Here is a 288,358-nt window from a genome sequence, read left to right on the forward strand (position 1 = left end):
ATGACAAAGCGACCTATCGTCTCCTAAGAGATGTTAGTGTGGATTTGCTCTCAGATCTAGATAAGCAATCCCAATGACTTGACTACACCTAGACAAAGGATTTGAAATGATAAAGATGTGCAAACTAGATGAGATTGATTATGATATATTGATCCAAGAGGCTAATTAAGCTAATGATGTGCATGATTAAGCTATGATGATGATGCAATTAAGCTAGAAAAGAGATTGATTAAGCTACATGATTCAATAATTATGCTAGAAATGATCAAATTGAGCTAATGCAATTGCCTATAACAACAATGCTCAAATGATATGCCTATAGTAACAATGCCTAAATTGATAATGAGATGGGATCCTTTGTTCTCCAAAATGGGGGATATTTATAGGATTTCCAAGGCCAGGGGTGAGGTGGCAGGAATCAACGGTCAAGATTGAGTCTGAAGATATCAAGGGTGAAATTGGAGGAGGTTAGAGAAGAGGTTAGAGGAAGGGACACTTGTCATCTATGTGGTGACAAGTGTCAAGGAGCCTTTCTCATAAGAGGGCAAGTGTCCAAGAGAGGAGAAATGTGGCCAAAGTGTCATGTGTCTCAAAGGGAGAATATCCACACCATAGGAGGTTAGGATAAGGAGGTTAAAATGTGCAAGATAGGATAGGGTTAGGCAAACCCAAGGTTAGGTGGAATGGGTTAGGTTAGAGGGATGGTTAGGTTAGGTGGTTAGAAGTTAGGAGGCAAGTGGGTAATTTGAATTTGAAAATTCAAATAATAAGAAAAGACTAATTAATTTTCAACAACTCATAAATTGATTTGTTTTAATTAATTAGAGGATTAGAAGAATTGATTGAAATGGGGGGAGGATTAATTAATTTCAATTAATTAATCAAAGGGGACCATTGAAATGAGCCTATTAAATAAATCCTTAGATTTATTAATAAGTAGATGAAAGGGAGAATTTAATTAAATTAGGAAGGGGGATTAATTAAATAATTGCTTATTTAATTAATTATCTTCAGGCCATTTTAGGTGTATACAATATATACATATATACATGTATATATAGATATACATACATTTATATATAGATATAAATGTATTGTAATGCCCCATCAAGAAACCCTCAAAATTATGACTAAATACTATCGAAAAGAGTGCAAATAATTAGTTTTTAAAAATATTAATGAACTAAAAGATTGTTTGTCCCATTTGTGAAATAGTGAAAGTTTAAACTTTGGGCGACAAAAGTTAAAATATTGTTAACCATTGAAAATTTTCACAAGTTGATGGAAGATACTCGCATGCATTTCATGTGGTTTCATTTTCTTCATGCATCTTCAAATGGTCATGGTTGTTTCAATTTATTTTGGAGGGTACAATGGTTGAAAGAGGGCTATCTTCCATTTTAGTCGAAGTCCTCAGAGTGATCCAAATTTAGGTTTGTAGAGGAAATGTTGGCAAACAAAAGTAATAAATGATATTCATTTTTCGTATAAGAGACGACTAATGTTTTGAAAGTATTGACAAAGAAGACTTATGGCATTCTCATGTCGTCACAAACATTGATATTCATTACTATCAATATCAACACTTACTTTGATCACTCCTATTAAACAAACCCAAAGCCATATCATCCACATGAGAGTTCGGCCTATAGCAGCCAAGTGTACAAGTGTAATAGATCATTTGTAGATGTGTGTGCAGAATGGAATAAAATGATTGCAGGCTTCTCACAAAATGTATGAATTGAAATTTCAAATCTCTTAAACAATTCCAAATACAGATGTATTAGTCTCGCATGAACTGTGTGACAAAAATGCTGGAATTCAGAGACTTTCAAGTGAATACAATCTACAAGTATAAAGCCAAATCCACCTGCCTCTCTCATGACATGCAAACATCCATGAAGCAGGGACGAGTTGAGAGCTCAAGTCATTTAGCTGATGCAAATCGACGACCATGTGTATTGTACTAAAATGACAAAAGGGAAATCTTGTTAGATGTTGTGTGCACAATAAGGAAGCATAGACAAGCATATGACTCGATGTTATTCGAAGCCTTGAAATAGAACATGCACTAAACAAACTTGGAGAAAAGAATTCAAAAACTTTGAATCAGATGCAAATACAAAGTCAAAGGCGTAAAACCATAATGCAGCAACCTTCACCAACATTCTATCTGCCTGCTTTTTGCTATAGAACAAATATTTGTAAGGTCGGTAATGAAGTGTTAAGCACTCAAAATGGCATTATGATGTTACAATTGGCAAGTTGGAACAAATTATTAAGTGGCCGATCACATACTCTCGCTCATCAAAGGGTTCGTTATTTTAACTTATTTTTGGTAAAATTGCAAGTGAGCCGCGATACATTCTTTCATCGGTCATTTGGAAGAAAGACACACGTTGCCGATAATGCCCAAGCATCCGCAAATTGTTCAAGTTGAAGTAGCCGATAGCTCTTTTATCACGTTACGTCTTATCAAATTGTTCAAGTTGAACATTGGCCGATACGTATGCTGAGTATTCAATTTGCACTCAAACTCGAAGTTCTCTCTCCACTCAAATCGGTAACTGCATCAAACTCACTTATGCATGAGATGATATTGGTAAGTTGACCAAAAAGATAAACAAGCTGAATACAAATATCAGCAACCAACTTTCAGATTTAAGTCATGTTTAAAAGAAAAGTATGAATTGGTTGTTATCGGCAACTTGGCAAAGATGATCAACATGTCGATACCTCTCTAATTGAAAAATCGCACCTCCATAAAGCTTGCCTGAAACCCCAGTTGGCGGAAGGAACTTACCACATGGCCATGAAGGAAGGTGGAGTTTGGTTTCTAACTACCTTCACCATTTGCTTTGCATGCCAATAAAGAGGCATATCGTGCTACCCAACTCCACTTGCAAATATCAAAGATGAGCTGAAATAACTGCGTGAGCATTACATGAATCCTCTGACTCGGTGGAAGACGTGAAATCTAGAGTTAAAGCCTGCTATTCCTCCTCGTGGATATGGAGAAATGAAAGTCTTGCAGAATGTATCGATGATGCACAAGAAGTACGCAAAAATGTATGGAGTCATCAGATGTTCCAGAGTTTCTCAGAAAGGATACTATCTCATGGATAGCTGTGAATAGCAATATGCCACCTTCCTTAGCGTCCTTACTCCTGCATGTAGATATGAAGGCTTTATAACAGTGTGTTGAGGGATTTGTTCAAATATTTCAAAGAAATACGATCATTATTGAGCTAGGTTCTAAGCATGAAAGGCCAATATTCTCTCCACCGGTGCAAAATTCAAGTCTTGGAAGTGGCTATATGAAAGCATAAAGATTAGAGTTTTGATTATAGTCTTGTCAGCTTGCCTGTATACAAACCAGACAATATATGGGGTTGGGATAATTTATTGAACACATCACCGAAGCCTTCAAGTTGCAACATGTGTAGCATATTTATTTAGTTGGTTTCAAAATCAAGGAAATACAAGTATGGCAGTATAGAGACAAGGCACAGACTGTGTATAGAATGCCATGATTGTGGAAAGTAGGCAAGCGGTTTACCAGAAGTTTGAAATCAAAATAAAAATGATGTAGAATATTCTACATACATGAGATTTTCCTTTTGACAGAAAGACTCCAAGAAATGAACATATGAAGGCATAAAACCCTTTTGTACAAAGCATTGTAGTTTGAATTTTGTAGTGTTGTATGCCGAATATAGAAGCATAAAGGTATTCTACCCTGAGAAACCAATTCTCACCTCAGATATTCTTATTTTCTCGTGAACATACTGATACACTGAAGTATAAAGGCTAAAGGTTGTAAACTTTTTCATATGAAAGAATCTACAAAAATACCATCATGAAGTACAAGGCTCAGGAGTATGAGTATGCCTCGATGATCAACACCATGTTTCCGGAGGTTCATGATACCAAGATTGGGCATATTAATTTGCAGGAAATCAAAAAGTTCTTCATGGAAGGCGACAGATCAAAGTTGTCCTGTAGAGTGGCAGGAAGCGGTTTGATTGAAGCAGCATGTTTTCCCATAGCAATTCAATGTATAGATTTGATGATAGAATGCTCAAAAAGATATAATCTAGATGCAAGAGAGATAAGAGTTGTAGATGGATCCTTAATGGCCAAACTTGATGGAATTTCGATAGCTATTATTCTTCGTTTGCCATATAAGGAAAAGTTCACTCACATCGATAAGCAAAAAGCTTATAAATACTTCAGCGATAATAGAAGCAAATGCCTCAACAATCTGGCTAAAGAATGGATGGTTGCACCACGAGGAGGACAGTCTCAGCTTCCAAAAACACTCCATCATTCTCTTTTCATCAAAGAGATTTGTTACTTGATTATCTTACTCCATAGAGTGACAGGAAGTCCTGATTCCACTGAGTTCGAAATGTGGATGTACCTCTTCATAACAGTCAAATCTGTCGATAAGCAATTCATTGATTGGGGCCATTTCATTAGCAACTGCATACATGACTAGTTAGTGCACTTCAAAACAAGTCAACGCTTTCATATGACCTCTTACTTGATATATGCTATTGCTAATTTGAGGTCATGGCTAGGGTTAAGTACTAATGGTGTCCTGAATCAAGAAACTCAAGTTTACCATTATTACAAGCAATTGCAACTTGAGGAAAGCTTTGTGTATTTCAGGTGGGTGAGTGATGCTTTCACAATGTGGGCAGTAAGGTTATTACAAGGAGACATTGCCACCAGAATATCAAAGGAAGCCGCTAAATTGATAAAGAAATATGGAAGTTTCTTCATCCAGTTTCTGAGATTTACCTATTTTCGAGTAGGAGGATTTGAAGGTTATCCACACAAGTTACCCAGATATGTTGATGATAAGCTCATTTTAGTTGAGCTTTGTCGGCAATTGGTTTCAGTTCAAAAGAAATGTAGAGATAGAAAGAATAAAGGGGTAGCCTTTCCTATTTGTCTTGGGCACTATAGATGTGAGTCAAGTTCAAGAGCAGATGAGGCAGAAAAAGCTTTATCTAAGATCAACTTGTATCCGTACCAGATGAGGTTCCCTTTTGATAGCAAGGATTATGTCAAGAACAGCTTAAAGTTAGGTCCTGGCTATTTTCATTTTCCTAATCTCAAAGACTTTTGGGAGGATTGCGAAGATGAGTTCGAGGTTAGAAAAAGAGATTGGACAAGGTTAACTTTGAAGCAAATGAAAGATTTCAAGATGGATTGGACCATAGAAGGCATTGAAGATGATGGATCTGATTTGATTGATCCTATCTATTTTGAGAAAGTCCAGTCCCAACCACTTCCTAGTTTGAATTGGGCAGATCTGGAAATGAGAGATGTCAGAGAAAGAACAAGTTTTGTAATCAAGAATTCTGAAGCCTGGATTAAGAAGAAGATTACTCAAATGACTGCTACCAGACCAATAAAGGAAACTCCAAGAAGGAAAGGAAATCAGCTTGAGAGCTCTACGTCACTGCATTCTTCCCATACTCCAGCTAGGGATACTCCTTCTTACCAGAATACTCAAGGAAGTGATGGAGATGAAGACCTCCAAGGAGGAACAATCTTCAGAACACATGTGGTGATGAACCTCGACAAAAGAGAAAGAAATCTAGAGCAAAAGGCATAGAAGAAGATTCTATTGCGAATCAAGAAAAGGATCAAGTTCCAGTGGAATTCTTGGATGACACGAGATTTGATGATGGAATGCATTCCATATCTCCCTCAGTTCCTATTGAATCCCCACGACAAGAAGTACAACAAAATACTTTAGTCATGGATTCATCATTTCCAAGCAATCCAAGTGATCAATTTAAAGAAATCAGAGAGGTGACAACAACAATGGTAGAAAGACAAGAAATCATCCAAGAGTCTACAGAAAATTCTTCTTTCCCATGGTTAGAACAAAGTCTATTGAAGAAGAGGAAGGTAGAAAAGCTAGTGGTACCTGAATTTAGTAGCATATATGATCTCTTTGGAAGAGCTGAAAAACCGAAGAAACTCAAAGTATCCTCAAGAATAAAGACTGATCCAAATTCAAGGAATATGTGCTTAGATATTGCTCAACCCATATCTGAGAAAGATACAAATGAGGCCACCTCTGTGGACTTTGTTCTGACAAAGATTGATATGGGACCTTCTTCTCATGAGTCTGATATTCAGAACTTTAATGTGATGGCAGCCAGAATGGTGGAGAGAAGTGAAAAGGATAAGCAATCCAAGGATCAATTGAAACAACAAGTGCACACTTTGTCTTCTTACTTGAGATCTATAGTTGATACCTCCACTATGCCACTAAGTGTAGATCGCCAGCCAATTATATTGACACCAGAAGGAGTAACTGAAAGGAATGTTATGGATAATCTTCAAAAATACCAAGCCTATGGAAAGGTAATTGAAAGTTGGGTAGAAAAGGTCAAAACTCTTGCATGTGATTTCCTAGTCCAAGCAAAATCTATCCATGATGAGGCCGTAATAAAGAAAAATACTATTGAGAAAGACTTGAAGAATGTCAAGAAAGAGGAAACAGCTTGGAAGGAAATTGTGAATGATTTCAAACAAATGATAGAAATTGGAATGGACACCCTTGCAACTGAGAAAATCCTGCCTAGTAATGAAAAAGATTATCTAGAAATATGGATAAAAAGCATTAACTGGAAACTAGTGATCATAGATCAAGTTTCATCAGAATTAGAAAAGCTCATGCTTTTATGTGATCAAGTGTGTACTAAACTCCAAGGACAACTCACTACTCTTCTCCCAGATGTGACATTGATGGAAGATTTGCAGGTGTTACAGAATAGCTTCCAGAACATGGTAGATCAGTAGCTTTTTAATAGGACAAACTTCAATGAAAATACCATGGAAAAATTGATTGATATTTACTCTTCCATGAGAATCTCTATGTCTCAGATACTCAACATGGTGACAGAACTAAGTGGCATTCATAGAAACTTGAAGACATGGAAAATGAGGATAGCCAACATCCTAATTCCCAAAGGAAAATCTATCACTTCAGCCATGCAACTTTTCAGAATCTTCAGAGACAAAGGACCTAGACAACATAATGTGCCTACAGAAGCAACAGCCTCATCGGCAGCACAAGGAGTTAGCTTAGAATAAGTGCAAGGATGCATTTTGTATAGTCTTCATTTTTGTTATGTTACTCGCATCATGTTTTTGTCTTTCTTTGTAAATAACTCTCATGATCGAGTTTCCTCTCTCTCATCTCTATTTCTTTATTGTAATAAAGGATAATCTTGGCTCTTTTCATATGAGGTAGTTATCCTAAGTTCTCATTTTGGGTAGTTATTCTAAATAGTTATTTTTCAAGTAGTTGAGGAAGTTATTTCAAGTAGTTGAGGAAGTTATTTCAAGTAGTTATAAAGGTGGTTAGGGTAGGTACCTCAGGTGGTTATCACTTCACCTATATATACCTCATTATTATTCAAGGGGAAGGGGATTCCACTTTTTCACAAGCTTTGTATGAGAGACTTGGATAGTATTATTCAAGCAATTAAGCAATAGAGATCAATTTGGATGTGTGTTCAACTTATTCTCATGGGTTATTATCAATGTTCTTATGTTTAATTGATGATTACCTAATGCTTTCCCTTTAACATTGAATGTGAAGAAGATTATTTCAAGTTGTGGTATCTCAAACTTGATTATATGGAATTTATTTTAATCTAGATTCATACCTTGTATGGCATTCAATCTTTCTTTATTGTTCGTTCTTTATTTATTTTGAAAAATACAAATACCCCCATTATACGAGGGAGCTGCCCCTCTCAAACGCAGAGAAGAATTACCATTCTTTTTTTTTGTGATTCTTCAACTGTTGTGAATGCTTTGTTGCTAATTACAGGGCAAAACAGAGTTTTTCAAGAAAGTTTCTTAAAGCAGCAAATCCGTTTACCAACAAAGATGCATTAAGTAAAACATTGTAGTAACATTTGCACAAGTGGAAGACTTAACTTAAACTCCTAAAGGGTTTCCAACGAAGATTACTCGATTAATACAATTAACAATGAGAATGGTTAAACCTACTCATGATAGAATGATTACCACAAGAACATATATATCAAATTTCATAAGAGATTAAACTAGCATGATTGGATATATACAACTGCCATTAGCTATGTTACATCACTAAGCTACATCCATCATAATCCATATTACTGCATTTAATTAATAACTTCATACATACAATTAAGATTAATATCACCTAAATTACATTATACATTTTAACCATAATGTCATTCATGCATCCAAAATTAAAAGGAACCAGACGAACACATACACCATACAACATCAATTGATATCGAAGTTCACCCCTAATGGGCTACATCTCCGGGTCCGCTTCAAGTGCAAGACCAATCTATTAAATAAAAGATGAAAAATGCATAAGGTTCACATCAATTACATCTTGCCATCAAGGCGTATAAAAGAAAATAATAAATATGACCACATAGGGTCCAAGAGATACATGAATGTTCCAAGAAGAAGAAAGAGGATCCATCTGACACATGATATGGAGTAAATACAAGAGAATAACTGGAGCACTAGCGACACTAATTCCTTGCAATCCATCATAAGCATCCCATGGTCTAACATAAATATCAGGTACTCACAAAAAGCATAAACAATCAAATATGACTCCCACAATAGTGCTCCAAACAAAATCAACACAAACTACACACTAGTGAACATAAGGGAAGAGTGTCATCACATAGCTTGGTGTGGTTATCCTAGCAGGCCTCCATAGTTCCTGGCCCCCATCATGGGTTATCCTAGTAACCTCTCCCGAACCCTCGGCCCCATCCAAGTCTCATGTGGACCCAACAAATCCTTTCGTGAAGACAAGTTTGTTGGTTTGCCATTACAGGCCTTCTCACTGCATCTTGAGTTTGTACTAGCACTCAACCATGAGTGAGGCACAATTATCTTATTTAATGTTTGAACTACCAAACCCCCTAATATAATATAAAGTATCACTTATTTAGACAAACTTTTGATGGGTTACCCTGCTTACCACTTCGGGCATAGCCCCCACTCGAAAGTCACTCTCCCATATGACACTTAACCACAAATCAGAAGAACTCTCCAAAACCAAGGTATACACAAAGTATACGGAGTTCAAAGCAATATAAACCCACTTGGCCAAACAAGCCCTTGCACAAAGATAACCAATTGACGATTCTCTAACTAGAGACGTGATCAGTTACGAATCAACCACATGAAAATAGCCAATACTCATAACCAAGGACTTGCAATTTGAAAATAAATGCAAATACAATAAATGAAAAACACGTGTCTTCGCTACTCTGATATGACGTTATTTTTCCATTTCGTTAAAAATATAAATTGGCCAAATTTTTCTAACCCATCTAAATTTTTAAAATACAATATTTGAAAAAAAAACACCATTACATAATAAATTAAACACCAAAATTACAACTATATAATTTTGCCAATTTTTCCAATACACATACAAAAATATAAATTAAAATCTATATTTTCTCATCTAATATCTATATTTCACTAAAATGAAAATAGCATTAAAATTCCAACTATATCTTCTTCTTTTTTCCATTTTTCCATTTTCAAAATTTCTCCAATTAACATAATATATTATTTAATTTTCAAATTCCCAAATAATATATTATGTAATCCACTAAATTAAATAAATATAAATATATATTTAAATATATATGTGTGTGTGTGTGTGTGTGTGTGTGTGTGTGTGTGTGTGTGTGTGTGTGTGTGTGTTCACTAATTAAAATATATATATAATATTATATTCACTAAACAATATTTATTAACAACATTTGTTTGATGGGGCTCTTCGAGGCTCTTCTTTGCTGGATTGGTGGGTGGAGGAGTTTGGTACGGAGGAAGGAGTGGAGGTTGCGGCAGCGATGGAGGCAATTTGGCATGGGTTTTTTGTGGCCTCTATTTTTGGTCTTCAGGGGTGTGCGATGGTTCTTGTCTTTGGCATTTTTCTACTCTTTCTCTGGTGGGTGGTGTTCTCATGCCTGTGTCTAGGAAGATCTAGGACCCTGGCGGATCTCTTGTGGAGAGGCTCTTTTGCTGTTTTATGTTCTCTCCTCTCATCTATTCTGAGGATTTTCTGCAATTCTAGCCTTTCCTGCTCTGGTTTTTCGAAGGAGCTTCTTTTTTTGGTTCTTCCTTATTGAGCTACTCTCCTATTAAGGTGGAGAGTTGTCTTTGGTGTGAACCTTTGAGAGGGATTTCTTGGCTCTTGTTCTTTTCCCCTCCTTGTCTGTTAGAGGTGACCATATTTTCTATGGAGGTGGACATTTGGTGGAGGGGAAAGGACTGGTTTCTGCTTGCTGTTGGAGAGCATTGGTTGTTGTCTTTCTGCTTCATTCTTCGTCCTGTAGAGGTGGAGTTCTTTCCTATTGAGGTGGAGAGATGGAATGTTGGGGATTTTTGAATTTTGGTGCTCCTCTTGTTGTTGACTATGGATGCCTGTTTCTTCTCTCAAAGGTGTCTCCTTGGGTGGGTCTGGAAGTTCTTTTTCCCAGATTCCCAGCTTGTCTCCTAGACTGGTTCCTTTTTGTTGTTTCTTGGTTTGGCCTCCTTCCTTCTGGTTTTTGTGGTCTGTTGTCTTTGTTTTGGAGAAAATCTTGTGTTTGGTGTTCTGATCTCATCATTTAAGGTTGAGGGTGCCTGGCAAAACCCCTGGTTGCTGGTTTTGGGTTCCATTTTAAAACCCAGTTTGAAGGTTTAGGGAGCCTTTCAAAACCCCTACTGGCCAAATTCTAATTGTATGAATATCTGTTGTAATCTGGTGTTGTTATTGAAGGTTAGGGATACCTTTCAAAACCTTGAAAGTTGGATGAGGGTGCTTGTTATACCCTCGATTATTACTCTTTCATTCTATAGCTTGGAGCTGTAGCTTTGTTTGGTGTGGCATGACTATGTTGGATGTTGTTGGTATTAGTCATCTTTGCTGGATTTTGGCTGTGGTTTTTCATTGTTTATTTCTTTTAGCAGCCTGCTTTATTGGGTTCTAGATCCCAATAAAATCTATTGGGTTTCAGGTCCCTCCAAAACCTATTGTATGGAGTTTCTGTTCCCCTCAAAACCTATTTTTCCCCTAATCAAAAATAACATTTATTAATTAATATTCATAAATTAAATATTAATTAAAACCACATTTATTAATTAATATTCATTATATTAAATATTAATTAAAACCAAATTAATATATATATATAAAAAATTGAAAACAAAAGTTCTAAGCACTTATAAAGTGTTGTGCTTCACGAGGGGGGGTTGGCCCACCCATATGGGTTGAGCGCTCCCCAATGCATGGGGACAGCGTTGCCCATAAATGGGGACAATGCTTCCCATGCATAGGGGACAACGCTCCCCAAAATATGGGGGCTCCCCATGTGGTGGTGGGGTCAAGCCTTCGGGCTCCCTAGGTTAAATAGAAAAGTTTTCCAAAAAAATTCTATTTTTTCCATTTTCTAAAATCCAAAATTCCCATTTAAAAAGTCAATGGGTGGGATATTTTTATTTTCTTTTTTTTTTTAAGTCTATTTTCCAATTTGTAAAATACATTACACAATTATAATTTCACAATTTTGATCACAATTAAATCATATAATCTATTAATCTAATTTTACCACTTGAGCAATTTAATTTGCCAATTAAAAATACAAAAAGGGGTCCTATTTAATTTAATCCTCTTATTTAAAAAAAACATACTAACACACATTAAATAATTAAATATTTCAAAGCATAATATTCCATTTCACGAAACACATAACACGCAACTTTTCAAAAACTAAACAAACACCTGACCCATATACAAAACATAGGAAACTGACTAACGACTAACAATGCTCACTATTGAGCATGGCTAGGATAATTGTAGGGCCTTACAACTATCTCCTCCAATTTCATCGGATCAATAAGGCACACTCAAACCTGTGAAGCTAGGTGGAGACGATACCTCGTACCTACAATTTCCTACATCAATGAACCATACATGCATATATATATATACAAACATAGCAGACACACCAGTGAAGGAGAATCGTGATGTTCCCTGTCTCACCTAAGTGAGTGACAGAAAATAATCTCCTCGCACCCCATACACTTACAAACATGAAACATATTGCAATTCTGATACTGTTTTATATCATCGGTAAATGGTATGGTTGTCATTGTTGGCAACATCATCTCCTTAGTCTTCAGAGTCCATTGGTAGTGAGTAGACCGACAAGCAGTGAGTAAACCGGCAAACAGTAAGAAGATCGAGTAGTGGTGAGTAGATTGGCACAAAAGAGGTTCACTGGCTAAGCAAAGAACAGACTGGTATACAAGAGGAAATCGACTAGATAGGTTTTGATCGGTACCTCGAAAGAGTCAATAACCAACAGACTGGTAACATTTAGTTACATCCAGCTAAATCGGGAGTCTTCTCTAGTCAATCGGTGTACTTATCAGCATGTTCTACTATATTGACAGAGATTCCTACATGATTTCAAAGGCGTAATTTAAGGCCTGACAACGGAATTTTGAAAGGTATGTTTTGGAGGGAAAGTTGGCGACAGACTAAAGGGTCTATAAATACACATATCTCATTCTTGAGATGGTTGTTGTCAAGGTGAATGAAGATAATGTGAAAGTGGACATAGGAGGAGTTTAAGAGATTGCAGAGCTGAATGACAGAAGACCAATAGAGTGGAGTTTCACAAAGTGGTGACTCAAGTGACAGAGGACCCGGCAGTGTGATATTCAAGGATCAGCAAATCGGCAGAAGGCAGAGTTGATAGTGCATTCAGAAAATCAGAGTTGTGTAGAACAAACACAACCGATGCAGATCTAGTGTGATTCTTCAGTGTGATCTGACCAGGCTAATGAGTAGTAGTTTTAGCAGATCATCCATCTATTGCTTTCTGACATCTGCAACATAAATCCCTTAACTGGGTGGACTTTAACATGTCCCATTGTAAAAATCCTTAACTGGGTGACATTTTGATTGATGTTCTAAGTCCTTTAACCAGGCTACCTTTAACAGGGTAAAGACACTAATCGGCCTTGTTCAAAATCCCTTAACCAGGTGGCACCTAACTTGTAATCTCCTAACAGGGATGGCTCTTAACTGGGCGTACTCTAGAAGAGAAAAAAAATTGTGAGTTCCTACTCACACCGTGGTTTTCTCCCTATTGGGTTTCCATGAGATAAATCTGTGTGTCATTGTGTATCTTTTCATGTATGCTTAATCTTCTGCAGTAAATTTTTACATTAGTGAATGCTAAATTAGTTCAAACTTAAAGTAAAAATTTCAATTGGTTAAAACCGGTAAAGTGTTGATTCACCTCTCCCCTCTCAGTACCGGTTGGGACTAACAATTGGTATCAGAGCTCAGTTCCTTTGAAGTGAAGCTTGACAACTTAAGCATAAAGATCATGGAAGAGTACCGGTATCAGAAGCAGATTGATGAAGCCAATAAAATCATTGCTTAGCTGAAAGAGAGACTGAGAAAATCTCTTGCAAAAAGGAAGGAATTAGATCAATAGCTAAATGAGAGTCAGGATATCATAGAGAAACTCTCTGAACAGAGTGGATCTAAAGAAGTTGAAGAAGCAGTCTCAGAACTCATGGAAAAGAACAAGAAGTTGACTGAAGAGATTACTCATCTCAAAAGAGAACATGAAGGTCAGGCCCTGAGAATGACTGAGATATTGGAAGACAACAGAAGTGTTGATGAAAGAAAAAGGGAGGGAGAAGAAGAACTATCAAAAGATGAAAGAGCCAAGAGGCTTGCTAAAGATGCCTTGAGAGAAAATGATGCAACCATGATTGAGAAATATGAATAAATCAGAGCTCTCACTCAGGAGAATGAATACATACACAAACATCTAAATGACAATGCAGAAGAAAAGGAGAAGTTGATGAAAGAGATTGAACAACTCAAGAGTGAGTTGAAAACTGAGAATGAGAGAAATGAGAAGTTGAGAAAGTTCAATGAAATCTCTGAGAAGGTAGATAAACAGTTGAAAGCTCAGAGAAGAAAAAAGGATACAATTGGTCTTGGTTACCCCGGTTCAGGTCCTATGGAAACTGGAGAATCGTCTAAATCCAAAAAGATGAAGGATGATAAAAGAAACCATCCAAAAGAAAAAGGTATGAAGTCTTCCAAATTCTCTTGTAATCATTGTGGTAAGTCGGGTCATAAGACCAATAACTATAGAAATAAACTAGTTAGTCAAAAGAAGACTTTCACCTTTGATGGTTATTATCATAACTATCATAAGTGTGGCCACACTGCTTATGAGTGCAGATCTCCATCTAGCAAAATGTCAAATGGAAGAAGATTTACTGTTGGCATTCTACACTCTAGTGAGAAATGATGGTGTTGTCATTGATGACAACTTACCAACAACCTTATGGATACCTTCAAGCACTGGCAGCTGCAGCAGCAACAATGTATATCGGCATCCCAGCCGACAGGAATAAAGTTTTGTTTATTGTATATAATTGTAAATATCTTTTTGTAAAGCCGACATGGCATATTGTAATAAGACTCATATATGTATGAGATCTTGAAAATCATTTTGATATAGAAGATAGGATGTGAACATGGTAGAAGTGATGAGTGAATACTAAGGCAGATTTTGTATAAGGTTTATGGTTATAGTATGAGCTTAAACCCGTACTGAACCTAGCATAGCAGATGTTGAATTGTAGCAGTACATTATATTGGATTTTTATAATCCATTTTGTAAGTCAATGAGACTTCCTTTTTGTGATTGAGCAGTGAGCTCTAGGCAGATGGCCTTCCTGCATGTGCAGGCCCCTCTTGTAAGTAATATCCATTCATTCGCCAGTGAGTGAATATTGTGGGTCACAAATCCCACCGAGGTTTTTCCCACATCGGGTTTCCTCGTTAAACATCTTGTGTTATGGTGTGTTTTCTATGTTGTGTTTATTGTTCATATTTACTGAATTAATTCTTGTTTACCGGTACACTATTTTGGAATGCAAAATACTTAATAAGGTTAAAGAATTTGTCAATTGGTTAGATATTGATTCACCCCCCCCCCCCTCAGTATCTTTGGGACTATCATCAATCCTAACATTTATTGGACATTGCTTCACATGCAATAAATTTGGACACAGATATGAAGAATGCAGGTTCAAGTCAAATGTATCAAGATCATCGTTCAAACCAGTCAGTCCTAACAAAAGGAGTAATCAATTGAATGCCACTTGTTTCACGTGTGGTAATCTTGGTCATGTTGCAAAAAACTACAGAATGAGAATGGTTCAGAGAAACAATTTAGGACCATGGAGGACAACTGGTATGGCATGCTTTAACTACCATAAGATCATCCACTTAGCCAAAGAATGCAGGAGCCAATCCTACAACCGTCATGTCGACAAGAACCCATTTAGAAAGAAGAAAGAGCAAAATGACCTGAAAGGAAACAAGACAACTGAAGAAATAAGAAATGAAATGAAAAAGACATGGATCAAGAAGGATGAAGGAAAATAAGGACAAGGACATTCTGAAACCAAGTCATCATCCATCACTGATGACAGTTCCTCTTCTAACTAGGCATATCAATGCCCAAGGGGAGCACATATGGTAAGATTACTCTTGAATCCCCTTAACAAATATAAGGATGTGTTTATCTGCATAGTCGTGATGCATAAAAGTTGGTCTAGAAGTTCTTAATTGAAGTTTCTCCTATGAGTTATTTCTTTGTGTATTGGTATCGGCAACAAATAATCGATAAAGTCAAATCGGTGTACTTTAAGTTGTGAGTTTCAAAATTGATCAGTGGATCATAGCACCGATAAATCTCAACAGATAAATAAGGAAATGTTAGCACATTTTCATTTACACTGACTTCTTGTGAACTTTCTTGAGCTCCTGTGCGATTAAAGACGATTTGCAACTTGCCAAGCTTTGTTTGTGCGGAAAATTCAAGTAGACCGATAGTGGTGTTTGGTATTCCCTAGGAAAGGGTTTTCAACCCCGTCTAAGAAAATCTTGTTTGAAGGTCATCATGGCAGCACCGATATTGACTCCTGTGTTGGTTGAAGCTATCAAGGAACCCCAACCTGAGTTCAAGCTACACCCGATGAAAGCCGTGAAATTGACAAGACCGGTGCTTTATCATCTGTGCCCTCTAGTGTATTGTTGGTAGAAGATATTTGCTCCTACATTCATTGCAAGCTTGAAGAACTTGGAGATAAGTTCATTTGAAATGAGTTTAATGGGTCCTGTGACAATTATAAATTGAAAGCATAATTTCTACCTCTGAAGACCAAGGGTTTGGCTAATGTTGTTGACTTTCTTGATCAGTTTCCTAGTGGCTGGGTTAGATATGTACTGTGCAGGGTTCATGATCAATTTTTGTGGCTAGAAGTTCATGCACCAATCAAGATCACAAAGGAAGTGATTCGAAGAGTGACGAGGTTTAGTGCAACCAATGAAGCATTAACCCTAAGAATGATTTCATCAACTGAAGTCACTCGGTAAACCAAATCCCAGTGTAATAGTAGAGCAATGACAATCACCCATATCAAGGATGCCAAAGTAAGATTTCCCTCTGTGGTGCAGGTGCACCCCAATAATGAAGCCCCTTTTCCATTTTCATGTTTGTAATAAAGATCCATTTTTGTAAGACCAATTGTCAAGATGGTACATTTATAAACCACTTGGTCAATGGATCTATGGTAGATTAGGAAGAGTCAATTTTGTGTGTCTGGTGTGCTTAGGGTTCATTTGGAAACCTTTGGAGTGCAAGAAAATGCATAAATGGTCGATAGATCAAATGTTGCATAAAGTTATAAAAGTTGTATTTTCGGTGTAACTTGTCCCGATAGAATTGCCTTCTTGAAGAATTGTCATCGGGTATCGGTGTAGCTATTTTGAGCACCACCCGATAACTTGATGGAGCGATGACATTTCGAAGGAGTTTTCATCAAGTATCAGTGTAGCAGTTGTGAGCACCACCCAATAACCCGATAGCAAAGCATGCAGAAGGAGTCGGCATTAGGGATCGGAAGTCGAGGAACCTGACTTATCCCGACTACCCGATAAGTCAGCACACTGGGAGTTTTGGCATTGGATATTGAAGACACTATCTGGAAGTCATCTCGATGACGCGATAGAAAGGCGGACTTATGTTCACATGTTATCGGGCATCCACAAAGCACACTTGAAGTTAACCTGAAGAGCCGATGGAAAAGCGCACCACTTTGAGGACATTTCATCGGACATCGGGTGGAGAGTTTTTGAGCTACTCCGAAGACCCGATAGGAGCACACCACTGGTAGAGTTGTAATCGGACATCGGGAGCACTTTTTTTGAGTTAATCCGATGACCCGATAGAACCGCATGATTGTAAAACATTTCATCGGGCATCAGAGGTCATGTTTTTGACCTATGTCGATGACCCAATGGAAGTTGCCAACTGCTAGAAAATGTAACCGAAAAGGAATTCGATCTCCCAACTCCTCCCAATGGCAAGATCAGTTTGAATTTTAGTTGAGGATGTTGGTAGAGACCTATTTGAACAAGTGTGAATCATTTCTAATGAGGCGGATGATTCAAACAAATGTAATTTGATCTTTTGGTGTGGACAGAAATATAGTTGCAAGTTTCACAGAACATCTTTTGGTGTTGAAAATCAATAATTTGCATTGGCAGGACTTGGCACAGGCATGAGGGCTTAAATTGTGTAGTTCCAAATTGTTTACAAGTTGGCTTAGGATCTGGGTGGACACATCTGAGTCAGAAATTCTTTTGGTCTAGTCTGACAACCAGGTTAAGGTGAAATCAGGGTTTCATCTAACAATGGCTCTAACTTGAGATTCTTGCATTGGACCACAATGGTCATTAGGGGAGTTCAAGTTAGAGACATGTACATTAGGACACTGGTAGTTGTACCCTGGAAGGTGTCAGCACTTAGGTTCCACGCCATACCCTAGGCCAAGCATGCCCATGTGCTTGGTCTTTGAATTAAGGAAGTAGGAGTGCAGAAGGACTCCGGGAGTGGACCGAACCAATCCAAGGTTGGATTGTGTATGTAGGAGCATCCTTAGACCTGAACTTAAGGTTTATTAAGCCCTGAGAATTCATTTGCAGGTTGTTGCTCCCGAACCAGACCTGATTACCCCTATTAGGCCCATCTAGCCTAAACAGTTCAGAGATGTACAAGAGGAGTTGGAGCCCATCCTTTTGGAGTCTGAAGGTACTCAATAAAGGGTACTCCAGTCTATAGTTTGTTTTCTTCATCCTTTGAAGAAGTTTAGGTTGTTTTGCCAAAAACAGTGTCTGGAGGGCTACAAGCTGAATCTAGTCTGGCATGACAGTATTGCAACATTTGGGTGTTGTGGGTCTAGGAGCTATTAGGGATCAACTTGGTTGATCAGAACAAGTCTTGAACAAGATAGGGGAACCCTATCCACTCCCTAAACCGAAGGGTTCGAGTAGTATCACATTTGGCTAATTTGGCTTATCAGCCATTAGCCTTAGCATGCTAAGTAAAGCTACATTGTTCATTGGGTCAGAGTGAACAAGGGAATTGATTTCTTGCATAAGGTTGGAGTTAGGGCTTCATTATGCTTCCCCTGACATCCTCTGCGTCACTTTGTAGTGTTGGGATACAGGGTCTATCAATCAAGTCGGATGAAGAGTGTGTCGAGCGGTACCATCCATGTTGGATATCAAATTATCAAAGAAGATGCAACAGATGATATATGTGAGATGATTAAAAGTCAATTCATGGTGAACATGGAAAGAATAAAGAAGGATAAGAAGCAGTCTTTCAAATATGGCTCACTACTAGTATGTATATTTTTCTATGTGCAAAATTATTTTCCCAGTAAGGGTAGTGTAGTATGGTCATAGGAGAAGCCTGTCATGGTTGAGACAGGTGAAATGATTAGGGATCTGGGAAATAAATTTGCAAAAGCTATGTGGGAATATTTTAAGGAATTCCAAATTAGGATGCACAAGAGAGAAATAATTCCAACCGGAATAGTGCAAAAATACAAAGACAACATTTGTTTTCTTGTAGACACAGATTGTTGTATTATTCAAGTAGTTCAACCCAGAACTTTTTGGGTTCCACCTATGGGCTATGAGGTTGCAGCAGATCTTGTTAAAATTCATATCAATATGCTTCTGCCTAAACTGGTAGACTCAAAGGCAAAGAATTTTGGAACATATGAGGAGGCAAGCTCTAAAATTAAACAGGAACTTCAGGGGCCTATCATAAAAAGGAATGATACCCTTGATAAGAAATATGAAAGTGAAGCATCTGGTGCCACTACCTCCATCGGTGTGAGTGTGCGAATGGGGGTCACACCTGCTAAAGATGAAGAATCAACAGGTGGAAAGAAGAAAGTGACAAAGACAAAATCTAAGGGGATTGCAGCAACCAAGCCTGCAACATACTCAAAGGAAAAGGATCTAAGTACTCTGGTATCTTCACCAAGTAAAGATAGACCGGTAGGAGTGACTTACACCAGAAAGAAAAAGAGTGATCCAAAGCTTAAAAAGGATGAGAAAGAAGGTGATATCACGGACACCTTATCAGATGTGGAAATAAAGGAGGTTAGAAGAAGTGGGAGGAACAAAGCTCCAACAGTTGATGAGTTGGTGCATGGGATCAAAGAGTTTAAAGGTCTGGGCAGTGTTGGAAGGAGATATTCCATTAGTACCAAAGAAGACAAAAGGAAAATTGAGGATTCCCTGATCTGGAACTTGTACAATTTTTGTAGGACTCCTAGTGAATTATATGGCATTATCCCATCAGACTTGCTAGATCAAGTTGAAGGGAGATGGAAGACAGCCCTAGCTACTGAAAAGGAACTCAGAATAAAAGTACTCATGGAAGTGCAACTTGACTTAGACCTTGATCAAGCTTCACTGGTGGCTAAAGCATGCATTCAACATTTCAAAATAAGGAATAGAACTGGGAGAGTGGCAGTAGGAGAAGTGGGAGAAGTACATGTTGGAGGTGTCACCTTGTGGAAGGAAATTATGAACCAGCAAAAGAAAGTTGAAGAAGAAATTGAAAAAGAAACAAAACAGGATAAAGGTGCAGTTGTCCTTGACAAAGGAAAAGCTAAGGAAAAAGACTCTACTGAAGATTTTGATACTTTCACAATTGAGGACATCATAGGAAATGTTGTGTCGTACATCCTTAATTTGACAAAGGGTATCGAACAACCAGTTCATACTTCACCGGTGAAGGAAGCTGATAAAACTAAACTTTCCAGTCAAAATGAAGTCTTAGTTGAAGACATTTCTTATTAGGATACACCTCACAGAACCTTATTGACACCAAATCTTATTCTCTCTCAAGAAGGAAAAGATGAAGAAAAGAAGACAAAAGAAGTCTTAGTTTGTTAGAGCTCCAGTGCTATTTAGCACCAATTATTGATTTCATGCAACTGAACATTAATGAAGTAGACCACCTAATACATGCACTTGACTATAAGATAGTTGTTGATATGGAGGTCTTCATTGCAATATTACATGGCCACTTCACCACCATGAAATAAATTCAATCCTCATGGGAATCTTCCTTGAAAGTGGCTCAAGAAAACTTTAAAGAGATTTTTGCTATATTTTGACCAAAAAAAATTGGATAGTCTTTGCCATTAATGGCAAAAGGGGGAATTTTGGAATCTTATCAGGAATAGGGGCCAGAGTCGGCACAGTTGTGTAGCAGTTTGTAGTATTTGCCACCAATGCCAAAGGGGGAGTTTGTTGGCATTCTGATATTGTTTTGTATGACCGGTAAATGGTATGGTTGTCGTTGTTGGCAACATCATCTCCTTAGTCTTCACACTCCATCGGCAGTGAGTAGACCGGCAAATAGTAAGAAGATCAAGTAGCGGTGAGTAGATCAGCACAAAAGAGGTTCACCGACTAAGCAAAGAATAGACCGATATACAAGAGGAAATCGGCTAGACAGGTTTTGATCGGTACACCGGAAGAGTCGGTAACCGACAGACTAGTAACGTTCAGTTACATCCAGCTAAATCGGGTGTTGGTATTTTGGTATGGTTTTGTCATTGATGTCAACACCCACTAAACACTTATCAACTCTAGCACTTTGAAGTATCAACAACATTCACCAGCAAGCAAGTGACTTATGCACAGTCATCGGTATTTGGTACACTGGCAGGATATAATGAAACACCGGCACTTGGAATGATATGGAAAACACTTGGTTATGTCGAAGACATCGTATGGACACCTTGTCTTGAAGTTTTGTTTATTGGTATATTCATATTTACATATTTGTTGTTATCGGCAAATAGGTCCAGGTTACACCGACAGGTTTATCTTTTCCAGATCAGCATGGCACACTATGAAGATGATTTATTATTGTTGTAAATGCATCAAGCCGACATGGTGAATCGGTTATTGCATCAGGTATTAATTAATTTGTAAATTAATTTTATTGCAATATCTTGTAGAGCCGACCTACTAAAATTGGTCCTAGGTTATGGTATAAATGTAAGATCTTATTTGTAAGATCAAATGTGTGGAATGAGAAAAGGAGTGTGTGAAGGTATATGCGAGAATAAGCAGAGCTATACACACAGACATCATTTGAAGGTTGAAGGAGGGTTTTTGTGAAGACAATCAGAACTACACCGGTACTGAATCCAGCATATGAAGATGCTATTTTGAGTAGTATATTCTTATTGGATTTAACCATCCAATTGTAGTCAATGTGACTCCCATTTTGTGTTTGATCAATGAGCTCTAGGCGCTTGGCCTTTTTGCATGTGCAGACCCCATTTGTATACACTTACTATCTGCAGTAGTATCATCTAATTGTGGGTAAGGTTTCCCACCATGGTTTTTCCCCTTACAGGGTTTCCACGTACAAATATTGGTGTTATGTGTTGTGGATGACTTTGTCCTTTTATTTCATGCATTAATCTTTACTGGTATTGCAATTATCTGATAAAACACTCCACCAGTATAAAAGACTGTTTCACCGGTATTAAGCAGAAAGTTGATTAAGTTGTTTTTGGTTTAAATTTATTAGACAACTGATTCACGCCCCCCCCCCCTCTCAGTTGTCTCCAGGACCTAACATCAGGAGTCTTCTCCAATCAATCGGTGGAATTATCGGCATGTTTGACTATATTGACAGAGATTCCTGAATGATTTCAGAGGCGTAATTTAAGGCCTGACAATGGAATTTTGAAAGGTATGTTTTGGAGGGAAATTTGGCGACAGACTAAAGGGTCTATAAATACACATATCTCATTCTTGAGATGGTTGTTGTCAAGGTGAATGAAGTTAATGTGAAAGTGGACATAGGGGAAGTTTAAGAGACTGCAAAGATGAATGACAGAAGACCGGTAGAGTGGAGTTTCACAGAGTGGTTACTCAAGTGACAGAGGACCGACAATATGATATTTAAGGATCAGCAAATCAACAGAAGGCAGAGTTGATAGTGCATTCAGGAAATCAGAGTTGGGTAGAACAGACACAACCGATGCAGATCTAGTGTGATTCTTCAGTGTGATCTGACCAGGCTAATGAGTAGCAGTTTTAGAAAATCATCCATCTGTTGCTTTCTAACAACTGTAACATAAATCCCTTAACTGGGTGGACTTTAACAGGTCCCATTGTAAAAATCCCTTAACCGGGTGACATCTTGATTGATGTTCTAAGTCCTTTAACCAAGCTACCTTTAACAAGGTAAAGGCACTAACCAGCCTTGTTCAAAATCCCTTAACCGAGTGGCACCTAACAATGTCATTGTAATATCCTAATAGGGATGGCTCTTAACCGGGCGTACTCTAGAAGAATACAAATTTTGTGAGTTCCTACTCACACCATGGTTTTCTCCCTATTGGGTTTCCACGAGATAAATCTGTGTCATTGTGTATCTTTTCATGTATGCTTAATCTTCTGCAGTAAATGTTTACATTGGTGAATGGTAAATTAGTTCAAACTTAAAGTAAAAGTTTCAATTGGTTAAAACCAGTAAAGTGTTGATTCATCCCTCCCCTCTCAGTACTGGTTGGGACTAACAAAACATGTATATAACGCATCACACGCATAAAATAAATGTGTTAGTCCATGTCAATATTCCAATATAATAACATTTAACCATCATTAAGGAAATAATGTGTAACAACATACACTGAAACTTAAATAAAAGCATAACACGTCATAGCATAAAACCTGAATATAACTTCACAACATGGTATATCAAGCATCCAAGTAAGCCACAAAAAGGTCAACTAAGGTCAAACTGGGTTTAAAAGAGTCTGATCAGGGAAGGGGTACTACATGTATATACGTGTGTGTGTGTGTGTGTGTGTGTGTGTGTGTGTGTGTGTGTGTGTGTATGTATATATATATACATATATATACATACATACATACATACATATATATATATATATACATATTGTAGACACCTAAAAATGTCTCATTGATCATGTACTAATTATTTCTTCTAATCTCATATTTCTTCATCATTTTACTAATTATTCTATTTCAATTTTATTATCATTTAATCATTTAAACCATTTTCTAATGTTATTAAATATTTATTATTTAAAAAATTATGATTATTAATCCCTCAATTTAAATAATCTTTATTATTTAAATAACTCCATTTTCTATTTCTATCATCATTTAATCATTCAAACCATTTTTTAATATTAATTAAATATTTATTATTTAATTAATTATGATTATTACTCCTTAAATTTGAATAATCTTTATTATTCAAATAAATTCATATTCAATTTCTATCTCTATCAAACCCTTTTTCTAAATGTTAATTAAATATTATTTATTTAATTAATTGTGAATTTAATCCTTTAATTTGAATAATCTTTATTATTTAATTAAAGTCCATTTCTAAATAATTAAATAGTTTCTTTAAATTATTTAATTAACTAATTTATTTTTCTAATTTCTTTTAATTCATATTTCTTCAAATTTCTTCTAATTTCAAATACATGTGCATGATTTCAAAAATCAAATTGAAAATCAAAGTCGAGTTCTAAATATATTCAAATACCAAATTGAATTTAAAATAAATTCAATATTTGAATTAAAATCTCATGCAAAGATTAAATTGAAAATCAAAGTCAAAGTGCAAGCACATGCTAAATTAATTAATTCAATCAATTAATTAATTAATTCAATTATCTTTTCAATCTTATTTCTATCTTCTAGTTAGCTTTTTCTAAATAAAGCTCTCAATTAGCTTTCAATCAGTTAACTATTCCATCTATTTTAATTGATCTTTTCAATTGATTGATTAATTGCATCATTTTTTTAATTCTCTCCAGTCATTCTTTTTCTATCTTCTAGTTAGATTTTTCTAAATAAAACTTTTTTTGTCATCAATTAATTATCCTCCAATCATTCTTTTTTGATCTTTCAATCAACTTTTTTATCAATCAGTTAACTCATTTAATTTATTCAATCTATTTTGTTCCACCTCCAAATCAGCAGTTCAACTATCAATCAGCATGTGAGATCACTGGGGTTCCACCTCTTGATCAATTTGTTCCACCTTTCATTCAATCATCTCCAATAATCTATAAATTGAGCATTCAATCTCCATTTTCAACAATAACGAACTTTGAATCTTTGTGTCACTTGCAGGTTGTCAACGCGATATCTGAGAGCCACCATACCATAAAGAGAAGAAGAGCAATGGAAGCAATATGCAATCATGGGATAGGGAGTTTTTATTGATAGATTTTATACTCCTATTGTTTGATTGTGTTATTTCATTGGTTTATTTAGAATTCTTTAATTAGATAGGGATTTGTGATTTCCCTTTTATTTTTTATTGAATTTGATGATGAATTTTGCATACGACATTTTGGTGAACCCAATGTGAACAACAACTAATTAACCTTCTCTGTTTTCTGTGTGATTTTTACAGATCGTACAAAATTTTCATTTTTTTGCAGGTTTATACGAATTGCATAGCAGATTCAACAATCACGCAATCATGGTTGCAGAATCACGCAATCGCATAGATAGGATGACGCAATCGATCACACAGGGTCATGCATTCGTGCGGACCCCATCATGCAAAAGCCTTTATCCTATCACACATTCGCTAAGAGTTTGTCACGCATTCGACAGAGTTATTTATGTGTTATGTTTGTCTGATATTTCTTCTTTCCTGCTTTCTATTCTATTAAATTCTATATGAAATTCCTTAAATATGAACATTATTTACCCTTATTGCATTCTTTAAGTATGACATCTTAAGGTATGTAAGGTACGATTTGGGATTTCAAGTACCAGGAGGGCGAAGGAACAAAGAAGACAAGCCAGACGCTATCAATGAATCCTAAAGGCAGAAAAGCAGATACGAGATCTAGAGGACCAACCAGCCATTGATAGATACAACAACCTAGTTCTCTTGTATAGAGTAAAAAATACAATTTTCTTAACATAGAGTGGATGATGAGACATCTTGTTATAGCATCACAATCTATTTTGCAGGTTCCAGATCAGAATTATCTTTTTATTTTATATTTTGTTTGGTTTGTCTGTGTTTTACGCATTCGCCTAGATAGGATCACGTAATCATTTTGTCAGTATCACGCATTTGCTTTGTCAGAATTACATAATCACTTTGTCATTATCATGCAACCGCTCACTTATTATCACGCATTTGCATAGGTATAATTGCGCATTCATGTTTTTCATAGTTTAGTTTTCTATTTTCTATGGGTTTTCTTGGGTTACTGATAATTTGTCTACAACATGTGGTGAATTTACAGAAAGGATTAAATTATTACTAAATCATAAACACTAATTTTATCACACTTCAGTTTTGGGCTTAAAATAAACCTGGTTAAATTTGACATGCATGCTTTCACACTTTAGTTTGGTGTTTTAAAATTGACATGCACATGCGTATCTCACACCTAAATTTGGGTTTTAAAATGAACGTGAATCAAGCTTATCAATAGAATAACTCACACTTCATTTTATTATAAGGGAAAGAAATTTTTATCGTGTTTGGGGTGGACCTACTATTGCATCAACTACCTTTCCACCCACCTTCGAGGTCTTGGGAGAAAGAGAGAAGGTGATAACAACACCCACTTTTCATTTTAGTAGTGAGGGGTATCTTTGACTGGGGATTTCATCACCCCACAGAGGTACTTTGAATTGGGATGCGTTGGGGATATCATCTCTCCTAGTGTACTCTCGAGTGGGTTTTTTGAGCCGCTATATAAATATACTAGTCAAGTGACTAGAGTGTTGAGTGAATTTGATGTATGTGGGGGCCTTCCCTGCACCGATAAGCTCAACTAAAGTCTTAAGTGGCTTGCTCTGAGAATACGTCATTGGATCAGGACCCCTTGAAATTTACAATAAGAACCAACTTAGTAGCCCAAATCCTACATTCAGTGATTCTGGGAGTGTGGATCGTACCCCATAGATACCCCTCATGTACCTTGCATTATGAGATAGAAATCCCTCGGTGATAAGATCTTCGGATCTTTGGGGTAAGAGAGACTGGCATGCCCGAGAAGTGTATGTTGTGGAGTGGAGCCAGTGCTGTCGGACTCTCTATCTGTTCGTCTTATTTTGGTATTTTGTTGTAGGGGCCTCATTGAATGGTGTCCACTTTCCAGCCTAAGATTGTCTTCTATGCTTTTATATGTATCATTGTACCAAACTAGTATTGAGTCAATATTTGGGCTATTTCGGACCCTACCTTACGTATCTCTGAATTCTCAGAGTTGGCCAGAACACAGTTCAATCAGCTATACTTGTCTTCAAACAATTGTTCTCAGATTTGGAAAACAACAAACTTGTCCTACAAGCAAAATTACTGGAAACAAATTTTATCTTGAAATATTAGATGGCCCTACAAACACAAAAAAAATTAGATACTTGTGACCATTTAAATAAGTCCTTGCACAGTCTTCATTATCTTCCTCATTATAGTCCCCATTTATGTCCTTACTTTGCATAGTCCTTATTATCATCCTCATTATAGTACTCATTTACATCCTTAATCTTCGCATAACTCCTTGCATAGTCATCATAATCTTCGTATAGTCATCATAGTCCTCACATAAGTCCTTACATAGTCATCATAATCTTTGCATAAATCCTTTCACAATCGACATAATCCTCACATAAGTCCTTGCATAGTCATCATAATCTTCGCATAAGTCCTTGCATAGTCGTCATAATCCCAATTTTAGTCCTTTCATAGTCTTCATCCTCATAAGACATAGGGTCAAATTATTATCTCCATTTTGCATTATCTTCAAAATTAGATTGTTCCTTAGTCCAAGTCCATAAGTTGCATTGTCATTCTTTAGGATTTCATCTTGTCATTCCTTAATCCAATTTGTCAAAAAAATTCAAAAACATAGGTTGCATTTGTCATCCTCAGTTGCATTTGTCCATTTTCAAAATTCTCAAAATCCAAAAAAAAAATAGGGTTGCACTTTCATCCCTTAGTTGCATTGCATTTTATCCCTAAACTTCAAAAATCCAAAAAAATGGCATATAGTGCAATGGTTGAAATAAGCTCTCAAACTTCTAGGAGACAACATTACCCTTATCAAAATTCCAACTTTCATGGAACCATGTCATTGCAACCAAACAATCAATCATCTCAATCCAACATATACATATCCCAAAACGTGCATCAAACTTATCAGGAACAAACAAGTGTCATACCTATTTCTCCACCACTTGAAGAGAAACTAGCTCGAGAAATAGAAATATTGGAACAAAACCTTAAAAAAGGTGAAGAGAGTAGATCCCAGATGTTTAAACTATTTCAAAAATTTGGAGATCACATTGTTGGGATCCAAGAACACTGAGAGGGGGGGTGAATCAATGTTATGTCGGTATGAACAGTTTTTATCCTTTTATACCATGCATATATAAACTGATAAACAAATAAACATATAACAAGAAGCAAATAAACCATCCACATAAATGAACATCATAACACACAAAATTTATACGTGGAAAACCTCAATAAGGAAAAACCACGGTGGGATTTGTGACCCACAATATCAGTTCACTGGCCATATGAAAAGACATTACATCTAATAGGGGCCTGCACTTGCAGAAAGGCACACTGCCTAGAGCATACTGCTCATCACTAAAGAGCCTCACTAACTACAAGATTTCTACTAAAGTAAATTACTGAAAAATGAACTCAAGAATGCATCTACTATGCCAAATAGAATTTCGGTTTTGTCTCTGCTCTGTACCGGTTCCTAAACTCTAAATTGATATCGGTATCTCTTCCCCTCTAAGAATGCTTTCCAAGCTATCTATAGATCATTGCATGATATAACACTCACATACAAAATTATCTCCATACATATATTTCACATCATACAGTTATGCTATATTCTCCTATATCCACACATTTCATATGTCTATTCTCATTTCAAAAATAACCTACATGACTGACCTATATACCTATTACAAATGATATGCCTTATGTCGGCTTACAATACATTTACAAATATATTCAATGTCAGCCTTGACAATATTTACAAAATGATTTATTAAGTAAATCCTCCTTGATGTCAGCTTCCAATGAAGTATTGATGTCGGTGTCAATGTCGGTGTCGGTGCCGATGTCGATGTAGCCCTGAATGCTCCAAAGTTGGTATCTACTGGTATATGCTTCCTAGTGTCGATTTATGACTTCCATCGGATCTTGTTGCCATCAATGATAACAAAATGAATCCAATGAGTGTCAATTGCCAACAATCTCCCCCTTTGGCATTGATGGCAACACTCACGTGAAAAATGGATTCCCTATCGGTATGCTCGCCCTAAGTAGTACACTCCATCTAATATCCTTCCAATGTGTTTCTCTGATATTTGTCACATATGTGCATACTCCCCCTTTGACATTAATGCCAAAGACTGGTGAAATAATTGAAAGAATAAAAGAACAAAATAATATTGTTAGTTTTACTGGAGCTTAGTCATCTTCAAGATTTTCGAGCATGCCTTTTGCAATAACTGAAGATATGTATCCCAGCCGGATTTGAAAGTATCAGAAATAGATGCAAGTCCACTTAGTAAGTAGGCAAGTGTTTCCTTCTCTTGGATATTTGTCGGTGTGGGTTTATCTATCATGTACATGCACTCTTTCTTATGGACACCCAATGAATTTAGTCTAGGACTTACCAATCCTCTTAGATTTCTTGCTCTTCACATGATTTTATCTCTCTCCTTCTCAAAAGAAATTTTTTGGTTCTCTAAGGACAAAATTTGTCCATCAACAAATGTGGTCAATGCAATCAATCCATCAAAAGAATTAGCATTTTTAGCCATCTTATCATATAACTCCTTCAATCTGCTATCTACATTAGTTGTAAGACTTTCTATGTTACAACACACTCTGTAGATATTTGTACATTGTTTTAAACAAACCTCAATAGGAATAAGTTTGTCCTCAATTTTCTTCTTCTCTGTTTCTATAATCTGATCAAAAGTTGTTCTTTTTGCTGTTGTGAAATTGTCCAAAGCCTGTCGGTCTGCAATCTATCTCAGACATTGAAAATTGTTTGAGATATTCTCTGTTAGAGTCTTGAGCTTACCAGAAGGGCTTGCTCCATCTTCAATCTGACAGTCAGATATTAGTCTGTGCAATACTGAGACCGATTGATCTATTAATCCTTTACCTACAGTCCCTTCCTTTGAAGTAATTTCTAAGTAGCCATCATCATCAATTCAGTTGGACTCAACTCAGAGACTAATTTCTTCTCAACCTGAGAAGTGTCAATTGCCAAAACCTTTGTCGGGGAATTAGTTTTACATGCTAGTATGGACTCAATTGCTTTTACCCTGTCCATCTCAACCTCTTTTGCGTTGGTGGCTTCGCCACTTGGTGTAGTGTCGGTTACTGTCAGGGGAGTATTATCCACAATATTTCCAGTGTCTTGTACATTGATTTGCTCAAAAATGGTTTGTGCTAGTACAGACTGTACACTCTCCTTAGCTGTCAGTTGTGTTTGAGTATCTATAGTTACTGTCAGTTGTGTCAAAATAGGAGTTGGACTGCCCAAAATACCTTTCCCTTTTGATTTGTTAGGAATGGTAGATGTTGCCCTTGCAAATTCTTCTTGAGATGTGAGAAGGTCTGGGTTTTTCTAAAAGAATTTGGTCCATCCCTTACTTGTCTCATTTATCACCTCATTTACTCTCCCCACCATAAGGCTTATCTATTGGGATTTACTACTGAAAATTGTCCTATTTGCAGTGTCTATACATCTTTTCATTTCTTCATTATTTACAACACCACATAATTCCAAAAGTGCAACTTATTTGATCTCCCTATCTATGTTGACAGCATCAAGTCTCCTAGCCTCAAGCTTATTATACAAGGATAAAGGTATCTCCTTCAAAATTTCAATTAAGGCTTTCTTATAAATGTCTATATACAACAAAATAGCCTCTTCTAATTCATTTTTCTAATTCACTTCTAAATCTTCATAATACTTTGGTACATTTTTTAATATTCCATCATTTGTAATTTCATCAATTAGCTCAGCACAGGTCATTGCGATCTTACCGGTTCCAGTATCATCACCCTTCTTCTTTTTGCTTGTGGTTGCTGGTGTGACTAGTTTCCTCTTTTGCATAAGCTTCCTTGCTGGTGGTGGAGAGCCAGTTGATGTGTGAGTTGTTATTATGAAATCAGACATACCAGTTATTCTCACACAAATAAACATGAGAAATCAATATCAACAGCAAATACATCCAACAATGCAAATTCAACAACCAATACAACAAACAACACAACTCTCAACACCACAAATTGTACAAACAAGTCAACCACTACCAAAGTCACACACAATCACACAATCAATTTTCTTTCGATCACATCACATGTCAGTGAATATCCTCCTATATCTTCAAATACACCACCAAGGGTTCCCCAAATGAATACAAGCATATTTACAAACATGTCACCCTTTGGACATCAATTGAACATGGTCAATGTGTCACCTATCATGCAACAAGGTCATCTACCCATGTTGAGCAATGACTCTTCCCATCAAGACTTTGTACCTCAAGTAGCCTCCATATCTTCCATCATTTCCTCATATCCTGAAGTCACACAAGAGAAGTCAACACCATCTTTATCCAATAATGCAACCTCCCAAGGGCTATCCATAATACAAATCCAATCTAATCCAAGTCATGATGATATTCCTTTCCATGCTTCAGAAATTCAAGATCCAATGCCATCATATATTCCATTTCCAAGAAAACCCACTTTAGAGAGTCCCATTCAAAATCCTTTCTCATCAAGCCAAAATGTTGAAACATCCCACGAATCTCCCATGCATATCCAAACTCCTTCCCCATGTCAAGAGGATGATCCTAAATCAGAAGAAATGAGTCCTGAAACAAATAAAGATCAAGAACAACCACTTCCATCCTACCCAATTTTTTATCAAGATCCCACCAACCAAGAATCTTATGATGATCCCCTCACTCTTTTCTAGTCCATTCATAATGATACCCTTTTGTCTCAAGAACAAAGTGTCCTTTCAAGTCTCATCCAACATCCACCTCCTAAACAAGATCATCATAGCCCTTTTATCCTTCATAATAATCTCTTTCCAAGTCAAGATCAAAGTATTCCTTCACCTTCATGTCCTAAGCAAGATCCCATTATTTCTCCAGATCTTGATCAAGATCCCTCCATCCCTTCATCTCCATTTCATAATCCTCCATGTTACTCACAAGATTCCCTCTCAAATGAACTTACCATTTCTCCTAGTCCCCCTCATGATCCCAATCCCTCTACACAAGTTTTGTATGAACTCCTTATCAATGAAGTCACCAATCCTAATCATACCGTGGAGAATAATTTATCAATGATTGTGTATGAGCCATCATCAAATGCCAATGTAGTGACAAAAATAAGCATAACACCAACTAATGAGATCAACACCTAGTTGACTTCATCATCCTCTTCAAGTGCATCAATAGAAACATGCATAGAACCCGCTCATGTCACAACTTCGGAACCAAAATCTATTTGCCTCATACACCCACACTTGATATATTTGGGGCAAGAGGATCTACCAAAGGTGGATTGCTTTGAAAATGATAAGTCTGTAGTTGAATTCATGGGTGCTAGAGCTGGATTTCCCTCTGATAATCCACAAAATCCAAAAACTAAGGAAATCAACATTGGAGATGTCGAACATGTACACTTAGCTGAGTCCTTATATCCTATTGGAAACGACATCTTTATCCGACTCTTCAAACAAAGACCAATGAACTACCTACATAGAACTTCCTGACCCTATGAACAACATGCACCTTAAATGATATTATATCTAAGGGTTGGGTTAGTTTAGGTTTTACTTTCCGTATTGCATCTTATTTTATTAAAAGAATTGCATCACATATAGTTTCTTTTTCAAATGCATCGCATTCGCAAAATTCCTGCATTGGCATATATCAACATCAATAAAACAAGGCAACTATCCAAGTTTATCATCTGTTTGCATTCAAGAGAAACAAGGGTCATCTCCTTTCTTAGATATTCAGACATGAAGTCTTTGAGGTCCTAAGGTCGTTCATTTTCAACATTACCCTGTGACGACGCTTTACTTATGGTTGGGTAGTGATTTCAGTATATGAGACTTGTTTACCCAAAATCTATCAATAGCTATATCTCAAACACATTAATAAAATATCTAATTCATTCGAGACCAAGTAGGTTTAATTACTTACAAGTCAAGGCAAGAAAATTAAAAAGAAAAAGAGTTATGCCAAATATCCATCTCAAGGTAAAAGAGAAATGATATATAACTGAAATATCACGCATACAAAGTGCGACAAAAAAGCTTGACTATGGGAACATGCGAGTAACTTCATCAAGGCTATGAACACCTGTTGGCAATGGAGAAATATTCAAGAGATTACAGTTTATAACCTCGTCGGAGCTCTAAAATATTGTTGGTAGCGAGGCACTATTCGGGATGCTTTTGAAGTTAGAATAATCCACATAGCTAGTCATATAGGATGCTAAGGATCTTTAGTGAACACAAGAGCGGGAATTAACTCATTTGCACACACATGGGCAAAAGAAGATCAAAGTTTCAAGAACCAATGGGGAAATTTTTCGTGTCTCCATTTGTAAATCCTAGTCACTAAGTGTGTTGATTTGGATGTTCCAAGGGACCTTAAGGATCCATTGATTGCTTATCAAATGAAATATTTTGTACCTCCAATTCAATTGGTGTATTACAAAATGCTAAACAAACACAGTCATCCATGTTCGAATAGGAAATGCATATTGCATTAACATAGGTCATGTTAAAAATTCATTGTATTCACATGCATTTTGCAGATCATCATGTCATATAGGTCTGCACACTGGGGGCATAACTGAAAAAATCATAAAAATCATTAAAAGTCCTGAAAAAAATCAATCAAAAATATCCATATAAAGTCCTGAAAAAATCCTAAAAATCATAAAAAGTCTTGAAAAAATCCTAAAAACATCCAAAAAAAATCCTGAAAAAAATTCCTTAAAAACATCCATATAAAGTCCTAAAAAAATCCTAAAAAAATAAAATAAAAAAGAGTCCTGAAATCAATATAAAAACATTGAGAAAACATGATATATCCAAAAACATTTAGATAAAGTCCTCAAAAAATCCAAAAACATCCATATAATGTCCTAAAAAAATCAACCAAAAACATTAAAAAATCAACCCCAAAAACAATCGAAAATCAATCAAAAAACTTGCAATAAAATGTCTCGCAACAATCAAACACCCTAGCAGATATCCAGCAAATACTTCACACGAAGTTAACAAAGGATACGAATATCCAGTCAACCATCTGCAATCAATTGATCAAACTGTCTTATCAATCGTATAATATCCATATCAAGTGATCATTATCTTGTCTTAAACAGAAGAGGATACACTCGAAATTAGATAGGTCAGTCTTAAACAGGGTCCGCAACTTTATGAGATCAGATAATATCAACTATCACATCAAGCAACTAAGAATGAAGGTACAAGATCGGTATAGTTGCTGAATTTTGTCCAGGTCAGTCTTTATCTTTTATCATTTGGTGACAGATCGTGTTCCTATGCTACTCAAGGATGTCCACAAGTGACTAGAGGAGCCATGATGGGCATTATCTTTTTATTTGTTTGTTGTTTATAGTGTGAACCAATGAAGTTCTAGGGAAATTGCTCTAGTGGGTGTCTGTGATAGGAGCATTTAGCTTGTGAATGCCACACATACCTCGACCCCTAGTGTATTTCCCAGAATGGAGGGTTTCACTCCTTGTCTGCTACGTGTTTGTTTCTTCAATGAGATATCTTTACATCTTGGTTCCTTATACCGTGATGTGCTAGGCTCCATTGTTCAATAATAAGGCTCAGTGATGAATATATATTATGCAATAAATAATGACATAGGTTCGTGAATCAATCATTCTCATTTTCATCTCATCTGTTTATTGATAGTTTGTTGATTTCTCATCTCTTTCTAAATCATTTTCTGTCATCTAACATTATTCTTTCATCAATCTCTTCTTTCTTTCATCTTACTAACATTTTTTCAAGGTACATCAGAGTTAAAATAATATTCTGGCATTATCATACAAAAACAAAAGTTCCATATAAATTTTAAGTTGCATCCATATAGTTTTAAGTTGCATCCATATAGTGTAAATTGCATTTGTATAAGTGTTCATGGCATTCATTTGAGTCTCATATAGAGATCATTAAACCATTCATTAATCATCACATCATAAATCATGTAGAAACTATTGCATTCATAAACAATAATTTATAAATCATATGGACATGAATTGCATAGCACATAGCATCATACAACATACATGGAAAACAAAGCATAATAGATCACCGCAAAAAAATTGCATATCATATATATAACTCAAAAATGGTAATGTGTCAGAATACAATAAATTATAAAACGGGCCCAAAGGCTCAGATAACATGATCTCAATGTATCAACCCACATTACCTCTATCTCCAGGTGGATCCTACCTACTAGATCCTGCCCCAGGATGCTGAGGTGGACCCATGACACCACCACTGCTGGTCCTCCATGTAGAAGTCCTATTAGAACCAGAATGACCTCTAACCTCACTGAAGCTCGGAGCTCTTTGTCCCTCAGGTACAACCTCATGGTAAAGTTGTCAATAATAGAAAGCCTCCTATATACCATAATAGATTCTGTCAGACTGTCTGCATGCATTGGTAATCAGAGCAAAATGCTGATCATAAGTAGCCTAAACCACCTGCATCCATCTAACTGTGTCATCTCTCTCCCTCTGGAGATGATCTCTCTCGATCTCTAATGCATCGTAGTCTCTGCGGAATGCCTCCCGCTCAGCATCTCGTCGCTGCCTAAGTCTGGCAACCTCGTCCTCTAGACTCTGAATCAATGCTCTGAGAATGTGTGGATCATCATCATCTCCATCACCACTTTGTCCTCGTCCTCCCCCCTCTACAACAGGAACGTCCTCCAACTCAGGCATATCATCATCATCCCCATCCTCGTTGCTCGATGACTCTAAGGAATCATCATCATCTCCACTGCTCATAGACTCAGTGTCTCCACCAATGTCTACATCCTTCTCTTCCCCATCATCTCCTCCACTGCCCTCCTCCCCCCCTCTGCCCTCCCCTCCTTTGTCATCTCCCCTCCTCTCCCCCATGTCAATCCTCAGTCGTTGTCTCGGATGTTGTATCTACTGCACTATGATCAGAATAGTCAGATCAATCAATGGAGTAGGCCTATGTTTGGCCCACCATGCATCATACTCAAGAGTAGTCCCTAGATCTGTTGCACCTACACTCCAACCCCACGATAATGCCTGAAGAGCATCAAACTCGACACCTGCCACATGTGGCTATATGCACACACCCCAATCAGAAACCTCACGAGAAACACGAGCAAAGTACATTGTAATAACAGGTGCCACCTCCCCAAACCATCTAAGTACCCATCCTGGAAGAGACATCTCAATAATCCTCTGCATCTCAATGGGCCTTCCAATAAGATATCTCTATTGTTTGCAGAAAGGCAAGTGTTGTGCATCATCTACCCAACTGGGGCAATCTAAATATGGTCTCCAAATACAATGTTGCAAGATATCAAGTTGATGTTGCCAGTACAAGGTGTTACTTGAACCCCTATGTCTAATACCAAGTGTATATATGTACGCATATGGGTCCTCATGGTGCAAGTCAACATGAATAACTGGGCTTGAGATAGAAATGTGCTCCCGAGCCCAAGTCTGGAGCAATGTCACACCACAGCTGATCTATCGGTATCCCAAGTATACAATGTTGTGCATCTGATAATAAACCATGACTAATAGACAAGAACCCCAAGCATATACTCGACGGTGAACAATCATATCATGGAGCACTCTTCCCCATCCAACTGGAAAGTCATGGCCTCGTCTGTTAGGAATCAACAAACCACCTACGATACTGCACAATACTATAGTAAGATCATCATAGTCCAATCGAGCCCAAGGGATATCATAATGACCACTGATCTATAAATCCTGCTCCTCACACTCAAAAAGGGCACACAGTCCAATGACGCCATCATCGTGATCATATAAAACTCTCGCAACATGGATGGGAATATGCAGTATACGCCAAACATCCTCTAAAGTAATGGATGCCTCACCAGTAGGAAGATGGAAGGAACATGTCTCGGAATGCCACCGCTCCACTAATGTCGTAATCAAGGCCATGTTGGCTATAATCTCTGGCAAATGTAAAACATTATATAATCCTAGATGTCGGATATGTGCAACCTCCTCATCAAGTAACTCGAATCGAAGATCAAGTCCACTGGGTCTACTCTGTCGGCAATATAACACTCCAATATTCTCTTGCATAGAGAAAACATTGAAAATGTCAGATATCGGATGTCGCGATAAAAATTTGATCAAATGCATGACAAAAAAAAATCAATTTACAGCGAATGCGTAATGTTTAACACTTATGTGTAGCATTTAACACTATTGCGATACAATTAAAGCTTATGCGTAACAATTACAATGAATGCGTAAAAGTTAACACTAATGCATAAACAGATAGAGGAATGAGTGACACTAAGCACCTATGTGTGACACTTACACTCTTGCAATACACTTAAGGCGTATATGTAACACTTTTGGCTAATGCGTGAAAATCGGCAGGCATATGTGTGATGACTAAAACCTAGATCTCTGAATTTTTTTTGAAAAAATTAAGCAAAAAATTTGGAAACATACCATGTCGCCAGCCCACAGAGGTCTCTGGTAAGAACGTACTCGGTCAGACAAGTGCACTCGTGCCCTATAGCCAGCCATGATGATCAAATACTCGCAGAAAAACAAAAGACTCGCAAGTATCTCCAAGAACTCAACACAATGCAAACAAGCAAATGAAAGGCCAAAATCATTATTTATAGCTCAAAATTAGGGTTTTTTTTCATTTTGACACTCGTGGTCCCTGTGAACTTCAACGAACTTGTAGGCTACTCAAACGATCTAGAAATTGTACAAAACTTCACACGATTGCTCACTATAATAATATCGAAAATAAGGTCTCAATTTCCAAATTTTTCAACCACCTTTTCCAAGGGGGCATATTTACACTATACAGTATCACCAGGGCATACTTGGGTAGGATATTTTTCATTTTCTTTGAAACAATGTCGTATTGACTTTGTCTCAAAGAGGGGCAAATGTAGACACCTAAAAATGTCTCATTGATCATGTACTAATTATTTCTTCTAATCTCATATTTCTTCATCATTTTACTAATTATTCTAATTCAATTTTATTATCATTTAATCATTTAAACCATTTTCTAATGTTAATTAAATATTTATTATTTAATTAATTATGATTATTAATACCTCAATTTAAATAATCTTTATTATTTAAATAGCTCCATTTTCTATTTCTATCATCATTTAATCATTCAAACCATTTTCTAATATTAATTAAATATTTATTATTTAATTAATTATGATTATTACTCCTTAAATTTAAATAATCTTTATTATTTAAATAAATTCATTTTCAATTTCTATCTCTATCTCTATCAAACCCTTTTTCTAAATGTTAATTAGATATTATTTATTTAATTAATTGTGATTTTTGTATACACCTAAAAATGGTCTGAAGATAATTAATTAAATAAGCAATTATTTAATTAATCTTCCTTCCCAATTTAATTAAATTCACTAAGCAATTTGATTAAATTTCCCTTTTCATCTACTTATTAATAAATCTAAGGATTTATTTAATAGGTTCATTTCATCCCTTTAATTAATTAATTCCCTCCATCCAAAATCATTTATTCTAAATCCCCTAATTAATTAAAACAAATCATTTATGAGTTGTTGAGATTAATTATCCTTTTCATATTATTTGAATTTTTAAATTCAAATTCTCCTAACTTCTACCACTCCTAAACCTAACCCATTCTACCTACCACCATGTCCCCTTTCATCCAACATCTTCTAGAACCATGTGACACTTGTCATTGAGTGTTCCCTTTCATCTAAACTCTTCTAGAAGCCTCTTGACACTTGTCACCATAGAGATGATAGATGTTCCCTTTAATCCAACCCCCTTTGCCATCCTCCTCCAATTTAACCATTGATATCTTCAGATCAATCTTGACCGTTGATTCTTGCCACATCACCCCTAGCCTTGGAAATACTATAAATAGACCTCATTTTTGGAGCACAAAGGGTCCCAATTTCATATCATGATTGCATCTCATCTCATTCTCATCTTATGCATTGTTATTATAAGCATCTAGCTTATAGTTTATCAGTTTTCGGCCTCTTAATCTTCAACAAACTTCATCTTTGTCCGGCTCAGAATCAGATATTCATACAAGTTGCCTTTTCAGCTCGTACGAACTACCTTTTAGCCCCGGACGACACTTCATCCTGACTCGTATGAGTCCATTTTCCTTGTCGTATCAGGTATAAATTCATGTCGTACAAGTTAATTTCCTAATAAATCATGTGTCGTACGAGTTGATTTTCATTGTCGTACTAGAGCTAATTCTGTTTCATACGAATTTCTGGCTTCAAAATCTTATGTCGTATGAGTCTGCTTTTATTCCTATGTGAAATCTAAATTTGTGTCGTACTTACTGGTAAATCATGTCGTACTAGTTTTTGCATCTTTGATTTTTTTGATAAACTGCAAGTTAGAATTTTCAAGTTTGTCTATACGTTGGTAATTTGCATTTTTTAAGGCCTTATGGTCATTTTTAGCCCTTGAAAGTGCTAGACATTTGTTTTCAAAATCTCATCTACAACTCTTGGAGACCTTTCCAACGAGTTAAATGGTTCGTCATTTCGAGTCCCGAGCAAAAAGTTATGCCTATTTGAAGTTAAGCTAAAATTTCATATAGTTTTTTTTGAAAATTTCATAGTTCGGATCACTAATGCTAATCTTGTTATGTCTATGAAATGTTTGCAGCCTAACTCTTTTTTGTAGGACGTTTGTCAAAGACAAATTCAAAACACAATCATGACTACTAATGGATCTATTTTCCAGGTTGCCTAAGGATTCAGCAAAAACTTTGTGTATTCTTTAAGATTTTTAGGCACACTTCAATTTGAGCTTAAAGAAATGAACAACCATGTATTTCATGTCTTTGATGATAGGCGAGTATGCTCTCACCTTTCTTAGGTGATCAGAAAGCTAGAATCCTCTTTTGCTTTCATTAGTGCATCTCTTTAGCAGGCCTTCCCTCCCGAGGAGTTATTAACTCTTAGCCCTTAAGGCCGTTGAGAGGGGAACGACCTAAGTGGGAACGGCTAACTCCAAGTAATTCAACCCACTATAAAATAAATGTGTTTTTGATGAAAATCAAAGCAATGACAGTGCTTGGGAATAGCTCTCCTTCATACCTTCGGGTATATCAAACCTTGGTTTTCAAGGCTGGGAGACCTCTTAATTGAGTTTATACCTCGACACACCGAACGGATCCCTTACTAGTGCCGGTTAAAATAGAAGCTACCGGATTCACCTCCGAAAGGGTGATAATCTTTGTGCAAGAGAGATAGTAACTCTCCCAAGACACTTGCCATATCGTGCCCCCATTAGCATTTGGAGTCGGATAATACAACATTGAGAATCCATTGCCTGAGACTCAACGGTCGTATTCTGATTAGCTATTGGGTGTGCACCTAAGTCAGCAAGCAAAGGTTTTCATTCTCAACCAACTTCCTTAGGGTTTAGCTTGATTGAATGTCATGTATCACATCGTGTGTTTGTTGTGTATTCATCCCTAAATTGAAAAATCAGACACTTAAAACTGGAAAACCAAAGTAAAACATCAAAATTTAGTGATCAAAACTCAAACAAACAAACACTTTTTACACCTGTTAAAATACCCGTCGTACAAGTCAAGATATTTTGTCGTACAAGTCAAGATATTATGTCGTACTACTTGATCTTATGTCGTACGAGTCAAGGTTCTATGTCGTACGAAACACTGCTTTTCACATGAAGTCACTAGTCTGTCGTTTTGTTTTGTATCTCTTGTCATTCTATGCTACATAATTTGTCGTATGAAACTCTGTATCTGTCAGTCTAGAGCTGTGCCCTGCATGCTTGTTTCAGATTTATCATTTTTGCCTGATCAATTTGCAGTAAGCATAAACACCTGTTATTTGTCAATCCGTGCTTAGATTGTCTGCTTGGTTTGCTTGGTCAAGTTATCATCCGTCAAAATCAAACTCTAGAAAATATACACCTCAAGATTTTCAAAGTGCTCACCCCCAACAAGTTCAAGATCTAAACATCTCAAAGTGCATTATCACCCTCTTTGATAAACTGGTCACTCAAACATAGTTTCTCATCAGGATCAATCATCCTTTATCACGAAACTGAAACGTTTGGTCAAGATAACTTTGTCCCACATCGTAGGATAGATCGTTCCTACTGGACTTGGTTCTTATCAAATCATCATCATTGCACTCCTAAACCGAAGATCAAAAAACTTGCAAACTTTTAAACACTTGAATTCTCTTTTAGTGTCATATCACTTTATTGCCTTGAAATTGACTATTGATCACTTACCCAAAACAACCTTTTGGAAAATCGAATCCTAAGCAAAATAACACGTGTATGCCCATTTTAATAAGAGCACAGAGACATAAGATCACTGAAACATTTGAAATAGCTGAAAATCATATCAACATGACATACCAAAGCAAAACATAAGAAGAAAACATGACAAGCCAACATATCAGAGAAATCAAACAAGTTCAAAATCAAACTATGTTAAAACCTTACAAGGATTTAAATACATCTCAAAAGAAAGGTGGCTCTTTTATGCATCTCTTAAAGAGATCCCCAAAGGATTTGCCTAAAGAAGATCAAAATCATGCACCCATGTCTAACAATGATCCATCCATCCATAAGCAAATTGACTCTCCAAAGGCATATATTCCTACACCTCTTGAAAGCTTGCAAGAATCTTCCATAGCATCCTTGCCAAATAATGCATCCAAAGCTGAAGTTTCCCAAGGGATATCCATAATGGCCATCAAGCCTATTTCAGAGGATCCTATTCAAAGCTCATCTCCTTCATATCCAAGCATTGATTCATTGCAAAATCCCCATAAAACTCTCTTGCAAATTGAAGTCCTCATTCATAGAACGCTTGTTAAACGTGTCCTAATAGATGGGGGAGCTGGCTTGAACATTTTCTCTATGAATCTTGTTCGTGCTCTAGGATATTCAGAAGATGCAGTTGATCCCCGGAAATGGATAAAAATCAAAGTCTATGGTGAAGAAGAACATCACTCCAAGGGAATTGTGATATTACCTATCAAAGTGGGACCCCTGCAAAAAGATACAACATGCCAAGTTTTAGACTTGGACCTATCATACAACATACTCTTGGGAGGACCATGGATACATGATATACATGCTATTCCATCAACATGTCATCAGTGCTTAGAGTTTCCCTATGCAATGCAGAAAATCACAATATCAGCAGAATCAAATCCATTGCAGTGTTGTAATAATCTGAGATCAGCTCAAGAGGTCATAATTTCACATAACAGAGAGGTAGCAGCTTCAAGCACACAATCCAAGGAACAACCATTTGAATCAATTTTGTCAAACATGGAAAAACAAATGCAGTTGAAAGATCAAGGGACCAGAGAATATTTGCTATCATGGAAAAACATACAAGAGCAACTTCAAATTGAGAGGGATGAAGAAGCAAATATAGTAATTGATGTAGTTCACATGTATGCAGAACAAACGTTAGGAACTAGCCTACTTGAATCAGAATCACATGCGACTGACATGGACTTAACCGAGGACGATCAAGATTTTCTTATACGAGGTCATTCTGACGAGAGTATCGTTCTAGACATCGAAATATATACTAAAAGCTCTGACATCTCTATCATGACCCCTAATATCTTTGAAACTATTCAATCTAAAGATCCTTTATGCTTAAGCTATCCTGAACCTATTGACTGGGAAAATGAAGAACATACTAACATTGATACCTTACCTAATGACCATGTCATATCCTTATATCTTGACGAAATCAAACCCGCGACAACTTTCACCACCTATTCCGCTAACGTATCATTGAGTCATATAGATGTCAAATCTCTTAGTCGCAAAATTGAAAATAAAGAAAACAATATCAGGTCTAATACTGAAAATAATTTATTGGCAACATTAGATCAGAAAAAAAGTAAAAATAAAGGATGCATCTAACGGTGAAAACCTCCTCGAGGCACCGGAAGATGGGAGATTTGACACCTTACCTGAATGTTATCAAGAGAAGTTATCTATCATAATAGCACCAACAAAGGCAACTATCATTGGTACAACTGATCTATATCCAACAATATCTCTATCAAAACTAGCAAGGAAAAAATATTTGAAACCATTCAAAAGATGGCAAGTCAATTCTACCTGTTCATATACATACATTCCAAGGTTCGATCCATATCTTACAATACATCACCCAAATATCAGTCCAAGAGCAAGCATCAATAATGGAACACATCATGGATCAAGAGCAAGCATCAATAATGGAACACATCGTGGATCAAGAGCAAGCATCAATAAAGGAACACAACATAAATCAGAAGCAGGCATTCTATTCATTAAAATGGCTGTAGAATGGAACATTAAACAACTTCAGGTCTTTGGAGACTCTCAGCTCATCATTAATCAAATCAATGATGACTATCAAACAAAAGATGACAAACTCATGCCTTACAAAAAGATAGTGGATGATTTCAAGAAGTACTTTGTAGAAATAACTTTTGAACAGATTCCAAGAAATGACAAAAGACGCCATGGCTACACTTGCTTCTCTATTGCAAACACAAGAAAATCAACAGCGTTATGAATTCTTGGTTGAAGAGTTATTTCAGCCCGCCTTTAATTGTCCTGATTCCCAAACCATCTGTCAACTTATTGGACATGATTCCTCCCACTATGGCCAAACTTACACATACCTAAAAGATAATATCTTACCTCTCGACTTATCAAAGAACCAAAAGAGAAACTTTATTTGCCAATCATCTCATTATACTCTCGTCGCGGATACCCTGTTTAAACGAGGTCTAGACGGTACTCTCTTACAATGTCTCGAACAAGAAGAATCTGAGAAGGCTTTACATGAAGTCCATAACGAAATTTGTGGCACTCATTCAAGTGGTCTTACCTTTTCGAAAAAACTCATACGCTTGGGCTATTATTGGCCGACTATGGAACGAGATTCTTTTAAAATAGCAAGAACATGCAAACAATGTCAGATCCACGTGAATTTGATCCATGCACTAGCACAAGAACTACATGCTTTAGCAACATCTTGGCCTTTTTGTCAATGGGGACTTGATCTAGTAGGAAAGATAACTCCTTCTTCATCTAATGGACACAAATTCATCCTGGTAGCTACAAAATATTTTACAAAATGGATTGAAGTGGTACCTCTCATCAATATCACAGGAAAACAAACTGCTGCATTTATCTTGAACTATATCATCTGTCGCTATGGAATACCAATGACCATTATCACTGATAATGGGTGACCATTCAAAAATCAAGATGTACAAGAGCTATGTGAGAAGTTCAAAATCCAGCATGGAGAGAAGTTCAAAATCCAGCACAGATTCTCCACACCATATTATCCACAGGGAAATGGGGCAGGCAGAAGCATCTAACAAAACTATTCTGAAAATCCTTAAAAAGACAGTGAACGATGTTGGGAAAGATTGGCATATCCAACTAAGCCCTGCTCTTTGGGCCTACCGCACCAGTATCCGCACACCCACAGGTGCCACACCTTTCTCTCTTGTATATGGATCAGAAGCCATATTGCCAATCGAAGTAGAGATACCTTCTATATGTGTATCACTAAAAGGTCTCATCCCTAATGAAGAACAAAGAGTATCTAGACTACAAGAGTTAGAACTAATCCATGAACGCAGACACAATGCCTTTGATCATCTAAAGGTATATCAAGAAAGAATGTGCCAGAGCTATAACCACAAGGTCAAACCATGAATCTTTCAAGTGGGAGAACTAGTGCTAAAGGAAAATCCACGCAACCAGGCAGATCGAGAAAAGAAAGGAAAATTTGAACCAAACTGGTTAGGTCCATTTGTGGTCACAACAGTATTTGGATCAGGAGCATATCAGCTATCAACACAGGATGAAGATCAGCTCGAAGAACCTATCAATAACATGCACCTGAAAAAGTTCTATGTTTGAAAAATCAGAAAAATTAAAAACAGTGAAAAATCAAAAACAGTGAAAAAGCAAAAAAATCAAAAACAGTAAAAAAATCAAAAACAGTGAAAAATCATAAAAAATGAAAAACAGTGAAAAAAGCAGAAAATCCAAAAAAAATCAAATATCAAAAAAAGTGCAATAAAAACAAATGGTGAAAACCTGGCAAACAAATGCTATCTGTCAGCTAGCTCTTCCATCTATTAGTTCATGCATTTTTCCACTTGCATTCATGCATTTTCCATCAGCGTTGACCATCATAAGCATTTGTACATACGCAAACATCCCAGGTGGCTTCTTACCATGGTTTGGATCATTAGATATATCATAACAACTTTGTTTCTAGGCTTGGGGCAAAATCCTGCACTTAGCTGGGGGAAAACTCTTGATCAATTTTGAGCTTAATCAAACAAGTAGACCAAACAGTTAGACAACTCTTATCAAGCGAAAAATAAGACACATCCAACATTGAATACAAAATCAAACTATCAACTATCAAGCTATCACAAAGTCAATCTAAGCACATCACACACTTTTCAGGGGAATAATATCTTTTTGGATAATGATTTTAACATGATTGTTCAAATTTTCTATATTGCTTTTCGCTATCATGATTTCTAAGTAACTCCAGGATGTCTTTGACTAGAGGAACAAGGAAGAACGTGATATTTTTCTTGTCTACTGTCTGAAAATTAATCATTAATATGTGAAAATTTGTCTCGAGATATGATCATCAGAATATCATTGAAGACATTTTTGATTTGCGTATTAAATTGATTAATACTGCATATTCTATGCAAGCAACACTCGGGTCATCTTGGTTCAATTATACCTCGATGCTTGTGTTAACTTGCTATACCAAAATACAAGAATGTAATGCTCAGGTCATCATGGTTTAATTATACCATCGATGTTTGCACTCACTTCCCACATTTCAAAAGCTCAATGATGACAAAAACACAAAATAATCCAGTGACTGGTCTGGTCATAGATTGCATCTCCATTGCATTTTAGCTTGCATTTCATTCTTGCACGGGATCCTACAAGCTCCTTTTATCCAAGGTTAAATCTATCGCAGGAATCATCAAAGTATCATCACAAGTGTATACACAATCAGAATAATGACTCATCTCTCTCATGATATTATCAACCCAACGAAAATATTATGCTATCTCTCTCAAACAGAATCAACAATCAGCATATCCAAATATTTCTGCAACTTGCTATCAATAAATTGTCAATTCTTTATTTAATCAACCTTATCAAATCAAATCAATCAATCAAACCTAATCGATTCTAAATCATATCTTATACATGATGAATCCTTCCTGAAACCAGACGTTCTGATCATGTCTTATACAGGATGAATCCTTCCTGAAACCAGATGTTTTGATTATCATTGTCTTATACAGGATGAACCCTTCCTGAAACCAGACTGAATCTAATCAATCAAGATTTTTCAATCTTATCAATCTAAGCAATCAAGCTAATCGAAGAACTCGCATTTTCATCAACCACAGTTACAGAAATCAAATCAAATCTATCGGGATATCAATCTTGCAAAACTCCAAAGATCAATTATCTCAATTGATCTCTCGAGGGGGCATCATCATACCGAATTTAGCAATCAAGAGCTGGGGTATCCTATCAAATCAATACCATCATCAAAATGAGATTATTCTTTGAATCAACGCGTCATCACACCTCGCTTCAAAGAGGGGCAAAATGTATACACCTAAAAATAGTTTGAAGATAATTAATTAAATAAGAAATTATTTAATTAATCCTCCTTCCCAATTTAATTAAATTCACTAAGCGATTTGATTAAATTTCCCTTTTCATCTACTTATTAATAAATCTAAGGATTTATTTAATAGGTTCATTTCATCCCTTTAATTGATTAATTCCCTCCATCCAAAATCATTTATTCTAAATCCCCTAATTAATTAAAACAAATCATTTATGAGTTGTTGAGGTTAATTATCCTTTTCATATTATTTGAATTTTTAAATTCAAATTCTCCTAACTTCTACCACTCCTAAACCTAACCCATTCTACCTACCACCATGTCCCCTTTCATCCAACATCTTCTAGAACCTTGTGACACTTGTCACTAAGTGTTCCCTTTCATCTAAACTCTTCTAGAAGCCTCTTGACACTTGTCACTAAGTGTTCCCTTTCATCTAAACTCTTCTAGAAGCCTCTTGACACTTGTCACCATAGAGATGACAGATGTTCCCTTTAATCCAACCCCCTTTGCCATCCTCCTCCAATTTAACCATTGATATCTTCAGATCAATCTTGACTGTTGATTCTTGCCACATCACCCCTAGACTTGGAAATACTATAAATAGACCTCATTTTGGAGCACAAAGGGTCCCAATTTCATATCATGATTGCATCCCATCTCATTCTCATCTTATGCATTGTTATTATAGGCATCTAGCTTATAGTTTATCAGTTTTAGCAATGTTATAATGCTCAATTTTAGCTTAAATCTTAGCTTAATCATGCTAGATCAATCATTCATGTAGCTTAATCATGCTATTCTTGCTAAGATCATGCATTTTCATCTTTCAAATCCTCCATCTAGGAGTAGTCAAGTCACTAGAATTTGCATAATAAGATCTGAGAGCAAAATTCATACTCGCATTTACTAGGAGGCAATAAGTCGATTAGCTATGGTTTTGTCTTTCATTGTTTCAATTTGCTAACCATGCTCGTAATGATTTATTGAGTGCATTGTGGTTGCAGATACAGGTACACTTCACAGAGCACGACAATTTTAATCCTTTAATTTGAATAATCTTTATTATTTAATTAAAGTCCATTTCTAAATAATTAAATAAGTTCTTTTAATTATTTAATTAACTAGTTTATTCTTCTAGTTTCTTTTAATTCATATTTCTTCAATTTTTTTCTAATTTCAAATACATATGCATGATTTCAAAAATCAAATTGAAAATCAAAGTCAAGTTCTAAATATATTCAAATACCAAATTTAATTTAAAATAAATTCAATATTTGAATTAAAATCTCATGCAAAGATTAAATTGAAAATCAAAGTCAAAGTGCAAGCACATGCTAAATTAATTAATTCAATCAATTAATTAATTAATTCAATTATCTTTTCAATCATATTTCTATCTTCTAGTTAGCTTTTTCTAAACAAAACTCTCAATCAACTTTCAATCAGTTAACTATTCCATCTATTTTAATTGATCTTTTCAATTAATTGATTAATTGCATCATTTCTTTAATTCTCTCCAATCATTCGTTTTCTATATTCTAGTTAGCTTTTTCTAAATAAATCTTTCTTTGTCATCAATTAATTATCCTCCAATCATTCTTTTTTCATCTTTCAAACAGTTTTTTATCAATCCATTAACTCATTTAATCTATTCAATCTATTTTGTTCCACCTCCAAATCAGTAGTGCAACTATCAATCAACATGTGAGCTCACTCGGGTTCCACCTCTTGATCAATCTGTTCCACCTTTCATTCAATCCTCTCCAATAATCTATAAATTGAGCATTCAGTCTCCATTTTCAACAATCACGAACTTTGAATCTTTGTGTCACTTGTAGGTTGTCAGTGCGATATCTGAGAGCCACCATACCACAAAGAGAAGAGCAATGAAAGCAATATGCAATCATGAGATGAGGAGTTTTTATTGATAGATTTTATACTCCTATTGTTTGATTGTGTTATTTCATTGGTTTATTTAGAATTCTTTAATTAGATAGGGATTCGTGATTTCCGTTTTATTTTTTATTGAATTTGATGATGAATTCTACACACACACACACACACACATGTATATATAATATATATATACATTTATATATGTGTATATACATTATACACACACACACACACACACATATATATATATATATATTGTGTGTGTGTGTGTGTGTGTGTGTGTGTGTGTGTGTGTGTGTGTAACATATATATGTTAACATGCTAAAAATTTAAAGGAAACATTTATTCAAATAGTAACTAATTGAAACAAATGTAACCGTTGCAAGTATAGCCGTTAATATAATCATTGCAACTTACCATAAAGAGGAAGAGATTTTTTTATTTTTATTTTTAAAAAAGATAACAAGAAGATAATAATAACTGAAAGTTTTTCCATTGATCTAAACTAAACATAAACGTAAGATAAGAAAATAAATAACATTGCATAAAAAACGACTAGGGCATAAATGGGATGTAACACACACACACACACACACACACATGTGTGTGTGTGTGTGTGTGTATATATGTATATATATGTATGTATGTATATGTGTGTGTGTGTGTGTGTACACACACACACACACACACACATATATAGATACATACATATATAGATAGATATACATATATACACATGCATACATATATATATATATATGTATATATGTATATCTATCTATATATATATGAATATCTCTCTCTCTCTATATATATATATATATATGTATATATGTATATATAGATACATACATATATACGCATGTATACATGTGTATATATATACATACATATATACATATATACATGTATATATATATACATATACACATGTATATATACATATACACATGTGTATATACACATACACATGTGTATATACACATACACATGTGTATGTGTATATACACATACACATGTGTATGTGTATATACACATGTGTATATACACATACACATGTGTATGTGTATATACACATGTGTATATACACATACACATGTGTATGTGTATATACACATACACATGTGTATGTGTATATACACATGTGTATGTGTATATACACATGTGTATATGTATATATACATATACACATGTGTATATATACATATATATATGTATATATATACACATGTATACATGTGTATATATGTATGTATCTATATATATGTATATATGTATATATATAGATACATACATATATACACATGTATACATGTGTATATATATATATCTATATATGTATATGTGTGTGTGTGTACATACATGTATATATGTACATACATGTATATATGTACATACATGTATATATGTACATACATGTATATATGTATATATATGTATATATATGTATATATATACGCACACGCACACGCGCGCACACACACACACACACACATATATATCAGTATTTCAAATGATGAATATAAACATTGTACTTCATCTATTTCATTTTGAAGACAGTTACTCCATCTGCATAAACAATGTATATACAAACAAACATCAAAATACACGCTTAATCATTTAAAAACATTAAATCAATCTATTTTTAAAACAATGATATCAAATTTAACTTTTTATGTAAAATTACATCCTTCATATCAAATAATCATTCATTTATGCGAGATGCATTCGATATAACTATTGTGGTGTGTGAGATTTCATCTCCATTACCGAATTTGAAAAGCTAAAACAACTCTACCTGAACCAAGTTTTCACCTTCATCCATGTTCACTTGTTCCTGCATTCACTTGCACTCGATTGTTCATCAGCAATGACAATCCCCAATTTCATAATGAAACAATTTAAATCATTCATCCGCATTTAAATTTTCATTTCCAATTCCACTTTCATTTCAATTTAAGTTTCAATTTCATTTTCTTTTTCCATTTCATCCATATAATCATAAGATATAAATCATTTTCCTAATTTAATATTTGCAATTAAAATATTGATAAAAACGGTACGTGACATCCTTCCCCACTTGGAAGAGACATCATCTCGATGTCTTATTTATCTATCAATAAGCACATAGTATCTCAAACATCATGAAATAAAAACCACACATCATAGCCTCAAATCAAAACATAAGCAATAACAGTAGCATCCATGCTATCCAAGTTCACAACACATGAATCAAATCAGAGTATCAAAATATCTCATGCAAATAAACATATACTAATCTAAGAAAGCAAATGAGGAAAATGACAGTCAATCATCTCAACATCCTCCCATGTAGTGTTATCCTTAGAATATTGGTCCCACTGGACCTTATACTGAGTGAAATCTTTGCTACGTAGCTTCACACTACACTAATCTAGGATTTGAATGGGCTCCACTAGCATCACCCCCGAATCCTGTACCTGTAAACATCGCCAGTCAAGAATATGAGATGCATCAGGATGATATGGTTTCAACAAAGAAACATGGAAAACATTATGGATTTGAGCTAGATCAGGTGGTAAAGCTAATCTATAAGCGAATGGATTTATGACTTCTATGACATCAAAGGGTCCCACATATCTTGGTGCCAACTTTGATGATTTCCCAAATGAGATTGAGCTTAGATTATGAGGCTTAACCCTCAAAAAGACTTTATCTTCCACAACAAAATGTCTGAAAGTCATGTTTCTATCAGCATAGCTCTTCTGTCTATCAATTGCCTCCTTCAACCTACTCATGATCAACTTCATCTACTCATCCATTTCCTTGAGCAAATCAGGACCAATGATGATCTCGTCTTCCATTCTATCCCAACTAATGGGTGTGTGACACTTTCGTCCATAGAGTGCCTCAAAAGGTACCATGCCTAAAGATGCATGAAATGAGTTGTTATAAGCAAAATCAACCAATGGCAAAAATTCCTCCCACTTGTACTGCTAATCCATACAATACATCTATAGGAGATCCTCTACTACCTGATTAACCCTTTCTGATTGGTCATCTATCTGAGGATGATATGTTGAACTAAAATTGAATCTAGTTCCCAAAGTTGCATTCAATGTTGTCCAAAATCTAGACATCATCCTAGTATCCCTATCCGATATAATGGTTTCTAGTACACCATGCAACCGAAATATCTCTTGCACAAATTTATTTGCAAGAATAAATCATCTATCCTTGAGATTACCAGGTATGAAGTGTGCAACTTTCATCAAATTATCAATAACTACTAAGATGGTATCATGTTTATTCTTGCTCATAGGTAACCCTTGGATAAAATCCATACCGATTACCTGTCACTTATACTCAAGTATGACATGTTGAAATAAAATTCCTGCTGGATGAACATGCTCAACTTTCACTCGGTGGCATTCCAAACATTATGCCATATACTCTATCACATTTTTCCTGTGTTTAGGCCAAAAATACAAAGTTCTCAACTCAGCTACTATCTTCGTAACTCTAGGATGTCCCGAGTAAGGTTTATTGTGCACCTCATGCAAGATCATCTTCCTTAGGTCTCCACCTTTAGGAATATACATCCTCCTTTGGTATCTCAAAGTACCATCTGATTCCATCACATATCCATCAAATCGATGATTTTAAGGATCTACCTCTAAGGCTTACTTAACCCTTTATAATGTTCATCTCCTGAAAGATTATGTAACACTTGTTGTTTCAAATTTGACCTTGTCGTAACTATAGCAGATAAATGTCTTCTTCGACTGAGAGCATCTGCTACTCTGTTTTCCTTTCCCTTGATATATACAATAGCAAAATCGTACTCACTTAGGAATTCAAGCCACCTTCTTTGTCTTGCATTAAGGTTAGGTTGTGTAAAGATGTAATTCAGTCCTAAATGATATGTCTTTAGCTCAAATGCTTTCCCAAGGAGATAATGCCTCCACATCTATAATGCATGAACAATAGCCAAAAGCTCTAAGTCATGTGGTGCATAGTTTAATTCATATTGCTTCAATTTCCTAGACTCGAAAGCAACCACTTTTCCTTCTTGCATCAACACTGCTCCTACACCTTCACTTGAAGCGTCTGTAATCACTGTGAAGTGTACATTAGGATTTGGTATAGTCAAGACTAGTGTTGATGTCAACTTTTGCTTCAAAAGTTGAAATGCCTCTTCGCACTTCTCAATCCATTCAAATTTATTTTCCTTCTTCTGAAGAGAAGTAATAGGTGTTTCTATCTTAGAAAATCCTTCCACATACTTCCTATAGTATCCCACAAGACCCATAAAACTTCAAACCTCTAAAACATTCTAAGGTGTTGGCCAATCTACGATTGCCTCTATATTTGCAAGATCAACATAAATTCCTTCTGCAGATATAACATGACCTAAATAGTGTACCTTTTCCTAAAAGAAGGAACACTTCAAAAACTAGCCAAAAAGCTTTCGATCTCTTAGCCGTTGTAAGACAATTCTCAAGTGTTTCTTATGTTCCTCTTCATTCTTGGAATAGATCAATATATCATCAATGAATATAAGCACAAAAGCATCCAAGTATTCTTGAAAGATACTATTCATAAGGTTCATAAACACTATTGGAGCATTTGTCAAACCAAAAGGTACTACAATGAACTCGTAATGCCCACACCGAGTTCAAAATGTTGTCTTTGGGATATCCTCTTCCTTTATCCTCAATTGGTGATATCTTGATCTAAGGTCGATCTTAGAGAATATGGTAGCACCCTTCATTTGATCAAATAACTCATCTATCCTAGGAAAAGGATGCTTGTTATTAATGGTTACCTTGTTCAACATTTTGTAATCAATACATAACCTCAAGGTACCATCCTTCTTCTTCATGAAGATTATTGGAGCACCCCACTGAGATACACTTGGTCTTATGAAACCTTGCCTAAGCAACTCCTGCAATAGAGCCTTAAGCTCATACAGTTTTATGGTAGTCATTCTATAAGGAGCCTTGGATTGTGGCTCGGTTCTAGGTAAGAGTTCGATAAAGAAATCAAATTCTCCGTTTGGTGGTAACTCTGTAAGATATTTTGGAAATAAATCTAAGAACTCTCTGAGAATTGGATAATCCTTAGGGCTTTTCTTGGCATTATCTGAGTCACTTACAACGACAACAAAAATGGAACCCCTCCCTTCCTTTGAGCTTTATTGAGTTGCATAGATGAGATGTGTCTCAATTCAAGAGGCTTTTGAGACCAATGAATCTCAATTGGATTTCCATAATCATCAACACAACTGACAACTTTGTCCTCACAGTTTACTACAAATTTATGCTCAGTTAACCAATTGATACCTAAGATCACATCATATGATCCCAATGGTGCTACATATAGATTAACCCAAGTTTGGAAATTAGGAAGCTCTAAATCACTGTAAAATAGACATGAATCTACCCTCTTGGTTGGTTCTAATTCTAATCCTTTTGCCAATTTTTTTCACCTGATGTTTTCAGTTGAATTAGATCTTAATAAATTTTAAAGATATTCTAAACAAAATAAGACATCATTCATAAAAATAAAGGACCTAAGAAACTTTATGCACTAGATTTGACAATCCAAAGTTTTATATATAATAGTATGGATTTCAAATATCCATTCGGTTACATAGAGTGACTATTAAGGTAGTCAAGAGGTAAATACTCCTTAGATTTTCTTTTAGTTACATGATCAAGGGGGACATACTCCTCCGATTTTTGTCCAAAGCCATGATCATAGTCATAGGGTAGATAACCCATGGATTCCTCTTCTGACACATAGCTATGGGGTACATACCCTTCAAATTCATCACTAGTGGAAATTGAAATCATTTCCGATAGAGTGGGCTTGCGTGGATCTTTACAAATCATTTCTATACTCCCCTCAGTATGCCTTTCTTTAGAAAGTGGAAAAGAGTTGGATTTTGTAGGAGATTCTGGAGGTATGAAGCTAACAACTTCCTTCATCTTCCTTTTCTCCTAATGAATTCAAGACATAGCATGACTTAAGGTTTCGATATCACCTAACCAAATTGCTTTGTCTTTGTTGGTTCCTTCAATTGTTTTGACAATTGCTTCTCTTTCTTTCTTGACCTTTAGGTAGCGCTCATTCCCAACCACTAACTTTCTAGCAGTCTTTCTGAGTTGAATCATTCTGGCACAAGAATACTCAATCATTAGATTCTTTTAAAGTTTTTAGTGAACTCATAGGTTCTAGTGTTATAAACCTAGAGCTCTGATAGCAAAATGTAAAGACTTAGACGTTCTAACTTCGACAAAAGAATGATTACTCTTTATTCTTCAAACAAATCTATAATTCATCTAACAAATTTATCTGTTTCTCTCTCTAATTATTCCATAATCACATAATGTCATTCCATATGCGAGTTCAATAATAGAAATTCACAAGTCTATATTTATTAAGAGATATAATATAGTATTCTTACAACATAGGGTATTCTTTTCATAGTATTTCAATCATATTATACATCATTCATAATTTCATTACATAACTTAGGCATTTAATTGCCTTAATCTTAAATATACATATAAATGATAAATAACACAATAAGGGATGAGATGCATCCTTTGATCTCCAATCCTTTAGCTATCTTCAATTCAATCCTTCAAATGAAGACGAGAACAAGATTTAGGTACTTTTTTTTACCCAACCTTGAAGCATACGCTTCCTCGGAATTCTAAATCAATCTAGAATACCCGACTCTACATGAATTGTTTAGCAAGAAGAATTCGATATGCAAGATGGAATCTTGGTGCGTGCCTAGTAATGATAAATAACACAATAAGGGATGAGATGCATCCTTTGATCTCCAATCCTTTAGCTATCTTCAATTCAATCCTTCAAATGAAGACGAGAACAAGATTTAGGTACTTTTTTTTACCCAACCTTGAAGCATACGCTTCCTCGGAATTCTAAATCAATCTAGAATACCCGACTCTACATGAATTGTTTAGCAAGAAGAATTTGATATGCAAGATGGAATCTTGGTGCGTGCCTAGTATGATACATGCATTTTCATTTATTCTAATTCATTTAAGAAACAAGCAAGATCAATACAAGGATATGGTAGAGAGTCATAAATAAATCCATCTATTTCAATGGTCAATAAGTTACACGGCCAAGTATAATGCCATGCATAGCAATATGATAGTTTGGAAAAAGCAAACTATACTCTCTAAACCCCATATTCAGCACCTGTCTCGGAATGTATACTTTTCCAAAAAAAAATACATGACTAGCATAATCATTCATCTAGCACGCCTATTCCTTCATACAATATCTTTAAATTATATGACATGCACTATCACTCATATGCAAATAATAAAATGTAAATCCATTTACGAGAAAATAATCTTTTCGTTTTCAATATTAAATAAACATTAAAATGAAGTAAAGAAGGTGTAACACATGCATGCACATATTTACATATAAAAGAATACACAAATGAAGATATGAGCACATGTTCTTAAATTCTATGTTCCTGTATGGTTCTGAGTTTATTTTCTGTATGTACAATCTCATTGTTTCTGTATTTAACATCTATGTTTCAAATTTCCAACTACTAAAATCAGACTGTTTATGTTTCAATAGCAGTAGTAAAATTTCCAGAATTCAAGTTTACATGAATGTACCTTCACTTTCATGTTATCTTACTAATCTTGCTTGCTGATAGGTTTTCTATAGTTTCGAACTAGTTTGGTATAAATCAACATGTTTTCTCTTCTCAAGCTGAAATCTAAGAAAACATTTACCAACATATAATGAAAACCCATCTTTTAAATACTCAGTGTATATACACGTGTATATATATACATATTTATATGTATATATGAATATATAAAAATATACCATGTTGTTACAATCAACATATTTGAAAGCAAAACAAACAAAGATCTTTTACGTAACAAAGATAAACAAAATAAGATTATTTGAAAGAGATGTAATCTAAAAAGGATTTTATCTTCTTCTATTTTGTAAATTTTGAAAGTGAAACTTCGTTCAGTTGCAGGAAGTATTGGTTTCATGAATTTATTCACATGTATGTGTATATTTATATACATATGTGCAAATATATGGGTATATATTTGTACACACATATATATAAATATAAAAGCTCTATTGTGTTGATTTGATCTCCAACCAAACAGAGATGAATTCTACATCAAACAAAGGTGCAATTCTAACAAATTAGAGTTCTAAATTGACAAAGAAAGACATATATACTTCAGAAATATGATTAAGACAACGATTTCTTTCAAAAGAAATAATTTTTCGACCATTCATATTTTAAACAAACTAAAACAATGGCCTACCTGAGAAAGTCGAATTCTCTTGTATTGGAATGATCAAAAACCTGAAAGATGTTATCGATTTCCCTATCTTCTCTTTTTGGTCTCTCTTTTCCTAAATTGGTTAAATGTTTAAGAGTGTTCTACGTGCTTTTCTATTGTATTCTCAGCATATCTATTCCTTTTTTCATCTATTGTCCCTTGAAAAATGAATACGTTTTTACCTATATGTTGGGGGCACAATTTTTTGTTCCTGAAAACATGGCTTTAAACTCTATGTTCATTAATTGCAAATTGAAGTTTTATTGTTTCCAACTACAGTGGTGGCATTTTGATTTTGTCAGCTAAGTGCAGTTTGGTTAGCAAAGTCTTCCTCTACAAATCAATAACCAAGAGTCTTTATTACTTTTAACTATTTTTCAAAATATGCGAAGTCAATTTTCCATGAGTCATAACTATCTAATTTGCCATGTTTAAATCCAACTGCTAGTTCAGTTTTAATAGTCCCTTCCAATTTTGTTTTGCTTCCAAAATTTCGGTGTATTCAATGCATAGTGTAAAGTATGCAAAGTCGATTTTTCCATATCGACCTCTTCCTTATTAATTACAAGTTTCAATGTTTGGAACATGCATTAGACAAGTCGATATATATATATATATATATATATATATATATATATATATATATATATATATATATATATATATATATATATATATATATATATATATATATATATATATATATATTCCCTTCCAATTTTGTTTTGCTTCCAAAATTTCAGTGTATTCAATGCATGGTGTAAAGCATGAAAAGTCGATTTTTCCATATCGATTTCTTCCTTATTAATTACAAGTTTCAATGTCAATGTATGGAACATGCATTAGACAAGTCGATATATGTTTGTGTGTGTGCGTATACACACATGTATGTGTATACACACATGTATGTGTATACACACATGTATGTGTATACACACATACATGTGTATATACACATATATACATACATATACATAATACATATATGTATGTATATATGTGTATATATGTGTGTATGTATATATATACATATATATACATATACATGTATGTGTAAATATACATATACATATACATACATATATGTGTGTGTGTGTGTGTACATATACACATACACATACATATACACATACATATATGTATATGTACACACACACACACGTACATATACATATACATATACATATATATGTGTGTGTGTGTGTGTGTGTGTGTGTGTGTACATATACATATACACATACATATGTGTATGTGTATATGTATAAATGTATACATATATGTATGTGTATATGTATATGTATACATGTGTGTGTGTGTGTGTGTGTGTATATATATATATATATATATATATGTATGTATGTATACATATATATATATATATATATATATATATATATATATATATGTATGTATACATGTATGTATGTATATATATATATATGTGTGTGTGTGTGTGTGTGTGTGTGTGTGTGTGTGTGTGTGTACATATACATATACATATACATATACATATATATATATATATATACACACACACACATACACATATTATTGTACATATATATATACACACACACATACACATATTATTATACATATACATATATATATATACACACACACACACACACACATATTATTGTACCTATATATATACACACACACAGACATATATACATATATGTGTGTGTATATATGCATACACACATATATATACATATACATATATGTATATGTATATATACGTATATGTATACATATCGATATACATATACATATACATATATGTATATGTGTGTGTGTATGTATATATGTGTGTGTGTGTGTACATATACATATACATATACACACACATACATATATATATATATATATATATATATATATATATATATATATATATATATATATGCATACATATACGTATGCATACATACACATACACAAACACAAACACATACACATACACATACACATACACATACACATACACATATACATATATCAAAACTTGGTTATCAATGCTATTCAATTTTATTTTAACATTCTATATATATATATATATCAAATCAACATTTTATATATATGTGTGTGTAATCCATAGATATACATATATATATGCACACTTATATATGCATATTCAAACCACACACACACACACACACACACACACACACACACACACACACACACACATATATCAGTATTTCAAATGATGAATATAAACATTGTACTTCATCTATTTCATTTTGAAGACAATTACTACATCTGCATAAACAATGTATATACAAAAAAACATCAAAATACACACTTAATAATTTAAAAGCATTAAATCAATCTATTTTTAAAACAATGACATCAAATTTAACTCTTCATGTAAAATTACATCCTTCATATCAAATATATATTCATTTATGAAAGATACATTCGATACAACTACTGTGGTGTGTGAGATTCCATCTCCATTACCGAATTCGAAAAGCTAAAACAACTCTACCTGAACCAAGTACTTGCCTTCATCCACATTCACCTATTCCTGCATTCACTTGCACTTGATTGTTCATCTGCAATGACAATCCCCAATTTCACAATGAAACAATTCAAATCATTCATTCACATTTAAATTTCCATTTCCAATTCCAATTTCATTTCAATTTAAGTTTCAATTTCATTTTCTTTTTCCATTTCATCCACATCATCATAAGATATAAATCATTTTCCTAATTTAATATTTGCAATTAAAATATTGATAAAAACGGTACGTGACAATATTGAACAGGGCCAGTTGACTACCGTATAACACATTTCTCTGCCAAAGAACTACTAATTTCTACCGCCACCAACCTGTTTGTTTTCTTGAGCAATAAATGGAAAAGTAAATTTAGAGTATGAGAATTTTATTTTGGATGGGATAGGCAATTGGGTTCTCTTACAAATCTTACTTTTAGGTACTACGAAGTCAAGCATGATGGGTGATTGGATGGCTTACTGCAACTTCATTCCCCTTCTTCTCCTGACAAACTGAAACCTTTGAAATCACCCTATGATTGTGTCCCTTATTAATGACAGATATGTAGAAATAACATTATCCATATTATAAATTATATCGTTTGAAGAAGGACAATCAATACTAATTGATCTATGTTTGATTAGCACGCTTGTATGCGCTTCATGTAAGAAGTTGGATGTGGGTTGTACCTATGGGAGGAAGTAAACTATGATGAACAATGAAGGAACCTCTCCATAAGGAATTAAACTTCCCATGCATTCCTTTGGGTTCTCTTCTCTTATCCCACAATAGTACTAGATTTCCCCCTGGAAATCTTGAGAATTGGCTTTCTTGTCAAAGAGCTTCTTGACCTGATTCTGGTGATCCACAATGTGATCCACCACCTACATACGCTTCTCCTCCAATTCTGAAAGGAACATGATGCGCTTATCAATGGAGTCATTGAAAGTCTCATCTTCTATGGCCTTATCCAATTTCAATGCGAGCAACTCCAAAGTGATAGGAATCTTTGCATTTAGACCATAAAGGAGCTAAAATGGAGACATGCCAATTGCTCTTTTTGGGGTAATATGATCTACCCATAATGCATCATACAATGCTTTATGCCAAGACCCTTTATTCTCATCCACAAACTTCTTAATCATCATAACCAGGTTCTTGTTGTTGGACTCAGCTTGACCATTCCCCTATGGGTAGTAGATGGATGAGTGAGGAAGGATGATACTATACTCAAAATAGAACTATACTATCTCATAGGATGAAAAATAAGTAGCATTATCTACTACTATCTTGTTCGAAATACCAAAACTATAAATAATATTTTCCTCGATGAAATTGTACACCACCTCTGATATGGCATGCTTAACTAGTATGACATCCACCCACTTGGTGAAATAATTAGTTACAATGAGGACAAAATTATGCCCTGCACTGGATGATGGATTAACTAGACCAATAAAATCAAGCCCCCATTGCTAAAAGGGTTCCTCAATCACTACCAGCTTGAGGGGTAATGCTACTAGCTTTATTTTTCCCGCAAACTATTGACACAACTCATACTTGTGCACCCAATCATACAAATCTTGGAAAAGTATGGACCAATAGTGATTTGCTTACAATATCTTGTGAGCAGTCACTAGTGCTGAGAAAATTTCCACCACAATCTAAATAGAAAGATTTCAACAACTTAGATTGTTGAGCTTTATCTACACAACTCAAAAAGATATTGTCAATGCTCCACCTATACAAACCATTACCCCATAGAACATAATTTTTAGCTTTGAGCTTGAGAATTATTTTCTCCTTATATGAAATATTATTAAGACATTCACCATACGTGAGGAAGTATGTGCTATTAGAGTACCATTCATCTATAGTACTAAAAAAAAAGACTGTAGGCACACTTTAGAAAACTTCTTCCCCATCTTCTGATATTTTTGGCTTATTGTCAGTGATCAAATGACAAAAACCTTTTCCATGAACCACCTTAATGGGCTTAATCTCCATGTCATACTCTTGGAACTTAGCAATCCAGTTACCTCTCTTGGTGCCCAAATCCTATTGCATTAAGATGGATTCAACTATTGTGTCTCATACCTATGCAATAACATGTGAGTTAAGAATGTAAAACCTGAAATGCTTTACTGCTTGACCAAAGCATAAACATGTTTCTCCATCAAATAATAATTGATCTCATGAGATTTGAGAGGATAGCTCATGAAATCTATCTATAGGGGATTCAATCCCCTCATTATTTTTTTGTATTAGAATTGCAAATAGAGTATATTTTGAAGCATAGTTGTTCATGATGAAATCCTTGGTGTAGTCTGGGAAAACCAAAACTAGGAAAACTAAAATTGAAGCATGCGCAATGGCCTCCTTTATTTCATTGAAGACATCTTTACCTTCTACACTCCCATGAAAAGTAGACTTCCCTTTCATTATATCTACAATATGACGAGTTTTCTCAGCAATGTTTGGGATGAACCTTCTCAAGTAGTTAACTTTACCAAAGAAAGAGCGAACCCTTGTCTTACTTGAGGGCAATGTAAGACTCTTGATAGATTTGATCCATTTTGGATCAATATTTATGCCCCCCCTTGGACACTCTATGCCCAAGAATTTTACCTTCAGTCACCCCAAAAATTAACTTTCAAGGATTAAGGGGAATTCCATGTTGTCTACATCTTTCCAACACTTGTTGTAGATGATGAAAATGATTTTGAGATTCTTTGGAGAAAACAATCAAATCATCAAGATACACTACAATGAACAAAAAATCACAAAAGGCTAAGTCCATCACACTTTGAAAGGTAGCACCAACATTAATCAATCCAAAAGGTATCCTGCGATACACAAATGTACCCCAAGGAGTAGTGAAGGCAGTCTTATATTGATCTTCCTCGAACACCTTCGCTTGATTATAACCATACAAACCATTTGAAATAGATAAAATCTAGGAACCTGTCACTCTATGTAAGACATTATCCAATGCCGACAATGGGTAATCATCTTTTAGTGATGTCTGATTCAGATTCTAAAAATCCACACAAATGTGGATCTCCCCACTATTTTTACAAACAAGAACAATATTTTTCTATCTAGGTCGAATGATGAATAGGAAAGATTATCTTCGCATTCAACATCTTCAAGATATCTGAAAGGATAGCACCTAAAATTTATGGGTTGTACTGCTGCTTCTTTTGTCTGTGAGGCACAAACTCTATCTTGAGAGGAATATCATGTTGAACCACCTTTGGATGAAAAGACTTCAAATCATTGTAGGAGTAGGAAAGCACATTGATATATTGCTGCAAAAGCTTGATGAAAATTTCCTTCTATGTGGCTGAGCAACACTTTTCAATACTTACCATTTTTGTATTCTCCTTAGTTCCCAGGTTAAAATGCTTGAATTTCATAGTTGAGTTGGGCCCTTATTGTTGTTGTTACTTAACATAGTGATCGTGTTTGTCAAAAATCATTTCAAGGGAAACTAATCCTTTGGGAATTGTGTTCCCTTTCAATTATAGTACTTATTCACTAGTAATTGGATCCATCTCAACAAATGACTCTTGAGGATGAGAATCACTTCCTTCAAAGCATAAATTATTGAAGCTATCTTTAGTTTCCAACAAATAGAAGATGATCTGTTGATCATCATTGAAAACTCACCAATTATCAGTATTGTTAGGAACATCAGGTCAAAACACCAATTCAATGCTATACTTATCTTCATGGAAGTTCTTGTGAGGTACTAGGAGAGTAGCTGAAACTGCCAAAGAATCTATTGGATATTATTGAGAAGTTTGTTGGAACAATGTTTTGTCATTGATGTCAACATATTCTTCTATGTGCTCCAATATTGCAGTAAGATTAAATGAGTTGGTTTGGTCAGTGTGTTGCAGTTGAGCTGTCGTGGTTTAATGGGTTTTGAGATAAGTATCTCTAGTTGATTCAACAAAAGTTTCTGTGGTTCACATGGTGATTTGATTGAGTTATGTGATCTGGTATTTAGGTTGGTTTTCAGTTGTTCGTGTTATTTAGTATTCTGGATTGTACTTCGCATTTCTCTAGATTTGCAATATCTTGGTTTGCGGATTTGGCAGAGTCTTTGAGACATTATGGTGTGTCCTCAATTATGATGGTTCATGATTTGGATTTTTTGTCTACAAGTGAATTTTTCAATTTGACAGTCAGTTCAACGTATGTTCTTGAGGTTCGATATAATGATGATAAATATTCTATAAAAATGTGTTATTGTGATAATTCACGTTGCTTGTGGATGTTTCTAGGTCATGTTCTATCCGTTTTGTTGGTCCGCAATGATAATTGTGCACATTATTGATCATTTTCTTGATCCAGTGGTGTTCTTCGTGTTATGCGACATTTATTGTGATTGTAGCATGTTGTAGATGTTTGAGGCATAATTAATAAAACCTCATTTAAAGTATTTGTTTTAAAATACTAGTATTATAAATTACAACAAAAAGAATTTCATGGTCTAGAATATATGATCATTATTTTGACATATAAATTGTGCCCTTATTTATCTCCATCAAAGAAGACCTACATTATCAATGTACTTTTTTCTTTTATAAAAAATAATAGTTATGCCCCTTAGAGTTGGTGGTAGGTTAGAAGAGGCATGGGGTGATATTAGAAAATAATATTTTTAATTGTAATACCTTTATAGCATTTATATATATCTTAATATAAGGTATAAAACTTCATGTTTATTGTATGCTTTATAAAGTATATATTGTTCAAATAATTAATAATCTAAAAATCTATTAGATTACTAATTATACATGGTAGTTTTGAATAGATTTGAATATATCTCTCAAGGTATTTTATAACTCCTTTCCTATATTTGTAGAGGTATTTTATAACTCCTTTCCTATATTTGTAGATTTATGGTGAATTCTATCAGTATAGACAATAGACATTATTAACCATGCGAAAGTGATGATTTTTTTTTTTTTTTTCAAGCGCTTTTGATTGGAGCTATGAACCAGTGAGATCACAAGGAGGACCTCATCTTCGAATCGAGGGCCAAAGCATCCTCTTTGAAGCACCTTGCATAGCTTGAGAGCACAACTATCAATTCTCTAGCCAACGAACAAAGAGCAATCAACCTGCGAGCATTGGGGGGAACAAGACCTTTTATCTAGTTGTCTGCCAAGTCAGCAGACCAGTGCAACAATTGACAGTGTGGAGCAGCGGGGTGGAAAGGGGCCAAGCCTTGAGCATTGAACTCACAACCTCCATTGAAGGAGGCTTGCAGTAGTACCGCTACACTATGGGGTGAACCCCGAAAGTGATGAAAAGTTACATCTTTAGATTTTTTCTATATTTTTATAGTCAATTCTATAAGTCTATATGTGTAAGAGCTTCTGAATTTGATTATGTGAGCTTTTTTGCATCAATGTTTCAGATCACACTTTGTGATCCATCATCAAGATGATTGTAGAGAGCACAAGGAGAAAATCAGATATACTAATGGATTGTGGAAATCTACTGATATTAATTCTATAAATAAATATAATAGAATGATGCTTTATGGAGTCTTTTAATACATAATGGTTTTCTTCATGCATAGATTGTGAAATGTGTTGAATTTGCACATATTTCAATTCTGATTTTATTTCTTATATTTATTTGTGATAATTAGTAATCTACTATCTAATTTGTAACAAACACACTTCAACTCTTTGTACAATGCCTTTGTCTAATAAGTTAGGTTCAATTTTTTGACAGTTAGTTATTTGTTAGATCTATGAGATTCCCAGAGTCCATTACGATGATTATAATTAATTTATGAATTCAATTGTGTGAAACTTTTACATCAATATTTCCAAACACATTCACCGTGAATTGAATTAACCTTAAAAATATGAATATATAATTAGAAAAAATGTATCATAATCTCTAAATACGGCCGGCCAACGGCCATCAAATTTCAGTTTGGTGACCGACCTACCCAATGAGCCTTTTTCCCCTAATTTTTTAACCATTTTTTTTAATCTTTTAGCGCTAGAATTACTTCTCTTTTTCTCTGCATTTAAACGAGAAATAGAAATGACTGTTGCGAATGGCTAAGGTTCTAAGATTTTAAGCTTTCCAGCGGCAGAAGTATCGAGGAGACACAAACGTTCAACGGGAAATAATTGAGTTAGCCCAGCCGAAGCAGAGTTACTGGTCTCTATATAGGTAGCCGTTTATTATTGAATTCCGTGGGTTTCCTTCTGCTGCGCCGGCGTATTTGGTTTTTCTGTTATATATTGCTACCGGGGATTCCTTTAGGCTGTAGTACTTGCAATTTTGAAAATGATGGTTGCTGGTTCAATGCATTCTTTGGAGTTGCGGTACATGTCTTTCAAAGAGGGCGTTCCACAACCTAACTTAAAAGGTATGCTTGCGCAAATTTCCATATAATATTGCTTTCCGTCACTTTTATTCTCTTGCTTTTTTTAAATCTTAATGAGATATTCTAGTTTTTAAATAAAATTCCACTGGGCATTTTACACCAAAATTGTCATGAACCTTCTTTGCGCGTAGAAATATGCGGCTTCCTTCTAAGAATTACACCAATAGAGCATGGCTGCACATTTTAAGGCATGCCAGAGCAATCATTTCTTCTTCACTATTTAAACCTCTATTTGCTTTAGCAATTATCTAGCCTTTTGTTATATGTGGGTTCTTACAAGGGATGAATTTCTATTTTAGGCTCCATTTTAAAGTTTGGTTAGCTAGATCATGCACCCTGAGCAGTTACCTTAGCTATGCCTTTGTCCTTGATGGGCTTCTTGTGTTCTGACTCATGGGTTATCTTCTCCAATCTAAGACTCTTTCCTTCTCTTTCGAATCTGGTCGTTTTGGATGCATTTCTAGCTTGTTTAGAGCTGCCACATATGCCTTGATGTCTTTTCTCATGGACTATACCGTAACTTACAATTTGTCAAAACCTTTACTATCGCTTGGTTTACTATTTTCCTACAGGCTCATACTTCTTGGTACCACTTTTGTAATGACCTCTATCAATTTGCACCCACTTTTTTTTACTTTAACCCCATGAGCATTTTGTCAAACAATATGCATGCATGTATAAATGTGACTTTTCTGTGAGTAGTTTTCTGATTTTACAATGTAGTTTGTTTGTTGCTGATCTGAGTTATAAATATAGTGGATGAACAGATATATTGATTGGAAATCCAATTACTCGTTCATGAGATAAACCAAATGATACATGGAATTGATAACAGAGTTCTCCAAGGTATTAACTTCAAATAGAAGTGACTTACGCACACAATAACAAATGGTGATGATGTAAATATTATTGATTAAGTTGATGATTACAAAAGGAGATGAAAGCTCCTTAGAAAGGGATTACAAGATGATCTTTCCATAGGGGAAACGATCGAGAATAGAAACACGAAAGGCAGAAAGGACAGTTCCTAAAACTAACTAAAAACGAAAGACATAAACATAAGTTTTCAAATACTAATTAAATGACTTAAATGACCATAATAAATATAACTATATTACTCTAGTACTGTCCCTTAATGGTCATTCCACTAACTACCCTATAAAAGACTAGACAAAATCTGCAGGTCATTTGGCCATGAATGCATAGAAGGCTGCCCCCTTCTCCTCAAAACACTCATGGCGACCCTGCTGTAGCTTTTATGCTGTCATGGAAGGTAAGATTTGCTGCCAGAAGGTGCACACGATATGTAGCAGAAGCCACGGCAAACCCAGTTAAATACACACCTATTCTCAATGACAAAGGAAGTGCTGCGCAGGCTGTTCTGGAACTCACAATCACAATGGGAAGCAAACAACTTTATTTAGCAGCCCTTTCCCTTATCTTTTACCACAATGATTAATCTTCTCCGAGATTGTTTTTGTCCTCAAGAAGGCTGAGATGAACCAAGTTCAATTCCATAGAACCGCAAGGGTTTCACTAGAAGAAATAGAATAATCTGCGTAATGCAAATGAGCTCCCTGATTTGCCTTATATACTTTTCCTGCCAAACTTTCTGGAAAACACAATTTAAAATTTACCTTTTTAATTAAAACTCCATTTTGGCTCCAAAAGACCTTTTAGTAGAGTAATGATAATATTTGATTCGCAAGGTCCCAATATTATGCGTCCATGATTTAAAACTATTTTTTCTCTTTCCAACGAGCTATATATTGAGGTGCCCTATAAATTATTTTGGCTAGTAAAATAATTATATTAAAGCCAATATTACACTCAAGTTGTGGAAACTGTTAAAAAACATCAGAATTAAAATCTGATTGCATTGGAGTGATACCGATGATGAATAATGAGAGTTGGGCCCAAGTGACTTACAATAAATAGACGCTCTCTCTAAGAATCTTGGAGAACACACTATAGGTTGGAAATCACTTTTGAAAGTGTCATAATTGTCCTCTAGAGTCCTAGACCATTTGAGCTCATTGCCAACATCAAACATCCCCTTTGGCATGATTGATGGTCACCAAGAAAGCTAAAGCTAACTTTAATGCTAAAGTGACCAAAACTGGGAACAATACAACTTCCTTGTGGAAATCTCTGATTTCAGGGGGCTACAGGTCCTGTATTTTGGAATAGACGATGTCATATAACAACACAAATAGCAGTCCACCAAGGTAAGAAGAATGCTCTAATAGCAACAGGATCTGTAATCCCCTAGGTTGTATGGTGAATTTATTAAGTAGACTTTCAAACATTATTCTACTTCAAAAAAGAACAGCCTGCTGTATTACTAGCCATAATTTAAAATATAGAATTAAACTGAAATCAACATTAAGGAATACATGTATTTTAAGAGATAGGAACACCATATTCTTCCCAGAAATGAGGCTGCATAGGATAACCTGCTTTGAGTGGACCATCCTTTAATTCTGGTTGAAGTCAGAAACATGCTAAATGACATGGTTGCCATTTTGCGCAAAAGATCATAGTGGTAACAAATTCTCTGGTGAGTGTAATGTCCCCTTTTGGGATTTCCCTAAATCTTGCCTTAGATTACTATTCTCAATTGATAAGGGAGGGTTAGAGAGAGCGTTCCTTTATCTTCTTAAAGGGAAAACAGTTTGCCGGTCCCTTTATTGTTTTCTGTTCTGCTAAAATATTCTCCCTTTTGATTCTTATTTCATTTAGATCAGAGTGTAGATCGAACTTCTGTATATATCTGCATATTAATCTATTTGTATGTGTTTTCTATCTGCATATTAATCTATTTGTATGTGTTTTCTATCTGCATATTAATCTATTTGTATGTGTTTTCTATCTGCATAAGGAATTCACTGGTAATCATACCCAGATGCTGTTTTAAGCAATCAGTCAATTTCGGTGTGGCTTTCTGAAGGTATCTTTAAGTTTGATCCGCCTGTGATGTTGATGTAATTCTGAGTGCATTCTATTTCTTTCCAGTTGATTCATGTATTATGGATTAAGTATGACTGTCATACATATTGCAGTCTATATTAATATTACTACTGAATTCTGCATAAGAACATTATCAGGCCTCATATATTAAGCATACATGTTAAGCACATCCCCAACCAAGAACAAAGATGTTACTGCCCATAACTTAATAACAGTTCTGATTTGATCTGATCGATGGTGATCTCCTTGGATGCTTGGATTCCTTTCCTTTATATCTCTCAATGTGAGGGAGGGGTCACACCTCTTCACCATGTATGCCCTTTGGCAAGAGGCACACCCTTTCACCATCAGCACCCTTTGAAAGAGTGCAACTCTTAATTATTTCTGCCTTTTTGAAAGGGACACAACCTTTCACAATCAGATCTGCACCTCTGATTCCCAAATTATCCCCCTCAAATGAGGTTCTCTTCTCCCTTTTATATCTCATGTTTGAGGGAGTCACAACTTTTCATTTCATGTCTTTGACCATTTGTTAACTTAATTAAAATTTAATTATATTCTTTTATACTTTAATTTTAATTTTACTATTATCATTTACCATTAAATTGTATTTCAGAGTGGGGACATTACAGTGAGAGAGTTAAATATGCTTTGCTGCTGTGAAATGCTCATTACAATGTTATCCTACATTGCTGCGTGCACTTGTGTTCATTTAGTTCCTCAAATTCATCTATTCATGCTTGAATTTGATGTCCCTTCATGCACCAAGGGCAACCAAAGGTATTGGAGTCAAAGAGCACCATCTATTTGTCTGTGAATGTGGAAGAGCATCATTTTCTGATTGCCAGCCTTAAAGTTGTGATGTTCTGATTGCTTTATAATATATATATTTTTATTTATAAATTCATGGGGATCATATCCAAAGTTTAATTTTTCAGAAGGCGATGGGAGAGATCTGTCGCTTTCTGTAATGTCCCTTTTCTGTAACTACCCTATTTTTTGTCCTGAAAACTGATTTTCTTCTTGATGTTCTTTGATGTTCAGTCCTGGGGCTGACTGAACTGCTTTCCTAGATTTTCGATCTAGTTACTTGCTTACATCACAAATGGATGAGAATACCATTTACTGCAATTAATAATGATTTCTGATTCTGATCTGATTGCTGGTGTGAGGTCATTGGATGCTTTTGATTTCTTCCTTGATTGTTGCTTGGTCAAATGTTTAGATCATCCCTCTAGGCTTTCCTATAATTCTGATTTAGGTTTGTTCCTAAATCTGCTTTTAATGCCTCAGATATTTTCTTTCTATCCCTGTTCATCTTTCTTGGATTGCTCCTTTATACCACTCACATACCTCTTCATTAAAAGAAGTGACACTCTAAGAAGGGTTGGCCTTAATGAAAACATAATTAATTTATTACTAAATCTTCTCATAGAGGCACGTCCTGGATAGGGTCGTGTTGATGTGTGTTTTATGCACATAACATTTCAGAATAAAATACCAAAGGTAATTTACCCTCTCTTGAACAAAATCACCTCAGATGCTAAGATTGAGATCAACTAAAATGATTCCAAGGTTTCTGCATGTCAGGTCTTGACGAGTGGGTAACTCAATGGTCGATGTGAATTGCTGTGTTCGCTTGGGGACTTACGCAAATGTTTGGATTATCATGAAGATGTAGAATAGGTGTGCTGACAACTTAAGATTTATCAATATGGCTCTGGATTTACTTCTTACTAAAAAATGGGCAAAAGGAATAGGGTTTAGGAAATCTATTCTAGGCCTAGGAATGTAGGAAATGGTGAACAAATCTAGTGGAATCAAACTAGGCATAGTCTCACAAACAGATATTGACACAAGCCTAGTGCAATCGTCTAAGGTATACTTAAAGATTTTCAGACTATCACCATCCAAGTTGATGCTTGTCAAGGGACGCGTAATAGTTGAAGTTAAGCTTACTTAAATTTCCAGTTGACCACATAAGGCGCACTTACCAGCGACAAGAGGCTAGTGGTATGGATTAGGGATTCCACACAAATAAATTCAGCAAATCTTTCACTCAATCTAACATACATGAAAATAAATTCTAATCTAAAATTCTAATCTAACTTGGAGGAATTGAGAACCATGAATGCAAACACAACACTTGAAGAGCAAAATCACCAACAATTGAACAATGATTATGATTCAAATAGCTGCAGCATATACCAACAGTTCTACAAAAAATTTTCCTTACAAATGAGAGACAAGGAGGCATATATAGAGTCTCTTACAAAATGGATGGCCCAGATTGATCCAAGATCAACGACCGAGAGCATGCCAACAAAACCCTAGAATTGCCCTAATTAGGGTTTACATAAAAAATGGCGCCACCTACATATGGCCCAATAAAAAGATACCTAGTCATCAAATAGGGAATCTTCTAGAAGATTCCTCCCTGCATCTCCCTCTCTCCTAACATACTCCAAGAATCTAGCCAATACTGAATCTAATTCCTCCATGGAAATGCTAGGCAAGGTATCCTGCTGTAAATCAATCACGTCTAGTGAATCCGAGCAAGCATCCAAAGTGTTCTCCCAATCTGGCATGAGCTTCTGCGAACTATAAACATGAATCAACAAAGAGACCAAGTCATCTATCTGACTCTTCTTCAAAGAGTCCAACTGGCAAAAATACATAAACTTCATCTTGTCTCTTAATTCGGTTAAGTGTAAACCACTTGCATCACTAACATCAACACCCAATAATTCCTTAATCGAGGAGAGGATCTTCATCTGAATGTCCCGAATCAATCCCTCCATCTACATACAACTCGACTGGGCGTTCTCATAAGTTGATCTCTTCACGTCTAATGAACAATACCAGCCATGGAAATCGTATTTGCCCCCACTGTGCACATTGTTCTCGCTGACCAAGGTGGAATTAGGAATCCTCTTCAAAGCCTGGAGGCATGGAATAGTCTTCTCTTGAATAGGTCGAAATTCTTCCCAAACTCCCTCCAAATACTGGATTCTAAATGCGAGCCCTATTGTCCTATCATATGCATGGACAAACTGAGTAAGTAAATCATCTACCTGCTTTCTTGTATTCTCAATCCACTTTTCCACCTCCGAGAGTGTATCTCTCGTTGCCTCATAGTGTGAATGTATTCCATGGTCAACCGCAATAGGGGAAATAAGGGTGGGATTTTCACGCCTTATCCCTGCAATATACTCTCTAAGTTTGATATTCTCTTCTCTGTACCTTTCTTTCTCCTCAATTTCTCTGTCTAACCTGGCATCGATTGCCTTGAGGTTTTCACCAACCTCCTGAAATTCTTGCTTTCTGGATGTATAACCAAGGGCAACTGAAGTGATCTGGAAATCCATAGGAGTAGCAATTCTGCTGTCACGCCTGCAATAGGAACAACAATCTGCGAAATCCGCATTCTTGTCTCATCTCTAGCTATGTGCGACAAAATTTCCGCTCTCTTGGGTTCCTTCTCCTTAGCACTCCTAGCTAGGTAGTCATCAATGTCGTCAATAGTCTGTACTTCTATTATTTGTTTACTTTTCTCCATACTTCTCATCAACCATTCAGGAATAGCGGCCATCTCCATACTATCATCGAGACACATTTCTCGATCAAGTCCTCTAAATGCCGAGATAACATCATCATCATCATCATTAGGATTGTTCCTGGTCTAATCGTATACCTCATTTCCCAAACTAACTTCCAAAAGGACAGTAGGGGATCCCAACTGATCATCATTCTCATTTGGAGGTGCAGATGTCGCTGTGGCATGTAACTCCTAAATATTCCCTGGTAGTATCACTATGTTGGAACACTGCTTGGTCTCCTTGTTCTGTTCTGTTACTTCAATCACTTTGATTGATGAGACACTGAGAGGTGGTGAATGAATGATAGGTGGAGGAATTATAGTTTTCTGTTTCTTCTTCACCTCCTCAATCTTCTTCCCTCTGGCCTTGACTTCTCCTGGCGTGTTCTTCCTTCTCTTGGGAGGTTGACTCTCTCCGTCTGCATGAATCCTGACATCACTGATAGTCCTCTGATCATCCTCGGAAGTAGACTCTTCCGGCTTCATCCTTTCATAAGTGAAGGGAACACCCATATCAACTAACTTATTCATTTGTTTATCTACCCATGCACGGGAGAAACTCAAGACCTCTCTCATCAATACATTCAGGTCAATCTCTTCTGACTCCGACCAATTTGGCAATAAGATTGCCTTCTTCATTTCACTCTCATACTGTGGATGCGTATGATCTTTGTTATCTAACACTTGATCAGGAATGAGGAAAAGTCCACACTTCCTCATGAAATCCACTGACATTTTGGACCACATTCTTCTCTTCACTGCTTGCTCGTCCATCAGGTTGGCCCAATAATCTTCTATGTCAACTTTGTGGATGAACTTCTCTCCCCTGATCCTTCCAACTTTCTTATCTAGATCAAATCTTTCTCTTTTTTTATATGTAGCAAATCGATAGAATGCAAGCTCCTCACTCGCAGTGCTAGCAGCTATGGCAGATTGGCAAACCTCTGATGTCTTCCCAACTAAAATAGGGAATGTCATGCCTGTCCTATGCTTCTCTCTTTGAATGACATCGAACTCTAGAAGCTGTCTCACCACTTCCAACAAGTTCATTCTGTCGGTCGGATATCTAGGAAGTCTGTAGGGTTCAGATTGAAACCCATGAATCCTAAGGTACGTGAAAGTGGGAAACTGAATATACCATGATCCATATTTCTCTATTAGCTCTGTTGCCTCTTTGGACAATCTTCTGTGGATTCCGCCTTGCAGCATCCGCGTGATGTACATAGTGAATGCATCATTCACTCTCTTATAGTCTTCAATTTTGTACATGCTCAGCTGGGGGTAGCATTCATGACTCCTGAATTGTCCTTGCCCATTCCCGACTTCACCCTTGCATATCAATCCTCTGTATGAAATAAACCATGCAAGCAAGTATACCAGGTAAGAAGTCATGGCAAATGACTTGGACCGCTCTACATTCCTCAGCTGAAAGTCTAGATTGTCACTTATAATCGTAGACCAATTTACTAATGTTCCTCTAAGACAATCCTGGATGAAATAGAACATCCATCCATCGAATATTGCTCCCTGTGGCATCCCCATCACTCTGTTGAGTAGGAATATTAAGTCGCTATACTCCTTTGAAGTCTATGCACATGAGTGTCTTGGGAGCCTTGGAATGATGAGACCTAGGCTCAATCATCCACTCTTTGTTTATTATATTTTTGTAGGCACCCATCTTCTTCGTGTATCTTTCTGTATATTCATCTTTGGTCGCATCCTTCATATCTGTTCCGCGTGGAATTCCGAACACCTCAGCAATAACATCCTCATCAAGGTAGGCAATAACAACGCCCTTAGGAGTTTTGATCATTCGCGTGAGCGGATCCTAACATCGTGCACACTCCAGGATAAGCTCACTGCACTGTATGGACTGTGGAAATCCAGCGGCATGAAAAATACCACTCTTCATAATGTTCGCATATGCTGTGGAAGGAACCTGATTTCCGACTCCGAACATCCACTGTCGCATCTGGTGTAAGTCTAGGAAATGCATGTTTGTAGCTGTGATCTCCTTCCATCTTGATGAAATCTTGAGCTCTGGATAGAATGTTGTCTCTAGCATCTTCAGTAGTTCTTTCCTTTCCTTAAATCCGGACTTCGACATCGTTTGTACGAAGCTTGAAGTTAGACTTAGGAAAATAAATAATGTTATTGATAAAATTCCCGACTTTTTAAAGATGTTAAGCTAATTAGAGCATAAAGTCAGGAGAATAATTCATACTCTTTGTAGATTTTGACAATTAGATTCAAAGTGTGACAACACTAGGGCATGAAAACCCTCTATAAAATTCATTAACACCTCCTTATGCCTAGAAATTATGCAAACTAAAATGCAAAGGAGTATACCGGATCAACAATGACTAAGGAAAGGTGTGAAAGGTTGTGTTTTCACACAAGGTAGGTCTGAAGACACCTTCCGCAGTCAACAATGGACGTCACAAATCTGAAGACAACCTGCAACTAATAAATTAACTTCAAAAAACATGTTGCAATCTTTCAAAAATATGCAAACTTGATAAAAATCAGTCTTGATGATGAAAATAATTAATTTTGGAAACATAGTTATGGCTGGTAAAAGATAAATTTCTGAGGACAAGCAGCCATTAACACAGTTGCAGACTTTAAGACAGCCTTCTAATGGTCTGAAAATGATTCCAAAATGCCCCCAAAATGTCTCCAAATGTAAATCTCTAAAGTTGCAGCTGGCTGGGCAATGAAGGTTAAGTCTGAAAATTGAATGTATAGCCAACAATAGAGGTCTAAATCTGAAGCAAACTCAGATCTGAAGCAAATGACAGCAAGTAGGGAGGCAAAGGTGGCATCAAACATGCATGGAATTCACCAAAGTAAGCTCCCAGTACTTGCAAAATAAAAATCGAACTTTTCCAGCTATAGCGCCATTTTTGAAAATTCTAAAAATGTCTTCAATGTAGCTCGAATCTGCAACAATGGAGGCCTGGAACAGCTCGCCACAATGGAGACTAAAATCGCCAAAGCTCTCAAACACTAAAATCACCAAAGCACTCAAACACTAAAATCGCCATCCTCAACAAAAATCGCCAAACTTGGGAAAATCGAAAATCTGGAAATGATCTTCAATGGCAGCAATGGAAATGACTACTAAGCTGGAAATAATGGAGGAGGAAAGAAATCCTCAATCCAACACTTCACTTCAGCACTTTGCCAAAATTCGCCAATAAGAGAGAAAAATCGCCTTTCATGGAGACACCTGACAGATTTAATAATAAAATATTGCTGGAGACTCCTCTCTTATACTTGTTTTTGCCTCACACTTTCACCACACAAGCAATGTGGGATAAAACACTTGCTTATATACTTGTTTGGCAAAATTAACTTGCTTCTAGAAGGGTAAAAACATTAAATGCTTATTGCAAGTTATTTAATTTTGTTTTTAAAATTTTAAATAATTGTCAATCATCGTTTTAAAAACAATTCAAAATGGGGCTCACTTATTAAATATTTCAATTTTAAGTCAAAATTGAGCCTCCAAGGGAAAATCGACTTTAGTTGGGATTAAAAAATCCCTTTAAAATCACTTAAAATGTCAAAATAATCCCCATAAAGGAAAATCGATCTTAGCTTGGATAAAAATCCATACAAAATTTCATCAAAATGCATACAAAACAGGCCAGGGGAAAATCGATGGCAATTTGGACAAGGAATCCACACTCCAAATTCACTTTGTTTGCAAAAAACACTCCCTGGTGGAATATCGACCTCAGTCTGGATGAAAATCCGGACTCAAAACTCATCAAAATGCTCTCAGGGGAAAATCGACTTGGGTATGGATTGAGAGTCTGCACAAAAATCCGCATTAACTTGTCACAAAACAGCCTGGTGGAAAATCAACCCAGGCATGGAATCATCCTTAACATTGTCCGCACTCCTGGTGGAAAATCGATGGCAGTCTGGAAAAATCCCGACACTTAGACAAATTTTAGCACTTCCAGGGGAAAATCGATATGGGTATAGATAAACAGTGGTGGAAAATCATAGCTAGTATGGATTTTAGGGGAAACCCATGTGTAGTGTGGATTTTGAGTGGGGGAAAAGGGTGGGTAGTCTGGAATATGAGGGGAAAAACACCTCTAGCATGGAACTTGACCTTCTAACCCTTGAAATATGGATTTCCCTTAGGTATATGGCATTTTAACCACTCAAAATCGCTTAGAACCTTCAAAATTAGACTGGACTTGGGCAAATTTTCCAAAAAATTGAGCGAAACACTAGGAAATTATTGGGTTAAAGTGCGAAATCAACTTAAATAATATCTTAAGAGTGAGAAAACAACTCCAAAAGGTCTAGGAATACCTTGGCACTTTAAAATCACTGATGCATGTGTTTAAAAACACGTTAATGCTCAAAAAGGTCAACACTTAGACAAAATTTAGGATCATTAAAATATCAATGTTACAACTTGATCCTATAACCTCAAAAACCCTAAACGGCATTAGGCATGATCAAAACTCCGAGACTCCGGCACGAGAAACACAAAATTGCCCACTAAGCAGCCAAAACCCTAACCTAACAACATGGAAAGCAGGAAAAGAGGGGGTCCCCGTTAGCAATGGGGCGATGTGTGAAAAGGTCACAACAGGTCGTCACCTTTCCTAGCTCTTAAATTATCCACTCGGCCCTCTATTTTTATTTATTATTATTATTCTTATGCCTTTATTCTTGGTCAGCCCTATCTATCAAGTTGCCTAGGGTTTATGTGTGAGGTCGGATCCTCATGAGTTTTTATTAATTTATTGCCTGAATTTTATTTATTAATGCTGCGATTTGACTTATAGGGCAGGGGCATGACAGTCTGCCCTTCCCAAGATTGCTTGTCCTAGAGCAATGATGGTTTTAACCAAACTGTTTCAATGTGGGGGTCTCTAAACTAACCCTAAGAGATTTGTCTTCCTTATTTAATTTGGTTGACCCTGTTACGCAAATGAGACAATGGTAATTGCTTGTTTATTAATGAGGAATGAGAAACAATTTATAGGCAATTACATTGCAAGGGTTTCTAAAAGAAACTACCGAACAACAAAAAACAAAAAATAGAAACATTCTATTCAAACTAAGCTGGCAGAATCTAAACTAATTTAATACAATATTGATCATTAACTATATAGATATTATTCTAACACCCTCCCTTAATGGTCAATCTGTCAAGTACACCAAGTTGCCCCTTAAATTTGACAAACCTATCTGGGCTCAGAGACTTGGCGAGAATATTTGCAGTCTAATCCTTTGTCGGAACATACTGCAGCTGAATTGATCTGCCTTCTACTAGCTTGCGGATGTAGTGACAATGAAGGTCAACATGCTTGGTATGTTCATGGAAGACTGGATTTTTGGCCAATTCGAGCATCCCTCGATTATCAGTGTACAAGGGAGAAGGACCTGCTTGAGTCATTTGCATGTCAAAAAGCATCCTTCGAAGCCAAATTGCTTCACAAGCTGCTTTAATTGTTCCTTGATATTCTGTTTCAGTCGAGGAAAGAGCCACTGCCTGTTACTTCTTGCTGGTCCATGTGACAACACCTGTACCCAAACTGAATACATACCCAAAATTGGATTTTCTATCATCCATTGAACCTGCCCAATCTAAGTCTGTATAACCAATCAGCTTTGGATCCTTGCACCTGCTATATAGAATGTCAAAATCTGAAGTGCCCTTCACTTATTGTAGCACACGCTTCACTTCAACCCAATGCATAGATTTTGGGGTTGTCATGAAGCGAGAAATGTAGCTCACGACAAAACTGAGATCAGGTCTAGTGGTAGTGAGGTAGATGAAGCTGCCTACTAGTTGCCTGAATGTTGGTTCATCCACCATAGGTGAATCATACTTGGCTAACAACTTTAGCCCTTTCTCCATAGGTGTGGAAGCAGGTTTACAATCCTACATCTGAAATTTGTCAAGTAGACTTCTAGCATACCTAGACTGTGAGATAAAAATACTGGCACCGGTTTGCCAAACCTCAACACCTAAGCAGTAATGGAGAAGCCCCAAATCTGTCATGTTAAAAGCTTGGCACAAATCCTGTTTGCTTGCTGCAATCAAATTTGCTGAACTGCTAGTAATGATTAAGTCATCAACATAGACAACAAGGAAAAATAATATCATCACTAGAGTGTTTGACATACAAATTAGTGTCAGAGGGACTATGTTGAAAACCATGATCAACTAGGTACTAATCAATCTTGATGTACCAAGCCTGAGGAGCTTGTTTCGGGCCATAGAGTGCTTTCACCAATCTACATACTTGATGTTCTTTACCAACAACTTTGAAACCAAGAGGCTGTGTCATATAGACTTCTTCTTGCAACTCATCGTTGAGGAAGGCACTCTTTACATCCATTTGATGGAGTTTCCATCCAATCTGAGTTGCAATTGCAAGAAGAAGACGAATTGTGCTCATCTTGGTAGTAGGAGAAAAAAATCTCCTTATAGTCAATGCCCTCCCGTTGCGTGAATCCTCGAGCTACCAACTGTTGTGACCTAATCACACATCACCCCATCCCAGATAGGGACCCCCCTAGCTTTTGCCCCTTTTGGTCGTTTGGTCTTGTTTTTTTGTGTGTTTTGGTAGCAATCTCTTCAATCTCTCCACTTTGCGGATGTTCGGGGGTCAGTTAGAGTCGATCTGCTTCTCTGTCGAGTAAGTTCTATGAAGTCTAGGGCTTGTTTTGCCCCTTTTTATGGTTTCTGCCTTCTGTCCTAGATTTTAGGGATTTCTGTTAGGGTTTTGGGAAAACTGAAGATACAACTGGAATTAGGACCCTTCAAGGAACCTCCCAGTAAAATTTGAGCCCAAACGGAGCAACTTTCTATTTTTAGAAAATCCCTATTTTTTAGGGATTTTTCCGAGTCCCGGAATGTCGTCATTTTGCCAAAAATCAAACTTACTATTTTTAGTAATTTCTATCTTTAGTAAGTTTCTATTTATAGTAAGTCATTCCTACACCCTGTCTAGGGGTTTAACGCTGATACCTTGAAGGTTTCTATTTTTGGAAAGTCAGTACTGGTAGGGTCAGTCAGACAAGGCGACAAGGATCAGACGTTTGTAGATATTTCTAATTCCGGAGAATCAGATAGCAGACAGAGAAAGCCAGATATTGGTCAAATGTTGGAAGTCTATGCCTAAAATGGAAAGCTCAGAAATTCACCAAGGTTCAAAAAGTCACTCCAAAATTGTAGAGGGGTCAAATTGTCCTAAGCCTGGAAAATCGAACTATGAATTCCAAGAATTCCTTGCCCTAGTGGAAACAACGCCCAGGTATGCAGTTGGGCGCCAAAATGGAAGAGGCAAGGATATGTGGAAAATTCCATGAATCCATGGCAGAGTGAAAATAGTGCCCAGGTATGCAGTTGGGTGCCAAAATGGAAGAGGCAAGGTATAGTGGAAAATTTTATGAATCCTTGGCCCATGAGAAAATCCGCCCAAGTATGCAGTTGGGCGCCAAACTAAGGAAGGCAACGATAGATGAAAAAATTTCATGAATCCTCCACATAGTGAAAATTTCGCCCAAGGGAGTGATTGGGCACCAAAATGGTATACCCATGGAAGGTGTAAAAAATGAAAAAATTCCAAGGCATAGTGAATTCAACGCCCAAGCTAAAAAGTTGAAATTTTGCCTAAGGCATGGAATCCAAGGAGTCAAGAGGAATAAAAAGCAAAATTCCCTTCGAGCAAATTTTTGAATTTGCTATTTTTAGACATCGAGTCTCGACGAAGTGTGGAAAATTTTATAGATTCGGAATCAGGGTGAAATTCTCCATCCAATGAACCCGACTCCTAAATTTTAGGAGGATCCCTAAAAAATAGGGATGTTGAAAAGAGACATGGAAATTCCTTCAAAAGTAGGAGACGATAAGTTAGAATGGAATCAAGCAAATACTGAGAGGATCCTTCGAATTCCCTCCAAAATTGCGAAGAGTGAAAATCAACGAGTTGGCGAAGAGAATCTTCCAAGTATGACACATGACTTGGAGCATTTAAGGAAAGTTCTAAATTTGAACTCATTCGCATGGGAAGTTGCCTTTGCATGGCGTAGTGATTGGGGCAAGTATGACGCATCATGAATGCAATTGCTAAATTAATGCCTCTTAAGAATTCTATATAAGTTTGGAAACGCATTTCATTTCTCACATGCAAGATTCAGGAAAGAAGAAGTGGAGAAGTGAAGAATAGTCATACTTAGTCTCTGTTTTTATCATTTCCAAGGTGCTTCCAGGCTGGCGGAATCAAGCAAGGTAGCCACTGTCTTCAGGCAGGCATTGATCAAGGCGGAAATGAAAAGTTTTCTCCCTTATTCTCGGTTGAATTCAAGATGGGATGAAATCAGCGATACTAATCTAGGCACATTCAACCTGGCTGCATTCAAGATCCGAATGTTCGGAACAGCAGGGCACAATCCATCCTCGACAGCTGTCAGAATTGTGAAAAGTGGAATTGTTGCAGCAGCTGGTTTTCCTCCTGCTATTCAATGCCCAGACCTGGTCTTGGAATGTGCAACACATTACAATTTGGAGCGAAAAACAATCTCAACGCCACATGGCAAGCTGCTGGCAACATTGATTCCAGAGTCAATTGGTGAGGCTTTCGGAATTCCTTCACATTATTCCATGATGTATAGGACCAGCAGTGGAGCTCAGGCAGTATATGAGGTAGGTCCTGCCAAGTGTGCTGATTTGATTAATAAACAGTGGTTGCTGAAGCCTAGGGTGCACGTTTCCAAGATGCCCAAAACTCTCACCATCTTTGAGTTCAAGCAGGAGTATGTAGACCTGATAAAAATGCTGAGCAGAGTAATGGGATGCCCACATTCTCTGAACTTTGAGGCCTGGATGTTCTTCTACATAGGTGAGATCATGAATTCAAATACGCTGATCGACTGGGCTAGATTGATCAGTCACTACTTGCATGAGCAGTTGAAGAACCTAAAAGAGAAAAGATCCCAGTCCTTTTTCATGAGCTCCTACCTGTTCTATATGCTTGCACGAAGAGGAGGATTCGATGGGCTACTAGCAAGAGGAATCATGGGTTGCGGACTAGCTCAGTTAAAAGTACATGAATGTTATCCCCAGCTGCATCTCCACAATATTAATTCTTATAGGTTGGCGAATGACACCTTCACCATGTACTTGACGTGGCTCATGCAGAAGAAGTTGCACGTAAGGATGTCACCGTAAGCAAGTGCCTTGGTTCGGAGGTATGGAGTTGCGTTCTTACAATTCCCTAAATTCACCTACATCAGGACACAAGGATTCTCCTTCCAGTCATACAAGTTGCCCAGATATCCATCAGACAAGCTTGTGTTGCTAGAGCTCATGAGGCAGTTAACGACCTATGATCAATTGCAGAAGAAGAAGAAGAAGAAGCAATCAATTGAATTTCAAGTTGTTCTGGGCGACTTCATGGAAATATGCCCAGGCCTGGAAGCCACTGAAAGTGCAGCAGGGGAATTGGCATTCTATCACTTGCCATTTTATACATCCAGGGCCCAATATGATCCTTACAGCCAAATCAGAAAGGTTGCCGACATCAAATTCATACACAGGTTTCACTTAGAGGATTGTTGGGCAGGTGCCAAGGATGAACTTGAGGTCCGGAAGAGAATGCATTCCAGATTGCCCCTCGACACCATTAGGATAAGTGAAATTTATCAGGTGGAGGAAGATGCAAATTTGATACAACTTGAATTCGAGAAAGTAATGGATCAACCTATTCAGTTGCTAGATTGGTCAGAGCCCGAGATGGATGATTTGAATATCTTGGCTAGACCAGTGTTGAAATTCACTAAGCACTGGATTGATAGGCAGATAAGAAAGTTGGTGGAAGAAAATGTCCATCTAACATACCAGCTAATGGGAAGTCTGGATTCCCACAGTGAGGCAACGGAAAGCTCTTCACAGGTTCGGGCAGGAAGGGAAGCTCGGATGGACAAAGGGAAAAATGCCCCAAAGAGGCCAAGGACAACAAAGAAGAAAGATATCCAGCAGGAAATCCCATAGGAGGTTCAATAGGAAGCCCAACAAGAAGAACCTCCACAAAAGAGAGCAAGGACCGAAAGGGAACATTCGCCAGTTAAATCTTTGAGTGTGCAGGAAGTTGAAATGTTTCCACATACCACGAGCTTGCTTCCAGGGAGCATTCCAACACCCGATATACTCAGCATCAATGCTTCGCAAAAACATCGTCAACCAAGAAGTTAGAGGCAAGAAAGTCCCCCACACCAGGAGGAAGCTCGCCAAGATAGCTTCATGGAGGCTATCCTTGGTGAGATGGAGGAAGAATCTCAGGAACAGGAGCATGTAGAAGATCATAGCCACTCCATCCCCGCTCCAGACTAGTTTATAGGCAGGCTGGGGAATGAAGTAGGAGGAACCAATCCTGCTCAGGAGTTGGAAGAATTATTGAAGAGGATGGATCGGCCAGTGGAAAGAAAGGCTCCCCGAAAGTTTTCCAAGGTGGTCAGGGAAGAATCTGGATCCTAGACCTTGCATATTGCTGAACCTGTAGTGGATAAAGATAGAAGTGAGATTAGGCAAGAGGATTATGTCATCAGACAAATTGATCTTGGCCATGCTTCCACAGGTCAAGTAGTGGGAGACTTTGAAGAATCTTCCCTTGCCATGAAGGAGAAGTTGCTGAAATCAAAGGCGAAATGTAAGCGGTTGAGGGAAGAAAATAGAGTCCTATGCGAATACGTCAAGAGTTTCAAAAGACCTCTCAAGGAGGCAGGTCCTTCATTCACTCCTCCTCCGTCCCTTCTCAAAGAGGTGGTTGATGATGCAAAGTTGATTAGAGCAATGGCGCAAAATTTTCGGGAATGGGTAGAGGACGTTTATGCCGAGGTAGGAATTGAGGATCTAGCTCAGCTTCATTCGAAGCTCGTGGCCCTCCTAAACAGATTGGTGACAACAAAAGGATTATGGGAGGATGTAGACATATACCAAGACTTAACCATTCTGCAACTCAGGGCTCTGACGAAGACTCCGAGGAAAACTCTGGTGGACGGGAAAGTGATCCAAGAAAATGAAGCTTATGACTTTCCTCGATGGTTCTACGCCATCTGCTCAGGAAAGAACACCTTTGACAAATTCAGCGTTGACTCTGTCACCTTGAAGGAGTCTATCAGAGGGGTACAGGAGGACATCCTTAGTACAATAGAAGCATTGTTTGCAAAGAAACTCAATGACGGAGGAATAACGGTGAACTCCCCGAAATCTCAGTTGCACGATTTCTTCTTTGTAGGTTCATTCCCTAAGGAACATTTTGCAAATGTTTCTTCATTCTCCAGTATAATGAAAAAGACGCAGGAAGTCATGACGGAGTGGGAAAGCTTCTTTTCCAAAAGCGAGGAAGAAATTGCCTTGATGGAATTTGACATTGAAAATGTGCCAAGTGTCTCCATCGGAGAGCTAGAAGCCGTCATCGGCAGATTCATTGCATACGCCATAAATGAACGGGATAATGGTTGTCCATTTTTGGATGAGAATCTTTTGGTTGAATAGTGGTGGCGTTTTTATTACTGAAGGTATTTTGACTAGATGTGGGTCCAGCCAATGCATGTCACCATCAAAGAGGGAATCTCCCTGCATGCCGCCTTATTTATTGTTTTATTCTCCGTGCATGTCGTTGTCATATGGAGAATGATGGGCATTTATTCCTTGCATGGGTGTTTGCTATATTCTGGGCATAATCAACATCATGGGGCACATTTAATGTGCTAGTGGGCACTATTTTAGGCTCTTTAAATTAATTGTACATGGGCATAGTGGGTTATTTATTACCGATTCACGCCTTGTTGCACCTTGAGTGGGGAATCTTTTGGGGAAACCCCAATTAGGGTTTGCATGGCCTGAGGCCTATATAAGGGGGTGACCCCCTCATTTGTAAAGGAGGAGAGATTATTGTTGGAGATTGTTGCATCAGGATTGTGAAGTAGCCAACTTAATGCATTGTTCAATTTGATGGTGTATTCTTGTTCTACTTTGGCAATTTGCATGGTCTTGCTCTCTTCAATTAGATTAGATTTGCTTATGAGTTGTTAGAAGAACTGGATCTGATAGGAGAACTTGTTGCAGAATCCGAGCTCATACTTTTGGTGTGCAACTGATTGTTGTACGTTGTGCAAAGTTAGCCTGAGCCTGTTGATGTGTATGCGTTTAACTTCTGTCATCAGTAGAGATTGTTCAATCCGATGGTCTATATTGATGATTTGAAAAGCCTCCACGCACCCTTTGAAGATTGCACCGCCTTCGTGTAGTTGTGCTTTGCTGGCGAAACGAAGAGTGGTTTGATTTTGCATAAGTAATTCCGTCTCCTGTTCTTAGGATTAGATTAACTTTAGCATAGTTCTCTACCCTACTCCAATATACTTTCCGCATATTTCAAAAAATCCAAAAGATCTAAAACTAGAGGTTCATTGCAAATCATTTGTGTAGGAATCCATGAGCTTGCATAAGTTCTCTTCAATTGAACACATGCAAGGCCCCTTGGGTTATTAGCAAACCCATCAAACAACCGAGTCACGTCCACGCACTGAAGGAACCTTGGAATTAGCCGTTTGAACTTTAAGCAATCCTAGCATATGGACTAATCTTGATCAAGAGAGGATAAGGTGACCGTTGGTGACTTTATTTTGTGTTAGACGCTGTCATAAAAAACACGTCAACACCAACCTTGCCTTGTATTTATCCAGAGTACTATCTCCATGATACTTGACCTTTTAAACCCATTTGCAGCTGATAAGTTTCTTCCCAGGAGGAAGATTAGAAAGGACCCAATTGTTATTCTTCAGAAGACTATGGTATTCGACTTCCATAGCCTTTTCCCACTTAGGAATTCCTTTAGCCTTCGAATATGTGTGATGCTCATATATGCTGTGGATGTTGACTGTGTTTTGCTGCTTGCTGTTTTAGCGAAGTGATCTACCCTCAATGAGCTCATCATCATGAAGATCCCCTATAGTCTCGACCCACCACTTAAGCTGGAGGGTAGAAGTACCAATGTCTGGCATAGGAGAAACAACATCTCTTGGGGGTGTTGGAACAAAGTCATTTGAATGCATATTCTAAGGAAAGTGAGGGTGTGCAGTATCATGCCTACGAGACTCCTCTCCTTTAGAGTCAGAGTGATTTGAAGCTCTCCCATCAGGTAATCCTAAGGGCAGACGAACACCCAAATCAGAAGCCTTCATAGGCTGATCCTCAGGACTCATAGTAGTAGAAGAAAGAAAAGGACCAGTAGTCTCATCAACCACAACATCGCAACTGAATATGAGATGACCTGTCTCCATATCAATCAACCTGTATGCCTTGTGATTGTTGTTGTAACTAGTAAACATAAGTTTTTGGCTCTTGGAATCCAACTTGGTGCGCTTGGCATCTGAAATCCACACATAAGCAGTAGATCCGAAGACTTTCAAATGGCTTACCTTAGGCTTTTGTCCTGACCAGGTTTCTTTAGGAGTCATCTTCTTAACGACCTGTGTAGGTAACCGATGATCGATTCAGAAGATAGACTGCAATATAAACTGCTTTAGCCCAGTATTTCTTAGGAACATGTCCGTGCTCCAATATAGAATGAGCCATTTTAGTAATGGTGCGATTTAGACGCTCAATGATGTTAATTTTAAGCAATCAAATGTTAATTTAACCAATTAGATTATAATCAGACTGTGAATAAACAGTAACAACAATAAAACACAAGACACAAGACACCAATACCCTGGGAAAACCTTCCTCTTGGAGATGAAAAACCCAACCTTTAAATGTGATATGTATTATCTCAAATGCAGACAATTTAAAAGGCAATGACTTATCTCAGATTGCTGTTCAAGATATCGGTGACAAATGTAGCCCTTCATTAATAGCAGATGATTAGGAGGAGCAGCAAATGTCTAGATCAGATTCGCACAAGAGACCTTATGAAGAACTTTAACAAACTATCATATCTATTTCCAATAACACGAGCAGATTTAATAGTAGATTTCTTAGGCCATGCAAGTACTTTACCCTCAGAAAATGGTATTTGATAACCTTTATCTTCTAGAGCAGAAATAGAAATTAAATTCCTCTTAATTCCAGGGACAAATAAGATATCACTAAGATGCAAGGACATGCCAGATTCTAAATTTAAAGAAGTGCTACCAAAACCTCTTACCGAATACCGAGCATCATCACCAATTACCGCATGAAGGTTGGACTCTTTCTCCATCAAGTCTGAGAGATGCTCTCGATATCTCGTGATGTGTCTAGATGCACCACTGTCGATCAACCAAGTGTTGCTATCGGTTGGCAGAAATGAAGAGGTAGTCTTCATTGTCTTCTGAGTTTGCAACTTCATTCATGTTGGCCTCTCCTTGCATGGGCAGGTTCTGACATTCTTTAGCATAATGTCCAAGCTTGTCGCATTTGAAGCAACGGACACGTGAAAGATCCCTTGGCTTCTTCCTTGAATCGTAAGCAGGAGGTCTGAAGTCTCTATCTCTTCTGAAGTTGTTCTTCTTCCAATGGCCTCCCTTTCTTCTAACATGTGAGATGCAAGCACATGTTGATCTCCTCGATGAGAGCCTTTATGCATTTCTCTGGCAGCAAGGCGTAACTCCTCTTGAATGCAATCTGACCAGAGGCGATCGAAGGAAGGGAATTCAGCTCTTCCACTTATGCTTTGAATAAAAGGATCCCAAGAGTTAGGAAGACCATTCAAAGCAATCATGACAATATCCTTGTCCACAACCTCGCTTCCAATGGCGTTGAGTTGGTCCTTCAATTCTGAAATCTTAATGAAGAAGGACATGATTGAATCTCCTTTGTTCATTTTGACTTGAAGAAGTTGCTGCCTCAATGTAAGTGTCTGACTGATGTTGTTGATCTCATATATCCTTTCTAGATGTTTAAACATCTCTCGAGCTGTCTTCAATTTGGAGATGACTGGAACAAGATGATCCTTTATGGAATCAATAAGGAACTTCTTTTCTTTGAGAGCATTCTTCTTGAATTGCTTTAGCTGTTCCGGATCCGAAGGTTCAGTCAGATCCATATCTTCCACAAACTGTAACAGCTCTAATTCTTCAAGAGCAAGGAGAACACAAACCTTCCATGATGTGAAATTGAGGGCACCTTTAAGTCTCTCCTCTACTTTCAGACCTGTAACCATCTTGCAAAACTAAAACAACAAACTGAAAGTGAAGGGCAACTAATAATTTGATTATTTGAATGAACCTAAAACTTTGATACCATGTTAAGTTTAAGCAATCAGATGTTAATTTAACCAATTAGATTATAATCAGACTGTGAATAAATAGTAACAACAATAAAACATAAGACACCAATACCCTGGGAAAACCTCCCTCTTGGAGGTGAAAAACCCAGCCTTTAAATGTGATATGTATTATCTCATATGTAGACAGTTTACAAGGCAATGACTTATCTCAGATTGCTGTTCAAGATATCGGTGATGAATGCAGCCCTTCATTAACAGCAGATGATTAGGAGTAGCAGCAGATGTCTAGATCAGATTCGCACAAGAGATCTTATGAAGAACTTTGACAACTTTGCCACAATCAACCTTGAAGAGTTTGCGCAATCGCCTTATACAAGTTCGCATGAGGAAGGATCACTGCTAGGAGAGTAGATAGTATTTGATAATGATTGTGTTCAAATGACTTCATCTTGGAGTGGTTATATATCAACCTTTTGGCGCCAATCATCCTCAAGTCGGCTTGCATGTTTATTGAATAATGTTATATTGTCATTGTACATTTCCCACGTTAGACATTTGGGTCCAGCCCAATAGTTATTGAATTTCCTTTCCACGTTACGTTTGGGCCCAACCCAATAACACATTGAATTGCCTTTCCATGTTACATATGGGTCCAGCCCAATAACACATTGAATTGCCTTCCATGTTACATTTGGGTCCAACCCAATAACACATTTACATAATAGATAATACAAGCATATTTTAATTGTCATTGACAACATTAAAATATAGTAGGTATCCGAGCTAGCTACTATTTCAACAAATGACACCATTTTGCTGAGGGGTGTATGGTGTGATAAGTTGGCGCTTAATGTCGTGTGCAACACAAAAGGTGGAGAAATCAGATGAACAAAACTCCCCTCCATTATTTGACCTTAGAGTACTAATCTAAGAACTTGACTCTTTCTCAACTAAGGCCTTAAATTGCTGAAATTTACAGAACACTTATGATTTATTCTTATGAAAATACACCCACATTTTTCTATTGAATTTCAAATAATAAAAAGTACCTGGACCCAATAACAAAAGGAGTGTTCATTGGTCCACATACATCAGCGTGAAGCAATTGAAGTACCTTGGAGGCTTGCCAAGAATCGCTATTTGAGAATGGTGTCCAATGCTGCTTCCCAACTTGACAAGCTCCGCAAGTGCCATGATGCTGAGTCTAGATCTTAGGTAGACTAGCAACCAAACCCTCTCGAGATAATTGAGAGAGATAGTGCACATTCAAGTGCCCATAACGTTGATGCCAAAGATTGCCGATGGAAGAACTTCTAGTTGCCATGGCGTGCTCTTGAGAATCACTCGAATCAACAAGTCTATAAAGACCATGATCCTCGTCCCATAGCAATTGTAGTGCGGGTCTCCGTATCAATAATGTTGCAAGTGTGGGAACTGAAAACAACATCCAGCTGGGGAGAATGTCTCATGATTTGACTAACTGAGAGAAGTTAAGTTCCATGCCTGGAACATAGTATACATCTAGAAATATCAAATTTCTCCCTCCAGAGTGAGTCTGCACATTGCCCTTACCGACAATAGTATACTCTTCTCCTCCTCCAAAGATCATTGAATCAGAGAATGGTTCCAATCTTGTTGATGAGTAAAATGCCGAGAAGCCCTTGAATCGATATACCAGGGAGAAGATTTTACTGGATCTATAGTTCTTTTGGCCATAAAGGTGTAGAAGGCAGATTCTTTCTAATTAGAGTGCTCGACGACGTTTCTTTTGGGTTGAGACCCTCCTTGCTTCTTTTGCTCAGAAGCCAATGGATGTCGACAGTCGGCCTTCATGTGACCATACTTGTGACAATAGTTACACTAAACGCTCTTTTTCTTCTTGCTATTCCAAGGACTTGAGCTTTTCAGCTGAGAAGTGTGACCTTTCCCTTTGCCCTTAGCAAAAGACTTGGCAGAGAATGCTTGTTCAATGGAGGATGAATTGGCACTACTACCAAACTATTGATACAAAGATTTGGAAACTTCAAATCAATATTAGTTGAAGTAATGCTGGACGTTTCAATGAAATGCTCATAAGATTTTGGCATACTCTTCAGAGTGATGACTGCCATGTCTTCCTCCTCCATTGTTCGACCAATCACCTCCTACTGATCACGGATGTCCTTAATCTTTGTTAGATGCTCCTGTAAGGATATTTTCTCATCCATCATGATGGAAAACATCTTCTTGAGAAAGAACACTCTTCTCTTGTCAGAGGTTTCATGAAGGGCCTTCAAATGATCCCAGATTTTCCTTAGCAGTTTTACCAGATGGCACCTGCGGGAGCTGATCATCTTTGACTAAGAGTTTGATGAGCATGACAGCTTCTCGGTTGCGCTCGTCCCATTTGTCCTGGTCTTTTCCCGTTGTTGAAGGATGTGTAGACATGCCTAGAACAATTGCATCAAGACACCTATACTCAAAGATAGTCAACATCCACTGCTTCCAAGTGTTATAGTTTTTCCCAGTGAATTTTTGGCTGCTTTCAAGCACAATATTTATCAAAGATGCCATCACGTACCTCGAGGTCAAACTAGTGAAGGCACAAAAAATCAAGGCAGAAGCTTCAAATTTAAAATATGACTAGGCACGAATCCCAAGGCACATTTTTCGAGACATGAATGTCTCCTTGTACGACTCCCAATGCAGAAAAAACAAGTCCTGGCTGTAGGTACAGAGACCTAGGAATCCTAGGTTGGCTAGGAAAATCTGCAAATCTTCACAAACAGGTTGAAAAGTCTAGTCGCAAATGATTTTCTGCAAAAGAACATAACCTAGCCAAATATGAAAAATGGCCAAAATACACAAAGTTGGTGCAATTCTCAAAAGAGATTGCGTCAAAATGTGAGCACAAAACCTCTACGATTTTCAGACAAATCGTGAACAAACATGGGCTGTTCGAACAAAGAAAATGCGGCTCCAAAAAACGTTGGCAGGAAGACGTGCGCGGGCAGAAAATAGACAAACCCTAGCTATTGGACTGAGAACAAAAACAACACTTGTAGAAGAGTTTCATCACAATTTTCTGTAAAATAACGTTGCACGACCTTGCAGATTCTAAAAAAAAGTGATTTTCTTCAACCGCTGCAAACCACCATGAACTTAGTCATGATTTTCAGCCGTGTGATTTGCAGAATGAGCAACCACGAATAAACACCAAAAACAAACGATATTTTTGAACAAAAAACCTTCGTTTTTCAGAGGATTAAAAACCACGACTTTATCAAAATAGCTCACGTGATAAATCATGAATTACAGACTCTGAAAAAACAGGCCCTAAGAAAATCTGATTTTTTTTTTTTGAAAGAAGCTAGGAAAGATTTTCTTACCCTGATACCAAGTTACTCAAATGAGACAGTGGTAATTGCTTGTTTATTAATGAGGAATGAGAAACAATTTATAGGCAATTACATTGCAAGAGTTTCTAAAATAAACTACGAAACAACATAAAACAAAAAATAGAAACATTCTATGTAAAATAAGCTGACAAAATCTAAACTAATTATGATACAATATTGACCATTAACTATATGGATATTATTCTAATGGACCTAATGTTTGCACAACATCACAAATATCTCTTTGCCTCAAAGCAAGGGTGATCTTAACATATATTAAGATGAGGATTAGAGGCATGACACACATCTATTACCTCAAGTGCAATAAATTCATATCTTTTTTGGTTCACTCTAGTTATTCTTATATTCTAGATCAACCAAAAATTAGTAATCTCATAATGATAGGAATAAGTTTACTATAATCAGACACCCATGGAGTAGTGTTGATGTGTCTTTTGTACACGACCAAACACAGAATAAAATACCTAAAGGTACCTTATCCTCTCTTGAATAAAGCTCCCGAATGCTGAAGATATCGCAAAAGGATCAATCGGAGAAGCTTCAAGGTTTTGTTATGTAGGATCTCTACTCGTGGATAAGCTCTTCGTGGTATGATGTGATTTTGCTGGAATCACAAGGGGACTTACACTCGATGACCTGAACGTCTGATTTGCTGGAATCACAAGTCCTATTTACTAATTGGAAGACAAACAAATGGTAAAAGATGCAGGGTTCAGGAAGTCCACTCTACTACCTAGAATGTAAGAAGATGGATGAATAAATAGGTGGAGCCCTAGTGGGCTGGGTTTCACCATCAGGTAGAACAATTCAACACCAACTCAGTGCGATCTTCTAAGGGATGTTTCAAATATGTCCAAATCGTACACCATCAGATACTGATCACCATTCAAGATAATGCGTGAACAACAAAGGTGTTATGACTCGGGATTAAGCTCGTTCTATGCCAGTTGACCATGCAAGGCGCTCTTACAGTTAGCAAAAGGCTAGTGGTTTGGGCTAGGTAGATTCCATGCGAGTACATTCAATAAATTCTTTCATTCAATCTAATCATTTATCATCTACAATGAAGATTCAACAAGAGACCATGCGTATTGCAAAGAAACGACACATTTCACCATATCTTCAATGAAAAGGGGGTTCATTTACAATCAAGGCAACAATTTCTTGCCTTCTCTTCCTACTTTACTCTAATTTCTATTCTATTCACTATCGATCATTAACTATTCTAACCTCTATCAACCCACTATTAACCTTTACAAAATGAAGAGCTTGAGCCTTTTATAATACTCTCAATATAATTCAATGGCTCAGATCAATTTGAGATTAATGGCCGAGATTTTACAATGAAAACCCTCATTAGGGTTTGTTACAACAAACTCAATTTTGGCCAATGAAATAATTGCATTATTTGGACACGTCTTCTTTTGGAATATTCAACCAATGAATAATCGGGGTAGGTACATTGAAGTTAGTGTCATCTTTGGTGAGTCAGGTACATTGAACCTGGACACACTGGGGTGGACCAATCCGATTGGAGGAGTGATGACTGGGATGCCACCTTGCCTGACACTTGTAACTTGGTAGATGTTCAATTTGATGATGGTGAGAAGCTAACTTTAATTAACTCTTCTAAAACTATCTGCTTCTTCAACAGACCCTTGCTTTGACCTCATTTGTCTTTGATGTGCTGGATGGATGGTGTACCTTTCCTTGAAATGCTGGCAACGGAAGAGGTCGTCCTTGTCTTGGCTTGGTCTTCTTTCATCTGCAAAACAAACCAAAAGATGATTAAGGACACATAATAAATTCATTTCAACATAGCATTTTCCACCTTAAATTATTAGCAAGAAGACTTTCAAAATAAAGTTCGCTCAAAATCTTTCCCAGGGACAGGACCTATAATGGATTTCGCCCTGGACCCTTTGGAAGGGTCAGGAGCAAAATTTGCTATTTTGCCCAATTTAGACCTCTTTTCATCATAATCTCAGAACTAGCCCTTCGCCTGGCCCAAACAAGGTGAAAAATAGGAGTTTCAAAGGATTTCGCCTTGGACTCTTTAGAAGGGTCAGGAGCGAAATTTGCATTTTTAATGGTCAAAAATCTTTCCAAGGCATTCTGAATGGCTTTTCTCACCCTAGTCTAGGCCTGACTTCACTCAAAATTTGGAGAAAAGGATGGTTTTAGGGTTTTTCGCTCTGGACCCTTTGGAAGGGTCAGGAGCGAAAATCTTGTTTTGAGCTCATTTCTTCATATTTGATGACTCTTGGCAATTCAAGGACATGCCTAAGGACACCTTTAATCTTGATTCACACTAGACTTGACATAAAATTGAGGGAAAAGATAGGTTTTGCACAATTTCGCTCTGGACCCTTTGGAAGGGTCTGGAGCGAATTTCTTGATCTTGAGCATATTCCCTCATCCTTCCAACTTCAAATCTCCTTCAAAGGTAAGGTCAAGCCACCTCCCTTCCATCTATACCATGAAAACCAAGGATTTTAACTTATTTTGAAGGGAAAATAGGTGATTATAGGAATTTCGCTCTGGACCCTCTGGAAGGGTCAGGAGCGAAATTCTTGATTTGGCTCAATTCCTTCAATTTCAATGATTTCTAGCAACTTGAAGTCACTCCTAAGGACCTCTCCCATCTCAATTCACTTTAGTCTGCAATTGCCTTGGCGTAAAATTGGGGAAAAAGGTGGTTTAGTGAAATTTCGCCTTGGACCCTTTGGAAGGGTCAGGAGCGAATTTCCATTTATAGGACAAAATCTCTACCTTTCATTGCTTTCAAACATTCCCAAAGGCAACAACACATCCTTTCTTCCTTCCAACATGCCTTGGATATCAAAATTTGGTCAAATAAAGAAGGAAATGAGTTCTAGATGGATTTTCGCTATGGACCCTTTGGAAGGGTCAGGAGAGAAAATCATGATTTGGGTTAGATTGCTCACTTTTCCAACTTCAATCTTCTCTTGGAGGCAAACATAGATCGTTTTCCACCTAAGGAACAAGGTTTCAAGCCCAAACAAGGTAGCAAATGAGGTTTATAATGAATTTCGCTCTGGACCCTTTGGAAGGGTCAGGAGCGAAATTCTCTTTTAGGCTAAAATCTTGATCTTCCAAAGCACCCAACTCCCTCTCAAGGCAATAACATACCAATTCATCCTCCATCATGCCAACGCCTAGCCAAAACAAGGAAGAAAACAAGAGCTATAAGGATTTTCGCTCTGGACCCTTTGGAAGGGTCAGGAGTGAAAATCATGATTTGAGCTTGATTCTTGCTTCTTCCAACTTCAATCTTCTTTGGGAGGCAAACATAGACTATTTTTCTTGCATCTCCATCTTGGTCCTGAGTTTGGCAAAGGGGAAAAGGAGTGTTTTCAAGAATTTCGCTTTGGACCCTTTGGAAGGCTCAGGAGTGAAATTCAATTTTTAAGCCAAATCTTTCATATCCTCCACCTCAAGTTACTCCCTAAGACTAGAACATGTCAAAACGCTTCCATACATGCCTTAGGAACTATGAACTTGGCCTTGATAAGTGAGAAATTGAGGTTTAAGGGGATTTTCGCTCTGGACCCTTTGGAAGGGTCAGGAGCGAAATCCCTATCCTTGGCTAGTTTCTCACCTAGGTTCACTTCATTCTCCTCCAAACTTGATCAATTCAACTTCCTTCCATCGCAATCCAAACAATCCATCATCCAACTGGGTTTAGGCAAGGTCAAACTAGGTTTTTAAGGCCAAAGGAAGGCAAAATGGAGGATTTCGCTCTGGACCCTTTGGAAGGGTCAGGAGCGAAATTCTCCTCCTAGGCTACCTTTCATCATCTCAAAGTCCAAAAACCTCGTTTCTAAGGCAAACATGCATCAAAACCTACCAAACTATGCCTTAGAAGTTCGAAACTTGGTCAAGCTAAGGAGCAAAATAGAGGAAATATGAATTTCGGTCTGGACCCTTTGGAAGGGTCAGGACCGAAATTCTAATTTTGAGCACATTTCTCCATTCTTTCAATTCCAATCCATCTCAAAAGGCAAGGATACGTCCCCCCACACCTATCTAGACCATAAAAACCAAGAATTCGACCATCCTCAAGGGAAAAAAGGTGTCCTTTAAGAATTTCGCTTTGGACCTTTTGGAAGGGTTAGGAGCGAAATTCTCATTTTGAACTAATCTTTCACTTGCTTCCTCCTTTTCACGCCTTGGACACACTTTGTTAGGCCTTCTTCCATCATTATCATGCAAATTTATCCTTTAGGTCGACATATAGCTCCAGGTTTTGTAGAAAATAGGGTTTTACATGAATTTCACTCTGGACCCTTTGGAAGGGTCAGGAGCAAAATTCCTCTTTGAGCTCAAGTCCTGGCTTCATTTTCTCCTTTCTTCATTTACACAAGTGTTTTTACCTTCATTCAATCCTAGGAAAAGGTTAGCTCAGAGCTTGGGTTAAGGTGGAGTGTCCTGTGGAGAAATTTGCTCTGGACCCTTTGGAAGGGTCAGGAGCGAAATTCCTCTTTTAGGCCTAATTCACCTCCTTTTCCACTTGACTTTGCCCTAGGTTGGGTCCTTGATCCATTTCCTTCCATGTCCTAGCCAAATTTGCCCAACTCAGACCCTCAAAAGACAAAATTCCCTCATCAAGATTCAATGACCTCTTGACACCATAAGCAACAAGAGCAGAAACTAAGCTTAAGAGAGACTTTCAAAGAAACCCTAATTCTAGAGCATCGTGGACTCACCCTGACTTAAGCAAAGCCTGCTATCCAGTGACCCCCCTAACAGCACTCATCATGCAAAGACTAACAGACAAAACCCTAAAAGACCTAGAAAACAAACCCTAGAAAGAAAAAAAGTAGGGGTCCCCATTTGCAATGGGGCGATGTGTGAATACGTCACAACAAGTAGACATATTAGAAACACCTCAGGTATGAGCCAAACACAGAGTATACACATAAAAACACGAAGTATACACATGAATATATGCAGACATAGAGCATACATATAAATACTCAAAGTATACACATGAATAGATGCATATACGGAGTATACACACAAATACACGTGTTGTTAGATCCCTCTTTTTTTTTGATCCAGAAAGTGGGCCTAACCCCAATCTTGCTGCTCATAATCTACTTTGAGCTAGAAAGTTGGCCTAACCCCATCTTTCTGCCCATAATCCATTTTGAGCCAGAAAGTGGGCCTAACCCCATCCTTCTGCCCATAATCCATTTTGAGCTAGAATGTGGGCCTAACCCCATCCTTATGCGCATAATCCATCTTGAGTTAGAAAGTGGGCCTAACTCCATCTGCTGCTCACAAGCCATTTACAGCCAGAAAGTGGGCCTAACTCCATCTTGCTGCTCACAAGTCATTTAGAGCCAGAAAGTGGGCCTAACCCCATCTTGCTGCATAAGGCCCATAAGGCCATTTAGAGCCAGAATGTGGGCCTAATCCCATCTTTTCTGCTCCCATGAGCCAGGAAGGGGGCCTAACCTCACCTTGCCAGTCATAAGTTGAGAAGTAGCTAACACTTCCTTGCTCTCTCCTGATGCAAGTAGTTGGTAATTCAATTATCTGGAACTTGAATTTTTTTACCTTGGATTTGTATGCTATTTCTTGTAGCGGTAACTTCAGCATGTGCAATAGGATCCATATACTTCAAACAATGTTATGACAACTTTCCACAACCTTACTATTACAAGTGCAACAACAAAAAAACCCACCACGGTCCCATTTAAGGTAATCATTTTAGATTCCTGCCTCAAATTCTTGATACCCTGAAAATGCAAATGCTACATCAATTTTTCTCTTCCATGCATTATATGGCCTTGACTTTTTCATGACTTAGAACATGACTGTCTTCATACTCATACAGGTTGCCATTTTTCCCTGTCATTGCTGTCACACACAATAATGAACTGGACCTTCAAAATGAGTATGTCATGGATTTCTATCCAACTGTCCTCTTGTTCATTTGACATCTGTTGATTGTATAGTTGACTTTGCAATACTTTCATGTACCTATCACAGTGTTTTGTCTTCATGACTGTTTTAGAATGCATTACACTTCTGTAAACCTTCCTCCCTATGCTCTCTAATCTTTGGCAGGTTTCTGAATTTCTTTGTCATCCACTGTTAGCTTTGTAGAGCACTTTCAACATTCTCATGATTATTTTGGAATTCCTTATGACTGTCCTTGAAATCTTGTTATATGAGTAACAATGTTTGCAGTTATAAGATTAATGAGAGATTGTCTTTGCCATGGTGTGTAAGGGTACATGTATGTAGAACAGCTCACTAAATTATTCCACATCAAGATACTAGTCAAGGGTAAGAAGATTGATGCATTGTTTGATACAAGTGAACCTAATGTCCCAAAGTTGTAAGGTGATCTTGGGTTGAAATTTGATCGATTCCAAACAAGACGCAGCTGCTATAAATGACTACTGAAACCGATGAAAAGACCATGTGAGTAAATCTCTATACTTCCATTTACATAGAGTTCAAATCCATCTGATTTTAGCACACATATCTTTCTCTATTCTGTCAGGCTGGCAGGAACTGTGCTATGATACCATTTGTAATGTCCCTTTTCTGTAACTGCCCCAGTGTTTGTCCTGAAAACTGTCTTTTTTCCTGATGTTCTTTGATGTTCGGTCTCGGGGCTGACTAAACTACTTTCCTAGATGTTTGATCTAGTTACTTGCTTATATCACAAATGGATGAGAATACTATTTCTTGCAATTGATAATGATCTCTGATTCTTATCTGATTGCTGGTGTGAAGTCACTGGATGCTTCTGATTTCTTCCTTGATTTTGCTTGGTTAAATGTTAAGATCATCCCTCTAGGTTTTCCTATAATTCTAATTTAGGTCTGTTCCTAAATCTACTTTTAATATCCCTGTTCATCCTCCTTGGATCGCTTCTTTATACCTCTGACATAACTCTTTACTAAAAGAGGCGACACTCCAAGAAGGGCCATCCTTAATGAAAACATAATTAATTTATTATTAAATCTTCTCAAAGAAGCTCTGCCCTAGATAGGGTCGTCGCCTTTCCTAGCTCTTAATTAATCCATTTGGTCCTCTATTAAATAATTGCTATTATTATTATCATTTATTTTTTATTATTTTTCTTATGCCTTTATTCCTGGTCTGCCCTAGGGTTTATGTGTGAGAAGGCCCCTCATGAGTTTTTATTAATTTATTGCCTGAATTTTATTTATTTATGCTGCGATTTGACTTACAGGGCAGGGGCATGACACTTTCTCCTTCAAATACCATTCGCTTTGGTTGGTGTTTGCCCTTTGAGCCCAACCTGGTGATTCTCTCTCTTCTCTTCTTGTGCTTGTCATTTTCATCTTAAGCACTATGCACTTTTCCAATTTCTCTTGCACATCCAAGGAAAAGGTTTTATTCTTTTTATGACAGATCTCTTGAGCTTGAAATATTTTTTTTGACATTTTTTGCATCAGGTGATGCTCATATGGATGAGGCAGTGCGATTGATAGAAACATTTTATATTTATAACATGTATCACTAGACAATTTGATGGTGTGTAATAGAGATAGTTATTTGGCCTGAGTATGATGCAACTCTTTTCGATTGTTCAATTACAATTTGATAACTCCCTCATATATTATTCCAGAGCAACTGTACTTTTGGAGGAAAATTAGAATGGGTACATCTCAACATTGAATTTGAGAGATATGTTTATGATACAATATTTGTTTAAGTGATGCTTAAGAAAGGAAATAAATATCTCGATTTGTTTATTTGCTTGTAAAAGATTGCAAAACTATAGTATTCTGAATAGAAACCAGCTTAAATTATAGATCAGCTTATGGTTGTTCAGGGCACCTATTAACAGTGAGCAATGTTTGAACAGGCTTGTATATTCATGGGAGGCAATGCTATAGGGGCAGTGTACAGTTCAAGCATGAACTGTCTGTGAGAAACAACATTGGTAACGTGTACAACAATTGTAGTTTCTATGTTAGAAGAGAAGGCTTTTGCAAGATGTATACTCAAATACCAAAGAAAATAAGTCCTTTTTGTACAGTATCTTCATCTTTGCCACCCAGAGGTAAGTCAAATATTAGATCAGGTAATAAGTCAGAAGACTACATTAGCAGACTTTTAAGAGAAAGGCCAAGTCTGGCTGAACCAAAGTTTCTCAAAGGGGACAAGATATACACGCAAAGCGAAATAGAGGAAAAGAAAAATTGGTTTGGAAAGCGCTTTAGTACAGCACTAAATGAAATTTTCAGCAAGTTAGCCTCAAAAGAAATCAAAGATACACAAATCAAAGAAGAGGAACAAAGAGGAATTGGGGAAGACACTGATAAAGAGGCTCCATTGAGGGCTGTGTACCTTAAAGACCTCCTGAGGCAGTACAAAGGTCGACTGTATGTCCCAGAAGAGGCCTTTGATTTTCAAACATCTGAAATAGATGAGTTCAACAGCAACTTGAAGACGTTACCAGAAATGCGCTTTGATGAATTCTGTAAATTGATGAAGGCAAATCAAATTGGGATGTTGACATCAAGGGCTTCTCCAAATATAGATGGAAGTTATGGATATCATGACTTCATTGTTGATTTAAAAGAGATTCCCGCAGCTTTGAGGTTGCAAAAAACGACTTGGTAATTTTAAAGATAATAAAGCCTAGCTATTTGGAATTTCCATTTAAATGTAATTACATTATCTCCTTTGTGCATTAAATCTTGGTGGCTTGGGTAGCTGAAAAGTACTGTGGCAACTGATCCTGTTTTATTTTTTGGTTTAGGGCCATGCATTTGTCTGACTGGGAAGCACAAGCTATTTTAGGACAGTACTCTGGGCCTCAGCGTGAGGTTGCAAGGATATTAACTGTACGAGTTTCTGTTTAGTATGGTTTTCATTCATCTTTTGATTAAAGTCGGGCTAGTTTCCTTTTAGTATGCTCAATTAATATTTTAAGATTTTACTTGTTTAACAGATTATTAAAAGCAATGATTTTAATGATGGTAGTTAATAAATTAGTTCTGTACAAATTCAAGACTGATTTTTATAAATCTTACCAAGTTTTACAAGCAGAAGAAAAGTTTGGATTCAATATAGAGGCTATTATATACGTATCAACTTCTGAAGCAAATTATTGTAAATTATGAATGAAATAAGTTGCCCGTTCGGGCACCTGTTTGGGTTCCGGTACGGCAATATATATATATATATATATTAAGCCTAGAAGCATGAATTAAGATTAGAATGTCACATAGCAAAATATAAACAACAAAACCAACATAAACTTGTAATCATAGCATGATGATCATACCATCATAGCATCATATACATCAAGTTCAATATCAAAATGACAAAATAATAATATCGAGTTAAAGTTTCATTGTTTCAACAATTAGAACTATAGTTTTAAAGTTTAATCATCAAATGGATTCTCTAAATCATCAACATCATCATTTTCATCATTCTCATCATCCTCATCATTGACATTGACATTAGATGAACCAATGCCAATGTCGCTTGCACTTTCACTATTAGTGTGCTTGCTTTCTGAGTCCTCAAATGCAACAAGCTGAGAAGTGGAAGCATCCAAGTCAGTATGCTTTGGCTCTATATCCCACATCTTTCACTCCCCTTTCTTGTAGTCATGTTGCTTGTGTGAAGGAGACACAAGTTGGAATGCACATATACTAAATTCTCCGTTCTTTTTGATTGCATTCTATTGCACTTTATTGAGTGGATGAAAGAATATGTGCTCCAATTTCTTTCTGATGCAGATGAACTAGCAACCTATGAAGACAAAGTAAACAATTAAAGTTATAAAATTAGTAGCAACCTATGAAGACAAGGTAAACTCTAAATAATTATAAAACTTACTTTTCATAAAATAAAATTGATTAAACTTGTGATAAAACTTTGATAGTGAGGCGTTGTAGGTTTTGGAAGCATGTGCCATGGAAGTACTACCAACTATGAGCATCCTTCTTGGATCTATGACAAAGAGCGTCAACACTTAGACCATTTGTGTTCACAAAATCTGTGAACTCATTTATAATCATATCTCGCACTTCTAAATCTCTCCATGGTGCAAGCCTTCTTGGTTGATCAAGATATTGATTGCTATAGTGCTCTGTTGTCAAGGCATAGGCAAAAAGATGTAAAGGAGTGGTCATCTTATTCCACCTTTCTACAACAATTGCTTGCAATTGTTTGAAGAAAGTCTCCTTGAGGTCTTGCTTTTTTGCATTTTTGATGCACTTCATCTGCTCAAGCATTAAGTCAATGCCGTCATAAACCTCTCCAATGCAAGGCCTATCCATGTTAGTGTAGTGAATCATGTTCATAATGGGCTCGATGAAACTAAGGAGATATTTCACAAGATCCCACCATGAGTCATCCAATATCCTTTGTCTAATTCTTGTTGCCCTCTCAGTGATGCTTTGCTTCCGTATAGCCCAATTTTGGTTGATCACCATATTACAAAGTGCCACTTTAAGTTTCACAAGTCATCTCAAGATGATTGTGTTAGATGCAAAAAGGGTCTCAACAACCTATAACAAAAATTAAAGCCAAAATGATTAAAAAATAAAGACAAACTTTAAAGAAGAATACACATTACAATTAACACAAATCAAATTATGAACATTGAAAATAAAAAAATCAGAAAATGTAAAATTAGATTACTATTTCACTTACCTTCAATAGCTCCAAACTCAAAAAAGATATGAAAATCCCTTGAGACATGTGGTGGTTTGTGATGAACATTTGGATGGCCTTAGCCTCTTTCATACACCTATTTGATCCAATCAATTTTATTCTCAATTTTTCGTAGCATAAGATTGAGTGAATGGACCGCACAAGGTGTCCAAAAGATATACTGATAGTGTTCCTTAACCAACAAACCAGAAGCTCTACAATTTTCTGTGTTGTCCATTATGACGTGAACAACATTTTGTGTTCCCATTGTCTCAATGGTAGAGATGAGAATATCTGCAATAAACTGCCCATTTTATACCTGACTCTCACAATCCACAACTTTCAAAACCATTGCTCCATTAGGGGACACCACTTTGACATTGATCAAGGGACGATTTTTGGAATCTTTCCACTCATTTAGAACAATGGATAAACTTGTCTCAGTCCATGAATCCTGTATGGGCTTCAATGCATTTTCAACCCCCGTCATCTCTCTTTCCAACAAGGATCCATGTACCTTCTCATAACCTGGGCTCTTATACCCCCTTGGAGCTTCATTAACGCTTTTTAACACCGTTTTCCAATATAGGAAGTGGAAAACATTGAAAGCCAACCCATTTGCATATATGCATCTTGCCACAACTTTGGTCAGCAATGTCTCGACTCTCATATTGAAATGCAGTTTCTAAAGGCACCTTTGATCTTTTGGTGCAATGGGTGCTTCACTTTCAGGCGCAATTGTGGAAAAAAATGGGTGGTTTTCTACTACAATATTGGGATTAGATGGGGGCTACACTCCCTTTGTTTTTTTGAAATGATTTGATTTAATCTACGGGCCTCTCTCTTTTCTGCTTCTTCATGCTCCCTAATATATTCTAACACCATCTCTTGTGGTATAGACACCATTTTATACAGGGTATTTTCCGATGCCTCTTCTTGGTATTCCACACAAATGGTCTACTACCCAAAATTATGAACTATTACATTCTTTATCACATCCTTGGCATTTCCAACGAAATCCCCCACTTGCTAGAAATGGTTGCATAATGTCAACATACTTCCATAGGGGAGAATTTGGATCTGATATCTATTTTTGTTGTTCATTTGTGCATATGGAGGAAGAGGTAGATGCCATTTTAGTTCCTATGGCAAGAAATTATATGAAAACTTTCAAAAACAGGAACAAAATAATGAAAAAAAATAGGCAAACTAAATAAATAATGTTGCATGTTTGTGAAACAAAAATGGTTGAAAAAATTGTACAAAAACCTACCTCTTTCAGCCAATGGAAGCTTTGCAAATGTGTAGAAATGATGCTGCAATACTTGATCAAGCTTCAAAAATTGATCTTCAACTCCTCCTATTTGATGTTGGAAGCGAAACTTTGCTCAACCTACAATGAAAAAACTGATGTATGTAAAACAAATGAGAAAAAATGAACTTAGTTTGTATTTTAAATGTCACTTTTAGGGTTATGTTTTTCTTTTCCATGTGGCGGATTTCAAAAAAACATTAAAATTTGCAAAAAAATTTTACTTTTGGGGCGCCCAGCTGCCTAGGTTTGCCCGGGTTTCCCTTGGGTTTGTCCAGGCTAGACTGGCTCACTCAAGCACTGACCTTGGTTGGACCCATAGGCGAACCGGACCGGACTCAGACCAGATTAGTACCGGACCCCTAGGCAGGCGAACCTTGCAACTAAGATGAAAAGATATAGACCACTATCTCTCATGTACCTCCTCTTTGTCAATGAACTATTCGTATCCACAAGTTTTTTATCCTCAAAATATCTTGTGCATTTTAAATGTTGACCCAAGGAAATAACATAATCATAATTCTAGATCAGCTAGTTCTGGCTGAATGACAATGTTGCAGTTAAGCCCATTTTGGTAGCTGATTTCAACATCAAAAAATTATCTGAAAGCAAAAGGACAATATGGGTTGTCAACCCTATAATTTTTCTGTTACACTAAAAGCTCAAACTGTTAGTGAGTGCACTATTGTAGAGGTTAGAGGGTCTCACCACTCAATAGTTTAGCCTGCTGAGTCAAGAGTTATTACAAATTGGATATGGTTGCCCTTGAGGTTATTAAACTGCTGAGGGCAAGAACCAAACCCCTCCCTAGTAAAGTTGCAGTAATGTTAACACGCTACAATTTTGCCTCTACACCAAAAGCTTGAACCTGTTATTGAGTGTGCTAATATTGAGTTTAGAGAGACTAGGGGATCCCGAAGACAGATTGAGGGTTCACCACTCAATATGGGTTACAATCATTGGACTGATGAGCCTCGGCCTCAGCTGAGTGCTGACCAGATCCATATTTTGCACAAAGAAAATAGATATGAACAAATGCATAGGGAGTGAACATATTACTGAAAAGTTAGACAGTATTCTACTATCAGATAAATGGATCACACACAAAGAATGACAGTCACTGTTCATAACACAACACTGTGTGATCATTGGACAATACACCTTTGGTAATTTAAATATCATGAAGACTACGTGATCATTGGACAATACACCTTTGGTTATTTAAATATCAAGCAAGAAAAAAAATTTATGAATTCCAATTGGAAACAATGTGCATGGGACATCCTGATTTCTCCTTAAATTTGGAAAAATGGTGGAAGTAACCAATCAATGTTATAGGGCATGTAGTGTATAAATTCATGGGAAAACTTCTTTAGCACAAGGGCCAAATGAAATAGTGGAAGAGAACTACATTTGGTAATAGTTTTTCAAAATAACCATTTCTTCAGCAAGCGATGGAAGATCACAACAACAAACTAGGGAGCATAGCTTAACAGGTGAAATATCTTTCGAGGAAGAGTCTTTGATACAACAGCTCAGCCTTCTTAAACAGTATGAAGAATGATTTTGGTGGCAATGATCTAGGGAAACTTGGGTAAAATGAGTAAACTCATTACTTAATTCAGCTTTTAACATAGGATTCCAATCATCTTTGATTGATATCACTTGTGCACTTCCATCCGGTCTTAAGATTCACCTTCATAGTAGGTCTTTCTTGGAATTTCATATCCACTTTACTCCTAAAATGATGGGTTGGCTTATCACCCAACATTGCTTCTCCTATCTCGTCTTTAACAAATTTAGGTGGGAATGTTGAGGTTGATGGTACAAAAGGATTTAACCTTAAATCTTTTTGCTTCATGTCATCTCTTTCTACTTGTTCTTCACTAATTGGGGACACTTATTTTTAGTTTGGTTGGCTTCGTCTTGCACTTTCACCTTTTGATCTTGTTTGCCTTCTTAATGTCTTTTGGTTGTATTCAAGTCTTTCTTATTATTGTTTTCTAAGGGTTCAAGAGTTTTCATGTTTATGCTGAAATATGTGATGTCTTGTAATTTCCCCATTCTAAGCAAGATTTATTTGTAAATAATTAGCCCAGTTTTTGAGTTTCCCTATAAGCTAGGGGAGAGGACCTATTAGTTGAGTGCGTTCCAATAGTTGTTATAGAACTTATTGATTTAACGTCCAATATTTTTGACAATATTGCACCAATAGTTGTGACTTTAAAGTTGTTAGTGTTGATGATGATTACCCATAATTGAATGCTTAGATCTAAAATGCAATAAATCATGTGATGCCACATCAATGCACCAATAAAACATGACTTAGTGTACAAGTATTGGTCTCACTTTTTTCCACACGATTTACAAGGAGCAAATCTGTGATTTTGCACCTCGAAAATGCCTGCGAAAAATGCAAAAAACCTCCATGATCTGATGCAAACAAAAAACAGCCATGAAATCGTTCCGCAGGAGAAAATAGGTGCGGATTGAAAAACTCGACCTTTAGCATGAAAACCCACAATTTCATTGAGAAATCCACCACAATTTATCCAGACACAATCTCTGAAATCCATGAAAGAATTAGAAACCCTTTGCACGCGATTTAAAAAACACAGAGAATTTTTTTTGCCATTTTCCAGAACCCTTAAATTTTTGTAGTGAAACCCAGGTCATGAATTTGCACAAGGAAATGCTCGATTTTTTTTTTCTAAATTGAACAAAAAAACTTTCAAAAGAATTTTCAAAAAATTCTTTAAGGAAAACCACCAAAATGTTTAAATAGGGCTCTAATACCATGTAAAGGTAAATCGATATTTAACAAAGGAGAAGAAACTCCTTAAATAGAGATTACAATTAGAGTTTCTAAAACAGAAACGAAAGAATGGAAAGAAACATTCAAAATATGAACTAACTGAATGAACTAAATAAATGACCATTATAGAAACTAAGTTTAATAGATTTGCTTTAAAATTCGGCTGAGAATCGAATGATTTCACATTGAAAACTTTAAGGTCTTTATGACAAACTCTCCATACTTATATACCTCATTGCCTTCATGAAGGGAGGCAACTCTTCTTCAAAAAGAGGCAATTCATTCAAAGGTCCGACTTATTGGAATAATATTTATTGGAACTTCAAAAACAATATCAAATATTATTCTGCAAATCTACTGCTACACAAAAAATAACTCATAAAATACTCAAATTTTACTTACGAAAATCTCACATCAAAAGTGGAATCATGAAACCAAAATCAATAACTGAATCCTGGAAACCTTCAACAGCTAAAGTACAATGGCAATCCTTCTGAAGAATTGCTCTAAAAGGCTAGGAGGGTCTTTAAAACCATTGTACTAGCAGTTTTTGTCTTTGTGCAAAGAAATTGAAATTGATGGAATAAGATCCTTTCGTACAATGGTTTCAGTTGATAGCAGAAATTACTGATTAGACGTTGGAGCTGACAGTAGTGTACTATAACATTCAAAGTTGCATCAAGTTCTCTGAGTATCTAGCATATCATGATCGCTCCAAGCATATAGACATTTTGTATCATTTCCTCAAAGGCTTTTTTCAAGGGGGAACAACAGTTCTTAGTATGTTCCCTTAGATGGATAGGTTGCAGACATTTTGACAAAGCTTTTGGAAAAGGAAGTTTGAAATATTAAGAGAGAAACTAGGTTTGATGCAGAAGACTTACCTCACAAAGAGGAAGTTTTAGCTTTCCATTGTGCTGCTTGGCTGCTCTTATCCTACTTTAAGTTTTAGTTTTAGTTTTATTTTAAAATTTTAAAATTTTAAATTTTATTTTTCTCTCTTTCTATTCCTATTTTACTAGGTTATTAGAGTCCTCTAGCTTTTCTAGCTTTGTGAATGTTTAGTGGGATTCTAAATTCATGAAAAAAGGTAGTTTTTGTTTCTATAATAAAGTACTTTGTTGTCTATTTTATTTAGCTTTTTGCTTTAGTTTTTTTTTTTGTGTTTTCAAGCCTAGAAGATTCTCTTAGTCTATAAAAGAGATCTCGGGTGCATAGCTTAGTAGTATAAAAAAGCTAGAGAATACAGAAGAAGATCAATGTTTGAGTGTAATTCAGTTCTAGATTAATAAATAAGAGGTTTGTTTTAAAGGTAAAGAGAAATCGTGGGGTTTGCACCCTCCCTAAAAAGAATAAAAGTGCATCATATCCATAAGCATTACATTGACCAAAATGATCCCAGAAAATAAAGGATCTCATTAAGATCTAAGAAAAGGTTTTATTTTGCTAGTGGATCTTGTGTTCTGTAATGAACCTTTGCTGTACCTGCCTTGCCTTTCTGATAATTAGGGCCTGATCTATCCACCGAAGGTTGGATTTAGGGCCACAAAAGGAAATTACGGTTTCCTGCAACATTTAGATATTTTATTTTATGTCAGCAGTAATATTAGATCAGTGGCATAATTATTGCAGCACAAAATACATACACGACCCATTCTAGATTTTGAGGATTTTCCAGGTTGGCTGGGCTACCCATCCAAACCCATCCCGTCTCTTAGGGCTAATAGGGCCACCTGAGGATGGGCCCAACATACCCTTGGCTTGCACTCATTATCTTGAATGTACTGACAAACAGAGAATATCAGGAAGATAACAAATGCATACATAAAACATAGATTCATGACTATATTACTTGGTTAACATTTATCCATTATATATAAATTTGTAGGGACTAATTCATTATATTTGTGCCTAGTTGCAAAAACATGACTATCATTAATTAGTATTCCTTTTCTCTACATATTAGTTGTGTCTGAGAATGAATGAATTATTTTTATTCTTTTGTCTATCACTAAAGTGTATTTTAATGCAGCATTCTAAACCTGATATTGCAGGTTACCTATCTAACGTGAAGATTAAGTTCATTTTACCCTTTCGTACATTATAGATGTGCTTAGTTCATTTGGCAAGACATTTTTAGGCATGGAACCGATTTAGCAATTAATCTGGGTCACTAGTTAAATTATATTAATTACTGTTATATGAGGAATGAAAACAGTTTTAATACAACTGACACAAAACATACTTCAACATTTCGACATTTAAGCGGATTGGCCTAGGGACGTACCAGCCTACTGGTGATGGGAAGGAATGCTTACTAGGCGCTGGTTCTTCATCGCTGGGAAGAACCAGCGACTAGCCCTTTTACATCGTTTGCTGACTGATGCATTCCCCGGGCAATCCTCATGGTTGTCTAGGCATCATAAATTATGAAAACTGAAATAAATATTATTACTGAGTAACGAAGTTACCTGTTGGATGCTTCTCCTTGTCCTTCTCTCCTTGTCACTCCCTCTCTTGTGTTTCCTTGGGGTGCGGTTTTATACCTCTTTGAAACCCTTTGAAACGTGGTGTCTATTCCGGAGGTGGCTTGGGAATGGACGCATCCTTTCATTACTAGTTAAGATAAAATGTATTTTAAGTGGTACAAATAATTTATGTATTGAATATATATATATATTTATGTACATGTATTGTTTAATGTTTCTAATCATTCCCTGCTGTCTACATGGGAATATGACATGTTCCCATTTTGTCATGGGAATGCAGAGATATTGGACATTTGCCAATTTTTTCTTTGCTGGTAGCTTTCTTTCTCCAGTTGACTTGGATATGCTTGTTGGCATTGGCTGTAGTTGTAGGATACTCAATTTAAATTTTTAACTATGGTTTTGAGGCATGTTTATTTCCTACTGTTGCTTCTTTTGCCAGTTCACCACAGGGAGTTAGATCAATAGATAAATCAGATTTTGCTGAGGCTTTGGCCTCAACACCAACCTTTGTAGTAGGAAGAATGTGTTAATGGCTGAGGTCAGCCTCATTCCGCCAGGTGGCCTGTTTTCATGGATCAACAGTGTCTGTAGAAGGAGAAAATTTTGAACAATCCTTTACCTTATGTCCTTTAGCATAACAATGTTTGCACCTAGAAGTAATCCCTTCCAGATCTTGGAACCAACTTTGTTTCTGATCTCAGCAGGTTGGGGTTGTGAGAGATCCATTTCCATTAAAATCCATGCAAATGTGAAGGAAGAATGAAGAGTGGAGGAGGATGAGTATTCCAAAGTTGTTGGTCCAAAATAAATTTTCAGATGTCGTGAAGACACGAAGGTCCTCTAAATGCAATGTTAGATTTGGTAACCGCACCCAATCCTGAAAATCAGATGATGTTTTTGTGAAAAGGTTGGAATTTGGATACCATGGCTTCATGTCTAGGCATGATTTGTCTCAAATCAAGGGTCTTTTTTATAATAGTGTTGCTCTATCCTTGGGAAGCTTGGAAAGAACTTAAAAAGACCTTCAGCTCAAAGGTCAAAGCAAATTTTACTTTCCGATAGGGGTTGCTAGTATTTTAATATCTTTTCATTCATCTCTGCTAGATTTGGCTAGAAGTTGTGGAAGTGACAAATCAATGCATGTTTTAAACGTTCACTTGGAATCAAAGATGGAAACCTACCTTATGGTGCTGTAAGCTGATAGCTAATTGGAGGTGAATTAACATCCACATACTGCAGACCATTAGACCCCAAATCTGCCTCAAGTACATTAGGCTTCTTGGGCTTTAAACAGTCAACATGTTGGTTCTGTGAGGCACCCAAACCTGCTGCTGCTTTTTTCTTGGCTTTCCTACTACTCTTGACCCTTCCATGCTTTGATCACGTGCTTATAAGGGCATCCTTGAAAGAGCAAGACAGAATTGGAGTGGTTCAGGAGGATGAAAGTTTGGATGTTATGCTGTTTGCCAGTGTCCAAACCGAGGAAGCCATTGTATTGTTGAAAGAGAGTGCGGAGGAATGACAAATTAGGGTTTCAGTAGATATGCAGAATTTTGGAGCGACATGTTGGAAGACAAGCATAAATGATAGTTTTTCAAGTATTTGTTTTTGTATTTTTATTACTGTGTGCTTGTAGGTTATTCTACTCAAGTCTGCTGATTCGATTGAAATTTCAGTTTGTAGGTAGGATTATTTTTCTGAGTGCAGAATCTAGTTACTATGGTCTGAGTTTTAACAAATGCAATTGAGTTCTCTCTTTGAAGGTAGGTAAATCCATTGATTTTGCATTCTTATATCCTTGAAACAAAAGTGTGAGAAAACATTCCCTTGTCTCCTTTTTAGTGGATGACTTTTGAAATATAAGTGAAGAGTTCCCCTTTGGTATGTGTTAGAAGATTCACATGTGTTTGCAAACTTAGCAAATGGCTTCCTGATCTTAAAGAAAAAGAAAGATAAAAAGAAGTAGTTCATTATCTTTCTCTATCTAAGTTACTGGTTTTGGTTTGGTTCTTGGTTTGGTGTCCTATTTAGTGGGTGACTTTTAGTTTTTAAGTATAAGGGACGAGTTTCCCTTTGGTATGTGTTAGAAGATTTACGTGTGTTTGCAAACTTAGCAAATGACTTCCTGATCTTAAAAAAAAAGAAAGATATAAAGAAGCAGTTCAATATCTTTCTCTTTCTAAGTTACTGGTTTTGGTTTGGTTCTTGGTTAGGGTTTGTGCGTTTGGCCAATTTTTTTGGGGTTGCATTTGATATGGATTTGTCTGTACAAAAAAGTATACAAAAATCATTACTATACATATTTGCAGCATAAATAACATACATGTTTCTTAGTATTTTTTATTTTTATATACAGAAATATCTATAAATCTTATAAAAGATTAATAAAATTAATATACTAATAGTAATTAGTTATAAAATATACTTATATAATATATAAATAATATAACTATAAGACAACACAGTTGCACGAAGTTTCTTGATGGGGGACCAAGGTCCCAAGTTTGGGGACAATGGGCAAATGGTGGAGCAAGGTTGGTGAGGAGATGGCACAAATACACATAGTACTTGAAAAATTAGTTATAAAAAGATGTGCAAGGAATACATATAAGAATTGCAAATGAAACTTTGGCATACTATGTAATGTTTAAACTATTAAACATTAAAAACATGGCAATGATTGCATCGAATATTAACAATGATGGGCAAAGTTTTGGAACTTTGGTAGCAAGTCAAGAATAAGTATAAGAATTGGAAATGAAACTTTGGCACACAAAGTGAAATTTGCACTAATAAACATAAAAAAAATGGTAATGATTGCATTAACAATAACAATGGTGGGTGGAGGTTTGGGGTCAAGGAGTAGTGCCCTGCAGAGTCCCCAGTGGGATAAGGGGCAGAGCTCCTAGCTGGGTCATTTTCACAATTATATCACCTTCTTTTGTTCTCACTTGGAGTTTCTGATTGGGAGCCATAGGAGACACTTGGGTGTCCTTGAGATGGTCAAGGGACTCCTATGAGTCCCCCGGGCATCTTGGCATCCCAGCAGCACCCTGATGGAGGTGGCCGTGTGGTAGGGGGATGTTTCCCCCAAGTCCCCATGTCTTGAAAACGTCCCCATCCCAGAAATGTAGGGGTTTTTTTTTGTTTTTTTTTTTGGGAGGGGGGGGTGGGGTTGTGGATGCATCCAGGTGGTTCAGCTAAATAACATTATAAATATAATATTATAATATTTTATTAATAATTATATATAATAAACTATTAATGTAAATATCACATTATAATATATAATTATATTCTTAATCTAGAAATATTAAAAATAAAATATTATAGTACTTATAATATAAATATATAAATATTATATTTTTAAGACTTGTTAGAGTGCAGCAGAGGCTTGGAATGCCTTTGCCAGGGGCAACCTCAAGTATTCTTTATTCTTTTCTGAGTTAACCAAAGAAACTCCAATTTGGATGGTAACCAGACGGCATAGATTAAATAACCAAATGAACTACCACAACAATAATCTCCACGAGAACTATGATTCTCCCCTCGCAGATTTCTAATGTGAAAAGCCTTGTTCTGAAACACCATCATAATAATCTAAATTTTTTGAAAGACTTTGATGGATCTCTGCCATGACAGATTGTTTCCTGAATCTGGTTCAAACAGTACCAGGATTTGGCATCTTGGCACATGAATACGGTAATTTAGTTCTTTATCATTGAGGTTGATATGGATTGGTGCTTTTAGGGTAAATGAAAAATGCTAAGTGGAAGCCATGTGCACAAGGGGGTTCTGTTGTTACTTGGTATTATCAATTGTGACCCTTAAGATTTTTATGCTCCTAGTAAATTATGATATTGCTATTTCAAGAGTCCTCATAAGGATTTCCTGTCTAACTAGTTAGGTAATTGAAGATGTCCTTGCATCCAAAAGTGTAACTAACTTTGCTTTTGTGAAGCGCCAATGGATGGCCATTTTTGTGTATTTTTTACTTCTTGCTTTTCTTAAGCTCATGTCTAGTCAGTTTGGAAAGCAGTTTTTATTTGATGTTAGGTTGCTTTAGTTATAGTTTCCTATCTATGGTTTGAGTCTTGAGATACATGTAGGTATTTTCTTTATATAATGATATGTGTATCTTTAGTAAACTTAAATAATGATATTAAGAGAGAAACTAGGTTGCAGACATTTTGACAAAGCTTTTGGAAAAGGAAGTTTGAAATATTAAGAGAGAAACTAGGTTTGATGCAGAAGACTTACCTCACAAAGAGGAAGTTTTAGCTTTCCATTGTGCTGCTTGGCTGCTCTTATCCTACTTTAAGTTTTAGTTTTAGTTTTATTTTAAAATTTTAAAATTTTAAATTTTATTTTTCTCTCTTTCTATTCCTATTTTACTAGGTTATTAGAGTCCTCTAGCTTTTCTAGCTTTGTGAATGTTTAGTGGGATTCTAAATTCATGAAAAAAGGTAGTTTTTGTTTCTATAATAAAGTACTTTGTTGTCTATTTTATTTAGCTTTTTGCTTTAGTTTTTTTTTTTGTGTTTTCAAGCCTAGAAGATTCTCTTAGTCTATAAAAGAGATCTCGGGTGCATAGCTTAGTAGTATAAAAAAGCTAGAGAATACAGAAGAAGATCAATGTTTGAGTGTAATTCAGTTCTAGATTAATAAATAAGAGGTTTGTTTTAAAGGTAAAGAGAAATCGTGGGGTTTGCACCCTCCCTAAAAAGAATAAAAGTGCATCATATCCATAAGCATTACATTGACCAAAATGATCCCAGAAAATAAAGGATCTCATTAAGATCTAAGAAAAGGTTTTATTTTGCTAGTGGATCTTGTGTTCTGTAATGAACCTTTGCTGTACCTGCCTTGCCTTTCTGATAATTAGGGCCTGATCTATCCACCGAAGGTTGGATTTAGGGCCACAAAAGGAAATTACGGTTTCCTGCAACATTTAGATATTTTATTTTATGTCAGCAGTAATATTAGATCAGTGGCATAATTATTGCAGCACAAAATACATACACGACCCATTCTAGATTTTGAGGATTTTCCAGGTTGGCTGGGCTACCCATCCAAACCCATCCCGTCTCTTAGGGCTAATAGGGCCACCTGAGGATGGGCCCAACATACCCTTGGCTTGCACTCATTATCTTGAATGTACTGACAAACAGAGAATATCAGGAAGATAACAAATGCATACATAAAACATAGATTCATGACTATATTACTTGGTTAACATTTATCCATTATATATAAATTTGTAGGGACTAATTCATTATATTTGTGCCTAGTTGCAAAAACATGACTATCATTAATTAGTATTCCTTTTCTCTACATATTAGTTGTGTCTGAGAATGAATGAATTATTTTTATTCTTTTGTCTATCACTAAAGTGTATTTTAATGCAGCATTCTAAACCTGATATTGCAGGTTACCTATCTAACGTGAAGATTAAGTTCATTTTACCCTTTCGTACATTATAGATGTGCTTAGTTCATTTGGCAAGACATTTTTAGGCATGGAACCGATTTAGCAATTAATCTGGGTCACTAGTTAAATTATATTAATTACTGTTATATGAGGAATGAAAACAGTTTTAATACAACTGACACAAAACATACTTCAACATTTCGACATTTAAGCGGATTGGCCTAGGGACGTACCAGCCTACTGGTGATGGGAAGGAATGCTTACTAGGCGCTGGTTCTTCATCGCTGGGAAGAACCAGCGACTAGCCCTTTTACATCGTTTGCTGACTGATGCATTCCCCGGGCAATCCTCATGGTTGTCTAGGCATCATAAATTATGAAAACTGAAATAAATATTATTACTGAGTAACGAAGTTACCTGTTGGATGCTTCTCCTTGTCCTTCTCTCCTTGTCACTCCCTCTCTTGTGTTTCCTTGGGGTGCGGTTTTATACCTCTTTGAAACCCTTTGAAACGTGGTGTCTATTCCGGAGGTGGCTTGGGAATGGACGCATCCTTTCATTACTAGTTAAGATAAAATGTATTTTAAGTGGTACAAATAATTTATGTATTGAATATATATATATATTTATGTACATGTATTGTTTAATGTTTCTAATCATTCCCTGCTGTCTACATGGGAATATGACATGTTCCCATTTTGTCATGGGAATGCAGAGATATTGGACATTTGCCAATTTTTTCTTTGCTGGTAGCTTTCTTTCTCCAGTTGACTTGGATATGCTTGTTGGCATTGGCTGTAGTTGTAGGATACTCAATTTAAATTTTTAACTATGGTTTTGAGGCATGTTTATTTCCTACTGTTGCTTCTTTTGCCAGTTCACCACAGGGAGTTAGATCAATAGATAAATCAGATTTTGCTGAGGCTTTGGCCTCAACACCAACCTTTGTAGTAGGAAGAATGTGTTAATGGCTGAGGTCAGCCTCATTCCGCCAGGTGGCCTGTTTTCATGGATCAACAGTGTCTGTAGAAGGAGAAAATTTTGAACAATCCTTTACCTTATGTCCTTTAGCATAACAATGTTTGCACCTAGAAGTAATCCCTTCCAGATCTTGGAACCAACTTTGTTTCTGATCTCAGCAGGTTGGGGTTGTGAGAGATCCATTTCCATTAAAATCCATGCAAATGTGAAGGAAGAATGAAGAGTGGAGGAGGATGAGTATTCCAAAGTTGTTGGTCCAAAATAAATTTTCAGATGTCGTGAAGACACGAAGGTCCTCTAAATGCAATGTTAGATTTGGTAACCGCACCCAATCCTGAAAATCAGATGATGTTTTTGTGAAAAGGTTGGAATTTGGATACCATGGCTTCATGTCTAGGCATGATTTGTCTCAAATCAAGGGTCTTTTTTATAATAGTGTTGCTCTATCCTTGGGAAGCTTGGAAAGAACTTAAAAAGACCTTCAGCTCAAAGGTCAAAGCAAATTTTACTTTCCGATAGGGGTTGCTAGTATTTTAATATCTTTTCATTCATCTCTGCTAGATTTGGCTAGAAGTTGTGGAAGTGACAAATCAATGCATGTTTTAAACGTTCACTTGGAATCAAAGATGGAAACCTACCTTATGGTGCTGTAAGCTGATAGCTAATTGGAGGTGAATTAACATCCACATACTGCAGACCATTAGACCCCAAATCTGCCTCAAGTACATTAGGCTTCTTGGGCTTTAAACAGTCAACATGTTGGTTCTGTGAGGCACCCAAACCTGCTGCTGCTTTTTTCTTGGCTTTCCTACTACTCTTGACCCTTCCATGCTTTGATCACGTGCTTATAAGGGCATCCTTGAAAGAGCAAGACAGAATTGGAGTGGTTCAGGAGGATGAAAGTTTGGATGTTATGCTGTTTGCCAGTGTCCAAACCGAGGAAGCCATTGTATTGTTGAAAGAGAGTGCGGAGGAATGACAAATTAGGGTTTCAGTAGATATGCAGAATTTTGGAGCGACATGTTGGAAGACAAGCATAAATGATAGTTTTTCAAGTATTTGTTTTTGTATTTTTATTACTGTGTGCTTGTAGGTTATTCTACTCAAGTCTGCTGATTCGATTGAAATTTCAGTTTGTAGGTAGGATTATTTTTCTGAGTGCAGAATCTAGTTACTATGGTCTGAGTTTTAACAAATGCAATTGAGTTCTCTCTTTGAAGGTAGGTAAATCCATTGATTTTGCATTCTTATATCCTTGAAACAAAAGTGTGAGAAAACATTCCCTTGTCTCCTTTTTAGTGGATGACTTTTGAAATATAAGTGAAGAGTTCCCCTTTGGTATGTGTTAGAAGATTCACATGTGTTTGCAAACTTAGCAAATGGCTTCCTGATCTTAAAGAAAAAGAAAGATAAAAAGAAGTAGTTCATTATCTTTCTCTATCTAAGTTACTGGTTTTGGTTTGGTTCTTGGTTTGGTGTCCTATTTAGTGGGTGACTTTTAGTTTTTAAGTATAAGGGACGAGTTTCCCTTTGGTATGTGTTAGAAGATTTACGTGTGTTTGCAAACTTAGCAAATGACTTCCTGATCTTAAAAAAAAAGAAAGATATAAAGAAGCAGTTCAATATCTTTCTCTTTCTAAGTTACTGGTTTTGGTTTGGTTCTTGGTTAGGGTTTGTGCGTTTGGCCAATTTTTTTGGGGTTGCATTTGATATGGATTTGTCTGTACAAAAAAGTATACAAAAATCATTACTATACATATTTGCAGCATAAATAACATACATGTTTCTTAGTATTTTTTATTTTTATATACAGAAATATCTATAAATCTTATAAAAGATTAATAAAATTAATATACTAATAGTAATTAGTTATAAAATATACTTATATAATATATAAATAATATAACTATAAGACAACACAGTTGCACGAAGTTTCTTGATGGGGGACCAAGGTCCCAAGTTTGGGGACAATGGGCAAATGGTGGAGCAAGGTTGGTGAGGAGATGGCACAAATACACATAGTACTTGAAAAATTAGTTATAAAAAGATGTGCAAGGAATACATATAAGAATTGCAAATGAAACTTTGGCATACTATGTAATGTTTAAACTATTAAACATTAAAAACATGGCAATGATTGCATCGAATATTAACAATGATGGGCAAAGTTTTGGAACTTTGGTAGCAAGTCAAGAATAAGTATAAGAATTGGAAATGAAACTTTGGCACACAAAGTGAAATTTGCACTAATAAACATAAAAAAAATGGTAATGATTGCATTAACAATAACAATGGTGGGTGGAGGTTTGGGGTCAAGGAGTAGTGCCCTGCAGAGTCCCCAGTGGGATAAGGGGCAGAGCTCCTAGCTGGGTCATTTTCACAATTATATCACCTTCTTTTGTTCTCACTTGGAGTTTCTGATTGGGAGCCATAGGAGACACTTGGGTGTCCTTGAGATGGTCAAGGGACTCCTATGAGTCCCCCGGGCATCTTGGCATCCCAGCAGCACCCTGATGGAGGTGGCCGTGTGGTAGGGGGATGTTTCCCCCAAGTCCCCATGTCTTGAAAACGTCCCCATCCCAGAAATGTAGGGGTTTTTTTTTGTTTTTTTTTTTGGGAGGGGGGGGTGGGGTTGTGGATGCATCCAGGTGGTTCAGCTAAATAACATTATAAATATAATATTATAATATTTTATTAATAATTATATATAATAAACTATTAATGTAAATATCACATTATAATATATAATTATATTCTTAATCTAGAAATATTAAAAATAAAATATTATAGTACTTATAATATAAATATATAAATATTATATTTTTAAGACTTGTTAGAGTGCAGCAGAGGCTTGGAATGCCTTTGCCAGGGGCAACCTCAAGTATTCTTTATTCTTTTCTGAGTTAACCAAAGAAACTCCAATTTGGATGGTAACCAGACGGCATAGATTAAATAACCAAATGAACTACCACAACAATAATCTCCACGAGAACTATGATTCTCCCCTCGCAGATTTCTAATGTGAAAAGCCTTGTTCTGAAACACCATCATAATAATCTAAATTTTTTGAAAGACTTTGATGGATCTCTGCCATGACAGATTGTTTCCTGAATCTGGTTCAAACAGTACCAGGATTTGGCATCTTGGCACATGAATACGGTAATTTAGTTCTTTATCATTGAGGTTGATATGGATTGGTGCTTTTAGGGTAAATGAAAAATGCTAAGTGGAAGCCATGTGCACAAGGGGGTTCTGTTGTTACTTGGTATTATCAATTGTGACCCTTAAGATTTTTATGCTCCTAGTAAATTATGATATTGCTATTTCAAGAGTCCTCATAAGGATTTCCTGTCTAACTAGTTAGGTAATTGAAGATGTCCTTGCATCCAAAAGTGTAACTAACTTTGCTTTTGTGAAGCGCCAATGGATGGCCATTTTTGTGTATTTTTTACTTCTTGCTTTTCTTAAGCTCATGTCTAGTCAGTTTGGAAAGCAGTTTTTATTTGATGTTAGGTTGCTTTAGTTATAGTTTCCTATCTATGGTTTGAGTCTTGAGATACATGTAGGTATTTTCTTTATATAATGATATGTGTATCTTTAGTAAACTTAAATAATGATATTAAGAGAGAAACTAGGTTGCAGACATTTTGACAAAGCTTTTGGAAAAGGAAGTTTGAAATATTAAGAGAGAAACTAGGTTTGATGCAGAAGACTTACCTCACAAAGAGGAAGTTTTAGCTTTCCATTGTGCTGCTTGGCTGCTCTTATCCTACTTTAAGTTTTAGTTTTAGTTTTATTTTAAAATTTTAAAATTTTAAATTTTATTTTTCTCTCTTTCTATTCCTATTTTACTAGGTTATTAGAGTCCTCTAGCTTTTCTAGCTTTGTGAATGTTTAGTGGGATTCTAAATTCATGAAAAAAGGTAGTTTTTGTTTCTATAATAAAGTACTTTGTTGTCTATTTTATTTAGCTTTTTGCTTTAGTTTTTTTTTTTGTGTTTTCAAGCCTAGAAGATTCTCTTAGTCTATAAAAGAGATCTCGGGTGCATAGCTTAGTAGTATAAAAAAGCTAGAGAATACAGAAGAAGATCAATGTTTGAGTGTAATTCAGTTCTAGATTAATAAATAAGAGGTTTGTTTTAAAGGTAAAGAGAAATCGTGGGGTTTGCACCCTCCCTAAAAAGAATAAAAGTGCATCATATCCATAAGCATTACATTGACCAAAATGATCCCAGAAAATAAAGGATCTCATTAAGATCTAAGAAAAGGTTTTATTTTGCTAGTGGATCTTGTGTTCTGTAATGAACCTTTGCTGTACCTGCCTTGCCTTTCTGATAATTAGGGCCTGATCTATCCACCGAAGGTTGGATTTAGGGCCACAAAAGGAAATTACGGTTTCCTGCAACATTTAGATATTTTATTTTATGTCAGCAGTAATATTAGATCAGTGGCATAATTATTGCAGCACAAAATACATACACGACCCATTCTAGATTTTGAGGATTTTCCAGGTTGGCTGGGCTACCCATCCAAACCCATCCCGTCTCTTAGGGCTAATAGGGCCACCTGAGGATGGGCCCAACATACCCTTGGCTTGCACTCATTATCTTGAATGTACTGACAAACAGAGAATATCAGGAAGATAACAAATGCATACATAAAACATAGATTCATGACTATATTACTTGGTTAACATTTATCCATTATATATAAATTTGTAGGGACTAATTCATTATATTTGTGCCTAGTTGCAAAAACATGACTATCATTAATTAGTATTCCTTTTCTCTACATATTAGTTGTGTCTGAGAATGAATGAATTATTTTTATTCTTTTGTCTATCACTAAAGTGTATTTTAATGCAGCATTCTAAACCTGATATTGCAGGTTACCTATCTAACGTGAAGATTAAGTTCATTTTACCCTTTCGTACATTATAGATGTGCTTAGTTCATTTGGCAAGACATTTTTAGGCATGGAACCGATTTAGCAATTAATCTGGGTCACTAGTTAAATTATATTAATTACTGTTATATGAGGAATGAAAACAGTTTTAATACAACTGACACAAAACATACTTCAACATTTCGACATTTAAGCGGATTGGCCTAGGGACGTACCAGCCTACTGGTGATGGGAAGGAATGCTTACTAGGCGCTGGTTCTTCATCGCTGGGAAGAACCAGCGACTAGCCCTTTTACATCGTTTGCTGACTGATGCATTCCCCGGGCAATCCTCATGGTTGTCTAGGCATCATAAATTATGAAAACTGAAATAAATATTATTACTGAGTAACGAAGTTACCTGTTGGATGCTTCTCCTTGTCCTTCTCTCCTTGTCACTCCCTCTCTTGTGTTTCCTTGGGGTGCGGTTTTATACCTCTTTGAAACCCTTTGAAACGTGGTGTCTATTCCGGAGGTGGCTTGGGAATGGACGCATCCTTTCATTACTAGTTAAGATAAAATGTATTTTAAGTGGTACAAATAATTTATGTATTGAATATATATATATATTTATGTACATGTATTGTTTAATGTTTCTAATCATTCCCTGCTGTCTACATGGGAATATGACATGTTCCCATTTTGTCATGGGAATGCAGAGATATTGGACATTTGCCAATTTTTTCTTTGCTGGTAGCTTTCTTTCTCCAGTTGACTTGGATATGCTTGTTGGCATTGGCTGTAGTTGTAGGATACTCAATTTAAATTTTTAACTATGGTTTTGAGGCATGTTTATTTCCTACTGTTGCTTCTTTTGCCAGTTCACCACAGGGAGTTAGATCAATAGATAAATCAGATTTTGCTGAGGCTTTGGCCTCAACACCAACCTTTGTAGTAGGAAGAATGTGTTAATGGCTGAGGTCAGCCTCATTCCGCCAGGTGGCCTGTTTTCATGGATCAACAGTGTCTGTAGAAGGAGAAAATTTTGAACAATCCTTTACCTTATGTCCTTTAGCATAACAATGTTTGCACCTAGAAGTAATCCCTTCCAGATCTTGGAACCAACTTTGTTTCTGATCTCAGCAGGTTGGGGTTGTGAGAGATCCATTTCCATTAAAATCCATGCAAATGTGAAGGAAGAATGAAGAGTGGAGGAGGATGAGTATTCCAAAGTTGTTGGTCCAAAATAAATTTTCAGATGTCGTGAAGACACGAAGGTCCTCTAAATGCAATGTTAGATTTGGTAACCGCACCCAATCCTGAAAATCAGATGATGTTTTTGTGAAAAGGTTGGAATTTGGATACCATGGCTTCATGTCTAGGCATGATTTGTCTCAAATCAAGGGTCTTTTTTATAATAGTGTTGCTCTATCCTTGGGAAGCTTGGAAAGAACTTAAAAAGACCTTCAGCTCAAAGGTCAAAGCAAATTTTACTTTCCGATAGGGGTTGCTAGTATTTTAATATCTTTTCATTCATCTCTGCTAGATTTGGCTAGAAGTTGTGGAAGTGACAAATCAATGCATGTTTTAAACGTTCACTTGGAATCAAAGATGGAAACCTACCTTATGGTGCTGTAAGCTGATAGCTAATTGGAGGTGAATTAACATCCACATACTGCAGACCATTAGACCCCAAATCTGCCTCAAGTACATTAGGCTTCTTGGGCTTTAAACAGTCAACATGTTGGTTCTGTGAGGCACCCAAACCTGCTGCTGCTTTTTTCTTGGCTTTCCTACTACTCTTGACCCTTCCATGCTTTGATCACGTGCTTATAAGGGCATCCTTGAAAGAGCAAGACAGAATTGGAGTGGTTCAGGAGGATGAAAGTTTGGATGTTATGCTGTTTGCCAGTGTCCAAACCGAGGAAGCCATTGTATTGTTGAAAGAGAGTGCGGAGGAATGACAAATTAGGGTTTCAGTAGATATGCAGAATTTTGGAGCGACATGTTGGAAGACAAGCATAAATGATAGTTTTTCAAGTATTTGTTTTTGTATTTTTATTACTGTGTGCTTGTAGGTTATTCTACTCAAGTCTGCTGATTCGATTGAAATTTCAGTTTGTAGGTAGGATTATTTTTCTGAGTGCAGAATCTAGTTACTATGGTCTGAGTTTTAACAAATGCAATTGAGTTCTCTCTTTGAAGGTAGGTAAATCCATTGATTTTGCATTCTTATATCCTTGAAACAAAAGTGTGAGAAAACATTCCCTTGTCTCCTTTTTAGTGGATGACTTTTGAAATATAAGTGAAGAGTTCCCCTTTGGTATGTGTTAGAAGATTCACATGTGTTTGCAAACTTAGCAAATGGCTTCCTGATCTTAAAGAAAAAGAAAGATAAAAAGAAGTAGTTCATTATCTTTCTCTATCTAAGTTACTGGTTTTGGTTTGGTTCTTGGTTTGGTGTCCTATTTAGTGGGTGACTTTTAGTTTTTAAGTATAAGGGACGAGTTTCCCTTTGGTATGTGTTAGAAGATTTACGTGTGTTTGCAAACTTAGCAAATGACTTCCTGATCTTAAAAAAAAAGAAAGATATAAAGAAGCAGTTCAATATCTTTCTCTTTCTAAGTTACTGGTTTTGGTTTGGTTCTTGGTTAGGGTTTGTGCGTTTGGCCAATTTTTTTGGGGTTGCATTTGATATGGATTTGTCTGTACAAAAAAGTATACAAAAATCATTACTATACATATTTGCAGCATAAATAACATACATGTTTCTTAGTATTTTTTATTTTTATATACAGAAATATCTATAAATCTTATAAAAGATTAATAAAATTAATATACTAATAGTAATTAGTTATAAAATATACTTATATAATATATAAATAATATAACTATAAGACAACACAGTTGCACGAAGTTTCTTGATGGGGGACCAAGGTCCCAAGTTTGGGGACAATGGGCAAATGGTGGAGCAAGGTTGGTGAGGAGATGGCACAAATACACATAGTACTTGAAAAATTAGTTATAAAAAGATGTGCAAGGAATACATATAAGAATTGCAAATGAAACTTTGGCATACTATGTAATGTTTAAACTATTAAACATTAAAAACATGGCAATGATTGCATCGAATATTAACAATGATGGGCAAAGTTTTGGAACTTTGGTAGCAAGTCAAGAATAAGTATAAGAATTGGAAATGAAACTTTGGCACACAAAGTGAAATTTGCACTAATAAACATAAAAAAAATGGTAATGATTGCATTAACAATAACAATGGTGGGTGGAGGTTTGGGGTCAAGGAGTAGTGCCCTGCAGAGTCCCCAGTGGGATAAGGGGCAGAGCTCCTAGCTGGGTCATTTTCACAATTATATCACCTTCTTTTGTTCTCACTTGGAGTTTCTGATTGGGAGCCATAGGAGACACTTGGGTGTCCTTGAGATGGTCAAGGGACTCCTATGAGTCCCCCGGGCATCTTGGCATCCCAGCAGCACCCTGATGGAGGTGGCCGTGTGGTAGGGGGATGTTTCCCCCAAGTCCCCATGTCTTGAAAACGTCCCCATCCCAGAAATGTAGGGGTTTTTTTTTGTTTTTTTTTTTGGGAGGGGGGGGGTGGGGTTGTGGATGCATCCAGGTGGTTCAGCTAAATAACATTATAAATATAATATTATAATATTTTATTAATAATTATATATAATAAACTATTAATGTAAATATCACATTATAATATATAATTATATTCTTAATCTAGAAATATTAAAAATAAAATATTATAGTACTTATAATATAAATATATAAATATTATATTTTTAAGACTTGTTAGAGTGCAGCAGAGGCTTGGAATGCCTTTGCCAGGGGCAACCTCAAGTATTCTTTATTCTTTTCTGAGTTAACCAAAGAAACTCCAATTTGGATGGTAACCAGACGGCATAGATTAAATAACCAAATGAACTACCACAACAATAATCTCCACGAGAACTATGATTCTCCCCTCGCAGATTTCTAATGTGAAAAGCCTTGTTCTGAAACACCATCATAATAATCTAAATTTTTTGAAAGACTTTGATGGATCTCTGCCATGACAGATTGTTTCCTGAATCTGGTTCAAACAGTACCAGGATTTGGCATCTTGGCACATGAATACGGTAATTTAGTTCTTTATCATTGAGGTTGATATGGATTGGTGCTTTTAGGGTAAATGAAAAATGCTAAGTGGAAGCCATGTGCACAAGGGGGTTCTGTTGTTACTTGGTATTATCAATTGTGACCCTTAAGATTTTTATGCTCCTAGTAAATTATGATATTGCTATTTCAAGAGTCCTCATAAGGATTTCCTGTCTAACTAGTTAGGTAATTGAAGATGTCCTTGCATCCAAAAGTGTAACTAACTTTGCTTTTGTGAAGCGCCAATGGATGGCCATTTTTGTGTATTTTTTACTTCTTGCTTTTCTTAAGCTCATGTCTAGTCAGTTTGGAAAGCAGTTTTTATTTGATGTTAGGTTGCTTTAGTTATAGTTTCCTATCTATGGTTTGAGTCTTGAGATACATGTAGGTATTTTCTTTATATAATGATATGTGTATCTTTAGTAAACTTAAATAAAAAATATAGTGTTTTTCTATAAGGACCAACTTTTATGTGGTTAAGGTGGGAGTGTTGGAAATATTGTTGGACTTGGTACACTCAATATGCAGAGAATATTAGAAGTAAAGCTGATAGCTGATGACGTTGAAATAATTCTTGTTAACTAAATAACTCAAGGTTTATGATTAGATCAAGGTTGCCAACATGTGTTGAGGTGTGTTAGACCTAATACAAATTACTATATGAAATGAATTTTCTTTTATTTTTATATAGATGGATTCTTATCTACTTTTCTCATGCAAAATATTTTTTTGCAGTGATTTGTTTCTTGATTTTATTCTCTCTGCTTCCTGATTTAAAATGTTGTCAGAACCTTTAGAACATTGTCAGTGTGGTCATTGTTTTCTAGACTAAGGACTGAGTCTATTTGGTAGGGAGTGCCATCTTTACCTTCTTATCTTTTGGTAGAAGCCTTTTGAGAAACTGTCTTTTGGATACCATTGATTTTATGTCTCTCCTTTGTATAACTGATGGCTGATTTCATTGTATGGTTTATGTGTTGATCTCCACTGGATTTGCTTTGATTACACCTGGGAGGGTTACCATGAATCTCTCAACCTTAGAAGTGAAGAAGACGGCCTCAACTTCTTATTTAGTTTGACAAGCTTCCTGACACTTGATTACAATGTTATTGTCACTAATCTGTTCCCAGTAGTGGTAGAGATCCTCTGGGAATCTTCTGGAGAACTATAAAGTAAAATGGTGTGAGAACAAAATGGGTCAACAGACACATTTGTGCAATGAATGATTGATTAGGCATTGCCTAAGTTCAATCAGGACAAGATACTGTGGATCTTCCAAAGCCATAGAATGTAATTGACAAAGAAATAAAATTAATCACTTCAGGTTTTGTAGACTGTTTTTCTATACTGTTCCATACTTATTTTTGTTTGCATGGAGACACTGCCTTGCAAGAGCTGTGTGGGTCCAAGGACCTCGTTGACTCAAATTTCTATTACTTGATAAATTTTGATACTTTGTTGAATGTGCTTAATCAAACTAGTCCTATGTGTTACCATACACACTCTTATGGTTATATTTGTCATTCTTCTGTTGGTGTATGATCAAAGTAAATGATGAAGACTTTTAGGATCTGAATGTATCAGTCAATACTGGATGAACAATAGTCATGTATGTTATTTTCTGTATGATTTTTATTTTCAACTATTACTTTAATTTCATGTTCTTATTGTTTTGTTTATGATTTGCAGCCTTATGTAGTGCCTCCCCCTGCAATGCCTCATCCTGTGGGATCCTCTATCTCAAGCAGACTGATGGTTGAACTCACTATGTTAACAAGTGTGATAACTGCTTTTGCCTTTGCAGCAGGAGGCCTTCTATCAGCAATGGTTTATTCAGTCACAAGCCTTGTGGCTGTTCTTTCTATATATACTATACTTCCACTTGTAATTTCTGTAGTGGTGTTTGTTGCCAGTATTCTTGGAAGAGTTTTGCAAACACCCTTGTACATTTTGTTTTTGGGACTTAAGCGTCTGTTTGCTGTTGTTAGTTACATTTTTACAAGTGATTTTAAGTCAATGATGCAGACAGCAGGAATTATGATATTTGTTGTTGCAGCCATGACTGCTATCATAAGATTCACTCTTATTAGGAGGCCAAGGGACATGAAGAATTGGGTAAGCTTTTCCATTTTTGTTTCTAAATATAGCTGGATGCTTATGTAGTATGGTTTTTCATTCAATCTTTTTATCTGATTGACAAAATTTTGTCATTAAGCAAACAAAATATCACCGGTTACCATTACCTTCCTGCAGGATATATGGACAGCTCTCGAGTTTGCACAATCTAAACCTCAAGCCCGGGTAGAGGTAAGTTATTTCATATTATTTGTGAAATTAGGATGGGGAATCTATGCTTTCGATTTCTTGTGATTTTGTTTTAGACAAATGCAATGAATTTGGTAGGTATGTCATTTAGTCACATATATAACTTTTACTTTTCCAGGGAACAACTGGAGTTATGTTTAAAGATGTTGCAGGCATTGATAATGCGGTTTTAGAGTTGCAAGAAGTAAGTTTTTTCTGTTGTTTTGGAAAATTTCAATGCTTTTAATGATAAAACAATGAAGCAAATATTAAAAGCTCATCATTTTTTACATTTTATGTAAATATTCATCCATTGAATAAGTTTGTGGTTTTCTGTCTCTGATATTTAGTCTCATCAGTAAGAATTGGTGTTGATTCAAGAATTGGAAAATGGGGGGAATGGGTTTCATGGATGGGTGGATCAAGTGTCTAGGTTTGGGGGCAGCGTGGGTCAACAGTGCAAATATGAAATATATAATATCTGAAAATTAGTTATAAAAATGTATAAGGAATAACAATCCTGTTGATGTGTTTTTTAGGACTTCTCAAACACATAATAAAATACTAAGTATTCTATCCTCTCTTGAACAAAGAAACCTCACATGCTAAATAATATGATCAAGTGAGATGACTCCAAGGCTTATAATGCAAACCATCAACTTTAATCTCAGGATATAATTGGTGAATATGATGTGATATTGCTGGAATCACAAGGGGACTTACGTTTATGAACTCTGTTGGAACATAGACTCCAACTTTGGAAAATAAAAGGCAAAAGGAGAGGGTTAAGGGGTCTAATCTAATCCTAAGAATAATGATGACAATGGATGATACTTAGATAGACAAATTCCATCAAATCAAGCGCTGCTTCGTCATGATGTTAACAACTACACAAGATTGATGCAATCTTCTAAGGAAACGGAAGATTTTCACATTACAAATACATCACTCAAATACCCAATGTTGGTGCAACTTGAACAAGTATCCACAATCGAACTTAGCAAAATGATTAGGCTTAGGCTAACTTTACGTTGTAGCTTACAATCAGCAAACCACAAAAGCGTGAACCAAAAAATTCATCACAATATCTTCTTAAGCATCCACCATGATCAATGAACTCTAATTAATCTTGAGAAGTAACAAGGAACCAGCAAAATGTAGAAACACAACACATACATCCACCATAACTTAAATGAAAGTATTGAATTGATTTCAACATAACTTGGCAACAATTTCAAGCTTCCTCCTCCTACTCTACTGCTACTTCTAACTACTAACTAAGAACTACTAACGATCTATCAACCATTAATCTTTAAATTGAAAAGATTGAGCATTATATAGAGGTCCCATTACATTTCAAAGACTTAGATTGACTCAAGATCAACACCCGAGATTTATTAATAAAACCCTAAATAGGTTTTGTTACAACAAACTCCTTCTTGGCCAATGATAAAATTACAATACACTGGACACATGTCCTTTGAATTCTAACCAATGAGAAAATAGGTTAGGTATGTGAAACAATATTGGATGAAGTGCAATGTGTCACTTGCTCCACTTGTGGATGAGTTAGGTTCAATGTATTTAGACGTGCTGACTTGGAAGAATTTGATTGGGTTGATGATAACTAGGTGCCACCTCAACTTACACCATGTAGATGATGGGACTTATTCCCAAATTGTATCATCTAAGTGGTCAAGTATCTAACTTTGCTTAACTCTTTTGAATCTATCTGCTTGATCACGCATGCACGATTTCAACCTTCTAACTTGGAAATTTTGTCCCTGAGCTTATTTAGCATTGCACCTTGAACATCCTACCTCTTGATTCCTTGGTCTTTAAAATGTGATAACGCCTATGATGCTTAATGATGATTGTCTTGATGTTGTGATACTTAGGCTTGATCACCATGTGCAAGTTTATCTTTTTTGCTTAAGAACCTTGCACCTATGTAGTATTTGCTATTTAAAGCCTACATTGATTCTCGCTTAGTCTTGAATTCCTCACCATCATGTGGGGTACCTGCATGTGTAACTGATGCCCTTCATATGGCCTATCTTGATGTAGAATCCGTCATTGATCCTTCCCTATATAGACGAGTCACCCTTGAAGTATCATCCCTTTGGATCTTGGATTTCCGAAGGAAATTCAAGTCCATCTCCATTGTGCAACTTATCTTGATCATCTTTTCACGTGGTGAAATTACCCTTGCTTAAGTCCTTCATGTTGATGCTGATCTCCTCCTTGCATGTGTAAGTGTGATTTCTCTATCTTTGACGCCTTGAGATCTTCTCCATAATGTTGTAGATCTTGATGCTACCCTCCTTTGAATGTCTTAATTCTCTTTCTTGCATTGCCCTTGTTCCAAGCCTTGATCCTACAAAACAATCAAATCATGAACTAAAACATTAAATAACATTAAATCTTCACATATAACTTTCAAACCTTTAAGCCCTATACAACTCCATATAGAGCGCATTTGAGGTATCGAGATGCATGGCTTTAGCATGCATTGATTTCCTTTGATTGCATATTAAGATTGAGTCTGAGTTTAAGCTCTATGGTTTGACTTCCAATCCTCACGACTTAGGTCTGATTTTCATGTATTAGGACCTGGTTTCTGAGTTCGAAGGTCTGAGTCATGCTTCTAGGTCAGAATTCTAAGCTTCTAGCCCCTTCAAGGTCTGAGTTTTGTTGTCTAGATCTGAGCACATATGAAAGGGTTTGATGTATAAGGTTATTGGAGCGCATTTGGATGTCTTCCGTGCAGAGCGGTTTTAGCATGTTGTTATGCACAAAACCTGGACTCAAAATTCTTCCCGTTCTCCCTCCTTGAGCACATTTCTAGGGTTCATCTGCACAAGAGCTTGATGTGGCTGGATTTCTACTTTCTGTTGCACAAAATTGATCTTTCCTTGAAGGTTTTATCACTTAAGAATTTAAGAAGTTCCTTCCCTCTATAGTGCATATGCGAGTTAAGCTTGCAAAGCGCATTTGAAAGGGACTTGTGTATAGAAATGAGCATATATGAGGTGTACATGCGCACAGGTTTATGAACCCTGTTTGCACCACATCCTATGCAAGAGCGCATTTGGAGGTGTCTTAGGTACAAAATTGAGAGAGCGCACTTGGGGTCTTACCTTGCAAAAACATGAGGGCATATGGGAAGCTCAGGTGCACAAAGGAAGTGGAGCGGATTTGGTGCCTATGTATGCACAAAGATGGAGCACATAACAGACCTGCCTTTGCACAAACCTTGGAGATCATTTACCAACATTAAATTATTATATACTTAACCTTTAAGTGCAGGTGAGAGATAGACATGAACACCTTGCAAGTCTTGAGCGCATATCAGAAGCGTGCTTGCACAAAGTGACACATGAGTGAGCTTCAAAGACAAGTCAGCTAGCAAACGAAAACAAATGTAATAAGTGCTGAGCGCTCCCCTTCAATGAGACAACATCAAATTCAATCATTAATCTGCTCTGTAAATGTGAATTAGACCTGAGTTTTAGGATTATAAACTGATTTCATGCTTTAGGTGTGATCCTCTATCTTCCAAGGCTTGATTATGATGTTGTAGAGTCTGATTTTCAGGTGTGGAAGTACGATTCTTCATCCTTGCTGAGCGCAAATAAGATCAAGGATTGCATAATTATGAGTACATAAAGGAGGCTACCTTTCCCTAGAGCGCATTTAGCACCCTACCTTGCACAATTGGATGGAGCAGATTTTACTAAGTTATATGCACCATGTGGTCTTGAAGCACACTTTGAAGGTCTTTATGATGGTGAACGATTCCCTCCTCCTTGGGGTTACACTTAACCAACTTGTATTCCTCCCACTCTCTCCTCTAGAGTGCATCATGATGATGATCTTGCTAGTGGGTTTGAGACCCTCCATTGCATGGCGGATTTGGAAGGGGTCCTTGCATAAATTCATACACGCCCAAGGGGGGTCAAATTTTACTTAATCAAATTTTATCTCTGATTTCTCACCACACCTAGAGCGCATATTAGGGGTGTCCTTGCACTACAAAGAGGGCGGGATTTAGACATGCATATGCACATCGGGATTTAGATGCTTGTTGTGCTCAAAGAGAAGTGGGTGCATTTGGAAGGTAGACTTGCAAGTTCAAAACAAATCATGGAAGGAAGGGGCACACACCTAATGGGTTTACTTGCATTACCTAACATGAAGCTACCCCTTTGCCTTGGGCGTATAGGAAGCATGGCCTTGCATAAGTTTACACAAGAAATGAGGGAGTTGGATTTTACTTAGGCAAATTCTCATGATTTTCACCTCTTTAGGTCATGTATAGTGAAGACTTGAATTTCTTGACTTTAGGCAACGTGCTTGCAGTTCTTGATGGAACTACAAGCAAGTTTTCCCCTATATGCTCTATCATCTGCACCCTATTTTTAGCACAATCGAACACAAAATAAAATACCAAAAGTATTCTATCCTCTCTTGATCAAAATCTATTGGATGCTAAGTGATATGATCAACCAAGACGACTCCAAGGTTTCTATAGTCAAGTCTTGACGTGTAGATAGCTCAATTTGTTGATGTGATTGCTGGTAATCCAAGGAGCCTTACGTATATGCTTCCTGAGAAGTTATCAATTTGGTTTCAAGGAATACTTTTCCAATGATATGCAATATAGCTCTCCGACTTGCTACTACTTCTAGATGTTTGATAAAAAAATGCAAAAGTTGAAAGGTTGAGAAATACTAATCTATGCCTAAGAATGCAAGGATGAAGGATGACGGTTGATGAAACTCTACTAGTCTTTGCTTTGACATACAAGAACAACTCCACAAAGGCTAATGCAATCTTGTAAGGAAATTGAATAAGTTTTAAATTATAATCAAACATAGACACCATCATTTGAATGCATATCAATGATTGAATAATAATTGAACTTAAGCTTATTCAAGAATTCCAGTTGACCACACAAGGCAAATTTACAATCAGCAAATTGCTAGTGGTATGGATGTATGAGTTTCACCATAAATCATACACAACGTTCTGTCATTCAACTAAGATGAATTAAATAAATTATGAGTATCCATGCAAATGCTCCAAACAAATTACAATCAAACATAGACACCATCATTCGAATGCATATCAATGATTGAATAATAATTGAACTTAAGCTCATTCAAGAATTCCAGTTGACCACACAAGGAAAATTTACAATCAGCAAATTGCTGGTAGTATGGATATATGAGTTTCACCATAAATCATATACAACGTTCTATCATTCAACTAAGATGATTAAAATAAATTTCAAATTTGAATTGAGAAGATGAATATCCATGTAAATGCTCCAAAGATTGAATAGAAAACACCACACTTCAATGTCTTTATTAATCCAGTAGCAAAATGGCAACAATTGTTCAAGTCTCTCCTATTACAAAATAAAAAATGGCAGCTTATATAGAGTTCCAAAATAAAATAGAGGGCCAACATTGCCCTGAAATGGAAGGCTAAGATTAAAACCCTAATTAGGGTTAGCTGGCTATAGAGTTCCAAAATAAAATAGAGGGCCAACATTGCCCTGAAATGGAAGGCTAAGATTAAAACCCTAATTAGGGTTAGCTGGCTATAGAGTTCCAAAATAAAATAGAGGGCCAACATTGCCCTGAAATGGAAGGCTAAGATTAAAACCCTAATTAGGTTTAGCTGTAGCCAGCCAACCAATTTCAAATTCAACCAATAGAAATTCAACATCCTTTTGGCACAGACTATATCCCATTGGGCTGCTGGATTCTCCTTGTATTTAAGGATGTTGTGATCAATGAGACACAATCTATAATGTACAACTACAAGCTTCACCACCCTCCTAGAGGCAAGCTTGTACTTGTTAATAGAGTTGATGAAGCTATAAGTAGATTAGTTCCTCTTGGCAATAGAAGAACTGGAAACTTGGGACAATAGATGAATTTATAATGTAGTTGTTAAAGGAGGAGGCCCATGGCTTACCTTGAATGCTTGATGAATAAGTTGAACAATGAAGACTTCCCTTCCTCTTGTTCTCACCCACAGTTTACTCTTGCTTAATAGACAAACTAGAAACTTGGGACAATAGACAAATGGATAATGTAGTTGTTAAAGGAAGAGGCCCATGGCTTACCTTGAATACTTTATGAATAAGTTGAACATTTGATTGATGAGGACTTGCCCTTCCTCTTGTAGAACACTTACCTACTACTGAGAGGGGGGGTGAATCAGTAGTAGACTAAGATCTTTAATATCTTTAAATAAAAATTTTTATCAGTTGCAAACTGAAATATGAAAGATATAGCAAACTGAAACTGAAAAAGATGTAACCACAAAAATATTCAACACAAGATTTTTACGTGGAAACCCAATGTGGGAAAACCACGGTGAGAAATGCCACTAGGATCTACTGTCCTAATCTGGCCTCACAGTTGAAAAATTACAATCCTTTGGACACCAATCCAGTCAGTCTTTGGGCACCAACCCAATAAAATCACTGAACTCTTTTGAGCACCAACTCATCTGCTGTTACAATTGACTGATCTGAGTACCAACTCAGATATCAAATCCAACAAAAAGATCTTACAAAGACACCAGCCCTCCAATTTAATTCTCAAACATAATCCAATTGTATAATAGATTTGATACAGTTCAGATATATTTATTTTGACAGTGTAAAAGAAATATTTTCTGTAAAGTAGAAACAAACTTCAGTGACAAATAAAATATCCAACATCAAATGTCTTAGTATCTGCAATCTGCATATTACTGTGAATAGTGCAAAGCATGCAAATAATTCCCAGAACGTCAATCTGTAATCTGCAAATAATCCTCAGAACACCAATCTGTAATCTGCAAATGACTCTCAGAACAAACATTAACAGATTCAATCCTTTCCAGAAGTTATCTAACCTGTTCAACCTGAAAATATCTTTATTCTGAAAATTAACAAACACATAGATCTGAGACAAAGAATATGTTTCCTTATCACCTGCAATGTTAATCTGAATTTGTAGTGGATTGATTCGAACACAGGTTGCACAATATTTCTGAAACATTCATCTGTGAATAATCTTTTGTCTCCATAATACAAAACTTGTATCATCATCAAACTTCAGATATAACTTGTGTATCTCAAAATATGTTGATCACAATATCATTTTTCTTCGTTAAATTCCATCACACTTTTCTCCAAATGCCACAAGTTTTTATAAAAACACTCATCTAATCGGTTGCAATTTGGTTATTAGTTATCACCGATTTGAGATTAGTTGACAGTTGTCAACTAACAACTGACAATTAGTTTCTTCCAAACTAAATTCATTTTAGTTCTAATCGAACAAAAGAGAGAGCAAATATAATTAAGTTACTTAAAACATAACCACCCCAAACTGCTTACAAACATTAATCGAATCAATCATCCTTAACTAAAACCCGATAGAAATAATGTGGTTATAAAGCTTCTCTTTATAACGTCTGGAAAGACCCTTTAACAAATTAGGAGGAAATTTGATATGATGATAATATCGCTGCAAACAGGAAAGATAACTGAGAAAAACCAATAGCAGATTGAACTTGCTGTGCAGATCCAATCACTATACAATGCTCAGGTATGTAAACGTATACTGTGCATATCCAAAAACCAAACAACCATTATGAATACCAGTATTTCAATCTTCATTATGTATCAATATATCAGAGCTTCATTTTATCAGCAAATAATTCTGAAACCAACAATCTGCAAATTGATCTTTCTGACAGCAAGGACTACTGTAGACATCAATGACAAATCTGAAGCTAACACCTCTTGCTCTCACCCACAGTTCACTCTTGGTAGTAGAAGAACTAGAAATTTGGGACAATAGACGAATGGATAATGTAGTCGTTAAAGGAAGAAGAGGCCCATGGCTTACCTTGAATGCTTGACAAATAAATTGAACAATTGATTGATGAAGACTTGCCCTTCCTCTTGTTCTCACCCACAACTCATCTTGTCGAGATTACAAGATGAAAACCCTAAGTAGGGTTGGTTACACCCATTACATAGCATTTAATGCTATACCAATGATAAAATTACATTTTTAGGACACATGCCCATCCTTGAATGATTGACGAATGAATGATGAGGTTAGGTACATCGAACTTTGTGCCTCCACATGTGGTAGTTATCCTCCTTGATGGATGAGTTATGTGCATTGAATCTGGATGCCTTGACTTGGAATGATGTGTGAAGGTGAGTTGGTGATGACTGGGTGCCACCTCAGCTACTTGCTCCTTACAAATGGCCAGGCAGAGTCAACAAACAAGGTACTTGGTCTCCATCATTTACAAATTGTGCAGGGTCGAGGATGAGGATTGGAAAGAAAGACCGCCAGCCATTCTATGGGCCTACCTACAAGGTGACAATGGGTCACACATCATTCCAATTGATATATGTGCAGGAAGAAGTGGTCCCCATCGAATACATGGTTTTGAGCTTGAGAATTTTTGTGGAGAACTGGCTTGGCGACACTAAGAGCTTGAAGGAACAACTCTTCGCTCTCAACAAGTTGGACAAGCAAAGGATAATGGCACAGTGGGCCACTAAGACCATGCAACATTGACGAAAGTTTTGGCACGACAAACACCTTCGGTAAATGAACTTCCGGCTAGGGCAGTTGGTGCTGAAATATAATAGTCGTAACGGAATCAAGCCTGAGAAGTTAGAAGTTTGGTGGCTGGGTCCCTATAAAATTAGGGAGGTTGGCAAGAATGTAGTCAAGTTGGCAACCTTGGATGATACAGCCATACTAGACCCCATCAATGGATCAAAGCTCTCAAGGTTTTTTAGGAGAGAAGAGGACTGATCGTGGGAATCATTATGTTGGGATACGCAACAAGAGGATGGACATTATGAAGGGATGAGGTATCAGAGGAAGATTCGGTGATAACAAAACAAAGGGTTGTACCAAAAGAAGATTGGGCAGAGGCAAGTGACAAGAAATTGGTCGAGGAATAATTGGTGAGGAAGCACGTTGAAGGCGTTGTGGTGCCACGAATTCACTAACATCTAACAAATGCTTTTTTTGGCACACCCGCATTATGGAGACGTATGGTTGGCTATTAGAGATGGATTGCACCTTATGAAGGCATGTGCCAAGGATACCTAGCATCTTACATAGTCAAAGAAGCTTAGAAAAAGAGAGGACCAAGCCACAAAAGATGCGAAACCAGAATAGGACCTTGAAGAGGAGATTGATCTGCATGAATAGGGGTAGAAAATTGGCCCATGTTTAAAAGCAATCATGAAGGTGGACGACTGGTTCATTTGTGAGTGGGATGGAATGAAGATATCATCAAATATTGCATGGAAAATAATATTTAACCTCTTACCATTACCAACATCAAACTCACTCTGGCGAGTCATACCAAATCCAGTTGGGCCAACGGAGATTAATGACATAGAAGTGACCCAGTACCAACAATAAGAAGGGCAATGTCGATGGATGCTATGGGGTTTGCCTCGTTGGTTATAAGATTTTTGATTTGGAATATGTTGATACTTGTGAAAATGATTGGTACAAGACATTGCCAAACATGTGTTGGTGGTGGTATGCCTTTGAGTTAAAAGTCAGATCGTTAGATGGGTATAGAAGAACAAAGAGAAAGATTGGTAACAAGGACAATGGAAAGAACATAATAGGACCTTGAAGAGGAGATTGATTTGGATGAATAGGGGGAGAAGATTGGCCCATGTTTAAAAACAATCATAAAGGCGGATGACTGGTTCATTTGTGAGTGGGATGGGCATAATGAAGATATCATCAAATATTGCATGGAAAATAATTGTTGTCATTTTATGACACCCTTGGTCCATCAGTGAGAACCGATCAGAGATATGATCCATGGACCAGTGCTGCCCCAGTTGATCAAGGAGAAAAGCAATAGAATTATGAAGTGTGAAGTGTTGTCTCGTTTGGAGGAAGTTCCCCGGAACTCCGAAACCCCGAGGTCTCGAAGTTCCCTCCTTAGCCTTCTTCCCTTCCTCAAAACTCTGGAACCTCAAGGTTCCGAAGTTCCTTTCCTTAGCTTTTTTCCCTTCCCTGGAACTCCAGAACCCCGAGGTTCCAAAGTTCCTCCCTTTCCTTCCTCCTCTTTAGTTCCTCGGAACTCCGGAACCCCAAGGTTCCAAAGTTCCTTTCCCTTGCCTTCTTCGGAACTCTAGAACCCTGAGGTTCCAAAGTTCCTTCCCTCCTTGCCTTTTCTCTGTTCTCCGGAACTCCGGAACCCTGAGGTTCGAAGTCCCTTCCTTGCTGCCTTTCCGTCTTCTCCGGAACTCTGGAACTCCAAGTTTCCGAAGTTCCTTCCTTAGCCCTTTTTCAATTCCCTGGAACTCCAGAACCCCGAGGTTGCGAAGTTCCTTTGCTAGGTCTCCCCTTTTCCTTTTCCTTAGTCTCTTCTTCCCTTTCCCGGAACTCCGGAACCCCGAGGTTCCGAGGTTGTCTCCCCCTTCCTCGGAATTCCGGAACCCCGAGGTTCTGAAGTTCCTTCCTTGTCTTCCCCACTTCGGGAACCCGAGTTTCCGAAGTCCTCGGGCTTCCTTCCAGCTTGCAACACTTCTGGATGGCGTAATCAACACTCAAATCTTTAAATGCCCTGACGACTTTTGTGACTTATGCACCTTCTTTTGTGGAACCACAAGGGTGCATTTAATGTTTTTGGCAGGATTTCCATCAAGAGAGGTACAAGGCCATGCTTGTTGTGGTATCTTATGTCATGTCTGCATGCTCTGACTTTGGAAGGTCAGTCAATCCACTCTTCTCAGGGTTGCATTTTCAGGGTATGGCCAGGTTGCTTGCATGTACATAAGTCAAGTGCATGCACTTCCCTACACTCCCAGACTGACATTTCCCTGCACACACAGAGGTCATGATCACTCTTGTAACCAATTTTCTATATAAAGGCTATTAAGCCTCATTTTAAAGAGTTCTCTCCCTGTTGGCTTGAGCTAATCTATTCTCTTTAACTTCTCTTGTATTTATCTTGCATTTCTGCAACTGTAAGTTTGACCATTAGCCTTATAATGAATTGAAATCACCATTCTTGCCTTCCTTCAACTTATGTATGTTGTGTATGTTTCCTTACCTTCATCATAGGTGTATGTTTTGTGGCTCTTCTCTCATATATGCCGTGTTTACTTGTTTCTGAGTGTGACTTGTGGGAAATCTCCTCCCCTTTGACATTCAACAAATTCTAGCCTCCATACATGCGTTGGGGTCACTCATATAGCTGAAGTTTGTGCATCTACTGGGTATTTCAGTTGATTCTTTGTGTCATTTCGAGAAACAACCTCTTCTTGGTGCATCACCCCCTTTTATTTTAAGCATTTCTCTCTTCCCTTTACCTCTGCAAGTTGTTAGGATAAGCTTAGGAGTAAGTTTTGAAGTGTTGAGTTGGTTCAACACCTGCACCTGGATTGAAAAGGAAGCCGGCCTTCTTCGGAGATTCAACCCCCTTGCGCAAGGTCCCACACTTCGGGGTTGTTTCCATGTTTCACAAGGTTGCTGAGTTGGTAGCTCAGCAAGGGTGCAAGCTTTTGTGATAACAATAATATTGAACCTTTGCCACTACCAACATCAAACTCACTCTGGCGAGTCATACCAAATCCAGCTAGGCCAACAGAGATAATAATGTAGAAGCGACATGGTACCAACAGTAAGAAGGGCGATATGTCGATGGATGCTATGGGGCTTGCTCCGTTGGTTATAAGAGTTTTGATTCGAAATATGTTGATACTTTGCAAATGACTGTTACAAGACATTGCCAAACACGTGTTGGTGGTGGTGTGCCTCTCAGGTAAAAGTCAGATCATTAGATGGGTATAGAAGAACACAAAGAGAAAGATTGGTAATGAGGACAATGGAAAGAACATAATACAAAAAATAAAAGCGAAGGAAACAAGTGGAATTTTGCAAAAATAAAAAATAAAAAAATCGAAGAGAACATTTTCATGGAGCAATAAGCTTGAAAAAATTAAAATTTAAAAAAAAAAGAATTAGTAAATGGTAGAGAAAAATAATGTTTATTAAAATGTTGAAATTGGCAAATGGTATGGAAATGCAAGAAATAAAGATTATTATTGGGATTGTTAAAGAAATAATTGGCACACAAAAATTAAAATATGTTTTAAAGTGGCAAAGGGAGGTAAAATCCAAATAAAGACCTTTAAATAAAGGAAAATTGAAAAAATAAAATAGGAAGGAAAAAATAAAGATAAGTGGCAAAACTTAGTAAGCAAAGGCACTTATATCTTGGCATATGGTTGAATTGTTTTGCCGAAGAGGTCGAAGAGAAAGGTTTGGATGAGAGAAGCTCGACAATTTATAACAGGAAAGTTGAAGAAATCACTGCACGTCGCCAAGACACTATATGGCAAAGCTAGGATACCGTATGGCACAAAGCCATTGTATGTCGAAGGAGGGATGCTGTATGACAAACAAAGACCCTCATATGACATCAAAATACACGACAAACAACATAGTTTGTACTGGATCCAGTTGAAGTTGTACCAAAATGTACGATAGAGAATTGATTGCGTACGAAATGAGCATGAACTAAGGAGGCCATACGAGAAGCATTTGTGGTAGTATGGGAGGGAATTGAGAAGGCTGTCCAATATAGAAAATGAGATGTATGATAAATGAGGGATCTAGCGTGGGAGAAAACAAGATGTCAGTAGGCCATGCGGTGGAGAAATCATCAAACCAAGGGAACAAGATTGGTCGTATGATGGGAATTTATCAACTTGTATGTGAGAAAAGTTGATAGACCATATAGTGAAGAATCTAATGACTCAAATGTGAGAAAAGAAGAAGCTGCCAGGCGAGACAAGGGGATAAAATTTAGGCCGTATGGACGGTTGTTGGGTGAAAATAATTACAACAAATAAAGTCCACGTAGTTTTGAAAGGTCATTATTCATTATTGAGAGCACAAGTTCTAGTTCCAGTGATGGCAAGTAGAAGATATGGCAAGAGCTTGGAAATTCGTCAAATGATCAAGAAGTCCCCAAAACATCCCAAAATGCATGAGATATAGACCCCAAGAAGAAACTCAATGTTGGTGGCCGTAGACAAAGGTGTTATGAACTCTTTTGGGTGTAGGCGTAACGCTCAAACGACCACCTGCAGATTGACTTATTTGCAGGACGCCACTGCGGTGCACGAACATCTCTGTGGGGCGCTAGAGTCCATTGGTCAATCGGTCGTCTTGTTCGATAGGAAGCCAAATTCTAAGCTGACAAGGCAATCCACATGGACAAAAGGATCAACAAGCAATGAATGATTCCAATCAGCTTAAAGCGAAGGCGCTTATGTGACGTGGAATTGCATGGGGTGCAATTTACGACGTTACAACCTTCAATGCAGAGCTACATGGGGAAATCCACCAAGGTGAGCCCACAACACAAAGAGGCACTCATCAAGCGAGTGTTCAAGCAAGATTTGACATAGGAGTGTGATGGCATATGGGGCTCAAGGGGAAATAGAGGACTCAAGAATAACTTTTTGGCCACGATAGAGTGGAAGTGCTTATTGGACCTCCTCAAGTGTCGATTGATAGGTGCTAGTCATGCTTTCGATGTTGCCTTTTGGATGATTGATTTTATGATTCAACTTAGTGTGGGAAAAGTTTATAATTGGGTAAGAGGGCTGTTTGAGAAAATCCATGACTTTCTGAGTTTAGGGCACAAAGCCTTTTACATGACCCAACATGCCATTGGGTTACTTCTGGATGCGATTCATTGGCAGGTGCATCCGGACAAATGAGGGAGACTATAGCCTATCAGACAGTTGGAACTAGGGTGGCCAACAATATTCTATTGGGCTAATTTGGGAGTTCAGGTGGCTGGGGAGGAGGTCGTTCCACCAACAATGCAACCACTAAGGAAAAGGAAGCGCTAGGAAGATTGTGGCAAGTGTTCAGCTATTGCAGTATTGTCATCTATTGAATACACAACCCCTAGAAATGCCTTCAACTAGGACTCTTGTTGTGGGAATCACATTCTCACTTGTCATACTCTCATCTGCCACACTCTCGACACTCTTGCCAATGGGAGTTTCTTCACATGCTGAAGGAGTTTTAGTAATGACACCAGTAGCCATTGTTGCCAAAGTGGCACTAGTCATGACACCAATAGCAGTTGTCGTCGACGTGATGCCAATTGTTGCCTCATTGATATTGCTGCTCCATTGATAGTTGCTGCTGAAATGACACCATTAGGTTCTGAGGAAGGAGCTGGAGCAACCGGGGTGGATAGCTGGCTAAGCAATCAAAGTGTCACTAGGCCCCCCACCACTGCCACCATCAAGTTCATTGGACGAGAACTTGTATTCTCTAGTAGTTGAGGTAGGGGAAATAGAGCACCTAGTAGTTGAAGTTGAAGCAGGTGAAGTAGAGTAGCTTGCAGTTGACACAAGAGTTGTAGAAAAGTTAGCACTTGTAGGGGAAGCAGAGTAGGGTATACCAGTAGTAGAGGCAGTTCTCGTCATAGAGGCATCCACTGAGGCCATGGCTAATTAGTCAAGTGAGCCTCAAGAGTTGCACAAGAAGGGTGCTACCACTTCTTGGCCTGAAAAGGTCGTGACTCCAAAAGGCGAGGGTTCAGTTGACTCCTCCAGTGAGGACGAGAGTAAGGGGATGCGTATACAAATTTCTAGACTAGACCCCCATGATGTGTTTGGCATGGTGTAGAGATACATGGCAGAGTTGGAGGATATGACCTTGGTTATGCATGAAGTTGTAGAGTTGTCTTGTAGATTGGATATTGGTTTTGCCCCTTTAGTGGTCACTAAAGCTGAAAAGATCCTTGCATTCATGCAAATGGATTGCGAGGGGGAGCTCCTTCGTTGCTTCGTATCTTAAGGATGACCCATTGTGGAGACCACAGCTATGTTGGCAACATGGCACTCATCGTGACTCATGATGGTTAGGAGGCATGGCCAAGTGCTCATTGCACTTCATGGCATGGAGTATGCTCCTGGGATGTCTTCTATAGAATGAAGAGGATGCCTCCTGAAGTTATAGTTGTACTTGGTATTCTATGTTCCGCAGTACATCCTGTCTATTCTGTATGTAAGTAGCATTACCCTACTCGAGTAAACAAAGTCAAAAAGTGCATAAAAATAAATTGGTCTTCATTCGCTCAAATGAGTTCTTGCTCATCTTAAATAGACAACTCCTTTCAAGCCTCATCATCCATTTTGTCCTTTTTGGGCCAATGCTTCTGAAAAGGTTACTTATTTGTATCCTTTTTATGTGTGAATCCTTTTGTTTGGAATTTACTTTTTGCATTTAAGTCTCTAGCCATTTTGATGGCCTCCTATCGTGTGGGTGGGCTAATTGCCTTAATCTATACTCTCAACAAATTTGATAATCCATCCATAAATAGTACAATCAGTCTCCTCTCTGAAATGTTAGTTACCAAAACTGATAGCTTCTAGATATCAGCAATGTATGAATCAACATAACCGACTGCTTAAGTTGTGCCAACTCCTTAAAGTGAAGTTTTGGGTCCTTATCAAATCTATCAATCAACCTCTCAATGAACTCTGAATAAGAATCAAATTGATCACAACCCTATGTGACCACCCCATGATGCCACCACTCATGAGCACTACCATCTAAGTGAATAGTTGCATACTTAATAGCTTCATCTTCTGCCATGGGGTTGAGGTGAAAATAAGTATCTAGCTTCTGAAGTAATGCTCTAGTTGTAGTTTTCCCAGACCTATCATTCTAGGGAATGGTTAGCTTGCTAAGCTTCTTCTAAAAATCATTATTATGTGGTCTACCACCTTTTGTGACGTTTTCACACATTGCCCCATTGCAAATGGGGACTCCCATTTTTTTTTTTTTGCTTTGCTTAGTGTTTAGCTTGATAGGTTTAGTAGCTGTTCGCCCTTGCTTGTGAGAGTGGACGAATTTAAGGACTTGGTTGTGTCAAACTCGCAAAGTTGCTAGGATTGTCAAGATGCAAAAAGTTTGCCAATTTGCAAGTTAGAGGGCATTAGGGGTTTGAGATGGCATGAGCTAGGGTTTTGATGTGAAACTGGACAAAGGCATGAGTTTACTCAAAAGATCGATCTTGATAAATGTTAGCTTAACAATGTCAAGTTTGTACAAACGAAGCTTTGAAGAAGTCAAGATGCTACGAATGAAAGAGAATTGCAAAGCTATCTAATTTGGGTGATCAAGTCTCAAACTGCAAAGGTCTTCAAATGTTGCAAAGGTCAAAAGTTGCAATGGTGCCTTCAAAATCTGCCATGATGACAACTTGCAAAGGTCCCTTCAAAATCCGCCTTGATGATGACTTGCAAAGGTATCTTGAAAAGCCGCCTTCAAGTAAATATTGCAAAGGTTCCTTCAAAATCCGCCTTGATGATGACTTGCAAAGGTATCTTGAAAAGCCGTCTCAATCTAATCTTGCAAGGGTGTCTTCAATATCCGATCAAAGCAAATGTTGGAAAGGTCCCTCCAAAATCCGCCATGATAACGAGGTGCAAAGGTACTTCAAAAATCTGCCCAAGTGAATGAATTACAAAGGTCCCTTGCAGAGCCACCTAGATCAAAAGTTGCAAAGATGCCCTGGAAAGCTGATCATATCATGAGATGCAAAGGTGCCATGAAAAGCCGACCACATCAAAAAGTTGCAAAGGTGCTACAAAATGCCGCCTCCAACCAAGGTTGCAAAGGTGTTATCAAAAGCCGCTAGGATGATGAGTTGCAAAGGTCCTTTAAAAAGCCACCTCAAATCAAAATTGCAAAGGTGTCTAGAAAAGCCGCCTAGATCTAATGTTGCAAAGCAAGTTCAAATCTCCACCAAGATTACAAAGCAAAAAAATCGAAAAATGAGAGCAAAATGAAGAAGTCGGCTTTCCAAGATGAGCGCTCACCAAACAAAGAGCAAATTAAAATGTTTTTCTTTTAGGATGAAAGTCGGCCTATGGGGGAATTGGAAAGAAAAGACACATCCATAGCCCTCAGTGCCTATATAAGAGCGTATTCTTGTTCATTTCAAAAACATCATCCAAGGAAGTGATTTGATAACCATTTTGATCATTTCATTTGATCAAAATTCACTTGAAGGCAGTGATTTTGGTTGAGAGAAGATTTCAAGATCAAATTGAAGACATCTTTTATCCACTTTGAGGGCAAAATTGTTTGAAAATTCGCATTGCGTCAGACCTATAGCAAGCAAAATCAGACATTTAAAAGTGGAAAGTAAGTGAAATTAGTGTGTATTCTATGTATTTGACACACTTTTGTTTGCTTTTCAGGTGATTAAGTAAGGAATCTGTAATGTCCCCATCAATTTTTTTTTAATTTTTTAACAATTTTCAACACACCAAACACTTGTTAGGGTTAGAATAATGCAATCCAAACCAACTAAAAGGAACCCTTCCACCTTTTGATCACCGAGAGCCCAAACTAGGAGGGTGAGAGCATTAGTGATAGGGGATCATTAGAAGCAACACTGAATATGCATCTTACAATATTGGGTGGCAAGCAAGCCCCTTCCACTTTCTAGCGGGTAAAAACAAGGAAACTTGGCGATAAACCAGCCAAGGAAACCAAACACATACAAACACAAATCACTCTATCGTGATATTTCAGCGGGAGGACCTTTCACTAAACAAAACTCAACTCAACCGCTTATGCAGCGGGGGGATAGTTACACACAAGGATCACTCGACCGCTTATGCAGCGGGATGACTGAACTACAAACATAATTACAAACACCGAAGGCGGCCAAGCCAACCTCTTCCACTTATGTAGTGGGAATTACAATGAAGTTCTTCAGATACGATAGAGGTTAGTACTACTAACCAACAATTACAATGATGAGTACAATGGATTATCCAAAGTTGAACTACTCACCACTTGGCAAAACTCGCCAAGCCCCTGGGAAAAAAAATCGGCAAAAACTCGGTGAAAAACTCGGCAACTTAAAACACGCTTAAATTTAAAAAAAATGCATTTTGTTTGCAAAATGTAATGAGAAGATGCATCCAATGCGTCAATAAATGACAACACAAAAGAAACAAGTTGATTCTAGATATATTTAAATGCAAAGTGTCTACAAAATCGCATCCTCATGAGGAATGCTGATGGCTGGAAGCCTAAAAGCAATATAGTAAATAATTTTTGTAAAACCAAAAGTTAATACATCATTACAACTACAACTACAAGTTAATTTAGGAGAGGTAGATCTAGAGGGTTCAGTCCTAGAAGTCTGCAGTGGGCGTGTGAGTGTTTGTGCCTCCTCGCTCGGTATGGCTGGCTCATCCTCCATCATGCTAAAGCTATGTCTCCACCTTCTTGTGGCACTGGCAATGACTCCTTGTCCTCATCCTCTTCCTCCTCAACGTCATCCAGCATGAAACCAAATCCACCCCCCTCCTCCTCCATAGCCTGCCTCTCCAAATCAGTGATCTCACCCTCGGAAAACAATGGAGGCTGCACTTGTGATGTCCAATCACTGTAAGGATCTATATCATCCAAGTCAATTGGACCACCTTCTACTTCCTCTACCTTCCTTATGCATAATCGAAGGTTATATTGCACGAAGACAAGGTCATTGAGGTGTTTCTACGCTAACTTGCTCCTCTTCTTCATGTGGATTGCTTCAAACAAGCTCCAATTGTGCTCACAATTGGATGAACTGCAAGGATGACATAATACTCTGAGGGCAAAGTTTTTGAGATGGGGGGTGTTTCCACCCTAATTTTGCCACCAAGCATTTGCAAAATAAAAAAATTTGAAAAGTTAGAAAGCAAAGAGAAAAGAGAAAACATAATTTATCAGTTTTTTAATCACTTTAGATCCCAAAATCCAAATGGAAAATGTTATACCTGGGGTTTGAGTGGTTCTTCCTCTCCTAGCCAGCTCTGAAGAGAATAGCTTACCCCTTCCTTCCTCATAATTTTGGAGCTCACTCACAATGAGGTCTCTCTCCTAAACATCGGGTACCATCCTCTCAATGCATGGACTGAGGCCCTCCATGACCTCTCCATTCAGATCTGAGTAAGAACCCTTGAACCTAAAACGAAGTTTGAGGAAGTACCTTGCTGCATGAATGGGTAGGTGGAGCTGATTGTTCCACCTCCTATCAACAATTTCCCAAATGGGATCAAATTTGAGTCTATCCCCCTTGTAGCAGTTTTTGATAGACTCCTTGGCCCTATCCATGGCCTAATAAAGATATCCCATTGGGGTTTTATCCCCATCCACCAAGTGGAGAACTCGAACCAAGGGCTCTGACACCTACAATTGAAAAATACAAATTACAAAAAGATTAATTAATGAACTTATAAATTAATAATGAGAGACTTGAATCAAGAATAAGTAAAAATTAAAGTTTTGAAGTTACCTTCACAATCTCTGCAACCCTTTGTGCAAATTGGTTGTCGAACACTATGAATGCCACAACCTCTCCTTCAGGCTTCTTTGAATAAGGTGAGTTAAGCCATTCTCCATTCACAAACATTTGTTTCAAAGAAGTCAATGCAGCAAGGACACTTTGCAACGTCAAGAAAATCGTTGCAAACCTTGTGACACCAGCTCTCACCAAATCTCTCACTTGGGTGTGCTGTCTCTTTTTATTTTAGGAGTGGTCCCTATGCATTCTCTAGCATCATGTTTGTCTATGCTAGCAAGGTGGTATTTGAGGCGGTTGATGCCTCCATGAAGTACTCTTTTACACTTTATGCAAATAACTTCCCCAGGTTCGGGTCCCTCATATGCATACCTCCAAGCCCTATCTCTAGCACCTCTAGGACGGTTGCCTATATAACCGGATGAGCATGGTTCTAGTGGCCAATCATGACTTGCCATATTTAATGCTTAGTTAACCTACACATACAAAGTGAAAAAAAAAAGTTAACATTTTAGTTAAACAATTTAGCAAACTATCTAAATTATTTGAAAAACTTTTAGACATCATTTAAAGTTTAAAAAGACAAAAAAAAACTATTAGGGTTTGATTTTGTTTTGAAAACTAGATATTCTTCAAAAAAATAGTGAAAAAATCTACAAAACTTGTCAAAACTAGTGTTAAATCTTGTTCAAATAAGTTTAAAAGATTTAAGACTACTTAGGAATGATTTCTAACTCATCTAAATTCAACAAAAAATAAACAAAAAATAAACAAAATGTTTTAAAAAAGCATAGGAAAAAAAAAAAAAAACTAACTTGGGAATCTGATTTTTCTCTAAAATCCCCTTCAAACCCACTTGGAATCACTCAAAAATCACTTCAAATCACCTTGCAAGTCACTCCAAGTCAACCTTCACCCTTCTCAGCCCAAAACCCAATCAAAAAACACAAAATGAATAACTTTTCTGCCGTTTTGCATTTTCAGGCATAGGCGGGCGAGTTTTTGACTCGGACTCGCCGAGCTCAGCGAGTTTTTGGCCAAAACTCGCTGAGTAGTTCAATTATGGAAGTATCAATGAACAAAACACTGAAAACTCAGAGAATTACAAGCTAAAACACAACTAGACAAATCTGATATAAAATGCCAGCAACTCCAGTAATGGACCAGCAACACTAAAAGTCTCACAAGTCCCTCAAAACAGCTCCAAATTGCACACAACATAGGCAAATGAAGGGTATGACAAGACGCCCAAGATAGGAGCACAAAACCACACCAAAAACGTCAACAAGGAGCGGCACACAATCCGAGGCACCTCCAAAAAGGGGACGACCAACAAGGAAGTTCGACTTGTTGCTAAAAACCAGAATCCACACGTAAAACCACACCCACACAGAAGATTAATCGCCCAACCAATATGCTTCCAATGAGCTACTACCCAGAATGAGTGGTCACACAGGCAGGGAGATATGAACAAATCTTCGCTTCAGTAACACGAAACCAGCAACACAAGAAAACACTCCACACTCTGAAATTCTGAAACGCACACACTGAAAATTGGAAACACTCTCACAAAACTTCTCCAATAAACACATTGATCAGCTAGGTACTGTATTTCAAGTACGAAACTATGCAAGCTAGGAAGCTACAACACCGAAGCTCAAACTCAATCACAATTTCGGCAGCTTAACGTTATAATTTCTCCAAGATAACCAAAATGAGGTGCCCAACCTTGTATTTATAGATTTCTGAATCAGAAATTCAAATGCAAATGGTGCCAAATTCCCTCACAATTCATTTCATTTCATTTGATGACCCCTTCCATACTTGGCGTCCACCTTCCAAGCCTCCTAGTCGAACTTAGCCAAGGTACACAAGTTCGAATCATGGAAAACATTATAAAATACAAAATGACTTCATTTTTTGGGCGCCCACTAGACTTGGGAAATAAAATATGACTTAGGATAAATGATATTATTTTTCCGTCCTAAGTCGTTCCTCCAAAATTGATCAATAAAATAATTAAATATCAAACTTTAGGATAAAGTAATAATATTTAATTAATTAATTATAAATCAATTACTGATCGCTGCCAAAACAACCATCTGAACTGAAGTGTAGAAAATACTAATGTGAACTAGATTGGAGCTCTGCTCAAGACTGCCCAAAATAGTACTGCCTGAATTGACACTTACTAAAAATAGTAAGTCATGAAAACAACTTCGAAAAATATGTGCGTCGAACCCTGAGAATGAGCTCGGAAAACCTAGAAAACCTCAAAATCCAGTCAACTGTCACCAACTTACTAAAAATAGTAAGTTCAGAAACCACTTCACAATAAGCTGCATGTTATACCACTGTGAAGTTCTCAAGAAACCCAGAAGGAATCCACAATTAGAATCGAAGAATCCCTACTAGATCATCATCAATTTGCTGTCGTAGAACTCTACAAAATAGGAAACCCTAATTCCTTATTCCAGTTAGCCTACAGGTTTCCGGAATAGGCTAATGGACCACTAGTTACTTCCTACTGAGAAGGGTACGTTACAGAATCAAGGACAAGTCAACATCAAGATCAAGCTCTAGTCATGCAAAGCAAAGATCAAAGTCAAGGTCCTGAAACATGGAGGAGACAACTTATTTGATGAAAGTAAGTTTTACAATCTTGAATTCCCTTCGGGAATCCAAGAATAAAAGACAGTACACTAGGTGCACCATTCTTCAAGTAGATCATGAACAAGGGAGGATCAATAAAGGTCATCACACAGTCTACATCAAACGTGATCAAGGAAGCAGATAGTTTCAAAAGAGTAAATCAAAGTTTGTTTAAACATAATGATGCTTCCCATCATCATCACTTTGAGCAAACTGAATAATGTTGAGTATCAAGAGATATTGCTCAACATTCCTTCATGACGATCTATCAAATCTACAAGTGCAAATTGAGGTGTCATCCTAGTCATCATTCCACCAATAAGAGGAATTCCACATCGGCAAGTCCAAGTTCAATGAACTTGCTTCATTTCATGGTGGAGCAAGTGACACATGGCGCCTCATCAAATACTATTTTATATACCTAACCTCAATTCTCATTGGTTAGAAATCAAGATGGACATGTGTCCAAATAATTATAATCATTTCATTGGCTAAGAAGAGTTTGTTATAACAAACCCTAATTAGGGTTTCATTGTAAAATCTTGGCCATTGACGCGGTTTAATCCTGGCCACCCATTGTAATGAGCTCTCTATATAAAGATCAATCTCTTCATTTGTAAAGGTTAATATTTAAGAGCAAATAGAATGGAGAATAGCTAGTAGAAGAATTAATAGTGAATATTTGATAGATTTTAGATAGCAAGCAGTTAGAACAGATTAGGAGGATGAGGAATTGTTGTTAAGACTTGTAAATGGAGATACTCTTTTCATTGAAGTTATGGTGAGATGTGTTATTTCAACAAGCCCCATGGTTTCTACTTCTCATTTACTTTCATGTTGGTTAGATTGAAAGGAGGAATTTGTTGAATGTATTTGTGTGGAATCCATTTAGTCCATACAACTAGCCGCTTGCTGATTGCAAGTTTGCCTTGCTTGGTCAACTGGAATTATATGAGATTAACTTCAATTGTTATAAATCCATTGCTTATGCATTTAACTTGAATGGTAATCATTTGAACATCTTTGAATTATACCTTAGAAGATCGCACTGAGCCGATGTCAGATTGTTCGATTTGATGGTGAGACCTTGCCCAGTAGGATTCCATCGAATCATTCACTCTTCTCTTGCATTCCTAGGAGTAGCGTAGTATTCCTAAACCCTATGCCTTTTGCCCTTTTTTATTCTCCAAGCAAGTAGTGAGAATCTAAGTTCCAGTAATTCAAGCATTCAATTATTCAACGTAAGGTCCCTTGGAGGAACAACAATCAGAACGACCAACTGTGCTTATCTACATGTCGTGACTTGATATATTAAGAACCTTGGAGTTATCTCAAGTGATCCTTGTGCGAATCTTCAACATTTGAGAGACTTTGATCGAGAGAGGATAAGATACTTTTGGGTATTTTATTCTGTGTTTGCATGTGCCTAAAAAACACATCAACACCACCCCTGTGAGGTCTATGTTTCATCTTGAGATCCATATAGTTAGGGAAAGACATTTCAGCTTGAAAGTCAACAGTTGAATCTCTCCAATCTTGCAATATTTGATCCTGCAACTCTTGCTGTGTTGGTTCATTTTCAATTTGTGGAATGTTTCTAGAAGGAAAGTTAGGTAAGAGGGGCTTAGAGATGGCTGTTCCAGCCATAGCACACTAATTCACAGCCCTGTTGTTAACCGAACCATCTCATTGACCATTGTTCCCACCATTGTTTCTACCGCTGTTGTTATCACCATTGTTATTATTGTTATTGTTTGATGCAGGAGCATCCCCGGTTCTTGGCAATCTTGCATCAACCAAAAACATTTCCTTTCAGTTTGTTTTCTATTTTGCAGTTTCAACATTCCTTTCTGTATTTTCTTGCATTGGCTCACTGGATCTTGTGGAACTGGATTTTGCTTGAGGATATGATCATCTTCCTTATTCCTAAACCGTGGAGCGTTTGGATCATTTTCCGACAAGTTATCGATTCCGGATTCCGAAACAGTTTTCTGGCATCGGAATTGCTTGGACCTATTTGCATTGGCGAATCTACCGGATCCTTTCCGTAGCTTGCGGAGCCTAGTTCGTTGATTCCGATGTTCCTTGGCATGTGGCCGACCTTCCATTTGATCCGCACCTCATCCTTTGGATTTTCTGAAGGAATCTCTTTGGCGGAGGCCGACCTGTTGGTTTTACACGTTTGATCTTGTTCTTCAGCATTTGTTCCCTTTTGGGCCAACTGGATCCCCTTGGATCGTATAAATCATTGTAATTGAGCTTTAGAATTCATTCTAGGGAAGTAAGATAGAACATAGAGGATAGATCTTAGATTTAGAGGTCCGGAGTTGACCTGTTCCGCAATTGAGCATGTATGTGGCAGGCCAGTGAGCCGAATCTTGTAACCCGGATGTTACTGGTTGCTTGTAATCAGTTTTCTTGATTTAATACATTCTGTTTTGCATTGTCTCTGGAGATTTCGTTTCGGAGATTGCATTGTCCTGAGAATTTTGTTGTGGGGTGGCGGATAGTGGATCCGACCTGCAGTTGCAGAGGACTGGCGTAAAGATGGCACAAAGACGAAATAGGAATGGTGAGGCGCGTGGGAATGCAGACCCTGCTGTGATGGAAATGTTGAGAGGAATTGCTGCCCGGTTGGAAGCCGTTGAGACAGCTCAGAGAAGAGGCTGACTTATTGAAGATGTGAGTGAAGATGAAGAAGAAGCACCGACAAAACAAGTAGCAAATCCACTAGCGATCGATCCAGAAGAAGAAAGATTCTTGAGGGGTTTGAGTAGGGCGAACACTAAACCACATTTTACCCCACCGTAGTATGATGGAAAGTTGGATTCAAATGAATTAATGGATTGGATCTCGGAGATGGAGAAATATTTTGATTTCGAGAACACCGTAGAAGAAAGAATGGTGAAATATGCCTGTACCTGGTTGAAAGGTCATGCATCTCTCTGGTGGGAACATTTGCAGGTCGATAGACAGAGAAGAGGAAAAGAGAAGATCAAATCATGGGAGCGGATGGTTGCTAAGATATAATCAAAGTTTATGCCAGTTGATTATCAAGTGAACTTGTTTCGGAAGTTACAAAATTTGCTGCAAAAAGAATCTAGTGTGAAGCACTTACACCGAAGCATTTTACTAGTTGAATATCAAATCCGGGCATGTCGATGATGAGGTTGAACAAGTTGCAAGATATTTGAATGGACTGCGGATGTCTATACAAGATGAATTCAGTTTAATCAAGTTGCAGAGTGTTGAAGAAGCTTATCAATATGCACTGGAAGCAGAAGAGAAGCTAAACAAAAGACATGAGCAGAGACAGAGACGTAGAGGCGGAAGATTTTTTAGAGGGAGATTTCATGGAGGAAGAAGAACCTGTATGGATTAGAACAAGGACAAGGATATAAGCAAAGAAGGTAGTTCATATCGGAAGGATGGCATAAACTTCTATCGGAGGAGAGAACATGATGGCTACCAGAATGAATTTTTTGGAAAAGATGACAAAATACAAGATAAGAGAGTGTTTAGAGGCACTTGCTTTAAGTGTGGAGGAGAAGGACATTGTGCTTTCGAATGTAAGAAGACAAAGCCCCACCGCATCAGTTAACAAACCGGAAGATGGAGAACTGTTTATGATGAGGAGAGCTTTGTGTCATACCATAAGAGATGAAGAGCCCTTTCAGAGGCGAAATTTGTTCAAGACCAGATGTAAGGTATCTGGTAAGTGCTATAAAGTTATTATTGATAGTGGTAGTTTGGATAATCTTGTTTTAGAGGAAATGGTGACTAAGTTGAAGTTGGAAAGATAGAAACACCCTAAGCCTTATCAAATAGCATGGATTCAGGATGATCATAAGTTGTTAGTAAGTGAACAATATTTGGTAAAATTGAAAATTGGGAATTATCATGAGAAAGTTCTGTTTGATATTATGCCTATGGATATTTGTCATCTTTTGTTGGGTAGACTTTGGCAGTTTGATAGACAGGCAATACACGATGGAAGAGAGAACATATACACTATTGTAGCAAACGGGATGAAACAGACCTTGTTACCCTTGGAGGAGCCTTTGAAGAGTGAAGTCTGTACAAATGCCAGAACTTATTTGGTGGATGGAAGGAAATTCTTGGATGGGATGAGACATGAGAATGTGTGCTTTTGGCTTAGTTCCTAAGAAGATTGAGAATCCAGAGCATGAGGAAGAACAACCGGAGGAGATAAAGGAATTGCTGACAAAGTATGAAGACATCATTTCAGATAATGTGGCTTATGGATTACCACTCGTGAGGAGTATCAGTCATTGCATGGACTTGATTCCTGGAGCAAGTTTGCCTAACAAAGCTGCACACCAGATGACACCGGCGGAGAATGAAGAGTTGAATAGGCAAGTAGAGGAGTTGTTGAAGAAAGGTTTGATAAGAGAAAGTTTGAGCCCTTGTGCAGTACCAACAGTGTTTGCACCTGAGAAGAATGGAGAATGGATGATGTGTACTAATTCCAGAGCAATAAACAAGATCACAGTGAAGTACCGGTTTCTGCACAAATTTCCTAACATCCTTATGAATCTGAGGCCAAAAGTAATGTTCACTCACCAATGCTATTGTTTTGTCAACACCAAAGTGTCCAACCAATCCTCCACTATGCTTCTCCTTTATCAGATTCTCCCTCATAGAACTCTTAGGTATACACAACTGAACTCCTCTGAATAGCATCCCATCCTGAATGAAATAATCCAACCATTTGCTTCTATCTACCATAACCGATTCTCTACATGCTCTCCAAGGTTCTGCAAAATCCGGGTCATCATCATACAAGGTCTTCAATTCCTCAAATCCTAGTACTGTCACTCTCATTTCTGTCAGCAAATTCCTCCTACTTAATTCATCAACAACTTTGTTTGATTTCCCACTTCTATGGTTCAACACAAAGGTGTAACTTTGCAAAAACTCTACCCATCTCATATGTCTCTGATTCAACTTACTCTGACTGTTCAAATACTGCAAGACTTGATGATCAGTATACAACACAAACTCCTTAGGTAACAAGTAATTTCTCCACTTCTTCAAGGCTTGAATTATGGTATAAAATTCCTGATCATACACTAAATATCTCCTCCTGGTATCATTCAACTTCTCACTAAAATAAGCTATTGCTCTCCCTTCCTGACTCAATATGGCTCCAATTGCAGTTCCACTTGCATCACAATCTACTTGAAACACTTTGTTGAAATCTGGTAAAGCTAACACATGCTGCTTAGTGACCTTCTGCTTCAACAATTCAAAACTTTTATTTGCTCCAGTGGTTCGCTTGAATTCTTTCCCATCTCCCCTCATTGTCTCAGTCATAGGGTTACAAACTGAATTGAAATTTCTGATAAATTTCCGGTAGAAACTAGCCAATCCATGAAATGATCTTACCTCTCCAATGCTTTCCAGTGTAGGCCATTCAACAATTGCTTTAACCTTCCCAGGGTCCATCTTCAAACCATCCGCAGATATCACAAATTCCAAATAGACTCTCTTCCTTCATGAAAGTACACTTCTTTAGATTTATTAGCATCTTCTCTTTCCTCAACCTTTGCAAAACTTGTCTTAAATGCAACAAATGCTCCTCTTTTGTCTTACTCAAAATCAGAATGCCATCCAAATATACAATAACAAACTTACCCAAGAATTTCTTCAATACCTCATTCATCAACCTCATGAAAGTACTTCGTGCATTAGTCAATCCAAAAGGCATCACCAACCATTCATACAATGCTTCATTTGTCTTGAATGCCGTCTTCCACTCATCTCCTTCTCCGATTCTGATATGATGATATCTACTCTTCAAGCCTATCTTTGTGTAGTATTTGGCTCCACTCAAATAGTCCATTATGTTATCCATCATGGGTAAAAGAAACTGATACTTCATTGCGATCTTGTTTATTGCTCTGGAATCGGTACACATCCTCCATTCTCCATTCTTCTTAGGTGCTAATACTGCTGGCACTTTACAAGGACTTAGACTTGCTCTGATCAAACCTTTCTTCAGCAATTCTTGCATTGTCTATTCAACTCTTCATTCTTTGCCGGTGTCAGTCGGTGTGTAGCTTTGTGAGGCAAACTAGCTCCAGGAATCAGTCTCCTTAGGAACTAAGGCAAAACACACATTCTCATGTCTCATTCCATCCAAGAATTTCCTTCCATCCACCAAACAGATTCTAGCATTCGTATAGACTTCACTCTTCAAAGGCTCCTCCAAGGGTAACAAGGTTTGTTTCATCCCATTTGCTACAATAGTGTATATGTTCTTTCTCCCATCATGTATTGCCTATCTATCAAACTGCCAAGGTCTACCTAACAAAAGGTGACAAATGTCCATAGGCATAATATCACACAAGACTTCATTATGATAATTCCCAATTTTCAATTTTACCAAACATTGCTCACTTACTAACAACTTTTGATCATCCTGAATCCATGCTATCTAATAAGGCTTAGGGTGTTTCAATCTTTCCAACTTCAATTTATTCACCATTTTTTTTGAAACAAGATTGTCCGAACTACCACTATCAGTAACCACTTTACAACACTTACCGGATACCTTACAGCTGGTCTCCTCTAGTATGACACAAAGCTCTCATCATCAAAAGTTCTCCATCTTTTGGTTTGTTAGTTGATCCGGTGGGGCTTTCTTCCACCAATGTTGTTCTCCCAGTGTTCTCTGTCTTCTTTCATTCGAAAGCACAATGTCCTTCTCCTCCGCATTTAAAGCAAGTACCTCTAAACACTCTTATCTTGTCTTCTGACATCTTTTCCAACTCTCATTCCGGTAACTGTTAGGTTCTCTCCTCTAGTAGAATTTTCTGTCATCCTTCCGATATGAATTACCTTCTTCGCTTAATTCCTTGTCCTTGTTCTGATCCGTACAGGTTCCTCTTCCTTTGGAATATCCTCTTCTTCCATGAAATCTCCCTTCGAAAAATCTTTCACCTCTACCTCTCTGTCTCTGCTCATGTCATTTGTTCAGCTTCTCTTCTGCTTTTAAGGCATATTGATAAGCTTCTTCAACACTCTGTAACTTGATCAAGCTGAGTTTATCTTGTATAGACATCCACAATCCATTCAAATATCTTGCAACTTGTTCAACCCCATCATCGACATGTCCGGATCTGATATTTAACTTGTAGAATGCTTCGGTATACTCCTTCACGCTAGATTCTTTTTGCTTCAAATTCTATAACTTTCGGAACAGGTTCACTTGATAACCAGCTGGCATAAACTTTGATTTTAACTTAGCAACCATCCGCTCCCATGATTTGATCTTCTCTTTTCCTCTTCTCTGTCTATCAACTTGCAAATGTTCCCACCAAAGAGATGCATGACCTTTCAATCGGGTACAAACATATTTCACCTTTCTTTCTTCTGCAGTGTTTTCGAAATCAAAATATTTCTCCATCTCCGAGATCCAATCCATTAATTCCTTTGAATCCAACTTTCCATCATACTCTGGTGGGGCAAAATGTGGTTTAGTGTTCGCCCTACTCAAAACCTTTCTTCTTCTGGATCGATCGCCAGTGGATTTGCTACTTGTTTTGCCGGTGCTTCTTCTTCTTCATCTTTGGTCACGTCTTCAATATGTCGGCCTCTTCTCTGGGCTGTCTCTGTTAGACAGTTCAAATAAACAGAGGACAATTCAGAGAGGGGGGTGAATCAGTTGTCACCGGATTACAAAACTTTAAGCATTCAAATCCTTAATACCGGAACACATAAACTTAATACCGGAATGCATAAACCAAATACCGGAATAATTGTTATATCAATTAAACATAAACATAAATCACACAACAGTTACCATCCATCCATAACACATGACACCAAGATTTGTACGTGGAAAACCCGGGAAGGGGAAAAACCACGGTGGGAAGCCTACCCGCAGTCAGATAATACTTCTGCAGTAATTATGTGATTACAATATGAGGGGTCTGCACATGCAGGAAGGCCAACAACCTAGAGCGCACTACTTATCACAAAAAGGAGCCTCACTAACTACAAAAACATCAGACTACAATCCGGAAAGAAGATTGAACTGCAAGTATAACATCTCCTATGCCTGAGTACAGTTTCGGTTAAGCTCAATACCGAAGGTCTTAAACTTCTCTTACAAACTCAATTACAAACCCAATTCGTCACCTATGATCGACCAAACCTTCTGCATACGATTACAACATTATTCGCACACAGATAGCCATAATCCCATATGCCCATGATCTACAAAGAGATCTTACATCATATTTATACCAACTCGGGACCTAAATAATTAGGTCGGCCACCTAAAAGATAACACAATAAGTTCATAACATAAACCCGCAATCCAATGATCAACCAAATCGGATTAGGCTGAAAACAATATGAACCAATCATTAAATCCCGCTGGTAACGCATTAGGAACATCCTCGAACACGTTACATAAACCGGTCCATACCCTAGATAACATCGGACCCAAAATAGGTCGCCATAAACCAAATCCAACACCACCAATCAACATGAACACTTACAAGATAACCAATAGCATCCCGAAAGCCATCTAGAAGCCGCACCAACACCACTTATCACGTGCATCAAAAGATCTTCAACAAAGCTCTATCGGTAAAACCCTTACCGGTGACCACAAGGCTTACTAGAACAAATGATAGCTCCCGAGTCATCAAGTCCCGAACCAATTGAACGTGATACACATCTGAATAGCATGAATAATAGATCCAGACCAATTCCACAAACCGAAGCATACCGGATCAATATCATAAACCAACCACTGTACCGGAACCAACCGAAAATCGGTAAACAACCAAAACAACCGGTGTTTCCATCAATGACAAAACATCAATGCAACATATAATCAAATCCTCCAAATTGCCAACAATCTCCCCCTTTGGCATTGATGACAACATTAGATGTGAAAAACATCCAAGTGCCAAGAAATGCCAAACAAGTCTCCCCCTATGGAAGACAGTCAACAATCTCCCACAAGATGATATAGCAATGAAGTTTTGATCTCTCCCCCTTTGACTGATATTCTTTAAGCTTTGTTTTTCATATATTTTTCTTCCCCTTTGACATCAATGCCAAAAATTTGACATAAACATCAAAGAAAAATCGTAAATCCTCTGAATCACACCGCTGACTACTCCCCCTGAGTAGTAGCACAACCACATCAATCCGAAATGAGTAATAGCTCTGATAATGCATACCAGACTGATGCCAATCAACATCACTCAGATCTCTACCGAAGGGGCAAAAACCCTTAATCTGTCTCTGAAGTACTCAAATGATTCTTTAGGCAAAGGTTTAGTGAATATATCTGCAATCTGCTCTTTAGTGTTGACATAAACCAGTTTGGCTTCATTTGCTTCCACCTTCTCCTTCAAACAGTTATACTTGATAGATATGTGCTTTGTCTTAGAATGAATAACCGGATTTTTTGATATCTCAATAGTAGCAGAGTTATCACAGTGAATAACTACCGGTTCATTACAATCCACCATTATATCCTTCAACATTTGCTTCATCCATAGAACTTGTGTACAGTTAGTAGGAGCAGCAACATACTCAGCTTCAGCAGTAGATAAAGAGGTACATGACTGCTTCTTGATGATCCATGAAACAAGTTTCTTTCCAAGAAAGAAAGCTCCACCAGATGTGCTCTTCCGGTCATCAACATCTCGAGCCCAATCAACATATGTATATGCACATAATGTAAAGTTATCATTTTTAGGATACCACAAACCATATTCAGTTGTTCCTTACAAATACCTGAAAATCGTTTTCACTGCACTCATGATTTTCTCTAGGATCATTCTGATATCTTGATACAATACAAACTGCATTCATTATATCTGGTCTAGTCTGAGTCAGATATAACAAACCTCCTATCATAGACTTGTACCTAGTAGGATTTACCGACGTAGATGCATCTTTCTTTGTCAATTTCTCACTTGTAACCATAGGTGTACCAATCGGTTTAGAATTTTCCATACCAAATTTCTTCAACAACTCTCTAGCATACTTAGTTTGACAGATGAAAATACCTTTAACAGTTTGAGTAATCTGCAAACCTAAGAAAAATCTCATCTCCCCAATTATAGACATCTCAAATTCATTCTTCATATTGTTAGAGAATTCCATACACAACTTATTTTCACCTTCAAAAATGATATCATCAACAAAGACCTCAATAATCAATGTCATCATCAGTGATCTTAAAATATAAATTACTGTTCGCATTACCTTTAGTGAAATCAAGTTTCAAAAGATATTTATCCAATCTTGCATACCAAGCTCTAGGGGCTTGTTTTAATCCATATAAAGGTTTCTTTAACCTGCAAACCATGTTTTTGTCATCTAAAAGTGAAAATCTATTAGGTTGCTCAATATAAACTTCCTCTTCAAAATCTACATTTAGAAATGTACACTTAACATCCATCGGATAAACCTTGTAGTTCTTATGTGCAGCATAAGCAATAAATAATCTCACAACTTCAATCTTAGCTACCGGTGCAAAGGTTTCACCATAATCAATTCCTTCCTTCTGAGAGTATCCTTTACAAGCCAATCTAGCTTCATTCCTCACAACTTGTGATCTTCATTCAATTTATTCCTAAAAACCCATTTAGTTCCAATAACATTCTTATTTTTAGGCCGGGGAACTAAAGTCCATGTGTTATTCTTTTCTATCTGATCTAATTCTTCTTCCATAGCTTTCATCCAACTTTCATCTTTACAAGCTTCAATTACTGATGCCGGTTTAACTTGAGAAATAAAACATACCTCATCAACTGCCAACCTTCTTCTTGTCATCACTCCTTTGCTTTTGTCTTTAATGATTTGATCTTCTGAATGATTCAACCTTACATACCTAGGAGTCTTCTAATTTTCTGTTCCTCTATCTTGATCTTCAATTACTGTTGAATATTCTGATATTGCCGGAGTAACTGGTTCAACATTCTGTTCCGGTGTAGGTGCTACCAGTTCAGTTATGATCATTTCCACTACTAGTTATGTCTCATAAGTTCTGATTTGATTTGTGCTCTCCACAATTCTCTGCAATATTTTGTTATAACATCTATATGCTTTGCTTTCATTAGAATAACCAATAAATATTCTTTCATCACATCTAGGATCAAACTTTCCAATGGAATCATCTCTTTTGATATAACATTTACTACCAAAGATTTTGAAATAGTTAACTGTCGGTGTATGACCAAACCATAACTCATAAGGTGTCTTACCAGTATCTCCTTTGATATGAACTCTGTTGAATGTGTATATCGCCGTGCTTACAACTTCTCTCCAGTAGACATGAGTCCGATTAACTTCCATCATCATAGTTCTAGTTGCATCCAAGATAAACTTGTTCTTCCTTTCCACAACTCCATTCTGCTGAGGTGTCCGAGGTGCAGACAACTGTCTCCTTATCCCATTCTTCTCACAATAGCTGTTAAATTCACCGGATGTGAATTCTCCACCCTGATTTGACCTTAAACATTTAATCTTCAATCCTGTCTTTGTCTCAACTTTAGCTTTAAAGATTTTAAACTTTTCAAATGCTTTAAACTTCTCCCTTAGAAAAGTAATCCACATCATTCTTAAATAGTCATCAATGATTAGCATGAAATATCTATCACCCTAAAAACTTTTGATTCTAGCAGGACCACACAAATCAATATGAATAAGATCAAGAACATCATTAGATTTATCTTGTATACTCTTAAAAGAAGTTTTGATTTGCTTTCCCATTTGACATTCCTTACATACCGGATTATAGGGCTTTACAATCTTAGGTATATCTCTAACTGCCTTAGTAGAACTGATCTTCACAATGCAATCAAAATTCACATGACACAACCTCTTATGCCATAGCCAACTCTCATCAATTTGCGCAATCAAACATGTCTTCTCACCGGAGTTCAAATGAAAGATATTACCTTTAGTTTGTGTACCGGTTGCAATCTCCAATCCAGATCTGTTGATAATCATACATTTTCCATCCTTGAACTGTAACTGAAATCCCTTATCCATCAACTGTCCTACACTCAAAAGATTATGCCTTAAACCTTAAACATACTAAACATTATCAGTGTTATGCTTACCATCCAATGATATTGTTCCTCTTCCCTTCGTCATGTTTGCTTTGTTATCTCCAAATCTAACCAAACCACCATCAAATTCTTGCATAGATAAGAACTTCCTTTTATCTCTAGTCATATGATGTGAACATCCATTGTCAATTACCCATTCATCCTTGTCTTCAATTTTAGCAGCAAGGGCCTTCTCTTCAGGTACCGGATCATCTTCCTTGATAGCCAAAAATACCCATTCCTTTCCATTGCCGGATCCACTAGCTGAATCTTGTGCTGGTTCATCATCAAAATCAATCACACCTTCCTCATCCGCATAGTAACATGATTCGTCTTCGTTCCTCCTGTACTTATGCTTGTTCTGATAATCATGGTTAGGCCTAAAAGATCTTCTAGCTCTTTCTTCAAATCTAGAAGTCCTTATAGGACATCTAGATGCAAAATGACCTATCTTATTACATGCAAAGCATTTAAAAGGTTATTTTCCTTCATGCTTACTTCCTGCCGGTCCTTTAGGTACTCTTCTAGCAAATAAGGCTTCAAGTTGCTCAAACTCTTCATCTTCTTTCTTCATATCCTCTAGTTCCTTCACATATAAAGCTTTCCACTCACTCTTGCTCAAGCTCCAGAAGGTCCAAATTCCTCAAGCTCAAAAGCAGATAACTTCCCAACCAAGGTATCCCTTTTAATAGAGGTGTTTGCCATAGTTCTTAGCTCATTAATTGCAGTAGCCTTCATCTTATAAGACGGTGGCAAAGCTCTCAGTACTTTAGAAACTATTTCATCTTCGCTCAGAGATCCACCACAACATTTAATTCCCAAAACAATCTCATTAACTCTCTCCATAAAAGCAGTAATCCATTCATCTTCTTCCATCTTCAAGATCACGTACCTCACTCGATAACCATCAAGTTTAGCAATTTTAACAGTAGGGTCACCTTCATTCAGAGTCTCCAATTTGTCCCATATAGCGTTTGCAGTTGATTTGTTAGTTATTCCCATTATTTGCTGATCAGAAAGTGCACACAAAAGGGCTTGTCTAGCTCTACAATCATTCTCAAGCTCTTTATCCACACCTGCCGGAGGAGGATTGCCAGATGCCGGATTAAATGATGTAACACCATTCTCAGTGATCTCCCAAATTTCCTTTCCAAGATATCTCAGGTGAGTCTCCTTTGAATCTTCCATACCCTGTAATTTGTTCCATCAGCCTAGGAATTTCTCTTCGGAAAACAGCTACAGATGTATTTGATGAATTTGAACTGCTAGATGCCATAGAATCTTCCTCAAGCGGTTAAGCTTCTGTAGAGAGGACCAAGCTCTGATACCAATTGTTAGACAACTCAAATAACCAGTGGACAACTGAGAGGCGGGGGTGAATTAGTTGTCACCGGATTACAGAACTTTAAGTATTCAAATCCTTATTATCGGAACACATAAACTTAATACCGGAATGCATAAACTAGATACTGGAATAACTGTTATAGCAATTAAACATAAACATAAATCACAAAACAGTTACTATCCATTCAGAACACATGACACCAAGATTTGTACGTGGAAAACCCGGTAAAGGGAAAAACCACGGTGGGAAGCCTACCCACAGTCAGATAATACTTTTGTAGTAAGTATGTGATTACAATATGAGGGGCTTGCACATGCAAGAAGACCAACAACCTAGAGTGCACTACTCATCACAAAAAGGGGCCTCACTGACTACAAAAACATCAGACTACAATTCGGAAAGAAGAGTAAACTGCAAGTATAGCATGTCCTATGCCTGAGCACAGTTATGGTTAAGCTCAATATTGGAGCTCTTAAACCTCTCTTACAAACCCAATTAGATCACCTATGATCGACCAAACCTTCTGCATATGATTACAACATTATTCGCACACAGATAGCCATAATCCCATATGCCCATGATCTACAAAGAGATCTTACATCATATTTATACCAACCCGGGACCTAAACAATTAGGTCGGCCACCTAAAAGATAGTACAATAAGTTCATAACACAAACCCGCAATCCAATGATCAACCAAGTTGGCTTATGCCGAAAACAATATAAACCAATCATTAAATTTTGCCGGTAACGCATCAGGAACATCCTCCAACACATTACATAAACCGGTCCATAACCTAGATAACATCGGACCCAAAATAGGTCGCCATATACCAAATCCAACACCACCGATCAACAGTAACACGAACAAGATAACCAACAACATCCCGAAAGCCATCTAGAAACTGCACCAACACCACTTATCACGTGCATCAAAAGATCTTCAACAAAGCTTTGCTGGTAAAACCCTTACCGGTGACCAAAAGGCTTACTAGAACAAATGATAGCTCCCGAGTCATCAAATCCCGAACCAACTAATTGTGATACACATCTGAATAGCATGAATGACAGATCCAAACCAATTCCACAAATCCAAGCATACCAGAGCATACCGGATCAATATCATAAACCAACCACTCTATCGGAACCAACCGGAAACCGGTAAACAACCAAAACAACCGGTGTTGCCATCAATGACAAAACATCAATGCAACACAATCAATTCCTCCAAATTGCCAACTGTCTCAACGGCTTCCAACCGGGTTGCAATTCGTCTCAACATTTCCATCACAACAGGGTCTGCATTCGCACGCGTTCCACCATTCCTATGAGATGGGTAGAGTTTTTGCAGAGTTACACCTTTGTGTTGAAGCATAGAAGTGGGAAATCTAACAAAGTTGCTGATGCATTGAGTAGGAGGAATTTGCCGACAGAAATGAGAGTGACAGTATTAGGATTTGAGGAATTGAAGGCCTTGTATGATGTTGACCCGGATTTTGTAGAACCTTAGAAAGCATGTAGAGCACCGGTTATGGTAGATAGAAGCAAATGGTTTGATTATTTCATTCAGGATGGGATGTTATTCAGAGCAGTTCAATTGTGTATACCTAAGAGTTCTATGATGGAGAATCTGATAAATGAGAAGCATAGTGGAGGATTGGCCGGACACTTTGGTGTTGACAAAACAGTAGCATTGGTGAGTGAACATTACTTTTGACCTTAGATTCATAAGGATGTTAGGAAATTTGTGCAAAATTGTAGAATTTGTCAAGTTGCAAATTGTAGTAGTCAGAATGTGGGATTGTATAAACCTTTAACAATACCATAGAGACCTTGGGTGGATATCAATATGGATTTTATACTTGGATTGCCTAAGACACAGAGAAGAAATGATTCTATATTTGTGGTGGTGGATAGATTCTTGAATATGGCTCATTTCATACCTTGTAAGAAGACATCAAATGTAGTACATGTAGCTGACTTATTCTTCAAGGAGGTAGTGAGATTGCATGGATTACCTAAGAGTATAGTTTCAGACAGAGACACTAAGTTTATTGGTTATATTTGGAGAACACTTTGGAAGAAGATGAAGACATAATGTTCAGTTCTACTTTTCACCCACAGACTGGTGGACAAACAAAGGTAGTAAATAGGAGTTTAGGAAATTTGTTGAGATGCCTAGATGGAGAGAAAATCGGTAGTTGGGATTTGATTCTTGCACAAGTAGAGTTTGCCTACAATAATTCAGTAAATAGGAGCACCGGAAGAACACCTTTTGAGATTGTTACCGGAGTACACCCTAGAGGTATATCAGAATTGAGAGATGTCAGTAATGAAGACAAGCGAAGTGCAGAGGCAGAAGAATTTGCAAATCACATGAAGGCCTTGTATATTTAGGTTAAGCAACATTTGGAGGATATGAACAACAAGTATAAGGTGAAAGAAGATGAGAAGAGAAGACATAAGGAATTTGAAGTTGGCGATGAAGTGATCGTGTATCTGAGAAAAGAAAGATTTCCAGTTGGAACCTACAACAAGTTGCAGATGAAGAAGTTTGGACCTTGCTAGATCTTGAGAAAATTCAGTTCCGGAAATGCATATGAAGTGGAGTTACCGGATAGTTTGAGTATTTCACCTATACTCAACATTGCAGATCTATATCAGTACCATGCATCAGAACTCAACGAAGATAGTATTGCAGAACTAGAGAAACAGTTGCCCCAGAAGGAACCAGAGCAGATTGAAGACATTTTGGACAGTAGGATTGGGCGTAGCACCAAGAGCAGTTAGTATAAGGAGTATCTTGTGAAGTGGAAGGACAAACCAGTTGAAGATTCATCTTGGATTTCTCAGGCAGAGGTGGACCGCCTTGGTTTTCCTTAGACCCCAGCAAAGCGAGGGACACTTGTTTTCAACAAACCCGGATGTCTGATGCAGGAGCATCCTCGGTTCTTGGCAATCTTTCATCAACCCAAAACATTTCTTTTTAGTTTGTTTTTTGTTTTGTAGTTTCAACATTCCTTTCTGTATTTTCTTGCATTGGCTCACTGGATCTTGTGGAGCTGGATTTTGCTTGAGGACATGATCCGATGGTATGATGAAAGAATAAGTATCCAGTAGAATACTGAGAGGGGGGGGTGTGAATCAGTATACTGAAAAACTGATACAAAGTTCCCAAACTCAAACTCAGTGAAACAAAGTAAACATATCTTAGTCAAGATCAATGTTCATAAGAATACTTGACATCAACCGGTTTAAAAATTATGACAACTTTAACAGTAAACAACTTCAGTCTTGTGAATATCAACAATGCTTAATAATAACTCAATATATTCATCTCTCAATGCTTCTACTTAACATGCCTTATCAGAGATTCACCAAATCAACAAATAAAGTCACAACCACAAAAGCATTCACCACTTGACACAAATGTTTATACGTGGAAAACCCAAATAGGTAAAAACCATGGTGAGATGGGACTCACAAGGATAGCTATCTGAACTCATTTGAAGTTCTCCTTGTTAGGAGCAAAAGCCTATTAGAGCTTTACAATAAGTCCTGTTAAGAACTAATTTCGGTTAGGAATCACCCGGTTAAGGGATTTACAAATATGCCTTGTTAGAAGCATAATACCTTGTTAGGAGTAACCTCGTTGGAGGATTTAGAATCCAAACTAATGGACCACCTTGTTAGAGGATTTAATGAGTAACCAAGCTTGTTAGAGCTTACCCGGTTAAGGGATTTTACTTCTGTTGTAATTGTTAGAAAACAACAGTTTTTCTTGATTTGTCTGAGTAGCACTACTTTTGCTTGATCAGATCCTTCTATAACCTTCAGTCTGCCTTCACTCAAAAGTGCAGATCCATTCACCGGTTTGGCAACTACACACTCAAGAGGTTTTCTACCGACCTTGCCAACCAACTTCATCGACCTTAAATAGAAATCAATTAGGTCGGTAACACTACAAAAACCTAATTCTCATCATCGATATTACAAACAAGTCGGTTCAATCTTGACCGTTAGAAATCATGACAATCTTTTCACATTCTTCAAGACAATTCCAACCGCTCTATATGATCACCGCTCCATCAGACTTTGTAACTCATCACACATTGTGTATTAGATGCAATCCACTTTGCTCCTTCCCTAGACAAGAACAAACGCGCCAAAACAATTTGAATATATCCTCAATCAAATGGTCACATGTATCTCCATCATTACTGCTTATCAGATAATAAACCATTAAACTTGGTCGGTTAGGGTTTAATAGCTGATAGGGTTATCGATTACATTACATAGAAAGGTTTAACCTTTTACCATTTGGATCATATAAATCATTGTAATTGAGCATTATAATTCAGATCGGAGAGAAGTCATATAGAACATAGAAGATAGATCTTAGATTTAGAGGTTTGGAGTTGATCTGTTCCGCAATTGAGCATGTATGTGACAGGGCAGTGAGCTGAATCTTGTAACCCGGATGTTATCGGTTGCTTGTAATCAGTTTTCATGATTTAATACATTCTGTTCTGCATTGTCTCCATCATATCCTTTGGTTTCCGTTGTGTTTACTCTTGCTGCCCAGTCCGGATTGATCTCTTTGAGGTCCCTCCTAACCGGTGAGTGCACTCTGATGCATGAGCATCTCCGGTTCTTGGCAATCTTGCATCAACCAAAAACATTTCCTTTCAGTTTGTTTTCTGTTTTGCATCTCAACATTCCTTTCTGCATTTTTTTGCATTGGCTCACCGGTTCTTGTGGAGCTAGATTTTGCTTGAGGACATAATCATCTTCTTTATTCCTAAACCGCGAAGCGTTTGGATCATTTTCCAACAAGTTATTGATTCCGGATTCCGAGATAGTTTTCTTTCATCGGAACCGCTTGGACCTATTTGCATTGTTGAATCTACCAGATCGTTTCCGTAGCTTGCGGAGCCCAGTTCGTTGATTCTGATGTTCCTTGGCATGTGGCCGACCTTCCCTTTGATCCGCACCTCATCCTTTGGATTTTTCGGAGGAATCTCTTTGGCGGAGGCCGACTTGTTGGTTTTACACGTTTGATCTTATTCTTCGACATTTGTTCCCTTTTGGGCCGATCGGATCCCCTTGGATCGTATAAATCATTGTAATCGAGTTTTAGAATTCATTCCAGGGAAGTAAGATAGAACATAGAGGATAGATCTTAGATTTAGAGGTCCGGAGTTGACCTATTCTACAATTGAGCATGTATGTTGCAGGCTAGTAAGCCGAATCTTGTAACCCGGATGTTACTGATTGCTTGTAATCAGTTTTCATGATTTAATACATTCCGTTCTGCATTGTCTCCATCATATCCTCTTGTTTCCGTTGTGTTTACTCTTGCTGCCCGGTTGGGATTGATCTCTTTGAGGTTCCTTTTAATTGGTGATTGCACCATTGTTACTGCCCACTATGTGTTGAGCCATCAGTGCACACATTTTAGCCATATGCTGCTGTAATTTACCCTACCCACTTGCTAGTTCATTGAGAATATAGAGCTGGTGGTTGGTTCCTGGTGGCCTCTATGTTCTCTGTCTCTATGCTCTTTGACCCCCATTTTTTTTCAACCCTTTCACCTTCTGCGAATAGATCAATTATTGGTGTCTCTTTAGTTTTTGGGTTTGATCTATTTCTTCTCAGGTTGTAATGGTGTGTAAAAGGCTACATTACTCATTCCCAAGTCATGTCATTGCTGTTCATTCGACCATCCGGGCTAGCAAGAATCAAAGCTCTGATACCACTATAAAATTCGTAGCTAGTTCTGAACACAAATTTTTTCCTTTGCCCTTCTAAAGTTTTCTTAATCATGAATGCATAGTTTCAGGTTTACAAGGCGATGATATTGTTTGATATGTATGAGCAGATTTCTTACTTAGGAAATAAGAACTCATGCATTGACTGAACATCAACAAAATTTCAAAATACACACAACTGAAATGACAGAGTTTCTCTTTGATTTTGCTATAGCTGAGATAACAATACAAAGATTGTGATGCAATTTGCTGACCTCAAAATAATATAGCAGTTTGAAACTATTATTGCTGCACTCAGTATTGCATAGCAGCAACCTTGATGCCACCCTTGAATTATATTTCATTCAACAAAGAAGCTCGACCTGTCTATGAAGGAGCACATCTAGGTTTGATGTCATTTGCAACAGACTCAAACTTTAGTATCTTCCACTTTGTTCATGCCCAGTTTAGAGATAACTATCCTCATGCCTAGCAAGTATTAATACACCAGTTCACCGCTTAAATCCCATGCCTAGGGTATCACACTGATGATTCATTGCATTAAATGCCTTGCTTGGCACTAATCTCCAACGTCTCAATTCAGGAAGCCCCCATACGCCAATATGGAAAGAGTTTATAGTTCGACCAGCTCCCAAAATGGCCACATAGGAATAAGAGATTAATCCGACAAGCTGGCAAATGCTTATGCTAGTTTGCAACACCCTCATTGTTGTAATCAGTTCGCTCAACAATATTATCTTACCTCAGCCTTATGCCAATGTATGTCAACAAACCCTATTCCTAGCACCTTTGAATCACCATAAGCATCGTCCAACACATGAAGTCGATTATTGGCATCCAGCTGCGGGCTCCTTAAAAATTGTTAGAAACCACATAAATTAATCGTCAATGAAGACTTCATAAATTTCCATTACTCGCTCTTTATCAAATATTGTGAGAAATATGATTGACCTCTCCAACAAATTTGCTAGGGTTGATTAGTTCCACTATTGAATCCTCTTACCCTTAGGGTTTCTAGCTTCAAAGAAGCTCTCCAAAATCCAAAAAGAAGAAAATTATCCAAGCATGTGACATTGAGCCTCAAAACATACTTTTATATTATCCCCTGAAAACTTCTTGAAAAGCTTTCTGAATTCCCACTCTTTTAATATTTCATTTTAATTCAAGAAATAAAGTGACTTTATTAATTTCCTTACATTTTTTCACTTAAGTCACTTTATAATACTTTAATAAATTAATTAATAATATTACCCATAAAATATTACCTTCAGATTATCGGTGATTACTTATCATTATAACCGATTAACATATATTTGTCTTCTAAACCCTACGTGACTTAATTGATATTTGTTATAATCGATTTATGTAAAATTGTGATTAATCTAAATACATTCATCTCCAACCGAGTGATTAGTTTTGGGTAGCTGATTACAAATGAATCGGTTTATGCAAGAACCCGATTCAATTTGGTATCGGTTGTGACTCTTGGTAGGAGTCACGACTTCCTTAGAAGTCAATCGCATTCATACATAAGTATGATGCGATCTACTTTTAAGAGGGACAACAAGAAACACACAGAAACTATATTAAGATATTGCAGATCGTGCCATCTTCAAAAGGGTTCGAATATTGTTATCATATACGAATCTGACTTTCAGCAGATTAGAACGATCTTGTGCAAAGGGATTATATATACAGCAGATCCTTCAATAATCTTCAGCAATATCATAACCTTGAGAGGCAAATAATATTCTCGACTGATCAAACATATTGTTCTCGAGTTGGGAGACCAATTCATTAGTAGCTGTGATAAAATCATAGATCAAACTTTTGAATTTAACCTGCCATTATAATCTGATAAAAAATCAACAGGGTATCATAGCTAGCATAAGGAAAAGATCAGATCAGATTTATAAAGACAAGTCTACCCTCTAAACACTATCGTCTTCAAATTCAACTACTCCTATCAACGTCAGAATGGTGAATGGGATTAGAGTTGAAGATAGACTTGAAGGAGCATTAAACTTTGTATCTTGGAAGTTTAGAATAATGCTTGCCTTGGGTGAAAACAAATTAGATGAATTTGTGAAGAAAGTCATACCGGAACCAAACAAGGAAGATGAGAAGCTTCAATGGAAGAGAAAGAATAATAAAGCCATGAAGATGTTGGTTGACTCAGTTAAAGACCATATTGTGCCAATCATCTCCAAGTTGGAGACAACATATGACATGTTCAAATCATTAGAGAACATGTATGAGATAAACAACACAAGCCGAGCTCTTGCTCTAAAGCAACAACTCCATCATGTCAAAATGACAAAAGGCAAATTCATCACCTCGTACTTCATGAGGATTATTGAATTGAAAGATCAACTCTGTACTATAGGTCACACAATAGAGAGCAAAGAGTTAACCATGCTGGCACTAAATGGTCTCCCCTCCTCATGGGAGGCATTTATTCAAGGGATAAGTGCAAGATCAAAACTTCCGAAGTTTGATCAATTAAAGAAAGATTGCATTCAAGAAGAGTCTAGATTGGCTATAAGAGGCATTGGCCAAAGCTCCATAAATGAAGACATTCATGTTCTTGCCGTCCACTCCACAAAGATGAAGGGTAAGAAAGGACACTCCAAAAGAAAGAAAGATGAGGAATCAAATGGTGATCCTACACACAAAAGAAGGAAGTACATTTCTGAAATCCAATGCTTTAGATGTGACAAATATGGTTACTACGCATTGTTGACGTGTTTTTTATGCACATAACAATACATAATAAATTACCAAAGTAATTTACCCTCTCTTGAACAAAATCACCTCAGATGCTAAGAATGAGATCAACTAAAATGATTCCAAGGTTTCTACATGTCAGGTCTTGACGAGTGGGTAAGTTTAGTGGTTGATGTGAATTGCTGTGTTTCACTTGGGGGCTTACGCAAATGTTTGGATTATCATGAATGATGCGGAATAGGTGTGCTGACAACTTAAGATTTATCAATATGGCTCTGGATTTACTTCTTATTAAAAAAGGGGGAAAAAGAATAGGGTTCAGGAAATCTATTCTAATCCTAGGAATGTAGCAAATGATGAATGGATCTAGTGGAATCAAACTAGGCAAGGTTTCACAATCAGGTATTGACACAAGCTTAGTGCAATCATCTAAGGTATACTTAATGATTTTCAGACTATTACCATCAAACGTAGACACCATCCAAGTTGATGCTTGTCAACGGACGCATAATAGTTGAAGTTATGCTTACTCAAACTCCAGTTGACCACACAAGGCGCACTTACCAGTGGCAAGAGGCTAGTGGTATGGATTAAGGATTCCACAAAAATGAATTCAACAAATCTTTCACTCAATCTAACATACATGAAAATAAATTCTAATCTAAATTCTAATCTAACTTGGAGGAATTGAGAACCATGAATGCAAAGACAACATTTGAAGAGCAAAATCACCAACAATTGAACAATGATTAGGATTCAAATAGCTGTAGCATATACCAACAATTTCTACAAAAACTCTCTTACAAATGAGAGACAAAGGGACATATATAGAGTCGCTTACAAAAATGGATGGCCCAGATTGATCTAAGATCAACGGTCGAGATCATGCCAACAAAACCCTAGAATTGCCCTAATTAGGGTTACATCAAAAATGGCACCACCAACATATGGCCCAATGAAAAGATACCTAGTCATCATATAGGGAATCTTCTAGAAGATTCCTCCCTGCATCTCTCTCTCCTAGCATACTCCAAGAATCTAGCCAATACTGAATCTAACTCCATGGAAATGCTAGGCAAGGTATCCTACTGTAAATCAATCACGTCCAACGAATCCGAGCAAGCATTCCAAGTGTTCTCCCATTCTGGCATGAGCTTCTGCGAATTATGAACATGAATCAACAGAGAGCAAGTCATCAATCTGACTCTTCTTCAAAGAGTCCAACTGGCAAAAAATACATAAATTTCATCTTGTCTCTTAATTCGGCTAAGTGTAAACCACTAGCATCACTAACATCAACACCCAATAATTCCTCAATCGAGGCAAGGATCTTCATCTGAATGTCCTGAATTAATCCTTCCATCTCCATACAACTCAATTGGGCGTTCTCATAAGCTGATTTCTTCAAGGCTAATGCACAATACTAGCCATGGAAATCATATCTGTCTCCACTGTGCACAATGTTCTCGCTGACCAAGGTGGAATTAGGAACCTTCTTCAATGCCAGGAGGCGTGGAATAGTCTTGTCTTGAATAGGCCGAAATTCTTCCCAAACTCCCTCCAAATACTGGATTCTGAATACGAGTGTTGTTGTCTTATCATATGCATGGACAAACTGAGTAAGGAAATCATCTGCCTGCTTTCTTGTGCTTTCAATCCACTTTTCCACCTTTGAGTGTGTACCTCTCGCTACCTCGCAGTGTGAATGTATTCCATGGTCAACTGCAATAGGGGAAATAAGGGTGGGATCTCCACGCGTTGTCCCTGCAATATACTCTCTGAGTCTAATATTTTCTTCTTTGTACCTTTCATTCTCCGCAATCGCTCTGTCTAACCTTGCATTGATTGCCTGGAGGTTGTCACCAATCTCCTGAAATTCCTGCCCTGCGGATGGACAACCAAGGGCGACTGAAGTGATCTGGAAATCCATAGGAGTAGCAATGTCCGCTGTCACGCTTGCAATAGGAACAACAATCTGCGCAATCCACATTCCTGTCTCATCTCTAGCTATGTGCGACAAAATCTCCGCTCTCTTGGGCTCCTTCTTCTTAGCACTCCTAGCTAGGTAGTCATCAATATCATCAATAGGCTGTACCTCTATCATTTGTTTACTTTTCTCCATGCTTCTCCTTAGCCATTCAGGAATAGCGGTCATTTCCATACCATCCTCGAGACATACTTCTCGATCAAGTCCTTTCAGTGCCGAAATAACATCATCATTATCATCAGGATTACTCCTGGTCCAATCATATACTTCATTTCCCAAGCTAACTTCCAAAAGGACAGTAGGGGATTCCAACTGTTCATTATTCTCATCAGGAGGTGCAGATGTCGTTGTGGCATGAAATTCCTGAATATTCTTTGGTAGTATCACTGTGTTGGAACACTGCTGAGTCTCCTTATTCTGTTCTGTTACTTCAATCACTTCAATTGATGAGACACTGGGAGGGGGTGAAGGAATGATAAGTGGAGTGATAGTCTTCTGTTTCTTCTTCACCTCCTCAATCTTCTTCCCCTCTGGCCTTGACTTCTGCAGGCATGTTCTTCCTTCTCTTGGGAGCTTGACTCTCTTCGTCTGCATGAATCCTCACATCACTGACAGTCCTTTGATCATCCTCGGAAGTAGACTCTTCCGGCTTCATCTTTTCATAAGTGAAGGGAACACCCATGTCAACCAACTTATTCATCTGTATATCCACCCATAGGTGGGAGAAATTCAAAACCTCTCTCATCAATGTATTCAGGTCAATCTCTTCTGACTCTGACCAATTTGGCAATAGGATTGCCTTCTTCATTTCATTCTCATAATGTGGGTGTGTATGATCTCTATCATCTAATACCTGATCAGGGATGAGGAAAAGTCCACACTTCCTCATGAAATCCACTGACATTCTCAACCACATTCTTCTCTTTACTGCTTGTTCGTCCATTAAGTTAGCCCAATAATCCTCTATGTCAACCTTATGAGTGAACTTCTCTCCCCTGATCCTTCCGACCTTCTTGTCTGGATCGAATCTTTCTCTTTTCTTATATGTTGCGAATCTGTAGAATGCAATCTCCTCACCTGCAGTGCTAGCGGCTATTTTGGACTGACAAATCTCTGACGTCTTCCCAACTGAAATAGGAAATGTCATTCTTGTCCTGTGCTTCTCTCTCTGGATAACATCGAACTCTAGAAGTTGTCTCACCACTTCCAACAATATCATTCTGTCGGTTGGATACCTAGGAAGTCTGTAGGGTTCAGATTGAAACCCATGAATCTTGAGGTATGTGAAAGTGGGGAATTGTATATACCACGATCCAGATCTTTCTATTAACTCTGTTGCCTCCTTGGACAATCTTCTGTGGATTCCGCCTTGCAGCATCCGTGTGATGTACATATTGAATGCATCATTCACTCTTTTGTAGTCTTCAATTCTATGCATACTCAGTTGGGGGTAACATTCATAACTCTTAAATTGCCCTTGCCCATTCCCGAGTTCACCTCTGTATGAAACAAATCGTGCAAGCAGGTACACCAGGTAGGAAGTCATGGCGAATGACTTAGACCGCTCTACATTTCTCAACTGGAAATCCAGATTGTCACTTATAATCTTGGACCAATTCACTAGTGTTCCTCTAAGACAATCCTCGATGAGGTAGAACATCCATCCATGAAATATTGTTCCCTGCGGCATTCCCATCACTCTATTGAGTAGGAATATCAAATCACTATATTCCTCCTTAAAATCTATGCACATAAGTGTCTTGGGAGCCTTGGAATGATGAGACCCAGGCTCAATCATCCACTCTTTATTAATCAAATTCTTACATACACCCATCTTCTTCGTGTATCTGTCTGCATAATCCTCCTTTGTCACATCCTTCATGTCTGTTCCGTGTGGAATTCCGAACACCTCGGCAATGGCATCCTCAGCAAGGTAGGCGATGACTACGCCCTTGGGACTCCTAATCATTCTTGTGAGTGGATCGTAACATCGTGCACACTCCAGGATCAATTCACTGCACTGTATGGATTGTGGAAACCCAGTGGCATGGAAAATGCCAGTCTTCATAATATTCGCATATGCTGGAGAAGGAACCTGATCTCTAACTCCGAACATCTGACGTTGCATTTGGTCGAAGTCCAGGAAATGCATGTTTGTATCTGCGATCTCCTTCCATCTGGATGAAATCTTAAACTCTGGATAAAATCCAGTCTCCAGTGTCTTTAGCAGTTCTTTCCTTTCCTTGTATCCTGACTTTGACATCGCACCTGTACGAAGCTCGAAGTTAGACTTTAGGAAAATAAATAATACTTGTAATAAAATTCTTGACTTTTTTTTAGAGATTTAGCTAATTTAGAGCATGGAGTCAGGAAAATAATCCATACACTTGGTAAGTTTTAGCAATTACATTCAAAGTTTGACAACACTAAGGCATGGAAGCCTTCCATAAAATTCATTTATACCTCCTTACGCTTAGAAAATATGCAAGCAAAAAATGCAAAGGAGTATACCGGATTGATGATGACTAAGGAAAAGGTGTGAAAGATTGTGTTTTCACACAATGAATGTCTGAAGACACCTTCCGCAGTCAACAATGGAGGTCAAAATCTGAAGACAACCTGAAAATCAGACTTTCAAAACATGTTGCAATCTTCAAAATGTGCATAAAATTGATAAAAATCAGTTTTATTGATCAAAACAATCATTTTCTGGAATGTAAGTATGGCTGGTAAAATTTAGTTTTCTAAGGACAAGTCTGAAAATCGAATACTTCAAACTTACCAGCACCTTGCAAAGTGGTTTAAATCCCTGAAAATGATGAAAAATTGCTAAGGAAACAGCCCCAAGCAAATTTGCCAAAATTGGTTAGGTGGCTGGAAATGAAAATTTCTGAGGACAACCGCCTAACAATGGAGTTTCAAACCTGCAACAGCGATAAAATGGTCTAAAAAATGCACAGAAAACTCCATAAAACACCTGCGAATGCCAAATGTTTAAGTTGGAATTGGTTGGGTAATAAAAACTTAAGTCTGAAAATTAATGGCAGCCATTAATGGAGGTCAAAATCTGAAGCAAACCTCAGATCTGAAGTGAATCAGCAGGCTGGAAATGATGGCAGCCAACAGGAATGCATGAAAATCATCAAAGTGTGGCACCAAAACACCTCCCAAGCAAAATCGAAATTTTCCCAAGCATGGCGCCAAACTTAATTCTGAAAATTGAAGTCAATGGCAGCCTAGATCTGCAACAATGAAGGTCTGAACAACAAGCACAAATGGTGGAGGAAAAATCGCTTAAGTCTCCAATTATGAAATTGCCAATTTTCACCAAAAAATGCTAAATTTGGAAAAAATCGCCTAACTTAGCAAAATCGAAAATCTGAAACTGGTCTTTAATGGCAGCCAAGAGGAATAAATCATCAAGCTGGAAAAAATGGAGGAAAATAAATCCTCAATCCCACACTTCACAAAAACGCCTTGCTAAAAAATTCGCCCAACTTGGAGAAAAATCGCTTTCATGGAGACACCTGGCAGAAATAATAATAAAATAATGCTGAAGTTCCTCTCATATATTTGCTTTCACCTCTTTCACCACACAAGCAATGTGGGATAAAAAAACACTTGTATAAATACTTGCTTGGTGAAACCCTAACTTGCTTTTAGAAGGTTCAAACATTTAATAATTATTGCAAGTTATTAAATTTGCTTTTAAATTTTAAATAATCATTAATAATTATTTAAACGCAATTAAATGGGGCTTATTTATTAAAATATTACAATTTAAATCCAAAGTAAAACCTCCAAGGGAAAATCGCTATAGGTTGGGATTGAAAAATCCCTTCAAAAATCACTTAAGTGTCAAAATTTACCCCAGAAGGGAAATTCAACCCATGCTTGGATAAAAATCCAGACTCAACTCTTCATAATGTTCCCAGTGGAAAATCGATCCCTGTCTGGATGAAAATCCGGACAAAAATCCTTACAAAAATGCTCAGGGGAAAATCGATCCTTGTCTGGATAAAAATCCGGACAAAAATCCTCACTTAGTTGTTACAAAAATCCTGGTGGAAAATCGACCCAGGCATGGAATTATCCTTGCACTCCAGTCCGCACTCCCAGGGGAAATTCGATGGTAGTCTGGATAAATCCTGACACTTAGCCAAATTTTAGCACTTCCAGGGGAAATTCGACCCAGATGTGGATAAACAGTGGGGGAAATTAGTGGCCAGTATGGATTCCAGGGGAAACCCATGTGTAGTATGGATTTTGAGTGGGGAAATGGGTTGGGTAGTCTGGAATGTGGGGAAAAGCACCTCTAGCATGGATTTTGACCCTTTAACCCTTGGAATAAGGATTTCCCTTAGGATTTTAACATTTTAACCACTCAAAATCACTCAGCGACTTTAAATTTGACTGGACTTATACTAATTTTCCAAAAATATGAGTGAAACGTTAGGAAAATATTGGAATAAAGTGCGAAACCAATTTAAATATTACCTTAGGAGCGAGAAAACAACTCCAAAAGGTCTGTGAATACCTTGGCACTTTAAAATCATTTGATGCGCGTGCTTAAAAAACACATTAACGTTCAAATAGGTCTACACTTAGACAAAACTTAGGATCATTAAAAATATCATCTTTTGCAACTTGATCCTAACATTTCAAAAACCCTAGACGGCACTATGCATGATCAAAACTCCGAGACTCGGGCACGGGAAACGCAAAATTGCCCACTAAGCAGCGAAAACCCTAACCTAACAACGCAGGAAGCTGACAAAGAGGGGGTCCCCGTTAGCAATGGGGTGATGTGTGAAAAGGTCACAACACGCACCAACTGAGACTATGCCTCAAGCCTCCATTGCGGATGTTGGTGAGACAATTTCACAAAAGGATTTAGATGGATTCATATTCTGATTTGAAAGAGATAAGTTTTCTTTTTGGATGAATAATGTTCATGAATTTAATATGTAGTTTTTTGTTAATTCATGCAATTACATTATGCGTGTTATTTGTGAAACAACCTTGTCAGTAAATGTTCGCTTACGACAAGCTGCATTTGGATATCTTGTGTTTTAAATTTCTTCAATTTACTATGAAAAATTTGTCCCGTATATTTAGGACATCTTTAGAATCACAGTCTGTTGCTTTTCAGGCTATAGAGTTTTAAAGTTCTATTTGTAATGAAAAGATTGAAATTCAGGAGGAATATGCAAGGGACTTCAGTGGAGATCTTGAGATTTTGCTGCAGAAGTGCAATAGTCCACTGAAGAAAATTATCGAGGCATTTATGCAGGTGATGATAGCATCTAGGGTTACAAAGCAAAGTTGAGACAAAAAGGCTCTCCTAGTGAGAGGGAGCGTATTGCAAGGGTATTTTATTCTAAATCTCAAGATGGTCATATTCGTGCCTAGGGCCCGATCTTATGACAGTAGGGGATGCTTCTGTGACAGAGGGAGCAACTGAGAAGATATGCTTTGATTGATATTCGAGGATCTTGATCATGTTGATTCAGAGGGAGTGGACCATGTCAAGATGGTTTCTCTAGTGATTAATCAGAGAGTTATGCTTCATGAGATGGAGTCCCTTATATATTTTTTGAAAGGCCTTTATGCTGATTCATATGGCATGATATTTCTAGATAGATGGATATTTGGCGAGCTTGGAAGCACCAAGAGTGAAGCAGACTCCAACCTTGTATTTCATGAAAGGTCAAGGTATCTGGAGATCAAGTGGAAAGGTATGCTATTCAATTAAGGTACATTAGTACTAATGAGCAGACAACGAACATTCTCACCAAGCCTCTCTTCAGAATAAAGTGTGGGTACTTTTGAGGTAAGCTTGGTATGGTAAAGAATGGAGCCCTAACTAAGATCGAGTCTCAGCGTTATTGATTTAGTTATACGTTATACTAATGTATTCTTCTATTTGAGCAAAGATGTTTAATGTGTAAACTCTTGTTAATGCATTTCTCCTTGAGAGAGACTTAAGGTGAAAGCCCTTATCTCCACCCTCTGATATGGTTCATGGTGGATGTCATGTGTGTGACGCCATGACAACATCACATGAGAGAGTCTGTGATGAATTCCTTGTACTTGTGTGTTCACCCTCTGGTTGAGCCATGGTGGATATCATTGTGAGGTGACGATCTCTCAATGATAAACACTTGTATATCTGATCATTATTGTAAGGTGACAATCTTAAAATATTGATTGATCACACCATTATGATGGATATCATGAGACGTGATATCTATGGAAATGTCATGATGGTTGATATCTCTAGAAGTAATATCTATGGATATACCATAATGGTGGATATCATGAGACGTGATATCCATGATGGTGGATGTTACATAAAGAGATATTCATGGTGGATATTATGTGACGTAATATCCGTGGACATGCTATGAAGTGATATCCTTGAATATGCCATTAAGGTGGATGTCATGAGATGTGATATTTGTGGACAAGCCATAATGGTTGGTATTACATTAAGAGGTTTATGGTGGATATCATGTGACGTTATATCCGTGGACATGCCATAACACTTGATATTATAGTGAAGTGATATCTTTCTCTTCCACATATGAATGAATCCATTGTGGTGAAATCATCACAATGAGGTGATGTAACCTGTAAAGATTATGAAGGATTCCTCCCTACCTAAGAGGGAGTGTTAATGATATAGCGTTAGTAGCAATCCTTCTAATCAACTGAAACAAATATGTGAATGGCCTATCGGCCTTACATATTTATTTATTTAATTCAACCTTCAGATTATCAGTGATTACTTATCATTATAACCGATTAACATATATATGTCTTCTAAACCCTACGCGACTTAATCGATATTTGTTATAATCGATTTATGTAAAATCGTGATTAATCTAAATACATTCATCTTTAACCGAGTGATTAGTTTTGGGTAACTGATTACAAATGAATCGGTTTATGCAAGAACCCGATTCAATTTGGTATCGGTTGTGACTCTTGGTAGGAGTCACGACTTCCTTAGAAGTCAATTGCATTCATACATAAGTATGATGCGATCTACTTTTAAGAGGGAAAACAAGAAACACGCAAAAACTATATTAAGATATTGCAGATCGTGCCATCTTCAAAAGGGTTCGAATATTGTTATCATATACAAATCTGACTTTCAGCAGATTAGATTATCATCTAATCAGTTCGTGAACAATCTTGTGCAAAGGGATTATATATACAGCAGATCCTTCAATCATCTTCAACAATATCATAACCTTGAGAGGCAAATAATATTCTCGACTGATCAAACATATTGTTCTTGAGTTGGGAGACCAATTCATTAGTAGCTGTGATAAAATCATAGATCAAACTTTTGAATTTAACCTGCCATTATAATGTGATTAAAAATCAACAAACTATACTGAAATTCTATAGATTAAAAAAACCTTATAAAAGCAAATAAAAACAAATAGAGAAGGAAACAACCCGGAAAACATTGTGGATTAAGATCAAAATCGTAGATGGAGAACACTGGTTCAAGCAACGGGAGGTGCGGGCATGATACTAGTCACGAACATTACGTTCAGGGAGGAAATCATAGCATATGCCCATGTCTTGCCGGCAACCTATGTTGGCTACAAAGCCAAAGTCACCATTAAAACAGCCTCAGGAAGAACACCGATCGTGTTCGGCAATGAAGAAGCGCCCCTTGTGGCAGCTTTTTCGTCCAGGGGTTCAAGCACTGCTGATTGGGAAACCCGACATCAATGGAAAAAGCTGATGCATTCTTCTGTATGAATATAAACCTGAATTTTAATGAATTTTATAGTAATAATTGAAATTCAGCAAAATCCGAATTTCATGTTTCAAGTTCGGCGAATTCTGTGACTTAGGTTCTAACTACCTACCCAAAAAATAGATAAGGCTGCCCCCTTCTTCTCAGAACGTTCTGCGACATGAGCCTGCCAGTGACCCTGTCACTGAGATTAGCCTACCATTGACCCTCCCAGAATCTGGAGAACTTCTGGAGAACACAAATTGTCCACAAACTTTTACAGATGAGCATAATGCCCCAAAATAGACTGCAAGAAGCCATGACTTTTGAGGAAAAAATCGCCAAACCCAAAAATTGAAGATTGCGAAGCATCGTTTTTTCGGAGAAAAACGGTAAAAACCCTAAGACAGGAACACCTGTACCCATGATTTTTGAGGAAAGAATCAGGCAAAACCGAAAATAATTTTTTTAAGGAGAAAAATTATAAAAACCCACAAACAATTTTTGAGGAAAAAATCATGAAAACCCAACAGAATTTTGTGAGGATAAAAATTATTAAAACCCTTCTGGAATTTTTGAAGGTAAAAAAATTATTAAAACCCATCAAAAAATTTTCAAGGGAAAAAATTTATGAAGACCCATCAAAATTCTTTTTATTAAAACCCATCAGAAATTTTGAAGGGAATTTTTTTTTGAAAACCCATTAGAACATCTCCGAGCGACCAAACAAAGAGGCAGATTGTGTGCCCTAGTTGCATTGTTGCAGGGAGATGAAGACATCGAACAAGGCTCGACTCCATGAAGCCCTAGAGCGCAGGTACAAAGGATTTGAAACCCTAGATCGCAGGTACAAAGGATCTGAAACCCTAGATCGCAAGATGTAGAATACAAATGCGAGTTGCAGATCTGAAACATCACAATCGCAACAAAAACCAGAAATCCATGGGCACAAAAAAACAAAAGAAAACTTCCATGATCTTCAAACACAACACCCAAATTGCCCACGAACACAGGTCCACAAACACACACAAGTTTCGAATTATAGCTCCAAAAGAGCCCAAGAAATTCTGCATGCAAAAATCCTACATGATCTTTGCCTAGAAGACGGGTCAAAACCCTTCACGGGTTTGAACACAGAAACCTGTCCCAATAACTTGAGCCCTCTTGTGAGGAAGACAGGCTTAGACTTGCTCTAATACCATCTTAAAATATTTGACGTTGTATTAAACAATGAAGACGAAGTCTCTTTAAATAAAAAAGTACAAGACGATGATTCTAAACGAAACAATCGTGAACTAGGCCAGAAATAGAAACTATCTAACTTAAAATGACTAGATGACCATTAGAAACATTACATTATTTTAATAAACAAGTCCAAAAGTTGGATTAAAAGAGTGGGTTTTAGAGGTTCTAAGTAATTTTGCAAAAAATGTTTTACTGCATGAAAAGTTCAATTCTTTGCACAAGCAAAGTATCAATTCCTATCACAAATTCTTATACTTTTTGAAGAGAAAACAATAATAGGAACCACTTGAATACCCAAACACTTAATTTTACAACTTTGGACAGGAAATACCCCCAAACATTTGTAAATTTGACTCAAATCCTCAAAACATGAAATTTGAACACCTAAAACTAGTGAAAATACAATTGAGACATGATGTTAGTTTTACTTTCAGATTAACAATAAACTCAGAAAATAGATGTTTGTTGTTAGGGTTTTCAACTTAGTGAATGACAGAAAGCAAACAAACAACCAGATGAAAATGAGACAAGACAATATTACCCTGGGAAAACCTCCTAGGAGGAAAAACCCAGCTAGAAGAGATCCTCAGATCTGATTATGAATTATACAATATTCTGATTACAATACTTATCTCTTTAGGAGGTCTGAAATGGCCACACTTTAGAGCTGATGTAGATGACTAAACAGTATCAGGTCTGCACCTCAGTTCTGCACTTTTGTCTTCATTAAATTGTAACCTGATCTGCACTTTAGACGCCTTACTCTTGACAGCAGTTTGCACCTTTCACTGTAGATATTCACACCTAAGGGCAGCAGATGTAGTTCGTATTTATTCATGCACAACAGACACTTGACTATTTTCACTTCAACTTGAGAGCTTATTCGCATGATGAGAGGAAAGATATAATTTTATTAATGAGGTCAAGTGGTTGTTCATTTATATGAGTCAAGAGGACCTATTTGAGGCCGGCTTGGAGCTGATCCCTTTTATTTATTTTATGCCGTTTGGTTTATAGGGTCGGCCCTATTAGAGGGAACACGTTTCCCTTAGAGTGGTGTGTGTCTTTTAGTTATAGGGTTGGCCCTATTAGGGGGAACACGTTTCCCTTTAGTGTGGCGTGTGAGACGGGAGAGAAGGGCCCAGGCCTTGGCAGATTCCAATGTTGCCTCAAGGCAATTGGAATCTGCATCCTACCTAGTTACAATCAACACTCCCTCTTAACTAGGGAGGAAATAATTACATAATAAGAATATCATAATCTTCCATCTTGCACACAAGCAAAGAGTGGATTACATAAACAGAATGTTGTAGTCTTCCATCTTGCACACAAGCATAGAATGGATCCACCTTACATTACCCGCAGAGGGTGGAGAGGATCTTTTCTACCATCTTACATTACCCGCAGAGGATGGTTACATTTGCTCTTCTCCCTGAGAAGAATACCACCTTGCATTGCCCGCAGAGGGTGGTTGATACAACACAATGTATCACTGAGGTTGAGACTTCTTTTCAACCAATGTTTCATTTTCCACAACACCAAGTCTGTCTCTGAAGTACACAAACTTCACTCTCGATAGGGGCTTGGTAAGAATATCTGCTATCTGATCATCAATACTGACATACTTCAGCTGAACGACACCTCTTTGTACCATATCTCGAATGAAGTGATAATGAGTCTCCACATGTTTTGACCTGTCATGAAACACCTGTTGGTATTTTGGTATAGTTTTGTCATTGATGTCAACACCTACTAAAACACTAGCACTTTGGAGATCCAACAGCATTCACCGGCAAGCAACTATTGCACAGTTACTGGTATATGGTTCACCGGCAGCATATAATGATCACCAACACTTGAAATGCTATGGAAGACATTTGGTAATATCGAAGACATCGTGTGGACATCTTATCTTAATGAATTAATCATTGGTATATTCATATTTGCATATTTGCTTTTACCGGCAAATAGGTCCAGGGTTACCTAGGGTTACATCGACAGGTTTATCTTTTCCAGATCAGCATGGCACGCTATGGAGATGATTAATTATTGTTGTAAATGCATTAAGTCGACATGTTCAATCGGTTATTGCATCGGATATTATATTATTTGTTAAATGTTTTTATTGTAATATCTTGTAGAATCGACCTACTAAAATTGGTTTTAGGTTATGGTATAAAGGTAAGATCTTATTTGTAAGATCAAGTGTGGAATGCGAAAAAAGAATTGTGTGAAGGTATATGCGAGATTAAGCAGTGCAATACATGCAAACATCATTTGAAGGTGAAGTTAGGTTTTTGTGAAAGCTTATCAGCATTACACCGGTACTGAATCTAGCATATGAAGATGCTATTTTGTGCAGTACATTCTTATTGGATTTAACCATCCAACTGTAGTCAGTGTGACTCCCATTTTGTGATTGAGCAGTGAGCTCTAGGCTGTTGGCCTTTTTGCATGTGCAGACCCCATTTATGTACACTTATTATCTGCAGTAGTATCATCTGATTGTGGGTAAGGTTTCCCACTGTGGTTTTTCCCCTTACAGGGTTTCCACGTACAAATATTGGTCTCATGTTTTATGGATGACTTTGTGTTTATGTTTCATGCATTAATCTTTACCGGTATAGCAATTAATTGTTAAAACTGTCTACCGGCATACTTAACTGATTTACCGGTATTAAGCATTAAGTTGGTTAAGTTGTTTTTGGTTTGAATTTATTAGACAACTGATTCACCCCCCACCCCCCCCCCCCCCCCCCCCCTCAGTTGTCTCCGGGACCTAACAACACCGGATTGACAAACATCTTTATACTTCACTCTTGACAGGGGCTTGGTAAGAATATCTGCTATCTGATCATCGGTACTGACATACTTCAGCTGAATGGCGCCTTTTTGCACCATATCTCGAATGAAGTGATAACGAGTCTCCACATGTTTTGACCTGTCATGAAACACCGGATTGACAGACATCTTTATACAACTTTGATTATTGCAATGAATAATTGTAGATTCCCAAGGTTGTCCAGAGTCCAAACAATCCAGCAAGGAGCTTACGAAGCCACACCGCTTCTCTAGAAGCAACACTTGCTGCAATGTACTCAGCTTCAGCTGTACTTAGTGCTACCGAGGACTGTTTTCTGCAAGCCCAAGAGATCACTGCGGGTCCTAAGCTGAAACAAATGCCAGAAGTGCTTTTCTTGTCCATGACACTTCCTGCCCAATCTGCATCTGAGTAACCTTCCAAGTTTATTGAAGTGTTAAGTGGATACTTCAGCCCATATCCAATTGTGCCTCGCAAGTATCTTAGGATGTGCTTGGCTGCAACAAGATGAACATGTTTGGGCATGCTCATGAATTGGCTGAGAGCATTCACTGCATAGCATATATCTGGTCTAGTGTTAACTAGATACATCAGGGATCCAATCAATTATCTATACTTAGATGGATCTGCAAAATCAGAGTTAACTGCAGAAACACTCAACTTCTTTAAGTTAGATTCCATAGGAGTAGACATGGGTCTATAGTCCATCATTCTAAATCTTTTCAAGATATCAATAAAATACTTTCCTTAACTTAAGAAAATTTCGTTAGATCTTTGCCATACTTCTAGTCCTAGAAAATAATGCATTAGACCTAAATCTTTCATTTCAAATTCTGAAGCTAATTCTTTCTTACATCTAATGAAAAACTCATCTTTACCAATAAGAAATAAATCATCCACATATAGAACCAGAATTAGCATTTCATCATTGGATGTTTTGAAGTAAATGTTAGAATCAACATCATTTTTACAAAATCCTAAACGTAACAAGTATTTATCAATTCTTTCATACCAAGCACGAGGGGCCTGTTTGAGGCCATATAGAGCTTTCTTCAATCTGCACACATGAGTATCTCTTTCATGAATCTCATAACCCTCAGGTTGTTCAATATAGACCTCTTCCTCAATGACACCATTAAGGAAGGCAGTCTTAACATCCATTTGATGTAGCTTCCAACCTCTAGCTGCAGCAATAGCTATTATAGTTCTAATAGAAGTATATCTAGCAACAAGAGCAAATGTTTTTTCATAATCTAAGTCTTCCTTTTGAGAAAAACCACGAGCTACAAATCTAGCTTTATATTTTTCAATACTACCATCAACATTATGTTTAATTTTAAATAACCATTTAGAGGAAACAACATATTTACCTTTGGGTCTAGGCACTATGTCCCAAACATCATTCTTGATGATTGACTGATATTCCTCATCCATAGCAAGCTTCCAGGCATGATGGTTCAAGGCTTCTTCAACATTGCATGGCTCAGACTCAATGAGATTGCTCATCAATGCAACATAGTTGGAGAATACTTGAGGTCTCTTGCTTTCTCTGAAGGTGCCATTGGGAGCTGCAAATCTTTCAGCTTCTTGAATGGTGTTTCTCACCCAAAGTGGCCTCTTTTTGCTAACAACAATGTCACTAGGTATATCAGTGGGATTCATGGGCTCAGGTGAATCATCGTGCTCATCTTGAGGTGGAGGCTCAACAGACTCCCTCTGAATCTCAAGGTTAGTATCAATATTCATATCTTGATTATTATTAACCTCATCAACAAAAAGTGAACCTTTTGATTTCTTAAAAGCAATATCTTCTTCAAACGTAACATCCCTACTTACCTCAACATACCTTTGACTTGGAATGTAAATCCTTAAGGCTTTGGAAGATTCACTATATCCTACTAGCATCCCCTTCTTTCCGGAAGGTTCCAACTTAGTTCGCTTTTCTTTAGGCACATGAACATATACAGTACTTCCAAAGATTCTCAAGTGGCTGATGTCAGGTTTGGATCCTGAGAAGGCTTCTTCAGGGTTCATATTTTTTAGAACATTGTGGGGATATCTATTCTGAATATAGACTGCTGTTCTAGAAGCCTCAGCCCAAAGAAAAGTCTTCAAGTCTTGATCATGGATCATAGACTTTGCAACCTCAACAATAGTCCTATTCTTTCTTTCAACAACTCCATTTTGCTGAGGGTTGTAGGGAACACAGAACTCCCTCCTAATTCCTGACTCAACATAGAAGTCATAAAAACTGCCAGAGGTATACTCACCTCCATTGTCAGACCTTAAACATTTAATTGTTTTACCAGAAATGTTTTCAGCCAATGCCTTAAATTCTTTAAATCTATTTAAGACTTCATCAGATTCTTTAGTCTTTAAGAAATAAATCGAAGTTTTCCTAGAGAAATCATCTATGAAGATTACATAGTAGAGACATCCACTAGGAGAAGCTACGGACATAGGTCCACATAAATTAGAATGAACAAGGTCTAATTTTTCTTTAGCTCTACTTTCACTTCTATGAAAATAACTTTTAACATTTTTACCCATAGCACAACCTTTACAAGTATCATCATGAAATTGACTGAGTTTAGGCATACCTTTAAGTATCCTTCCGAGGGAAGAAAGAGCTTGAAAGTGTAAGTGTCCAAGCCTTCGATGCCATAGCTCACAGGATTCAGGGGCCTCATTAATAAGGGCTTGAACAGGGTTAGTGGAGAGCTTATACAAACTATCATATCTATTTCCAATAACACGAGCAGATTTAAAACTAGATTTCTTAGGCCAAGTAAGTACTTTACCCTCAGAAAATGCTACTTGATAACCTTTATCTTCTAGAGCGGAAATAGAAATTAAGTTTCTTTTAATTCCAGGAACAAATAAGATATCACTAAGGTGAAGTGAAATACCAGAATTTAAATTTAAATAGGTAGTGCCAGAACCTCTTACCGAATATCGAGCATCATCACCAATTATCACATGTAGACTGGTATCCTTTTCTACTAAGTCTGAAAGATGATCACGATAGCCTGTGATGTGTCTGGAAGCACCACTGTCAATGAGCCATGTGTTACTATCTGCGGGTATGCTGCTTGACAAGGCAGAAATGAATAAGAAGTCTTCATTTTGTTCTGAGACCTCATTTAGGTTAGCTTCTCTTTGCGAGGGTTCATTCTGACATTCTTTAGCATAGTGACCATATTTGTCACATCTAAAACATCGAACACGAGAGAGATCTCTTGGCTTCTTCCAAGAATTCTGAGAGCTAGGAGGTCTGAATTCTTTATTCCTCTTAGGATTATTCTTTTTCCAATTATCACCTTTTTTGCATTGAGTTGCAAGCATATGTTGATCATCCACTTGAGGACTTTTGAGTTTTCCTCTTGTGGCAAGGCGAGATTCCTCATGAAGACAATCGTTTCGAAGATGATCAAAGGTTGGGAATTCAGATCTCCCACTTATGGATTGAATGAAGGAATCCCATGAATCTGAGAGACCATTCAATGAGATCATGACAATGTCCTTGTCTTCTATGTTATGACCAATTGAGCCTAGTTTTTCTTTTAGTTCAAAGATCTTCATGTAGTAAGACATAATTGAATCTTCTTTTGCCATTTTAATGTGAAGTAATTGTTGCCTTAATGCAATTGCTCTACTGAGGTTATTGATCTCATAAGTACCTTCTAGATGTTTGAATATCTCTTTGGCTGTAGTGAATTTGGAGATAGAGGTGACAAGGTGATCTCTGACTGAGTCAATGATGAGCTTTCTGGCTTTGAGGGCATTCCTTTTAAACTGCTTTAGTTCTTTTTGATCTGTGGGCGCAGTCAACTCTTTGTCTTGTACAAACTGAAGGAGATCATCTTCCTCAAGAGCAAGTAGGATGCAAACCTTCCGGGCAGCAAAGTTAAGTGCCCCTTCGAGCTTATCTTCAACTTTCAGCCCTGTCATTGTCCTGATTGAAAATGAAACAACAAACTGGAAATAAAAAACTACTGAAATCTGAAAGTTTATATATATATATATAACCTAGAGCTTTGATACCATGTTAGTTTTACTTTCAGATTAACAATAAACTCAGAAAATAGATTTTTGTTGTTAGGGTTTTCAACTTAGAGAATGACAGAAAGCAAACAAACAACCAGATGAAAATGAGACAAGACAATATTACCCAGGGAAAACCTCCTAGGAGGAAAAACCCAGCAAGAAGAGATCCTCAGATCTGATTATGAATTATACAATATTCTGATTACAATACTTATCTCTTTAGGAGGTCTGAAATGGCCACACTTTAGAGCTGATGTAGATGACTAAACAGTATCAGGTCTGCACCTCAAATCTGCACTTTTGTCTTCATTAACCAGTAACCTGATCTGCACTTTAGACGCCTTATTCTTGACAGCAGTTTGCACCTTTCACTGTAGATATTCACACCTAAGGGCAGCAGATGTAGTGCGTATTCATGCACAGCAGACACTGACTATTTTCACTTCAACTTGAGAGCTAATTCGCATGATGAGAGGAAAGATATAATTTTATTAATGAGGTCAAGTGGTTGTTCATTTATATGAGTCAAGAGGACCTATTTGAGGTCAGCTTGGAGCTGATCCCTTTTATTTATTTTATGCCTTTTCATTTATAGGGTCGGCCCTATTAGAGGGAACATGTTTCCCTTAGAGTGGTGCGTGTCTTTTAGTTATGGGGTCGGCCCTATTAGGGGGAACAAGTTTCCCTTTAGTGTGGCGTGTGAGAGGGGAGAGAAGGGCCCAGCCCTTGGCGGATTCCAATGTTGCCTCAAGGCAATTGGAATCCGCATCCTACCTAGTTACAATCAACACATGATACCATTTACCAACCTAGAAACATTTGTACGGCGCATTGGAATAAATCATAGAACTCAACGATGGTCCACACAAAGAGAAGTGTGAATTTGAAGATATGAAATGCAATTTCAGTTCAAAACTACTAGAATTAACTCACAAAAGCAAAAAGATCAATAATATAAAAAATAGGGAATCCTTGTTTTCTTCAGAGAAAATAGGGCATTTTGTTGGGAAAGTAGTCCAATCCTAGGCTGATTGTTCTGCATCTACTTCTGTATATGAACTTTACATGAATAAAGACACACTTCTGTTAGTCTATCTAGTATGCATCATTATTTATATTCACTTGTGCATGTACTAGTTATATCAGATAAAGGAGTAAGCAGTTTTTGCATACGAGTTTTTTATTGGCGCTCAATTGGCTACTTATTGCTCATCATGTACTAGTTAGGTGCTAAACAGTTGTTCCACTGGAGACTGTTGATTTGGTTATGCATGTAATATTGTAGTCAGTTGTGTCCATTTTTTCATTTTTCTGACCAATGTTTTTATTTGTGTAGAATAATAGTTTTACTCCTAAAGTCTCAGATTGTGCAGCCAAAGTTGTATTGAAATCCCAGTACTCTCGTGCAGATGCACATGCTCATTGCAAATGGTTGCTCCAACAATAATTATATTATTTTTAATTGCATTTTGCAACTTATTTTATATTCTCTGGGTTTAGACCATTTTTTTTGTTAATTTTATATTTTTCTTCCTACTTCCAAGTGTCTTATTTATGTTCCTTTACTGACACTGAAGTGAAGTTATTTGGTTATTTAACACCATTCCATTAAAATAACTTTTCCAGATAGACTTTTGTTATAAATTTTTACTTAATTATACCTTAATTTATGTTATATCAGTATTTCATTCAATTTTTACTGCTGTCACTTGTCAGCTAGTGAATTATTTGAAGAATCCAGAATTATTCAATAAAATGGGTACAAAACCTCCTCATGGGGTACTCTTGGAAGGTCCTCCTGGCTGTGGCAAGGTATAGGTTGCCTTTCTTGATCTTCCTAGTGACTGATATTTAGCCTGTATTATTTTTCAAAATTTTCATCTATAGCCTGGAACATTTTGTACTATATGCTGAGCTGTTCACGCCCACTGAGGGCATTTTTTGCTCCACAGACTTTGTTGGCAAAAGCAATAGCTGGGGAAGCGGGTGTACCTTTCTATGAAATGGCTGGATCTGAATTCACGGAAATTCTTGTGGGTGTCGGTGCTGCTCGTGTTCGTGACCTTTTTAAAAGGGCAAAGGTGAACTTGTTATTTGCTTTTTCCATGGTTTGGCTAGATAGTGTTGGTTGGGTTTCAACTGGTCTTTCCATTCCAAGTGTAGGTGGATTGTCAAAGTTTGGTTTATTCTTAAGCTTCAGCACGAGGTTAAAACCCAGGCATACTTTCAAATAATTTTGTATCTAAATGGAAAGAAATCCCTTTGCAGGATTTTACAGGTTGTGATCTCATATGTAAATTTATGTCTGGCTAGGCAGTGACTTAAAAAACAATCTTAATGTCATCTTTATGTGTTGTTACAACTTTATATTGCTGAACAATGAAAATCTATTGTTGTTGTGATTATGGTTTTCCTGTCATGGCTTTTGTGGTGGACACTTATCATGAATGCTTTTTTTTGTTTATTGGTGTTGGAATCTAAAAGTTTCTCCTGCTGCAGATCAACAAACCATCAGTGGTGTTTGTCGATGAAATTGACGCTTTAGGAGCTTCGTAAGTACCGAATCCTTAAATTGTATTTGGATTTGATCATTTGGATTCTGGGAAAGATTGATCTAATTTACTGTTTGCAAACTTCAGTATAATTTGGCTAGAGAGAATTGATACAATGTTTGCAAGATTGATATCCTGTCCTACTTGTTTTTAGCTTTTTTGCCTATTTTCTTTTTGCAAAGCTGATTAATGTCTGGATTTTGTGTTGAGATGGGACCAGTTTTCGAGATCTTAAACCTATTTCTTTTTTGATTTCTGTAATACAAGTCTGCATATTTCTGCAAGCTTGAAATTATTGAAGGATTTTCCTTGCAATCAATTTCATTTTGACATCATTTAATAGCTTATATCTCCCCAATCTAATGTGTGTATTTATAATTTTCTTGGGACTGTGTCAAGGGAGGTTGAAATAAGTCTAATTTAGGTTCACCTTATTTACTTTGCTGAAATGTTTATTAGATGGAATCTCTTGATTTCTGCTTGTGAGGAAGTTAAACTATAAGTTAATGTTCTAGCATATATAGCATATTTTCAGGACCACTCTGATTTTTTGCAGATTGTGACGTCCTCTATTCCTTGGAACATTTTCATATTTTCTTTATATATAATTCCTCATATAATTTTGTTGTCACTCTCCACTAATTAAATTACCAACAGTTTCTTCACAGTTCATATCATTATTCAACACATTTTTATCAAGAACCATTTTATAAGCAACTTTTTTAATGATTATGCATAGTGTTATCTACGTGTAAGCAGACGCCAGGGACATGATGAGGACCGTGCAAAAGATCATTATGATGCAAGTGTGATGGAAAGGGACACAACATTGAACCAACTTTTGATAGAGCTTGATGGATTTGATACAGGAAAGGGTGTCATATTTATGGCTGCAACTAATCGGAAGGATCTCCTAGATCCTGCACTTCTGCGACCTGGCCGCTTTGATCGCAAGGTCATTCCTTTGTCTTGCGTTTGTGTTCTCCTTTTTTCACTGCGAATGACAAGTAATGGTTGAGCATTTACTTGCAGTGGTTTTGCTGATTTCTGAATAAGTCATTTTATTCTGACTATCGTCTTCTCTTTGTCATTCATTAAATTTGCTTTCCAATTGACGTCATTTTCTTCACCTTATGTACTGTTGTTCTTTCCATATCATTCACTTTGTAAAGGGGTTAAGTGCAGCATCTGGAAAGCTACAATTCAAGACTAATGGGTTGCTTACCTTTTGCAGATTAGAGTTCTTCCTCCTGGGCCAAAAGGTCGCTTAGACATTCTTAAAGTCCATTCTAGAAAAGTGAAGATGTCTCCTTCGGTTGATCTCTCTGTTTATGCTGAAATATTGCAAGGTGCCTTTTGGAACCTAATCTGAATCTAGAATTTGTTATATTAATGATGACAAACATTAGATAGACATGAGCTTCAATTCATTCATATAGTTAAGCTGGAATCTAAATAATTTAACATTGTTTGCTATTGGCTTGATAAATTTACAGCTTATATTTTCTGTTGAAGAGAATATGCCAGCACCCTAAAGTTTTGAATACTTCCAAGAAAGTTTATCTTGTGAGTTATACAATTCCAAGATTTGCCATAGACTAGAACTCGTGAGAAAGCAATATAAATACTGATGTACTTGGCCATACATGATTCAGTGTTAAGAAGGAAAGAAAGGAAGAAATTGGAAGGTAGGGGGTGGGGATGGCGGGAGGTGGTTAAGGAGAAAACTGAGTATTTAGCCTTGAGTCTTGTTGTGACCTTTTTCACACATCGCCCCATTGCAAATGGGGACCCTCTCTTTTCCTGCTTTATAGGGTTTTTGTTAGTGTCTCGTGGCCTTCCGCTTCAGTTTTGTTAAGCCTTGCTCAGTTTTGAACAGTTCAAGTCCTAAGGATTGAAAGTTAGTTTTTGCAAACCAAGTGATTCCAGAGTCAGGATACTGTCAGGGTGCTTAGAAAGGCCAAAGGACAAAGATCGCAATTGATTTGGATGAATTTGAACGACTTTCTATTTTTAGAAAGTTTGCTTTTTTGCTTTTTCCTATTTTTTAGGAAGTTTCGTTTTTGGCATTTTAGGCCCAATCCCCGGTATGGCTATTTTAAAAAAGTTTTCCCTATTTTTTAGGGATGTCTGCTTTTTGCTTTTTCGGAATGGGGACCTAGGGTTTGCACTGATACCACTGACCTGCTTCGACCGCGATCCAAAATTTTCAAGTTTTGACCCAAAAAGCTAAGTTCCTATATTTTAGGGGGTCATGGCTCATTCAAAGGATAATCAGCTTGAAAAATCATCTTGCTCCTCAAATGTCCAGAAATTTGGCTAAGTCTGGGATGTCATCTTGATCCTAAAATTTGACTGAGTCTGGAAAATTGAAGAATCCTCCAAAAACTAGATTTTGCATTATAAGTCCTAGAGACTTGAAACCACTCTCAAACATCCTGACAATATATATGAAATATAACTTAAAGTATAAGAAAGAGAAAAGACAGTCCGCCCTCTTGAGAGCCTTCAAAAGTCCGCCTTGAAGAGAGAGCTCTAAACTCCACCCCATGATGGAGAGGTGCTCAAAGTTCGCCATGTTTGAAGAGGTCTTCCAAAGTCCACCCTCCTTGGTGGAAGCCTAAAACTCCGCCTTGGTTGAGGTCTCTCCAAAAGTCCGCCATGTTGAGAGGGAACACCAAAGTCCGCCATGCATGAGGAAGACCTTCAAAGTCCGCCTTGGTTGAGGTCACCCAGAAGTCCGCCCAAGGAGAACACCTTCCAAAACTCCGCCCATGGTGCTGGTCATCCAAAACTCCGCCCAAGATGTTGTTGAGTGAATGGTCTTGAAACTCCGTCCTATCCTACCATGTTGGTGGCCAACACTTGAAACTCCGCCCTATCCTACCATGTTGGTGGCCAACCCTCCAAAGTCCGCCATGAAGGAATGCCCTCCAAGGTCCGCCATGTGGGAGCCTTGTTAAAACTCCGCCATGTATAGGTTAAGTTTGGAAGCCCATGAGGAGAGGTCTTAGAAGTCCGCCATGAAGGGGTATAGCCTAAAGCCCCCCATGTAGAGGAGTCTCCAAAGTCTGCCATAGGTCAAGAAGACTAAGGAGAGGGAGCCCAAAAGTCCGCCCTCCTTGGTGCCACCTCTAAAGTCCGCCCTACCCTAGCAAAATGATGGTGATCTCAGGGAAGTCCGCCCATGTTGGAGAAGTCTTCAAACTCCGACCAAGATGCTAAGTCATGGAAGAAGAGCCATATGAAAAGTCCGCCCTAAGCCTTCAAGTCTTGATGAAGGGTTATCTAGAAGTCCGCCTTGGCAAGCAACAAGGTAGGAGAGTCTCCAAAGTCCGCCCATGAGGAGAGGCCTTAGAAGTCCACTCAAGGTAGAGGACTCACCAAAGTCCGCCCAAGGGAGAGTCTGCAAAACTCCGCCCAAGGGAGGCCTTGAAGGAAGTCCGCCATGATAGAACCCAAGTCTAAACTCCGCCTTCCAAGCATATTGGAGCCTTCAAAGTCCGCCTTGGTGGAGGTGACACCAAAGTCCGCCTTGGTGGAAGTAACACCAAAACTTCGCCCTAGCCAAGGAGATGATGGGGAGCCTCTAAAAGTCCGCCAGCCCTATGTGGAGACCTCTAAATCTCCGCCATGCATTGAGAGGTAAAGGAAAGTCCGCCAAAGAAGGTAAGCTTCCAAAAGTCTGCCAAAGCTTGAAGAAGATGAAGGTGAGTCTTCAAAAGTCCACCTACGCATGAAAGTCAAACAAAATCAACAAAAATACAAGTGATGTCATAAAATCCTCCAAGATTTCGAACTCAAAAACCAAAATGGAAAGTTTTCAAAAGGAGAATATTGGAAGATTGGTAAGGATTTCGAACCTAAATCCAAAATAGAAAGTTTTGAAAGAGAATATTGGAAGATTAATAAATATTTCAACTTATAAACCAAATTGGAAACTTTTGGAAGATATTTTCTTCAAACTTGGAAACATGACAACCCTTTCCTAAAGAGTGAAGATAGAATTGGAAGTATGAGTTGGAAGATTTTAAGGGTTTCCAATTGAGGAGTTAATTTTATTTACAAATACTTCATTACAAACTTCAGTTTTTACACCAAGAAGTTCGAAATTCTTAAGGAGAGCATAGTGAAGTGTTTGCAGATTGGAGTTCATCTGGAGAAAATCTTGATATTGCTTGCAGTTGGGTGAGCTTCTTGTCAAAGAATCTGCAGATTTTGGAGTAGAACCAGCTAATAGGAGGCAGATCATTCGGATTTTCTGAGTTTTTCTAAAGATCTTTCTGTCTTCTTGTCTTTTTCTTCTCTCCCCATCGAAGGTGAAGTTGGTTAAGTACAGATTTATTACATTCTCTGAGTTTTCAAAATCCGTTGGAGATGATTTTTGTGGACTTGTTCAAGTTTTTAGTGGGAATAATCATTTTGTTGACTAAATGGAATGAAAGTTTTGAAGTTATAAAAGGTTGGAGAATTTACATGTGAAAATCCCATTCTCATGGCTAAGTATGAAAATGAAATAAAAACTCCAAACACTTAGCCGTTTGCAACCTCGATTTTCCTTAATCCAAGATCGATTTCTAACTTATTTTCCTTTGGTTTTACAGGTCGCAGGAGGAAATAGAAGCGGGATCATCATAGAGATCGTAGCTGGAATTTCAAGCCAAACAGAGGATTGAGGACAAGTTCACGAGCAAAGTTCATCCGAGCGTGGAGATAGCCAAAATTTGGCTAAGTATGAGAAAATTCCAATTTCCTCAATTATGATGAAGGCAGGGAGAAATCCTTCTCCAAATTTCAGGGTATTGAGAGGGAGGACATGATCACAGGGAATGTCTGAACAGCTTGATCCCATCATTTCATATTTGCAAGAGGTTATCTAGAGCTTTTACCCTCCTCCCACACAACATAAATTGGCAGCTGAAGGCAAGATCGTCACAAAAAACACAAATGGAGTTTCAAGCCAAATTCAGAATTGAAGACGGGACCACAAGCAAGGTTCGTCTGAGTATAGAGAGGGCCAAAATTTGGCTAAGTATGAGAAATACTTCGCAAAGAGATTTCTTCTCCAAATTCGAGGCACTTGAAAGAATCTCAAGGCATCAAGAAAGAAAAAGTTCTCAGACTTGGTGAAAATATGGAAAAGTTAAATAAATTTCCAACTTCTTGAAGGATTTTATCTCCTGAAGAAATTAAAAAAAGACAAGCTCCCAAGAAGAATCAAATGGTGACAAGAAGGAATCAAATTTCCATACTTAGACAATTTCTTGACACAAATTGGAAAATTCAAGGAAGACATCCAACACGTTGAGGTGGCGCCTCGTCATCTTCCAACCAATCAGATCGTTCCAATTCAACATGTCCAGGTTCGATGAACCTGACTTATCCAGAAGCTTCTAGAAGGGCACACTTCACAATGCAACAACCTTCTATTTTCATTGATGGTTCATATTTAGCAAGAAGGACAAGTGTCCCAAATGTAATTTTCTCATTGGTCGAGGGTAGTTAGTTTTGGGAAACCCTAATTAGGGTTTGTAGCTTTCAATTTGGGCCCTTGATCACTGTTTGATCTCGACCGTTCATTTACTTTTTGAAAACTATATAAGGCTACCTCCTCTCATTTGGAGAGTGTGAGGTTTTTGATGTATTGTTGCGTAAGGTCATTTCTAGATAATATATTGCATGTGCGTTGCTTTGTAATCCCTATTGTTTGAATGATTTGCATGGTTTCAGTTTCCTCAACACTTAGTTAAAATTAGTCTAGATTTGCTTTCATTGTTGTTCATTTGAATGAAGGATTTTGATAAGTGACAATTGATGGTGCATCTCTGCTCACACTTTTGGTAAATGGATGATTTCCATTTTACCGTGCAAAGTTAGTTTGAGCCCATCCTCTGTGCATCCCAACATCTCAATCATAAGCACAATCCATCGAAGATTGCACCGGCTTTGTGTAGTTGTCCCTAGTGTGGCGAAGCAAGGTTTGGTTTCTTGAGAGCACCCAATTGATACCGTCTCTGGAATTCATAGGAGTAGATTAGTCTTCTTAACCCTAGCCCTCTTTCCCTTTTTTTGAAAGTCTAAACTCCCAGAAAATCCTATAAAAAAAGAGAGCTTAAAATTGCTAAATCCATCTTAGTCCAGCAGTTCAAGACAGTTGTTAAACGTAAGTCCCCCTTGAGATTTTCAGCATACACTACCCAAGAAGCTATTTCACTAAAGTCGCTTGTTTGCATATATAGACCTTGGAATCAGTAGTGATTTTTCAGGAGATGATATAATACCTTCGGGTATCCTATTCTAATGTTTGGTAGATGATAAAACAGACACCGACAAGTCTTGAAAATGCATTCCTTTATATTAGTGTTGGTTAACAGATTTGTCTCTTTAGGAATAATGGACAAAATGACTCTTGTTTGCCTTGGAACAGAGACAAAGTTGTTAACAACAGTTGGGTAAACTATAAATTAGTTTCCCTTTGAATTTTATAAAAAGTACAGCTCCCTTTGTAAGAATGAATAATTTGATTTTTAAAGAATTATAAAGATGGGTATACTTTTAACCAGAAAGTAGGAAAGATATCTAATATTTGAGCATCACCATTGAACAAATATGAATATTGAAAATAGAAAAGAAAATGAAACAGACCACTAAGTTTAAGGTTCAAAGACCTTTCAATCTTTCAGAGAAATCACAATTGATATTAATACACAGATTAAAATATCAACATGAACCAGAAACTTAATGAAAACAAATCTTATTGAACTCTCAGAAGGAAGTAGATATTGCTTTGTACAAACATTTTACCCACAAAGAAGTAAACACATTCATGTACTCATTTAAACTCACATATTTAATATAAATAACAAAGCAATGACTTAACATTTAATGCACACAGACACTAAATTCCATTCCAGATTAACAGCAAATTTTTTATTGATCTTCTTTCTGATCAATTCTCACTCTTATACCTTAGTATAATGGGGATCGAAATTCGTACCCTTCAATAGTCCATTAAACATCTATTTGTGATGCCCATACGAGAAACTGTTCAATATTTCTTGAAACTGATTCTTTTTAAATAATCATATTAAAAATAAAGTCTTTTTAAATACAATGAGAAAATAAACATTAAACTCAGCTAAAAGAAAAGAAAACTAAGGTTGAGGTGGTGCTTGTTATTGGTCTGTGTTGGGACCATCTTGTTGAGTTTGTTGCTGATTTGCCACTCGAGCCTTGTAATCTTTTAGAGCCTGAAGAGAATGGGGATCTCTTGTTCGTTTGGGATGAGAACTTTTTGTGCCCTTAATCTTCATAATGCCCTATTAGACTGAACTTCTTTTTTTGTGGCAAAGTCTTCGCTTGATTCACACACTAGCTTTAGGTGGAGTCAATCCTTGCCAGCCTGTTCAAATTATCTTCATTAAAGGTCTTCCGGTTCGAAAGGGAGTCAATTGTGTTCTCAAATTCAGCTTTGAGCTCGTCAGCAGTAGCATCTCCAAAATTATCTTGCCTCTTGATTTGATAACCAACATCTACGAATTCGTGGGCAATCTCACCTAACATCTGATTTGCATCCTTAAGCAACTTGCTATGTTCTTTGATATTCTGCTTAAGAAAAGTGTCCTTCCACTTGAAACCTTCTATCAAGACCATGCATTGATTGTCTTGAGTGTTAGTGATGATCTTTTCAGTTACAGTAGCATCTACATCTTTATTCCATTGCAGTCCCAAAAAATTGAGGGTAAGCAATTTCAATTGTTAATGCAGTAGAGAGTAACCCTGTGAGGTTTGAACCTTGGTTGTAGGCACTAAAGGCAAGAAGCCCCACCATTTCACCAAAGGGTTGCCCCTTGCTCAAGGTCCTTATTTATAGCTTTTTAGAGGCAATTGTTTTGGGATTAAATAATTATAAACTATCTTTAAAAAACTATGTTTTAAAGCAACCCTAATCCTATACAATTGAAAAGAGGAAATGAAACACTAAAAATAGCCTAAAATCTCAAAATAGTGTCTACATTTATGACTGACCATTGCCACACAATTCTGGCATCCTAGATTGAACAATTAGTGAATAAAAGACGGACAGTTTTTGTCACACAAGTCTGGCATCATAGATTGAACAATTAGCGAATAAAAGACAGACAGTATTTGCCACAGACATCAACTCCCTTGCTTGATTATTGCTCGAGGTCCTTATTTTTAGCTTTTCAGAGCCATTTTTTTTTTGGATCAAATAATTATAAAATAATCTTTTAAAAGCTGTGTCTTAAAGCACCCTAATCTTATCCATTTGAAAAGAGGAAATAGATCACTCAAAATTGCCTAAAGTAGGCTTTTCTCTGCTTAAAATCTTCTTTCTCCTCCATGTAGGTTGGCAATTAAAGACTAACTATTATTCACTATGTTTTTTCTTTAAAAATGACCAATAAAAGAGGTGATACAAATTCTCACAAATTTTGTGAGAGTACCATGTATTATAACAACAATTGTGACCCTGCTAGAGTAAGGTTTACTTGTCTGTGAATTCCTTGATCCATTGTTATTTTATGACAACTAATCACACCTTTCACTATCAATCAATAAACTTTAAAATATCTTTGTTCAGATCAATCTAGAATTTCCTGTTCTGTTGAGTCTTTGTAAATTTACAAGTTCGTGTGATTTTGATATTTAAATATATATCCCATGTAAAGCAGTGGATGCATTTTATTTTCTTGTTTATTTAATTTCGAGGTACATGCATTGCATACCAAAATTATAAATTATGCTGAAAATTGCTTCTTGAATTAGGATGGACGGGTGCAAGACTGGCACAGCTTCTTCAGGAAGCTGCAATGATGTCAATTAGGCATGGCCATGATTCAATTGTTCAATACGACATGGACATGGCAGTTGACAGGCTTACTGTTGGGCCAGAACGAAGGGTCAAAATGGCATATCCAATACGAAGGGCAGCAGCTGAAGTTGGATTGGCATTGACATCACATTTGTTGCGGCGGCTTGACAATGCCAATGTCGAGTACTGCATTCGAATATCTATGGTTCCCCGTGATGTATGTTTTCTCCATACCAGAATTTCATCAAGATTAGATTGATTTTCTTAGTCTTGACTAAATTCTTTTTTTTAGCTGATAGCTGTTTACTGATCTCGTGTTTTGGTAAATGTTTGGATCACCTTAGTCTCAAAAAGGATATTGAACTCTGTTGATCCTTTTTTGAAATTGTTTGTGCTTTCCTGTACACATGTTTCTTCTGTAAGAGTGAAAGTACTGAGTGTTTAATGTTAATAACTAAATGAGCCTGTTTGATGATTCATTAGCTTTTGTTGCATTCAGACTCTTTCACGAACGATTTTTACCAGGTTTGAAGATAATGAGCTTTATGTTTATGAGAGGCGACCACAACTTCTGCATCGACTTCAGGTTGGACATCCTACTATCATCTTACCCCTTAACGAAATTGCATGCAGACAAGTTGTATGGGTGCTAAATGAATTATTATTCTATCTGTATAGAGATTTATGAGGTGTTTACAATACTTCATTCAGGTACTGCTTGGAGGTAGGGCGGCTGAAGAGGTGATGTATGGACGTGATATATCAACACTGTCATTAGAATATCTTCCAGATGCATCTTGGCTTGCTCGCAAAATCATTTCTGTGTAAGAACTTGACTTGATGTTTACTATTTCTGTTATCATTTGATGAACAACAGAACATTAAGTTATGAACTAAACTTCTCCTCTTCATGCAGATGGAACTTGGAGACAACCATGACTGTTCATGCAGAAGGAACTCCTTGGGCACGTGCTTCAGACATTACTGGTCCACAAATTGAGTTTGAAGGTTCACTGTATTCAGATTATTACTTCCACGAAGAATCACTTAACCATAATCTGGATGATGACATCAACTACAGGGCTGTGAAGCTGCTAAATGACATGTACAAACGCACAGTCACATTGATAAAACATCATCATGCAGCTTTAGCTAAAGCTATTTATGTAAGTTGGTAACTATCCCAATCTGTGTGTGTGAGATAAGTAGAAAGATAAAGAGAATTTAGGGTTTGATGTTTCTGATTGGACCCTTCTACACTGTGTGCATAAGCTATGTGAGTGATTACTTTGTGTGCATGGTCCAAGTGAGTGATTACTTTTTGTGCATGGTCTATGTGAGGGATCGGACATTTTATAAAATTGCCACTATCATATTGAAGTCTTTTTTTTGCATTGAGGAATAGTTTTTGAGCAAGATATGTACCTTGGCTTTTGATGTTTGTGACATTTTAATATTAGGAACAACTTTTGTATTGACTTTAAGAATGATCCGATACTTTTATTTATTTGACATAGAGTCCATTTGTATGCACTTTATCTTCCTCACAACATTCCTTCTTTGAGCCTAGAGGAAACTCTTGCTATAACTTTTCTAATGGTCCACCTTGCTATAACATAATTTTTTATAATTGTTCTCTGTAATTTTCTATGGTTGCAATCTGTTGATGTGTTTTTTATGCACATGCGAACACAAAATAAAATACCCAAAAGTATCTTATCCTTTCTTGAACAAAGTTTCTCAAATGCTGAATATTGGCTTAAGGATCACTTGAGAAGACTCCAAGGTTCATGAATGTAGGGTCACTACGTGTGGATAAGCTCTATTGGTTGATGTGATTATGCTGGAATCACAAGGGGACTTACATTCGAATGCCTAAATGTTTGATTTGTTGGACCTCGATCATTTGATGTTGCTATATGGTGATGCTTTTGATCCCAAACTAGCTTGAATTGAAAAAAGAGCAAAAGGGTAGGGTTGAGAGAGTCTATTCTAAGACTTATGATGTAAGAATATAGATGAATTACTAGGTGGAATCCTACTGAGCGAGGTCTCACCATCAAAGTGAACAATTTGACACAAGCTTAGTGCAATCTTCTAAGAACGTTTCAAAGATGTTCAAATCAATACCATCAAACATTGATCACCATTCAAGTTAATGCATAAGCAATGAGTGTAGAACGATTCGAAGTCAGGCTCAAATCATTCCAATTGACCACACAAGGCACACTTACAATTAGCAAGAGGCTAGTGGTATGGACAAAACGGATCCCTCACAAATACATTCAACATATTCCTCCACTCAATCTATAATAAACATGAAAGCAAATTGAGAAGCATAGACCATGTGAGTTGTTGAAGTAACAAATCATATTCACCATATTACAATGAAATCAATTGTTCTTTGCAACCATGTTTGGCAACAATCTTTGCCTTCTCCTACTCTAACTTCTATTCTAATTGCTATTCTTCTAAGTTATCTATTATTCTATTCTATTCACTATTCTAGCTAACGAATTGCTGACTATTAACCTTTACAAATGAGAGAGCTTGAGCTTTTATAGAGAGCTCATTTACAATGAATGGCCAAGAATCACAAGGGGACTTACATTCGAATGCCTAAATGCTTGATTTGCTGGAACTCGATCATTTGATGTTGCTATATGGTGATGCTTTTGATCCTAAACTAGCTTGAATTGAAAAAAAGAGCAAAAGGAAAGGGTTGAGAGAGTCTATTCTAAGATCTAGAACGTAAGAATATAGATGAATGACTAGGTGGAATCCTACTGAGCGAGGTCTCACCATCAAACTGAACAATTCGACACAAGCTCAGTGCAATCTTCTAAGGATGTTTCAAAGATGTTCAAATCAATACCATCAAACATTGATCACCATTCAAGTTAATGCATAAGCAATGAGTGTAGAATGATTCGAAGTCAGACTCATATTATTCCAGTTGACCACACAAGGCACACTTACAATCAGCAAGAGGCTAGTGGTATGGACAAAACGGATCCCACACAAATACATTCAACATATTCCTCCACTCAATCTAATAAACATGAAAGCAAATTGAGAAGCATAGACAATGCGAGTTGTTGAAGTAACAAATCATATTCACCATACTTAAATGAAATCAATTGTTCTTTGCAACCATGTTTGGCAACAATCTTTGCCTTCTCCTACTCTAACTTCTATTCTAATTGCTATTCTTCTAAGTTATCTATTATTCTATTCTATTCACTATTCTAGCTAACTATTTGTTGACTATTAACCTTTACAAATGAGAGAGCCTAAGCTTTTATAGAGAGCTCATTTACAATGAATGGCTAGGATTGAATCTCCATCAATGGCCAAGATTTTACAATGAAACCCTAATTAGGGTCTGTTACAACAGACTCTTCTTAGCCAATGAGAGAATTACATTCAATGAGCGTGGACCAATAGATATCAAGGGTAGGTGCCTCGGAGTTTGTGTCTTCATATATGAGCTTGATTCATTGAACTTAGATGCGTCGATGTGGACTTCATTGATTGGCGGAGTAATGATTGGGATGCCACCTCAATCTTGCACTTAGTAGACTTGAGTTGATTCATCTCTTGAATACTCAACATTCTCTAGCTCGCTCAAAGTAGTGGTGATGGGAATTATTGATGTAGCTGAGTCCTTCTTCCACCTTTGCTTGCTTACCTTGGAGCGATTGTATGACTTCTCCTTAACACTCCTTTGATCTCTTCATGCCTCCAGGGTGTGGTGAGAATCTTTGAATATCTTGAGATCTTCTCCTCCTTAATGTTTTTTGTATTTGCTGATGAAGCTTCTTGAAGGCATCTTCCTTGTATCTTGTTCTTATTGTGACGTATTCACACATCGCCCCATTGCAAATGGGGACCCCTACTTTTTTCGCTTTGTGGGGTTTTTCTTTCTGGATTTTTGGTAGTTTGTTTGTTGGCTTTTTCTTTTTGAGTGTCGCCAAGGGGATAACTGGATAGCACGCTTTGCCTAAGTCAGGGAGTGGTTGAACAATTTGGCTAAGTCTAGAATGTCTTGATCTTGAAATTTGGCTAAGTCTGGAATGTCCTGATCCTGAAATTTGGTTGTTTGGAATGTCCTGATCCTGAAATTTGGTTGTCTGGAATGTCCTGATCCTGAAATTTGACTAAGTCTGGAAAACTGAAGAATCCTCCAAAAACTAGATTTTGCAATATAACTCCCGGAGGTCCGAAACCACTCTCAAACATCCTGACAGTATAAATGGAATATAACTTTAAGTATAAAAATGTTATATTCCATAAAATGATCCTGACGGAGAGACCAAAATGTCAAATTTCGCTCCTGACCCTTCCAAAGGGTCCAGAGCGAAATTCTCCATAAGACATTCTACTTTGACCAAAACCTAGAACTAACGCATTCCCAGGTTTGAATGAAGGTAAAAACGCTTGTTTGAATGAAGAAATGTGAAAATGAAGTCAGGGTCTTGGCCAAGAATAGGGATTTCACTCCTGACCCTTCCAAAGGGTCCACAGCGAAATTCCTTCAAGACCTCAAATTGTCACTTATCAAGGCCAAATTTCTAGTTCCTAAGGCATGTTTGAAGGTATTTTTGAATGTTCTAGCCTTGTCAAGATTGAAAGATGAAGGATTTTAGTCAAGAAGATGAATTTCACTCCTGACCCTTCCAGAAGGTCCAGAGCGAAATTCTTGAAAACACTCATTTTTCCTTTAGCAAGAGTCAAGACCAAGGTGGAGATGCATGAGGAAGGATCTATGTTGCCTCCCAAAGAGGATGAAAATAGGAAAAGTCAAGGATCCAACCCAAAACATGATTTTCGCTCCTGACCCTTCCAAAGGGTCCAGAGCGAAAATCTTTGTAGCTCTCATTTCCTTTCAAATTTTGACTAAGTGTTGGTTTCTAGGGCATGTTGGGGAATGAATTGGTATGTTATTGCCTTGAGATGGAGTTGGATGATTTTGAAGAGCAAGATTTTAGCCTAAAAGAGAATTTCGCTCCTGACCCTTCCAAAGGGTCCAGAGCAAAATTCATCATAAACTTCATTTGCTACCTTGTTTGAGCTTGAAACCTTGTCCCTTAGGTGGAAAATGATCTAAGTTTGCTTCTTGAGATGGTTTGAAGTTGGAAAAGTGAGTAGAATGAGATTTTCGCTCCTGACCCTTCCAAAGGGTCCAGAGCGAAAATCTTCCTAAAGCTCATTTCCTCCCTAGTTTGACCAAATTTTGATTTGCAGAGCATCTTGAAAGGAAGGATGGACGTGTTTGGACTTTGGAAATGTGTGAGAGCTTTGAAAAAATGAAGGATTCTAACCAAGAAGGTGAATTTCGCTTTTGACCCTTCCAGAGGGTCCAGAGTGAAATTCCTTGCAAGCCTATTCTTTGACCTTGTTTTGGCTTAAGACCTTATCCCTTGGGTGAAGAATGATGTCTAGTTGTCTTCTAGAGTGGATTGGAGTTGAAGAAATGGAGAATCAAGCCAAGAATGAGATTTTCGCTCTTGACCCTTCCAAAGGGTCCAGAGCGAAAATCCTCGTAGACCTCATTTCCTTTCCTTATTTGGCCAAATATTGAAATCCTTAAGGACATTTGAAAAAGTTGAGGAATGAGTGTTTTAGCCAAGGAAGGAAATTTTGCTCCTGACCCTTCCAAAGGGTCCAGGGCGAAATTCCTTACAAGCCTATATTTTTTACCTTGCTTGAGCTTAAAACCTTGTTCCTAGGGCGAAGAGAGATGAGATTTTACCTTGCAATGAAGTTTCAAGTTGAAAGAATGATTATTTTTGGTCAAGAATGAGATTTTCGCTCCTGACCCTTCCAAAGGGTCCAAAGCGAATTTTCTCAAAACCTATCTTTTCCCTTAAATTTATGCCAAGTCTAGTGTGGGTCAAGATTAGAGGTGTCTTTAGGCATGTCCTTGAATGGTCAATAATTATCAAGTTTGAAGGAATTGAGCCAAATGATGAAAATTGCTCCTGACCCTTCCAAAATCATGTCAAACTTGGGTTGCATGTGAGAGGAGAAGTGTTTTCTAGCCTTTTGAGGTGAATTCAACTTGAAATGATGGAGGAATAAGCCTAAATTGAGAAATTCGCTCCTGACCCTTCCAAAGGGTCCAGAGCGAATTTTCTCTAAATCACCTTTTTTCCCAATTTTGTGCCAAGCCAAGTGCTGACTAGGGCGAGTTTCGATGGGAGAGGTCCTCAGGAATGACTTTGCCTTAGCAATGATTATCAAACTTGAAGGAATTGAGCCAAAAAGTGATTTTCGCTCATGACCCTTCCAAAGGGTCCAGAGCGAAAATCTTAAAACCACCTATTTTTCTTGCAAGTCTAGTCAAACGTTAGGTTTTCATGGCTTGGATGGGTGCGAGGAGACATGTTCTTGCCTTTTGAAGTTAATTGGTGTTGAAACATGATGGAAATTAGCGCAAACCAAGGATTTCGCTCTTGACCCTTCCAAATGATCCAGAGCGAAAATCTTAGGATCACCTACTTTCTTTGCAAGACAAGTCAAAATTTTGATTTTTATGGCCTAGTTAGGAGTGAGGCAATGTGTCCTTGGTCTTGGAGGTGAATTCAAGTTGAAATGATGGAGGAATGAGCCTAAAACAAGATTTTCGCTCCTGACCCTTCCAAAGGGTCCAGATTGAAAATCCTAAAACCCATCATTTTCTCCAAAATTTGTGCCAAGCCAAGCCTAGACCTAGGTAAGATAAGCCCTTAAGATTGCCCTTGAATGGATTTTGGCCACCAAAAATGTAGATTTTGAGCTAAGACATGGATTTCGCTCCTGACCCTTCCAAAGGGTCCAGAGCGAAATTCTGGATAGGTCCTGTCTCTGGCTAGTTTTTTGAACGAATTTGACTTTTTAGGCCTTGTGAAGATCAAACCAATGTTGCCAAGTTGGGAAGTGGATTCAATGTGGGGGAGTCCAGATGAATTAAAGTGAAGGAAGTGTAAAATGAAGCCTAAAGAAGGAATTTTGCTCCTAACCCTTCCAGAGGGTCCAGAGCGAAATTCCCAAAATCACCTAGTGTGCCTGTGAGGAAGGTCAAGTTGTGGATTCCCAGCCTTTGGTGAGGAGAAGGATAGTGTATGCTTGCCTTGGAAGGCATTTTGGAGTAGAGACATGGTGGAATTTGTCCAAAAATGCAAAATTCGCTCCTAACCCTGCTAGAGGGTCCAGGGCGAAATCCTTTGAAACTGCTATTTTTCACCTTGTTGGGGCCAGGCGAGGAGCTAATTGTGAGGTAATGTTGAAAGGAGGTCTAAATGAGCCAGGAATGCAAAATTCGCTCCTGACCCTTCCAGAGGGTCCAAAGCGAAATTCTGGATAGGGCCTGTCCCTGGAAAGAGTCTTGAACTAACTTCATTTTAATGTCTTTTGTTGATGATTTAAGGTGTGAAATACTATGTTGAAATGAATTTATTATGTGTCCTTAATCATCTTTGTCTTGCAGTTAAAAGAAGACCAGGCCAAGACAAGGACGACCTTCTCCAGTCCAGCATCAATAAGGACGACCTTCCCCAATCTAGCATCATCAAGGACGACCTTCTCCGGTCCAACATCATTAGGGACAACCTCTTCTAGTCCAGCATTTCAAGGAAAGGTACACCATCCATCCTGCACATCAAAGACAAAGGAGGTTAAAGCAAGGGTTCGTTGAAGAAGCAGACAGTTCCAAAAGAGTTAATTAAAGTTAGCTTCTCAACAGCATCAAATTGAGCATCTACCAAGTTACAAGTGTCAGACAAGGTGGCATCCCAGTCATCACTCCTCCAGTCGGATTGGTCCACCTCAGCGTGTCCAGATTCAATGTACCTGACTCATGAGAGATGGCACAAACTTCGATGTACCTACCCCGGTTCTCCATTGGTCGAATATTCCAGAGAAGAAGTGTCCAAACAATGCAATTGTTTCATTGGCTAGAATTGAGTTTGTTGTAACAAACCCTAATTAGGGTTTTCATTGTAAGATCTCGGCCATTGATTTCAAGTTGATCTGAGCCATCGATTTGTATTGAGGGCGCTATATAAGCCCTGGCTCCTCATTTGTACAGGCTAATGGTTAGCTAATGGAGAATAGTTAGTAAATAGTGTATAGTCGGTGAATAAGTAGTAGAATAGCAAATAGAATAGCAATTAGAGTAGACTAGGAAGAGAAGACAAGACATTGTTGCCTTAATTTTAAAGACTTCTTTTTCATTGAAGATATGGTGAAATATGTCGTTTCGTTGCAATATGCATGGTCTCTTGTTGAATCTTCATTTTAGATGATAGATAATTAGATTGAATGAAAGAAGTCGTTGAATGCACTTGTGTGGAATCCACCCAATCCATACCACTAGCCTCTTACTGATTGTAAGTGCACCTTGCGTAGTCAACTGGCATAAAATGAGCTTAATCTTAAGTTGTACACATCTATTGTTCATGCATTATCTTGAATGGTGATCAGTGTTTGATGGCGTACGATTTGAACGTATTGGAAGCATCCCTTAGAAGATCGCACTGAGTTGGTGTCGGATTGTTCAAGCCTGATGGTGAGACCCAGCCTAGTAGGACTCCACCTAGTCGTTCATCCATCTTCTCGCATTCTAGGTAGTAGAGTAGACTTCTTGAACCCTGCATCTTTTGCCATTTGTTTGTCTTCCAGTTAGTAAATAGGACTTGTGATTCCAACAAATCAGACGTTCAAGTCATCAAGTGTAAGTCCCCTTGTTATTCCAGCAAAATCAAATCATACCACAGAGAGCTTATCCACACGTAGAGATCCTACATAACAGAACCTTGGAGTTACTCTGACTGATCCTTTGGCGAGATCTTCAGTAGTCGGGAACTTTGTTCAAGAGAGGATAAGGTACCTTTAGGTATTTTATTCTGTGTTCGGTTGTGTACAAAAGACACATCAACAGTTCTTGATGCTGAAATTCTCTCCTTGAGATCCTTGTTTCGATCCTCCTCCAACCTGGTCCTTTTGATCTCTTTCCTTACCTCCTGCAAAACAAACAAATAGGCTTCAAACATACATGGTATATAACCTTTACATACTCCCATCTTAACTTGATCTTTTATTCTATATGTTGCAGATCTGATATGTGCAGGCTTAGGGTGGGTCGATCCTTTGCTTGACCAAATTTGCTGTTCTTTTGATGAATTCACTCCTTCCTTTGTGAATTTGCTGTTGTTTTGATAGAATTCGCCCCTTAAAGTGACTGATTCTGCTCCTTTGCCGATCAGATTTGCTAATGATGTCTATTGGGTTCCTTGCCTTGCTGATGAAATTTGCTGACCTGCTGCTGACCTGCCGCTGACCTGCTCGAATTCGCACTTGTGCTGCCTCAATTTCCCTAAGATGCTGATAAATTTGCTACCTTGTCGAATAAATTTGCTGTCTTGCTGGTCAAATTCATCTATTTGCTGGGTAGATTTAGCAGGTCTTCTGTTTAAATTGATGGTTGAAATGAATGTTTTGACCTTCCCCTTATAGGTGTTTAGAGTAATGGTTATGTCTTTTGGGGTGCAAGGCCGACTTGATAACAAATTACCTTTCTCATGCTGGCCGACTTCACCTTCTTGCCAAAATGCTTGCCTTGTTGAGTTTCACTCTATGTCTCATGCAAGGTATAAACAATTCGCTTTAGATGGTGATTTCTCTCTACATCCTTGCTAGGGACAGGACCTATATGACAAATTCGCCCTTTGTCCTTCCCAAGGACAGGAGCTATATCAACTAAGTCGCTTGCTGAGATTTGCAAGGTATGCTCTCATCAATTCGCTTCATGTCCTTTGGAAGGACAAGGCTAAGATAAGTGTTTCGCTCCATGTCCTTTGGAAGGACATGCCCTATATAAAATTTTCGCTCTACATCCTTGGTAAGGACAAGACTTATAGTGCAGCTCGCTCTGTGTCCTTGGCAGGGATAGGACCTATAATGTAGATTTTGCTCTATAACCCTTCTAAGGACAAGCTCCAAATGATCAAGTTCGCTCTTGGACCATGGTAAGGACAATGCATGTTTGTAAACAAAGTTCGCTCTAAGATACATACTCAAGTTCGCCCTAGACCATCAGCAAGGACAAGACAAGTAGTTTTCTCTGGACCCTCAGCAAGGACACGACAAGTAGATGATTTCGCTCAATGTCGCTTGGAAGGACATGACTTATATAGCATTTTTTCGCTCTAAGACCACCCTAAGGACTAGCTTCAAAAGATGAATTCGCTCTTTGTCCTTTGGAAGGACAAGCTTCAAAACATAATTCGCTCTCTGACCTCAAGGAGGACAGGCCCTATCAAAACTCGCTCCAAGACCTCTCTAAGGACAAGGTCTAAAAGATTCATTTGTTCCAAGCCGATGCAAGATTTGTGATCAAGTGAAGGAGCTCGCTCCATGTCCTTGATGAGGATTTCGCTCTATATCCTTTGGAAGGACAAGACTTAAGGTGCAATTCGCTCACCGTCCTTTCCAAGGACAAGGTCAAGATGTGAGAAACTCGCTCAATGCCCTTTGAGAGGACAAGGTCAAGATAGGTGAAACTTGCTCTATGACCCTTCTAAGGACATGACCTATATGACAAGATTTAGCAGTTTGCCTTAGGATCTTTACAAGGACACAAAACTCACCACTTCCTTTCACCTCATCTTAAGTTTTCCAACTTCTCCATATGAAAGCATCATCAGTTCGGCCCCCTAAGAACACCTATATAGGAAATTCGCTCTGTGACCTTCAGAAGGACGGGACCTAAAACAAAAATCTTGCTCTAGGGCCTGAGCAAGGTACAGGTCAAGGCTTTTAAGCAAATTTCAGTGCAATGACGGTTTTGATGAAAGCTTTGTTCTCAAATTGGGGTAATGTGGGCAACCTCATGACTAACTCTTGACTTGACTCTGAAAGGAAATACAAGAGCAAAGAAAGAAAAATAAAATCCAAGTAAGTTTATTGATGAAGTAAATGTTACCAAGAAAAATGCAGAAACCTTGGAGCAATCACCCAAATGTGAAGGAGGCACAAAAACTTTTGAAAGGGAAAAAGCAAAGAAAAACCCCTTGTGATATTATGAATGAGGCAGTGCTTAAAATGAGAGAGAGAGAGAGAGAGAGAGAGAGAGAGAGAGAGAGAAGCTCTTTACAATAATCATTGAGAAGAAATGAGAGAGGAGACATCTCGTAAATAGAGATGAGGAGAGGAGTTACAAAGTAACTCCCAAATCTATGAATGCCACCATTCATAAAATGTGTGTCATGTGTCCACGTCCTCTTATGGAGAAAATCTAATATTCCTTAATAAAGGAAAATAAAAAAAATGACTTGTCCTCACACATGTACTAGAGGACAAATTACATGTAGGAATTCCAAAGGAATATCCTAAACTAAATACAAATAAACCTAAGCCAAGTAAAGATTAAATATTCTAACACCCCCCCTTAAGTTTTACTTGGGGAGTTTACATCAAACCCTTCAATGGGTTGCAATGCAAGATTTTTACAATGAAATTGGAACTTTTCTTTACAAAGTGGCTTGGTCAAAATATCTGCGACTTGGTCTTCCCCCTTGCAATAGAGGAGTGAAACTTGCTTGTCTTCAATTTGTTCTCAAATAAAGTGGTGTTGGAGAGCAATGTGTTTTGTCCTTGCATGGAAAATTGGATTTTTAGCCAAGACAATGGCACTTTGGTTGTCACAATACAATGGAGTTGGTTTGAGTTGAGGTAGACCCAAATCTTCAAGTAGTCTTCTAAGCCACAAGGCTTCTTTGGAAGCATTAGTGCATCCTTTGTACTCAGCTTCAGTGGATCCAAGAGAGGTAGATTGTTGCTTTTTACTATTCCAAGAAATTGCTCCTGAACCAACAAAAAAACAATAACCACAAGTAGATTTCCCATCATTGAGATCTCCACCTAGATCGGAATCAGTAAAATTGTTTAAAGTAAAATCAGAATTTGCATCATAAAACAAACCTACATTAATAGTCCCTTTAATATATCTTAAAATTCTTTTAGCAACTTTAAAGTGTGTTTTTTGAGGTTTAGACATGAATCTTGAAACCAAACCAACACTATAAGCAATATCGGGCCTAGGAAGAGTTAAATAATTCAAACTTCCAACTAATTGTCTATACAAAGTAGGATCAACAAGAGGAGTTTGCATATCAAAGCATTAACTTAGTGCCTAATTCAATAGGAATTGAAACATGGTGAACGTCATTCATGTTAAACTTATCTATGAGATCTTGAGCATATTTACTTTGAGATAAGAAAATTCCTTTAGAGGTTTGCCAAATTTGCATTCCTAAGAAATAATGTAAAAGACCTAAATCAGTCATTTGAAATTTTTGATTAAGTTGAAACTTAATATCAGAAATCGAAGTATTGGAACTTGAAGTAAGAATCAAATCATCTACATACAAGATAATAATGACAATATCATCTTCACTATGTTTAATATACAAGTTAGGATCATTTTTACTTATAATAAAGCCTTGAGAAAGAAAGAATGCATTAATCTTTGAATACCACTCCCTAGGAGATTGCTTTAATCCATAAGTTGATTTCTTTAATTTACAAACTAAGTGTGCATTACCTTCTTTAATAAAACCAAGAGGTTGAGACATAAATTTTCTCATGTAAATCACCATTAAGAAAAACACTTTTAACATCCATTTGGTGAATAGGCCAATTCATTCTAGAAGCTAAAGCAAGCACAAGTTTAATTGTAGGCATTTAGCAACATGAGCAAAAGTTTCAGTATAATCTAAGCCTTCAATTTGAGAAAAACCTCTAGCAACTAATCTAGCTTTAAATTTACTAACTTGATTATTAGCATTCAATTTAGTTTTATAAAGCCACTTGCAAGAAACAAGATTTTTACTATGAGGCAAGGGAACTAAATCCCAAGTTTGGTTAGAAATTAAAGTATCATATTCTTCCTTCATTGCTTTTTGCCAATGTGGTTGATTTTTAGCTTGATCAAATGTTTTAGGATCATTAGAATTCATAATAGTAGTCATTAAAGCATAATTACAATAATTAATTCTTCTAGCTTGAAGTCTATCCATTCTAGCTAAGTATTCATCACTATCTTGAATTAAAGATTTAAACCATTTAGGTCTTCTTTTAGAAGTAATGGATTCATCACTAGAAGAAGAGTCATGAGGAGTAGAGTTATTATTATCATCATCACTATCGCTAGAAGGAATAGAAAGAGATGTATTAGGAGTAGGGTTAAGAGAAGGAGGTTGGTCCTCCACAAGCACAACTTTGCTTTGAGAAAGTTCATCATCTTCCACTTTAGAACAATCATGAATGCCTTTTTCTGCAATACAAACATCTCTTGCAACTTTTACCTTGTTAGTAATAGGATTGTAAACTCTATAACCTTTAGTATTTTCATCATAACCAACAAAAATAAAAGGAGAAGATTTAGCATCTAATTTTTTTCTTTTCTCCTTAGGTTTGTGAACATAAGCAGTGGAACCAAAAACTCTTAAATTCTACAAATTGGGCTTTCTACCAGACCAAGCTTCTTCAGGAGTTTTATCCTTTAAGGCTTTGGTAGGTGTTCTATTAATTAAATAAGTTGCACAAGCCATAGCTTCAGCCCAAAACTTGTAATCCATATTTTTTGCATGCAATAAACATCTAGCCATTTCAACAATTGTCCTATGCTTCCGTTCCGCCACACCATTTTGTTGTGGTGTATAAGGAACGGTAAGCTCATGTTTAATTCCAAAAGATTTTAAATAAGCATTAAATGGATTATTGACATATTCTCTTCCATTGTCAGTACGAAGAATCTTAATTTTAGAACCAGATTGCCTTTCTACAAACATATGAAATTCAGTAAACACATCAAGCACTTGATCCTTACTAGGAAAGAAATATATCCATGTTCTCCTTGAAAAATCATCAACAAAGGTAAGTGCATACCTTGAACCTTGGATGGAGGGATTCTCCATGGGACCCAAGAGATCACTATGAACTAGATGCAATTTAGTATATGCCCTCCAAGATTGACCATGAGGAAAGGGTTCCCTATGAATCTTACCACTCATGCAACCATTGCAAACAATTTGAGAAGGAACAATACTAGGCAATCCATCAACCATATTTGCTTTTTGCATCAATGAAATATAATCAGAATTGAGATGGCCAAGTCTTTCATGCCATATAGTAAAATCAACAGTAGTAAGCAAAGAATACTTTGGAGGAGCAAATTCATAGAACTTGAATAAGTTATCACTATCCATTTTAGCAGTAGCGATAACATGATTAGTGTTGGGATCAATGATATAACATATGCCCCTATAAAAGTTAATCTTATAATCTTGACAAAGTTTAGGAACTGAAATTAAATTTGATTTTAATTCAGGAACATAAAGAACATCATGTAATTTCCCATTAGGAACATTCACATCACCAATAGCTTCAACTTTGCAACTATGATTATTAGCTAATTGAACAGGAATATTAGAAGTATCAGGATGCAAAGATTCGAAACATTCTTTATGAGAAGTAACATGCTGAGATGCACCAGAATCAATAATCCACTCAAGTGGTTGAGAAACTTTATAAGTACATGTAAATGCATGACGAGATGAATTACCATTATTATTACCTTTCTTATAATGAGGTTCATGTTGTTGATTATTTTGATTATTTTGGTTCATGGGTTTTTTACCATTTTGCTTTTTGAAACAATTATTAGTAATATGTCCATCTTTCCCACAATATGTGCAATGGGGTCTTGTTTGAGAATTATTCCTTTGATTATTGTACATATTATTATGAGAATTGTTATGATAGGATTTAGAATGAGATTGATAATTAGAAGATTTGTGATTATTATTATGATTATGATTATTATTATTGGATCTAAAATTTTGATTTTTAGACATAAAAGCATGTTCACTACTTTTAAGAGTACCAAATTGAATTAATTTAGTTTATTCTTGACGTAATAAATTATGAAAAATATCATAAGTTAATTGAGTAGCTAAGCTAGGAATAGCAAGTTGAGCATGAATATTCGTAATAAATTGTTGAAATTGATGAGGAAGACATTTTTTAAGAATAAGATGAATTAAATGTAAATTAACTAGAATAACTCCTAAATCAGTTAATTGACTATTAATAGAATCAAACTTTAATAAGAATTCATCCATGGTTTTAAAATCCGTATACCTGAGATCTTCGAGTTGATCTTGAAGCTGAATTTTTCGGGATTCATTTGAGCTATCATAAGTTGTTTTTAAAATTTCCCAAGCTTCATACGCTTTTGTACAATTTCCAATTAAAACATACAAATCAAGAACCATTGAAATACCAATTAAACCAAGTGCTTCCTCATTTTGAGCCTTCCATCTATCTTGGTCGGCTTGAGGAGCAGTTGTAGCGGGCTCAATGGTTTTATCAGTAGCAACATCCAAAAGGTGTTTGAAACGAAAAATAAACGAGATATGTGTTTTCCATGAATGATAATTAGAACTATTTAATTTAATTTCCGGAATTAAAGTAGACATAATAACAAACTAATTGTGAATAAATAATGGTAAAAAAAAAAAAATTACCCCCTTTTGATTAAAAGACAAAAAAATAACCTCTTTGATGAAAATAGAACTAAATTTCAATTATTAATTTTTTATCAAAAATATTATTTTGAAAAAAATAAATTTAAATTTTAAAACTTTTATTTTATTTAAATAAATTTTATATTAAATTTTTTTTTTCTAATAATAATAAATTAAAAACTATTTATATGAAAAACTTTATTAAAAAAAAACTTTATATATTAAAAACTCTTGTTAACTTTTTAAACTTCCTAATATAAACTTTTAAACTTTTCTTAGATATTAAAAGCTAAAAGTTTATAAACTTAAAAACTTTTAAATACGTTAAAGATATAAGAATGAAACTTTTTATGTTAAATAAAGGCAACGATATTTTATAACTTTATTTTGAATGAAGTTTTTAAACTTATGCCTGAATGATAAGATTTTAAATCAAGCAGCATAAAATGAAAATAAGAACCAATACAAAATGATCAAGAACTTAAAGCGTTGAAGTCAGAATGAGTCGTAACGCAGGGTGAGAATGATGGTTTGCACAGGCGTTTCAAGAGCAGAAGAATTATATAATTAGAACAGAATGAAATGTTTAATCATAACCTGCAAACTCAGAGAGCGATACAGAAGCTGCAGAGACATTACAAGATAAGGATAAGATATAAACTGAATTCTTTAACCTTACCAACCGCAAGTGACAGAAAGAAAATGATACAACACAAAAGTGAACAACAATAATTGAAATAAGTAAATATGAAACAAACGATAGAGAAAACTGGAAATGGTGAATAAAAAGTTTATGAAATAACAACCAGCAACCCCACACTACACAGACAAAGAACAGGTAAACAAAACAAAGTCTGAAATAATTTAAAAATTTTTAAACACAGGCAGATAGTTATCTAAAGAAATATGTTAAATCTGAATGGTATATAATTTAGAGCTGCAAACACAAAGATTTATGCCTTTTATAAGTTAGAACCTGCAGAAAATGTTAGACTCTGATATTTTTTTGTAAATACACAGAGATTCAATGAAGTATCAATATAAAAATGATTTTTATCAAAAAACTTGCAAGTAAATGAAATGTTAGAACTTGCAAACAAATAGAGAATGCAATTTAATAATAAATCAGATTTGGCGGCAAGTCGATCAAACAGATTAAGGAGGTTGAGTTTGGCGGTAAACCTTCCAAACTATTCACAATAAAAAAAAACCAGAAACTTTGGTGGCAAGCCTTCCAATGCCACAACTTTAAACCAGAAAGAAGAAACTTTGGCGGCAAGCCTTCCAAAGCTTTTCTTTTTTTTTAATAAAAAAACTAGAATAGAAGATTAAACTTGCAGGCAAACTTGTTAACAAGTTTGAAAAAAAAATTAAAGTCTGAAATAAAAAACCTGCACAGTAGAAAATATTAGAGAAAGAACTTCTTCTCCTCTCAAGAATGCCTCCAAGAAGGTGAACTCCACAGAATGGTAACCTTCATCAATATCAACTTGAAACAAGGATTAGAAACCTGCTTTGATACCATGAAAGGAAATACAAGAGCAAGGAAAGAAAAACAAAATCCAAGTAAGTTTATTGATGAAGTAAATGTTACCAAGAAAAATGCAGAAACCTTGGAGCAATCACCCAAATGTGAAGAAGGAGGCACAAGAACTTTTGAAAGGGAAAAAACAAAGAAAAACCCCTTGTGATATTATGAATGAGGCAATGCCTAAAATGTGTGTGTGAGAGAGAGAGAGAGAGAGAGAAGCTCTGAACAATAATATCATTGAGAAGAAATGAGAGAGGAGACATCTCCTAAATAGAGATGAGGAGAGGAGTTACAAAGTAACTCCCAAATCTATGAATGCCACCATTCATAAAATGTGTGTGCCATGTGTCCACATCCTCTTATGGAGAAAATCTAATATTCCTTAATAAAGTAAAATAAAAGAAATGACTTGTCCTCACACATGTACTAGAGGACAAATTACATGTAGGAATTCCAAAGGAATATCCTAAACTAAATACAAATAAACCTAAGCCAAGTAAAGATTAAATATTCTAACAGACTCTTTCACCTAACTTTGCTTGACTCGCTCAATCTTTAATCCTTCATCTTGATAATCTACTCCACTCAGGAGACCAACCTGACATGATGACTCTCTAGCTTCTTGAGAAACTCTATCCCTTCAATGCAAAGATTAATAGCAAAGACTCTAAGACAACCTAGAAAGTAAAAGGACTAACCCTAGAAAGTGAAAAGTGGGGGTCCCCATTTGCAATGGGTCGATGTGTGAATACCTCACAACACAATCTCTATTAGTTGCTTTTCCTTAGTGATCATTTTGACTATTTACGTTTTGTAGCTTTCTCATGTTCTTGAATTACCTAATACCTTTACGAGCATATCTTAGTTTTTAATAGTGTATGCAACCAATTAAAGTCTCTCTAGCAGTAGTTTGTATTTTGAGCGCATGCTCCATTTTTAAGTACTTTTTGCATTTCCCTTCAAATTACTCATCGAAAATCCATTTAATGTTAAATTTAATTTGTGGTTAAGTGTTTTCCTTTTGTTGATCTAGAATTTTAGTGTATGGGAGTAATTTGACTCATATATATGAAGTAGGCAGTTGAATTGCTTCTATTACTTACATGAGAAAGGATTACCATATTAGCATGATGCTAATTGCTTCTGGGTGGCAAGTTCAAGTCCGAGTCAAAAATCAGCTTGCCATTGGTATATATCAAACGTGAGTACGAAAAGCAGATTTCAGCTGAAGGAAACAAGATATGTAACATGCACCCTTGTTTTTTTTGGTTTGTTTTCTGTTTTCTAATTTGCAATGTTTGATAGAAGAAGATGGAGATGCAGAAGTAGTGTTTTCGTAATATATATATATATATATATATATATATATATATATATATAGTAGCATTACAATACAAAATTAGACATACCCATTTGCTGATTATAAAATCAAACTGAATATCAACAATATCTGGTAAACTGTATAGACAAACTAGACACCACCTCCAAGATTATCATCCATATGATGCCAATTGAGTATCACAATGTCTCAGCCTAATGTCACCAGTATTACAGTGGGTCTTTTTCTTCTTTCTCAGATGGTCCTTGATATTCTTGCAGCCATCATATCATTTCTTGGGATTGGGATTAATTTGAAAGATCCCTGATCGATCCCTTTTCTGATCTGCTGTAATTTTTATTAATAAACTAGGTTTTTTGTAATTTTTTGGTGATCTTATAGAATAGACAGAAGTGCAGAAAGGGGGTTTGTTTCTTTTTGTTTTGGAGTTTTGAAGATATATATATATATATAAAGAAACAGTAAACAATAAGAGTGCGAAATAAGAATGGAAACAATGTTCATAAATTAGAACACTTACAATCTAAAATACTACAACTCGTACCAGGACAATAATTTGATTTCCTTGTATTCCAACAATTATCATTTATCAATTTGGAGCTGCTACAAAATGAATTGACCAGCAATGAATAAGCAAGATACAATATGCAGATTTCCAGCTCTTCACACCAGCAACAAACCAAATGTGGACAACAAGGAAGAATGACGCCACCACAACTCCCAATGGCTGCAGCTGTAGTCACATGCCAGCTGAATAAGGTTAGCTGCCTTGTTGAAACCCTCTGAATGCAATCTGAATCCTCTGCAATCAATAGCGCACCCAATCTCTGTCAACCAATGCCCAACACCCTGAAGTATCTACTGACAAACTACTGCTGGGGGCTACGTCCCAGCTAGTATCCAACTTGGGGTTTGCGTCCCAGATGAAGAATCGCTCTACCAGAGCAAATTCGCAAGAAGCAAGTTTTGAATGTGTAAAAGATATCCAAGAGTTAGGTCACAACTTCCTTATAACACCTTCCCACTTAGCTCGAACCCTAAAAGTGACTCAATGGGGCGTTTAGGGTTAAAATGTTATATTTCTCATTTTAAGTTGCCAAGTGTATAGAAAAACGACCTTTTTTCAAATATAAAGAAATCCGTTCACCGAAAGGATCTGAATCAAAAGAGAAATATTTAGAAAAGTCCAAGACCTTTCCAACGAGCTATTACACCAAGGGATACGCATCCAGATGAGGCCAAAAACCCCTTATTACTCCAAAATGGCTATAAACATAGCCTTATTTAAATAATAAACGCTAACTTAGGAAATATTAAAAATATAACCCAAATAGCTGCAAAATGCTCAAATGACACCACAAACCAGAAAGTCACCCTGCCACCTGTCTGTGACTGAAGTCGGAAATCAAGGATCCACTGGCAGTCTCATCCCTAAAATCTAGGGATGCTCCTAGAAACTAGGAAACAAACCCAAATCCTCTGAAACTGAACCCAAAGAATAATCTCAAGGAGACCCAACCCTGGGTATGGTCATAACCTCCTAAATAGTAGGGATATCCTCCATAAATGTAGGAACTGTCTCCTAAAAATAAGGAACTGCTCCAAACTGATCAACTACTGCCAGAACACCAAGTCCCAGACATTGTATAACCACACTGAGTCTCTATCCATCACTGTCAGCCTACAAGACCCCATAATAAGCTGACTCACATGTCTTTGCTAGACAGAGCTAAAGAGGGGACATGACAGTCCTCCCATCTCGGAGATGCTTGCCCACAAGCAACTGTAATGCTGGATGTTGTAAAATGGCCTCACCCTCCCAAGTGGCATCCTCTATGGGAAGATTTCTCCAACGTACCAAATACTCACGAATCACCCTGCTTCTCAACTGCCGTTCCCTCACCTCAAGAATCTCTTCAGGAACCAAAGTCAATTTACCTTCCTCATCCATGGGGGCCAATTTGGGTGAAACTGTAATATGCTGTCCAAGGGCCTTTTTCAGGCAAGATACATGAAACACATTATGAATTTTACTGCCTGGTGGTAACTCAACCTCATAAGCAACCTCTCCAACTCGCTTGAGTACCCTGTATGGTCCATAAAAACGTGGTTTGAGCTTCTCAGCTCCCCCCCCTTTAAGTTTGCATTGCCGGTATGGCTGTAAGCGCAAGAAAACCATGTCATCCACCTCAAATGCTCTCTCAATCCTATGCCGATCAGCGTATATCTTTTGCTGATTCTGTGCATGCTGTAAATTCTCCCTGAGAGATCTCATGATATCCTAATTCTCCTGTAACCAATCCTGAGCCAAAGGAACTCTATTGTCACTCAGAGCTAAATCAATGAAGGATAATGCCTCATAGCCGTAGAGAGCTCTGAAAGGCGTCATACCAATGGACATATGGTGCGTAGTATTATAACAATACTCGCCCAAATACAACCAACGTACCCATGCTTTCTGCTGCCTTGACACATAGTTACGCAAATATCCCTCAACCCACTTATTGACTATTTCGGTCTGTCCATCTGTTTGAGGGTGGTAACTAGTACTAGGTGTCAACTCAGTGCCTGCTAGCCTGAAAAGTTCCTGCCAAAAGGAACTCATGAATCTGCTGTCCCTGTCACTCACTATGGTCTTGGGAAGACCATGGAGTCTAAACACCTCTCTGAAAAATAGCTCAGCCACCTGAGATGCTGTAAAATCAACTGCAATGGGAAAGAAGTGGGCATATTTTGTTAGCCTATCCACGACCACATAGATACAATCCTTCCCTTGCACCCGAGGAAGACCTGTAATGAAGTCCATAGAAATCCCAGTCCACTTCTGTTCCGGTATAGGCAAGGGCTGTAACAACCCAACAGGATAAGTATGCTCCGACTTGTTTTGCTGACAAGTCATACACTCATGGACATGCTGCAAAACATCATCTTTGAGACCCTGCCAAGAGAATCTCTCTCGAACCGCTCTGTAAGTCTTAACATACCCTGGATGTCTTGCTGTAGGAGTATCATGGAAAGCATGCAAAATTTGTTTCTTCAACTGTGAACCCGGAACAAGATAAACCCTGCCCTTGTAATAGATAATATCATCTACCACACTGTATCTGTCGTCCACTATCAAACCATCCATGACCTCACAAGCATGCTGATTTTTGGAATACTCAACCAAAAGTTGAGCCTTCCAATCTGCTGAAATCTCGCTCAACGAACATAGGGCAGCAAGTGATGGTTTCCTAGAGAGTGCATCAGCCACAGTATTATTCTTCCCCTTTATGAATTCGATATCAAAATCATAAGCTTGAATCTTGCTCACCCATTTTTGTTGTCGATCATTGAGCTCTGTCTGATCAAGGAAATATTTCAAACTGTTGTGGTCGGTTCTTACCACAAATTGCCAACAAGATACTGTCTGAATTTGGCTAAAGCATGCATAATAGGCAACATTTCCTTATCATAGGTAGAGTACAACCTCTCATTATCTCGCAGCTTCCGGCTCTCATAGGCAATGGGATGTCTGTTCTGCATCAACACAGCTCCTATGCCCAGACCTGAAGCATCACACTCTAGGACAAATGGCTGCGAGAAATCAGGTAATTCAAAACTAGACAAGTGCTCATAACCTCCTTGAGTCTATCAAAGACTCCTTGTGCCTGTTCTGTCCATCTGAACGCCCCTTTCTTTGTGAGGTCTGTCAAAGGTGCTGCCAACTGAGAAAAACCCCTCACAAATCTTCTGTAATAAGCACATAAACCAAGGAACCCACGTAACTCAGTAATGTTTTGAGGGTGGGGCCAATCCCGAATCGCCTGAATCTTCTCCTCATGCACCTTCACCCCATCAGCACTGATCACATGGCCCAAATATAAAACTTCCCTAAGTCCAAACTCACATTTGGATAACTTAGCAAATAGAGACTGACTCTCCATAATGCTAAGTACCTCCTCAACATGTCTGAGATGGTCCTCCCAAGTACGATTGTAAATCAATATGTCGTCAAAGAACACTAGAACCGACTTCCTCAACTGCTTGTTGAAGATATGGTTCATACAGGATTGGAAAGTGGCTGGTGCATTGGTAAGGCCAAAAGGCATTACTAGAAACTCATAGTGCCCATAGTGACAACGGAAGGCAGTCTTGTGTACATCCTCTGCTCGTACACGTATCTGATGGTAACCTGAACGAAGATCAATCTTAGAGAAGTAGATAGCTCCATGAAGCTCATCCAACAACTCATCAATGCGTGGAATAGGGTATCTGTTCTTGATTGTCTTCTTGTTCAAGGCTCTGTAATCTATACACATCCGTAGAGTCCCATCCTTCTTCTTAACAAGCACTACAGAAGAAGCAAAGGGGCTAGAACTAGGCCGAATGAAACCCATATCCAACAACTCATGAATAGTCTTCTCAATTTCATCCTTATAGGCTCGAGGATGACGATATGGGGTAGTAATCACTGGCTTCGCTACATCCTCCATCTCTATACCATGCTCAAAACCTCTATCTGGAGGCACTCCAGAAGGTATGTCACCAAATACTCTCCCATGACGGTCCATCACTGACTGAATATCAACATGAAATACCCTGCCATCCTAAGGTGTAGGTGTTTTGGACTTCAGCAAACAATGTGTAGCCCAAATCACATCATTATGTCTAATAATAGTCTCCATCCTGCGAGAAGACACCTCCTTAGGTCCACCATCTGACGCTGCCCTTAAGATAGTCTTCTTCCCCCCAGAAAGGAACTCTAACTGCATACGGTGGTGATCAATAATGTAATGCCCAATACCCTGTAACCACTGCATGCCCAAGACCACATCATAATCCTCTAATGGAAGCACATAAAAATCATTGGTCATAGTATAATCCCCCATCTGAATACTAAGCTGTGGAATCCATTTAGTACAGCCCAAAACTGCACCATCTGCCACCTTCACTCCAAAACCACCAAACTCCTCATACTGTAATCCACGCCTCTCCACTAACTTCTGATCAATAAAGTTATGCGTGGCACCTGTGTCTACCAAGCTCATGACCCGCTTGCCCTTCAGTGTACCTTTCAACCTAAAGGCATGAAATTTAGGATAACTGGAGAGGGTAGCCATAGTTACTTTGGCTGTCGCCAAAGGCTCAGGGGTATCTAACTCCAACTATGTCTGCACCAGCTCAACATCCTCCATGCTATCCTCAGTGTCAGTGTCGGGTACCTCCTCATCCCCTAACTCAGATGTCACCTCAATCAAATGAACCTTTCCTTTACCCATACAACGGTGTCTTGGTTCCCAAGGTTCCTTGCAGGAAAAGCATAACTTTTTCCTTCTCAATTCGTTCCTCGTCTCTTGATTCATCCAAGGGGGTCTAGATGACGACCCTCCTTTATTTTGTGAAGTATTGGCCTTCTGTGCAGGCCGAGAGTCCCTGAATTGCTTCTTATCTGCCTGATAAGAAGTGGGAACGATATCCAGTCTCAATGTCACATCAATGACCTCCTTAAGAGTGGCCGATTGGAAAGCACGTACCAATCCCTTAAGTCTATCCTGCAATCCCTCAATAAATAACATCACACTCCGCCTTTGGGGCATATCAGGTACCATAACCGCAATACGCTGGAACTCATTAATATAAGCTTCTGCAAGCCCAATCTGTCTAAGATGTGCCAACTCTCTATAGTAGAGCTCTGTATCCTTACGGTCAAACCGTGTAATGAGTCATTCAGTGAACTCGGCATAGGAACGTACCAAGGCGTGATCCTGGGTGACCAATCCATGGTGCCACCAATCATAGGCAATCCCGTCTAAATGCAACACAGCAAACTGAATAGCCTCACGCTCAGGCATGGGCCTCAAGGATAGATATATGTCCAGCTTGTGCACCCAAGCTCGTGCACTCGTATCACCAGAGCCATCATATGTAGCCAATGTGATCTTCCCAGTAGCTCTATTGAGGTCATAGTTCTGCTGCTGTGGTGGTCTATAACCACGATCTGCTCTGAACCTAGTTGTATTTCTACGCTGTGCACAATACTGGGGAAGAGGGAAAACATCCCTAACCTCTGGGGGTAGGGCTCTCCACTCAGCTGTGGCTGCCAAAACTGACTCCTGGAACCCAAACCTCTGGTGGATCTTCCTGTGCTGGCTGTGCACCTGGTACAAACTGAGGAAGCAAAGATCTATCCGTAGCAGGTGTACGATGGCGTTCTTGCCTAGAGGAATGAAGGGAGCTCCCCACTGATGAATGGGACTGATGGCTATGCTGACTGTCTGCCACTGAAACTGATCTGCTCCGCCCATGTTTGCCCCTATTTCTATCCAACTCCATTCGTGCCAAGGTTTCCTGTAATCTGCCAAGTGTCTGGACTATCCTGGGCTGTGTAGTGATGAGAGTTCTCATCATCTCCCGTTCTTCATCCTCAATCCGGTTCTGTCTAGCACCCCCTTGTTCATCTGCCATACTGGGTACCTATTCAATTCCAATCTCACGCTCCTGTTGAGCTACCCTGCGTGTATAATACCTGTGTATCTCCTCTCTACCCGGATGCATAGAATAAAATGTAACCCTAGTATGAAAATTCCACACAAACCCTACAGGCTGGCAGGATGATAGCTCTGATACCACTGAAAGATCCCTGATGGATCCCTTTTCTAATCTGCTGTAATTTTTATTAATAAACTAGGTTTTTTGTAATTTTCTAGTGATCTTATTGAATAGACAGAAGTGCAGAAAGGGGTTTTGTTTCTTTTTGTTTTGGAGTTTTGAAGATATATATATAAAGAAACAGTAAACAATAAGAGTGCGAAATAAGAATGGAAACAATGTTCATAAATTAGAACACTTACAATCTAAAATAGTACAACTCGTACCTGGACAATAATCTGATTTCCTTGTATTCCAGCAATTATCATTTACCAATTTGGAGCTGCTACAAAATGAATTGACCAGCAATGAATAAGCAAGATACAATATGCAGATTTCCAGCTCTTCACACCAGCAACAAATCAAACGTGGACAGCAAGGAAGAATGACGCACCACAACTCCCAATGGCTGCAGCTGTAGTCACGTGCCAGCTGAATAAGGTTAGCTGCCTTGTTGAAACCCTCTGAATGCAATCTGAATCCTCTGCAATCACTAGCGCACCGAATCTCTGTCAACCAATGCCCAACACCTTGAAGTATCTACTGACAAACTATCGCTGGGGGCTATGTCCCAGCCAGTATCCAACCTGGGGTTTGCATACCAGATGAAGAATCGCTCTACCAGAGCAAATTCGCAAGAAGCAAGTTTTGAATGTGTAAAAGATATCCAAGAGTTAGGTCACTACTTCCTTATAACACTTTCCCACTTAGCTCGAACCCTCAAAGTGACTCAATGGGGCGTTTAGGGTTAAAATGTTATATTTCTCATTTTAAGTTGCCAAGTGTATAGAAAAACGACCTTTTTTCAAATATAAAGAAATCCGTTCACCAAAAGGATCCGAGTCAAAAGAGAAATATTTAGAAAAGTCCAAGACCTTTCCAACGAGCTATTACACCAAGGGATACGCATCCAGATGAGGCCAAAAACCCTTTATTACTCCAAAATGGCTATAAACATAGCCTTATTTAAATAATAAACGCTAACTTAGGAAATATTAAAAATATAACCCAAATAGCTGCAAAATGCTCAAATGACACCACAAACCAGAAAGTCACCCTGCCACCTGTCTGTGACTGAAGTCGGAAATCAAGGATCTATTGGCAGTCTCATCCCTAAAATCTAGGGATGCTCCTAGAAACGAGGAAACAAACCCAAATCCTCTGAAACTGAACCCAAAGAATAATCTCAAGGAGACCCAACCCTGGGTATGGTCATAACCTCCTAAATAGTAGGGATATCCTCCATAAATGTAGGAACTGTCTCCTAAACATAAGGAACTGCTCCAAACTGATCAACTACTGCCAGAACACCAAGTCCCAGACATTGTATAACCACACTGAGTCTCTATCCATCACTGTCAGCCTACAAGACCCCATAATAAGCTGACTCACATGTCTCTGCTAGACAGAGCTAAAGAGGGGACATGACATAATTTGGCAACTCAAAAGTATAATTCTAATTCAATTACTTGATAATTTAGTAGATGAAAAATGGGGAATAAAAAATGCTGAGAATTTCATGAAGATAACAAAAAAGTGTTCTTTTGTTATTTCAAGCCAAATATATGAAAAAATGATGCCTTAAAGCCAAATAAATGAAAAAATGATGCCTTACCCTCCTCCACTGCAGCCCAAAATGTTCTGTATTTTTTTCTTTTTAAAACCAAAGCAGCATTTGTGGGCAGCAACCTGTTGCAAGATCAAGAGGTGGAGCTCTTGTCACTAGGTCCGAATTATTAAGGCCTTTGAGGCCACTAGGACCTTCATTGTGCATGCCATTTTTCATGACTCATAATATTATGGCTCTTAACAATAGCTATCAAGAGGCACGTGTACTAGTACTGGTATGGGAATGGAGATGCTAATGAAATTGGGGAACACAAGTAAATGAATAAGGGGATGCCTATATTACATATAAATGTAGTCACTCTGAAAATTGTAGGTCCACGGATGGTTATGTGGTTTATTTCCTATGATGGAGTTTCCTGGCAGCATTCAGTTTTAACCATACTCCAAAGTCATATATGAATGGACTTTTGAGGGGTTATTATGTGTCCATATCTAACCCTTGAGACTTGCAAGTGCTGGCATGTTTGACAAAGGCAGTCTTGGAGTTGCAGTTGAGTTTGGCCTGGCTTGACTTTACCATGAGGTGCATTGTGATCTCTGGATAGAAGTTGCCCTTGACTTAGGACTCAGTGAGCTTGCTGAGTACTTGATGAGTCTTGTAACACTGCCTTGAACAATCCCAGATTTAAATCAAGTATGCTCAATTAATGCACACCAAAAAGTTATGATCACTTGACACTGGAAGTCATTGAAAGAGTGGTTTTGAAGGTTTACCACAAATACCATGAGGTCTCTGTGCTCAACTTGGAATGAATTTTCCTTAGTAAGATGACAGTATGCTTTGATTTGTTATTGAATAAGGAACAACAATCACTCTAATTGACAATAGAGAGCTTTTATAATCATCACAATTCAGCTACATTTTCTGGCTTTCTCATCAGATAAGATCTATCAATCTACTAAGATCACACCCCATACATATCATTATGAAAATGAGAGGTAATTTCTTTGAATGTTCATTAGTGCAATGTTAACAAAGAAAGTTTTAGCTAAATAGTAGAAGTCATGATGTGGGAAAAGGAATTTGTTCATAAAATATCATATCTGCTCAACTAGGCTTGGGGATCCTCCAAAGTCCTGACAATCATTGATCACTACGGTATTTTGTCCCGCCACTTCATCCCAAGCCTCTTCACCCGAATCAGGTTATGGAGTTTGTTAATTGAAGGCCGTTTTGAGTCAATGTACTGACATTAGAGCTTCAATTTAGTATCCATGTAAGTTCCAATTCTGAAGGCCAATGATACATTGCCTTGATGATTTTCTCAACAGACCTCTTATTACCTGCTTTTCCTTGGGTTTCCTTTCAATGCTGCATTTAATTTCATCTTGATTATGTATTTTTTTTGTTTTTTGTTTTTTGAGAGATCCATTTCACTCCATCCCTCTTGGAGTTGCTTGGACCAACCCAATTAACAGGGATTACAGGTCTCTGATATCACCACATTATTTCATCATCTTTTGTTTCTACAATACTGCAGTTCAGATGTTGTGAGATGGTAGAGTGTAGATATAGGTGTCTTTAATTAGGATGCAACGCTAAGGAGAAAAATTAAAAATAATTGTGAAAATAAATTCCTTAATTTGTGGAATTTGAAAGTCGCCTTTTAGATTAATATCAAATCCTTGTGGATATCCAGAAGTTAGTGATATGATAAGCAGCTTGATTTTTGTATCTGATCCTAAATTTGAGATTATTGCAGTATTTGTTTGAGCATTTCGAGATTTACTATATATACTTTGTGCTGCTGAATAAGAACTAATATCTATCTTATAATTTATATGCCAGAAAAAATGTTATTTACTAGAAAAAACGTTGTGCATCATATTGCTGTGAAGTACTGTGAAGTCATATTTGAGAATGTTCTGGAGGCAATGCCCCATTGTGTTGATTCTCAACTATAATAGTAGCGTACCTACTGCTGATATTTCTCATAGTTTTAAGGATTTGGATGACTTGGTTGTGCCAATTATGGAAATTGCAAGTTTAAGAAAGTCAATACTTGGGAGACAATATTTGAAGATCAAACATTATGCACAATGACTAAATTCTTTTAATTGTGAGCCCATGGCTAATTTTTTCATTGGGAATACAGGTACTTGTTGAAAAGAGGGAGATTAGTGGAAATGACCTTGATCTTATAATTGATCTGTATCCTGCGGATACTCCTTTTCACCTTGTGGAAGGGGAAGACTCTCCAGGTAGCTTTCCTCCAAAGGTTGGAATCCAGCAACTTCCAATGGAAGTATCTGATGCAATGTGGGAAAAGACAGTACAGCAAGACAAGATTAGCTCGAAGACCTCTATTTAAGATTTATTGATTCCTCTGGTCACGCATCAGTGATTTATCTTCTCTTTGTCACGTTATTACCTGTATGCAGCTGGTAATGTGAACATCATTCTCAGTACCTTTGTTTTGAACTGCAAATGCTTTGTAGATTACTTCATTTTAGATGCCAGATTGCATCTTGTGCAGGATTGTGTGGTTGTTCAAGATTAATTATCTTGTAGCTAGATCTGTATGCTTAATGTGATAATTTACGTCATTAGCTGGGTTTAGAGACAATTTTCAATTGGTTGTTTTGAAAGACATATCTCATCAATATCCCACAGATAGGTTAACACTACAAAGAAAGAATCAAATGCTATCTTTTTGAGTTGATGGAGAAATAGTTGATGTCCTTTTTCTTTAACTCAATATTGTTTTTGTTTATCACTTCACAGGTTTTCCTGGACAAATATGATTGTGTGATCATGATGGGAACATGGGTGGATTCTTCCTTCCACATATCAAAGCTGCATTGCTCTTTTTAGAGGGAGGATCAAAGCTTGCTTAAGAACAGTGTTTAGTTCTAGGTGCACTTTTATTTGGTATATGCTTGTTATACTGGCCTTTCTCACGTGAAAAGTGGAGGCTTTTTGTGCAGAGAAGCGAGAAAATTGCCCCTTGTAGCCTAGGAGTTTCTTATGGTCTAAATTCATCCATTGCCAAATGAATTTAAAGTTTACTCTAATTGAGGAGGATTTGGTATTGCTGGTACTTCAAATTTATTCATAAAATCAAAATGGAAATGTCAAATGTCGTGCAAGTTGGAGCAATCTTGGAAGTATTGAAGTTGGAGAGCTATGATACGATTATTCATTGACGACTGCCTATTATTTCTTGAACTCCATCAATATGCAACTCTCAAGGCCCATTCAAGAACAATTTTGTCAACAGCGGAATTCTTATTAGATGTAACATCAAAGATCATAAATTCATAGTTTATTTTCTTGAGTTCTTGCATTATGATTTTTTTCCTTCTCAAAGGAATTTTTTATTTGGATTAAGTTGTGAATTGGTCATGATGGGTCTATAATCTAGAGTTCAATCACTCTTAGTGACATAAACTAAGTTGTACTACAGCTTAGAAAGACATAGGTTCCAAACAAGAGAGTACATAAGGTGTATTACCAAATTAATTAATTTGTATTAACAAATTAATTAATTTGGGAAAAATGATTCGTGTTGAGAAACAAAGCAAAACTATTGTGATAAAATTTTCTACAATTTGCAAAACAGAGAGAAAGCGTGCTTGTGGCTATATAGAGCTTTACCTTAGTCAACCTGCTATTTTGGTGATTTCTACCTCCATAAATAGTCGATATTGAATTTGGAAAAACATGTGTGCTCTTGAATTTTAAGTGCATCTAAGATTGCTATGGACTAAAATGCATAAAAGTAAACAAGAGTTTGACTCAAGGACTAAAATGCATAAAAGTAAACAAGAGTTTGACTCAAGTGTGTTGAGTAAACCCTAAATGAAATAATTATTTAAGAATCATGAATAAGCTCAAGAATGCATGAATCACATAAATTGAATGATGAAACTCAAATATGAAGCATAATTACGGAAATATGACAAAAACAGGGTATAAGCCAATCATAATTCGGTGATTCTTTATCATCCACATTTCTTGAAGCTTTCATCATGGTGAATAAGTGTTGATGAAGACTTGATATTTGCTGATTTGTCCTTGAATTCATAGATTTGGTATTTCACATAATGTAGAGCTCTCACATCACAAGGATATCATAATGCACCTCCAATTGATACCACAAATGAGGAAATTGACTTGCTAATATATGAAGTCCTAACTTTAAATTGATAAAACGCTGACTTAGAATTATTCTTTTTTTGCATTGAAGATAGTTTCAGAAATGGCATGATAGACTCTCGAACATTCCAAAATTTTGGCCATAAAACATCAGTCATTGATGCTAGTCAATATTGACTTGACGAAATAGGCCCAAACTTTTTGAGTCACAAGATAATAGGATCCTTATTCTAGAACTATAATTTATATGAAACTTATAATATTTAAGTGGGGTAGAAAGTTGTTTTGAAATTTGAAAGGGGTATAACTTATAATGAATTAAAATAATAAATGATAAAGAGCACACCTAAAATTAAGGGCCCAAATGAGAGAGATGAGATTGGAATTAATAAAAGGACTCATATCGTTAAGATAAATATTAATTAAAAACAGAGAAAGGTCCTGTGATGCATAGGAGAATGAGACACTAAAATGAGTGCTTTGGGAGTGTCAAATTGGACACCCTAATCAAAGGTGTACAATTTATGATGCTACAAAAAGACTATTGGGCCATTGCATGGATGAATATGAAGTAACGTTTGAAGGATTTATGTAGAATAGCTATCTTTTGCAACATGGTTAAGATCCCTAAGGGTTTGGAAGATGGAAAGAGGTTGCATCTCTCTTATAATACTACAAGTATATATAAGATGCCATGTTCAGTAGAGGAAGTGGAAAACATGGAAGATATGACAACTCAAATAATAACTTGGAGCAAAGAATGGGTCAAATTTCAATTTTCCATGCTAGACTTACTTGAGCCCAAAGAGAAGGCCCTAAAGAAAGCAAGGGACTCATAAAAAAGAGAGGATCCTTAAGTCACAAGAACCATCAAAGGGTGTAGTTACAAAACCTAATGGTAGGTTTGGAGATGTAGGTGTTGATTGGTGACTTGCAATCAACACCCCCAAAATCCATGCTAGAGAAAATCAATTCCACAAAGAGAGTGATAAGAATAACTTGTAGGATAAGGATGCACAAAATGATTGATTGAATATGAAAATAATAATGAGTTGCCTTGATTATAAAGGCAATGCGTGATCAGTATGAATAACTAACACGACCCAAACATTAAATGCCTAATGCAAATATTAAATTCTTGGGTAAGTAAAAGTAAATTAGGTGAACATGGCTCCATTATAAGTAATAGAATAAAACTTAGGACCTATGTTAACATGTGAATATTCCTCCTTACTAGGTAATTATATGGTACAAAACGTTGACTAGGTACTAGATGGTATTCACTTTAACACCCCTAGTAAGTACAACTTAGTGAGTAGATTAATATGCAAATGATGCAAGATGAAGATGATTATGGGTCCTAGAAACTAGGCCATGTTAGGTTCCCATGTACAAATGATCTATTACAAATAAAGAAAGGAGAAAATCCATTGGGATGAAACTCCTATCCAAAAGAGAGAAAATAAACAACCAAGGATAGCATGAAGGGTTGAATAATACACTCAAGAATTACATCCATCATAAATAGATCCATCACTAATCTATTAAATCTCCCTCCATATGAAGGATGATAAGAGAGATAATATAAACACCTCATAATGAGAGAATCTACAAGAAAGAAGCACTTGAAGCGTACTATGGAGTAAACTCGACAACCCTAAAGACACATTTTTTGTAGAAATATTAGAAACTCTTGATCATGAAGTATTTTGAGAACTATATAAGCAAACAAAATAAGTCTTTCTATGAAGGAACAACCAAAAAAATATCAATTGGCACAACCCTAGAATTCGATGAGCAACAATTGTTTGAAAGATGAGCTAGAATCGAAATGATGTGTAACGATTGAAACGACACCCCCAAGTGACAAGATATCCAAGTAATTCTTTAGGGTACCCATTTGACAAGAATTAAAATAAATTGTATTGGGCATTGAAAAAATCAAAAAAATGTTCATGAATGGTCCTCGATACCTTTCCAACAACACAAATATTAGAAAAATCCAAGATCATGGAAAAAAGTTATGAGCTTGGGAGCAAAAAATGAAGATATGACTTAAACCAAAAATAGTAGCAAACAATAGAAATTACAAAATACTTACTCCACCAAAATGTACATTGAACCATCTTTCTAATGATATATTATTTTCAAAACACTAATTTCGTATGTGAAAGGAATGTCCATTTTCCCGATAAGGGTATAGTTGCAAAAAAAAGCAATATTTTTTTAGGCCCCAAGGGGCTAGCCATTGGGTGCCCATAAGAATGTGCACTATTATGAGGCAAAAAAAAAACCCCATCAACCTACTATTAGTGGAGCACCACATGGGGGTGGTGGGCGGCAAGTTGAAGGTTGTGCCACTTGGGGTTGTAAGCCCATTAAAACATAGAAGACTTTTGTGGAAGAGCAACACTTGATGCATGGTCGATTATGTGTACCATGACCTTTAACCATCCAACCAAAAGAATGATAGATTGACGTTAGTAGAAGTACATCTTTGTTGGAATCAAGGAACACTGAGAGGGGGGGTGAATCAGTGCCCATTAATACATAGAAGACTTTTTGTGGAAGAGCAACACTTGATGCATGGTCGATTATGTGTACCATGACCTTTAACCATCCAACAAAAAGAATGATAGATTGACGTTAGTAGAAGTACATCTTTGTTGGAATCAAGGAACACTGAGAGGGGGGGTGAATCAGTGTTCTACCAGTAAATAAACTTTCAAATGTATTCTTAGACCACCGGAAGCAAATGCAAGAAAGGAAAATGTAGAAACACAAGATAATCAACCATAAAACCATAACACCAGAATTTATACGTGAAAACCCAGAAAGGGAAAAACCACAGTGGGATTGGAACCCACAATATTCATATTTTGTGATCAGGAGTACATAAATATTATATGAGGGGAATGTACTTGCATTCCAACACACTGCCTAGAACAGAAGGTTCAATTACAATATGGAAGTCTCATTGACTTACAAATCAATCACAATGATAACTACAATAATTGAACTCCAAAATAGCATCAAACAATGCCTGGATGAGTTCCGATTAAGTGCAAAAGCTCTGACTGTATCTGCTCTGCAACTCTGCTTTGTTCCGCTTCTCAGTCAGCTACCAGATTAAGAATGCGCACATGAAACTGTGCCAAAACGATTTCTCGATAACAACTCGCTCATATAATCATACAAAAGATCTTCTACACCGGTTATATATATCTACAACCACAAAATAAACATTCATTAAGTCGGCCAAGCACAATATGCAATGTAACGTGTAATCGGGTGTCGGCTCAGACGTGATCACCAAAAACACATGCGGATCAACCTAATAGCATCCAAATGATTTCTATATGTCAGTCATATCATCCCATGTTCGAATCTAACCACCGCAATCATCAGAAAGCTTTCGAACAAAAAATGCTCTGCTTATCCTGAAATATTGGTTATCTGCTACCGCATCACATTCACTTCTGGTTACCAAAATTCATAATTACGGGATAGGATTTCCATGAAGAGTTTCCATCAATGACAACCCTAGACGATTATTCACGCATCAGTATCTACCAGATGAGTATCAATTGCCAACAATCTCCCCCTTTCGCAATGATGGCAACACTCGTGAAAAATTTAAGTGTTGAAACCTGAACATCGGATCAAAATTTCTATGGCTCCCCCTTAGATCAAATTCTCAAAAACCTGTATCATTCTGTACATTTTTCACTCCACTCTCCCCCTTTGAAAGCAATGCCAAAATAACTTATATACAGGGGTATATACCGAATATTCTATACAAACTTGAATAAATTTGCAAAAATGGTCTTCAAAAATCCTAAGTGGGTATCTTGCCCATTCTTCAAGTTATCCAAAACTGTGATGAAGGCACTGAAAACATAGGCATAAATCTCCACATCCTTCAATTCAGATGGAACAAGTTGAGCCATTGTCTTCAAGCAATCAAATTTATTTCTCAATGTTGGATATGGTAAAAATTTGATTTTTATGCAATGCTCGTCTCCTGAAGGCTAGAGTTTTAGGGTTCCTCAGGTTTTATTTTTGTCTTAGGTTATTCTTTTAGTTCTCCCGGGCTATGTTATTTCACACTGTTGACTTATGATAGCAAGTGTCTGTGTCTTATGTGATGATCGTGATAACTCAATGATGAACCACTAGTACCAAACCAGTACTAAGAGGGGGGGGTGAATCAGTACAAACACAAATACAATCCAAAACTGATTTGCCAACAAATACTCCAAATGACTGACAAACAGGGATACTGGTAAAACAGAGTGCAACTGGTAACATCCAGTACAATTCAATCAGTCATGAACCGGTCACTCAATAAGCTTCCCTCTTAGCTCAATACTACAGTATCATTATATTCTCATGCATAAACAGGTAAACTTGATCATCAGATCTTCACAACAGTGAGTTCAGTATGTTTTATAGATAGGCATAAAACATAGAACCTTCATATGCTTAACAGGTAAACAAAGCATCATAAGACAAAAGCATTTCACATGACACACATTTTTCACGTGGAAACCCAACTGGGAAAAACCACGGTGGGGATGAATACCCACACGCTGCTCTTTGAACTCTTTAAAAGTCTGCTCTGTTAGGAGCCTTGTCCGGTTAAAGACATTACAATAGGTTCTGCTAGGAACCGATCCTGTTAGAGATCACCCGGTTAAGGGTTAAGCCCGGTAGGGTCACCTTGTTAGAGGATTTCAAGACTCAATAGCTGAAAGGATCTCCTAAGCTCTATAGCTTCTTAGAACTCATTAACCTCGAGTTACCCAGTTAAGGGATTTGAATCAAGCCTATTAAGACCACCCTGTTAGGGGATTTTGCAACAAGCCAGTTAAGGCTACCCTATTAGGGGATTTTACAACTGTTGAAGTGGTTAGAGATCAACAAGAATTACAATGATCTGTTAACAGCACTCAATGCTAATGCAGATCCGTTTTGGCTCCTCTTCACCTTCTGCACATTCACTTTGCAAGTATCTCTTTTCTCCTTTGGTCTGACAAGAATTACGTATCACTTCCCTAGGATACACACACACAACTTTTGCCAACAACCTTAGAAAGAAACACAACATCAACCTTATAGGAGACATACAGGTTGGTAGCAAAAACCCTAAACCCTAAACTTGTTAGGTTAAGCAATTCAAGCGGTTCGATCTTGACGGTTGAATCATATTGCATTAAATGCAACAATCTTGAATCGATCTCAAGACATTCTCCATCGTCCATTATCCACCGATTTCATGGCGGCTGATAACCCATCACGCGTTATCACTGTTTGACAGACTTCGCACATTCCCGAGGTAGATAGGAATAGTCTTCTTCATGCAAGATCCTTCACGCGCACAGAGCTTACGTGGCAACACGATCTGATTTCCATTATACTGCTAACTCATCACACGAAGATCACCGATTGAGTCACTTGAGGTGCTCCAACTGGAAACCCTGAAGTGGAAGCTACCTACCAACCAGTAGTCATACAATGCTTCCATGTGCCAGTTCCCATAACTACATGCTGGTTCATCTTGAACAAATATGCCGCTTCACTTTGGCATATAAACTGGTTCATACATATGCCGGTTCCTCTCTCTTTTCACCTATCACATATGTTGTTCTCTTCATAACACATATTGACATCAATGACAACATATAATGTCATTATGTCTTCATGCTGGTTCACATAATGCCAACAATCTCCCCCTTTGGCATTGATGGCAATATACAAAGATATCTCTTTGCTTCACTCCTCCCCTATTTGCTGCAGATATCTTTTCCTCTTCACCCTTCTCCCCCTTTGACAACAATGCCAAAGTGGAAGTACAAACATCTCTGTTCCATCGTGCTGCTCCCCCTGAGGAGTAGGATCCTTCAACACATCAATCAACCAAAAATTTGTCTGTCCAATACCTGACTGATGTGGAACAATTACTTTTAGTTCACCTCCTGAAGGGGCAATACCCCTAATTCACCTCTCAAATGCACAAATGTTGTCTTTGGGAGAGGCTTGGTGAATATGTCTACTAACTGCTCCTTACTGGACACATGCTCCAGTGCAATCTCTTTATTCTGAACCTTTTCCCTCAAGAAATGATACTTAAGCTCAAAATGCTTGGTTCTAGAATGTAAAACCGGATTCTTTGATATATTGATAGCACTTGTGTTATCATAGAATATGCTTACCGGTTCAGATACAAGGATCTTGAAGCCTTCCAGTACATGTTTCATCCAGATTGTCTGAGTGCAGTTCATGAAAGTTGCAACATACTCCGCTTCAGCTGTAGACTGAGAGATACAACTCTGCTTTTTACTCATCCATGAGACCAATCTACCATCGAGAAAGAATGCACCACCGGTTGTGCTTTTTCGGTCATCCACATTACCTGCCCAATCAACATCTGTGAACACTTTTAGATTGAAATTATTGCTGTATGGGTACCACAATCCATAGTCAATTGTTCCCTTCAGATACCTAAGAATCCGCTTGACTGCAATCAAGTGAGATTCTCTTGGACTCTACTGGAACCTTGCAGTGATGCCAACTGCATGTGCAATATCCGGTCTACTATGCACTACATAATGCAACTTACCAATCATTGATCGGTATTCCTTCTCATCAACCAGTGCAGAATCATTCTCTTTTGTCAATTTGCAACCAGTCACCATCGATGTACCAACCGGTTTGCTATCTTCCATGCCAAAGGTCTTCAGTACCTCTTTGACATATTTGGATTGAGTGATAAAGATTCCATCTTCCATCTGCTGGATCTGTAGTCCAATGAAGAACTTAATCTCCCCTATGAGTGACATCTCAAACTCTTTCTTCATCTCATCAGCAAACTCATGATTCATCTTGTCATCTCCTCCAAAGATGATGTCATCAACAAAAACTTCACAGATCAGGATTTGATCTCCTTCAGACTTCAAGTAGATATTGCTATCTTCACTTGTTCTCTCAAATCTAATCTTCACAAGATAGGAATGTAGGCGCTCATACCATGCCCTAGGTGCTTGCTTTAGACCATATAATGCTTTATGTAGCCTACATACCATGTCACTGTCTTCAGATAGGGCAAACCTATCTAGTTGCTCAATATACACCTCCTCTTCAAGTACACCATTTAGGAATGCAGATTTTACATCCATTTGATATACTTTGAACCTCTTAAAAGCTACATATGCAAGAAGCATACGAACTCCTTCCAATCTAGCTACAAGAGCAAAGGTTTGCCCATAGTCTTCTCCTTCTTCTTGAGCATATCCTTTACATACCAATCTGGCTTTATTCCTAATCACTATGCCATCCTCATTCAACTTATTTCTGAACACCCATTTGGTGCCAATGACATTTTTATGCTCAGGTCTGGGTACCAAGGACCATGTACCATTTTTCTCTATCTGATCAAGTTCCTCTTCCATTGCCTTGATCCAGTCTTCATCTTTATGAGCCTCTTTGAATGATTTAGGCTCAAATTTAGAGATCATACATGAGTTTTCTCTGATATTTTTTCTTGTAAGGATTCCTGCATCCTTATCACCTATGATCTGCTTAGGATCATGATTCAACTTGACATACCGAGGAATAGTCTTAACTGGTTCTTCTTGTTTTTCTTCTTCATCCTCATCTTCATCAGTATCAACATTCACCGGTTCAGGGACACTGTTACTGGTACTTGGTTGGCTAACAACCGGTTCCCAGAAGGTTGCAACCGGTTCATTTACAACTTGCTCACTGCTAGTTTCCTCAGTCTTCTCAGAGGATTCATCAACTCTTACATTGATGCTTTCCATAATTCTCTGAGTCCTATTGTTGTAGCACTTGAAAGCTTTACTCTTGGTGGAATATCCTAGAAGTATTCCCTTATCACATTTAGCTTCAAATTTGCCTTGATGTTCACTCTTCTTGATGTAACATTTGCTATCAAATACCTTAAAGTAGCTAACCACAGGTGTCTTGCCGGTCCAATACTCATAATGAGTTTTTTCCTTACCCTTTTTGATGAGTACCTGGTTCATAGTGTAGACTGCAGTGCTCACCGCTTCTCTCCAAAAGGTGTGAGCTACCTTTCCTTGAATCAACATGGTTCTAGCTGCTTCAACCATAGTCCGGTTATTCCTCTCTGCTAGGTCATTTTGCTGTGGAGTCCGTGGGGAAAACGGCTATCTCCTGATGCCAAATTCTTCACAATACTTGTTGAATTCACTGGAAGTGAATTCCCCTCCTTGATCAGTTCTGAGACATTTGATCCTTTTACCGCTTTCCTTCTCCACTAATGCTCTGAAAGCTTTGAATTTCCCAAAAGCTTCAGACTTGTCTTTCAAGAATGTGACTCACATCATTCTTGAGTAGTCATCAGTGAGGATCATGTAGTACTTATCACTCTGCACACTTCTAGTTTTCATAGGACCACACAAATCAGTATGTACAAGATCAAGCAAGTTGTCAGCAGTGAAAGATTTACCTTTAAAAGTTGAGGAAGACATTTTCGCCAGTTGACATTCTCTACACAAGGTATTATCCGGTTTGCTCAGCATCGGCAACCCTCTAACTGCCTTGATCTTACAAGCCTTCACAATGTTATCAAAGTTCACATGGCAGAGTCTACTATGCCATATCTAGCTGTCATCAAGCTTAGCCATAAGACATGTACTTATATTTGCATTCAGATGAAATAGGTTACCTTTAGTCTGCATGTCGGTGGCCACTAATTTACCATCTTTTCCTTTGATTTTGCAAACTCCATTCTTGAATTGCAGAGTGAGGCCACTGTCATTTAGCTGGGCAACACTTAGAAGGTTGTGTCTGAGACCATCAACCCAGTACACATTGTCAGCACTACTCTTTCCATTCAAAGAGATGGACCCTTTGTCTTTGACCATGCATGGTGCATCATTGCCAAAGTGAACCACACCACCATCATACTCCTCTAAGGATAGAAACTTGCTCCGGTCACCAGTCATATGGTGAGAACAACCACTGTCAATGATCCATTCATTGGAATCATCAAACCGGGAGACAAGAGCCTTCTTGTCTGCCACATCTTCCTTTACAACAACAAACACAATGTCTTCATTCTCTTCATCTTCTAATTCCTCATCTGTGACACCTTCATCTACTGCCACAAAACAATTTCTCCGGTTTCCTCCTTTGAATTTCTTGAACCTTTCCAGTTTATCCTTGTTGTCACTATTAGGACAGTTCATAGCAATATGTCCTATCCGATTATAGGAGAAACATTTCAAAGGGAGCTTACCTTTGTATTTACTAGTTCCTTTTGGAAATCTCCTGGCAAGAAGAGCTTCAAATTCCATCAGAAACTCTTCATCATTCATTTCTCTGTTCTGATTAGGTTCCCCACTAGTGCTAGCCTCTTTTCCTTTTCTGGATGGTATAGCAGAGGCTCTAAAAGCTGATTTTGTCTTTTGAACACTGCCATCAAAACTATTCAGCTTATAGGCTGTCAACTTGGCTATGATGGAGTCCAAGGACACCTTAGACTTGTCTATTGATCTCAGCTCCTGAATAGCAACGACCCTTATTGCATAGACCGACAACAGGGATCTCAGGACTTTACTTACCACAGTGGAATCTTCTATTTTGCCACCTGCACTCTTTATTTCTCCAACAACTGTTTTGATTCTTATTCCATACTACTGAATGGTCTCTTCTTCACCCATCCACATGTCTTCAAACTTCCCTCTCAGGATTTCTTCCTTAGCCCGTTTTACATGCTCATCACCACCATAGATATTTTCAAGAGCATCCCATACCTCCTTGGGATTTGCCTTGTCCTGAACATCGATAAATTCAATGCTAGATAAACTACTGATGAGGGCTTCCATGACTTGCCCATTTTCTTGTATCTCTCTCTTTTGGTCATCGGTGAGAGTATCGGTAGGAACAACATATACATTTTCAACATAACTCCAGTGTTGAACACCCATGCTTTTGATGAATATCTTCATCCTATCTTTCCATATACTGAAGTTTTCCCTGTTAAACTTTGGACCTTCCCTCTTCATCATTTGACTAGGATCTTTTCCTCAAGCGGTTAAGCTTACAACATAGAGGACCTGGAGGGGCTCTGATACCAATTGATAGCTCAATGATGAACCACTAGTACCAAACCGGTACTGAGAGGGGGGGGGTGAATCAGTACAAACACAAATACAATCCAAAACCGATTTGCTAGCAAATACTCCAAATGACTGACAAATAGGGATACTAGTAAAACAGAGTGCAACCGGTAACATCTAGTACAATTCAATCAGTCATCAACCGGTCACTCAATAAGCTTCCCTCTTAGCTCAATACTATAGTATCATTATATTCTCATGCATAAACAGGTAAACTTGATCATCAGATCTTCACAACAGTGAGTTCAGTATGTTTTATAGACAGGCATAAAACATAGAACCTTCATATGCTTAACAGGTAAACAAAGCATCACAAGACAAAAGCATTTCACATGACACACATTTTTCACGTGGAAACCCAATTGGGAAAAACCACGGTGGGGATGAATACCCACAAGCTGCTTTTTGAACTCTTTAGAAGTCCGCTCTGTTAGGAGCCTTGTCCGGTTAAAGACATTACAATAGGTTCTACTAGGAACTGATCCTATTAGGGATCACCTGGTTAAGGGTTAAACCCAGTAGGGTCACCTTGTTAGAGGATTTCAAGAACTCAATAGCTGAAAGGATCTCCTAAGCTCTATAGCTTCTCAAAAATCATTAACCTCGAGTTACCCGGTTAAGGGATTTGAATCAAACCTGTTAAGACCACACTGTTAGGGGATTTTGCAACAAGCCAGTTAAGGCTACCCTGTTAGGGGATTTTACAATTGTTGAAGTGGTTAGAGATCAACAGGAATTACAATGACTTGTTAACAACACTCAATGCTAATGCAGATCCGTTTTGGCTCCTCTTCACCTTCTGCACATTCACTTTGCAAGTATCTCTTTTCTCCTTTGGTCTGGCAAGAATTACGTATCACTTCCCTAGGATACACATACACAAATTTTGCCAACAACCTTAGAAAGAAACACAACATCGACCTTATAGGAGACATATAGGTCGGTAGTAAAAACCCTAAACCCTAAACCTGTTAGGTTAAGCAATTCAAGCGGTTCGATCTTGACCGTTGAATCATATTGCATTAAATGCAACAATCTTGAATCGATCTCAAGACATTCTCCATTGTCCATTATCCATCGATTTCATGGTGGCTGATAACCCATCACGCGTTATCACCATTTGACAGACTTCGCACATTCCCGAGGTAGATAGGAATAGTCTTCTTCATGCAAGATCCTTCACGTGCATAGAGCTTACGTGGCAATATGATCTGATTTCCATTATACTGCTAACTCATCACACGAAAATCATCGATTGAGTCACTTGAGGTGCTCCAACCGGAAACCCTGAAGTGGAAGCTACCTACCAACCGGCAGTCATACAATGCTTCCATGTGCCAGTTCCCATAACTACATGCCAGTTCATCTTGAACAAATATGCCGCTTCACTTTGGCATATAAACCGGTTCATACATATGTCGGTTCCTCTCTCTTTTCACCTATCACATATGCCGGTTCTCTTCATAACACATATTGACATCAATGACAACATATAATGTCATTAAGTCTTCATGCCGGTTCACATAATGCCAACAGATCGAAAGGGTTCTTTTTCGTATGATTACCAACCCCTTGTGCTAGGAATTACCGTTTGTAAAGGTTATTTTGATATGCAAAATATCACTAAGTATTGTTAAAAATGCCAGGTCTTAAGTCCTTTAGTTCCCTAGGAAGGCCCTGTGCACAACCACTTAACCCATGAAGTTTTCCATGTGTCCTAAATGATCATTTAAGTGCAGACCCCAAGTGACTTGGTTGCGCGAGATAAGATTTCAAAGAGAGCGCCCCTGTTCCTTATCCCGCAAGTGGTTTCAATGTTAATTTAAACCCCGCAGGATAAGAAGAAAGAAATAATTACAAAGGAGTCCTTATCCCGTGACAACTACAAGGCGAGCAAAGAGGCCTGCGGGATAAGGAGCGGTCAAAGGAAGGAAGCGGTGAAGGCTTATCCTGCAATGAACCAAGAACACCGTGAAAGCCTTGCGGGATAAGGGTTTACTTAAATGCAAAGGGAGTCTTATCCCGTAGGGTCTCCAAGCCACCAGAATAGCATTACAAGGCAACATGGGCCAAGTCAACAACGAAGTATGCAATACTTTTCTTATCCCGCGCATCCCCATGGTAATAAGAAAAGAGTCACGGGATAAGAAAATACTTAAGCAAAAGGTAAAAGGGCTTATCTCACGAGGCAATGAGGATCCAAAGCAACGGTGAAACTCAAAGGTTCACTGCGGGATAAGAATGTTGAAAGATCATATAGGAAGTCTTATCCCGCGATGTGTTCTTCTTGCTCAATGATGGTTGTGGGATAAGATTTGTAAACGGAAAATAAGAGAAAGTCTTATCCCACGCGTTCCTGCGGGAATAAGAGAAATGCTGTGGGATAAGAAAAGGCTAATTCAAAAGCTTATCTTGCAGACGACAAAAGCACAAAGAGGGCTTGTAGGCGAGATGCGAAAAGGGGGGCTAGGAGCAACACAGGATAAGGTTACCAAGGTAAACAAATTAAAGCTTATCCTGCGAGGATAGAAGAAAGAGTGAATGACAACTGCGAGATTAAAAAAACAAGGGAAATCTATATTAGAAGCTTATCCCACGTAGAAAGCTAAGATGGCTAAAAATGCTTCGGAAGGTATGAATTTATAAGGTGACAAAAGGGAATTTATGAGGATGCCACGTCACTATTCAGGGAAGGTCAACGAGCAATCCTGACCTTCTATTGCTAGATCAACGGGTGAAATTCAAATTGGTGCCAATGACTACCTCTGTCCGACATAAATGAATTAATGGCATCGTAATAAAATGAGAATTCATTGGCATTCTTTCACACCTTGCATCCAGAAAGAATTTAGAGCGTTCTAAAGCGAGAAGAAAGGCAAATTCCAGCATTCTAGCGCGCTTTCAAGCAATTTTAGTCAAAGAGAAAACCAGTAAGTGAGTCTTTCCCGCTTGTGCGCATTATCAGATTGTTGCAGTGATATTTTGAGTTGTCTGTGTGTGTTCCCTAGAAGTCGGCAAGTTTTGCTGTCGTATTTTCTTTCCAAGTCTTTCCTCAGTCTCAAGTGTTAAGATGGCTTCCCCTACTGAGAAAGCCTGCACAACTGAAGCAAGCTCATCAATTCCTATCACTGAGATTACGCCTGTAGATATGGCTCCCCCCATGCAAGAAATTGAGAGTGCCCCTTTTGTGCAACAAAGCTCTAAAATCGTCCCATAAGTATCTGAGGACGTCGAAGCAAGTTCCCCTCCAAAGGAAAAGGCTGTGAAGAGAAAGAGAAAAACAGTCTGGAAGATCATCATTATTGTTTCCGATAGTGAGTCTTCAGATGAGCCCTCTCCTTCTCCTAAACCAAGAAAACCCACTCCAAAGAGGAGGAGAAGCACCAAGAAGACTTCAGCCAAAGCAACCTCTGCTGAAACCCCTGCCCCTGCTACAATTAACCCACCTGCTGGGGAAGCCTCATTTCACTAGAAGCAAACCCTGCAAGAGGAAAACCTCGAGGAGTCAGCCAAAGAGGCTACTCAAATCAAAGAAATGCTATTCCCCATGCCTACAAGGCGCTCCAAGAAGCAATCCAAAGGAGAATTGTCAGCTCAGGCAAAGCAACCATCAACACAATCCCCTGCTCCTCTTGCTCCTTCTATGACCACTAAAGAACTGCAACATGAGGTTGAGCAGAAATTGGAAGAAAGTGCACGAAGGAAAGCCAAACAGACCAGGAGCTTGTACCAAGACCTGCTAGAATTTTTTGAGGGATCCACAATGTAGGATCATTTTAGAACTGTTTTCACTGACAAAGAGGGAGGGTGTAGGGATGCCTTCATGAAGGAAAGGGGCTAGGCAATTTTCTATTCATTTTATGGTAACAAAGACAAGGCCATCCCAGTATGCAACTCCTGGAAACTGAATCTTGGCAAATTGGTGGTGCCCAACGTTTTTGTGGAGGCTATGTTCATAAGGGAGTTGGAAAATGCATATTATGCTTCAAGCCTGGTTGTTAAGACTACAGAAGGCTATGTCCTATTGGACATTTCTCCCGGGGCCATAATTGAGTGTTTTGGGATAGTTAAATCTACCCTCACAAGCATAAACAAAGAGAGTTTGAAGAGGGATTATGAGAGCAGGAAGGAGAGGTACAAGAGGGACCTTGTTCCTCATTTCATGAGAAAACTCTACAAGGATTCATGCAATTATGTCTTGCCATCTGAAAGGGAGCCTTTCATGCATAACTGCTTTGAGTCCTATTTTGTGAAAACTTAATATGCATTAGGGCAGGTCCTTCGAGTTGATTGTGGGCTCACCAAATTTCCCATTGATTTTATGATGATGGCCATTAACATTCAACACCCCTCAATTAATGAATTTTATGACTTTGCAAGTCTTATCCATGATAAGATTCATGAGGGATTGATGAAGGCTAAGAATAAGGATGAGAAATTGGAATTCATGCATTATTCTTTGGTATGCCATTTGATCCTTTATCAAAACAGAGCCTATTGGGGCCCAGAGTTGAAAATAAGGGCCAACGACCCCTACATAGGTGTCCCATGGCCGATGCAAAGATGGACTCAGGTATGGGATAAGGGGTCCAAATTTGGGGATTATTGTGTTTTCTTTGATCACTTTGTGGTGAAAATTTTGACAAGGCTTGGGGTGGTATTGCCAAGACTGCCCAAGGCAATCATCAAAATATTGAGAATAAGGAGTTGCAGGGTTGATGGATTGGTATTTCCTGAGGGTGCATTTACCCACAATTTTGGGGATTTCTTCTTCTATGACAATTGTACAATCATTAGAGTTTATGGGCATGAGCAGGCACCCCATGTATTACCACTTTCTGTTTCTTTGAGGTTAGCATTCCTTGAATTCATCTGGCAAATAATGTGGATGGAGAAGGAGCAAATTAGGACTGATGAAAAGGGAAAGTTTCTCCCCAGGGTAACAATTTTTCATGAATTCACCGTGGGTTGTGAGGTTTTAGAGAAGGACCAAAATGTTTTGGTGAAGAACTACAGATTGAGAGTTGTCCAGGCCAGGCATTTTGACCCCGAGGGATGCATAAACGATATTAGAGTAAACAAATTTAAGGATAAGGGGTATTTTCATTCTTTTGTAGAGAGGGAAGACCTAATTATAAATGCCAGCCCCCCTAAAGTGGATCAGAGGAAGAGGAAATGGGACATCATGAATAAATTTGAAAGGGAAAGAAAGCTAGAGGACCTCAATTTTGTAGGTTCCTTCCAGCATTTTCAGAATAATTTTGCCAGAATGTCTTTCATGCTAAGAAAGGAAGATGATATAATCAAGGATGAGTTACAAAGAAGAGAGGCCAACGATAAAGGAGTTGAGTACAAAGGAAACCCAATTGATTCAGCTCCTAAAGCTCACCAAATGAAGGGGTAAATAGATATAATTGAGGAGACACCTATGGAGTCCTCTAAAAGGGGGAGACGTTCCAAGATGATGCGAATGCTGAAATATTCAATGATATAGACAAGGTTATCATCCCAAGCACAATCCCTATAGAGGAAGCAGATGATGAAAGGATTGTTGCTTCAAAGAATTTTATGACAGATGACAATTTTGTTATAATTGAAGACTATGTCTGATGAAGAAATCAACAATTTTGACAAAAATAATTTTGATTGCACTCCTCAAGAGGGCAGGGAGATGGTGATGAACAACAGAATGCTCCTTGTCCTAGGGTGGAATTTTGAGAGGATATTCTTGCTGGATCAAATTATGTGGCATAAGGATCCCAATTTTGCAAGAGAGTTTGGAGAACATGGATCCGAGGTCAACATAAGCTCGAAAGATTTCTCTGTGTGGTCAAGGGCCCCTAGCACTCAAAATCCCATGGTTTTGCAGGGGGTGCAACATAGAACAAGGGATGCTATTGTCAGGACCCTTGAAGATACTACTGCTTCTGAGGCTGTGGCAATTTCCAAACATGCAGTCCAGTTTGCTCAACTTGCAGTAGAGGATTTGGAGTAGAAGCACGTAAAGCTAAAGGATATGCATGTTGCTTTAAATGCAAAATACAATGAATTATTTACTGAGAACATTGCATTGAAGGAGAAAATAAGGAAGATATCAACTGATTCTTCTGGAGGGATAAGACCTGAGGAGCTTGAGAAAATGAATAAAGAAATGCAAAGGGTCAAAGATGATGTTTTAAGCAATTATTTTGAAATCAGGAGAAATTCAATTTTGAGGATTTGTAATAAAATCATTGATAAATTGAATGAAGTTCACGCTTCATATTCTTTGACATCTAAGCTCTTGAGTCAGCTTGATGAATTCATTTCATTCTTCCAAACAATTAGAGCTACGCGGCTGCCAATGGGTCAATTCCTGAAGGAGGTCATGTTGGTAGTTAAAAATGTGGCCCAACCACCTCAAATTGTAGGGGCAATGTGGAAGAACTATAATTTATTAAATAAAGAGTTACCCAACATATAGGAGGAGAGAAAAACATTAATGGGGATGATTGATTCTTTCCAGGGGCTCAAAAAAGGGCATGTCCCTACAATTTTGACAGATGATGGGCAGATTAAGAGCATGGAAGAATGGAAATAGAGCTTCCAAGAAGCAATAGATGCAGTTCTTACATCCTTGGAAAGTGATCCAAACCAAGGTGATACATTTCTTAATATTGTTGATAAGATTATGGAAGTTGAACAAATGTATCATAGATTTGTGTTAGGAGCTATATTGTGCCTGCCCCCCAAAAAAGGAAGCTATGAATAAGTTGCATAGCTTGAAGGGTTTTTCTTGGCCAGCTGATGAGATAGAGGCATTGAATAAAAATATTTCTCCTTGGAAGAAGAGCAGCCTGAAGAGGAGGAATAGTCACCGTCTTTCCATTTTTGCTAGTCCTAAAAGGTTTTATGCATGGTGTCTATTTTGGGAAAATGATTAGAGCGCTCAACCAGCAAGAACAAGTCTCCAAGGTACCTGCCACCACATGCTAGATTGAACTTTTGATCCCGATGGAAGCAGATTTGAAGTACAAATGTGATAACATATTTTGCAGATCCACAACCCAAGTCCTGAGGATGATGCCTTTTCTACTGCCATCATTCAATGCAGGTTGCACGCACAAGTCAAGGGCTTAGGTTTTAGGTCAAATTTTGTAAAGCAATTAAATTTTGACATGTGTCTTCTTCGGCCCGAGGCTTGTTTTTCTCCCTTGTGTTATAAAAGGGAATTTAGGGCCAAGAAGAAAGGATTTCCAAACTTTTGATATGTATGCATTAGAGAAAACTTTAATATACAATAGATAGTCCTTTGGTAGTTTTTGGTGATTCATTGTATCATTTTCATGAATGTATCAGTTTTATCTTGAAAATCAATAAAAAAACATTCATTTTCTTGCCCATATCTATTGTGATGTGTTGTATGAGTTGTTGTGTTAATGACATATGCAATTTGTCTTATCTAGTGGGGAATGTGTATTCTTTGATGGGTTTCATTTCAAGCTAAATGAATTAAATTCTGTCTTGAATACTGCAATAAATTCTAAGAGAGTGTGGGGAGTTTATGAATGCAGTCTCAATCTAAGCACTGTAGGCAAGTCTTAAGTGTTTGGTATTGAACTTTAATGCTGATAGTGCTACTTTCTTTGTCACTAGGATTGCGATTTGACTCTGTTTTCCCTTAGAACATGCACGGATCATACTTTCTTGAAGTTTGTGGGCCAAATTTACATTCTTATTTCACCTTTTATGTTCTATTTTTAGTCTTTCTGTATTAGGAGTAGAGGTGGATTAGAGCTAGTTTTCAATGCTAGCAAAAGTGATGAGAAACTAAGGTTCAAGCTATAATTTATAGTATGTTATGCTTTTCCTTGGTATATTTTTATTGAAAGCATTTTCTATACAATGCATTATCAGTCAACATGAAGCCAATATATGGACAATAGTGCAATAGGTAATCCTTGCTAGGTCTTGCAGAGCCTGGAGAGTAGAAGATTGCAGCTTCCATGCTGAATCTTGTTCATTTGCCAAGTCAAATCCTGAGTCTGTTCATGAGTTAGTGGCTATTTCTCTAGGATTTAGGATTTGTTGATTTGGGAACCAACAGATTGGCAACTCTACTGTAGATCAAAGAAAAGTCAAGATTGTGTCAAAACATATCTTACCCCCAGTAGCCCTTGTCCAAAGTCCAGAGTTACTAAAGAAACGTATATTCCCATCTTGGGTGGCGACTCTGAAAAGAAAGAAGCCAGTCCATAGCTTGAAAAGGTTCACATGAGCAATAAGAAGGTTACACATATTGCTACAAGAAGGAATGAGTGCATTGCAAGACACAACACATCAAATAATGATCTTAGTTCAGAAACGGAGGCAGACCAAGGAAGCAGGAAGGGCAACAAGTCTACATTAAACAAGAGGTGGACTGTCAAAGATAAAGGTATTCCTCAAACCATCTCTTATCAAGCATTAGTTAGTATTAACCTTGATATTCCCATGATTAGAATAGAAGAAGGAAATCAGTTATTAGTGGACTTAAAAGGACAGAGTATTTCAAAAGGTTGTCATAGTGATACTTATAGGTCTGCATACAAAGTAGAGGATACTAGTAGTGAAGTGTCTTTCCCAGGAAAGAACCTTGTTATTAGTCATACTTTCTCAAACATGGATAAGAATCCACAAGATCCTTATTGCAATGACTCTATCTAAAACCAAGATGGTTATGAGAAGTTTTATGCAGATTTTGAAAGGGTTAGGGTGCAAAGGGAATTTGAGGCTAGGTATGTTGATCAATTACCTGATGCAGAAGGCAAATTTGGCCTGGGGTCTACTAAAGCTATACCTATTTCTATGAGCTTTCCTGCAACACAGACCCCTTTTCAGGCCAAATTCATTGATTCCAATATCTATTCCACTTCAGGAAATATTCTTGCAGTTTCAGCTGAAGAGTTGCAGAGACAGTTAGACCAAGTGAGAAGTGAGAGGGATATGATAGTGAAAGAAATGTTGAATTTGACCATTCAACGATCTGCACAAACACCTTTTCAGGGAATGTCAGGTCAAATGCCAAGTGTACCTAATACAATCAGTTGTCCTTTAATCATATATGCATGTTGTCACGACTTGAATTAGACCTTAGTTAGATTTATTTATTATGTCAGATACCTTTTGATTAACTTTTAATAATGATAGATGATATTGTGTGTTTTAGTGACAATGATGATGGTTAGTTATTTTATGATGATAATGTTTTAATGCTACTTTACTGTTATGATTGATAATATTTAATAATGATGTTTTATTGATATGATGTTGTTATTTAATGATGATAAATAATAATGTTATGATGTTAATATTTTGCTAGATTTTTATGTAATGGGATCTGACGAATTTTTGTCAAGTATAAGTTGCAGGGTAACCGTCGAAGGCGGACATATGATCAAGGAGGGGTTTTTCTAGCTCGCTAGTAGCAACCTAAGTATTGGAACCCTGTGCAAAGTACCCAATTAGATAAACAATTAGTAAATTAAATTAGGGAGGCTAAAATATATTGATAAAATAAAATAAAAATAATAATAAGGATAAATTATTAAATATACAAGTATTTAATATTACAATCAAGCTAGAAATAATTATAAAATAATTATTTAAAAGAGAGTAAATAAATTAATTAGTTGAGTAATTAAAAATTAAATTATTTGATAATTAAATTATAAAATATAAAAGATATTTAAGATATAATATCTTATAAATACTAAAATTAGAGGACTAATTAAAATAAATAATGAGATTAATTCAAGAAATTAATTAATAAATTTAAATAAATGATCAAGGCATGCAAAAATACAATGTTGGACTAAACTTATGTACTAAAAATATAGACGACATGTGAGAGCCTAATAATTAATTATTTTCTTAAAAACTAAATCTTTAACAAATTGTAATTTAATAAAATCAATTAATTATTTTGTGAGTTCTAATTTTAATAATTAGTTTTATTTTAAGAATTTAATCATGCAAACAATTAAATTTTAATATTTTCAATAATTCTAAATTAAGAATCTCTATTTAAGTTAGAATTTACCACTATCAAGACTTTCCAAATATAGTCGTAATATTTCAATATTTTCTTAAAAACCCAGATCCCAATTTCTCTAAAATTTTCACATTAACTAAAAATATTGAAAATGCAAAAACCCAGTAAATTTCCTAGAAACCCAGTTTCTACTTTTTATGATACATCGAGAAGAAGGTGTTGACAACACAACTGACACATCAAACAAACTAGCATTAAATCCACAATACCCAATTTTAAAAGAAAAAGATCAAATAAAGACTCAATAAAATATGTAAAATAAATGAACCTCACTGTAAGAAAGAATAATCGCATGTGTTTCCCAAATTTTAAACAATCTCTTCAATCTACCTTGTTGACTTCACAACAATCACATGAATCAAGAAGCTCAAAAAGAATTGGAATGATCAAATAACAGGTTTATTCCTATATTTATAAACATTGAATTCTCTAAAAATAAAATTTAATTGTTTGCATGATTAAATTCTTAAAATAAAACTAATTATTAAAATTAGAACTCACAAAATAATTAATTGATTTTATTAAATTACAATTTGTTAAAGATTTAGTTTTTAAGAAAATAATTAATTATTAGGCTCTCACATGTCGTCTATATTTTTAGTACATAAGTTTAATCCAACATTGTATTTTTGCATGCCTTGATCATTTATTTAAATTTATTAATTAATATTTTAATTAATTTCTTGAATTAATCTCATTATTTATTTTAATTAGTCCTCTAATTTTAGTATTTATAAGATATTATATCTTAAATATCTTTTATATTTTATAATTTAATTATCAAATAATTTAATTTTTAATTACTCAACTAATTAATTTATTTACTCTCTTTTAAATAATTATTTTATAATTATTTCTAGCTTGATTGTAATATTAAATACTTGTATATTTAATAATTTATCCTTATTATTATTTTTATTTTATTTTATCAATATATTTTAGCCTCCCTAATTTAATTTACTAATTGTTTATCTAATTGGGTACTTTGCATAGGGTTCCAATACTTAGGTTGCTACTGGCGAGCTAGAAAAACCCTCCTTGATCATATGTCCGCCTTCGACGGTTACCCTACAACTTATACTTGACAAAAATTCGTCAGATCCCATTACATAAAAATCTAGCAAAATATTAACATCATAACATTATTATTTATCATCATTAAATAACGACATCATATCAATAAAACATCATTATTAAGTATTATTAATCATAACAGTAAAGTAGCATTAAAACATTATCATCATAAAATAACTAACCATCATCATTGTCACTAAACCACACAATATTATCTATCATTATTAAAAGTTAATAAAAAGGTATCTGACATAATAAATAAATCTAACTAAGGTCTAATTCGAGTCGTGACATCCTTCCCCACTAGGAAGAGACATCGACCCGATGTCTTATTACAAAACAAACATGCATGAAAATAATAACCGAGTCTATCAAAATAAATGTGGGAAAGAACGCTCAATATCCTCAGCGTTTTCCCATGTAGCACTGTCCTCTGAATATTGATCCCACTGGACCTTATATTGCAAAATCTCTCTCTTGCGCAACTTAATAGTGCGCCTATCAATGATTCGAGTAGGCTCCACTAGCACCACCCATGGGTCCTGTATCTGTAGTGAATGCCAATTGAGGATATGTTTTATATTGGGATGGTAGGGCTTAAGCAATGAAACATGAAAAACATTGTGGATCCGGGCAAGAGCTGGTGGTAGGGCAAGTTAGTAAGCAACTAGATTAACCACTTCCAGGATGTCAAAAGGTCCAACATATCTAGGTGCCAATTTGCAAGATTCCCCAAAGGAAATAGAGCTCTTCTGAGGTCTCACTCTCAGAAAGACCTTATCTCTTGCTGAAAACTGTCGAAAGGTCCTATTCTTATCTGCATAGCTCTTCTATCTATCAGCTGCTTCCTTAAGTCTAGCTTTTATTAATATCATCTGTTCTTCCATCTCCTTGAGTAATTCTAGTCCAATTAAAACTCTATCTTCTACTTGGTTCCAACTAACAGGTGTCCTACACTTACATCCATAAAGAGCCTCACATGGTGCCATGCCTATAGAGGAGTGATAGGAGTTATTATATGCAAACTCCACTAAGGCAAGAAAATCCTCCCATTTGTACTGTTGGTCCATACAGTACATCCTTAATAGGTCTTCTACTACCTGATTTACCCTTTCAGTCTGTCCATCTGTCTGAGGATGATAGGCTGTACTAAAGTTCAACCTTGTCCCCAAAGCTGCATTTAGGGTGGTCCAAAACCGTGAAGTCATTCTTACATCCCTGTCTGAAATGATTGTCTCAGGTACCCCATGTAACCGAAAGATCTCTTTAATAAACTTATGTGCTAGGGTTACTGATCCATCCTTAAGATTTCTGGGTATGAGGTGAGTTACTTTGGTCAGTTTGTCTACTACAACTAGTATCATGTCATGCTTATATCTGGACATAGGTAATCCCTGGATAAAATCCATACTAATGACTTGCCACTTGTAGTTCGGTACACGGTGCAAAAATAACAACCCTACCGGATGCATATGCTCAACCTTGACTCATTGACATTCAAAACATTGCCTTACATAGGCTACCACATCCTTCTTAAGTCCAGGCCAAAAGTATAACAGTTTCATATCTACAACCATCTTATTCACACAAGGGTGTCCAGCATAGGGTACATTATGCATCTCCTCTAAGATCAAATCCCTTAATCCCCCTTTATTGGGAATATACATCCTCCTTATGTATCTAAGAAGTCCATCTGGTTCCAACATGTACCCATCAAAATGGTGGTTAGAAGGATTAGTCTCTAAGACATTTTTGACTAAGTCATAGTGCTCATCCCCTTGAAGATTATCCAACACCTGTTGTCTCAAGGTAGTCCGGGTGGTGGCTATCACTGCTAGGTGTCTTCTTCTGCTTAAAGCATCAGCCACTCGATTTTCTTTCCCTTTGATGTAATCTATCCCAAAATCATACTCACTTAAGAACTCTAACCACCTTCTCTGCCTTGCATTCAAATTTGGTTGGGTAAAGATGTACCGCAACCCATGATGATCAGTCTTTAGGTCAAAGGGCTTACCCAAAAGGTAGTGTCTCCACATTTGGAGGGCATGAACAATAGCAGCCAATTCTAAATCATGTCGTGCATAGTTGACTTCATGTATCTTCAACAACCTGGACTCATAAGATACCACTTGTTCGTTTTGCATTAATACTCCACCTATTCCTTCTCCTGATGCATCGGTGATAATTGTGAATGGTCCATTTGGGTCGGGTATGGTAAGTATAGATGCTGATGTCAACTTCTATTTTAATAAGTTGAAGGCTTGCTCACATTCTTCTGTCCAATCAAATTTTCTTCCCTTCCTTTGGAGTGTAGTAATAGGAGCTGCAATCTTAGAGAACCCTTCTACAAACTTCCTATAGTATCCAGCCAACCCCATGAAACTGTGAACCTTAGGAACACTTCGAGGGGCTGGCCATTTTGTGATTGCCTTGATCTTCTCAGGATCGACGAAGACTGCATCCTTTTAAATGATGTGTCCTAGGTAGTGTATTTTCTTTTGAAAGAAGGCACATTTAGACAATTTACCATAGAGTTTATGTTCCCTTAGTCTTTGCAAGACTATTCTCAAATGCTTCTCATGCTCCTCTTTAGATCTAGAGTAGATGAGGATATCATCTATGAAAATCAGGATGAAGTCATCCAGACAATCTCTAAAAACACTATTCATAAGGTTCATAAAGGTTGCAGGAGCATTTGTCAATCCAAAGGGTAACACCACTAACTCATAATGTCCATAACGAGTTCTAAAAGCTGTCTTTTGTATATCTATATCCCTTATTCTAAGTTGATGGTACCCAGACCTGAGATCAATCTTGGAGAAAACTTTTGCACCTTTCATTTGATCAAACAACTCAACAATCCTAGGGAGTGGGTACCTATTCTTGATGGTGACTTTGTTCAACATTCTATAATCAATGCATAAGCAGAGTGTACCATCCTTCTTCTTGATGAAGATTACGGGTGCTCCCCAAGGTGACACACTTGGTCTAATTAGACCCTTGTCCATTAACTCTTGCAACTGCACCTTTAGCTCGTATAACTTTGTGGTTGCCATCCTGTAAGGTGCCTTAGATTGGGGTTCAGTCCCTGGGTGCAAGTCAATAGTAAAATCAAACTCCCTCTTAGGTGGTAATCTTGGTAATTCCTCTGGGAAGACATCTTGGAACTCTCGAAGGATAGGGTGTGTATCAAGTCCCGTGTTATCCTCCCTTAGATCCTTAATGTGCACTGAGTAAATTTCACAACCTTTCCTTTGGGCCTTCTTAAGTTGCATTGAAAAAATTTGTCTAAGTTGCAAAGGCTTCTTATCCCCTTGTATCTTTACTTGATTGCCTAAGTCATCAAAACACTCCACAAGTTTATCCTCACAATTTACTATAGCCTTATGCTCGATCAACCAATTGATTCCTAAGATGACATCATAACATCCTAATGGAGCTACATAAAGATTTACTTGAGTGAGGAAGTTGGGAAGTAATAATTCACTGCATGCCAAACATTGGTCTACCCTCCGCTCTGCTCGGTTCCCATATTGAACATTCCAAGGTTTAGACATATAACTAGGCTTAACATTTAACTTAGATATAACTCTAGGATCCATAAAACATTCAGTAGCACTTGTATCTATAAGAATGGAAACTGCATGACCAAAAAGTTTACCATCAAGCTGGATAGGTGAGGCTTGGAAGTCTACTTGGCGATTGTCAACTGCAGCATGAATCTGGTGATGTGGCTGTCTTTCTCTTCCTTTCTCCACTGTGCATTGATCACACTGATTAGCATAATGCTTTCCTCCACAGATGAAACATCCACCTCTAGGTCCCATCTTATACTCTGGCTTATCCTTCCCATTATTGTTTCTATCATTGTACCTGTTATTGCCATAATTATTGTTTCCTCTATTGTTGAAGTTCTTATTGAAGTTCTGACCCTTATTGTCCCCAGTATTGTTCCCCTTCAAATTCCTGATAAGTTGAGTTCCATCCTTTTGATTATTTTTCTGAAACTTTCTCTTCTTGAACTCTGAGTTTCTGTTATTTCTAGCTTCATATATCTGTATTAACTTTTGTTCTTGCATAGTTGCCTTCTCAAATGTTGTTGCCATGGTCTCTGGACTATGCATTTCCACTTCTGCTCCTATTTGTGGTCGCAATCCTAAGATGAACTTGCGGATTCTAAAGTTCTCATTTGTCTGGTACTGTGGCACATACTTTAACAAGTGTGAGAACTTTTCCCAATATTGAGTCACTGTAATGTTTCCTTGAGTTAGTTTTTGAAACTCCTATATCTTACTATTGAAGAAGTGTTGTGGGAGCCACCTGCTTCGAAAAAGTTGAAGGAAAAGGTTCCAATTAAGTTCTCTGGGTTGAAAGTTATGTTGTGCTCTCTCATTGTCCCACCAAGTAGCAGCTTCTCCCGAGAGTTGGTAGGCAGCCCATATAGCTTTAGTCTCATCAGATAAGTCTCTAAGCAAAAAGTACTTCTCCATCTCTATGATCCATGCCTCTGCACTGTCACCTATGGTTTTCCCGTCAAACTTTGGTGGGGTCACTTTCTTAAGGTCTTTGCCCAGTTCTTCTGATATTCTGCCTCTAGGAGGTTCCACTTCCACCCTGGGTAGTCTCACTTCCTCTACTCTGGGTATTTCATCTAACTCAATCCTAGGATTCCCATTAAGAATCCTTTGTATATCTTGTTCCATACTATCCATTCGGGCTCCCTAACGGTTGAGTAGTTCAAATATCTGTTCCAACCTCTCATTATTGTTGGGTCCACTATTGCTAGGTCTAGCTTTGTTCCTTGTTTGCACCATGTTGGCCTATTAGGTATCCTGAAAGTCAACAAACTAAGTCTTAGCATAGAAGGCTCAAGGTCCTAGTTTTTAAACCCTAAGCTCTGATACCAAAATGTAAGGACCCGCTTGTCCTAACCCTAGTTAAACCAAACTTAAACTCATTGTTTTAATTAATTATTAAATTAACCATTATTGCACATGCAAAAGCAATAATTATTAACATGCAAGTAATAGATAAGTAACTGAACAACCATGCAACTCATAAATAACATGTAGGAATTAAATGTGCATGCAAACAATAACAATCTAAAATTACGCATGAGGTCCAATAGAATGCAAACAATAATTAGTTACGATGTCGAGTTACGTGTGCGCATGAGTAGCGTAAATCATATGCATGAAATTATTATGAATTAAATTAACATGCAAAAAATCATAATTAAATAATCTACCAGATAATTAAATATGACCATGCATACATGCGTAAATGAAAACTAATCTAAGAAAGTAAATCATGCATGTTAGTGGGTTAGTATATTAGTAGCCTTTTTTTTCTTCTTTTTTTTGTCAGTTACATTTCATGACGACTTCTTGTCTCTTTACATCATGTGACCTTTATAGGTCCTTTTTCATAACCTCTACATGCGACCATTCTGGTCTTTACAATGAAATAAAATATACATCTTTAATTATTACATAAAATTTTATCTAGAATCTCTGACTTTCTTTGTCTCCAGATGTGTCGCCTCCGTTTTGTAGGATTTGAGAAATACAAATCCACATAACCCAAAAGAAACTTGCATGCAAGAAACCTATCACAGAGAAAGAGAGAGAAAGAATACAAGGGTTTTGGCTCTAACAAAGAGAAAAGATGTATTATCAAAGAAAAAATGAATTAAGAATATGAATAATACAAGAGATCAATCCTTATAAAGGAGATCAACACCAAAAGGAAAACCTAACCCTAAAGTGTGTGCATTTAATAATTAAATATTATTTATTAAATGACTAATATGTGCATAAAGGGAAATCTTAAGAGGAGAGCAAAGTTAATTAATTACTTTACTCTAACACCCCCCCTTAAGATGAGCTACAATGTAGCTACAAACAATGCAGAAGAAAGCAAAGGAACTACAATGCAAAAGAGGGTCCCGGCAACAAGGCCTGATCAGGTACCCTAATACAAGAGAATCTCTATAAAGCGGAGTAAAGGAGAAAACCCAGTGGGAAAAAACTCCTCTCCAAAAAGAGATACAGAGACATGCTGAAAAGAAAACATGAAGGAAGGAAGGCCTCACGGAGACCCCCCAAGGACAACTTCCTTCACCCCAAGCATGGAGTGCAACTGAAGATAGCGCGGAGATGCCAAAGGTTTAGTGAAGATGTCTGCAACCTGCTCCTCTGTAGGAATATACTCCAAGATGAGAGAACCATCCTGAATCAACTGTCTGATGAAGTGCATGTGGATTTCAATGTGCTTTGTCCGCTGATGCTCCACTAGGTTGCGAGAAATATGAATGGCACTTTGATTATCACACCCAAGAGTAGTGGGACAATCTGGAGGAAACCCAAACTCTGTCATCGACTGCCGAAGCCATAAAACCTCCTGACTGGCTAACACTGCTGCACGGTACTCAGCCTCTGTAGATGATAATGCAATAGCAGACTGCTTCTTGCAAGACCATGTAATAGGACCAGAACCAAGGCAAAAAACAAAGCCAGAAGTAGACTTCTGATCATTGACATCACCAGCCCAATCGGAGTCAGTGAAGCCAATGATGTGAGGGGATCCTGAAGTGTAGTGAATGCCATAATGTGTGGTGCCCCGAATGTACCTCAAAATACGTTTGGCTGCTTGCCAATGGATCTCATGAGGATCATGGGAGAACCGAGAGACAAGACCAACTGCAAAGGAAAGATCCGGACAAGAATGTGTCAGGTACAACAAACTGCCAACCAACTGCCTATATAAAGTGGGGTCTACTGAAGGAGTAGAGCAAGTTGAAGACAAAACAACACCTGACTGAAATGGAGTGGAGGCAGGCTTGCAATCAAGCATGCCAAATCACTGAAGCATATCAAGAGCATACTTCTCCTAAAAAATGGAAATCCCATCCGAAGACTGAATAACCTGTAGACCTAGAAAGAAGTGCAAGAGACCAAGATCTGTCATCTCAAACTGCTCCATCAAAGCTCTCTGAACACTCTAAATCATGGAGGATGAGCTACCTGTAATGATGAGATCATCTACATATAGCACAAGAATCAAAAGATCACCCTCCTGACGCTGAATATACACTGTGTGATCGGAATGACAGCATGTGAAGTGAGAGGAAAGCAGGAATGAGTCCATCTTCTCATACCAAGCCCTGGGGGCTTGTTTGAGACCATACAATGAACGACGAAGTCTGCAAACCAAAGAAGTGTCTTGCACAAATCCCTGAGGCTGCTCCATATAGATCTCCTCATGTAGGTCTCCATGCAAGAAGGCACTCTTCACATCCATCTGAAACACTGTCCATCCCTGTGAAGCTGCAAGTGAAAGTACCAGGCATATAGAATTCATCTTGGCGACAGGAGCAAAGGTCTCAGAGTAGTCAATACCCTCTACCTGAGAAAACCCCTTCGCAACAAGACGAGCCTTATACTTATCAATAGAACCATCTGTAGCATACTTGGTATGATACACCCACTTGCACCGAACCAACTTTCTTCCCTTAGGAAGAGGACAAAGATCCCAAGTATGATTCTTCATCAAAGAAGAATACTCCTCATCCATGGCCCTATCCCACTCAAGGTGTCCTGTCGCCTCTGAAAACTTTTGAGGATCATCTGAAATGGCATGACTCAAAAGACTAGAACCAGATGTCTGAGCACGAGTGCGACGAGTATCGGAAGGATCACCTGCCAAAGAACCAGCTGCATCAACAGTATCACGGGCCCACTTCAGCAAAGATGGAGCAACTGGTGGTGGTGGAGATGGTGGATCATCATCGACATCATCCTCAAGAGATGAAGAGGAAGGAGTAGGCAATGAGGGAGAAGCTGGGGATGGAGAATCCATCTGAGGATAGCACTCATCAAACTGGACATCCCGCCGAAACAGGACCTCTCTGGAATCAGGATCAAACAACCTGTATGCCTCAACATCCTCACAGTAGCCAACAAATATGAGTGGTCGGCTCTTCCTCTCCATGGCTATCCGCTGAGCATCAGGAATAAATGCCCAAGCCTCACTACCAAAAACTCGGAATGTAGAAACATCAGGCTTGACATGGGTCCAAGCCTCCTCAGGAGTCATATGTTGCAATGCCTTATGAGGCATCCAATTCTAAATATAATTGGCACAATTGACTGCCTCAGCCCAAAATGAAGAACTCATAGCTCGAGACTGTATCATACAATTTGCCATCTCCCGTAAGGTTCTGTTCTTTCTCTCAGCAACACCATTCTGCTGAGGGGTGTAAGGAACTGTAAACTGATGCTGTAAACCATGCTCAGTGCAAAAATCTTTGAAAGCCTGATTTACATACTCCCCCCCATTATCTGTGCGTATCCTCTTGATAGAAAGTCCAGATTGCTTCTCCACAAATGTCTTAAAAATCCGAAAGGAGTCAAAGACATCAGACTTGTACTTAAGAAAGTACACCCATGTACGTCTAGAGAAGTCATCAATAAATGTGAGTACATAACGGGCCCCTGAAAAGGAAGGAGTCGGAAAGGACATAAGATCACTGTGTACCAACTCTAGGACTGCCCTAGCACGAGAGGCTCGACCCTTAGGAAAAGGATCTCGATGATGTTTGCCAAGGACACAACCATGACATACACCATCCGTACAAGAAATCTGTGGAAGCCCAATCACAAGTGCCTGTGTACTCATCTGCTGTAGATATATGTAATTGACATGGCCAAAACGCTCATGCCAAAGCCTGCTCACTGAATTTACATGTGCTATAAGAGAGGAACCAACAGTGTCTGAACTCTCAAAGCCATCAAAACTATATAAGTGAGATGCAGAATCCACACTCCCAGTAGCCACAACCAAGTCAGGGTCATGAAGATCTCGAATAACCACATCATGAGGTGAGAACTCAACTGTGTTACCAGAGCCAGAGTGGCAAATCTGATAAATGGATAGAAGGTTTGTCGAAATGTCAGGAACCAAAAGCACATCCTGAAGACAACCACCATCCAATGAAACAGTACCAGAACCCTGAACGAAAAGTTGTGCTGAGTCACCAACTGCAATATGTCTAGTGCCGGTAGGGACAAGAGCGGTGACCAAATCCTCTGTGTGTGTCATATGGTGAGAGGCACCAGAATCTAGAATCCAAGTGGATGTGGAGGACAATGATCATACAGAAAGAGCATGACCTTTCCCTATGGGCTGTGAAGGAGGCTATGGTGCACTGATATTATGCTGCTGCATGGCTTCCTCCAAAGCCTCTAAACGTTTCCAACACCTGGAAATGGGATGTCCTTCCTTGCCACAAAAACTGCAAGGATCACCTGATTTCTTCTTAGTCTTGGAGGAAGACTCATCAGACTTTGAAGATTTACCCTATTTAGAATTGGACTGTGGTTTTGAATCAAACTTAGGTGGAGGCTTGGAGGGATTCTCACTAGCCTCTGAATCTTTCTTAGGCTTCGGTTTCTGCTTCTGTTTTCCTTTGGAGGACTGGGCTACCAATGCTTGGTTCTGTGAACTTGAAAGTGAATCCAACTGCTTAAGCTTAGCTTACTCACGAGTCAGACGATCACAAAAGACCTCAAAAGAAGGCATGACATGGCGAGCACCCAAGGCATCCATGGTGGAATAGAAGGTCAAAGAGAAGATCTGAAATGGACCTCGAAGCTTGGAGAGAATCAGGAAAATGCACTCTGTATCAGTCTTAGTCTTACCACAACCCTGCAAGATAGATCTTTGCTGTTTGAACTTCATCAGAAAGTCCTCAATAGAAGGAAATGAATCAGGTACCAAGGAAGTTAACTCTGCCTCAAGCTGCAAAGCTCTGAACTTGTTGACAGTACCAAAAAGTCCTTCAAACTTGGTCCAAATGGCTCGAGGAGTGAGACAACCCTCAAGATGAAACTGAAGACTATCGAAAATGTGTAAAGCCATCAATCCCATAGCCTGATCCATATTGTTCCTGTGCTGCATAATCTCAAAAGGACGTGTCAACTGAGGTTGAACCTCATCCAAATAGGACCATAACCCTTTTGACTGGAGAAGAGTCATCATGCGACCCTTCCAAGTGTGGTAATTACGCTGTGTGAGAGATTCAATAGGTCTGTCTGCCATCTTGTGAACTGTGCCTCAACTGCTCTGAATTTTTAATTATTATTAAGTGGTCTTTCAGAACTAGACAGAAGATGCAGAAGGGGGTTTGATTTTTTTGTATTGGTGTTTGTAAATTCTAGTTTTCTGATGTAAATAACAGAAAGCAAGAGAAAACACCCCCCCACAATGCAAAAAACTAATCCCCAATACAAACTGAAAGCCAGAAAATGATAGAAAGCAATAACGGGTTGAGACAAAATTTGGAGCACCTAAAGAATTTTCTGATGAAATAGACTGTAGATCTAGAAAGAGCACAAAACCACCTTTCCAACACCTATTCGCTTGCAAAAAATGGAGTCCGTATGCAAAAGATATGGCTCCTGGAGTGCAAAAAACTTGTTCTGACTTTGACTGGCAAAAGACACTACAAAATGGCAAAATCAGAGAAAAAGACCTACATCAATTAGATTGGGCTCGGAACCAGCTTTCCAACGCCTATTTTCATTCGAAAATTCGAACTAAAATGCCTGAGTTATGCCCAATTTTGTAAAAACAGCTTCAAAAGGCCCTGATAGGCCCTTTCAGCCCTCAAGGGCTAAAAAAAAGAAGCCCCTGGTCCGCTGGGCGACCAAGGGCTAGCGCTGTTTGGTGGCGGCGGTGGCGGCGACGCAGTGGCGGCGGGCAGCGTGCCGGCGGCGCGCAGGCGACGCCTGAGCGGCGGGCGGGCGACGGTCTGCGCTGGGCAGCGGCGCGGAGGTTACCGCCGGCTGTGGTGGCTGAGTGGTGGCCGTCGGGCTGGGTGGGGGCGGCGCTGGCCTTAACACTGGCTGCACCTACCGGAAACCCAAAAACGATGATTTTTATATATTTTTTTATTTTTTTTTGAATTTTTCGCCTCGGTTTTCGTGCCCTAGGGCAGTACGGCCTTGGGGCAAATTTTTTTTTGCCTCATGGTGCAACTGTGTCCAAATCAGACGAATTTTATATGGAAATAGGGGTTTTTGGGCGCTACGAGCTCAATGGTGAGGTCCGTTTGGGCTCAAAGTGCACCGAAAAAAATACCCCCTATTCCAAAATAAAAAACAGAAGACAAACACAGATCTAATGCAACCAAAGCCTGGATCTCAAAATCTTTCAAAAGTCTGAACAAGCTGCAGCAGATCTAGCTCTGATACCATGTAGGATTTGAGAAATACAAATCCACTGAACCCAAAAGAAACCTGCATGCAAGAAACCTATCACAGAGAAAGAGAGAGAACGAATACAAGGGTTTTGGCTCTGACAAAGAGAAAAGATGTATTATCAGAGAAAAAATGAATCAAGAATATGAATAATACAAGAGATCAATCCTTATAAAGGAGATCAACACCAAAAGGAAAACCTAACCCTAAGGTGTGTGCATTTAATAATTAAATATTATTTATTAAATGACTAATATGTGCATAAAGGGAAATCTTAAGAGGAGAGCAAAGTTAATTAATTACTTTACTCTAACACGTTTGACCTGGATAACCTCCTCTCGCAAACTGGATGACGGACATATGACCCAGGCATTTTATCTGCCCAACCAAATGAAGCATAAGCTTTCCGGTGCTCTTGATAAGCTCCCGTCCCTCACGACAGAGTATCTTAGCAAGTCGGTACCAACTGGTAGTAAAGGAATCTTGTGCAATCATGTAGAACTAACAAACCATCCTGGTTGAACTAACTACATGTGTTATGGCAGGGAGAAAAATAAATAAATATGATGGCCATCATTACCCTATTGGGGAGGTGAAGAAAATCACCCTTCCCTGGTTAGCCCATAAACAAGCACTCTCGTTCCATAATCATCCCTCATAGACAGAAAAATAATTAACCCTCAGCGGATTAATGTCAGAATAATATTATTATATGTTTTCTTTATAAATTTTTATAAATTTTCCCTTTATAATATAATTTCCTCAAATCAAAATTAAATTTTAATATTTTCAATAATTCTAAATTAAGAATCTCTATTTAAGTTAGAATTTACCACTATCAAGACTTTCCAAATACAGTCGTAATGTTTCAGTCTTTTCTTAAAAACCCAGATCCCAATTTCTCTGAAATTTTCGTAGTGACTAAAAATATTGAAAACGCAAAAACCCAGTTTCTACTTTTTATGATACATTGAGAAGAAGGTGTTGACAACACAACTGACACATCAAACAAACTAGCATTAAATCCACAATACCCAATTTTAAAAGAAAAAGATCAAATAAAGACTCAATAAAATATGTAAAATAAATAAACCTCGCTGTAAGAAAGAAGAATTGCAGGCGTTTCCCAAATTTTAAACAATCTCTTCAATCTACCTTGTTGACTTCACAACAATCACACGAATCAAGAAACTCAAAAAGAATTGGAGGCTAAAATATATTGATAAAATAAAATAAAAATAATAATAAGGATAAATTATTAAATATACAAGTATTTAATATTACAATCAAGCTAGAAATAATTATAAAATAATTATTTAAAAGAGAGTAAATAAATTAATTAGTTGAGTAATTAAAAATTAAATTATTTGATAATTAAATTATAAAATATAAAAGATATTTAAGATATAATATCTTATAAATACTTAAATTAGAGGACTAATTAAAATAAATAATGAGATTAATTCAAGAAATTAATTAAAATATTAATTAATAAATTTAAATAAATGATCAAGGCATGCAAAAATACAATGTTGGACTAAACTTATGTACTAAAAATATAGACGACATGTGAGAGCCTAATAATTAATTATTTTCTTAAAAACTAAATCTTTAACAAATTGTAATTTAATAAAATCAATTAATTATTTTGTGAGTTCTAATTTTAATAATTAGTTTTATTTTTAGAATTTAATCATGCAAACAATTAAATTTTATTTTTAGAGAATTCAATGTTTATAAATATAGGAATAAACCTGTTATTTGATCATTCCAATTCTTTTTGAGCTTCTTGATTCGTGTGATTGCTGTGAAGTCGACAAGGTAGATTGAAGAGATTGTTTAAAATTTGGGAAATGCCTGCGATTCTTCTTTCTTACAACGAGGTTCATTTATTTTACATATTTTATTGAGTCTTTATTTGATCTTTTTCTTTTAAAATTGGGTATTGTGGATTTAATGCTAGTTTGTTTGATGTGTCAGTTGTGTTGTCAACACCTTCTTCTTGATGTATCATAAAAAGTAGAAACTAGGTTTTTAGGAAATTTACTGGGTTTTTGCGTTTTCAATATTTTTAGTTACTGTGAAAATTTTAGAGAAATTGGTATCTGGGTTTTTAAGAAAAGACTGAAACATTACGACTATATTTGGAAAGTCTTGATAGTAGTAAATTTTAACTTAAATAGAGATTCTTAATTTAGAATTATTGAAAATATTAAAATTTAATTTTGATTTGAGGAAATTATATTATAAAGGGAAAATTTCTAAAAATTTATAAAGAAAACATATAATAATATTATTCTGACATTAATGCGCGGAGGGTTAATTATTTTTTTGTCTATGAGGGATGATTATGGAACGAGAGTGCTTGTTTATGGGCTAACCAGGGAAGGGGGATTTTCTTCACCTCCCCAATAGGGTAATGATGGCCATCATATTTATTTATTTTTCTCCCTGCCATAACACACGTAGTTAGTTCAACTAGGATGGTTTGTTAGTTCTACATGATTGCACAAGATTCCTTTACTACTAGTTGGTACCGACTTGCTAGGATACTCCGTTGTGAGGGACGGGAGCTTATCAAGAGCACCGGGAAGCTTATGCTTCATTTGGTTGGGCGGATAAAATGCCTGGGTCATATGTCCGTCATCCGGTTTACGAGAGGAGGTTATCCAGGTCAAACGGAGGCGACACATCTGGAGACAAAGAAAGTCAGAGATTCCAGATAAAATTTTATGTAATAATTAAAGATGTATATTTTATTTCATTGTAAAGACCAGAATGGTCGCATGTAGAGGTTATGAAAAAGGACCTATAAAGGTCACATGATGTAAAGCGACAAGAAGTCACCATGCAATGTAACTGACAAAAAAAAGAAGAAAAAAAAGGCTACTAATATACTAACCCACTAACATGCATGATTTACTTTCTTAGATTAGTTTTCATTTACGCATGTATGCATGGTCATATTTAATTATCTGGTAGATTATTTAATTATGAGTTTTTGCATGTTAATTTAATTCGTAATAATTTCATGCATATGATTTACGCTACTCATGCGCACACGTAACTCGACATCATAACTAATTATGGTTTGCATTCTATTGGACCTCATGCGTAATTTTAGATTGTTATTGTTTGCATGCACATTTAATTCCTACATGTTATTTATGAGTTGCATGGTTGTTCAGTTACTTATCTATTACTTGCATGTTAATAATTATTGCTTTTGCATGTGCAATAATGGTTAATTTAATAATTAATTAAAACAATGAGTTTAAGTTTGGTTTAACTAGGGTTAGGACAAGTGGGTCCTTACACATGTCTTCCCTCTAGCATAAGCACCATTGGGGTTTCAGCCCTTGCTATTACAAGTACCACCACTCAAGCCCCTATTATAAGTACTGTGTCCACACGAGCAATACTTACTGCTCAAGATAATACCCAGGCAAGTTTTACTGGTACTAGTGCTAGTACCGTGCCAATGTTTAACCCATGGACAACATGAATGCCAAGTTCATCATCTGTTTCTGTCAGCACAAGTCCTCCCCCTGTCAATGTCCAAAATATGAGTACTAGTCAAACAAGTACCAGTCAATATTATGGAGCCCAAAATCAGTACAATTTGCTGGGACAAACTTTTGGTCAACCACCTCTGCAAGCTCCTTTTATCCCGCAATACCCACCTCCACCAATGTATCAACATGGTAACCCAGCTGGAGTAAATAATGCTTATCAACAATATTTATAGTTCCTACAATATCAACAAAAAATTGTAGGGAAATATCAACAACAATATCAAATACCCCTACAACAAAACCATCAACAACAAATGCATAACCGGTTTGCAATGAGACCAATGCAACTGGATAGATATAGACAGATTGATTTTACTGGGATTGTGGGTTTCCCAAATCTAGTAAGTAATGAGCTAAGAGATGCATTGCCAAAGTTTTCAGGGAACAATTCTATTTTAGGAGAACTTTCCAAAATGTGATGGATAATTTTGAAGTGGAGGATGAAGATGTCTTCATGAAGATGTTCATGCAATCTTTGATTGATGACACTAGACAATGGTACAAAAGTTTGTTTGATTTGTTAATCAGATTATTCCAAGACTTCAAAAGAATGTTCAAAGATCAGTATGGTGATCATTCAAACCCTAAGTTTTCTTTGTATGAGTTGACAAGTATTAGAAAAAATCAGAATGAAGATGTTGCCTTTTTCAATAATAGATTCGTTAAGATTTTGAACAAGATTCCTCTCAGTTTGAAACCAACTAACAACATGAACTTGGTGTTTACTTTGATGCTTTTGATCCTAAAATTGGATATGAGCTAAGGTCTAATAACCCTCCAACTTTGACCGCTGCATTCAAAATGGTTCAAACCATTGAGAATAATAGAAAGGCCTCAGGGAAAATATCAAGAAGAGATGATTTCAAGATTCTGCAAAATCCTAGAGGGCATCATAACTGGGTGCCCAAGGAAGAGGATAAGTTGGATAAGGTTATGGGTGCCCTAAAGGATCTAAGTTACAAAGTGGAAATAAATGAGAAGGGTATATCTCATGATAGACCTAGTTTTTAGAGGAATGATCGACCAAAATTGCATGATATGCCCTATAACACTAACTGGAAAGATGGAAGGCCTGTGGTTGGAAATCAAAGGCCTACAAACAAAGAGACACCAAACCCACTGAAAAGATCAGGTGCTCACTTTGTGGAGGATATTCCATGGTGCAATGTGTGTAAGTTTACACATACACAATCTTAATGTGCAGTGACAGAGGCCATGGAGGAAGATGAGGATGTTTATGCCAGCTGCAGGGAGGATGGATTCTCAGACTACATAGTGAATGTTTCATCTTTCTAAGAAAATAGTGAATCTGAGTATTTAATCTCTGAGGAAAATGAAGCAGAGGTAGATGTGGATATTCAAAAGGAAATGGAGTGGCAGCCACCATTAAGAAGTGTTTTCTAATGAGGAAGAAAGGGAAGGTTATAGGGTAAACACCTCCAGTAATCAGTCTGAAAATGTTAGTTTGATAAGACCTTTTGAGGAAGAAATCAAGAAAATCACTGTTGTTGTTGTTACCCAAATTAAGAGTCGATAAAATTTGAAACCAAGGGAAGCTCTGCCCAACTAGGGAAGACCATGTGGGATGTTCATCAAAGACAAGCATCCAGAGGCTAAACAACAAACTCCTCCACAAGTTACTGGGGAGAAAAGAAAGACTGAAAAACTTGTCCTTACTCAGAAATATGTGCCAAAGGGAAGCACTAATTTCAGGAAGACTGAGAAGAAGGCTGCAGATGAGGTTCTCCCCAAAGCAAAAATGGCTAAAAAGGAGAAGCAACCAACAACAATAGTTCAGAAGGATGCTAATCTAGGTAATTTAATAGCACCTTCTTTTGATATGATGCAAATATAGTCTCAAATAAAGATTTATGTTCCTTTGTTAGAAATGAAGAAAATCCCAGATCATAAAGATAATGCTTTGGCTATCATAAATGGAGTTCCCAGTATGTCCCAAGATGTTGTGCAAAACAATGCTGTTTAAAAAAATGACAATCTGAGCACACAAGTCGAACATTCTGAAACCATGCAAACACCTGAAGTCTATCTAGTGAACACTACCACCAAGGCCCCCTCCCAAGTAGATCCTTTTTATATGACTCTATTAATCAATGGTAAACATGTAAAAAATTGCATGATTGATTCTAGGGCTTCTATTAATATCATGCCTGTGGGGGTCATGGAAGAACTTGGATTAAAAGTTGATAGCAAATATGGGAAATGTTATTCTATGGATAATAGATCTATATCTGTGATAGGTATCCTAAAAAAATTAGAAATCAAGATAGATATGTTATGCTTGGTCTATAAGGCAAATATCATAGTTCTAGATGTCCCCCCGAATTATGGTATGTTTTTGTCAAGGCGATGGACGACAGTGGCTGGGGAAAATGTTCAACTAGACTTATCATATGCTACTATCCCTATAAATGGACAAAATGTTAGGTTAGAAAGAGAACCCAGATCTGATGATACTGCTGAACAGTTTGACCTAAATAATATGGTGATGTTTTGTGACATTGATATGAGAAATTTCAAAGTTGAAACTGTTAAGTCACCCTCAGAAAATTTAGACCCTGTGGAAAGTGAAATACAGAATAACTAGGATGATTTGTGGCATATATTAATTATGTGTTGCATTGATTTTTTGTCATTAATGTCAACTATTATAGTTGTTTACCGGCTTCCAGTAGAAGGATTGGATTGGGAAGATTATCAATTGATTGTCATCGGTATGATCTGGATGATGGAATAAGTTTGTATGGATGGTTCATATGATTCTGAAGTATGTTTCAGCTAGTTGGTATTGACTTGATGATCATATTCTATCTTATGTTCTAGTTAGCCTGTTGTATTGGTCTGGTAAGGGTTTCACGGACAGAGGTTTATTGAAGATCTTTGATGTAATGCATAAGTGGTGTTGGTGCAACTTCTAAAAAGGATTCACGATGCTGATGGTGATTGTGTTCGTGCCTTGACTGATTGGTGTCATTTCTTTGGCTTGTGTGGATCTAATTTAGGTCTGGTGCTATCTAGGTTATGGACCGGTTTTCATGTAATGTGTTGGTGATCCTTTGAAGCACTTCTCCGATGTTTTATTGATTGGATGATGTTTTTTTGGCCTTAGGATGGCATGCTTTATGATTTTATCTCAGGATTATGTAATGGATCTATTGAATTATCATTTGGGTGGCTGACCTAATTGGTTAGGTCCCAGGTTGGTATAAATATATGTAAGATCTCATTGTAGATCATGGGCGAGGAAAGAATAATGTAATAATCATTTGTGTAGAGGATTTGGTCGATCATAGGTGATAGAGTTGGGTTTATGTAAGAGGTTTTAGACCTCCGGTTTCGAGCTTAACTAGAACTGTAATCTGGCATGTTTGATGCTATCACAAGCAATTCTTCTTTCTGGATTGTTGTCCAAGTATCTTGAGGTGGTTGGCCTCTTCTATAGTCAGTGAGACTCCATTGTGATGAGCAGTGTGCTCTAGGCAATGTTCCTTCCTGCATGTGCAAGCCCCTATTGTAATCATATACTTTCTACAAAAGTATCATCTGACTGTGGGTAGGGTTTCCCACCGTGGTTTTTCCCTTTACCAGGTTTTCGATGTATAAATCATGGTGTTATGTGTTATGGTTGCATGGTATTGATTCTCTGGTTTTCAATTATGCTTTAATGCTTTATCAATTATTCCAGTAGAATATTTTAAGTGCTTTAATTCACATAATTTGTTTACAACTGTTTCACCCCCCCATTCTCAGTTGTTCATCGATTATCCTAACAATTGGTATAAGAGCCCGGTCCTCTTTTTGGAGAAGCTTAACCACTTGACAAAGATCCTATGGCAACTAATAGTTCAACTACTATTTTCCAGAAGGGAAACCCTAGGCTTGATGGAACAAACTATGGAGTATGGAAGATTCAGATGGAGACTCATCTAAGATGCATTGGAAAGGAAACTTGGGAAATAACTCAGAAAGGTTACACTCCTCATGATCTGACATCTGGCAATCCTACACCGACAGACTTGTAAAAGAACATTGACAGTGACTGCAAAGATAGAGAAGCCCTCTTAAGCGCCTTATTAGATCAACAAATCATGGGACTATCAGATAAATCATCAGCAAAAGCTATATGGGACAAGTTGGAGACTCTGAATGAAGGTGATCCCACTGTTAAAATTGCAAAACTTGAATGTTATCGGGTAAGATATGAAATCTTGAAGATGAAGGAAGATGAAAGAATTTATGCATTCATGAAAAGGGTAAATGAAATTGTATTAGTAATTCAGTGCTGTGGTGGATCTCTGAGCGAGGAAGAGATTGTTTCAAAAGCATTAAGGGTTTTTCCACCAACAGATAAGACGAAGGTAACTGCAATTAATGAGCTAAGAACCATGCCTAATTCTTCTATCAATATAGATACTCTTGTTGGGAAGATATCTGCTTTTGACCTTGAGGAATTTGGTCCTCTAGGAGCTGCAAAGATTGATACTGCATTTAAGGCATCTACATCATCAACAGACAAGCAAGATTGGAAAGTTTTGTATGCAAAGGAATTGGAAGAGAATAAGAAAGAAGATGAAGAGCTTGAGCAACTTGAAGCCCTATTTTCTAGAAGGATACCTAAAGGTCTGTCAGGAAGTAAGTATGAAGGCAAATCTCCTTTCAAATGTTTTGCATGTAAAAAGATAGGTCATTTTGCATCTAGATGTCCTGAAAGGAATTCAAAATTGGAAGAAAGAGAAAGAAGATCTTTTAAGCCTAACCCTGAATATCAGATCAAGCATAAGTACAGGAGAAACAAAAAAAATCATCCTACTATGCTGATGAGGAAGGAGTAACTGATGACTTCGAAGAAGAACCGATAAGAGATTCAGCTAGTGGATTCGTCAATGGAAAAGAATGGGTATTTTATGCTATGAAGGGAGATGATCCAAAACCAGTTATCATAAATGAGGAAAAGGCCCTTGCAGAAAAAGTTGAAGACAAAGATGAATGGGTAATAGACAGTGGATATTCTCATCATATCACAGGAGACAAAAGAAAGTTTTTTACCCTGCAAGAATTTGATGGTGATCAAGTCAGATTTGGTAATAACAAAGCATGCATGATCAAAGGAAGATGAACCATTTCATTGGATGGTAAGAATAACACTAATAATGTCTATTATGTTGAAGGTCTGAAGCATAATCTTTTGAGTGTAGGATAGTTGGTAGACAGAGGATTTCAATTACAATTGAAGGATGGAAAGTGCAAAATCATTAGCAAATCAGGATTGGAGATTGCAACCGATACACAGACAAAAGGTAACATTTTTCATTTGAACTCTGGTGAAAAGACATGTTTGATTGCACATATTGATGAAAGTTGGCTATGGCATAAGTGTAAATGATGTTCAATTTTCCATTCAACATGCAAGTTATATTCTAGTTGATATTATCTTGTTCTATGTATTATCTATTTATATTATAAATCTGACTATCTTATTTTGTACGACAAGTGAGAGGAGCATTTATTGATTTCAATGTTCTTTCTCACAAATTCCATTTGATATATATATGCAAGCTGGGTACGATCAAGCAATGCCTTGATCGGTCATGTCTTTTAGACACGACCGATCAAGACATTACTTGATCGTGCCCCTTTGCTAATCGCAATAATAACAAATGGTGTATGTTTAACAACCGATACCAATCGGTGTATGCTTAACTTCACAACTCGATACAAATCGGTGCATATTTACCTTGCCACCCGATATTAATCGGTGCATACATAACCCGATATCAATCGGTGCAAGCTTATATTGACACCCGATACTAATCGGTGTTTGGTTGATCCGATAATCATTTGTTTAATATTAAATATGTTAACCAATATAAATCGGATTGCATTGGTTATCCCGATTTAATAATCAGTGAACACAAATCATGTAACTGATATTAAATTGGGATTCTATGCTATAGGATGATTATCGATAGTTAAGCATTTAATTGAACTAAGTAGATTGATCATATACAAATGAAGAATGGTTATCAAATGAAGGATTAATAGCTTGAAGTTTTTCATCATAATTATCGATAGGATAAATGATTGAATGAGAGACTTCATTTATCTCTCATTCAATCATTTATCTTACCGAAGCTATCATGCATTAACACTCCCTCTTAGCTAGGTAAGATAAATGCAAACAATATATCAAGCATCACAGTTCAAATGATAGTTAGCATTCTTTACACAATCTGACTCTCTAGAAGGGTAAGTGCAAGAAGTTGTCCACTTTTTGGCCAAAAAGTGGAAGTTTTTTCCCTTTTTTTTCGATTTCGTCCCGTTTGACCTAAATATTTGAGGCACTTAAAGAATGAATCTTAAAAAAATTCAGTAATAGAAAATGTAGTGCTTGAAGTCTACTTTCCAAATATGTAATTTATTTTAATACCCAGATCTTAAAAATGAAGTTTGAATAGGCATTACTAAAACCTATAGTTTAAAAGTCACTTTTCAGGACCATACCATGCTCGTGTACGACAAGCATAATTTGACGTATATGAAATTTTTTTTACAAATCCTTTTGGGAAAAGATCTATAACTCACTCACTTTTGATGAGAATATTTTTTTGTAATTTTTTTTTGCATATTTTTTTTTTGTTAATTTTTTATTGGGCATAATCATTGTTTTGAAAAATTCTTGTGTACGGCAAGCATAATTTGACCTAAACTTAACATTTTTTGGTTTTTTTTTTTTAAAAACTGTATAGAATTGTCTCTAGTTTGATGTCATATAATGTTTTTTTCAAAAAACTAAAAAACAAAAAAACCATGTTATTTCGAGTTTATAGACCTCTTTCATTAGTAATTATTTTAAAAATAAAAATATTGATCATTTTAAAAAAAAATTACATATTTAGAATCTAGATAGTCTCTACTATAATGGGTTTTCATTGTTTAAAAAAATTCTGAAAATTTGGTGTTCAAATATATTTTTAAAGTCATTATTTTATATGAAGATTGATTTGGCCTTCAAGTTGCAGGTCAAACCAAGTCCAAGCCTAAGGGTTGGCTCTCCAAGCCATTTCCCAAGCCAAAATCCGAAGCTACAACTGAACCAAAGTTGAAATTTTTAGAAACGGGATCCCGTTTCATTTTTAAAAATAATTAAAAAAATGTTTAGCACATGGGATCCCGTTTTGAAATGTGATCCCGTTTTGTTTTTTAATTTTTAATTTTTTTTTAAATTTTTATTTTTATTTTTTATTTTTTATTTTAAACAAACAAACTATATATACATGAAATATTAAATTTAAGTTTAAGTTATATATCTTAAACTTTAAGTTATATTTTATGTATATATTAGCAGGATGTTTGAGAATGGTTTCAGATATCTGAGAGTTATAATATACAGATTCTAGATTTTAGAAGATCTTATAAATTGTGACGTAATAGGATCTATAATGTCATAATACAACCTATTATGTCATAATAAGTCTCATTGGTACATAATAGGTCCTAATGTGTCATAATAGGTCATATTGTGTCATAATAGGTCCCATTGTGACATAATACGACCTATTACGTCATAATAGGTCCTATTATGTCATAAGACCCCTCAAAAGGACCTATTATGACATTATACCTCTTAATAGGAACTATTATGACTTAAGACCCCTTAGTAAGACCTATTATGTCATAATAGGTCCTATAATGTCATAAGACCCCTTAAGAGGACATGTCATGTCATAATAGGTCCTATTATGTCATAAGACCCCTTAAGAGGATGTATTATTATATTATACCCTTTGGTAGGACCTATTGAAAGGTATTATGTCATAATAGGACTGATTATGACATAATAGGACCTATGATGACATAATAGGTCATATTATGTCATCATAGGTCCTATTATGTCATAAAATCCCTTAAGAGGAACTGTTATGACTTTATACCCCTTAGTAGGACTTGTTAAGAGGTATTATGTCATAACAAGACCTATTGTGACATAATAAGACCTATAATATCATAATATGACTCATTATGTCATAATAGGTCCTTTTGTGACATAATAGGTCCTTTTGTGTCATAATACCCCTTAAGAGGACCTATTATAACATTATACCTCTTACTAGGACCTATTATGACATAAGACCCCTTAGTAGGACCTATTATGACATAATAGGATCGATTATCATATAATAGGACCTATTATGTCATATAGGTCCTATAATGTCATAAGACCCCTTAAGAGAACCTGTTATGTCATAATTGGTCTTATTATGTTATAAGACCCCTTAAGAGGACCTATTATAACATTATGCCCCTTAGTAGGACCCGTTAAAGGGTATTATGTCATAAAAAGACCAATTATGACATAATATGATCTATGATGATGTAATAGGTCCTATTATGTCATCGTAGGACCTAATATGACATCATAGGTCATATTATGTCATAAAACCCCTTAAGAGGACCTATTATGACTTTATACCCCTTACTGGGACATGTTAAGGGGTATTATGTCATAATAGGATCTATTGCGATATAATAGGACCTATAATGTCATAATACAACCTATTATGTCATAATAGGTCTCATTGTGACATAATAGGTCCTATTATGACATAATACGACTTATTATGTCATAATATGACCTATTATGTCATAATATGACCTATTATGTCATAATACGACCTATTATATCATAAGACCCCTTAAGAGGACCTATTATGACATAAGACCCTTTAGTAGGACCTATTATGACATGTGTAGAGAAAGATAAGTTGGTTGGAAGAGAGAGATGGTATGTTTAGATTCTAGTTGGGGGGTATTATGTCACAACAGGACCTATTGTGACATAATAGGACCTATAATGTCATAATAGGACCTATAATGTCATAATATGACCTATTGTAACATAATAGGTCCTATTGTGACATAATACGACCTATTATGTCATAATAGGTCCTATTATGGCATAAGACCCCTTAAGAAGACCTATTATGACATTATATCTCTTACTAGGACCTATTATGACATAAGACCCCTTAGTAGAACCTATTATGACATAATATGATAGATTATCACATAATAAGACCTATTATGTCATAATAGGTCCTATTATGTCATAAGACCCCTTAAGAGGACCTATTATGACATTATACCTCTTATTAGGACCTATTATGATATAAGACAGACCTTAGTAGGACCTATTATGACATAATAGGGTTTATTATCACATAATAGGACCTATATTATGTCATAATAGGTCTTGTAATGTCATGAGACCCCTTAAGAGGACCTCTCATGTCATAATAGGTCCTATTATGTCATAAGACCCCTTAAGGGGACCTACTATGACATTATACCCCTTACTAGGACCCCTTAAAGGGTATTATGTCATAATAGGACTAATAATGACATAATAGGATCTATGATGATATAATAGGTCCTATTATGTCATCATAGGTCCTATTATGTCATCATAGGTCCTATTATGTCATCATAGGTCCTATTATGTCATAAAACCCCTTAAGAGGATCTATTATGACTTTATACTCCTTACTAGGACTTGTTAATGGGTATTATGTCATAATAGGACCTATTGTGACATAATAGGACATATAATGTCATAATATGATCTATTATGTCATAATAGGTCCCATTGTGACATAATAGGTCCTATTATGACATAATACGACCTATTATGTCATAATACGACCTATTATATCACAAGACCCCTTAAGAGGACCTATTATGACATTATACCTCTTACTAGGACCTATTATGACATAAGACCCCTTAGTAGGACCTATTATGACATATGTAGAGAAAGATAAGTTTGTTGAGAAATAGAGATGGTACTTTTAGAGAGAGTTAAGGGGTATTACGTCATAATAGAACCTATTGTGACATAATATGACCTATAATGTCATAATATGACATATTATGTCATAATAGGTCACATTGTGACATAATAGGATGTATTATGTCACAATATGACTTATTATGTCATAATAAGACCTATAATATCATAATATTATGTCATAATAGGTCACATTGTGACATAATAGGACCTATTGTGATAGAATAGGTCCTATTGTGACATAATACGACCTATTATGTCATATGACCCCTTAACAAGACCTATTATGACATAAGACCCCTTAGTAGGATCTATTATGACATAATAAGATCGATTATCACATATTAGGACCTATTATGTCATAATAGGTCCTAATGTCATAAGACCCCTTAAGAGGACCTAACATTATACCCCTATGTAGGACCCGTTAAAGGGTATTATGTCATAACAAGACTAATAATGACATAATAAGACCTATGATGATGTAATATGTCCTATTATGTCATCATAGGTCTTATTATGACATCATAGGTCATATTATATCATAAAACCCCTTAAGATGACCTATTATGACTTTATACCCCTTACTAGGACATGTTAAGGGGTATTATGTCATAATAGGACCTATTGCGATATAATAGAACCTATAATGTCATAATACAACCTATTATGTCATAATAGGTCTCATTGTGACATAATAGGTCCTATTATGACATAATATGACTTATTATGTCATAATACGACCTATTATGTCATAATACGACCTATTATATCATAAGACCTCTTAAGATGACCTATTATGACATAAGACCCTTTAGTAGGACCTATTATGACATATGTAGAGAAAGATAAGTTGGTTGGAAGAGAGAGATGGTATGTTTAGATTCTAGTTGAGGGGTATTATGTCACAATAGGACCTATTGTGACATAATAGGACCTATAATGTCATAATATGACCTATTGTGACATAATAGGTCGTATTGTGACATAATACGACCTATTATGTCATAATAGGTACTATTATGTCATAAGACCCCTTAAGAAGACCTATTATGACATTATACCCCTTACTAGGACTTGTTAAGGGGTATTATGTCATAATAGGACCTATTGTGATACAATAAGACCTATGTTATGTAGGTAGGGGGGTAAGGGGAGGTGTATAGAGTTAGCAAAGATACAGAGTAAAGAGTTAAGGACGTGAGAGAGAGGTAGAGACATAGTTTTAGATTTTGGGAGAGAGGAGACAAAGTGAGATAGAAAGGAAAAAAAAGAAAAAGAGAAATGTGACTTATATATGAATTTTATATTTCATGTATATATAGCTTGCATTTTTTATTATATATATATATATATATATATATATTTTAAACAGGATCTCGTTCTAAAACGGGATCCCATTTTGGTTTTGAAATGTGATCCCGTTTTAGATCTAGGCTTGGGATCCCGAAGCTAAACAGGATCCCGTTTCAAATTTTGGCTCAAGATCCCGACAGGAAACAGGATCCCGTTTCATTTCTCATGCGTTCCGTGAGATTTGCCTTTTTTTTCTAAGTGTAAAACTTCCACACTAAGTGGACACAACTTTGTGCACTTACCCAGAAAATCATATCACCTAATCACATGATATGAAGCATCACCTAAACACGTGATACAAATTTCCATCATGTCAATCTTGCGATGATAGGATATCACCCAAGCATGTGATATCAGTATTGCCTACACACGCAATACTTAAGGATAATCATATGAGAAAGATTAAATTCTTATCTTATCCACGTTGTGATATGTGCACTAACACCTTATACAAATGTTTTACCACAACACAATCATGGCACATCCATGACACACTAGAGATCCAACATGATAACTGGTTTGGACATCATAAGATGGTCACCTTATAATGTCTTCATACAAGTGTTCATTATCTTGAGAGATCGTCTCCTCTTATATATGAACCCAGGGGATAAAATCCAAAATGTCCTATCATGACAAAGAAGTTTACACATTAAACATCTTATTGATATGCAAATACTGATTTACAAAGCAAATTACCTTTCTATCATACCTAAACCTTTTCTAAAGTGATCAACCTTCACTCTGGAAAGAGGTTTGGTCAGAATATCTGTAGTTTGATCTCCTGTACAAACATATTCTAATTGGACCACATTCCTGTCTACCATATCTCGCACATAGTGGTATGTAATCTCAATATGCTTGGATCTGTCATGGAACACTGGATTTACTGAAAGTTTTATGCAGCTCTGATTGTCACAATTTATAACAGTGGGTTTCATAGGCTCTCCAAATAACCCCACAAGCAGCTTCCTAAGCCATACTGCTTCACGGGCAGCCATAGAAGCTGCAATGTATTCAACCTTGGTGGAGCTTTGAGCTACAAAAGGCTGCTTCTTGCTGATCCAAGATATCATAGTTGAACCTAGACTGAAGCAACACACTGAAGTGCTTTTTCTGTCAGTCACACTTCCAGCCCAATCTGAATCTTTAAATCCATGTAGGTCTATATCAACTTTCTCATATTTGAGACCAAGGTTTAGGGTACCTTGTAGGTATCTCAAAATGTGTTTTACTGCAACCAGGTGTGTCTCCTTAGGTTCACGCATAAACTGACTTAGAGCATTAACTGCATAACAAATATCTGGCCTTGTATTTTTCAATACTACCATCGACAACATGTTTGATCTTGAACAACCATTTAGATGAAACAACTGATTTTTTTAGTTGGCCTAGGAACAATCTCCCAAACATCATTTTTCATACTGGACCGATACTCTTTAGACATGGCATCCTTCCATACTTGATGTTCAAGTGCATTTGATACATTGTTTGGTTCGGCTTTAGAGAGATCATTCATAAGGGCAACATAGCTAGTGAATTTATTAAGCCTTTTGCTTTCCCTGAATGTTCTTGAAGAAGAAACAAACTTTTGAGCTTCTGCTACAGTCTTGGTGGCCCATAGTGGTCTTTTCTTGAGGTTTTCTCTCGGTGGATTTTGAGTTTCACCTATAGTTTCCTTAGGATTCTCCCCCTGAAGCTCAGGAGTAGGATCTTTATCTATGCTAGGGGTAGGGATATAGACTTTAGGCTCTAGTGATCTTTGGGCTCTTTGATGGCTAAGTCTTCTTCAAAGATCACATCCCTACTTAGTTCAATAATCTTTTGACCAGGTATATAGATCCTGTAGGCTTTAGAGGTTTCACTACATCCTACAAGAATTTCCCTTTTTCCAGAAGGTTCTAATTTTAATATTTTCTCCCTAGGTACATGAATATAGATAGGGCATCCAAATATCCTAAGATGGCTGATATCTGGTTTTGATTTAGTAAAGACTTCCTCAGGGGTCTTATCTTCAAGATGGGAGTGAGGACATCTGTTTTGAATATATACAACAGTGCTAGTTGCTTCTAGCCAAAGATTGGCATTCAAATTTTGATCAAGAATCATAGCTTTGGCAGCTTCAACGATTGTCCTATTTTTCCTCTTAGCTACCCCATTTTGTTGAGGATTATAAGGTATTGTTAACTCCCTCTTAATCCCTGAATTTTTATAAAACTCTTTAAATAATTCTGATGTGTATTCTCCCCCATTATCAAATCTTAGGGTTTTTGTTTTATTTTTTGAGTAGTTCTTTGTTAGTGATTTGAATTATTTAAACCTATTAAGGATCTCTTCTAATTCTTTACATTTCAAAAAGTAGATCCAAGTTTTCCTAAAGTAGTCATCAACAAATATTACATAATACAAAAATCCCCCCAAAGAAGGTACAGACATGGCTCCACATACATTAGAATGAACTAGCTCTAAAATTTTACTTGTTTTCCTAGAACTATTTTGAAAGGCACCCTTAGTATTTTTACCTAGGGCACATCCTTTGCATGCCCCTAAATGATATTGCTTTAACTTAGGTAGACCTGTGAAAAGGTCTCCCATTGATGATAAAGCTCTAAAATTTAGGTGGCCTAGTCTTCTATGCCAGACTTCATTAGCATCTATAGTCTCATGAATTAGGGCTAAGTTGGGCTCTGTGCATAGCTCATAGAAGTAGCCTTGTATTTGACCAATAGTTTTATCTTTCTTGATTGAGTTTGTATTTAGAACTTGGAGATCTTCATCTATATTTTTTTTCTTGATCCCTTTCTTATTTTGCCTTGACTCCTCTTGGAGACAGTCAGCCTTTAGCCTATCGAATTTTGGAAATTCATCCCTTGCACTGATGCCTTGGATGAATGTTTCCCATATGCTAGGCAACCCATCTAGAGCAATGAGTGTTAATTCTTTTCTTTGGATCTCATATCCAAGGGTTGCCAGTTCATCCCTTTGGGCTGATATTTGCATGAAGTAGGCATTGACGGATTCTCCTTTGATAATGTCTATGTGGTTTATTTCTCTTTTTAAAGAGAAGGTTCTACTGGCATTAGATATCTCAAATGCATCTTCAAGTTCTTTGAACATGTTGTAGGTTGTTTCATGTTTCCTTGTGATGGGCATAATATTATTTCTCACCCCATCAACTATGATTTTGATGGCCTTTTCATTTCCTTTTCTCCAAGCTGTTTTGTCAGGTTCAGTCTCAGGTTTTGCAGTTTTAGTTTTTACAAATGATTCGACTTTATTTTCTTTTGGAATCATCTAAATTATCAACTTCCATGCTGAGAAGTCATCACCTCCTCCGAGTCTATCTTCAAATCTAATAGCGCTAGACATTAGAAGAATTGTGATATTGAATATATGCTTTGCTTTGAATTTTTCACAAAATTGAATAGCCTCAGGTTCGATTTAACCTAGCTCTGATACCATGTAAATGATGTTCAATTTTCCATTCAACATGCAAGTTATATTCTAGTTGATATTATCTTGTTCTATGTATTATCTATTTATATTATAAATCTGACTATCTTATTTTTTACGACAAGTGAGAGGAGCATTTATTGATTTCAATGTTCTTTCTCACAAATTCCATTTGATATATATATGCGAGCTGGGTACGATCAAGTAATGCCTTGACCGGTCATGTCTTTTAGACACGACCAATCAAGAAATTACTTGATCGTGCCCCTTTGCTAATCGCAATAATAACAAATGGTCTATGTTTAACAATCGATACCAATCGGTGTATGTTTATCTTAACAACTGATACCAATTGGTGTATGCTTAACTTCATAACCCGATACCAATCGGTGCATATTTACCTTGCCACCCGATATTATTTGGTGCATACATAGCCCGATATCAATCGGTGCAAGCTTATATTGACACCCGATACTAATTGGTGTTTGGTTGATTCGATAATCATTTGTTTACTATTAAATATGTTAACCGATATAAATCGGATTGCATTGGTTAGCCCAATTTAATAATCGCTGAACACAAATCATGTAACCGATATTAAATCAGGATTCTATGCTATAGGATGATTATCGATAGTTAAGCATTTAATCGAACTAAGTAGATTGATCATATACAAATGAAGAATGGTTATCAAATGAAGGATTAATAGCTTGAAGTTTTTCATCATAATTATCGATAGGATAAATGATTGAATGAGAGACTTCATTTATCTCTCATTCAATCATTTATCTTACTGAAGCTAATAATCACATTAAATAATCACATTATTGATCTATTAAATTGGATGAATTTCTTCAATCTCAATCTAATAATCACATTATTGATCTAATAATCACTTGTTTGAATTACTTTATCGAATCAATCACACTTTGAGTATTCTTGTGCCAATGTCAATCTTGCTTTCACATTAGGTTTATGCACTTGAAGGTGAGATCCACAAACAAAGGCTATTTGGAGAAGAAAGAAGGACAATGGAGCCGCATGAAGGAGACATTCAGATCTGCATCTGGTTTGCTTAGTTTTTAGTTTTGAATGTCTTGTTTTCATATCTCTATTGGATGTAATTAGGATTTATCATTGCAACTGAGCTTTCGTGATTGAGCTAGATTAGTATATTGAATTGCTTTGATGATTTCTGATTTCCTAGCTACATTAATTGGTGAACCCGACATGAACTAACCCCCTAATCATGCTTTTGAGTGCTTTTGAGTTGATTTGTAGGTTAAAAACCCAAGAAATAGGGTAATGCAGGGCTTTCTGGGGACTTCTGTGCCTGTGTGAGACAATCTGCGCCTGTGTCAAGCATTCTGTGCCTGTGTCATGCATTCTGCACCTGTGTAAAGTCCAGAAACAGGGGTAAAAAAAGCAGTGTTTTTACTTGAAAATTGTTTTGTTTTGCATTTTGTTTCTACTTTTTGGTTTTTTGGTACTGATTCTCTGTGCAGAACCTTGGCATACGCATGGCAAAAATAATGAATCAAACTACTAACACGTTTTATGCAGGTTCGATAGTCAAAGACTAAAACATATCAAACTTCTGACTTGGGTTTTTGTAGGTTGCCTTGGACTACAACTAAACTTTGTGTTTGCAATTAATATTTAGGCACCTAGTGATTTCTAAACAGGATGGAATGAATGTATGTTTGCTTTGATTGTCGAGTTTGACATTGGAGTAGGAGAGTATGCTTTCATCCTTCTTAGGGTGATCAGAAATCCAGATCTTCGATACCATGCTCATGTTTTTGATTGTGTGTCACCTTTAGAGGGCTTGCCTTCTCGACCATTTGCTTTTGCAATCAAGTGATAATCGTGAGAAGGGAATGACCCAAAGTGAGTACGACTAGAATACCCTGGCATTCTAACTCACTATAAACAAATACCTGATGGGCGAAAGCTTTGAAGGAAGGGTTACGTGGGAATTGCAGTTACTTGGGAAGTGATGACCCTTGAACTCTTTCTCATATCAACATCTAAGTAGGACCTCATGGTCTAAATCGTGCTTGCGCGACTACATTTGTTTGGTATCTTGGTGGTCTTAATGTCTTAATCACACTTGCGTGACACCAAGGAGTAACACTTAACATAAATCCTTACTAAACACCTTGTATTTAGAGGCCAAAAATCCTTCTAGTTGCTTGAGAAGGACAAGTTCGGATACTTGGAAGAGATACTAAGTTCGCCATGGGGACTGATGCTTGGCTGCCTTGAGAAGTGAGTGCCGTGGAGGGGAGCCTGTGGGGTCAAGCATCTATGTGTTCTCCTTGAATCCCATAATGAGTCTACCTCTCAAGTACCTAATGTCCTTTCCTACCATAAGAAATGTGTGAATGAGCATGATTGTCTTGAGTCTAAGTTGAAATATCTTGTCTTCTTTGTTTGTCAAAAGTTGAATTGCATATCATTTCAAAAACAAGGCAAATTGATTCAAAACAAGGTTAAACACAAGAACATTTCATCCAACAAAGTTCAAAATACCTTCAAACATGGTTGTCAAACATTTTTCAAAGTCTTGTCTCAACATTCATGTCACTTAGATCTAGGTTCATCCTAGGTGTCCATTTTGCAAAGTCATTGACAACTACCAAGGTTAGGTTTCACCTAGGTCATACTCCTTTTGCATATCAATAAAAGTCATCCATTTACATGTGTCCTCTTGCATTAGAGTAATACCATTGTCATACATTTGCATTTGCATACCCTAGGTCTCTTCATTAAGCTTAGGTCATTATCATATCATATTAGGGTCACTTGCATAGTAATTGTCCCTTAGCATATAGTGTCAAAACTAGGTTTTGTCATACTTGAGTAATCTAAATCTTTGATAAACCCTAAGTCATTTTTAGGAAGTCTTGACCTTATCAAACTTTTGTCTTTTTGTCATCTATGTCATTTGGTCAAACCTAGCTTAGTATCCAAGCATATAGGGGAGACATTGTCATTTTGTCCTTTTGTCACTTGGTCCTTTTGTCCTTTAAGGTCTAGACATCATTTCAATTTCCTAAGGGTCTCTTTTTTAGATTTGCATTCCAAAAAGTTTGTCAAAATCTTGAAAAACAACAAAAACATAGGTTGCATTATTGCCATAGATTGCATTTTCATTTATTTAGTTTGCATTTAGTTGCATATCATACATTATCCTTGAAAAATCCCCAAAAACATTGCATAGTGACATGTCTATTGAAACAAGGTTCCAAGCACCAATGATGCAACAAAGTTTGACATATCAACTGACAATGCAATCACAATTCTATCCAACCCAGCAACAAAGCAACATTGATCAAACTTTTTATGACGAAACAAGTCTCCAAATACAAAAACTAGAGGAGAAACTAGCTCAAGAAAATGAGATTTTGGAACAAAGAGTGAAAAACATTGAGAAAAATAGATCACAAGTGTCCAAAATGTTTCAAAAATTTCCAGGTCGAAATCCAAAGATTGAGCCAATTGATGTAAGATCTCTTCTTGAACGATCAGACATACCAGCTTTCCTCTCACAAATAGAGATGATGAAACACTTTCAAGAAAAGAGACAACATCAATTTCAACATTATGTGCTTCCACAACAAGAACAAGAAGGTGTTTACTATCAATCAGATTTTCAACCAATACAACCAATGGTTCAACTAGTTGTTCAACATTTCCAACAGACACAACCAATTGTTCAACATATACAACCAATACAACCAATGGTCCAATTTAAACAATATGTCCAACCAACTATACAATGTCTACAATTGGTTCAACCAATGGTGGAATATCAATGTCAACAACCACAACCAAACATTCAAAAATAAAGGTTGCAGCAAACAGCAACCCAAGTTTCAAACATGTCGGAATAATTGAACCAAGTCCAATATCAAAACATGACATCAAACCAAAAACAAGTTCAAATTCCAGATCCAATCATGTCAAAACCTCGAAAGAAAGGTGGCTTTATTGCAATGCTCTTAAGGAAATTACCAAGTGAGTTCTTTGAAGAAGATCAAGATAATACACTTATGTCTAGCAATGCCTCATCTCCCCACAAACAAATTGACTCTCCAGTGGCATCTATCCCTACACCTCTAGAAGTTTCACAAGAACCTTCCATATTGTCCTCATCAAACAATACACCCAAGGATGAAATTACCCAAGGGCTATCCATAATTGATTGCCATGATAATCCAATTCATGATGCACATCCTTGTCATGTTTCAGAAATACAAGACCCAATGCCACCATGCACTTTATTGCCATTACCTGTTTTAGAGGACCCCATTCGATGTCCCTCTTCCTCATGTTCAAGCATTGATTCCTTGCCAGAATCCATCACAAATGTTCAAAGTACATCTCCTTCATGCCAAAACATTGATTCCTTGTTAGAATCCCCCATGCATATCCAAAGTCCAACCTCATGTCAAGAGGATAATTTAGAGCGCGAAGAAATGAGTCCTAAAGAAAATCAAGATCAAGATCCTAAAACCTTATCATCCCATCCAATTGTTGACCAAGATCCCATTTCCCCAGACACTCATGATGATTTCCCTATTCTTGTCCATCCTATCCAAAGTCCTATTGACACTCCATTCCCCAAGCAAGATCAAGATATCCCAGTCCATCCAATCCCAAACGATCCCATTCCATTTCATGAAAAAAATGTCCTTTCAAATCCCATTGACATTCCAGATATCCCTTCCATCCTTTCCAATGATCCCATTAAAAGTCAAGAGCAAAGCACCCTTAAGGAGGATTCCAATGATCTTCCTCCTTGTCAAGATCAAATTATTCCTTTAAATCCTCCACAAGATCCACTTGTTCCTCCATCTCCACGTCCTAATCCAACATATCCACTCCAAGGTCTCATTTCTTTTGATGATCCCATTATTTCTCCCATTCCATCTCTTGAAGAGCCTGTCATTGAACCATGTCCACTACACAATCCTAGTCCCCCTCATGATCCTAATCCCCCTCATGATTCTAACGTGTTAGTGCAAGATGTTCATGAACCCTTGACATGCACAATGGGTTCTTCCACTTTGGTCCAATCCGATCCACTTCAAGATCTCATTATTTCTCTCATATCATATCCACCTCATAATGGACTCACGTCTTCTTCCCAAAGAAAAGAGTATCCTACAAGTCAAGATATTCATAAAGGCAAAGGAGTAGACCTTCATGAGAAAGAATCCCTCCACATCAAAGAAGATCTTAATGGTCATGTCTACACAACTCACTCTCAAGACATTGGTATCCCTCCATCACAATCCAAACATATCCCTTCCCCATCATCTCTTCCATCCATCTCAGGTCCTTATATCCCTGCGTCCTTTATGCAAGGTCAGCAAAGGCACACATCCTTGAGTAAATTTAATCAATCTAAAAGAACTCCATTTCAATCATATCCATCCATGCATTCCTTTCCCCCTCCAAGCAATTTGGATGCCAAGTATAAAAGTCATAAGTCTAGCAATCCACATGTATTCAAGGATCAACATGTCCAATATAATCGACATGTCAAAACAAAGAACAATATGATCTATAAAGAAAAATAAATATCCAAAAGGCCACAAAGGCCCACTGAGCAAAATAAAGAAAAGTAAAAATATATATGGGTTCCTAAATCCCTTGTGCAAGTAATGCACTCCAAGGAACCACAAAAGCATGAAAAATAAAAAACTATGTGGATCCCTAAGTGGCTCCTTGAAGCACAATAGCCTAAAGAAACATCCAACTTGGCATCCAAAATTGCTATTCCTCCATCACCTTCATCATCCATTTTGGGATCTTATGTCCCAAAATCCCAATCTATTCCTCCATCCAAATCTCACAATCTGAGATCCATTTTTCCTCCATCAATCCACCACCCGTCAAGGTGTGTGCCAATGTCGATCTTGCCAACATTTCTATCCACTCAAGCACAATTCTTCCAATACCCTATCCATTATCCAATGCATATTTTTCATCCTTCGATCCCTTTGGTCCAACCCTTTGCATAAATCCTTTCCTTAGTTCCATCTCATATTCCATGTCCTTATCTTACCAACGTCTTTGAGCATACTTTTAAAGGTCATGGTCCATTTTTTTTTAAGGCTACTATCCAAAGCAAAAAAAAAAAAAAGACGCTTGAGTCCTTCTTCCATCCCCTATCATGTGTCCATATTCTATTGAAAAAGTCAAAATACAAAAAAAAATTAAAAAAAAAAAAAGTGAGAAAAAAAAAAGACAAAAGAAAAAATAATTCGTCCACTGGTGAAAACCTGGCAAACAGGCACCTTGGGAAAGTATCGTGATGAAAACCTGGCAAACAGGCGTCATGCGTAATCTATGAACTTCTTGTGCACCACACTTGGGGGCAGGTTTCCTCCTTCATATCCTATTGCCCTTCATTATCCTATCATACCATGTCATACTCCTCCATTATCCTATTGTCCCTCATGTCCATTTCCTCTTTCCACCTTTGATCTTGACAAGGCTGACGATTGTCATGAGCATCATGCATCTTGTTTGTAGCTTTCAGTCTATCATAGCTTTTGGTATTTATCCATTTGCTTATTATAATTTTTCATCCATATTCCCTATCTTATTGCAACTTTCTACCACTATCCCTTAGCCTATCCCGACCTTCAGTCCATATCCCTTATCCATTCTTGGTCTTGCTTATCCTATCCATATCTTATCACTATCCATACACTCTTTTTCATTCCTTGATCTTGATCTAACATAAGGATGCAAAATTTAAACATGGTTTCAAAAACCTCTTGACATGTCCCTCATGTCATGTCACTGCTTTACATTGCCATATCTAGTCTCTTGTCCCATCACGCCATAGCCCTTGAAAATTGCATCCGTATTATCTCCATGATAAAAGGCCTTTGTCTTCCCTCTATCCACCAACATTTCAGCAAGCCTATTTATTCACCTATCATATTCCTTGCCTTGCTAGACACTGGGGGCAAAATCATAAAAATTGAAAAAAGTCTTGAAATAATCCAAAAAAATTGAAAAATGTCCTGAAATAATTCAAAAAAAAATTTGAAAAATGTCTTGAAATAATTCAAAAAAATTGAAAAATGTCCTGAAAAAAAAATCCAAAAAAAAATCAAATAATGTCTTGAAATAATCCAAAAAAAAAAAAATCAAATAACGTCCTGAAATAATCCAAAAAAATCAAATAAAGTCCTGAAAAAACAAACAAAAAAATTGTAAAAAATCGAAAAGCAAAACAAAAACATAAATATCCTCTTGGTGCATAAGACAGATCACTGAGTATAAATCCAACAACTCGCAATCACAACGTTGTGCTTTAATGCAATCATGCGTAAACAGATGAACTTTTCAA

The 288,358-nt window shown here is 37.2% G+C and overlaps 1 protein-coding gene across 2 annotated transcripts; it reads left to right on the top strand.

The window, feature by feature from the left end:
* The first annotated feature begins 65,399 nt into the window (after window positions 1–65,399).
* On the top strand, window positions 65,400–229,337 carry LOC131064068 (probable inactive ATP-dependent zinc metalloprotease FTSHI 1, chloroplastic). Of its 2 annotated transcripts, XM_057998097.2 has the most exons (18): window positions 65,401–65,779; window positions 68,679–68,747; window positions 98,897–99,653; window positions 99,797–99,881; window positions 125,473–125,898; window positions 126,037–126,090; window positions 126,227–126,292; window positions 189,687–189,782; window positions 189,923–190,051; window positions 190,470–190,522; window positions 191,282–191,477; window positions 191,757–191,871; window positions 199,313–199,575; window positions 199,858–199,944; window positions 200,070–200,182; window positions 200,275–200,524; window positions 228,156–228,444; window positions 228,785–229,337. In XM_057998097.2, exons 3-17 carry the CDS (start codon window positions 99,028–99,030, stop codon window positions 228,369–228,371), a joined length of 2,775 nt encoding a protein of 924 aa, XP_057854080.2. In that variant the 5' UTR covers window positions 65,401–65,779; window positions 68,679–68,747; window positions 98,897–99,027; the 3' UTR covers window positions 228,372–228,444; window positions 228,785–229,337. The 2 variants fall into 2 exon arrangements, with proteins under 2 accessions (XP_057854077.2, XP_057854080.2); XM_057998094.2 differs by lacking the exon at window positions 68,679–68,747 and having other exon boundaries at window positions 65,400–65,779.
* The last annotated feature ends 59,021 nt before the right edge of the window (window positions 229,338–288,358 follow it).

The sequence above is a fragment of the Cryptomeria japonica genome, chromosome 5 (genome assembly GCF_030272615.1).
Source record: "Cryptomeria japonica chromosome 5, Sugi_1.0, whole genome shotgun sequence".
In the NCBI taxonomy this organism is placed as follows: Eukaryota; Viridiplantae; Streptophyta; class Pinopsida; order Cupressales; family Cupressaceae; genus Cryptomeria; species Cryptomeria japonica.

Coding starts and splice junctions, on each gene's coding strand:
- LOC131064068 (XM_057998094.2), top strand. CDS start 65,698: ATGATGGTTGCTGGTTCAATGCATTCTTTGGAGTTGCGGTACATGTCT. Junction 125,899..126,036: donor CAAGGGACATGAAGAATTGG/GTAAGCTTTTCC, acceptor ACCTTCCTGCAG/GATATATGGACAGCTCTCGA. Junction 191,872..199,312: donor TTATGCTGAAATATTGCAAG/GTGCCTTTTGGA, acceptor TTCTTGAATTAG/GATGGACGGGTGCAAGACTG.